Below are 288358 nucleotides of genomic sequence, written 5' to 3' on the forward strand. Positions count from 1 at the left end.
ATATTAGAAATGTGGGGTTCAAAACCCCTTTAACAAAAGACATTTGAAGGAAAGGGTTAACTGTGCCCCTTTTAAACAAAGACATTTGAAAACCTGCAAACACAGTAATGTGGTGAACTATGTTCTCACAAATCTTGTTTTTCCCTCACTGACGCTGATGGCATTGGAGAAGTCTGAGTTTCGGGATCGAAGACATTGTACTGCGGACAGATATCTAGGTTATTAAATAAATAAGCTAGATGAATAATATTGAGCTTAAAGCGTTGTCAGACTTTCCAAAACACAGAGGCTTTTGGAAATATAAGCTTTTCAACACAGCAGGGGATAATGTAAGAAAAGGCAACAAGGGCAGACATCAAAGGCTTCGGATCAGGAAAGCATTGATAGGTGTGAAAAAAGCACGGGCCTCTCATTCCTATCTGATAATCTGTTCAAAGAACTGGAATTTGTAAAGCATCAAATAGTATTGCACCCGGCATATGGTCAAATGGTATAAGGAATGGATTTGAAACCATTGAAGTAATCAAAATTGGAGACATCAGGACCATTAAGAATGTCAGCATAGAATGAAAGGGGCTATCTCTACATGAAAGGCCATAAACAGAGATAGTAAAGGGGCCTTTTACGTTCCATTGTTCGAGCACATGGTCTTTTCGATATCAAAGGGTCTCCAGTCACATGATGAAAGCCTAAATTGTATATCATTGAGCTATTTTAATAGCAACAGGGAGCGACGGGACAAAAAGAATGGCACTCCCCAATCCTATGTCCTATTGGTAAAAACAATATAAAAGGAAGACTTGGAGAGAAGAACAGCTCTTCACTACACGGCAGTCACAAGGAACGTACACTGCAGTCGAACATCATGCAAGAAGAAGAGGTCATCGAGATACAAGAAGCTGGTCACTTCTGAGCTGCCTTGATGAGTAAAATCCTTGGTTAAAGGTTGTATACGTTACATGATTTGCCTGATATGTGTATGAATTGTTAAGTCATTAGATAATAGCGTTGCGAATTCTTAAGTGTATAACAGGATTTTATAGAGGAAAGTCATACGTATGGTTTGATTTTGCTTCATGACTGCTTGTATGAATTATAATATCATTAAATAATTACTTTTAATTAACAAAACCACTGTGAGGGTAACTTTCTTTGCTCGACTATTCGCCCAGTTCCAAGAATCACAGGAAATGTCAGCAATTTCTTTCTTCATAATTTAACCTTTTGGCTTAACAATAATTTTCTTGGCCTCACAAATTGACTCCTCCCAGATGACACTGGCTTTGAGAAGCCTGATGGTATGGGGATAAATTTTCGGCTTTTTTCTTCCAGTGGGAGCCTAACCTGCCAGAAGCGTATATCAAAACTTCAGGCATAAACTGTGTGCAATTTTCCAATAACTAAACGATTAGAGCATCAAACACAGTGCACACCCAAATTTTCATATGTGCTTCTGGCAGGATAGCATGAAGTTGGAAAATTATCCCTTACAGGAGGAACTTCAAGCTTGGAAATGTAGTGAAGGACAAACGAATCACATCTCACATTAGCCAGTTGGAGTACCCATTGGCTCCAGTGAATATGATAATGAAAGGCGTACAGCCTTTATATTTAGTGTTATGCAGAATCATAGAATCATAGAAAGGTTACAGCACAGAAGGAGGCCATTCGGCCCATCGAGTCTGTGCTGGCTCTATGCAAGAGCAATCCAGCTAGTTCCACTCCTCCGCCCTATCCCCATAGCCCTGCAAGTTTTTTCCTTTCAAGTACTTATCCAGATCCCTTTTGACTTTTTTTGTAATTTGGGAAGGGGTTGAGCTGTTAATTATTTTTGTCATGATGGCATCGTCAGGAAGTGAAGGAATGGTGATTTTCAATATGATTTTCAGTATTATTTATGTTCCTGTTCCTTCTAAACAAAATATAAAAGATTTGCTAAACAATCTTCTTATGAAGATGGTGCTGTAAAGCATGCTGTTGGAATGCTTTATGAAATATGGCAACTATAAAAGTCAGACTCACATACTCCACATTTGGCGTCTTCTACTCCCCACCTTCTGATAATAGGGGAGGGTCATATTTTTCTCCAATTATTTATCCATGACTGTATTTGAGATAATATAGCAATAATTTGGCTTTCTTCCATCTTCTGATATATTTAGTTATCAGCAAGATTGAGAGAACACTAGCTGCTTTCAACTGACTGCAGCAAGACTAAAACATGTCTGAATATGCAAGATTATAATTCCCTATCATTGTTCCAGCATAGCCTAGTAAATAGATAACAAAAGGCTGTTTGGTTAATTTTGGAAAATCTGTGTTGTTAATGGTGTGGCTGTTCATTTTCATCACCTACTGAGACAAATAGTGCACTAGTACTTAACTTGGTTTGGAAATAGCAATGGGCAATGAGGTAATTAGAATGCAACTTATAAGATACCTATATGATAGTGTTCCAGCTTAGGTTTCAGAGCAGGCTGTTGCTAAAACTTAGAGGTGCTTTTAACCTTATTTAATTAATAAAAACAAAAGCCGGTGGGACTTGAATCAGGCCCGGGCGTTAAAATCAGCTGGATCTCATTCTTGCATGGGCAGATAGGAAATTAATTCGTCAGCATGGTTTCCCAACCTGCGAGCAATTAAAATCCAGCCCTTAACGTCTGTTTGAAAACTCGCTAATGGTAGCAAAGTTCATTTAAAGAGGACTAAAGACAAAAAGAAAGAACTTGCATTTATATAGGCCCTCTCACGACCTCAGGACACCCAACGCGCTTTACAGCCCATAAGTATTTTTTGAAGTGTAGTCACTGTTGTAATGTAGGAAATGTGGCAGCTAATTTGCGCACAGCAAGATCCCACAAATAGCAATAAGATCATGACCAGATAATCTGTTTTTTAATGATGTCGGTTGAGGGATAAATATTGGCCAGGACACCAGGTAAAACTCTGCTGCTCGTCTTCAAAATATTACCATAGGATCTTTTATGGCTACCTGAGAGGGCAAACCATCTGAAAGACAGCACCTACCCACAGTACAGCTCTCCCTCAGTACTGCACTGAAGTGTCAGTCTAAATTTTGTACTCAAGTCCCTTTGGTGGGACTTAAACCCACAACCTTCTATGACTCATAGGCGAGAGTACTACCACTGAGCTAACAAGGACAGAGTTACAAGTCTATATTTCATTTAGGTTATTACAAGAATCTAATATAGATAGCAGTGCCTGTTTTTCTGACTTTGCCCTGCTAACAGGCTAGAATTGTATATTGGAAATTCAGGAGCGTGTTATGCATGATTTTCTGGCTATTCACAGTAATCATAACTGCAAACTGGGAAATAAGCATGCTGATTTATAGAACTGAGCAAAATAAAAGTGAGACAGGAAAAGGGTTAATCTATTATCTATCTTTTCTCTTTACAAATGCTAGCAGACCTGTTGTGTATTTCCAGCAATTTATGCTCTATTTCAAATTTCCACATTTGTAGTTTCTACTTTTTATCCCCAATAAATTCAATGAATCACGATGCTGGGGACCCAATCTGAACACTTTACCCCTGACATACAAATATGGCTAACTTGGCTATCTCCAATGGGTGAGTTTTACTGATTCTCAGCAAGGTCATCAGAAAGGGTACTGTACACTATCAAGGTACTGTACACTAACAAAGCATGGCAAGAAAGAGGAATAGTTGGAAGGTGGACAGATCTTGTCCAATGCACATCAGTAAATATTTCTAGCTTGAACCAGCCTCAAATTATCTGTAGTAACGGATACATATGGGGCCTAAATTCCTTAGCGCCCCAAACCGGGCATGATTCCAGAGGTGCTCAGCCACAATGTGCTGGAACAGAAAGGCCGAAGGACTGAAGAAAATAAGTCCTCGGGCGTCATCAGAATAAATCAGGCGAGCTGTGAGCGCCAATGTGGTACCTTGACGCAGCTCGCCTGTCAGGGCTGTACAAATTTCAGCCCGTGCCGAAGCTCAGATAAGTCCTTGTGGGGGGGTGGAGGAGGCAATTGGAGAGGGCAAGGATGGGCCGGTAGAACCCCGCAGTTGTTTTGTGGATCCAGGAGAAGCACTCCTGCTCCCTCAAATTCCACAATATACGCAAAATGTTTGGGCCTTTTTTTGAGCAGCCTCCAGCAGTCCTTTTAAGGATAACATTTTGTGTGGGACCTAGCATCAGAGTTCTTGAGTACTATTTGTCAGTACTTGGAAACCCATGCAGCACTTCTTTACAATGACAATAATTTGCATTTATATAGAAACTATATTGGAATGGTATGGAAAGTGCTCTAGGTTAGCAGCATCCTTTCTGTTTAGACCTTGGTGAAAATATGTTGTCTTTGCTAGTATTATATGAAATGAGTGCAAGGCGATTTCTTGTAGGTGTGGGTCTGCAATATAAAACTGCCCAGAATTCAAAGCAACTTGACAACGAAGTACAAGTGGATTCCTCCAGCAAGAGGGAACCAACAGTAACCATCAAAGACTTGCAACCTGGCCTGGGATCAGATTCTACGCTGCTTTTGAGCAGCAGAAAAAGTTTTCACATGTCATCTTAACACCAACACTTCTATTTTCTGCATAGGGGTAAAAATTTCTGACAGTCCAAACGCCTGCCCCAACCAATTACTTTGAAGAATGACATTTTACAAGGTCGGTTCAGATGAAGATTGCTGTTTGATCTCATTGTTCCAGAATACCCATCCCATCACAGTTTTGAATTCTATCTCGAAAGGGGAACAGAACCACTACATCAGAACAGGTCACATTTTTAAAACAAAATGGGTGACTGTCATTCACTTAGAAATAGATAGAAATACACAGAATGTACAGCACAGAAACAGGCCATTCATCACAACAGCAGCAGCCGCCGCCGCCGCCGCCTCCTCCTCCTCCTCCTCCTCCTCCTACCCCTCATCATCTAACCCTATCAGCATAACCTTCCATTCCTTTATAAAGGACATAGTGACAAGGGGGGGGGGGGGGGGATTAGACTGCATCTCTACACGTGACCCACTTGCAGTACGACATTACTAAGTCATCCAGAGTAGGTGGCAGCACTGAGAAACCCCCCCCCCTCCCCTCCCCCGGGCCTAGAAGAAGCTCCATCCCCCTCACAGGGGGTGGGAGAGGCCGATGACGTGGGGTGGTGGGGGGGAGGGGGAAAGACGTCGTCGCCCTTTTTTTTTGTTGTCGTGTGGACACGACGGGCGCTGATTGGTCGTCCGTGTTGAGGTTTTTAAAAACACCTTGGGTGAGGCGGCGTTGCGATTGGTCGGCTCCGCGGCGAAGGTGACGAATGAACAATGCTGTTGCTACCCTCGTGACACGAGGTCGAGGGAGGAAAAACAAACAGAAGCGACTGGAAGGCGTTGAGGCGACAAGAAGGGATTTATAGAGAGAGAGAGGGAGTCGTGTTATCAAATCAAAAGCCTTTACAGCGAGGAACCGGGGCACCGCATCCATTTAATATATATCTATCTACACACACATATATACATAAAAAGAAGGCCGCTGTACTGACACTTTATTCTCTTCTCTCAGAGCTCGGTTTTAAAAGAAACAACGGATTTGTTTTCATTTAAGTTCGAGCCGCCGCTGGTGGTGGTGGTGGGGGAGGGAGGGAGGGAGGGAGAAGGGTAGAGGGGACAGGGAATTATTCAAGAGCAACAAACCCGCCTCAAAGTTTTTTCTTTTTTAAAAAAAAAATCATCCCCCTTCGAATAAGAAAACAGTCCCGTTTCCTTCACAAACATGGCAACAGAAGCAGAGACGAAATTCAACAACTCCCCAGCAGGTACTGTGTGTTGTGTGTGTGAGGGAGAGAGAATCCGGTCATGGGTGTGATTTAATGGTTTGCATGCAGGAATGTTTTTACATATATTTTTTTTAAAATGTGGAATAATGATCAGGACGTGCAGGGCAAACGTTTTTTTTTTCTAATTGCATCTTTCGATATGGCGATTTTTAAAAAAAAAGTGATGCATTAATTATTTAAACGTGTGTATGTGTCGCTGTCTTTCTTCAAAAGTAAATACTTCCAGTGAGGAAGTTCCAAGGGAAGTACTTTGCAGGACCACGTGCTGTGGTGAAGCCATTGGGATTCTTTTGGTTTTCTCCCCCCCCCCCCCCCCCCAAAAAAAAAATGTATATAAGAGCTTGCACATGTTTTGTGGCCGCATTATTTGTTTTCTTTTAGACTTCCTGAGGGTAATCATTGCGTATATTAATCTTTTGGGCTATTGCACGTGCTATAATCCTGTTTTAACTAAACCTTTAATTAATAATTTTAACTTATAACAATATCTTGGTAACTGATATTTCCCCCCCCCCCCCAAGCTGGCTTTCATTTATTTTTTAAAAAGCTTTCTTTTTATTTAAAATGATCTTTACTGCACTACCCAGGTAATCTTGCTGCTTTATATGGAACTTCAGGAAGCTGTATTTATTTGGCATCTGTGGGAGTGAAAACAACCTTGTATTTACATACAATAGCACTTTTTCACATCTCTGCATTGTGAACTTTACACAATTTATTATTTTGAAGTGCAGTGACTGTTATGTTGGTGAATGCAATAACTGATCTACAGATAGCAATGAATGACTTACTGATTTTTCTTGTGGCATTGTTTGAGGGAGGATTGTTCTCCAGAACACTGGTCTCTCTCTCTTCAAATAATGCCATGGGGCCTTTAATGTCCACCTTAATCACTGGAATAGGCAAACTGGGCCACAGTTCATCATCGCAAATGAATCACCTCCAGCAATGCAGCACCACCTCAATATTGTTAACCCATGTCCTGGAGTTGGGCTTGAATCCAGAGCTATCTGAACCAGGCTGCCATTTGCATTAGTGATAACAGTACAATTACAATTCAATTGTAAGTAAAATGTATTTGAAAAAAAATTAAATGCCTGCTGCCATAACATTTGATATGATTTGGATGTAGCAGACCATATCCATGTTATCCACCTGCAGTGCGATCCTTGTTTCCCAGCAAGTGTGTGATAGTGACAACATTGTCATGCCTGTCACTGCTGGACAAACGGTGGGACTAATTGGGTTGAGGGATGGATGTTGTCATTTTTAAAATGTGGGACAGAGCGAATCTTTTAAGGCCAATTTGACTCTTGTGCTATGACACAGGGTGTAACCTCGGTGTCCCTTGAGCTGAGCTTCCAACCCTATATCCTCTCCATCATAAAGATCGCCTACTTCTGCATAACATCGCCCGCTTCAACCAGTCTCCCGCTGAAACCTTCATCCATGTTTTTGGTACCTCCAAACTCAACTATTCCAATACTCTCTTGGCCGGCCTCCCAGCTTCCACCCTCCATAAACTTGAGCTCATCCAAAACTCTGCTGCTCGTATCCCAGTTCACCCCAAGTCTGATTCACCCATCACCCCTGTGCTCGCTGACCCATATTGTTTACCAGTCCTCCAACGTCTCAAGTTTAAAATGTTCATCCCCCTTGTTTAAAATCCCTTTATGATCTTGCTGCTCCCTATCTCTCTAACCTCTTCCAGCCCCACAACCCTCTGAGAACTTGGCATTCCTCCATCTCTGGCTTCTTGTGCATACCCCACTACCTTTGTCCCACCATTGGTGGCTGAGCCTTCAGCTGTCTAGGCCCTAAGCTCTGGAATTCCCATCCTGAACCTTTCCGCCTCTGCACCACCTCTTTTAAGACATTCATTAAAAACCACCTGTTTGACCAAGCTTTTAGTCATCCCTCCTAATATCTCCACCGTTGCTTATGAATGCAAGTTGTCTCATATGAGGGCAGTTTTAAATTTCTCCTCAAGTCTCTGCTGACCATTATCATTTATGTTTTACAAAAGACTTGGTCTCTAACCATGCCGTAAAGGTCGATCCATGGCCGTATTGAAGGGGGCGCTCTTGCCTGATTTTACTTCAGTATGTTGACTGCAAAAATTGCTACCTGAAATGAAATGGAGATTTAGGCACATTACTAGGTTAACGAATATTAAAACTTTGATTAGCTTTCTCACTAACTTCAGCAGCGATGCATTAAGTGCCTGAGATTCTTCAGCTCACCCACATTGTTGGGCTTAGTGACTCTTTCATGCCAGTTGATCCCAATAATACTCATTGTTTAAACCATATTCTTCAAACATCAGCAAAGATCAAAATAAATGTTAGAAATTATTTTATGGGGAGGTAAAGATGACATTCACTTTTCAATGGCTAGTTAGTTGTATTTTCATCTTGAGAAGGGTTTCTAGTCTCCTTGTGAACCCTGAAATCCAACTGAGAGGACATGTGGATTTCTCCAACAATTGTTGAAGATTGTTAAAGTGCAGTCTGTTGTTTCCCACTTGTTTAGAATATAAGGAATAGGAACAGGAGTAGGCCATATGGCCCCTCGAGCCTGCTCCGCCAGTCAGTCAGATCATGGCTGATCTTCGATCTCAACTCCACTTTCCTGCCTGATCCCCATATCCCTTGATTCCCCTAGAGTCCAAAAATCTATCTCAGCCTTGAACATATTTAACGACTCAGCATCCACAGTCCCCTGGGGTAGAGATTTCCAAAGATTCACACCCCTCTGAGTGAAGAAATTCCTCCTTGCCTCAGTCTTAAATGGCTGACCCCTTGTACTGAGACTATACCCCCTAGTTCTAGATTCTCTAGCCAGGGGAAACAAACTCTCTGCATCTACCCTGTCGAGTCCCCTCTGAATCTAGCATGTTTCAATGATATCACCTCACATTCTTCTAAACTCCAGAGAGTATAGGCCCATTCTACTCAATCTCTCCTCATAGGACAACCCTCTCATCCCAGGAATCAATCTAGTGAAACTTCATTGCACAGCCTTTATGACAAGTATATACTTCCTTAGATAAGCAGACCAAAACTGTACACAGTACTCCAGGTGTGATCTCACCAAAGCCTTGTACAATTGTAGTAAGACTTCCTTACTCTTGTACTCCAACTCCCTTACAATAAAGACCAACATCCATTTGCCTTCCTAATTGCTTGCTGTACCTGCATGCTAACTTTTTGTGTTTCTTGTATGAGGACACCCAAATCCCTCTCAACACCAACATTTAATAGTTTATCACGATTTAGAAAATATTCTGTTTTTCTGTACTCCCTACCAAAGTGAATAACCTCACATTTCCCCACATTATACTCCATCTGCCACCTTCTTGTCCACACACTTAACCTGTCTATATCTCTTTGCAGACTCTTTGTGTCCTCCTCACAGCTTACTTTCCCACCTAGCTTTGTATCGTCAGCAAACTTGGATACATTACACTCAGTCCCTTCATCTAAGTCATTAGTATAGATTGTAAGTAGCTGAGGCCCAAGCACCGATCCTTGCGGCACTCCACTAGTTACAGCCTGCCAACCTGAAAATGAAATTTAGTTTCTCTTGCCCCCCTCCCTTCAACTTTCTAACTTCCTGTCAATGAAGCACTTTGTCTTTTCTACCAACCTGCAGCACAGTGCTGATTCACCCCACCTAAATAGTGAGAATTTGTGTTGCAACACTTTGCTAAATTAATACTTTTTAAAAATGAGTACTTTCTTATATTCTTAGCCAGGGAAGATAGCTCCTTTGTCAGCTCTTCAAAGGATTGTTTACTGGACAGGTCTCTAATAACCATAACCCAGAGATTTCACTTAAATTTATAGGCCTGTGAAATGTCTTTAAAGTCATCCATACGCTTGATAAACTATTAATTAACGAAGCAAATTTTTTTAATTAATGGCTGGCATTCCAATTGGAACAACTGTTTTTCCTGTTTCAGACTGATGTTGCAGTAACTGACACGTCTCCTCTCCACTACCACTAGTACGGTTCAGTGAGATCAGCTTCAAAGCTATTCTTATGGTTATAAAAGTTGTGTTGGAAGAATTCCCAAAATGGGGGTGATTTCCTGTCTCTGTTTGGTTTATATTCTTCAATAGCCTTTTATTGACTCATAATTTAGTAGTGGTAATGGTAGTGGTGGTGGTGGTGTAGTGGTGTAGTAGTGTCGTTGTTGTCGACATATTGGTGTTCAGATCAAAATAACGTGCATTTAGCCAATTCTGGTCAGCCAGAGACCACATTTTAATAAATCCTGATTGTCTGTTGCACATGAGCTGTTTTGCATACTTCAAACCACTATTCTGAACTGTCCAAATAAGAACTCTGCTTGACTCTCAATTGGTTAATATTCCCATTCCACCATAAAATTGGTTAAGAAAAGAGCTAATGATTTTATTTTTTTTAATCCTTGGGTTCTAATTAAATGAACTTTTAAAAATAGTTTGAGGAATAGCATTAATGTAGCTAAGAGTTTAAAAATGGGAGTACTTTTTCTGACGTGGGCTTCCATCCACATCCAAACAGCTAAAAAAACAATTTAGATTAAACACTGGGAAGTCTTGACATGTCTCCTTCAGTCTGCTCCAAAATTTTGCTGCTGTTTGTATCTTTTTTTCCCCCATTTTCTGCCGCATTTCTGAAGGTGTTGAGTCTGAGGTACAGTTCCACAAGCGCCATTCTTCACGTGAACCTAGACAGAGAGCATCAACAAACTATTCAACAATGTGGCCATGACAGCCAAGCCTAATCCTCTCCTTGCAAGGACCTTCCAGCAGGTCCCACTGGATAGGGAATAACACAATACTGGCTCTTTTTTTTTCCCTTCACCCCCTCCCTATCCATTGCACAGGGATGCTGAGGCCAATTGTCCCCACCCCCAATTATGAGTGTCATTCTGCACTTGAGCTGCTTGCCTCTTCCTTCTGAAAGCCAAGCTGAGATCATGAGCTCTTTGTGTGGAGATTTGTGGATGTGAATTTGTGTTTGTTGTACAAAACACTTCGACATCCATAAACAAAATGTATTATTCTGGGCTTAACATGGCCTGACCTTCCTGGTCTATATGGCTCATTGAATGCAGTTATCAACTGAGCAATCAAGGGATCTCACTTGTGGCATTTTTCAAATAAAAAGTTGATTGTTGAACCTTTGTTAATGCACCCTGGGGAGCTTTACAATTTTATGGTTCTGTTCCAATGCCTTCATGATTGGCAACACTCCTGATTTTAGGAGCAAGTTCTCCACAAATATGTTTGTGAAAATTCAGGTCTCCAACCAACAGTTTTAATGCATATAAAATGTAAAAAGTGGAGCTATGATGCACTAATATGTGTGCAGGTATCTTCCTTAACAGTAATTCAGTAAAATGCACTTTATACTTTTAAATTAGAAATCGAATTTACTAGAGTGCAGTTATGAATCATTTTCACTTTCAATATGCTATATATGGTGTATCTTGACCGCGTGAACTTTTCTTTAATATGGCACTAGCAATCTTGACATTTTTAAGCTAACTTTCTTGCCCTTATGTATTTTTCCCCTTAATCTTTTCTTGCTCTTCTTTTTCTGCCACCCCCCCCCCCAAACATGCACACCCCCTGCTGTACTCTTCCTCCTGAAAGTCAAGCTGAGACAGACTCAATGTGCGTAGGTGTGAATTTGCAATTTTTGTGGTACAGCACACTTTGAAATTGATAAACAAAATCTCATTATTCTAGTCTAGTATTTTAATTTTTATGATAATTCATTGTTGGGCTGTGGTTCTTTTAATACTGTGTTTTATACTCGTTACGGAAGATCTAACCTCAGTTTGCCAATTTAAACACCTACCAAACAGGAAGCAGAGAGTTGGGATAAATGGTTCATTCTCGGACTGGCAACCAGTAGCCAGTGGTGTTCCGCAGGGGTCGGTGCTGGGTCCCCAATTCTTTACAATCTATATTAACGATTTGGAGGAGGGGACCGAGTGTAACATATCAAAGTTTGCAGATGATACAAAGATGGGAGGGAAAGTAGAGTGAGGAGGACATAAAAAACCTACAAGGGGCTATAGACAGGCTGGGTGAGTGGGTGGAGATTTGGCAGATGCAATACAATATTGGAAAATGTGAGGTTATGCACTTTGGCAGGAAAAATTAGAGAGCAAGTTATTATCTTAATGGCGAGAAACTGGAAAGTACTGCAGTACAAAGGGATCTGGGGGTCCTAGTGCAAGAAAATCAAAAAGTTAGTATGCAGGTGCAGCAGGTGATCAAGAAGGCCAACAGAATGTTGGCTTTTATTGCTAAGGGGATGGAATATAAAAACAGGGAGGTATTGCTGCAGTTATATAAGGTATTGGTGAGACCGCACCTGGAATACTGCGTACAGTTTTGGTCTCCATACTTAAGAAAAGACATACTTGCTCTCGAGGCAGTACAAAGAAGGTTCACTCGGTTAATCCCGGGGATGAGGGGGCGGACATATGAGGAGAGGTTGAGTAGATTGGGACTCTACTCATTGGAGTTCAGAAGAATGAGAGGCGATCTTATTGAAACATATAAGATTGTGAAGGGGCTTGATCGGGTGGATGCGGTCAGGATGTTCCCAAGGATGGGTGAAACTGGAACTAGGGGGCATAATCTTAGAATAAGGGGCTGCTCTTTCAAAACTGAGATGAGGAGAAACTTCTTCACTCAGAGGGTAGTAGGTCTGTGGAATTTGCTGCCCCAGGAAGCTGTGGAAGCTACATCATTAAATAAATTTAAAACAGAAATAGACAGTTTCCTAGAAGTAAAGGGAATTGGGGAGCGGGCAGGAAATTGGACATGAATTTGGATTTGAGCTTGGGATCAGATCAGCCATGATCTTGTTGAGTGATGGAGCAGGCTCGAGGGGCCGATAGGCCTACTCCTGCTCCTATTTCTTATGTTCAAAGTGGCCACAGCTTTACTGTCATAGTTAGAGTGCATTTGGTGTCTGACACATCATCATGGCCAAACATGCAGTATAGTGCTACTGATTTCCTTAATACCAGGGAGACAGCCTGAAAAATGTTAAACTTAGAGAATATGGGGCCATATAATAGCTCTGCCATTGGAAATGTCACCAACAGTTATGGAACAGAGCTTCAGGCATGCTTTGAGTGAATGATGCAAGCAGGTAATAAAAATGAAACACTCTGAATATGTTCATGCTACCTGTTTAATTGATGTATAACTGGAGCAGATAAATCTCTGTATGGGGTAAGTTGTGTGTTGGAACCAGTTTAGAGGTGCTGTAGCTACTTGTCATATTTCCATCCTGCGTTGTCTATTGCGTGTGTGTGTGTGTTTTAAGAAACCAAAGTGACGGACCAAGGCTCATTAGTTTAGAATGTTTGGATTTTAAAGCTTGAAGGTTGTTGAAGGAAAGAGTGACTGAGGTAAGTACGTTTCACTTTTCAGGGTCTTTGGGGGTGGGGGATGAGTGAGTAGAAAATTGTACGATGTGTCTTGATTTCAACACAATGTGACCATGCATGGAGGTGGAATAAGCATGGCCTATTTGAAGCTTAGAAAGAATGAGAGAAAAGCATTGATCATAGTACCATATAATGAAGAAAGATAAGAAGTTCTGATAGAGAGGCTGCAAGTGAGAGAGGGGTTAACCTATCAGATGACAGGCTTTTTTAGTATCTTGTTTGCATGTACAGATTTTTTAAAAATGTGCATATATATGTTCATTGGTTCTTCCTTCAGTATTAAGCTGTCAAATACTAATCATTCTAAGCAGTATACTTTTAGTAGGAAAGGTATGTATCCTAAGTACCACTTACAAGTAACACAAATCTGAAGAGTTTGATATTTCATTTTTAGTAAGAATAATTTGCCCTACTAAACAGTCTATGCACCATCTATTTGATATTTTTCCCTTGTGGGTGCTTTGTGATTTCTCTTTTAGACAAGAGCAGGTGACTGACTAGGTTGTACGCTAGTTTGTATACAGTTTCTGCATGTGATGTATCTCACAGGAGGTGTCTATACTGCAGGCCAGTAGCAGTAGGGTGTATCATTTTTTTTCTAGGCTGAGATTCATTGTTGTCACAGATGTTGCAGGTGAAAGTGTCAACTGCTACTGGTGTTAATTGTTTTTCTGTTGTGCTAGTCTCCACCTTAAAAAGTACACTTTATATTGTACTTTTACTGAATGTTGAACACCATTGTTGACTTAATGGCTCAACTTGCTGTTTCAGAACTTGACAACAGTACTAGTAACATGTTGTCTGGAGATGAAGATCAAACTGAAGCCATTATGCTGCCAAATGAAATCAATGGGAACTGGACATCACGAGAGACGTCCATTCACGAAGCTCGGCTCAAGGCCAAAGCCAAGAGACGTTTGAGGAAGAACTCGTCTCGGGATTCTGGACGAGGAGATTCTCTCAGTGATAATGGGGAGAGTAGTCGGAGTATTATTCCCACTAGCCCGAAGGGGAAAATGTTGGACAGGAAATCACGGATGGGGAAAGGAAGAGGACTGCCCAAGAAAGGCAAGTACTTGAGGTTTTATTTTGGAACTGATTAACATTCAAGGATGTACTTTCTATACAGAACATTTTGAGGAGGAAGATGTGGGCTGAGCACTGAGGTAAAGCCTCGCAACATATTTTCTAAGGACAACAATTTTCAGGAAAAGAACAGGCCATTAAGCTCAATGGCGTCTTTTGATACCGCCATATCTTGCAGCCTGCATTCTCCTTTTGTTATTTGCTTCAATGGCCTTCCTTGGTAACATTTTCCAGAATTCTGTTACCCGAGTTCCGCATGACTTCCCTCTTACACTTTTAACTTGCATCTCTTTGTATTTAAGATCTTCCATCATGGTGAACAATTGCGTGGATCACCTTTTATTGTTTCCTTTCATAATCTTGAAAATTTCATTGTCTTCAGCTTTTCCAAAGAGAACCCCACTTCCTTAACCTTTCCTCATACCTGAAATTACTGATGCTTGGAATCATCTTGATTACTTGTCTTTATTGCATCTTGAGGGCAATAATATCCTTCCTATGATAAATTGCCAGAACTGTGCACATTAGACAGGGTCTGATGCTACACCTTATACATTGACAATGCAAATTCTATAGATTTGTACTTTATCCCTCTGCTATTTACCATTTTACTTTAGCCAAGTAGTGGGATGATAGTTGTGACAAGAAGTGTTTTTCTCTCAGATTTAGTTTCACATTGGCTTCTTTAATTCTGCCGTGGTATATAAGGAGTTAAAATTTAGCTTCATTCACAGAAATTATGCCCCAGCTTAATGGGATACAGTGTTGCAGCGATTTTTGTTTGGCTACTGCACAGTTTGCTTGAAGGAGGAGCCAGATTACTTAATTCAAATAACACTTGTTTCTGGCAATTTTGTTTTGAAGTGAACAGGTAGTTATTTAAATTTTACTTGGTTCTAGTTATTGTTTCAAAGGGTTTTATCAGCATGCCTTGTTTAAAATCTTTGATTCTGTCTGGGGCTTTCAAAGATACTTCAGTTGGCGAGAGTATAAAAAGAACAATGAAAAATGAAAGTGAATAAAAAGTTGGTTTGGTATAGGTTACAGGTTCTTTGTATTGTGAGAAGCTATCCCAGCTTAACCACTACTGCAAATATATTACTACTATTTACTTATTTGTTTACTATTTTAATACATTTGTTTTGAAGTTATGAAATTCTCCTCCATATCATTAATGTATACAGTACATCTCTTATAACCTCTTTTTCAACTGGGAAAGTTCCAATTTATGGCTCCTGTTTTTAAGCCAATTATCCAGTGCACTACTTTAACTCCTATTCCATGGCTTCCTACTTATTATTTGTGGTTGTGGAACTTGTCTACATTGGGAGAGGCGCAGCCATGGAGGGACTTGAAATCGAGGCATTGGGGAATAGGGAGCAAATGAAAGTTGGTGAGAGCAGGGATGATGAGGGAGAGTGGGATAAGATGTGGACAGTGGAGGTAGAACTTGGAAGCCAGGTAAGGAGAGCACTGGAGTAGAATCATAGAAATTTACGGCACAGAGGAGGCCATTCGGCCCAGTTGTAATTGAGTCTGGAAATGACAGTCATGGGTTAAGGACTTCAGCAGTGCAACCTATTAGAGAAAGTTTTTAAAGATGAATTGAGTAACTTATGCCCTTTATTCAGACTATTTTGGATGAACTCCTGGTCATGAATAATCCGGTAATGAATGCGTGCTCTGATGCCAACTACAGAATAGCTGGCTAGAACTGATGTTATTGCTGGGTCTTGGCAGGAATTGTATCTACAGGAAATGGTGACATTTCATGATTCTTTTCAGTAGGCCATTAGGAAGCTGCCATTTGCTTTATAAATGGCTCTGGTCAAAATCATCCCATGCTGTCTTCGTTAATATTTCAGAGTTCAAGTGGAGGTGTTAGTTAAACAATGAATATTTACTTTAAAGGGTTTTAGGGATGACAGGCTCTTCATGCCTGAGGATGGGGCTGTGCACTCAACCTGATAGAGCTTCCATAACCGATTGGAAATTTGGTGATTTACACAGCCCCATTTAGATTGCAGAAACCCATCATATTACATTCGACTGATTCACTCTGTTTATGCTGCAGAGTGGATTTAGCAACACCAGAACAGCGTGTGCAAATGTTCCAAGTTTTCACTTTTACCATTCTGGCTGTAGACCACCTCAGAATTGGAGATATTTTATTGCTGGCTAGTATAGGTAGCCTGAGAATGCGGCCTACCTGTGGCGTACCCAATGTCGAGTGGCACCAGGAAGAGCTTCACTTTCAGAGGTGATGGACATGGTCTTCCCTGCTTCTGAAATCATTCACACCACCGCATTTATATTATAATGCTTCCTGCTGAGGCTGTTGCTTTAATCTAAATGGGCTATTAGCTACACTGTAATTTGATACTCACAGATGTAGTGGGTAAAATGTATAGTATTATGGATAGGTATTTTCAATTTTGGTCACCTATACTAAAAGTATGGTTGGTCTTATGAGATGCCTATTGTCTGCAGTCACCTGCCACTCCAGAAAATATATATCTGGTTGCCAAGATACTCACAAATATTTTCAAACTGAATTTGTAAGTGGGGAGGGGTGTCCATTGCTGGTAATGGAATATTTACACCCAGAATACCCTCTTGCACCCATTATTCACATCAAGTGCAGCATGAGTTAAATGTTGGCTAAAAGCTATTTACTCTGACCGAAGCTTGAACTGGAGTCTTGATTCCAAACTCTGAATGCCATCTGTTGCATCAGTGAGACATTTCTAGTTTCTCCATCAGTCATCCTTGTACATTATATGATTAAGAATTTCTTATGGGCTGATATGTTGTGGACTTTAAACCAATTAGAAACTTTGTTGAGACTGCTTTTGTGTATTTTGCTGAGATGTAGATTAGAATAATCTCACTCTGAGAGTGCAATGAGCACTGGAGATTGTGGGGGTGGGGGGGGGAGGGGGGGAGGGGGAGGGGGAGGGGAAGTATGTGGAGACATTTAAGTTTGTTTGTTTGTTAATGTGATAGGATTTAGATTTGCTTCTGTGATTTCCTACATGGTAAGTTTACAATTGCAGTTAAGGGAGTGAGTGAAAGTCCTAGACTTGAATAAGGGAATTATTGATTGTTCAATTACAAATTCTGGAATATACCAATTTGTGGACCTTGACTTTGATTATTGGGAGCGGCTTCTAGAAACTGTTTGGTTGGGCGGAGAATCGTTGCCCATAAATCACATTTTTGTACGTCCTTGCCTAGTTACTGCAGCTGTCACACTGTCTGAAAAATGCAAGTTTTATGTCCAGTGTAAAAAATACAGCCAAGAAGATGACAAATTTGAAAACAAAATGATTTGTCAAGGCCCTACCAGCCAGTGAGGAGAGATAACACCAATTCTTGTGAAATACTCGGCACCAGGTGGTTACCCACAGATCCTTGTTAGCATTGTTCAATTTTTTATCTGCTGTAAAACAATGTAATGGATTCCTATAATGTCAAAAACATACAGGAATGCATTTATCCATTCAAGGTAGTAATTGTGCGTTTTGCAGTTGCCAGGAGCTGTATTTTTACAGCCTGAGTACTAACCCAGCGCTAGTGTGATAGGAATCAAATAGCTACGATCTCATGGGAAGTGGAGCTCAATGGAAATTCTGTTAATAAATATTTATTTGTTTACAGTTGTACTGCATATTACTTGATATGTAAGACCTTGATGTAGCATGAAAATAAAAAGACAGGGCCTACTTTTTTTTTGGAACAAAATGGTTTATTTTCCAATGAGTACGTCTACAATTATAGGGGGGATTGTACTGAATAAAGTGCAATTGTGTTGGAAGGGAATGATCAGATTGGATGGCAGTTACTCTAATTTGCTTGACGTCAAATGTCACTTCAGTCAGCACTCTATACAACTTGTAAATATGTCACCTTGGATCAGAATTATTTCTAATTAGATTTTCTTTCTTATCATGCCCCAGATTACAGTTTTGAAACCGAAATATGGTATTTGGGCCACATTTTAAAAATGTTGTGTTAGCAGAAGGCTTGTTTAAACTAGTGCTGGGATTTTTTTTTAAGTAGTAGATGTGTATTTGTGTTCTCGTATTTTTAATTATTCAAATTTCAAATTCTATTGGTAGGTGGAGCAGGAGGTAAAGGTGTCTGGGGGACACCTGGTGAGGTGTATGATCTGGAGGAAGTGGATGTCCGAGATCCCAATTATGATGAAGATCAGGTGAGTGAATGTTTCTTAAACCATGCTACCAACTAACAAGGCTTAATCAAATAACCTATTGCTAATTGTATTTGTTCCTACTCTTATTTTTCAAACTTTCATTTCTAATGGTCAACAAAGGCATAGTTTTGTACGATAATAGATTGAAATATTTCATGCAGTTGGTTAGATTGAAACAGATCTTCAGATTCTGTTCAGAAGTACTTCTTCCTTCCTTGCTCTGGGAGAGGATTAACATCAACATTTTTCCCCATAGCAGACGATCTTGTTTAGGCTTTGTTTATGATGGTTGAAGGAGGACCCTCAAAAATCTAGTAGAGTTTAGAACCTACTTGCTCATTTAGCATCCTAAATGCGTTCACTTTGTTTAATCTGTCTTTCAATTCATATATCTCGACACTCCCCAATAACTCAATGGTGGGCTAACACCAATTTGTACAATGTCCTAATCTCTTTAATGAGCCGATCACCACGTCCCTCTTTTGCTGCAGTATGTTTCACAGACTAACAGAAATATTCTGAATTAGGAAACTTGTTTTGGTTTATAATACTATTGTTTTAGTTTTTTTGTAAATCTCAACAGGAGAATTGCGTGTATGAAACAGTGGTTCTACCCTTAGATGAAGGGGTTTTTCAGAAAACTGTGACTCCAATTGTACAAGAATACTTTGAACATGGAGACACTAATGAGGTTCTGGTATGTATTCAAATGCTATTTAATTTAAATATAAAAGTGGGTGGAGGCATTTGGAATTGTGTTAAGATTCTTTACTTTTAAACATTGTAGCATTTTCCTACAAGTTTTTTTTAAAAAGTGGATTCATCTGAATTTAAAGACATTTAATCTTCACAGATAGGAAGTAATGTTAAAAAATTATTGGATGGGAACATGGGGGTTTGGACTTTTTGCTTATTTGGCTTGCTTAGGGTAAAATGCTTTTCATTATATTTGCTCATTTGAATCACTTTATCTCTGCTCATAATTGTCTTCAAACACTGATTAAAAAATGTGATTTTTAAAAAATTTATATTTTGTGATGCTTGTTTATAGTTACTATTCATATCCAACTAGCTTTCTTAACAGGTTATATTAATACATAAGTCACTTGCTGGAAGTGCCCATTTAATTAAATTCTAATTAAATGCTTCATTCATAGATGAGTTTCAAAATTTTACAAATAATCATAGATTCATCACTGACCAACTGGAAGCAATAATTACAGGTGCAAGACATGGGTCTCTCAGATAAGTATAGGATTTAACTCCAAAAAAGGTTTATCAGCCCATGTCAATGGTTGGTTGTTCTGTTGTTTAGTCACTTGTAGCTGGTTTTGCATCTTCTGAATATTTTCTGAACTTAGTTACAAATATACCACTACATTTTTTGTAGGCATGACTGCACAGGTGTATCTTGAACTTCTACTACCAGTATGTCAATTTAGGGTATTTTAATAAACCTTTTTATCTTGCAGCAGTCTCACCATGCTTCCTGTAAGTGAACCTTCTAGAAGATGGTGTTATCAATGTACCACACTCTAGCTTGGCTTAGATTCCAAATTAAATAACAAAATTTATTTATGGAAATTAAACAACTAGAATGCGTACAGAACAACGCAGGTTTAAGTAAAATGATGGCAGTAATGGCCGAAACTCTTCTTTTTGACAGCAATGCGTGTAAAGAGTCTCTTTACTAACAGTCTATAACATGGTCCAGCACTGGCTTTTGGTTCTGTTTTTCTCAGGATCATCCTGGTTCCCACACACTTATGCTTTAGCCACTTGCTTTCTGCCCCTGTTAGGCCAACAGCTTAAATGTTCCATTAGTCTTTGAAATGTCTGGAATGCATTTTAATGGTTGCTCTGAATGTCCCATCTCTAGGTTGAATTATCCACAGATGGTGGTTGCTCACCACATTCAAACAAGATCTTCCTAGCTTATTAGCACATTAATGCTATATGGAAGTTGAAAGCAAATGGCATCTCCTGGAAGCTGAACATAGTGGAGCTGGGTGGCCATCTTAGAACTCACTAATTCTTGGCTTTATATTTGAACAGAACACATTCATTTATATATTGATACCCAAAGTTTGTTTTGCCTCTCGCTATCTTTTTATATAGTAGAATTTGTTGCAGGGTACTTAAGTCCCATATCTATCAGGGTGAAAGTTACACGGCAGTTATTTCCATTCTTAATTGTAAATATTTGGCTTGCAAATTATGGAAATCATTCATGAATAGGAAACCATCAAATACAGTGGCAGCATCATAATTAGCAATAGAATATTGCTGTGTGAAGAGATGTCCTCACTAGTTGCTGTAAAGTGGTTTATTTTTCCGTAAATGAGGCTGTGCCGGTCAGGTGACAATTGAAAAGATTGTGAGAATTAGGGACTCTCACGTGAAAACCTATTTTGTGGCTAGCCATTGATTTATACCTTTCGCCTAATTTTCCTAAAGTCATTACCTTTTCAAGGATTATTACAATCACAGAAGACATAGTATTTGATACTTCTGCTAAATTATGTCCGCTGCTCTTTTCAGAAGTGAGTGGTCATCATTTTGCAAATTTCCTCAGTTTAATTAGTAAAGTCATGGGCTGTCTTGGCTCCTACAAGAACTAATGTGTCCTTTTGAGGGAGTAGAACTAGTAAGAGGTTTGTGACTATTTTAAAAAATAAACTACACTGAATGCTTATCAGCCACTACATGAAATGTTAATAAAAGTTCAATTTAATATAGATGATCAGAAGTACGATTCAACTTCTCATTTTAAATATTTTTTCCACAAATGGGAGTTGGAGGAATTGCATTGACCGTTAAAGAGCCATTATGTGTGGAATTTCCCCATAATAAATATTATGAAGGGGAGATACCTGCTCCTTTACCTAGAATTCAATTGATGTTTTGCAGATATTTCTTGTTGTCCTGTGCTGGCTAGAATTGGTCTGGAGTTAGTAACATATGGCAGGTTTATTGTAGTAAAGAATGAACCTGCACTTACATAGCACTGTTCACATCCTCAGAAAATTCCAAAGCACTTCACAGCCAATGAATTACTTTTGAAATGTTATTTAGGCATACACAACAGCGAATTTGGACACAGCAGTGAGATAAATGACTAATTAATCTGTTTTGGCGTTATTGGTTGAGCAATAAATGTTGGCCAGGACACAGAGCGCTCCCTGCTTTTCTGTGACTTGTGTTGAGTTGTGGAGCAAGCTTTTTGTGCCTGTTTTATTGCTTGCTGTTGAGATAATTTGACCTAATTATAGCTAGCAGGAAGGGCTGAGGTCTATAGCAAATGAGGACCAATAGGAACAAAATTAGGATAGGGATAGGGCCACTTAGGGATGCACAAGATAAACTCACAGGTAATGCCAGCGAAATGGCAGAAATATTTAAGTTATCGTGCCTCAGTATTTACCAGGGAGACTAACCAGGTGGGCATGACATTAGAAGAAGAGATCAAAAAAGATATAAAGACATGTAAAATAGAAAGGGGGGAGAAAGAGGATAAAATCCCTGGTCTGGATGAATTGCATCTGTGCATATTAAAATAAGTTAGGGAAGAGAGAGCAGAGGCACTATTGTAATTAAAAATTCATTAGAAAGGGAATAGTGCCACAGGACTAGCGGACAGCAAATGATCTTCCTATATTTAAAAAGGGAGATAGAATAAGTGCAGGGAACTATAGACCAGTTAGCTTAATGTCGGTGGTAGGAAAGATAATGGAATCTTTACTGAAAGATGTATTAGAAAAACATGTAGAAAACAAAAATATAATAGAGCAGTCACAGATTTCAGAATGGAAAGTCACACTTGACTAATCTTTGAAGAAGTAACAGGAAGAGTAGACAGTGGTAATGCAGTAGATGTGATATATTTGGATTTTCAAAAGGCCTACGATAAGGTACTGCATTGTGGACACATGACAAAGGTCAGAGCATGTGGAATTGGGACAAGTAGCAGAATGGATAACAAGCTGGTTACAAAACTGTAAACAGAGAGTAGGGGTTAAGGGTAACTACTCAGACTAGCAAAAGGTGGGAAGTTCCACAGGGATTGGTGCTGGGACCCCTGTTGTTCATAATTTACATAAACAATTTGGACTTGGAAATTGGAAGTTCAATTTCAAAATTTGTGGACGACACCAAATTGGGGAGTGTAGTTAATACAAAGGAAGAATGCCTCAAAATGCAAGAGAACATTAATATAAACATGCAGAATGAGTATGTAATTGACAAGTGAATTTCAATATAGTAAGTGTGAGGTGGTGCATTTTGGTAGGAAGAATAAGGGGGCCACATACTGCTTGGATAACGGGATAGAGGAGCAAAGGATTCTCGGGGCATAGGTAGACCAATCACTAAAAGTAGCAACGCAGGTTAATAAGGCCATAGAAAAGGCAAATCAAGTACTAGTTTCATTCCTAGAGGGATAGAATTGAAAAACAGAGAAATTATGTTAAACTTGTATAAAACACTTTATAGTTAGACAACACTTGGAGTACTGTGTGCAGTTCTGGTCTCCATATTATAAATAGGATATAGAGGCATTGGAGAAGGTGCAAAAAAGGTTCACAAGGATGATACCAGAACTTGGAGGATATACTTATCAGGAAAGGCTGAACAGGCTGGGACTTTCTCTAGAAAAGAGAAGGCTGAGGGGTGACGTGATAGAGGTCTTTAAGCTAATGAAAGGGTTTGATAGGGTATACGTAGAGAAAATGTTTCCACTTGTGGGGGAGCCAAAACTAGAGGTTATAAATATAAAATAGTCACTAATAAATCCAATAGGGAATTCAGGATAAACTTCTTTACCCAAAGATTGGGTAGAATTCGGAACGCACTACCACAAGGAGTAGGTGAGGCAAATAGCATAGATGCATTTAAAGAGAAGCTAGATAAACACACAAGAGAGAAAGAAATAGCAGGGTATGCTGATCGGGTTAAATAAAGTAGGGAAGGAGGCTTGTGTGGAGCATAAACACTGGCATAGATCGGTTGGGCTGAGCGGCCAGTTTCTGTGCCGTAAACTTAATGTAACTCAGTGATCTCTCAAATGTGGAAATATGTCATACCAATCTTTGGACCACATTCAGTAGAATTTGTAGTGAGACTGCATTATTTGGAACTTGTCATTCAACTGTGTATTTGTTTACATGCGTTCCCTTCCACATATTTTAAATTATGGCATTAATAAAATACTTTTCTTGAAGCAGCAATCAAGTGAGTTTAACCCGATGCAGTGGAAATTCTTTGGCCCCCTTTCCTGATTCTCGGGCAGATTTAATGTGACCAGAGAAAAACACAAAATAAAAAATCGTGACCAAGTTTGGATATAATGCAAGATGGCATTGATTAAAACCAAAACCACATTATTGAGATTCAGCACAGCCATTCCACGTGTTTGTGAAATCATATTTGATTAACTATATTTAGTTAGACCTGTTTCAGCAGGTTCCACTCATCATATAGCTGAGCAATGTAACCTGAACTAAATACTGTAGCCTTGTGCCCAATAACGTTTTGACAAGCTACTTGTCACAAAAGCTATACATTACTATCATTACGAAAGTTACTCTTCCAAAATTGTTAGCAGTAGTAAAAGAGACGGACTCTTTTTCAAACTCCATTCTAGTTTATAGTTTTCTTTTCTCCACCCTTCCCCTACTGTTTCTAAGGCCACTTCTTCCAGGGTCCATCTAGCCTCTGCAGGGAAGGATTAGGAATATAGAATAGCTTATAGCTGTCCAATTGTAGTGCCAATAATAGATCTATAGCCTCATAGCCCCCATTCAGCTGCAGAACTCTTCGGTATTCTGCAAAATGAACTATATAATGCCTTATTCTGTGGGATTTTGTCACCTTTTTATAAGAGGTGTTACCACTATTAGTTAACCCCAGCCCCCCCCCCAACTCAGATTATTTTGTTTCTTTGACTGCTTCTCTCAAGTTTCCCATTTTGCAAAATTTTAACTCTTTTAACAGGCTGTTTTAACAGGCTGTTTCGTTGACATTGTTGTATTCTACGTTAATTGTTTTACAGGAACTGCTGAATAACTTGAATCTTGGAGAAATGAAATGTACTGTGCCAGTGCTGGCAGTATCACTAGCTTTAGAGGGGAAGGCCAGCCACCGTGAGCTCACATCCAGACTTCTGTCTGATCTGTGTGGAAAAGTGCTCACTACAAATGACGTGGAAAAATCCTTTGATATGCTGCTGAAGGACTTGCCAGAACTAGCCTTAGACACTCCTGGAGCACCACAGGTTAGTGGTTGAAAGGCTAAATGAGGCTGTTAGTGTATTTTATTCTTCTGCTTATTTTATTTTTTGCATTCATCAAGGTAAAGAATGTTTGTGCTGGGAAATGGAATGCTTTCTATTCCAGGCACCCCACGTGAGCATCAAACACTCCCAGGTTAGGTATAGCACAGCTGGATGCAGATTAAAGCTCCCTTTACTCTGTTACCACAATGTGCCTCAGCCCCAACCTCGAGAGCATTCCTTACTGCACTAGTATAGCATTTTTTCCATTTCTTGTACCAGTCGTTCTTAGGCCTGTTTGATTGACATTAACAATTAGTGTTGAATTAGGGGCAATTTTGTGTGTTTGCCCGAACCTATCGGGATGTGGGTGGACTGTTCAAACTCTTTCCACATAGAATCTTCGTAGTCGTGGATTTGGATCCAGGTCCTGAAGATGAAAGGCCAGTATCTAATCCTGTAAGCCACTAAGTTCCCTAGGCTGTTTTATTTTTTTAACTTTAAAATTGCATTGATGTATTTTGAATTTTTTTTGTGACTGCAAAATGTTGTTAATTTGAGGAATGTGTTTCAAGTCTTTTCAAACCAAGGGGATCACATCTGTTGAAATCTTTGCCATACACAGTGTAATTATTGTGCTCTATGTAATTTCTGGATTGATGAATCTGGAATATATTTCAGATTGCAGTATTTATATATTGGTCATTTGCTTTCCTCCACACCCATACTCCTTATTTGGGAGCATGACGGCACTACCAGTACAGTTAGTACTACTTAGTTGGCTTGTGTTTTATAGACCACTGGTTATGTTCCTGCAGTTCTAAAGAGTCTGGATGTGGAAAAATTCTACGTGTCTCCCACCCTGGGCCGAGCACTTCCATTTCTGACCTGCTTTTCTTGGACCTTTGCTATTGATACTGAAACCTGGCTACTAGAATATCAGTTTTCTTCTGTTTTTCCCTGTGCATGTGCAACAGTGTAGCTGGGATTAACAACTTGACCAAGTAGAAGAATCGGATCTGGATATCATCTCACTTGTGTGCTCGGACTGGGTAAACCTGGCCTCGGAAGTGTTGGGATATATTGAGTTTGTAATTTATGTTTATTATCTTTGCGTTGAGCCAACAAACTGCTGTCGTAGCTACTGGGACAGTACAGTATCTCAGATCATTCCATTTTCTTCTCTGAAAGTTTTAAATATTAGCCTCTTGCTGCTGCTTGGGCCTTTGCGTTGATCAGTCATTTGCAAGGGGATACCGTGACTTTAAAGCTTCATGCTCTGGGCAGCTATTTTGGTTTTATGACACACAGTTTGGGAAGCACTTTTTATGAATGTAGTTATTGCTGAGTAGGGAAAGGTTTAATAAACTAATTTGATCTGTGATCTGACAAGTTGATTTTTTTGTTTTCTTGCTGCTTTCTCATCGCTGCATTTAGAGGTTATAACAGAAACCATGCTACTATAGAATCATAGAATCATAGAAGTTACAACATGGAAACAGGCCCTTCGGCCCAACATGTCCATGTCGCCCAGTTTATACCACTAAGCTAGTCCCAATTGCCTGCACTTGGCCCATATCCCTCGATACCCATCTTCCCCATGTAATCATAGGTTTGATTAAATGGGACCACTGTTGCTATGTAACTAGTTGTCAGAATGGCTTCTGTCACAGAGCCTTGTTGCATTCAATTCTTCAGAATTCAACAAGGCTTTTTTGGCTCATCCTAAATTGGTGAAGCAATTTCAGCAGCATGGGGCAGGCTTGATGGACCAGCTGGTCTTTTCTTGAACATCAGTTCCATATGTTTGTAGTAGCTCGTGCTGCAGAGAACTGTTGAATCAAGTAGGTCCAGTGCACATCAGAACAAAGTAGATTTAACACCTTGTTTCATCAAGGAGAACTATTAATGTAGATTTCTGCTATAGATGCTTTATGTAGGCTACAATTGATTTGGTTGATCCAAAATCATTTAACATGGTAACAGGAACTGTCCCTCTAGATTGGAAAATTGCACATGTCACTCCGCTTTTTAAGAAAGGAGAGAGGGAAACCAGGGAATTATAGACCAGTTAGCCTAACACCTGTTGTGGGGAAAATGCTGGAGTCTACAATTAAGGATAGGGTGACTGAACACCTCGAGAATTTTCAGTTAATCAGAGAGAGCCAGCATGGATTTGTGAAAGGTAGATCGTGCCTGACAAACCTGATTGAATTTTTTGAAGAGGTGACTAAAGTAGTGGACAGGGGAATGTCAGTGGATGTTATTTATATGGACTTCCAGAAGGCATGTGATAAGGGTCCTAGCTAAGATAGAAGCCCTTGGAATCGAGGGAAAAGTTCGGACTTGGTTTGGAAGTTGGCTGAGCAAAAGGCGACAGAGTAGGGATAATGGGTAGGTACTCACATTGGCCGGATGTGATTAGTGGAGTCCCGCAGGGATCTGTCTTGGGGCTTCAATTATTCACAATATTTATTAACGACTTAGATGAAGGCATAGAAAGTCTCATATCTAAGTTTGCCGATGACACAAAGATTATTGGCATTGTAAGCGGTGTAGATGAAAACACAAAATTACAAAGTGATATTGATAGATTAGGTGAATGGGCAAATCTGTGGCAAATGGAATTCAATGTGGACAAATGTGAGGTCATCCACTTTGCATCAAAAAAGGATAGAACAGTGTACTTTCTAAATGGTAAAAAGTTAAAAACAGTGGATGTCCAAAGGGACTTAGGGGTTCAGGTACATAGATCATTGAAGTGTCATGAACAGGTGCAGAAAATAATCAATAAGGCTAATGGAATGCTGGCCTTTATATCTAGAGGACTAGAGTACAGGGGGCAGAAGTTATGCTGCAGCGATACAAAACCCTGGTTAGACCGCACCTGGAGTACTGTGAGCAGTTCTGGGCACCGCACCTTCGGAAGGACATAATTGGCCTTGGAGGGAGTGCAGCATAGGTTTACTAGAATGATACCCTGACTTCAAGGGTTAAGTTACGAGGAGAGATTACACAAATTGGGGTTGTATTCTCTAGAGTTTTGAAGGTTAAGGGGTGATCTGATCGAAGTTTATAAGATATTAAGGGGAACAGTTGGATGGATAGAGAGAAACTATTTCCGCTGGTTGGGGATTCTAGGAGAGGGGGCAGAGTCTAAAAATTAGAGCCAGACCTTTCAGGAGTGAGATTAGAAAACATTTCTACACACAAAGGGTGGTAGAAGTTTGGAACTCTCTTCCGCAAACGGCAATTGATACTAGCTCAATTGCTAAATTTAAATCCGAGATAGATAGCTTTTTGGCAACCAAAGATATTAAGGGATATGGGCCAAAGGCAGGTATATGGAGTTAGATCACAGATCAGCCATGATCTTATCAAATGGCGGAGCAGGCATGAGGGGCTGAATGGCCTACTTCTGTTCCTATGTTCCTATTTATAATTTTCTATACAAGCTTCCATGTGCATCTTCTCATTTAATGTATTTTTCATATGGGTAGCTGTAGATTAATATACCTGAATCTTCAAAAACTATATTTGAAAAGTATTAAATCATAGAAAGGTTACAGCATTGAAGGAGGCCATTCAGCCCATCGAGTCTGTGCCAGCTGTATGCAAGAGCAATCTGGCTAGTCCCATTCCCCCGCCCTATCTCCGTAGCCCTGCAAATTTTTTACTTTTTAAAGTACTTGTCCAGTTCGCTTTTGAAAGCCATGATTGAATCTGCCTCCACCACCCCCTTGGGCAGTGCATTCCAGATCCTAACCGCTCGCTGTGTATTTTTAAAAAAAAAAGTTTTTCTTCATGTCACCTTTGGTTCTTTCGCCAATCACCTTAAATCTATGCCCTCTGGTTCTTGACCCTTCCGCCAATGGGAGCAGTTTCTCTCTATCTACTCAGTCGAGACCCTTCATGATTTTCCATAACTAGCTGTGCCTCTAACCAAGCTGTTCCAGTACAGCTACAACACTAGCATCTATCCGACAACGTGGAAATTTGCTCAGGTATGTCCTATCCACAAAAAGCAGGACATTCCAATACGGCCAATTACTCTCAATCAGCAAAGTGATGGAAGGTGTCATCGACAGTGCTATCAAGCAGCACTTACTCACCAATAACCTGCTCACCGATGCTCAGTTTGGGTTCTGCCAGGATCACTAGGTTCCAGACCTCAATACGCCTTGGTCCAAACATGGACAAAAGAGCTGAATTCCAGAGGTGAGGTGAGAGTGACTGCCCTTGACATCAAGGCAGCATTTGATCGAGTGTGGCACCAAGGAGCCCTAGTAAAATTGAAGTCAATGGAAATCGGGTAAAACTCTCCAGTGGCTGGAGTCATAACTAACAAAGGAAGATGGTAGTAGTTGTTGGAGGCCAATCATCTCAGCCCCAGTACATTGCTGCAGGAGTTCCTCAAGGCAGTGTCCTAGGCCCAATCATCTTCAGCTGCTTCATCAATGACCTTCCCTCCATCATAAGGTCAGAAATGGGGATGTTTGCTGCTGATTGCACAGTGTTCAGTTCCATTCGCAACCCCTCAGATAATGAAACAGTCCGTGCCTGCATGCAGCAAGACCTGGACAACATCCAGGCTTGGGCTCATAAGTGGCAAGTAACATTCGTGCCAGACGAGTAACATTTGTGTCAGGCAATGACCATCTCCAACAAGTGAGAGTCTAACCACCTCCCCTTGACATTCAACGGCATTACCTTCGCCGAATCCCCCACCATCATCCTGGGGGTCACCGTTGACGAGAAGTTTAACTGGACCAGCCACATAAATACTGTGGCTACAAGAGCAGGTCAAAGGCTGGGTATTCTGCGGTGAGTGACTCACCTCCAGACTCCCCAAAGCTTTTCCACCATCTACAAGGCACAAGTCAGGAGTGTGATGGAATACTCTCCACTTGCCTGGATGAGTGCAGCTCCAACAACACTCAAGAAGCTCGACACCATCCAGGACAAAGCAGCCCGCTTGATTGGCACCCCATCCACCACCCTAAACATTCACTCCCTTCACCAGCGCACCGTGGCTGCAGTGTGTACCATCCACAGGATGTACTGCAGCAACTCGCCACAGCTTCTTCGACAGCACCTCCCAAACCAGTGACCTCTACCACCTAGAAGGACAAGGGCAGCAGGCACATGGGAACAACACCACCTGCACATTCCCTCTAAGTCTCATATCATTCCAGCTTGGAAATATATCACCGTTCCTTCATCGTCGCTGGGTCAAAATCCTGGAACTCCCTACCTAACAGCAGTGTGGGAGAACCTTCATCACACGGACTGCAGTGGTTCAAGAAGGCGGCTCATCACCGCCTTCTCGAGGGCAATTAGGGATGGGCAATAAATGCTTGCCTCGCCAGCGCGCCCACATCCCATGAACGAAAAAAAAAAATACCTCTATCAAATCTCCTGTCAACCATCTTTGTTCCAAGGAGAACAACCCCAACTTTCCAGTCTATCCACGTAACTAAAGTCCCTCATCCCTGGAATCATTCTAGTAAATCTCTTCTGCACCCTCTAAGGCCTTCACATCCTTCCTAAAGTGCGGTGCCCAGAACTGGACACAATACACCAGTTGTGGCCGAACCAGTGTTTTATAAAGGTTCATCATGACTTCCATACTTTTGTACTATATGCCTCTATAGAGCCCAGGATCCCATATGCTTTTTTTAACCGCTTTCTCAACCTGCCCTGCCACCTTCAAATATTTGTGCACATATACCCCCAGATCTCTCTGTTCCTGTACCCCTTTTAGAGTTGTGCCCTCTAGTTTATATTGCCTCTCTTTCTTCCTACCGAAATGTATCACTTCACATTTTTCTGCGTTAAATTTCATCTGCCACGAGTCCACCCATGCCACCAGCCTGTCTGTATCCTCTTGAAGTCTTACTATCCTCCTCACTGTTTTCTACCCTTCCAAGTTTTGTATCATCTGCAGATTTTGCATTTGTGCCCTGTACACCCAAGTCCAAGTCATTAATATATATCAAGAAAAGCAGTGGTCCTAGTACCGACCTCTGGGGAACACCACTGTACACCTCCCTCCAGTCCAAAAAACAACCGTTCACCACTACTCTCTGTTTCCTGTCACTTAACCAATTCTGTATCCATGTTGCTACTGCTCCCTTTATTCCATGGGCAGGAATCTTGATGATAAGCCTACCAAATGGCATTTTATCAAATTCCTTCTGAAAGTCCATATACACCACGTCAACTGCATTGCCCTCATCAGCCCTCTCTGTTACCTCATCAAAAAATTCCTTCAGGTTAGTTAAACACAATTTGCCTTTAACAAATCCGTACTGGCTTTCGCTAATCAATCCTACATAATGAAAAATCTTTTATACGATGTGCTGTACTGGATGGAGATGGTGAGAATTGTTTCTCAAAAAGTAACATGTACTAAGGACTAAGTATGAATATCTGTGGATCAAATCAAGAATTGAAATTCCTCAGGTTCTTCAGAGGTTCACATTGGTAGATTTTGTTCTGCATTTCCTAAACCACTTCTAAAACTGTTCCATTCACTTATCCCATACTTCGGCTCAATTTGTAATTCCTGTCCAACTTTGGACGTTTTGTTTGTTTATATTTCTTTCCAAAGGAGCACACCTGTCCAGTCATTAATTACTTCATCTTGGTAAAATTTTAAAAATCATTATAAATGCATTGTGCTAATTAGTTGGATTTACATGGTTCATATAAAGATGATTTTCCCATATTACTCAACAGGAGGCTTGTTTTCTGCTTAAAACTTAGTTATACTAAAATCTGACTAAAGGTTGAATAATAGATCTATTTTCCATATTGAAGCAACTTGGAGGCTGTAGCTTTGCAAAAAAAAAAATGTTTTGTTCCCTTCTTATGAAAAGAATTATAGCTAATTAATATGTAAATAAAGTTACAAAAGAAACTCAAGTGCCAGTATAGTTTATTTCTATTATTGAAGTGTGAGAAGTGCTATCAAAATCTATACTCGTTTAAATCAGTGATATTCAACTTTCGTGGCTGGCCCTCCCCTGTGGCATTCAGTAGACTTCCTACTCATTGCCTCTTGGTCTCTGTTCAGGTATGTCCTGTCCACAAAAAGCAAGACAAATCCAATTTGGCCAATTATTGCCCCATCAGTCTAATCTCGATCATTAGCAAAGTGATGGAAGGTGTCGTCGACGGTGCTATCAAGCGGCACTTACTCACCAATAACCTGCTCGCCGATGCTCAGTTTGGGTTTCGCCAGGACCACTCGGCTCCAGACCTCATTACAGCCTTTGTCCAAGCATGGAAAAAAGAGCTGAATTCCAGAGGTGAGATGAGAGTGACTGCCCTTGACATCAAGGCAGCATTTGACCGAGTGTGGCGCCAAGGAGCCCGAGTAAAATTGAAGTCAGTGGGAATCGGGGAAAACTCTCCAGTGGCTGGAGTCATACCTAGCACAAAGGAAGATGGTAGTGATTGTTGGAGGCCAATCATCTCAATTCCAGGGCATTGCTGCAGGAGTTCCTCAGGGCAGTGTCCTAGGCCCAACCATCTTCAGCAGCTTCATCAATGACCTTCCTTCCATCATAAGGTCAGAAATGGGGATATTCGCTGATTATTGCACAGTGTTCAGTTCCATTCGCAACCCCTCAAATAATGAAGCAGTCCGAGCCCTCATGCAGCAAGACCTGGACAACATCCAGGCTTGGGCTGATAAGTGGCAAGTGACATTTGTGCCAGGCAATGACCATCTCCAACAAGAGAGAGTCTAACCACCTCCCCTTGACATTCAATGGCATTACATCGCCGAATCCCCCAACATCAACATCCTGGGGGTCACCATTGACCAGAAACTTAACTGGACCAGCCATATAAATACTGTGGCTACAAGAGCAGGTCAGAGGCTGGGTATTCAGCGGCGAGTGACTCACCTCCTGACTCCCCAAAGCCTTTCCACCATCTACAAGGCACAAGTCAGGAGTGTGATGGAATATTCTTCACTTGCCTGGATGAGTGCAGCTCCAACCACACTCGAGAAGCTCGACACCATCCAGGACAAAGCAGCCCGCTTAATTGGCACCCCATCCACCACCCTAAAAAAGCATTCACTCCTTTCACCACCGGCGCACCGTGGCTGCAGTGTGTACCATCCACAGGATGCACTGCAGCAACTCGCCAAGGCTTCTTTGACAGCACCTCCCAAACCCGCGGCTTCTACCATCTCGAAGGACAAGAGCAGCAGGTACATGGGAACAACACCACCTGCACGTTCCCCTCCAAGTCACACACCACCCCGACTTGGAAATATATCTCCATTCCTTCATCGTCGCTGGGTCAAAATCCTGGAACTCCCTTCCTATCAGCACTGTGGGAGAACCTTCACCACACGGACTGCAGCGGTTCAAGAAGACGGCTCACCACTATCTTCTCGAGGGCAATTAGGGATGGGCAATAAATGCCGGCCTCGCCAGCAACGCCCACATCCCATGAACGAATAAAAAAAAACTACCTGGCTGAGAATGTGGACGAATGAATGGGATTCAGTGCTGTTCTTTCCTTACCTTGCTTTCCGGCTAAAAGGAATCATGGGAATCCTATTAGGACGCAGGGCTATCCAGGCTTTCATAAAGCATATTAAAGGGCCCCGTTAAAACAAACCTGAAGCCAGTCTTTTTTTAATTCCTTTTTACTTTCTGCAGCAAAGTGCCTCACCTTAACTTGACAACTGCCTGCTGTGGCTAATTCAAGGCAGAGCTGTATGGGGAACTTGAGGTGTGGATTTGCCTCCAATACTTTATGTAAGGCATTGGTTGGGATTGTAGCCTTTGGGGAGGAGGAGAATAACAGCGCCATAAATGATCCATGATGTTCGCGTCTTTATTGAACCTGCAAACATGAGTACGCCATATTGCCAGTCAGGTTATATGTGCTGTAACCATTTTGCACAGTGACTTTCTTTGAAACTCATGTAACGTGCCTGACTGGCAAAGCATTCCCTGCTGTAACAACTCACTGTAAAATAAATTTTCCCTAACCTCTTCTCATCATTGCCTTCCATCATTGGTTGAGAAGAGGCTCATTTTATAAGTGAGTAACTACATGCTACTGTGGACACTCGGTGTCTGGCAGATTGTGGACTGCAGTCCTGTTCTCACCTATCATCACTTTTCAATGGTAGGAGTCAAACAAATGGAAAACGAACACAAGGATTTTATGGTATGTTGACAGTACTTCCCCTGTAGAACTGTTCTTCCCTTTTAATGGGTCAAATATCAGGCTTGAACAAGGGTCAATTGGTTGACCTCAACAAATTTTCCTTTGTGATGGTTGAAGGATAGTTCTGTGTATTTCAAAAGTGATTTTATGGTCCAATTTTGTCTCAACCATGTCTCAAATTTACTTCAGAAAGGCAGTGCTCATTAGAAAGTTTGTGTTCTCTCCTGGATTTAAACCAAGGTGCACTGCAAGAACTTTGTTACTGCTATTAATTATACACACCATTGTAGTGAGATGCAACAAAGTTGCTACAGTTTTTTAAATTAGGTCATTGCATGCCTTATTGCATTTGAACAAAGTGACTTGAAAGAAAATGCTAAACAAATTTTTTTTTTTGTTTTTCCAGCTTGTAGGTCAGTTCATTGCAAGAGCTGTGGCAGATGAAATCCTGTCAAAAAGTTACATTGAAAGTTATAAAGGGAAGGTGGATTGTGATAATGCCAGGTAAGTGTTTGGGTTTTGCCTAGTATTTTAGGAAACTGCATACAATAGCTCCTTGCTATAATGTGCACTTTGGGGTCAGATTTCCACTATTCTGTGTGTGAAGAAGTGCTTCCAGATATCACCCCTCAACGGTCTAGCTTTAATTTTAAGGTTATGTCCCCTTGTTCTGGACCCCACCCCCCACTAGAGGAAATAGTTTTTCTCTATCCACTCTATCAGATCCTTCAGTCATCTTAAACACATCTTAATCTTCTATACTCGAGAGAATAGAAGCCTAGTCTATGCAACCTGTCTCCATAATTTAACCCTTTTAACCCCGGTAACATTCTGTTGAAGTAGCCTGCAATGTTCAATCAATTGATCGGATGTGGTTGAGGTTAACATTGCTTTCTTTCCCTCTATCCTTTCTATAGAGTTGCTTTGGGTAGAGCAGCCGTGTTGCTCAGTATGAAGAGGGGTGGTCTGCGTTTGGACAATGTATGGGGAACAGGAGGTGGACAAAGGCCCGTTGAACAACTTGTCCAAGAGGTATATCATTTTAATGATTTTTGTAGTGGTGTGTACAATATGTAGCTCAGATGAAAGTGTAAATGTCTTTATCACTTTTCTAAAACTAGGAATGGATTTTGTAGCCTAAAATATTTTGTGGTAAATTCAAATACTAAAAGAAACCCTTATTAAAAGGATGTCTAGTATGGTATTCCCCCTAGTATTACACTCCTGGGAGCTGAGTGAAAATAGTATTGTATGGAGCGAGTATTGTGTGCAGTCTGGGCTGTTGTTTATGTACGTCTCAAAACTAGATGTTTAAAAAGGGTCTACTGTAGATTATATAATACAGGAAATCCTTGGAGAATCTTTCACCAGCATGAAAGATCCATGATTCATGACTGCTGCTGGACAATTTTTTCTGCTGATTTCTGATCAAGTACGGTCATAAGCAGAAATTGCAAGTAAACCTTTCCTCTCCATTTGTCATCTAAATTGTCTAGTAAGTTAATTTCACAAGTGGACATGTTGCAGTGTAAACATATGTACAGGAACCCCATATAAAACCTCAAGGTGTAGCAATCATCTTATTTTTCCAAGATTAGCTAAACTTTTTATAACGGATCCAAATAATTGAGTGCCGAGAATTTTATTGGGTTAACTTCTCAGAGCCTTTAGCCAATTTGACTGAAAATCTGCAGTAAGTAATCTGTGGTAACCAAACAAGCAAATTTTGAGTTGGTTGCACAATAGGAACATAGAAACAGGAGTAGGCCATTCAGCCCCTCGTGCCTGCTCCGCCATTTGATAAGATCATGGCTGATCTGTGATCTAACTCCATCTTTGGTTGCCAAAAAGCTATCTATCTCAGATTTAAATTTAGCAATTGAGCTAGTATCAATTGCCATTTGTGGAAGAGAGTTCCAAACTTCTACCACCCTTTGTGTGTAAAAATGTTTTCTAATCTCACTCCTGAAAGGTCTGGCTCTAATTTTTAGACTCTTCCCCCTACTCCTAGAATCCCCAACCAGCGGAAATAGTTTCTCTCTATCAACCCTATCTGTTCCCCTTAATATCTTATAAACTTCGATCAGATCACCCCTTAACCTTCGAAACTCTAGAGAATACAACCCCAATTTGTGTAATCTCTCCTCATAACTTAACCCTTGAAGTCCGGGTATCATTCTAGTAAACCTACGCTGCACTCCCTCCAAGGCCAATATGTCCTTCTGAAGGTGCGGTGCCCAGAACTGCTCACAGTACTCCAGGTGCGGTCTAACCAGGGTTTTGTATAGCTGCAGCATAACTTCTGCCCCCTTGTACACTAGGCCTCTGGATATAAAGGCCAGCATTCCATTAGCCTTATTGATTATTTTCTGCACCTGTTCATGACACTTCAATGATCTATGTACCTGAACCCCTAAGTCCCTTTGGACATCTGCTGTTTTTAACTTTTTACCATTTAGAAAGTACCCTGTTCTATCCTTTTTTGATCCAAAGTGGATGACTTCACATTTGTCTACATTGAATTCCATTTGCCACAGTTTTGCCCATTCACCTAATCTATCAATATCGCTTTGTAATTTTGTGTTTTTATCTACACTGCTTACAATGGCACCAATCTTTGTGTCATCGGCAAACTTAGATATGAGACTTTCTATGCTTTCATCTAAGTCGTTAATAAATATTGTGAATAATTGAAGCCCCAAGACAGATCCCAGCGGGACTTCACTAGTCACATCCTGCCAACGTGAGTACCTACCCATTATCCCTACTCTTTGTCGCCTTTCGCTCAGCCAACTTCCTAACCAAGTCCGTACTTTTCCCTCGATTCCATGGGCTTCTATCTTAGCTAACAGTCTCTTATGTGGGACCTTATCAAATGCCTTCTGGAAGTCCATATAAATAATATCCATTGACATTCCCCTGTCCACTACTTTAGTCACCTCTTCAAAAAATTCAATCAGGTTTGTCAGGCACGACCTACCTTTCACAAATCCATGCTGGCTCTCTCTGATTAACTGAAAATTCTCGAGGTGTTCTGTCACCCTATCCTTAATTGTAGACTCGAGCATTTTCCCCACAACAGATGTTAGGCTAACTTCCCTGGTTTCCCCCTCTCTCCTTTCTTAAAAAGCGGAGTGACGTGCAATTTTGCAATCTAGAGGGACAGTTCCTGAATCTAGAGAACTTTGAAAGATTATAGTTAGGGCATCTGCAATGTGCTCACCTACTTTCGTTAAAACCCTGGGATGGAAACCATCTGGTCCTGGGGATTTGTCACTCTTTAGTGTTATTATTTTCTTCATTACTGTTGCTTTACTTATGTTGATTTTATCGAGTCCCTGTCCCCGATTCAGTATTAGTTTTCTTCGGATTTCCGGCATGCTATCCTCTTTTTCTACTGTAAATACTGACACAAAGTAATTGTTCAACATGTCCACCATTTCCCCATTGTCAATGACAATATCCCCACTTCCAGTTTTTAAGGGGCCAACACTGCTCCTGACCACCCTCTTTGTTCTAATATAACTCTAAAAGTTCTTCGTATTGGTTTTTGATATCCCTTGCAAGTTTCTTTTCATATTCTCTTTTTGTAGCTCTTACTATCTTTTTTTATTCGTTCATGGGATGTGAGCGTCCCTGGCGAGGCCAGCATTTATTGCCCATTCCCTAATTGTCCTTGAGGGACCCTTTGTTGATCTTTTGTATCTGTGCCATTTTTTGCCTTTTTCTATGCCCTTTCCTTATGTCTTATACTGTTCCTTACCTCTTTAGTTGTCTATGGCTGTTTTTTTGGCAAGTAGAGTTCTTGCCCCTCAGAGGTATAAACCGATTCTGTATCATGTTAAATGTTTCTTTAAACATTTCCCACTGATCATCAGTTGTTTTACCCATTAACAGATTTGCCCAGTTTACCGTGGACAGTCTCTGTCTCATCCCATTGAAGTCGGCCTTACCCAAGTCTAGAATCTTAGCATCTGATTCACTTTTTTCCCTTTGCATCTCCACATCATACATTGAACTTGATCATGTTATGATCGCTATTGGATAGATGTTCACGCACAGTTAAGCTGTTAACTAAATCTGGTTCATTACTAAATCTAGTATGGCTTGCCCCCTTGTTGCCTGTAGGACATACTGCTGTAGAAAACTATCCTGGAATGAGTAGCTAAATGTGTTGCTGCATAGTGTTTGACTGTACCTTTTTTCCCCTCATCATTACCCTTTGACAGATTGACATGTTGCTGAAGGAATACCAAGTGTCTGGAGATGTAGCAGAAGCTGAACGCTGCCTGCGGGAACTCGAAGTGCCACACTTTCATCATGAACTTGTGTATAAGGTAAAAATGAATTAAGTCCTCCAAGTACAGCATTTTTTTAAAACTGTAGAATGCCCTCTTCACATGTCTAAAATTATATTGAGTAACTTGGTGCAAATTAGTTTTTAATTCATGATAATGAAATCAGATTATATTAATTTTCCCCATTACAACGTTGGCCACATGCTTAGCTTTGGCTTGTGGAGGATTGGTTTCTTCTGAGTTGCAAACTTCTTTGGAGGGAGGAGAGGGCATGAGTGAAGGGCTTCTTTGTCATGAATAAGTAAGTTAAGGAGTCAGCAAGTACAGTAAAACCTGTAAATTATGGACACTTTAGGGACTGGCATCAGCTGTCTTTTTGCAGGTATCCTTATTTTCTAATTCTATGTACTGTAAAAATGTTCCCAACAATCTTGAAAAAAACAGCTGAGATTATGATCAGCCCCTAATCAGCTGAAACAATGCTAAGAATCCCCCTCCCACACACCAGCATTCAGCTCTGTTCACTTAAGTTTTGCAGTCTAAATTCCCGTTTCATTTCAAACTGCTCTCATTTGGAGCAAAGTGTAACTTCAATAATGAACTGTTTCTCTGTTCTACTTACCAGCATTAGGGCAATCACAGGACAAAAAAAGGGAGAAACGTGATGACTGGTTGTGCTGGTATATTGAAGCTTCCAAAGGCAACTCTTAGAACTGATTGGGAACATTTGGGAGGGAAAACACAACAGGTCACATTATGTGTAGGAGTGAAACTGCAGTTTTCTGGTTGAGCAATGAGTCTGCAGGAATACTGCCTGAAAGGGTGGTGGAAGCAGATTCAATTGTAGCTTTCAAAAAGGAATTGGATAAATATTTGAATGGAAAAAATTTGCAGGGCTACGGGGAAAGAGCGGGGGATTTGGACTAACTGGATTGCTCTTGCAAAGAGCTGGCACGAGGCTCAATGGGCCAAATGGCCGCCTCCTATGCTGTAACCATTCTACGATAGCTGGGACTCGCAGGCCTGTCCATCACTCTAACAGCAGCAGAGTGACCCGGGACAGTCATCCACCTTTGCTCCTCAAAGAACCAAGTCCATAAGAAGCAGATAGCAATGTCGGGGGAGAGGAGCTGCGAGCAGCCACTGAAAGAGATGGACGCGGTGCTGGGGCAGGAAAGGACGGCCCCTCACTGTTTGCACACGCTTTTCCTTGATTTAGTAGGCTGTTGTGGTCAGTACATGCAGGTCAGCGTGAGGTGGCAACTGGGTTTGTGAAAGAAATGGCTTTTATCGAATGGGGAGTTCCTTACCCAGCATCCATAGCGACAGAGAATCCGCTCTATCCCTGGGATAAAGCCTGAAAGCATTCAATTCCAGAGATAGTGCTTTCTCTGCTGCTATGGATGCTGGGTAAGGAACTCCCCATTTGACAAAAGCTGTTTCTTTGGACAGCACCTCCCAAGCCTGTGACCTCTACCAGAAGGACAAGGGCAGCAGACACATGGGAACAATACCACCTGCACGTTCCCCTCCAAGTCACACACCATCCCGACTTGGAAATATATCGCCGTTCCTTCATCGTCGCTGGGTCAAAATCCTGGAACTCCCTACCTAACAGCACTGTGGGAGAACCTTCACCACACGGACTGCAGAGGTTCAAGAAGGCAGCTCACTACCACCTTCTCAAGCGCAATTCGAGATTGGCAATAAATGCTGGCCTTGCCAGCGACGCCCACATCCCATGAATGAATTTTAAAAAAACAACCCGCTGCTGCCTCGTGCTGACCTGTGTACACTGACATCACAAAAGTGACAGGCCCAAGAGAATTTGGGGGCAGGTTGGAAGCAAGCTGCAAGGGGAAGCGCCAGTAATCCCGACTCAGTGAAAGTTCCAGGTACAGCAGCTTTGCAACAGAACCACGTTTTAAATTGTAAAAGGACTTGGTGCTTTGAAGGCTGTCCATAGTTCATAATTTGCGAGTGTACGTGGTTTCAGAATGCCTGTTGTATATTTTACCATGTAAGTTATTTGGGGGTCTCAATAAGTGTCCGTTTTTTGCAGGTGTGTTTTTTGGGAGTGTCCGTTTATACAGGTTTCACTAGACTTGCTTTGCTACGTAGCTTTGAGCCATTTCAATCAGCATGCTGGTCTGAGACTGAAATTTAATGAAACAAAAAGGGAACTGATTGACATTCTGAGCAATGCGTTGAGAAGAGGGTGTGAAATTTACTGATTTACCCATCAGCACCAAGAACCACTACTCATCTAGTGAACAATAGGGATTCTAACACAGAATTGCTCAGTACAGTTGATGAAAGAAACAGAGTTAATATAAATGATTTTGACAATTTCAATTTGAGTGCTACAACAGTATATTCATACCATCACTATAAGCAGTGATCATTCAAAGCAAATTGCACTCTACCTGGTTCTAGAGATTCTACACATGAACATATCAACTGCAAGCTTCTTTTCTTTCAAGTCCATTGTAATGTTTGGAAGCTCCATTTTCTACATGCTTTTATAAAGCCAATATTTTTTTTAAGAAAGCACACAGGCTTATACTATTGCTACAGCCTACTCTTAATTCAAATTATCTGGTTATTATGTCTTTGACACTAAATTCACACTTTATTATTCATGTTGCTTAATTTAAATTATTGGATAGTGTAAAAAATGACACTGAATTATCAGGAGTGAACTGTATATTGAAAATAGGGTCTTTTTGCTTTACCTGCATGTTTGCAGTTTTATCAGGACGTTTTTGAGTGTTTTTAAAAAGAATCGCAACTGCTTTTTCTAGCATTTTGGGGGAGGGGGGGCCTTTGTGAGCATTGAGCACATTTTAAGTTAGCAATTAACTGCTAAGTAATACATTACAATCTTTTACTACAGTAACTTGGTTTTAGAGCTTGTTTAAAGATTGATCATTGACAGCTGCTGATACAATTTTTTTTAAAGTTAAAATACTGGTATCGGAGATTTTTGATTGTGGTATGCAAAATGTTGATGTTTAGGCAATAGTGATGGTTCTGGAATCGACTGGGGAAACTACCTTCAAAATGATACTGAAGCTGCTTAAATCCTTGTGGGAATCAATCATCACTGTGGACCAAATGAACAGAGTAAGTGTGCCACCTCCTGGGCAACAGTGCAGCATGCATTTGAATGCCTTTAAGTATTTGTGCTGAACGACCACAATTCCAGCTTAAGTGGGGTTGATTATTTGAGCTTCAGAGGACTGACCTAGTTGAGGAAGCCTGAAAAATAGCTTTGCAACCTCTTCTGAATGTTTGATAATATAACGCTTAAACCTTTTGTTTTAGTTTAGCATTAATGCTACCTTATTAGGACACTCTCAAAAAAGGTTCCTTTTTTAAAAAAAAAAATAGGTTAATCAGGACTGTGCATAAAAGTGACCCTGAATTTGTGCACTGACACCCTGTGCTGAAATGTGCCAGGGCTGCAGTTTGTGCTTGACGTTTCCCAATTAGCTGACTTCCAACCTCGGCTGGACTGAGATGCTGTACCCCCTCCACGAAGGGTAGAATTGAATTGTCTTGTTATGCGCGCTCCCTACTATTTCATTGTCATGACACTTTGTTGGCATTGATTAAATATATGGCTTTGTGAGCCTAATGAAGAAGAATATGCTTTGGGCAGTGAGTGAAGAAGGAATGCAGACAAAATGAGGAGAGAAAGAGAAGTGACTGATCACATTACCAGTTATTAGAGTTTATTTGCAGGTGCTTTTTGGATTATCTATTTAAATTGTTTTCTATCAATATATCAAATAACCTGTAGTTTCCATGCTGAGTACTGATATTCAAACCTGTCTGATAAAGCAAAAAAAATTAGCGATTTTTCGTACAAGACCTAGCAAAAAGGATTCTGCTGCTTCAAAAAAGAATTCAAATTTTTATATTGCAGGGTTTTGAGCGAGTATACAAGGAGATTCCAGATATTAACTTAGATGTGCCACAGGCTTACATAGTGATGGAACAGTTTGTGGAACAGTGCCATCAAATGGGGATCATAGTGAAACAGCTGAGGGATCTTTGTCCTTCCAGGTGAGTAACATTGTGGTAAATCACCCAACTGACTGGCTCAGTGTTTAACATCGATCCAAAATTATATTTCATAAATTGACAGTTAAGAGACCGGTACAGTGAGCCGAATGTACTAAGACAATACTGTAGACTCATAAATAACTACATAGGAAATCTTTTGAAAGTGCGGCTCGTTGCAGTTTTTAACTCTGCTATTCCTCACCCTTTTTAAATTTTGACCATCCTTTAAGCCCTTCCTGCAGTCAAACATCCAACCTTTGTGTATTTACAAAGGTTCATTTGTGGGGGAGGGAAGGAAGGTTTCTGCTCTTTTCTATTTATAGTGCAATTGTAAATGTATATAAAGAGTGCGTTTATGTTTTTTGCTATAAATAGTAAACCAGAAATCTTCTCTCTCCTTAAACCCCCCCCCCCATTTTGTAAGGCCGTTCTCACTTCTGATATGTGTCATGTACGTGCATCCAACCTGGCCAATTACCGTCCTATAAGCCTACACTCAATCATTAGCAAAGTACCGTGGCTGTAGTGTGCAGGATGCACTGCAGCAACTTGCCACGGCTTCTTTAGCAGCACCTCCCAAACCTGTGACCTCCACCACTTTGAAAGACAAGGGCAGTAGGTGCATGGAATCACAAGTTCCCATCCCTAGTTGCATATCATCCCAATTTGGACATATATTGCCATTTCTTCTTGTCGCTGGGTCAAAATCCTGGAACTCCCTACCATATCTTTACCCCGTGGACTGCAGTGGTTCAAGAAGACTGCCTGTCACCACCTTCTCGAGGGCAACTAGGGCTGGGCAATAAATGCTGGTCTTGCCAGCGATGCCCATTTCCTGAGAGAATAAAAAAATACATGAGAACTTGGGGTGATAGTCCACATATGGTTATCTGAAGTAATGTACCATATGCTTAAAACTTGTACTTTTTAGGAGCTAGAAGTGTAAAAGTGCAGTTATTTAATTTAACTTCAGATTCCCATACTTGTACGAGTTGAACAAAATGCAGCATTAACCTGATTGAACAAGCCCACATCAAATTTTTTAACAAAACTAGAATTGGTGCCATTATGAGTGCCTCGTACACAATTGCTATTAATTCGTTAATACAGGAACAGATACATTCATAATTGCTAAGACTTTGCAGAGCTAATTTATTTTATATTTAACTGTTTTCAAGGGGACGCAAACGCTTTGTGAGTGAAGGAGACGGTGGTCGCTTCAAATGAGAAAGTTGTCAAAGGTGAATGAGCACAAGTTCCTGCAATTTATTTTATTTTTGTTTTTGTGCAGTCAACTTTTTGATTATAGCTTTTCAGTCCACATAGTTCACATTACATGTGAGCATTGGGGATGGATTAAACCTCATTAAATATTTTCGAGTACATTCACTGCGAAAATAGAACCAAAAAGCACTTAATAAGTGGGGTATAGATTTTCTTTTTCCAGGGGTGGGGGGAATGAAGAATTGACAGCAGTGCCACACAATTGTGGTCAATGAAAGTAAGTTACTTAAGGATATACATAGGTAATCTGATCATTCCATAGTCTTGTACAAACTTCACTGCCAAGCCTTTCTGAATACTATGGTCTTCAAAAGGACTGGTTTAAATACTGAAATCTGTATGAATGGGTTACACATGCTGTGTGTAATGGATCTCTCTTTTTTCTTGGCTGCTAATGCTAAAAATGCAATGCTTCAAGCAGTTTAAAAAAGCTGGACTCTACCTTTTTATTTCTGTACAATTTCCAGCAGAATGTATAAAATGTCCCATTGATTTATGGTACAAATAACTTCTGGCATTAAATGATTTTGAAGATGGAATACGACAGTGGATGTACTTTTCTTCCTTGCAGAATATGAAAATCAAAATAAAGTTGGTTTTTAAAGTGCACAGATTTTTCTTTCTCTGTCTCTCTTTCCCCCCCCCCCCCCCCCCGGACCACTACTATTTTCCAAATTGTTATAGTTAGAAACATAGGAAAGTACAGGACCAGAAAATCCTATGCATTCTATCTGGCTAATCCCAAAAACTAACATCTTAGTCAGCCACTCCCTCAAATATTTATCCACCCACTGGATACCTCCCTTAAGGCATCTGAGCTATGAGGAGAGGTTAAAGAGTCTGGACTTGTTTACTTGGAAGATATGGATCAAGATACTTAATGGAATAGATAAAGTGAATCCTGATATATTTGAGATTGGTGCATACGTAATTTAGATGTAACTGCTTTATGCAGAGGATAGTGAATGTTGTGGAATGGACTGTCCAGGGAGGCAGATACTTTGGGGGGGAGGAGGGGGGGGAATTAAGGGAGAATTGCATATCCTTGCTGTAGGATGGTGACCAGCATTGTACCCAATACTCATTATCACCTGGGATTTGAGCTCTGTCCTATTAAGATCCAGTCAGCTTTCCTTACTGCTGCCACATGCAATTGGTTTCAGTGAGTTACCTACAAATACCTCCAGGTTTCTCTCCTGTATTAGGTTATATTCCCTCTCTTTTTATCTGTTCCATGGTCTCTTACCTTGCATTGGTGTACAATTAAATAACATTTTCCACTCATCAACCCATCCTGATCCTTTACTTAGTTTGCCTCTTCCCAATTATATGAACCACGCACTCTCCCCTATTTGGTGTCATCTGCAAACTTAAGCCTTGTTTCTGATCCTAGCATCAGTTTACAATATATTTTAAGTCAGCATTTACACTTGACCAAATTACTCAGGGCCACTGGAACAGGTCACTGCTTGGGATTGTGGACCACTACTAGTGAGAACCCCTGCCTTTTGGTAAGCATTGCTGTTGTTTTACTAGTTTTAGACCTGGTGAATGACCAGTATATAAAACTACGCTCAATACATTTTTCTTAAATTGTATATGAAAAACTGCAGGAGAAAATTTGTATCTTCTGAATTGCATACTTTTTGATGGACTGAGCAGCACAACTAAGAGCTGAAAACAGGAAATTTTAATATTCTGAAGTCCACCTAGGTAAAACTTTTAATAAACACATTTTTGAAGGTCACTGGGGCATATGGATTCACATGCACAAATGCTTAATTCCTAAACTGGTATAATGCATTAAAAAATGTGATAAGCAGCTTAAAAAGACAGTGGATGTCAAAACTAATTATGACACACAAATGAGTAATGAACTCTGTTAGATCTTTTGATAATATGGAGTTGCAGGTACTACGCGCTGCTCAGTGATGACCTAGAAAGATTTAGTGCCGACTAATGGTAATTAGTACTGCAGTGTTTGAAAACTGACAATTTACTGGGTAACGCTTCTGGCTAGAAGCTTTTGCACATGCAAGGCAGCTTTGTGGCACTACATTAGGTTCACCCTATTTTATTCAGGGTGCAAGTTAAACTATTTTAAGACCCCATGAAGTTTCCCAGAAATTGTTTCAAATTTCATCTTTCTGTAGATTGCCCACGTGCTTTCATTCCTCAGATATCGGAGATTTTACTGTAGTTTCTTTAAAGCTCTGGCTTGTCATACTGACAGGCAAAACAAACTAATTTGTGGAAATGTTTAGTCCTAATAGTTACATTCCTAAAGCATGTAACTATGCTACCTTCAGCTCAAAGAATATAACAACAGGATTTGATCTCTACAATTTCCACTGATACGATGGTCCAAATGGTATAGCTGGTATTGCTTCTCGGTTTTTAGCTGAGTCTGTAGTTTGTGGGTTCAAGCTTCACTTCAGGACTGCAGCACATAATCTAGGCTGAAGGTGCTAAGTATGAATGAAAATGGGAGATGGGGGGATAAGAGATGCAATGTTCAGAGCTAAAACTGACATGACTAATAGTTTTAGTTGATTTTAGAAAAACTAGTGCCATTGAGGGATTTCTTCCCAAGTTTGAAACTAAGATTTTGAAAATTGAAGCCACCTGAGGTTCCCTGTGTGCATGAAAATTCCCTTGATTCTATCTTCAAATGAAACTGAAAAACAAGAACTTGCATCTATAAACAGCTTATCGCATCTCAAATTGCTTTACATTCAACAAGTTACATTGTGGGGTTATTATGCGGGTAAACTGAACAATTTGTGCACAGCAAGATCCCACCAGCATCAATGAGATAAATGACCAGTTGATCTGTTTTGTGGTATTGGTTAGCTCACCAGAGGACTCCCTAATTTTCTTTAACTATGTCCACTTAAACCATCACCACAGGTAGAGGGGGACCTTAGTGTAACAACTCATCCACACAACAGCACCTCTGCTAATGCAGCATTCCCTCAATACTGAATTGAAACTTCCACCTAGATTATGCTTTGCTGTCCTGAAGTGAATCTTGAACCCACAACCTACAGATTAAGCTAAAAACTAAGTAGGATTTTTCTTTAAAATTGGGTGTGAATGACAAAGTAGACAAGTAAGAACTTTCCATTTGAGAAAAATGAAATTGAGCCCAAAACCAAAGTTAAAACCACCATTACAAAACTAATAGTGATTTAAATATAAATGATGGATCATTACAACTTTACTTGGAATGCAATTATGACAGATTTTATGGAAATAATCAATCCAGTGGGATTGGAGAAAATGATCTTATTGCTGTTCTCTTTGTGCCAATTCCTGTTGCCGTATGGTCTCCTGTGCTTCCCTCTGCATTTTCTCCATCTTCTCCAGTGTTACCGATTTAAGTGGCAGCAGCTTTGGTTTGCAGAGCACCATAGTGGGAACATCCTCAAAGGAGAGTTGTCCTGGTGAGAATGAATAAAGGATTAAAATATTTTATTTTCTGCAGTATTACTGCAAAATACTAATTTAATCCACCATGAGATGTGTGCTTCCCCTATGATGAGAACAGTAGAGTTTTCAACAAACAAAACCCAAAAGGATTTAAATTATTAAACAAGAAGCTACATACTACAATAGAAGTCATGATGTGGAGATGCCGGTGATGGACTGGGGTTGACAATTGTAAACAATTTTACAACACCAAGTTATAGTCCAGCAATTTTATTTTAAATTCACAAGCTTTCGGAGGCTACCTCCTTCCTCAGGTTCATCGTTCCATCGATGAACCTGAGGAAGGAGGTAGCCTCCGAAAGCTTGTGAATTTAAAATAAAATTGCTGGACTATAACTTGGTGTTGTAAAATTGTTTACAATACTACAATAGAGTATGATAACTTTGCCCAGGTTAACAAAGTTGATAATGGGCAGAACCATATGTGTGAGAAACATACACTGAATATTACAATGTACAGTACTTTTATTTGTTCACCAAGGCCAGGATAGAACAATTTTGTGTTTGTACTTCCTAAGCCCAGGTCAGGTATAGCATAGTCAAATGCAGAGTAAAGCTCCCTATACTTTGGCCCTCTAATTTCTACCTCAGAACATCCCCTAGTAGTGTAAATTTTTCCACTTCATGCACAATTATTATATCCTCTGACTGACATTGATAAATTAGTGTTGAGTTATGGAGTGTGTACAGCTGCAGTTCTGTGCCGAATAGGAACTGGGTCAACACTGCTGAAACTCGTTTTACACAGGACCTTTGGAGCCAGCAGACAAACAGGAGATTTTTAGACCACCACTGAAAGGACAGTGTTCTCATTCCCTGTGCCACCCTGTACTTCACCTAAATAAATGTCAGTATTTGGAATGGAGTATCATATAATCTAAAAATGTTATAGCAATGCAAATAATATAATCACATGTTAGATGTTTTGCTTTTTTGAATAATGCTTGTTGCTTCTGGACACCATCCAAGAGAGTTTATGAAAATCTGTTGGGGAGCTGCTGTCACACATGCAACGCTTTCAGTAAAGTTAATACAAACTGCCAGAAACTTCATTATTTATGACTCGTGTGCCAGGTCACTACCCAACCCTGGATGAACATGTTTAAGGTTTTCTAGGAGTGGATTTACTATTCATATTCTATGATCCCAAGTCTGACCAGGCAATATTATCAGCCTTGTGTGTCTCAATAAACACTGAACAAATAGCTCATCTGATGCTACAGAAAGGTTTTCTCAAATATAGTTTGTATTAAAATAGAAAATGCTAGAAACACTCACCAGGTCAGGCAGCATCTATGGAGAAAGAAACAGTGTTAATATTTCATCAGAAGATCTTTGACCTGAAACTTAACTCTGTTAACCTGTTGAGAGTTTCCAGCATTTTCTGTTTTTATTTCAGAATTCCAGCATCCGCAGTATTTGGTTTTTGTATTAAAATAGGTTCATAAGAAAAATTTGCCCTGCAGTTCTTGATCTTAGGAGGATAATCGAAGTTGTCAACATTGCAGAATATATTCACATTATAGCAAGTGGCATCAATTCAGAACAGCAGAACACAGTAAATAAGTTAAACAAAGACATACCTTGTTTAGGAAGGACTTCTCGAAACATGGACTTCACTTCTGGCATTTTTAACCAGTTTCAAATTGCATCTACAATATGCTTAATATCCTGAAAATAAAACACATAAATGCCATCATTGTGGACCTGAAATAAACTGTCAACATTTAAGATATGACTTTTTTTTAAATGGAAAAATGAAACATGGCTGCCTTTTTGTCCACATTTAACCTCTGCAGCTTCAGTTGAATTCTGATAAATGCAAAACTAAGTTTATGTTGAACTAATTCCTTATTATGGGGCAATGGAGTAAATGGTGAAGTGCCTTGGAACGATTTATTACGTTAAAGGTGCTATATAAATGCAAGTTGTTAATATGCTCTGCTGTAACTGATTTATTGTGCTTAACCTGCAAAAATAATTATTTTGGTAACATTTAAAATTTCATTACAACAGCAAATTAAAACTGCATTTTAAAATGTAATCAGTGAAATCACTAATATTGCAATGTTACCATTAAAATGCTGAAAGAGGTCAAAGCTGTTACCCAGAAGTGAATGGACAAGAGGTAGAGGAGGTGACCAAAAAGCTTGGTCAAAAAAGTAGGTTTTGAGGACACTTTTAAAAGACATGTAGCAAGGTGGAGAGGTTAGAGGATGCATTTCATGGGGCCAATAGGGGGTGAACTGAGTACTGAGGGGATGCTGCACAGTCGGAGGTACCGTTTTTCGGATGAGACGTTAAACCAAAGCCCCCTCAGCTGGATGTAAAAGACAGGTGCTATTTTGAAGAAGAGCAGGGGAGTGCTCCCTGGTGTTGTGGCCAATATTTATCCCTCAACCAACACCACTAAAACAGATTATTATCACAATGCTGTTTGTGGAACCTTGCAGTGTTCAAATTGGTTGACATGATGTGGAGATGCCGGTGATGGACTGGGGTTGACAATTGTAAACAATTATACAACACCAAGTTATAGTCCAGCAATTTTATTTTAAATTCACAAGCTTTCGGAGGCTTCCTCCTTCCTCAGGTGAATGTTGTGGAAAATCCACAACATTCACCTGAGGAAGGAGGAAGCCTCCGAAAGCTTGTGAATTTAAAATAAAATTGCTGGACTGTAACTTGGTGTTGTAAAATTGTTGACATTTTCTACATTACAACAGTGACTACACTTATATTTTTTAAAAAGTATACCTTTGGCTGTAAAAGCGCTTTGGGACGTTCTGAGGTCGCCAAAGGCGCTATATAAATGTAATGTTTTTCTTTCTTGAAGACTCTGTGACCGAAAGTGCGGAGTTGGGGGGGGATGCAAAGGAGATCAGTCAGAAAGACAGACGGTGCCAGTAGGGCAATTGATATATTCAAGTAAACGTAACTGTTAGTTAATTCTTAGGATGTCTATAAAATGAACATTACAATTTTTTTTTTAGGGGGGGGGGGGGGAAAGCATACAAGCTACTATGAGACCAGTAAAATAAGGTCCATGAAATCCCAATTCCAGCCCCACACCCGACTGTGACCAACTCTCCGCTGCAGAAACGATTTCCATGACAACAGCGCGGCCTGCGGAGCCAATGGCCCGGTTATTCCCCACCCGTGGCTTAACAATAAAACGGCTCGATGAGCTCAACCCGCGTCTATCGCTAGGCCCAGCCCGGATGAGTGCGGGCAGACTTTGCCTGCTTTTGATCCCGTAAAAAGGTCTCGGTCGGTCGGTCGGTCGGTCTCTCTCTCCGCGCACACAAACCTCAAACCGCCATTCCCGTCATCGGCCCGCAGCGTCAGTCCGGGCGGCCGCAGGCGCTCGGCTGCGTCAACCGTGACCTCATCGCGCAGGCATGCAACCCGCCGCCACGTAATCGCGCATGCGCTCCACGCACACACACGCTAACATCTATGTCACCGTTTCTGCACCGACCTCACCGCCGAGCTGTTGCGCAGTCGGAGATTGTATCGCTGCAAAAAAAAAAGTTTCCAGGAACGCACGGTCGGTCGATCAGCAGTTGAAAAGGAAAGGTTATAAAGTGTTACACACTCCGTCTTTCCCTTTCACAGGCTGAGTGACTTTACTCTCATTATTCCAGATCTTTCAGTATTGGTGGTTTATTCCCTTTCACCAATTTTTGCTCTGCTGCAAATCGTATCTGAGGAGCCGCTGCAACCACTTGAGCTCTTATTGAGGTCAAAAATTAGTGTTGCAGTATTTTTAAGAATTCTAATTTCTGTCAATTTTTGTTTTATTTTATTGCAAGTGCAACAGTTCACATTTATATTTCATAACAACTTGCATTTATATACAACTACTTGCATTTATATAAAACAGTTCGCATTTATATACAGCAACTTGCATTTACATACAACAGTTCACATTTATATACAGCAACTTGCATTTACATACAACAGTTCACATTTATATACAGCAACTTGCATTTACATACAACAGTTCACATTTATATACAGCAACTTGCATTTATATTCAACAGTTCGCATTTATATACAACAGTTCGCATTTATATTCAGCAACTTGCATTTATATACAACAACTTGCATTTATATACAACAGTTCGCATTTATATACAGCAACTTGCATTTACATACAACAGTTCGCATTTATATTCAACAGTTCGCATTTATATACAACAGTTCGCATTTATATTCAGCAACTTGCATTTATATACAACAACTTGCATTTATATACAACAGTTCGCATTTATATACAACAACTTGCATTTATATACAACAGTTCGCATTTATACACAACAACTTGCATTTATATAGCGCCTTTATCGTAGTAAAACGTCCCAAGGTGCTTCACAGGAGCATTATCAAACAAAATTTGACACCGAGCCACGTAAGGAGGTATTAGGACAGGTCAAAGAGGTCGGTTTTCAGGAGCAATTTAAAGGAGGAGAGAGAGAGATAGAGAGGCGGAGAGGTTTAGGGAGGGAATTCCAGAGCTTAGTGCCGATGTTGGAACGATTAAAATCAGGGATGCGCAAGAGGCAAGAATTGGAGGAGCGCAGAGATCTCGGAGGGTTGTAGGGCTGTAGAAGGTTACAGAGATAGGGAGGGGCGAGGCCATGGAGGGATTTGAAAACAAGGATGAGAATTTAAAAATGGAGGCGTTCCTGGACCGGGAGCCAATATAGGTCAGTGAGCACTGGGGTGATGGGTGAATGGGATTTGGTGCGAGTTAGGATACGGTCCGCTGTGTTTTGGATGAGCTCAAGTTTATGGAGAGTGGAAGCTGGGAGGCCGGCCAGAAGAGCATTGGAATAGTCTAGTCCAGATCTAACAAGGGCATGGATGAGGGTTTCAGCAGCAGATGAGCTGAGGCAGGGGCGGAGATGGGCGATGTTATGGAGGTGGAAGTAGGCGGTCTTGGTTATGGAGCAGATATGTGGTTGGAAGCTCATCTCAGGGTCAAATAGGACGCCATGGTTGCGATGTACACTATTAATAGGTGCAAATATATTAGAAGAACAAGAAAATACCCTTTAAGTGGAGAAATATCAAAACAGAGTAACTAGCTTGCTCAGTATCACAGGAGCAAGAAATCTAGCTTTGCAATTCTGTATGACTATGTCAATCTGATTAATTTGTTAAAGACTTATAGAAATTGATCTATCTTTGTGCTTTGTGGTGTTTTCTTGATATTTCGAGCCACAGCCACTGGCTACAGTCCATGAATAGAAGGACCTGCTCAGCCACACAGCTTTTCACATTCACTGTTTAATTTTAACAGTCTTGTTGCTAGTTTGTCTGATTATAGGTTCTCTGTTGACAGCAATGTTGTTGCTACTGTATTTGCGTGACATTAGCCCTTTGATTTCTTAACTGAAGAAACAATGGGACCAATGTTCCTCCCACCCCTATTTGACCACAATTTGAAGGGACCTGAACACACCACTATTTAATACCAGAAGTGGAAATGGCCATCAGGTAGTAATCCTTGCTCTCCCTAGGGAAAAATAAATGTACCTGTTTAGAGGCAGCTGCTTCTCAGATCTTCCAATCTGAGGGAGCGGGACAGAAGCTTGAAGGCCCACTTGCAATGGGCAAGCTGGCTTATGGGGTTCCCTCTCTCGCTGAGACCTTTGGTTTCCTATGGTGCTTCAACTAGTGCTGCATATAAATTGGCTACTCCCTGGACTTTGTCATCACATGTTGCATTGCCATCTCCAAGGTCACTGACAAGACCATTTCGACCTCAACTCCACTATCTCGCCTGATTCCCATATCCCTTGATTCCCTTAGAGTTCAAAAATCTATCGATCTCAGTTTTGAATATACTCAACGTCTGAGCTTCCACAGCCCTCCAGTGCAGAGAATTCCAAATATTCATGACCCTCTGAGTGAAGAAATTCCTCCTCATCTCAGTCCTAAATGTCCGACCCCTTATCCTGAGACCATGTCCCCTCGTTCTAGACTCACTAGCCAGGGGAAACATCATCTCAGTGTCTACCCTGTCAAGCCCTCTTAGAATCTTTTATTGTTTTATATGAGACTACCTTGTCTCATTCACTGCTCACATCTCCCTGTCCATCTGGTAACAGAGCTTTCAATCACCTAAGCCCTAATCTCAGTGGTTTCAGGCACCACTTAGGTCTTGAGCACATAATTTTGGCTGACACTTCAGTGCAATATTGAGGGAGTTCTACATTGTCAAAAGTGCGTATGAGACATTAGACCAAGCTCCTGCCTGCCTGCTGAAGTAGACGGGGAAAGGGCGGGGGAGTGGGACTAGCTGGATTGCTCTTGCAGAGAGCCGGGTATGGGCTTGATGGGCCGAATGGCCTCCTTCTGTGCTGTAACCAGTCTATGATTCTATGACTCTATTCTAGACACTACAAAATCCCATGATAATATCCAAATAAGAGCAGGGGAATTTTACTGGTGTCCTGGTCAACATTTATCCCTCAGCCAACAATACCAAAAAAAATGATCTTGTCAGTTATTTCATTGCTGACTGTGGGACCTCGCTGTGTGCAAATTGGCTGCCACATTTGCCTGCGTAACACTTCAAAAGTAATTCATTGGCTGTGAAGCATTTTGGAATGGCCTAAGGACATGTAAGTGCAAGTTCTTACTTGAGACATTTTATTATGTTATAGATGCTATAAACATGCAAGTTGTTAAAAACCTCTCATGAAAATGAGAGAGACTAGTGCTAACTCATGGCTTTTTCAAAAGTTTATCTCATCCTGCAGACTAATTAGCTTACACAGCAGGAGTGAAGATACTCAGTTTTTAAAATAATAGGTTACCAAGTGCTGTTTCTCCATTTGTCAAATTTTTCTCTATGGTGCTTATTTTAAGAATGTTGAGAGAAAATCGTGTTTGCAAATTTTAGGAGAAAAAATGTACATGAATTGAAACTCAATCTTTGCAGTATTGAAACTTTTCCTCTTGTAGCACAATGCTGCAAAGTACCATCGTGAAGCGAGTTATCAATCCTGTAGGGGGAGCTCCTGATCTCTTTTCAGTCCTAAATACTCCCAATAAATGGCTCGCACAAAACTCTCTCTGAGGCCCACACACTGATACTATTTGCTGCAGTAAGGGATTTCTTTCTTTAAAAAAATAAATAGGAATCATAAAAAAACTCACAAGATTAGGTTGCAACACTTGATAATGCCGAGCTTCTCTTGATAGAGCTTCCCTCGTGCCTCTGTTGGCATCCTCCGAAGTGCCCATTGAGGTACTCGCCGCTGCCTCCTTACGAGCAGCAACCTGAACTGCCCCATCCTCCTCTCTCACCGACGTTCCCACCCAGCGCGCCCGCTCGGGGCTAATCTTGCCAATCTCCTTCACGTTCCACTCACTCCTTCCAGCCCTGACCCTGTGGACTCTGCCAGCAGATCAGCTATCACCGCCCCTCTCTGCATCTCCCTCCAGAATGTCTGTTCACTTGTGAACAAGGTTCTTGCCATCCATGAGCTTATTGTGGATGATTGGCCTTTATGGAAACCTGGCTGACGGGTGATGACACCTTCCCCCTTAATGAAGCCTCCCCGCCTGGTTATACCTTCAACCACTTGCCCTGTCCAGACCGCCGTGGTGGCGGTGTGGCCCTTATCACCAAATCACACCTTGGTCTTTCCCCCCACTCCTCTGGCACCTTCTCCTCCTTTGAGCATCTCACCTTGTTCCACCCCCTCACCTCACCTTTAAAATCCTCGTTCTCTACCGCCCACTCTAATACCACACCAAGTTTCTCACTGAGATATCTTCACTGCTTTCCTCCCTCAGCCTCTGCACTGAGCGACATCTCATCCTCAGTGATTTCAACCTCCATCTCAACTCATCATGCTCTCCCTACTCTGAGTTCGCTGCCTTCCTATCCTTCCTTAATATCTCCCCCCCCATATAAACTCTCCTACCCATATTCACCACGACATTTCTGTAGCTACCGATCTGCTCAATCACACCCTCACCTCCATCTTTGATGCCCTTGTCCCCATTAAGACCATTACCCTTTCTCACCCTGGTCGTTCCCCCTGGTATGGCCCTCATCCCTGCTCCCTTAAGTCGAAGGGACATAGACTTGAACGTTTATGGCGGAAAACTGGTTTAGCCATTCGTCGCCAGATCTGGTTAGACCACATAAAGCACTATCGGGTCCTGGCCTCCTCTGCCAAAACTTCCCACTATTCCAGGATCATCCTGGAATGCAAAGATGACCCCAAACTTCTCTTCTCCACTACAAACCGTCTTCTTAAACCCCTCTCCCCTGCCTCCTCCACCCTTCCTTCCAACAATAAGTGCGAGGAGCTCATGGATTACTTTGTCACTAAGATTGAGACCATCCGTTCAGCTGCCTCTGCCACTTCCTTTCCTTCCCCTAGCCCACCAAGGCAAACTTCCCCTAAGGACCCCCCCTGCCCTAGTCATGAACTCACATCTTTCTCTAGTTTCTCTTCTATCTCCCCTCATGCCCTCTTTGAGCTCATCTTGACCATGAAACCCACCTCCTACTCCCTCGACCCTATTCCCACCAAACTGCTCACCACCCAACTTCGCTTCCTGGCCCTCATGCTACTGAGACTGTTAACAGTTCCTTCTCCTCAGGCACTGCCCCCCTCCTCTTCAAATCTGCTGTCATCACCCCCCCCCCCCCCAAAAAAAACCACACTTGACCCCTCTGTCCTTGCAAACTATCGCTCCATCTCCAACATCCCTTTCCTCTCGAAAGTCCTTGAACGTGTTGTCGCCTCCCAAATCCATGCCCATCTTTTCCACAATTCCATGTTTGAATCCCTCCAATCAGGTTTCCGTCCCTGCCACAGCACTGAAACAGCCCTTATCAAAGTCACAAATGGCATCCTATGTGAATATGATTGTGGTAAACCATCCCTCCTCATCCTCTTGACCTATCTGCAGCCTTTGATACGGTTGACCACACCATCCTCCTCCAATGCCTCTCCACTGTCGTCCAGCTGGGTGGGACTACACCAGTTGTAGTCAGAGAATCACCAGCAAAGGCTTCTCTTCCCGCTCCCGCAACGTTACCTCTGGAGTCTCCCAAGGATCTATCCTATTTCTTAACTACATGCTGCCCCTCGGCGGGTAATCCAAAAACACAACGTCACGTTCCAAATGTACGCTGATGACAGCCAGCTCTACCTCACAACCACCTCCGTCGACTCCTCAACTGTCTCTGATTTGTCACTCTGCTTGTCCGACGTCCAGTACTGGATGAGCAAAAATTTCCTCCAACTAAATATTGGGAAGACCGAAGCCATTGTTTTCGGTCCCTGCCACAAATTCCGTTCCCTAGCCACCAACTCCATCCCTCTCCCTGGCCACTGTCTGAGGCTGATCCAGACTGTTCGCAACTTTGCCGTCCTATTTGACCCTGAGATGAGCTACTGACCACATATCTACTCCATCACCAAGACCGCCTACCTCCACCTCTGTAACATCGCCCGTCTCCGTCCCTGCCTCAGCTCATCTGCTGCTGAAACCCTCATCCATGCCTTTGTTACCTCTAGACTGGACTATTCCAATGCTGTCCTGGCCGGCCTCCCATCTTCCACCCTCCATAAACTTGAGCTCATCCAAAACTCTGCTGCCTGTATCCTAACTTGCACCAAGTCCTGTCCTCCCATCACCCATGTGCTCACTGACCTACATTGGCTCCCTGGTCCAGGAATGTCTCGATGTTAAAATTCTCATCCTTGTTATCAAATCCCTCCATGGCCTCGCCCCTCCCTATCTCTCTAACCTCCTCCAGCCCTACAACCCTCTGCGATCTCTGCGTTCCTCCAATTCTTGCCTCTTGCGCATCCCTGATTTTAATTGCTCTATCATTGGCGGCCGTGCCTTCAGCTGCCTAGGCCCTAAGCTCTGGAATTCCCTCCCTAAACCTCTCCATCTCTCTACCTCTCTCTCCTCCTTTAAGGGGCTCCTTAAAACCTACCTCATCTGTCCTAATATCTCCTTATGTGCAAAAATAACACTTTTAGAAATAGACCTGGATTTACAGGTTTCCTGTAATAACTTTTTTCGGGTCTGAAGCTTTGATGTCCATTTTCTACTGAACTGTTGATTAATTTTAGGTCATTTTGTGAAATCAACAGTGAATTAAGTGAAAGAGCACATCAGCTAAAGCCTCATCATGCTTCATAACATCCCCAATTTTTATCGCTCCACCTTTGACAGCCGTGCTTTCAGCTGCCCAGGCCCTGAGCTCTGGAATTCCCTCCCTAGACCTTTCAGCCTGTTTACTTTTCTCTCCTCCTTACAGACACTCCTTAAAAACTACCTCTTTGACCAAGCTGTTGGTCACCTGTCCTAATATCTCCTTATGTGGCTCGGTGTCAAATTTTGTTTGATAACGCTCCTGTGAAGCATCTTGGGACATTTTACTACGTTAAAGACGCTATATAAATGCAAGTTGTTGTTTGTTTGAAGAAGGGAGTTTAAAGGACCCATTAAAGGAGCAGTAATGCTTTTGGCATAATTGGCAGTTGAGCAGTTGAAATTGTGATTTATTACCAGTCAAAAATATTTCATTACATAAGTGTTTATTTTTAAAATATAAATTTCAAGCAGTGGTATCCCAGTCACTGTGCTACTATCAGGGCAGCAATGGTATAGATGGGTGGGTTGTGCTGACTGTAGGCATGCTTTCCTTCCCTCCTGCAACTTAACTTCATTTTGCAGCCTGTCTTGTAGACGGGGACATGCAGAATAGATCGCTGTTAATCTGTCACTCTATATCATCTCAAAGGAGGGACAAGAGTACAGGACACCGTCTATTCAAAATGACAAGATATTAAAAGACATGAAGAAGAATACTTCTTCAAGTTTTTATTTTTGGCACTATTGGCCAAGATGCGGTGGTGGAGGGAGAAATAATTAACAAATAGCGAGATAAAGAGCTGTGGTTCACCAATCAAGAAATGCACACGTTCCAAGCAGGGAGGAGAGTACTTGTTACAAGGATATTGCTTGAGTGTGTTGGAATAGTTGTAAGGAGTCTTACAACACCAGGTTATAGTCCAACAGCTTTATTTGAAATCACAAGCTTTCGGAGGCTTCCTCCTTCGTCAGGTGACGAAGGAGGAAGCCTCCGAAAGCTTGTGATTTCAAATAAAGCTGTTGGACTATAACCTGGTGTTGTAAGACTCCTTACATTTGTCCACCCCAGTCCATCACCGGCATCTCCACATCTTGGAATAGTTGAAATAGTACATTTGTTCTGTGATCACACATGATTGCTTCTAAAAGTAAACAAATTCAGCAAACTTTACTACTGATGAGTAACCAAGAAAAGCGAAAGTAATCAATTCACTGGATGGAATGATGCTAATTTAATTAAAACTGGAATAGTATTAACTTCTTTTTATGTTATGTTGATTTGGGAGCCATTAACTGAGGTCTAGGGCATCCTTTGTACTAATACTTGTCTCGCTCCCTTGATTTTGTTTGCCCCTTCCTTTACAACTCTCTTCTCTCTATGCCTGGAGGCACCAATTGCCACTAGTACAGCAACACTCTGATTCCTTGCCAGCATGACTTTTGTTTATGTGTGAATCTAGACAGTCAAACTAGATTTTCCACTATTGGTGTAGTTTAGATATAAATGGTTAGTGGCGGGCGTTTACCAGACTCAAATGGAAATGTGCTGTTGTTTGCATCTAGTTTCCAAGGTTAGCTCATTTACATCATCTGAGTGCATCTGCCTCTTTGCTGATCTGAACCTTGTGAAGACAGATCCCCACAATCATTGCCAGGTTGATGTGTCAAGAAGTGCAAATATGGCTGGCAGCTTGCAATCCATCAGAATACAATGACTGTTGACCAGCCTGCCATGCCTACTTTCATGCAGTGGCACTGAAAGCATGACATGCTGTGATTGGAGTGCTACCAAGGAAGCATCCAACATTAAAGATAGTCAGGCATTCACAGTGGTGCCAGAGGGTCTGCTATCCTAGCTTCATGTGAGAAGAGGAGATTCCACTTGCACTGATTGTCTGTCGAGAAGAGGTCAGGCAACTCCTGTCTGCAGGTGCAAGTTTGGGAGCCCTAGTGGGTGGGCATAGAGCATCTCCCATGCAGCCTGACCTGCCTGCCATCCCTCCGCAGGTCCCCTTCTTCTTGAAACACCTGAAAAGGGGGATTTCTGCTGGTGCCAGGCATGGTGATGGTGGGAGAGGGGGGTGGGGAGTTTGAACCAATAGCAAAAAGGCCCATGAGAATCTAAGTGCCAGCAGAATAGAAACAAAAAGAAAGTTAACGATAACCGTCAAAAAGTGACTGAAATACTAAGGATTGAAGTTACCTGAACCTTTTAAATCACCTCATGCTGATTCCCTCATAACTCTGGACATTCATTCATTTCGCATGGGTGTCCTTTATACTTGATGTTCTGCATAGCTGATTGTCAGGAAATAGCATGCTGAATGTTCCTGGCCCCAAATGCATATCTTAATGAAGTGCCTACCTGTTTGAGGTGGACACTTCCAACAGCACTATTCACCCCCCCAGAAGCTTCACCACAGCATAAAGCGTGAGGCATTCCAGTGGGACAGAACTTGTACCCATCTTCTGCTGCTGGCCACCTGTTACTGGTCCGTACCCGATGTCCACCAATGTGCTATTTACAGCAGGGGTCACAGCATAAAGGTCAGAATGTCCAATTTATTGTTCCTCCCCAGTCCTGGGTCAATTGTTGAATCTCCACTACCACCGTGGCTGAGATCAGCTAACTTGGCACAGTCCACATACTGTTGGTGTTTTACGCTGACAGATAGTATTTTTGGGGCCATTTGCTAACAAAAGGCTGTGTGGACAACCCCCCATTCCCTCTGAGCCACTCATACTTAAGTGCCAGCATTAACTGAGAGGCAGTAAGGAGGGTAGGTATAAATTGCTACGTGAACAGCAATTACCATCTATAGTATATAGTGACTAAAATCATTTCAATTAGCAGTAGGACTTGGGTATGAGTGGTATGGAAGGAAGAATGTGGCAGAAAAATGCATGGTAATGGGGTGGAATGGATGACATTAAAGCAAGGAAATAGAAGAGATGGGAGAAATGAAAAAGAGATGGCAATGAAGGTGAGATGGAAGGGAAGAATGAAGGGGACAGGGCAGGGTATGAATAGTGCTTTGAAGAGGAGAGAAGCTGGGAACGGTGCTTTGGGTCAGGGAAAAGGAGAGTGCCAGCATTAACTAAGGGTGTAAGAAGGTAGAATGCTGGCATTGACTGGGGGAGGGCGGAGGGGTGGAGTGCCATCTGTATCGGGGGTATGCAGTGGGAAGGGTACCAGCTTGAACTGGGGGAAGAAGAGTGCCAGCTTAAAGGGACATTAAGGTGGTAGAAGAAAAGCACAAGGTTGAATTAAGTGGGGGGGGGGGGAGTGGAAGGAGAAGAGTGTCAGCCTGAATGGGGTGGAAGAAGAGTAGTAGGTTGAATTGAGGGGTAGAGGGAGAAACATGTCAGTATGAAATGGGAGGATTGGGAGAGGATATTGTGTCTCTGTGAAAGGGTGGGGAGTTAGATGCGGTACCATAACTCTGGGGTGGTGGGATTGGATGAGAGAGTTACTGTTGAGGCACTTTGGAGAAATGATGGTCTGGTTGGTCTGTTGAAAATCCGAATGTCACTTTGTTTCTTTTTAAGATTAAAAATCAATCAGTGTGAAGTATAAAAATGCTTAAAGTAAGCTAGAATACATAATTTTTAACATTAAAAAATCAACATTTTTGGGGAAGAATGTCCCCAGATTCCACGAGAAATACACCACCAGTTTTGTGCCTTCAAAATTTGCATTTCCTCCTTCAGGCTTTAGTGTACTTATGTTGTTTTTCTCAAGTAGAAGTGCAGGAATGTTCTACCTACAGCTTAAGTTACAGAGCCCGAGTAACTGCTTGTTTTCACATGTCATAGGTTTACAATCAGGGTTGTTCTTGAGTTGTCAGTTTTCCTGGAGTGCTGCCAGCTTTTTTTTTGAAGCTGTCGATCACCTTTTGCTAGTTTTGTAGGTTGGCATGTATGAGCCCAAGGTAACTGTGTGGTCTGTGTGGTTCAGTACTAATGCATACAATGCATTTTCCCATTGACCCATTGTAAGAGCTTGGCTTCAGAACTGATAATGGAAACATAAGTGTTCAAAATTACTTGCTGAAATGCATGCATTCTCCTAATAAATGTTCAATATTCTATTTTTTATACAGACTTTTCACTTTTAATGTGGAGCATTTATGAACTGCCATCCCCAGATTTCTTTTATACTCCCTACAACAGATGTCTCTTAGCACTTAGCAGTAAATATGCCTGCCTTCAATTTACTTACAGATCACTGTGTGCCTGGGCAAGTCAATCTCACAGGATCTTGCCAAGCATAAGAAAAGCAAAAAGTCTGGCCAAGTAGCTTAGCCCAAGGATTGTGAAAGAATCCAAGAATTTCACCCGTCTTCAGTTATCTTGTAGAAAACATCGGAGTGGGGTACTTTTGTCCAGCAACAATTGCAGGATTGTAAGTCATTAATGTTTCTCTTATCTCTATGCTGTGTTTGACATTTAATTCACTAGGGCATTGTTTTACTGATGACATATTTACTCATGCTAGCAGATAAGACTGGTCAGAATAGCTTGCAGAACTGGTCTAAATAAACTGCACTCACTGTTCTTTCCTTATTTCTGTGCAACCCTGATTTCACATTAGTACAACATTTTGTACATAATATGTATGCGGACTAAGAAAATTGAAAAAAAAATAATTTGGGCAAAAGTTTAAAATATCTATTACTAGAGGAGTGTGCAATTACAACAAATAACTGCACTTTCTGTATTTGACCAGTTATTGCCATTCAGCTGATTAGCCACCTCTTCCACTCTATAAAATAAAAACAAATTATCGCTTGTACAAATAGAGTGCACACTGAGGTAAAACAATTCAAAAAACCACCAGTGAATCTCAACATGCAAACAATGAGTGATGAAGTTGCAAACTGGTCTTACTGGTAAGGCCTAAAAGAGGTGTAAAATGCTTTTTCCATCATCAATTCTGTTCGTATATCACTGTTGAAAACAATTACTTAATCTTGCATCTGTGTGCACTTCCTGTCAACTTTTTCCATTATATATTCCTATGTCCACATTTATAACCGGAACTGCCTTGTTCTCTTCATCTGCAGACATGGGGCCAGCTTCCACATACACACTGATGACACCCACCTCTACTTCCCCAGCCTCTCTCTCCCTCGACCCCTCCACTGGTTCTATGTTGTCAGACTTCTTGTCAGATATCCAGTTGTGGATGAGGCACTCTTTCCTCCAGTTAATCAGTTGGGAAGACTAAAGTCATCATCTCGGGCCTCACCGCAAACTCCATACTTTCACCACTGATTGCAACCCCAACCGCGGCCATCGTCTCAGGCTGAACCAGACTGTTTGCTGTCATGGTGTCTTATTCAACCCCGAGCTGAGCTTTTGACCCCATATACTCTCCATCACAAAGACTGCCTACTTTTACCTCTGTAACATCGTTCGCCTCTGCCCCTGCCTCCGTCTATCCATGCCATTGTCATCTCCAGACTCAACTATTCTAAAGCTTTCCTGGCCAGCCTCTCATTTTCCACTATAAACTAGAGCTCATCCAAAACTCTGCTGCCCATATCCTATCCTGCATCAAATCCTGCTTACCAATAATCACGCTCCTCACTGATCTACATTGGTTCCCATTCCCCCATTGCAACAAATTTAAAATTTTCATCCTCCTGTTTAAACTCTTCCATGGTCTCGCCCCTCCCTATCTCCATAACCTCCTTGAGTCCTACAACTCTCCTTCTGAACTGTCTGTTCCTTCAACTTTGGCTTCTTGTCTGTACCCCCTCCATTTGCCCAACATTGGGCCCCATGCTTTGGAATCCCTTCCCTAAACTGCTCCACCCCCCCACCTCCCTCTTCTCCTTTAAGACCCTCCTTAAAATCTAATTCTGTGGCCAAACTATTGGTCACCTCTCCTAATGTATCATGCTTTGTCTTGGCATTCATTTTTTTCTGACTGTGCTTCTGTGAAGCAACTCGGAACGTTTTTCAAAATTAAAGACACTATATAAATGCAAGTTGTCGTTCTTGATCCATTTAAAATAAAAGGGTTAATAAAACAGACAGAGAAATATCATATGACTACTTTTAAGTGTTCACCAGGAAAAACTTTTTTACACAGTGAGTGGTTAGGATCTGGAATGCACTGCCCGAGGGGGTGGTGGAGGTAGATTCAATCATGGCCTTCAAAAGGGAACTGGATAAGTACTTGAAAGGAAAAATTTGCAGGGCTGCGGGAATAGGGCAGGGGAGTGGGACTAGCTAGATTGCTCTTGCATAGAGCTGGCGCGGACTCGATGGGCCGAATGGCCCCCTTCCGTGCTGTAACCTTTCTATGATTCTATCTGCTGATATTACCAATAGTCGTTTCAAGGCTAATATTTTGCCACTCTAGTTTGGGATAATATATCTATTTGTTTTGCTTTAAGAGGTGAAATATGTGACTGACTTGTATTGGTACAACTTTAAAGGTCATGGTGAATGTTCTACTATCACTCTGGAAACCAGAAATATGGTATCACTGAATACACCTGCTGGAGAGAGAACAAGAGAGAAAGCAAACTCGAAGCATCCTCCTCTTTCTGACTTCAGAAAACATTCTGAGTGTGCAGAATAAAGTCTACAGTGTACACCCTCATACAGTGTACGTTTCCATGGTAACTGTCATTAGGATTACAGTGCTCAAGAAAATTTCCATTTTTAAGAGAAAAATTTGCTTTGGTGCATAAGTCTTCCTGTGGTGCAGTATATCAAATAATGGTAAGCAGGCTTTTTTTTTGCAATTAGAAAATATCTATTATGGTAAAAGTTTTGAGAACGTCAAAATTATTACAAAAACACAGAAAGGGGGAGAGACTTTTCACAATTACAGGTTATTTGCTATCAGTGAGATAAGTTTGCAGAAGGAAATTTATAAGCACCTGACAATCTGCAAACTTCACTCACCAACAGCAATTAAACTCTGCCTGCAAAACTTGCACTCATTTACAATAATCAAAAGTTGTGACCTTATAGGGATAGAGCAGGTAATACAGCAGCATAGCAGCATTATTATCTGGCCTATCCCCATAAGGTCACATTACATGGTGTAATGTTGTTTTCATTAAAAAAAACAGTATAACAGTGTATTCTCTTACTGTGAGAATAGTATTCACTAGTCTACATAGTTTTGCACTTATCACACATCTATGTCTGTCACGCTTGTCAAACGTGCAAATTTCTGTGTCACACATAAATCTGATTGGCTCAAATTTCATATTCATAAACCAGAAACAAATAACTGAATAGAGTAAGGAACATACCAATCAAAAATGGAAGGAGCCGGAATAAAATCTACTAATCAAGAACTACTAAGAACATATGAAAACTATCAATAAACAATCAGCAGCAAGTAAACAACTAGCAATAAAATATCCAACAAAGAAGAGAATTGGGACATATGAAAGTGCTCAAAATATATTTTGAAAATCTTTTTGGTTGCCGTCTTGTTTTAAGGTTTCCAACATAGTAGCCCTTACAAAATTACATAATTCACACTAAAATCATCATCACACAAGTGCTTTTTCTGTGTTTGAAATCTCTCTCAGGTGTTTGGGTGTTGAGGTTCATGGGACTCCCTACAGCTTTCATTTTGTCTTTTGAATGAAGAGGCTCACCCAGGTAGCAGACCACAACTCCCCAAATGCATCAGCATCAGTTTTTGCACATACTCTATGGACAAAGCTCGCAGAATGTTTTCTTTCTTTAGAATGCAGCTTAAGGCCATCTCCCTTCTGAGTCTAAAAAGCAACACCACACTTTGGGGCTGGAAGAGATTTAACAAATATTTTCTTAAACATTGACAGCAATACTGGTTATTTACAGAAGTTGTGCCAGAAGTTGCTGTTTCTCCCCTACACTTGGTCAAGCAATGTAAAAGGCCTGAGGAATGATAGTACTAAAAGCAGGAAGCTAGGATGGGCGAATAATTTGAAGGTAAGTGTGTAAGTTTGACAAGAAAGATGATGTAACCAACTGTATACAAAAAATAGTTTATTTATGCAACTATAGCATGTTACTGTCCACTGTGATAGGAGTCAGCTGTGGCTCAGTGGTAGCACTCTTGCCTCTGAGTCAGAAGGCTGTGGGTTCACGTCCCACTCCAGAGACTAAACATATAATATAGGATGGCATTTTGGTGTAGTACTGAGGGAGTGCTGCGCTGTCAGAGATGCTGTCTTTTGGATGAGACATTAAACCGAGACCCTGTCTGCCCTCTCTGGTGGATGTAAAAGATCCAATGGCACTATTCAAAGAAGAGCAGGGCAGGGCTCCCTGGTGTCCTGGCCAATATTTATCCCTCAACCAACATCACTAAAACAGATTATCTGGTCATTATCACATTACATAGAATTACAAAGAATCTACAGCACAGAAACAGGCCATTCGGCCCAACTGGTCCATGCCGGTGTTTATGCTCCACACGGGCCTCCTCCCTCCCTACTTCATCTAACCCTATCAGTATATCCTTCTATTATCCAACCCTATCAGCATATCCTTCTATCATCTAACTCTATCAGCATATCCTTCTATTATCTAACCCTAACAGCATATCCTTCCATTATCCAACCCTAACAGCATATCCTTCTATTATCTAACTCTATCAGCATATCCTTGTATTATCTAACCCTATCAGCAAATCCTTCTATTATCTAACCCTATCGGCATATCCTTGTATTATCTAACTCTATCAGCATGTCCTTCTATTATCTAACCCTATCAGCATATCCTTCTATTATCTAACTCTAACAGCATATCCTTCTATTGCTGTTTGTGCAAGCTTTCTGTGTGCAAATTGGCTGCTGCATTTCCTACATGACAGCAATGACTACACTTCAAAAGTATTTCATTGGCTGTAAAGTGCTTTGGGATGTTCTGAGGTGACAAAAATAATTTTTATTATAATAATCATACCTCTGAGAAAGAAGCAGGAGTGTCCATTAAAGAATCTAGTTTCCATTTGAAAGGAAGTGAAGCACATGTCTGAGCAACAGCCTAAGGAAGTTTTGCTCATTCAGTTTAAATGTTTATCTTCCATTTCACAGTGGTGAGGGAGAACTCCGTGACAATAAACATTTTCCATATAATAATCATCAAAAGATTCAGTTAAAGTAATTGGAAAATGACTCCAAGAATTGGAACAATTAATTATTATGTTTTGGGGAACACTTTGTAAAGTATTGTTGTTGTTGAGTATTGTATCTCTTTATCTGCTGGTTTATTTTGTTTCTGTATAAATGTATTTATTTTAATGAATCTGATTTGTGGTTTCAGACTGAACCATAAGATCTGCCACGTGATGTTTTTCCACCAATTGAAGAGATCAGGAATGTGCAGAGACATCCATGTGACTTCCATGCATAACACAGCAGACACGGCATATTGTTAACCTTCAGGCACACTATGTCTGTTCATTGCATCCTTTAAATTAGAAACTGTAATCTATCGTGAATAAAGAGTTTTGGACATGGCCTCAGCTATAACATTAATATACTTTAAATGATAGAACATAAGAAATAGGAGCAGGAGTAGGCCATACGGCCCCTCGAGCCTGTTCCACCATTCAATAAGATCATGGCTGATCTTCGACCTCAACTCTACTTTCCTGCCCGATCCCCATTTCGATCTATGTTTTACATTTTGCTAATTTGTTGTGAAACTCATTCATTTTTTGTTTAAAAATGTGACCAACTTTGATTTATCTTACTTTGAAAGGGAGACTCATGGATGAGATTTTCCATCCATTGATTATGAATGAGCAGAAATTTAGCACAAAATATTTTTAAATGGATTTGCAATCTATCTCACTTTTTCTGGTTTTAGCTTTCACTCTTAATATTTCTTCCTACGTTGATATCTCTGTACTAAACCTCCACCTAATCTATTTTGTTATGGGCCTGTAACAGAAACATGTATAATTTTCAATTGATTATTCATCATTTTTCTGGTGGCTCAGTGGATTAATAAATTGATGGCTTAGTACTAAGCCTTATAGACCAGCAAGGCATCAGGTTTGATCTCCATTCTGTGCTGTGTTTTAGAATTTCAGTCAGGGCAGAGGTAGAGGTGCTACCTTTGGCTTTAATGGACCTTGGCTAGGGACGGGGAAAAAAATGAGCTAGGGTCATTATTCCTAATCACTATCCCGCTGGAAAATACATGAGTGGTTGATAGTTGAGGACAGAATCGGGCTTGACTGAGGTACCCCCCCGTGGCAAATAGTCTGCTGCCACTTATTATCTATACTCAAACATGGAGACTAGCCACTTGCATAAGGTACTGGAGGGCTGCTGGTGCCCATATTACCTTATTCCAGGATGAGTCAGCAGTTCAGAAGAGGAAGGGAGAAAATGGGGCAAAATGTTATTACAGCAAAGCTGTCATAAATTGGAAACTCTCAGCAGTAATTTAAAAAAAGTGGCTCATCACAAAGTCATTTAATCATAATGTCCAACCTTTTTCTCTTTTTTTTCATTCATTCATGGGATGTGGGTGTCGCTGGCAAGGCCAGCATTTATTGCCTATCCCTAATTGCCCTTGAGAAGGTGGTGATGAGCTGCCTTCTTGAACCGCTGCAGTCCGTGTGGTGAAGGTTCACCCACAGTACTGTTAGGAAGGGAGTTCCAGGATTTTGACCAGCGATGATGAAGGAACGGTGATATATTTCCAAGTCGGGATGGTGTATGACTTGGAGGGGAATGTGCAGATGGTGGTGTTCCCATGTGCCTGCTGCTCTTGTCCTTCTAGGTGGTAGAGGTCGCGGGTTTGGGAGGTGCTGTCGAAGAAGCCTTGGCGAGTTGCTGCAGTGCATCCTGTGGATGGTACACACTGCAGCCACTGTGTGTCGGTGGTGAAGGGAGTGAATGTTTAGGGTGGTGGATGGGGTGCCAGTCAAGCGGGCTGCTTTGTCCTGGATGGTGTCAAGCTTCTTGAGTGTTGTTGGAGCTGCACTCATCCAGGCAAGTGGAGATTATTCCATCACACTCCTGACTTGTGCCTTGTAGATGGTGGAAAGGCTTTGGGGAGTCAGGAGGTGAGTCACTCGCCGCAGAATACCCAACCTCTGACCTGCTGGGGCCATTTGGTTACATACCATGAAGCCCCACAGGCCACATGTGAACAATTAATAGGAAACACTGAATCCAAAGAATAATTTATTGATGACAACACTACTTTTGCCATTTTTAATCTTGCTCTCCCCAATTCTGACTGGTTGCTCCTTCTCTCCTTGGCTGGCGAGCTGCTCTTATTCTTCACGAATATGTCTTTCATCATGAAGGCCCAATTTCAATGTGTGTTCACACTTCTTGTGACTCTGTTTTGCATGCAAATATTTCTTACGTTACTGGATTAGCCTATTTCAATTTTGCACATCTGATGGCTTGTTCTCTGAGTTGAGTCATAAATCCACGAATAAGGGAACAGCCCCATTTACCACTGGGGAATCGCACTTGTAGACTTCTGAAATTCTACAGGCTAATCCAGTCGTGCAAGAAACATAGGCGTGCAAAAATGAGTCAAAGGGAATATAAGCACGTGGATAGAAGTGGAACTTGTGGGGTTTTGTGAACCAGATTGCTGGGGCTTGTGAATCATATATGGCTTGTGGGCTGCAGTTGAGATACCCCTGGGTCTCAACTCGTGTTACATTTTCTGGTAGGTTAATTTTTATAAACCAAAATGAATGAACCCTACTCCAAATGAACGAGATTTGACAATTAAAATAACATTCAAACATATATCTGGAATGCACTGCATGAAAGGGTGGTGGAAGCAAATGCAATAGTAACTTTCAAAAGGGAATTGGATATCATAGTAGCTCTTTCAAAGAGCTTTCACGTGCACAATGGACCAAATGGCCTCCTTCTGTACTGTATGATTCTATGATGTGGAGCTACTATGATATCCAATTCCCTTTTGAAAGTTACTATTGCATTTGCTTCCACCACCCTTTCATGCAGTGCATTCCAGATATATGTTTGAATGTTATTTTAATTGATTCTATGTACTACACTTCGAAAGTACTTAATTGGCTGTAAAGAGCTTTGGGGCATCCTAAAGTTGTGAAAGGCGCTATAGAAATGCAAAGTTCTTCCGACATCAATTGCCCCCTGCACTAATGTTATTCCTGTTGTGTCTCCCTAAACACAGCATCCCCACCCTCCCCCTTTCACAAGCAGAGAGATACAGCAAACCCTTCCTACGCTGTTAGGCTGCTCCTTGCTCCAAAACCGCGTCCCCGCTGGGCGCGCTCCCGTGGGGAGCGAACGCGCGCACGTTACGCGATGACTTAATGGCTGGTCGTTGCGGCTATGACGTAAGCACGTTAGCGACGGGTTGGTGCTCGGGAGGCCCAGCGTCTGTGTGGGGATTGTTCGGAGCGTCGTCCTGTGCTCGGCTTGTGTGTGTGTGATTGAGAGCGAACTACGGGGCCGGGGAGGCGGCGGTAGCGGCAGCGGCAGCGGCAGCAACATCACCCCCCCCCCTCACCCCGAGAGGCCTTAACACCCGTATTAAAAATAAAACAATATCCGCCCGCGTTCGCTGTGTAACCGGCCGCTGAACAGCAGCCCCGAACCCTGAGGCTTTCGGCGGCGGCGGCGGCGGGGCCGGAGTAGACCGGGCAACGGCAACGCCAGCGCTAGGAGGGGAGGAGGAGAGGAGGAGGAGGAGGAGGGGGGTTGGGAGGTGATTGGGCCGGTGCTGCCGTATTTGTGACGGGCTGTCAGCGGGGCTGGGCCTCGAAAGAGAGAAGAGAACAGATTGAGCGACCGAGTGCGGAGAGAGAAAGGGAGGAAAAGCCGCGGCTCCGGGCACCAGTCCAGCGAGCGAGCGAGCGAGCGGCGGCCGTTGCCAAGAGGAAACTCGGCCACTCGCACAGCACAGGTAAAAGCAACAAATATATATATATATATATATACACTGCGGCTGGGTGGGTGGGTGGGTGGGTGGATGGATGGGCGTTGTTTGATGTGAGGGTGAGTTTCTGTTGTGGGAACCAATAAAAGCGGAAATGCATATCGCTGTAATACAAATTTATTTTTAAAATGTAGTAGATTTTCTTTTTGTGCAAAAATGTGCAAACTCGGCGCAGCTTCTGCCTGCTCTGAGCTGGCACATTTTGGCAGGGCTTTTTTTTTTGTTTGTTCAGCAAGAAAAGGAGGGGGGGTGGTGGTGGAGAGAAAGACTCCCACCCAGCACTTGACGACGAAAGAAGTGAGAAGAGAAGACACTTTAATTTTTTGAAGACTTATTTTTTTTTAATGTTTTTGGGAAGAATGAGAGTTTTTGTATTAATGTGCAAACATCGTTCGTTAAGGGTGGCGTGTATGAGCTGCATTCTGACGGGGTGGGGGGAATGGGATTTTAAGAATCCGGAAAGTGGACAATTTTTTTCCCTTTTGGAAATCCTATTTTTTTAAAAAGAAAAACGAGAACTAAAAAACTTGATTCACTATGTTGACAAAGCCTGAACGTACCGACGGCATTGCAACGCGTGTTACAATTCACACACACCTAGACTATTTAAAAATGTGACTAATGTCTGTAGTACAGCTGCAGATTTGGACGGGAAGCAGTGTTAAATAGTTCACATTATATATCACCCTGCAGCAAAATAATAGAGACCGTGTGTGAAAGGAAAATACCATATTAGTTTATATACCAATGTAAAGTTTTCACGGGTATGTGGAATTCCATTAAAACATTTGAAGAGAATAGCACCAAAGCTGTAAATAAACGTTACATGAATTAATAGGGGAGTTTAAGAAAAGGTGAAATACTGTCAGCAGTTTTGTAACGCATGGGGATTCCCCCCTCCCCGCGTTGTATATGGGCAGTTTCGAGCACCGTTGTGATACTGAGCTGTTAATCTGTGCTGCCCCTTTAAGGCGACTGCTCAAGTACTAGTGGGAATTCAGGCAATTGTAACTTTGTCAGATCATAGTGAATTAGAGGTCAGTAAATTGCTTGTAAGTTTCAGGCTCCAGGTCGGAACAAGTTTTTCACCTGTACCAAATTGTCGTGTCTGGTGTGTGACGTGTGTGTGCCAGAAGTAGTTTTATTTGTTAAAAATTGCAGTGTTCTCTTTATAAATCCTTAGTAAAATTCAGAAAAGCTTGAAATCCTGTCATAATTTATTTTTGTTATGACAGTAGATAGTTGGAACATGATTATAAAACAGTACGCTTATCAAAAGGGTTAATTTGACATTGTAAACCAAAAGAGCAAAGTTCCATTTGGTTTATATTAATCATTTGAGTCTCAAGAGTATTGCCTTGAAATTGTGTGTGCTATTTTTTGTAATGTACATACCGTTATGGGGTTGTTTTAGTTTCGGTCTGCTTTTTGTGCTGTGTGGCTGGCCATTGTGGACTCTGCCATCAGAAAGCTTCCCATCATTTGTTGAAAATTTCAGTCACTCAGGAAATTCTGGGGGCCAATCTCTCCAACTTCCTTCCTATCCCACTCAACCCTTCCTATCCCACTCAACTGATCCACCACTGTCCCATTGGACTCTGCCAGCAGATCGACAATGGCCACTACTCATCACATTTCCCTCCAGAATGCCTTTTCACTTGCAAACAATGCCCTTGCCGTCCATGACCTTATTTTGGATGATTGCATTGACATCACAGCTTTGACTAAAACTTGGCTCACAGGTGGTGACACCTTGCTCCTTACTAAAGCCACCCAAACCACCGTGGTGGCTGTGTGGCCCTTATCACCAAATCACACCGTTGGACTTTTTCCCCCCCCAACTCCTCTAGCATTTACTGCTCTGGCACCACCTTCTTTGAGCAACTCATCTTGATCCACCCCTCTTGCTTGTCTTTTAAAATCCTTCTCCTCTACTGTCCCATCCCAAGCTATTTCCTGAGAGGTCCTCCCTACTTTTCTCACTCAGCCTATGTGCTGAGCATTCTTCATCCATAGAGATTTCGATCTCCATCTCAATTCACCTTTCCCTCCTGTCCTCCTTAAACCTCTCCCTTCATATAAACTCATCTACCGATATTCACAGCCTATTGACTTTACCATCTTGCATGCCTTTCTGTTCCCATGGTCGTCTTCACCCACTTTCTTGTATCCATCACCACTCACGCCACCCCACCCCCACAAACCACTTCTTTCTGTGTCCTGTCTTGGGAAAATAAAACTCCCTGAAGTCACTTACGATTGCACTTTAAAGTTGCCAACTGCCTAGCCGTTATTCCACATGATAGTTCTGCAGCCATTGGATTTCCTCAACCATTCCCTCACCTTTGATGCCCTTGTCCCCAGTAAAACCTTTGCTCTTCCATCCTGGTCATGTCCCCGGCATTCTCCTGATCTTCGCTCCTTCAAGTCAAAGGCATTACGGACTTGAGCATATCTTGTGCACAACTGGTTTAACCACCCGTCACCAGATCTGGCTGGACCACTTCAAACTTTATCAGGCCACATTCTCCTGCCAAAACTGTCCACAATTTCAGGATCATCCCGGAGAGCAAAAATACTCCGCTATGAACCATTTCCTTAAACCCATCTCCACTGTTCCCTCGACCCTCATCTCCAACAAATGCGAGGACTTCTTTGTCACTAAGATTGAAAGCACCCTTTCAGCTGCCTCTGCTGCTCCCCCCCCCCCCCCCCCCCCCACTTTCCTCTTGGCCACCAAGCCAAACCTACCCTCTGCCCCAATCCTGAGCCTGAATCTTTAGTTTCTTCCATATCTCCCCTCATACCTTCTGAGTTCATCTTGTCCAGGAGAGCCACCTCCAGCACCAATCCCACTAAACTGCTGACCACCAACTTCACTTACTGGCCCCCATGCTAGATAACGTTGTAAATGGTTCCCTATCCTTGGGTACTTTTTTCCCACCCTCCCTTTCAAAACTGCTGACATCACCCCTCCCCAGAAACCACTGCCAACCCCTTTGTCCTCCTTTTCTTCTCTAAAGTCCTTGTACATGTTCTTGCCTGCCAAATCCAAGCATATTTTTCCTGCATCTGCATGTTTGAATTTCTCCAATCAGGTTTTTGTGCCTGCGACTGAACTGAAATGGCCCTAACCAAAGTCATAAACAACATCCTCTATAACTGATCATAATATGTTATCCCTCCTTATCCTCCTCGACCACTTTGTAGGCTTTATCAAGGTTGGCCCTTGGAATCCTCCAAAGAACTATCCTTGCCCCCTCCTTTTCCTCATCTACATACTGCCCCTTGACGATATCATCCGCAGACATGGGGTCGGCTACCACATGTACGCTGATGGTTCCCAACTCTGCTTTTCTGTCCCTTCTGTCTCTATTCCTTCACTGGTTCTGTGTTGTCAGACTGCTTGTCCGATATCCAGTCATGGATGAGCCGCAGTTTCCTTCAGTTAAACATTGGGGAGACTGAAATCATCACCTTTGGCCCTGCCACAAACTCCGTCCCCCTGCCACCGATTGCATCCCCCTACCTGGCCGTTTTCTCAGACTGAACCAGACTGTTAACAGCCATGGTGTCCTGTACGACCCCGAGCTGAGCTTCCGACCCCATCTACTCTATTACAAAAATCGTCTACTTCACATATCAGTGCCCAGCTGAGCCCATCTGCTGCTGAAACTGTGATCTATGCCTTTGCCGCCTTCAGATCTGACTATTGCCATATTCTCCTGACTGGCATCCCATGCTACATGGTTTGTAAACCTCAGCTCATCCAAAACTCTGCTTGCTGTTATCCGATCCCACACCAACTCCCGCTCACCCATCACATCTGTCCTTGCTGACCTACATTGGCAGCCGGTCTCTCAACTTCTCCAATTTAAAAGCCTCATCCTCATGTTTAAATCGCTTTGTAGTCTTGCCCCTTCCTATCTCAGTAAGCTCCTCCAGCCGTACAGCCCCCTCAGAACTCTGTCCTTTTGTGTATCCTCACTTCCTCCTTTTGCACCCCCCCCCCCCCCCCCCCATCCAACCAATTGACGGCCATGCCGTCAGCCATCCAAGCATCACTCTCTGAAATTCCCTCCCTAAACTCTTGCGCCTCTCCACCTTCCTCCTCTTTTAAGATCTTACTTAAAATCCAGCTCTTTGATCAAGCTTTTGGTCACTCCTATTATATCCTTCTTTGGCTCGGTGTCTATTTTTGTCTGATTATGCCTCTGTGAAACATCTTGGGATGTTTGTCTATGTTAAAGGTGCTATATGAATGCAAGTTGTTTATGTGAAGTCGATCTATAACTTCGTTATATTGGAGGCTTTTCTGCCACGTGGATGATGCTCGAAAGCTCAGTATCTCTTCTGATAGCCTGAATAATATGGTTGGACATCAAACACCTTTGCAGGATGTCACCACTACTATATGAACTTAACAGTCAATTGGGAATCTCGTCGCTGATTCCCCTATGTGCTTGCATATAGAGAGATAACTGGGTGGCTAATTTTGTGACATTGGAGAAGAAATACTGCGTGTTTACGCTAGTACATGAAGTAGTTTAGTCTGATCCCAGTATGTGTACTCACTGACTCTTTTTATTGGCAAGTCAGACGTTGAGGACTAATTGGGAGTAAATCTAATGCTTTATATTAATTAGTGATCTTCGTGTTACTTTGTAGGCAAGTAGAAGAATTAGGAAGTAGAGAGCAAAACTTCCAAAAATAAAATAGGTGATTATATGCTGTAAACTTATTGCAGCCTTTTTGAGTCGAAGCATGCCCACAGCCAATAAGGTTCCATTATCCTACCTTTTACCATGCCTTTGGTCCCCTCCCCAACTCTTGCATAGTTATTATTTAGTATCAAGTTTCACCTTTGGGAAATGCTTTGAGCCATTTTATAAGTGCAACTTGTATGAACAGAATAATCTGAGACTTGTAATTGTTTCAAATAGGACAACATCAGGCGAGATCTATGTGCATGCCTCTGGGGTTAGCTAGTATTTTAGAACTTTGCCATATTATTTTAAGAAACTTGGAGTCAGTAAAGAATACGTGCAGTCTACTCAGTTGCTCAATTCAGATGATCATTCAAATTTTTAACATCAAATTCCCATTTTCTTGTGTTAATTCAAATTGTTGCATAGTTCAGTGCTTTAGTGCAAAAAAATGACTACTCATGTGTTCTAGAATTTCAACATAAGCACTCTTATCTTGGTTGTCAACCGAATTATGGATCTGTTTTTTTTCAATAAAAGTAATTGTCAGCTATGTGCACAGCTTGAAAATTCTTACTCTTCTGATCCTGCTTTTGTGTTTGCTTATTAAAAAAAAAGGAATGGGTATATAGCACATATAATATAAGGTTTGCTGTTGTATGCTGGTGCCTTTTATTTATTGCATGAATTACCAGTATTACTTCAGTGGATAATGAATTGTTTGCTACCATAGAGGTAGAAAAGCAGTTGATTGCAAATAGATCAGGACCTGCAGTATTATCCCTCCAATATATTACAGCTCCCTCGGGTGAACTTGTGTCCAGTTCTGGGCACCGCACTTTAGGAAAGATGCGAAGGCCTTAGAGAGGGTGCAAAAGAGATTTACTAGAATGATTCCAGGGGTGAGGGACTTCAGTTACATATAGACTGGAGAAGCTGGGGTTGTTCTCCTTGGAACAGAGACGGTTGCGAGGAGATTTGATAGAGGTATTCGAAATCATGAAGGGTCTAGACGGAATAGACAGAAACTGTTCCCATTGGCGGAAGGGTCAAGACCAGAGGACATAGATTTAAGGTGATTGTTTCTTTTGCCAAAGGTGACATGAGGAAAAACTTTGTTATACAGCGAGTGGTTTAGGATCTGGAATGCACTGCCGGGGGTGGGGGGGGTGGAGGTGGATTCAGTCATGGCCTTCAAAAGGGAACTGGATAAGTACTTGAAAGGGAAAAACTTTGCAGGGCTACGGGGATAGGGCGGGGGAGTGGGACTAGCTGGATTGCTTTTGCATAGAGCCGGCGCGGACTCTGAGCTGTAACCTTTCTATGATAAATTGTAAAGTGTGCATTCATTCCTGCTCCCAATCTACTACTGTCCTTCTAGGTGTGGCACTTCTAAGAAGAATTGTTTTGTTGTGTAACTATCATTAAAAACAAATCGGGTAAATTTTGTCTCATCAAGGGATATCAGTCTTAGGGAGTGGAGCACTTTTTGCACTTAGTGCCAGCAATCAATCACTCCCACATTGGGTTCAACACAACTAGTTTCAGAGCAAAGTCCCCTTTTTGCTGACTTAACGTGCATTCATGCCAACCTCAGAAGATTATTGCTTGAATACACCAGTGTGAATTTTTCTGCTCCTTACAGCAGCCATTTGTACTAAATTAGATGTTTTTTGTTGTGATCTCACGTTGTCCAAGAACTGAGTTGGAACTATCTCAATTCTTTTTGATTAGAAGCCTAACAGTCATCCGATCAATCTGAACTGTTTTTGAAACTTTGGATTTGAGGTGAAAGGTCAGTGTGCGAACCCATTATTTTGCATGCAATTATTTGAGGGTGAGAATTCACTTTCTGCTTTAACTCCAGTCTGGTTTGCTGGTGCATGTGCTAGATGGTACAGTACTATGCTTTGGGAGATGAGGGTTTAAAATAATGGAGTTTGAAGGTAAAATACTGTTAAATATCTGATTGTGGCTAGATGGAACATGTGCTTTGCTGCAGTTATAATGATTTGACTTTAAAATTCTCAACTTTAAGCAGCAACTTGCAGTTCAAAAGCTTTATGTATCTCCTAAATTTAGTTTTCACTAATGCTTTAAACATCTAAAACATATAATTGCAGGATGAAAGTGCTTTCCCATGTTGTCATTAGGATTTCAGTGAACTGTAATGGTGGGCGTGTGAAATGTTTATACTATGTCCACTTGAAATGTGAAAACCACCCAGCAGTACAATTATATATCTTGTTCTTCCCGTTTTGGATTATGTCTGGAGAGCTATAGCATGTCGAGTTATATAACATGCATTGAGATGAAATACTGGCAGTTGCAGGTCTGTTGCTTGTGGTAGGTGAAGAATATTACACAAGAAATGTATTGGCACAACACTAACATGTATTGGTTTATATGCTATTTTTTTAAAGCATATTGGTAGCATTATGCAAATAGGTCTTCAATACTTTCATGTATAAAATTCTATAAGGACGAATCCTATTCAGAGGATTAATATGTAACAATTTTAATCATGTTCTTGTTCACGCACTGTTCTTTGATTTAACTGATAGATAAACGTTTGCCTTGGTTCAGTGATACACTCTTGCCTCCGAGAGTGGGCTCAAGCCCCACTCCAGCACATAATCTGGACTCTCACCAGTGCAGTACTCAGAGTGCTGCACTGTTGAAGGTGCCATCGTTAGAATGAGATGTTAAACTCGGGTGGATGTAAAAGATCACATAGCATTATTTGAAGAAGAGCAGGGAGTTCTCCTGGTGTCCTGGCCAACATTTATCCCTCAACCAACATCAGATTTAACTTGCTGTTAATGAGATCTCGCTGTGTGCAAATTTCAGCTTTAGTTTGCATCAGTCTACCAGAGAATCAGTATACTTGAACTGTCGTAGAAATCTACACACCGTAGTTAGAATATTGGTATGAGGAAAATTACACATTATATTTGGAGATGGCTGTTTGTGCCTTTCATAACCTCCTGAGGTCATGAAAGGCACTGTATAAATGCAAGTTAATTTTTCTTTTCTAACAAAATTAGACATAATGCAGTATTTTTCTTGCTGAATTAAAGATAAATGAAAAATGTATAATGCTAGTTTTCCTGATTACTTAATTGTGATTTTGAATCCTGGTTCAATGCCTGGTCTGTGTGCATTAGCTGTTTTCAGCCAAGGTACTGACATTTGCCGCATGTCCCTGGTTTAGATGGGGGAAAATCAGTTGGGTTTCCTGTTCCTGATCTCTGTGCAGTGACTCTTGTTGGAAAGTGTATGGGTGTTTACTGGGTGAGGCTAGGATAAAGCTTAGTTAAATAGCCTGCAGACACTCATCTAGATTCACTTGAGCAAGGTATGAGAGGACAGTTGACTCTTATAGAACCATATCCTATGAAATTGGAGGGGAACAAAAAGTACCCAACTTGATGAGTTGATTTTAAGACCAGATGAAAAACTATTTAAAATATTGACTTTGTGAATAATCATTTTTGTAATCTTGTAAAAATGTCTGCCTACAAAACTGAGGAAGTAAGAGCTGGAAAGAAAGGTAATTGTGGTAGTAACACAAAATCTGCAGCCTATTTGGTGTGTGTGTGTGGTGGTGGTGTCTTCATGAAATGCTTATAAACTAATTGTAACTATTCATTTTCAATGTATCAGTTTGATGGTTTTCTAAATACAGTAACGATCCGACATTGGGTACAAGTGAAATAAGACCCTTGCGGGTCATGTCTAAACCTAATTTCTCGGGGGGAAAAGTACTGTAAAGTAATTATGCAGTTCAGGTAAGTGGCACATACCATAGAGGAACATGATTCCCACATTACAATTAAGTGAGCCATTTATATAACTAGATGTTGGAAATTGTAATATCTGATCCAAACTGTACATGCTAATTTACATGTTTAAAACTAATAAGTGCTTACAATATCATCCTTTTGCTTTTGTAATCTAGGCTTGGGGCTTAAGTTTAATGCTAGATGTCTTGCAAAATGCTATTGAACTTTCTTCGATTGATTTTTCATTTTCAACTGGTGCTCAGCCTAGTGTCTCAGTATCTTACTATTTAGCCTTTGGATTGTGCCAAATGACTTTTGTGTTTGGCACCAAGAATGCTTTGAAGAGGGAGGGCAAAAATCATTCTTTCAATATTATATCAGGAACTCGCCAGAAATGTTAATTTTCAGCTTTCGTTTGCATCAGTCTACCAGAGAATCAGAATACTTTGACTGTCGTAGAAATCTACACACCGTAGTTAGAACATTGGTATGAGGGAAATTGCACATTATATTTGGAGACGGCTCTTTGTGCCTTGGCCTCAGTCATGCTCTGACTTTGGATTTTTCTTAACCCCCTGCCAATATTCTATCCCTTCCCTCTGGAAGATGTTGACTTCTTGCTGGGGTGCAGTTGCATAGGTGCCATTTGTGAAAAGAAAGAATGAACTTTGCCTTTATATAGCGCCTCTCACGACCTCAAGACTTCCCAAGCTTCTTTACAGCCAATGAAGTACTTTTGAAGTGCAGTCACTGTTGTAGTGCAGGAGCCGCAGCAGCCAATTTGTGCACAGCAAGGCCCCTCAAACAGTAATGAAACAAATGACTGGATCATCTGTTCTTAGGTGTTGGTTGAGGGATAAATGTTGGAGAACTCCCATGTTTTTCTTCGAATAGTGTGTGGGATCTTTTACATGAGTGGGCAGGTGGAGCCTCGGTTTAACATCTCACCTGAAAGACTGCACCTCTGACAGTGCAGCACCCCCTCGGAAGTGTGATTCCTAAATTATATACTTAACTCTCTGGGATGAGAATTGAACCCACAACCTTCTGACTCGGGGGTGAGTACTACCATTGAGCCAAGGCTAACACTAGATGTGCGAGAGAGTGTTGGCAGGCTGTTTTTGGCATTTGTGATGGGCTAGGGGCTCGGAGAAATCGCAGCTGAGCCCATTTCTCCCCTCATGCAAACCAACAAGAGGTCACTGGATAGAGATTGGAAGCTGGAACGCTGGCTTTTATTTCTCCATGGCACGCACTGAAGTGTCCCACGAGGACTCAGCTTGGACATTCTTGATTTAAGTGTTAGGAAGCCATGACTGTTCACCTTTGCTCATCTGTATTGGAAGTCACAGCTGTAACTTGGCTATCAGGCTATCTCTGTATTGCTTTAAGACTTCTAGTGCTTTCAGGTCAAAAGGGATGCCAGGTAATCTGCTCTTAGACTTCTATCAAATTTGATCTGTAACCAACTACTAAAGTTGTTTATTTTTCTTTTCCCTGCATTAACGTGGTATGTATCCATCTGACATCTCTCTGGCAACTTGTTTGGGATCTAGCTATAAACCTGGGCCACCACCTTAATTTTTTAAAACATTTTTGTGTGGGATGTGCACAAATCAGACTTTTTGGAAAAGTTACTTCCAGTGCATGAGGCCACGGACTAGTAGGTTGTGATCTGGGGGTAGAGTTTCCGCTTTGGACACAATCAGGAAATTATGGCCAAAATGCGCTTGAAATTGCACTGGTTAGGTTACAGTTCAAGTTTCTGCTGAAATTCATTTGCATTATCACAAACGTAAAATCTTCCATGAACCAGCGCAATCGGGCAGCGTAATAGAACATAACCGTTTTTCTTTTCATTATAAAGTATTCCTTAATGTATTTGAATGGTAACCTGGTGCAATTTTATTAAAGCAGCTGAAAATGGGTATATCACCAAAAATCAACATTTTTAATGTGTCCAATTCTCCACCTTTAAGTAACTTGACTGAAAATGACTTTTAAAAACTATACTGAATCATTTAATAGTTTGTGGTGTACACTAGCCAGTTTCTTAGTAAATTAAATATTTTTTGATAGGAGTACGTTTTAAAAGTTTTTCATAAGAAAATGAGCGCAATTTGAAGAGCCTTCCCGAACCAGCGCAATTAGCAGAATCTCGCAATGTGGACCTGGGGGCGGGGCCAGTTTTGTGGCCGGGATCTGATATGGCGAATTGAATCTTAAATCAGCGTAAAAGATCGTGGAAAACATGAGTGTAAGTGGTTTTGGGCTTAACTCACTTAATTTTAAAGTTCCCCAACTTAGCGCTGATATTACTAGCAGAAACTCTAACCCCAGATGTCTGTATTTTTTAAAACTTATTTTTGTGGTATACTAATGAGAGAACTGTTTTTCTTTGCTGTGTTTTGAAAGCAGGTCGGTTTCCCCAGGAGTGGTAATATTTTTGTAGAGCTCCTTCACACATGAATCTAAAAACCACTGCCCTTGCATGTAGTTTTAATAATTAACTATTAGTACTAGTGTTAATATAGAGCACGATAGTGCACTTAAGCTTACTGTTTATATAGGAATGACAGTGCCTTTAAAATTCACTCAGGTTTTAGATCTCAAATGTTACCCAGTCCATTCCACTTACCCACTAATAGATTTATATTGGAGTTTATAGCATGACATGGGCTCATAATATTTTGTCTTGGTTTATTTTCTGTATTTCACATCCAAGTTGCTTGGATCTACTGTACATTCCTTTATGGGGTATATTTTTATTGTCATTAAAGCAGATAATACAACATAGCCTTGAACTCGTTTAGATTGAATACCTTTACTGGGATAGGCCCAGGATGGCAATTTGTGTATTTAAATTAAATGTGGAGGAAGATGATATTTTAGACATTAATGGTTATTGGTTTTACAAGGATGCTGCAGAAAGTTGCATTTAAAAATATAATTGTATTCTAACCATGTTTACTTACAGATGTCTCCATTAATTTAAAAAAAAGTAAATAAACAATTTGATTTCTAACATTTACAACACCATATATGTAATCGTTCCTTAAAATGGAAAGTAACTCCACAGGTAAACAGTTGGCTTTGAGAGTGCTTGCCTGCAGAGTGGCTGTGATCTTGACTTACTAAAGTGCTATATTATGAATTTATTGCCTGGATAATGTATAGTCTACTTTCTTAGTTTTTCAGTGTCTCTCTAGCTCTTTGTTTACATTTACAGACTATTCACTCTGGATTCCAGAGTGTTTCATAAATACCTGATTGTATCTCCCACTGCTGAAAGCCGTGCAAGTTTGTCAAAGTTGTTCAGAGACTTCAGTTCAAATTTTAAGTTTCTCTACTTGTTTGGCCATTGGATGTGCATGGTTGAAAGTTTTTTAGAATCTAGATTGAGCAGTACTATAGAATAAATTACAGATGAACAATTTTCAATTTATGTATGTGCAAAATGGTATTTGTGTGTGTGCAAAAGTATGTAAGCAATATTAGGATTTTGTTGCTGTTTCTGTCTTCAGCTGCTGGAAATCCATTTCCCTATAATTCACCTATCTTTGTCACCTGACAGTATAATTTGGTTAGAGGCAAAGCTGTCAACATTGCTAACTGTGGGCCTCTGTTGTTTTTACATGAAACGCTGCCCAGTTTCTCATCCTAATGGCTGCTTGTTATGAATCTCTACTTGAGAATTTCTGTGGCTCACTTTGGGGTAAAATCACCAGGTTTTACACAACAGATCCTGACATTGTGCTACACAGGTGCTCCTAGTGGATGACCATGTGCTAACACCAAGTTACTCTGCACTGGTGACCTAAATTTCTAATCTTGTACATCAGCATACAGAGCTAAGTCGATACGTAATTTAATTTACTTAGGCCTAGAACAAAGACGTGTCTAAAATGTATGTCCAAGTATGTTAGTGCTCTAGTTTCCCTGGCAACAGCAGATGTTTACCTAGGAAAGTCTTGTTTTAAAAATAGATTTTTCTTTTTCATTGGTATAAGTAGAGTTGATCCGCATTTATGTAAATTCAGATTTTGTTATGTACATGGTAAATTCCTGGCATGTCCTAATTTGTTCCGGACTTACTTGAAATGTGGCCATTACAGCTATGGCTTTAAACAGCCTTTTTGGTGTTGGTCCTGACCCTTTTTTGTGTTTGAACAGTATTGAACTCTTGATCAATACCTTTTAGAGACCAGTGTCATTCCATTCGTGACTCTGCAATACTGATTTTAAAATCACAGACTTTTCACAAGAATACTTGACATGATCATAGAAAGTAACCAAATTTGATTTTGCATGAGAGGGTGACTTTATCTAATGAACACGTTTTGCACCATAGTATCTGAGAGATTTTATTTAGCTTAATTTGTAAGTAATTCAGTTTTTATAAAGCCAGTAGCAATTTAGTTGCTTGTATAATTTTGAAACTGTTAAGTCCTACAAACTGAAGGGTTGTATTTTTATAGTGAATTGCTGGGATTTTGCCATGTTTAATATTAAATTGTATATAGGCTTAAATAGTTGAAATATTGCCAATAATTTGTTGGCTTCACTGGCAAGTTGATATTGCTATACCAAATAAGTGCAAACCCTCTTGTTCAGAACGGAAATGGGAGCAGTGTAGTTAGGGTTCAAAAATATTTGAAATCCCTGATCTGCTTCATAGGTGTTCTTGGCATCATGATGGTAAACAATTGACTTTGCGAGTGTGTTTATTCCTTACATTTGTTTTAAATAACTTGCTGCTTTTGGAGACCTAAGGCAAATAGATCTTGAATTTTACTTTTGCCCATTTATACAGCTATGGACATTTTATCACAACTTCGCCTTGTAACAACGTGCAAGATGCTTGGCTTCTGAAGACTTATATTTGGTGCACGAAGCAGCAGGCAGAGTGTCTATATCATGAATGTTATTTTTGTTTGTAATGAATGAAGCCCCTTTCCCTATGCACTAATTGCTAATATAACTTTCTGAATAATTTATTTCTATGGTTGCATTGAGACTGCTGGCATCGGAGTTGGGGGAGGATAGGGGTCGGGTCATGTAGCTCAGTTGGTGACCTTTTGACATGCAGAGTATGCTAGCCTGTTTGTGGCACCTTGAGCTCTGTTATTTGGCATCTATGTATAACCCCCATGAGAACGAATTGTAGTATGTTTATAGCTTAACACCATTTTTAGGTTTGATGTATTTTCGTTAATTGTTTTGTGAACCTAAATATAATTTTTGTATGGAATAAATCGCATTGTACAAAAAAGCATAACCTAAAATCTGAAAGTGAATGCAATGATGTAATCAGTAGGATGCAAGTCTTGTGTAAAGAACTGAGTGATGCAATCCAAGGAGATTGCAAATAATGCCTTGACCAGTTTATTTTTCAGGTTTATTTTCACCTCATAATTTTTCTTAATTAGTTGGTACATTGATTTCTACTGTATCTTTCCCCCGATCCTCCCACACACCCAATTTAATTCTTTTGCCAACTTTCCTGTAGCTTTTCTGTGGCAGTGATGTTGCAAATCAGTCTGCATGCTCCTGCAGTCTGAATTATTTCACACTGTTTTTCAACAATAGTCAGCTGGATTACTACCATATGGTATTCTAGCAAGTGAACATATGAACGCACCTAGCCTGCACAAGTTGGTAGTAACATTTTTGAAACTGCACTGGTAGCCCAGGAGCTGTCCCAGAAGGTAAAGATTTAGGCTTTGAGTACACAACTTGTCTAGAACTTGATACGAAATTGACTTGGAGACCACAAGAGTTCCTAATGTGGGAAATGGGAAACTTTACACCAGTGCACTTGGGGATCCTTTTCAAAATGGAGTTAAGGCATATTAAGATACCAAAGTACATTATCTGGGAAATGCAGTAATTAATATATCCAGTATCAATCTTTCCTTAAATCACCCCTCTCCAATTTTACTGGAAGCAAGGAAGTTTCAAATGCTGGCTATATTACTTTGACAGTCTTGAGTGCCTTGCTCTCCCTCCTTTCCTATCCCCTCCTGTTTTCTGTGTTCAAAAAGAAAACACAATTTTTTTTTCAAATATTAGCCTTATTCTGAACCAGAGCAATTTGTGCCTCAGAGAAGGAATGTAGTGCTTCTAATGTTTGGATTTTTCACCAAAAATTGACAGTTATCATGTGATCAAACTGTGGATTCCTTTTGAAAATAGCTGACCATGTCTGTAAATACCTGTATTAGAACGGTAACTTCACCAAGTTCTTTAGGATCTTGCTCATCTTTAGTGACAGCAAAGTCCCAATTCAGGACAAGCTTGTGGTGTATACATCATGTCCAAATAGATCTTTGTGGTGCAGAACTCCTAGGTATTCAACAGGAAGGCCTCTTTGGTTTTTGTACAACACCTAGGATCAAGCTATGAGGGAATCTGTAGTAAAATGGGGAGGGTTGTGGCCTACACTATTCAGTTGCTCAGCACCCAAGAGGAGGAATTACTGTTGTCAGTGCTTCCTTGGCAAAGCCCTTTACAGCAGACTTGGATTAAGCAGTTTGTGGCAAGTAACTCTGGTACATGGCATTGGTCTAGAACACCAAGATGGCTGGTACATCGCTCAGAGTCTTACATAGGTCTTTCCACCAAGCTGAAGACTTGGTGCATATTATAGCTGATGAGGCATTGGTCAACGCCTTCTGCAAGATGCTACCTAGTGCTTGTATATCCAAAGTTTGCAGTGGTGGAGTGGGAAAAGTGAATGATCTATCTTTGGGGTCAATTGACTGCAAAATAGCATGCTTGAAGATGGAAGGGAATCATGGGGAATTTTGTCTGCCTAATATGCTCATCTCCCAGTGATGTATAGTCATGCATGTAGCCCAGTCTTGGATTGTTTTTCCCCACAACCCCCCACCGTAAGTAGTTTCTGGCAGATTTCCATGTTACACATATGTATTTAAAGCATTTTGTAGATTTTAAAGTTTATGGTTGTTTTTGTATGGTCTAATGACCTTGGTTCTTTGCCATGTTGAGAAATACGTTCCTCGACTACATAAAAAGTAGGAGCAGGAGTAGGCCATTTGGCCCTTTGAGCCTGCTCAGCCATTCAATGTGATCATGGCTGATCCTCTATCTCAATACCATATTCCTGCTCTCTCTCCATACCCCTTGGTGCCTTCTGTGTCTAGAAATCTATCTAGCTCCTTCTTAAATATATTCAGTGACTTGGCCTCTAGTGCCTTCTGTGGTAGAGAATTCCACACGTTCACCACCCTCTGAGTAAAGAAATTTCTCCTCATCTCAGTCCTAAATGTCCAACCCCGTATCCTGAGACTGTGACCCTTTGTTCTGGACTCCCCAGCCAGGGGAAACATCCTCCCTGCATTCAGTCTGTCCAGCCCTGTCAGAATTTTAGGTGCTTCAATGAGATCCCTTCTCATTCTTCTAAACTTGAGTGAATACAGGCCTAGTCGACCCAATCTCTCCTCATACGACAGTCCTGCCATCCCAGGAATCAGTCTGGTGAACCTTCGCTGCACTCCCTCTATGGCAAGTATATCCTTTCTTGGGTAAGGAGACCAAAACTGCACACAATACTCCAGATCTGGTCTCACCAAGGCCCTGTATAACTGCAGTAAGACATCCCTGCTCCTGTACTAAAATGCTCTTGCAATGAAGGCCAATGTATAATTTGCCGCCTGAACTGCTTGCTGCACCTGCATGTTTGCTTTCAGTGACTGGTGTACAGGGCACCCAGGTCCCTTTGTACAACAGCATTTCCCAATCTATCACCATTTAAATAATACTCTGCCTTCCGAAGTGGATAACTTCACATTTATCCACGTTATACTGCATCTGCCATGTATTTGCCTACTCACTCAACTTGTCTAAATCGCCTTGAAGGCTGTTTTCATCCTCCTCACAATTCACAATCCCACCTAGTTTTGTGTCATTAGCAAACTTGGAAATATTACATTTGGTTCCCTCATCCAAATCATTGATATATATTGTGAATAGCTGGGGCCCAAGCACTGATCCCTGCGGTACCCTACTAGTCACCGGTTGCCACTCGGAAAAAGACCCATTTGTTCTTGCTCTCTGTTTCCTGTCTGTTAATCAATTTTCAATCCATGCTAGTATATTACCCCCAATCCCATGTGCTTTAATTTTGCACACTAACCTCTTATGTGGGACTTTATCAAAGGCCTTCTCAAAATCCAAATACACCACATCCACTGGTTCTCCTTTATCTATTCTACCAGTTACATCCTCAAAAAAAACTCCAGTAGGTTTGTCAACATGATTTCCCTTTCATAAATCCATGTTGACTTTGTCTAATCCTGTTGATATTTTCTAAGTGTCCTGTTATCACATCCTTTTATAATAGACTCTAGCATTTTCCCTACTACTGATGCAAGGTAACCGATCTGTAGTGCCCCATTTTCTGTTTTTCTGCTTCTTTAAATAGTGGGGATACATTTGCCACCCTCCAATCTGCAGGAACTGTTCCATAATCTAGAGAATTTTGGAAGATGACAACCAATGCATCCATTATTTCCATGGGTATCTCTTTTAGTACTCTGGGATGCAGTTTATCGGGCCCTGGGGATTTATCGTCTTTCAATCCCATTAATTTCTCCGGCACCTTTTTTTAAAAACTAATACTAATTTCCTTTAATTCTTTCTTCTCACTAGACCCTTGGTTCCCTAGCATTTCTGGGAAGTTATTTGTGTCCTCTTCTGTGAAGACAGAACCAAAGAATTTGTTTAATTGCTTTGTCATTTCTTTGTTCCCCATTATAAATTCTCCCATTTCTGACTGTAAGGGACCTACATTTGTCTTTACTAATCTTTTTCTTTTTACATACTTGTAGAAACTTTTACAGTCTGCTTTTATGTTCCTTGCAAGTTTACTCTCGTACTCTTATTTTTCTCCTCTTTATCAATCTCTTGGTCCTTTTTTGCTGAATTCTAAACTGCTCCCAATCCTCAGGCTTGCTACTTTTTCTGGCAACTTTATATGACTCCTCTTTGGATCTAATACTATCCTTAATTTCTTTTGTTAGCCATGGTTGGGCCATTTTTCCTTTTGTTTTTTGTGCCAGAAAGGAATGTATAACTGTTGCAATTCATGCATTCGTTCCTTAAATGTTAGCCATTGCCTATCCACCGTCATTCCTTTTGATGAAGCTCCCCAATCCCCAATCTATCATAGCCAACTCACTCCTCATACCTTCGTAGTTTCCTTTGTTTAGATTTAGGACCCTAGTTTTGGATTGGACTACTTCACTTTCCATCTTAATGAAGAATTCTGTCATGTTATGGTCACCCTTCTCATTGCACAATACCCAATCTCGGATAGCCTGTTCCCTAGTTGGTGCCTCAACATACTGGTCTAAAAAACCATCTCGTACACACTCCAGGAATTCATCCTCCACAGTATTACTGCTAATTTGGTTTGTCCAGTCAATATATAGATTAAAGTCACCCATGATTATTATAGTACCCTGGTTACATGCATCTCTGATTTCCTGTTTGATGCCATCTCCTACATTATAGGCCTCCAAACAGTAGTAGTAGACAACTCCCACCAGTGTTTTCTGCCCCTTGGTGCTCCTTAACTCCACCCAGACTGATTCTACATCTTGATTTTCTGAGCCAATATCCTTTCTCACTATTGCTCTGATTTTATCTTTTACTAACAACGCCACCCCACCTTCTTTTCCTTTTTGCCTGTCCTTCCTAAATATCGAATACCCTTGGATATTCAATTCCCAGCCTTGGTTACCCTGCAGCCATGTCTCCGTAATTGCAATTATATTGTATCTGTTTATATTTATTTGCGCTATTAATTCGTCTACCTTATTACAAATGCTTTGTGCATTCAGATACAGTGCCTTTAGATTTGTCTTTTTAAGATTTTTAGACATCATAACATTTTTTTGTACTATGGCCCTATTTGTCTTATTACCATTTTTTCTGACCCGGACTCTCTTTGTTAGTGCGCTCTTTTGTTTGTATGCTCTGTCCCTTCCAGACACAATCTGATTATCCTTACCCCAGTCACTTTCCTGCATTGCTTCCTTGTCGTTTCTCTTTAGCATTGTAGATTTCTCTTCACTGGGACCGTCCCCTCCCCCCATTTAGTTTAAAGCCCTATCTACCTCCCTAGTTATTCAATTTGTTAGAACTCTGGTCCCAGCATGGTTCAGGTGTAGTCTGTCCCAATGGAACAGCTCTCTTTCCCCAGTACTGGTACCAGCGGCCCACAAATCAAAACCCACTTCTCCCACACCAGTCTTTGAGCCACGCATTCATCTCCCTGATCCTATTGACCCTATGCCAATTTGCTCATTGCTCAAGTAATAATCCAGAGATTATTACCTTTGTGGTTCTGCTTTTTAATTTAGTCCCTACCTGCTCAAACTCTCTCAGCAGAACCTTTTTTCTTAGTCCTACCTATGTCATTGGTACCAACATGGACCGTGACAACTGGATCCTCCCCCTCCCACTCCAAGTTCTTCTCCAGCCCTGAGGAGATGTCCTTAACCCTGGCACCAGGTAGGCAACACAGCCATTGGGACTCATGCTTCTAGCTACAGAGAATAGTTTCTATCTGCCAGCTGTGTTATATTTTACTGATACACTGAGCCTCTTTTAGGTGGCTTGCTGTCTATCTGTAACGTAACTAATCTGTTCGACCCAATCACTAGATAACAACAACAACTACTTGCATTTATATGGCTCCTTTAACGTAAAAAGTCCCAAGGCACTTCACAGGAGTATTATCAAACAGCATTTGACACCGAGCCACATAAGGAGATATTAGGACAGGTGGCCAAAAGGTTGGTCAATGAGGTAGGTTTTAAGGAGTGTCTTAAAGGATGAGCGAGAGGTAGAGAGGCGGAGAGGTTTAGGGAGGGATTTCCAGAGCTTAGGGCCTAGGCAGCTGAAAGCCCGACTGCCAATGATAGAGCGATTTTTGCTCACCCAGTACTGGATGTCGGACAAGCAATGTGACATGAGGGACAGTGGAGGTGTCGAGGGAGGTGGTTGTGAGGTAGAGCTGGTTGTTGTCAGCGTACATGTGGAATCTGACGTGTTTTTGGATGACGTCGCCGAGGGGCAGCATGTAGATGAGAAATAGGAGTAAAAAAGTAACCGAAATTACATAGTCCCAAAGGGTTTTAAACTATGCTTGGTCTTCTCTGGTCCATTCCTGTGGCTGGACATGGTAATGCCCTCTGGTGTCTTATAACTTGCTATGACTTCAAACTTTCAACTAAGTTGATACATTCCTTCTTGGGCCAAGAAACTAAGTGGAAAAATACTCTTGTTCCCATAATGCCTGATGCTCAAAACAACACTATATGGGATTTTTATAATGCCTTTAACATAGAAAAATGTCCCAAGTTGCTTCACAGAGGTATAAGGAAAGGATCTTACAACTTGTAAGTCATAGTGTTAATTGGCTTACACATTTACTTCAATTGTATTCTCTTATTTTGAACAATATAGCTGTAGAGTTTTATTGTCTATTGAACATAGTGCTGCTTTGGTGCGAGCAGGCGTGAACTTTTTAGAGTTGTCTCACTTCAGTGCAGTACTGAGGAAGTGTGGCACTGTCGTTAGTGCTGTCCTTTGGATGAGACGTTAAACTGAGGCCTTGTGGGCCCTTTCAGGTGGATATAAAAGATCCCATGGCAATATTCCAAGAACAGTAAGGGAGTTCTTCCCGGTGCCCTGACAAATATTTATCCCTTGAACAACATCACTAAAACAGATAATCCGGTCATTTTCTCAATGCAGTTTGTGGGACCTTGCTGTGCACAAATTGACTGCTGTGTTTCCTGCATTACAACAGCGACTACACTTTAAAAGTAATTCATTGGTTGTAAAGTGCTTTGGGACATCCTGAGGTCATGGAAGGTGCTCTATAAATGCATGTTCATTCATCCAAAAATGTTGCCTGCATCCAAGCTGTTAACAGTCTACAACTGGGCACTTGTCAACCATTGTAGAATTTTCACGTGGGTCATGTTTAGCCCCATTAGAAAGGTTAACAGCAGATCAAGTGAAAGATGACAGTGACAGAATTCTTTTTGTTTATCAGCATCAAGTTTTCCCAGGTCAGGTGATAGCCATAGTCAGCTAATCTTCCTTTACTCTCCCTAACAATTCCAGAAGAGGAGTTTGTACCACATCAACATAACAGTTCAATTTCCCTGACTAGTCATCGTTATGGTCTCTATCAATGAGTGTGCCAGTTTTTGTGCTGTGTACCCATGCTCATTATGAACTGATATAGACCACCCAAACTCATTCCAAATAGGACCATTGCACACTCACACCTGTGAGAGAGAGAGAGAGAGAGATGTCTTTCATCCCATTGAAAATGTTGTCAGAGTTGAGCCGAACATCAGTGGCGCAACAAAGCCCATGCTACAACCAAATTTCTTATTGGAAATTACATAGAATGAACAGCACAGAAACAGGCCATTTCATAGAATCATAGAATCATTGGCCCAACTGGTCCATGATGGTGTTTATGCTCCACGTGAGCCTCCTCTCACCCCTCTTCATCTAACTCTATCAACATATCCTTCTGTTCCTTTCTCCCTCGTGCTTATCTAGATTCCCCTTAAGGGCAAAAGAACCAAGGGTGACATGAGGAAAAACTTTTTTACACAGCGAGTGGTTGTGATCTGGAATGCACTGCTGTGATTGGGGGGGGGGGGGCGAGGGGAAGCGGGTGGTGGTGGAGGCAGACTCGATTGTGGCTTTCGAAAGGGAATTGGGTAAGTATTTGAAGAGGAAAAAAATTGCAGGGCTATGGGGAAAGGGGAGTGGGACTAGATGAATCGCTCTTGCAGAGAGCCAACACAGGCTTGATGGGCCGAATGGCCGCCTACTGTGCAGCAACCATTCTATTCTATTTTATAGTGGTGAACAGGTTGGTGGTAGTTTGGGGAATTAAATTGGATGGGGGGGGGTAGGGAAATATGTTCAATCAGGTGCCGTTTTAAATTCTTCACAGCTCATTTTGAACAAAGCTTATTGTGGGTAAACTTTGCATCAGATTGTGGTGATCAGAAATTTGTGGGTAATTTCAAAGTCGGTAGCTATAATTTTGACTTTGCTAGCAGTCAAGGCACCAATGTGAAGGTAGGCACTTTGCCGTAGAGATGAGTAGGAAGATCCACTGGTGAGCTACCATGGGCTCTTGTGTACCTTGTAGCCACTAGCATCTGAGGCCTGCGATCAGATCTGTTCAACAAACCTGATCACCCTCAAATTTTTATTGGCTCTTACAGCTTAATACCAGGAATGTTTGATGTGAAGAGTATTTGTCCATACCATATTGCGTTGATTAGTTGTGACTTTGGGAGCGTGTGGTATCTTGTTTTGGGATATAAATCTAAATGTTAATTTTTTTGGGGGGTTGGGGGGGTGGGTTCTGCGCCTCCTCTTTGCACATTCTCCTTCTCTGCATGCAGTAAATTTGTTGAAAATCAAAATGTGCAGGGGGAAAATACAGATAGTTAATTTGCTTTTTGGTGCATAGTACTGCTTTGAAACAATTTCTTGCATAATTTGTGACAACTGGATTTTGCAGCTGATTTAATAGTGGTGTCTGTCTTGAAACTAGTGTGCAGAAAGAACAATAAGATAGGAGTTTAGACATTGTCTGGTGCTCTCAATTTTCCCCATTTATGTTGCGGGATGTAATTTAGGTCACCAGTGGCAACGCAAACAGCTGCAAATGCAAAGTGGCTCAGAGGTCTCGGTTGAGACCTTTGTTTCTGGTTGGGGTACATCCCCAAAATCTGGCAACATGCTGTGCTTTAAAAGTTTCCGCTGAACAAAATGATCTAGAAATTATTATTTTCCTCTTTATATCACATCCATTGCTGATCCCACTCTGTCATGCATGGGTTAAAATGTCGTAGTACTTCTTCATTGTCTGCCTACTGCACTGATACGATATTTACATTTCCTGAGCAAATTGGTAAATAAAATCCTAATGGCTCTGCAGTAAAATAGAATTATCATTGTTAAATTTCAGTTCTAGTTTCACACTAGGGACTCCCATGATTGAGAGTATCCAGACAAATGCTTCTGGATTTGCATCTGAGTTCACTCCAGACTGGGATCATGTAGTCTAATGGTATCTTAAGCTATGTTACTGTGAGTGCATGTTTTTAAAACATCAATTCAAAAGCTTTTGATCCCCCAGTGTAATGCTTTTTTCACCCACATTGTTTAGGAGCTATTTACTGCTTTTTTTTACTGTTTTGATTTATGACTCTGGTTGTATGAATATTTTATTAAGTAAAAGAGAATTATTGATTGCTGAACATTGACAAATAGCAGAGAAATCCCCAAAATGGACCTAGGCTTAGATAGAAAGGTAGCCTTTAAAGGTTGCTACATCAAAGGTAATTTTCTTCTGATCTTTCAAAGCACTTAAAGTTCTTAAGTATGTCGCATTACGTTGGAAGAGCTCTTTTTTGTGAAGAATATAAGATTTTAAGCAGGCAGTGCATTTTGGAGAAACTTAAAAACACAACGTGATTGAAAATCTGCACTTCAATTTGAAACTGAAAATAATAAAAGAAACTGTTTGCTGTGATTGTGGATTGTGGTTTGTGCCCCCTGCTTAGCTGGTGCAGTCTGGATGCCTGTGGGCGGTCTAAGCTTTGAAGAACGCTGGGAAAGTTTAAGCTCTGTGGTAATGACCTTTAGCTGTTTTAATGTGGTGCCAAGCATATTCTTTTCCAACAACATTGAATACGTAAAAGCCTAGTGGTTGCTTTATAAACAGCTGAAATGCCCGTGCAAAGCGTAGAAAGTACAGTGTGATGTTTTTGAACTTCAGTATGTGATGTATTTTTTTAGTATTGGTGATTTTTCCTTCGTAATAATCAGAAAATGGTTATGTTTAAAGTTGTAGTATCTCCTTAAGGCCTATCAGATTACTTTTGAAAATGCATTATTTACCACTTCAAATATTTATAACTATCGTTAATTATATTTGAATCAATCCTCTTGTTACGGTTGTATTGTAGCTAAGACATTTAATGTTGATACTATTTTAAAACCTGTTTCAAATCTGTCATTAGTACAGATTCCTTTGTATTTATAAAAATGATCTTTGAAGACTGATTTTCAAATGACATTGAGCAGTCCAGTGATTTCAGGAGAGATTGCTTTTCATTTGTCAAACTGGCCTACATTTTGAATTAGAAAGGAGACACCAGCTTTTAAAAGGAGGTTGTGAAATACTGAAAGTGTTTGGACCACAAACTCTCTTGAATATTTGTTTTTGGTATTTTTGTGCTGTTTGGGAATAGGACAGTTTTCTCTTAATTTAGGAATGCTTACATTGAATGTGGATGCTCAGATAAGTGCGTATAGCATGGGATATAGAGTAAAGTTTGCTCTGACTTAACAAGTGTGTAAGGCTGGCTCAGCTGGTAGCTCAGTCAAAAGGTTATGTCAGAATTTGAGCCCATAATCTAGGTCGACACTCTAGTGCGGTAGTGGATGAGTGCTGCATTCTTGGAGGTGCCATCCTTCTGAAGAGGAGTTGAATTGAGTTCCATCTATCTGTTCTGGTAGTTCAAAAGGATATTAACGATCCCAAGATCCCACGGCACTTAAACACATGGAGTTCACTTAGTGTCTTCCCACAACCAATATCATGCAAAGGAGAGATTAACTGGTTATTCATTTACGTAACTTCAAAAACAATTCATTCCGTGAAGTGCTTTTGAGAAGTTTTGAAGTGTTCTATAAATGCAATTATTGTTATAACCCACAACCTCAAGCTCCCCCTGCTGGGCTAGTGTGCCTTGTACCATTTTCCACACCAGACTTCCTTTTGGCAAAATGAGACTGAATTGGTCCATTAGAAGCTAGATTGAGATTGAACAAAACTCATTTGGCAAAAGTACAATATGCTAATCCAGTGCACAGTCCAATCACCAACTAAGTATTGTAACTATAACTAACTTGAAATTGGGCATTTACACAAGTGTTAAAACAAATGTAATTCTGTAATTGAAGTGCATCGCTTCATAAACTTAAAGCTTATTACAAAAGTAATAACATTTAGTGCAATGATTGTAAAAACTTGTTTCCTTTTTTTTCATCTGAACCAAACCTTTCAGTCAATTTTAAACTTTATAGTGATAATGTTGATTTATATCTTTGTGGCTGCACCAGTTGCACTTGAACTATTGCTTGCAAAACTTAATCCATCCAAACCTTTGCAGTCCTATCAGATTAGTATGAGATCAGTCAAGATTGCTCGTCTCGATTTTTCTTTCTTGCAGTTTTGGGTTTAACTATGAAAGCAATGTCCAAGTTTTTTTTTTGAACTGACATTTAAGCTAATAAGCTTTTAGCCTTGCGCAACATGCTTGTATGACACTCTTAATTCATTGTCTCATATTGCTCCCATTAATACCATTTACTTTATTCTTGTGTTATACAGCTCTAAATGCTCTCCAGGCACAACCTAAGTTTGGAAGAAAAGAATGTATAACTTATTGCTGGCTATTTTTCTATAGTTCAAGCGGACATTCTCATTAATATGCTTTACTGAAATCCTAGTGATGGCACTAATTATTAAAGGGGAAAAAAAGAACCTGCATTAATATTGTGCCTGTCCCAAAGTGCTTCGTGACTAATAAAATACTTATGAAGTGTAATCTCTGTTGAAGTGTGTAGACATCTGTAAGCTACATTGTACTTAAATAATCTTGTTCTCCATCTTTCTCCCTTTCTAAATGAGTTTATTTTGTTGGTTTTGAGTTGTTTATATGTAGTTAGCTGCCTTCTTGAAAATCTCCCATTACGGCGCAAGTTAGAAATTGTATTTAACTAAAGTGCCCTAAACCGTAGATTTAACTAAATTACAATGATTCTGGCTTGTGATTCATTAACACTAACAGGCAGTACTTGAAATGAGTTATATTTGTTTTCCATATATTACAACAACGACTGCCCTTCTAAAAAAAAACTTAATTGGCTGTGCAGACATTAAAGACACTATATAAAAGCAACGAGCCTCCACCCTCATCCTTATTTCATCTAACTCTATCAGGATTCCCTTCTATTCCTTTATCCCTTAAAAACTGATGTGAAGTAATGTATTCCGACCCTATGTAGTTTTAGGGAAGGATTTGCTGGGGCCGTGTTTTTTTTCAAAAGTATGGAAGTGGCTGTGGAGTTTTATGAAGAGACATTACAGGATAATTTGTATTGGGCAAATTTTATATTGGTGTGTGCCATTAAGTACTCTTAATCCCTCTGCCTTACGTGAAAGGGAAGGCAGGCTAACAGCTGGGCTTTGCTGCCACTGACTTTTCACTCTCCAGGGAACTAAGCAACAAATAGATTTTGCTTAGGTCTAGATGTGTGGAATTGTCATGCATTTGGTTCGACTCCAGCGGTCTATTGGGTCGATATATAATGTTGAACTGCGTGTCTAGGGTGGGCATAGTGAAGCAGATAAAATTTAGAGGACATCAACAACTGAATCATCTCACTGATCGTTGAGTAATCAGATGGTAAAGCTACACTCTCCTTGCCTTTTATAAAGAGAGCATCCTGTGTAGGATATTAAGACTCTGTAACACTACTTTTCTCATTACTACACAGTTGGAGAATGGCTTAATTCTGATTTGTGCCTTAATGGAGATGAGAGGCCAGGGAAATCCACAGGATGTGGATTTTCTGTAGAATTCATTGATCCCCCTGGGTTTTCATTACTTCCATGACAAGTCTCTTGTGTCCAGTTGCAGATTTTTTTCAAGATTGGATTTAATTGTTCCAAAACTAGGTTGAATAACTTGAATCTTTTGAACTGATTTTTAACTTTAAAGAAAAATGCATTGACCTCCCAAAATAACTACCTCTGTTCACAGCAAGTAGGATTGCAAAAGAACATATTGCTCCTTCTATGAAGCTAAATGTGATCCGTAAAAAGAAAATCAAAATTGTGCATTTTTACAATTTGTGATAGTTGCAGGTCAGGCAAGCATATTCATGCTAGTGTGAATATAGTAAAAGTGAGCAGTAGGATTTGTACCTCAAGTTAAAAACAAAGTGTCTTTTAAAAAGACATAATCAGTGCTGCATGTGGCCTCCGTGTCTCCACTAGGAAAGGAAAAAAAATACTCATATCAAACTACACAATCTATTAACCTAGTGGGCTTTTCTGAAGTGCATTTATTTCTGGGATGGTTACAAGTAGCAGCATCTAAGTTTGCAGTACCGTGCTGTCGTTTTATATCGTACCAGGAATACGGCAAGCTGTGCTCTTGGGTTTCTTACTGGAGTCCAAATGGTAAGAGATTGATTATGCAACAGGGTGTATACATGCACCCTAGATTGTGACCAAAATAAAGCTTTTAAATGTAAAACAGGGCAAGCTATGTTACATGCCAATTTATTATACCATTTTCCAAAAATAGGTATCAGCCTTTGAATGCATCATCGCATCACATCGAAACTACAGTGCAGAAACAGGCCATTCGGCCCAACTGGTCTATGCCGACGCTTATGCTCCAAACGAGCCTCCGCCCTCATCCTTCATCTAACTATCAGGGTACCCTTCTATTCCTTTATCCCTCATAGGCTTATCCAGCTTCCCCTTAAATGCATCTATGCTATTCGCCTCAATGACTCCTTCTGGTAGCAGGTTCCACATTCTTACCATTCTTTGGGTAAAGAAGTTTCTCCTGCATTCCCTGTTGGATTTATTAGTGACTATTTTATATTTATGACCTCCTAGTTTTGGACTCCCCACAAGTGGAAACACTTTGTCTCCAGCATCTCATCTTGCTTGGGATCAGAATAAAATCCTACAAAGAAAATCGTTGTCTCTAATTCTGCCTACAGATCAACATTACTTTTCTTGCAAATATTGTGAAAGATTGTTGGTAAAATGAGTGTCCATAATTTTGAGCTGTAAAAGGGATTTGACTCCAGTGCAATTCAATAATTTAAACAAATGGCTGTACTGATTGGAAAATAAACTGTATAGCAACAGCTACAGTCCCTCTTGCATGAAAAGTATTCAACCAAAAAAGCCCAGACATTTTTGCCCAGATATCAGTTTTCAGCATTGGCTATCCTAGTAAAAAAATTTAGTCTCATTGTGAGCTGATGCTTGTTCTTAAAAGCTACTGAAGCTTTGTTTTATTCAGCTGCTCAGTATGGTTCTGGCATATGCTGGTTGAGATCAGGAGACCGTTTGGGTCCCCAGAACATGTTTTGGGTCCAAATTTCTATTGCTTCTTTAACTTGATGATTTTTCTTTACTTTGGCATTTTATTTGTCCCCTTCATGACCAGTGCTGTATATGAACGTCTGATAAAAGCATTCTGATTTGTATAAAGTTCTAACAACACTTTTTTTAAGAAAGTAGAGTCCTAGTCTTGCACTGGAAAAATTCAAGTGTAGGTTTTCTTTGGGTTTATTGTGACAAAGATCTTGGATTATTTGTAGTCTTTTTATTGCAGAAACTATTTTAATAGAATCATAGAAGTTTACAACATGGAAACAGGCCCTTCGGCCCAACATGTCCATGTCGCCCAGTTTATACCACTAAGCTAGTCCCAATTGCCTGCACTTGGCCCATATCCCTCTATACCCATCTTGCCCATGTAACTGTCCAAATGCTTTTTAAAAGACAAAATTGTACCCGCCTCTACTACTGCCTCTGGCAGCTCGTTCCGGACATTCAACACCCTTTGAGTGAAAAAATTGCCCCTCTGGACCCTTTTGTATCTCTCCCCTCTCACCTTAAATCTATATCCCCTCATTATAGACTCCCCTACCTTTGGGAAAAGATTTTGACTATCTACCTTATCTATGCCCCTCATTATTTTATAGACTTCTATAAGATCACCCCTAAACCTCCTACTCTCCAGGGAAAAAAGTCTCAGTCTATCCAACCTCTCCCTATAAGTCAAACCATCAAGTCCCGGTAGCATCCTAGTAAATCTTTTCTGCACTCTTTCTAGTTTAATAATATCCTTTCTATAATAGGGTGACCAGAACTGTACACAGTATTCCAAGTGTGGCCTTACTAATGTCTTGTACAACTTCAACAAGACATCCCAACTCCTGTATTCATTGTTCTGACCAATGAAACCAAGCATGCTGAATGCCTTCTTCACCACCCTATCCACCTGTGACTCCACTTTCAAGGAGCTATGAACCTGTACTCCTAGATCTCTTTGTTCTATAACTCTCCCCAACGCCCTACCATTAACGGAGTAGGTCCTGGCCCGATTCGATCTACCAAAATGCATCACCTCACATTTATCTAAATTAAACTCCATCTGCCATTCATCGGCCCACTGGCCCAATTTATCAAGATCCCGTTGCAATCCTAGATAACCTTCTTCACTGTCCACAATGCCACCAATCTTGGTGTCATCTGCAAACTTACTAACCATGCCTCCTAAATTCTCATCCAAATCATTAATATAAATAACAAATAACAGCGGACCCAGCACCGATCCCTGAGGCACACCGCTGGTCACAGGCCTCCAGTTTGAAAAACAACCCTCTACAACCACCCTCTGTCTTCTGTCGTCAATCCAATTTTGTATCCAATTGGCTACCTCACCTTGGATCCCGTGAGATTTAACCTTATGTAACAACTTACCATGCGGTACCTTGTCAAAGGCTTTGCTAAAGTCCATGTAGACCACGTCTACTGCACAGCCCTCATCTATCTATCTTGATTACCCCTTCAAAAAACTCAATCAAATTCGTGAGACATGATTTTCCTCTCACAAAACCATGCTGACTGTTCCTAATCAGTCCCTGCCTCTCCAAATGCCTGTAGATCCTGTCTCTCGGAATACCCTCTAACAACTTACCCACTACAGATGTCAGGCTCACCGGTCTGTAGTTCCCAGGCTTTTCCCTGCCGCCCTTCTTAAACAAAGGCACAACATTTGCTACCCTCCAATCTTCAGGCACCTCACCTGTAGCTGTTGATGATTCAAATATCTCTGCTAGGGGACCCGCAATTTCCTCCCTAACCTCCCATAACGTCCTGGGATACATTTCATCAGGTCCCGGAGATTTATCTACCTTGATGCGCGTTAAGACTTCCAGCACCTCCCTCTGTAGTATGTACACTCCTCAAGACATCACTTTTTTTTATTCGTTCACGGGATGTGGGCGTCGCTGGCAAGGCCGGCATTTATTGCCCATCCCTAATTGCCCTCGAGAAGGTGGTGGTGAGCCGCCTTTTTGAACTGCTGCAGTCCAAGTTCCCTAACATCTATGCCTTTCTCAACCGTAAATACCGATGTGAAATATTCATTTAGGATCTCACCCATCTCTGGTGGTTCCGCACATAGATGACCTTGTTGATCCTTAAGAGACCCTACTCTCTCCCTAGTTACTCTTTTGCCCCTTATGTATTTGTAGAAGCTCTTTGGATTCTCCTTTGCCTTATCTGCCAAAGCAATCTCATGTCCCCTTTTTGCCCTCCTGATTTCTCTCTCAACTCTACTCCAGCAATCTCTATACTCCAAGGGATCCACTTGATCCCAGCTGCCTATGCATGTCATATGCCCCCTTCTTCTTTTTGACTAGGGCCACAATCTCCCGAGTCATCCAAGGTTCCCTACTTCTACCAGCCTTGCCCTTCACTTTATAAGGAATGTGCTTACCCTGAACCCTGGTTAACACACTTTTGAAAGCCTCCCACTTACCAGACTAGAATATTAAGATAGTATTAAGTTCAACTTTAAGTAATTAACCCATCATGTTTTTTGCTCATCAACTACAATTAAGTAACATCTGTTGAGTAAGCTCTTAACCCAAGATCTAGTTTTGTAGCTAGTTTTGTGTAAGGATGTGGTGGGGAGGGGGGAGGAGGAAATGGAACTGCAGCTACCTCAAAAAAAAAAGTTTCACTACGAGCCATTTTTTGGATTGTATGAAAAAAGAGCTGTATATTCCAATATGCCTACAACTGTTACAGACCAACTTGTTAACAAATGTGACCCAGAAAAAAGCATTAAGAAATGTGCATCTGGGGCATTGATTAAGGATGCAGTGCTAAAATTCAGCATTTTAACTAACCTGTGTCTCCTTAGAAGAAACAGCAACATGATCAAGTCCTATTTCTCAGCCCCAGGACATTGCTGCAGGAGTTCAAGGCAGTGTCCTCGGCCCAACCATCTTCAGCTGCTTCATCAATGACTTTCCCTCCATCATAAGGTCAGAAATGGGGATGTTCGCTGATGATTGCACAGTGTTCAGTTCCATTCGCAACCCCTCAAATAATGAAGCAGTCTGAGCCCGCATGCAGCAAGACCTGGACAACATCCAGGCTTGGCCTCATAAGTGGCAAGTCACATTCGTGCCAGATAAGTGCCAGGCAATGACCATCTCCAACAAGAGAGTGTCTAACCACCTCCCCTTGACATTCAACGGCATTACCATCGCCAAATCCCCCACCATCAACATCCTGGGGGTCACCATTGACCAGAAACTTAACTGGACCAGACATATAAATACTGTGGCTACAAGAGCAGGTCAGAGGCTGGGTATTCTGCGGCGAGTGACTCACCTCCTGACTCCCCAAAGCCTTTCCACCATCTACAAGGCACAAGTCAGGAGTGTGATGGAATACTCTCCACTTGCTTGGATGAGTGCAGCTCCAACAACACTCAAGAAGCTCGACACCATCCAAGATAAAGTAGCCCGCTTGATTGGCACCCCATCCACCACCCTAAACATTCACTCCCTTCACCACCGGCGCACTGTGGCTGAAGTGTGTACCATCCACAGGATGCATTGCAGTAACTCGCCAAGGCTTCTTCGACAGCACCTCCCAAACCCACGACCTCTACCACCTAGAAGGACAAGAGCAGCAGGCACATGGAAACAACACCACCTGCACGTTCCCCTCCAAGTCACACACCATCCCGACTTGGAAATATATCGCCGTTCCTTCATCGTCGCTGGGTCAAAATCCTGGAACTCCCTTCCTAACTGCACTGTGGGTGAACCTTCACCACACGGACTGCAGCGGTTCAAGAAAGCGGCTCACCACCACCTTCTCAAAGGCAATTAGGGATGGGCAATAAATGCCGGCCTCGCCAGCGATGCCCACATCCCATGAACGAATAAAATAAAAAAATTTAGTTGAAGCTGTATTAATTAGCATATTTAGTTATTTCACCGTTTCCTATAGTCCACCATGTACTCACTGAAGAGGCGTAACTTCAAAGCTACACTACTTTGCCAGTTTTCTCCTTCGTTCATGTCTGGAAAGCATTGAACCCTTGTTTGGGGTACTGTCCCTTGGATAGTTTGTGTAAGGAAATTTCCTTCCCGTTAACCTAGACAGTTAGTGTCTGCAGGCTCTGACAGTGTGGAACATCACAACTGAGCCTAATTTTTTTCTTACCTAATATCCATAGGTGCATTGTTCCAGTGTGTGTTCCTGGATAACGATTAGGTGCACTTTCTAGCAGCTGTGATTGGGTAGCTGATAGGAGCCCCAGCTGATTTATTTTTTTGCCCTGCCCCCCGCCTCTTCAACCCAGGGAAATGGACCCTTTGTCATACCCCTGTAGCAGGCCCAGCTGAGATCAGCTGACTTAGCGTAGTGTCGTAATCAAACTTTCTGGTCTGTATATGACTCAGCTAATCACTGCCTTATCCAGCTGAACCATTAAAGGAGCCTTCCCTGCACTGTTAAACTGATGGCTAAGACGTCTCTGTGGATAACATTTTTGATGTGCTTGTGGTTCTAACATTACTGTGGGAGCTCAGAAATGACCACGTGGCAAATTGTTTATACAAACCCGCATGCTGGTATTCTGTCGTAAGCCATTGTTGCAACACTAGGCTCTCCAATATTGAAATATAAAACTTTACAAAGGATTGGCTATGGATTTCTGGCTCTCACTGGCCATTTAATTCTCACTGTTTACCTGTAAAAACTGGAATTTCTTGTCCAGTTGATATCAAAATGATTTCCATATACTGGCCAGAAAGTTCAATCACCAGTCTATGTGTAATGTTTTGATGAACTTTATTTCATCTATCTGTACAGGAAGTACAAAAATAAATCTATTGGAAAGAATATGCATTTAAAACCACTTATGCAATAAGCTGTATTCTATCCAGTTTAGCATTTTGACAATGTAGTATTTGTGCCTTTAGTGTTCCCACCTTCAATTGGTTTTGCTGGTGGAAAAGTAAATTTGAAAAGTTTGGAAAATGTAATATTTATTGAGGTCATAACATAGCTCATGGAATAAACATCTGTTGAAAGTTAAACTTTTCTATCATTTTGTACTATTTAATCAGTGTACAAGTTTTGTGTCTACCATGTCCATTTATAAAAATGTTGACAGCAATTAGGACATGAAATTGCAGAGCTGGTAACCTTATGTTACAGATACACAGTAAGAATCAGCTGGCTAGTGATGGAGCCACAGACCCCTAGTGGGTCTTTTTATGGTTTTGAATGCCTGTCAGCAGAAAGCAGTTCATGATGGAGCATATCAGCATCTGCGGACAAGTAGTCAAAATAATATTTGTTTTCTAGTGGTCAGTTTGTCTTATTTAATTATGTTTATGTAAGACCAATTTTTACTCGGTGCATTTTTATGACCTAAATGGCAGCAGCCAGATATGTTGGTGTCAGTGGTAAATACTGGGTCAACTTCACATTGTTCCGGAGGCCTCGGTCTGTGTTCAGCCCACAAGTCAAAGTTGTAAAGTTTTAAAAAGCAGGCCACTTTATCGAACAGAGAAACTTTTTTTTTCCACTGAAGTTAATTTTCGCCAGATTTTTTTTACTAAACTGTGACTCTTGCTTTTTTATTTCTATGATGAGGGAAGTGAGGTTTAAGTTATGAGGAGAGACTGGACAAATTGGGGCTGCTGTCTTCATTAGAACAGAGAAAGCTAAGAGGAGATCTGATGGAGGTGTTCAAAGTTTAAGAGGCTTTGATCAGGTAAATAAAATCTATTTCTACCGTTCAGTTAATCCGTAACCAGAGAGCATACATTTAAGGTCACCAAACTAACGAAGGAAGAGGTTGGGAGAAATTATTGTACGCAGAGGGCCGTTGGGCTGTGGAGTGGCCTACCAGAAATTTATCAGTGTTGGAAGTAGAATCTATGATATAGTTCTTAAAAAGGAAGTGGATAAATATTTGAACAAGAAAATTTTGAAGGTTTGTGAAAAGGGACAGTTTGGATAACTCTTTTAGTGCCAGTGTAAAGAGCTGAATGGTACCCTCCTGTGCTGTAAAATTCTATACCTGCTAGCTTTTAAATGTTCTTTTCATTCACTCTGACCAGTTTTGTGAAATAAATGAACTGTTTGTCTAAAAGTATGGTACAAAACCATTAATGTGGTTCTACCATGACACTATTATGATTCATTGCAAAGAAGAAAAGGGGGATGAGAAATGTTATGACCATATCAGTTACTTTGTTCAGCATTATTATCTCTGTTTCAGTCTAACTGATTTAAGATTTTTTTTTAAAAGGCAATGGCACAGAGCTTTATAACAAACATATCAGCAGTCGCTGTTAGCCGTGACTATGTAGGGACATAGTGTCTTTGGAAAGAGAATTTACTGCACAAGTGCCCTTCAAGCAAATAGGTGAAATCTTTTCGCTGTGAAAGAAGAGAGGATCTGATTTCAGTATTGTAAAGCTGCATACGTGACTTTTTAAGATGTATAAACGCTGCAAAAGATAGCTGCACAAACTAGTGCAGATCTACCCTGGGATTTCTTATTATATTTATTATAATTGAGAAATGGACGGTGAAGAGCCAAGACCTTTGGTGCAGGACATCACCAATTTTGGAAAGTATAAAAGAGACTAGGTAAATCGGGAAGTTGTGAGTACATGATGCCAAGTTTGTTTTTTAAGAACGTGACAATTGTAGGAGAAAGGAAACTGTATGCTGTAATGTTTCTATTCACAGCAGGCTTAGTAAGTTCTTCATTGCTTGATGTTTTCATGTTTTACATAAAACTTCTAAAAAGCACAGCCTGAATGCTGACTGTAGAATTGGTTCAAATCAGTTACTTATTCAAGTAAAACATGTAGATTATTTTAGCACTATTTGGACCATAGTGATTGCAGAATACAATGATTTCTATTCGGCGCATCATATAATTACAAACATATTGTTACAGGAGGTAGTTCCACAGTTTGGAGATTCTGGAAAATGAATGAGTTAGGGTAGGGAAGATAAGTCTTTATTTCAATAGTGAGGTACAGGGAGGGGAAAGAACATGCAGGATGATATATTTGGAGTTTAGAAGGAATGTGGGTGAAATTCAAAAGAACATAGATAATTTGTACTTGATTTTCTATAGAAATAGAACACTGAAAATGTGTGCTTGTAATGGGCTTTGCAATCCTGAATGCCTATTAACTCTGGATTCAGTCTTGCAAGTCCAAGGATCCTAGGTAGGCATCAGGATTGCTAGTTACCATTCAATTATTATATTTGGATTTTTGCCTCCATCTTTTCATATAAGCTCCTTATTTCAGAACCAGACAAGTGCCACAGCTCCGTACAATATTGAACCAGTGTAATCTATCAAGTATTTAAACCAGTTGCTTCAAAAATATTTTGCTTCTAAAGCCTGTATAGTTGTGCTCTGGCTCCTGCTCACACCAGTGGGTATTAGGCCTCCAGCTGTTCCTATCTCCTCTCTCTCTCTCTCCCTGTTTATTTTTGTAAGGACACCTTTATGCTGTCCCCGATCACAATCTCACCTGTGCCTTTCTTCACACTGCAATATCTCTATCTCGGCTCCTTTCCTTCTCTCTCGTCCTAATTTTTTTTCTTTCTCACCATCTGTTCTCTTTGGTTGTGGCTCCTTTTCTTTCTATCTGGCTCGTCTTCATCCAACCATTAGGAACAGTGCAGGTATTTACTTCAGTACTAAAACCTCAGGGTTTTTAGGTGGTGAACTGAGATTTTGGGGTCCCAAGATTTCAAACCTTAGTTTGTAAATATTTGAATTTGGAAAGTTCTCATTCTATTTTCATGTTATGTATTCCTAGTTGGAGAAATAATTTTTGTTGATGAAATTGCTTGATTATGTAGTTGCTTTGCTGGCACCTACTTTAATCATATTTTATCTTTTTTTATTGCAGGGATACTTTTGCTGATGCAGATGACACTGGAAACTTGGGATGTTCAACACGTGGACAGCAGCTCCTTTCCAGATTAGAACTGGAGACTATGTCCATTAATGACAAATGTGCAGTTTGGTACCATATCAGACTTCTTGCTCCATTTTACTTGGTTTCCTGGAACATTTTAAATACGAACCTTTTAACCTTTGAAGATAAGAATTTGCCCCATTGTGTTTTTTTTTAAAAACGTTAACGAGTTAGCTACTTATTTTGCAGCCACTATGAGTAGTACTTTAGGAAAAGAAAAAGACTGCAAAGAAAAGGACCCTAAAGTTTCATTGGGAAAGGACAGGGAAAAGGATACAAAGGCTTCTGGTGGCTTTGGGAAAGATGGTAAAGAGAAAGAAACCAAGACCAAAGGGAAAGATGCCAAAGAAGGAAAGAAAGAATCTAGTGGGGTACAACCAGGCGTGCAATTCCAAGTGGACAATACAATAAAACGGCCAAATCCAGCACCAGGACGTAAAAAATCGAGTAATGCTGAAGTGGTTAAAGAGTTAAACAAGTGTCGTGAGGAGAATGCAATGCGTTTGGACTTGGCCAAGAGATCTATTCACATGCTTCCAACGTCAATCAAGGAATTGACCCAATTAACTGAGCTTTATTTGTATAGTAACAAGTTGCAGTGTTTGCCAGTAGAACTGGGATGCCTTGTGAACTTGGTCACCCTGGCGCTGAGTGAAAATTCACTTACGAGTTTGCCTGACTCTCTCGATAACTTGAAGAAACTGCGAATGCTTGATCTACGGCATAACAAACTTCGAGAAATCCCTACAGTAGTATACAAGCTGATTTCCCTCACCACTCTCTATCTGCGGTTCAACCGTATAACTACTGTGGAGAAGGACATCAAAAATCTATCCAAACTTACAATGCTGAGTATCCGAGAGAACAAAATTAAACATCTCCCTGCTGAAATAGGTAGGTGTGTTCAGTGGTTCTCTGCATTTCCAGTACAATTTTGTCCCCTTTTCCTGATAGGTTTATTGAAAATGTTATTGTGGCATAACTGGTTGTAGTGTTATGTTTTGTGGTTTCATTCTTTCTTGAACTATATTTGTTTTATGTGTATTGATTGTACACAGTGTGGCCATACAAATTGGAGTAATAACTCCAATACTAAATATATGCTCAATTATTTTTGTTTAATTGGCATTGCGTCCAGAGTTGATATGGAACCAGACTGGGCATAATGTTCATATAAGTGCTTAAAAAAACTTGATTATGGACTAAGTATTTCACTTCCCTACCCACCATAAACATTTTTGTCATATATACCAGGTTCTCTCTCTTGCCCCCCTTTTTGAGAAAAATGCATTGGTGTGAAGGGAAGAGCACACTAGTAATCTGATGTTACAGGTGCAACATCAAATGGACATCTAATGTTAGAAGTGCAAAATTGTACAAAGATGTACACGTTCTGATAAAATGCTTTGACTGCACAATGCTGGAAGGCTGGCTGTCGATCACAAGGCAGTAATTCAGTCAGAGGGTTCAAATGACACCCCGAACTTCAAGAATGAAGCCTGAGTTCCTCACCTGGGCCCCGAGAATGGATTACATTGGAACAGGAGTAGGCCATTCAGCCCCTCGTGCCTGCTCCGCCATTTGATAAGATCATGGCTGATCTGTGATCTAGCTCCATATACCTGCCTTTGGCCCATATCCCTTAATACCTTTGGTTGCCAAAAAGCTATCTATCTCAGATTTAAATTTAGCAATTGAGCTAGTATCAATTGCCTTTTGCGGAAGAGAGTTCGATACTTCTACCACCTTTTGTGTGTAGAAATGTTTTCTAATCTCACTCCTGAAAGGTCTGGCTCTAATTTTTAGACTGTGCCCCCTACTCCTAAAATCCCCAACCAGCAGAAATAGATTCTCTCTATCCATCCTATCTGTTCCCCTTAATATCATAAACTTCGATCAGATCACCCCTTAACCTTCGAAACTCCAGAGAATACAACCCCAATTTGTGTAATCTCTCATAACAACCCTTGAAGTCCGGGTATCATTCTAATAAACCTACGCTGCACTCCCTCCAAGGCCAATATGTCCTTCCGAAGGTGCGGTGCCCAGAACTGCTCACAGTACTCCAGGTGCGGTCTAACCAGGGTTTTGTATAGCTGCAGCATAACTTCTGCCCCCTTGTACTCTAGCCCTCTAGATATGAAGGCCAGCATTCCATTAGCCTTATTGATTATTTTCTGCACCTGTTCATGACACTTCAATGATCTATGTACCTGAACCCCTAAGTCCCCTTGGACATCCACTGTTTTTAACTTATTACTTTTTAAAGAAACTCGTGCTTTTGATATCTCAAGATAGTTCTGTGATGTGTATCTTTGCAGGATACTGAGGTTATTTTGTAAAAATCTTTTAATCCTTTATCCCTTTCATTCATAATGGCGCAGATGTCTTTGTCTCCAATATTATTGAGAAAAGGGATCGCATTTCAGATTACTTTTTATCACAAGCAAGATTCTTCAATTATGCCCTTTACAGTGAAAATATGCTGAGAGAATTATAGAAACTATAGCTTTAAATTTATTTTAGTGAATGGGAACAAGGGATTACTAATACAGTTAATCTTCACTTTAATGCTGCAGTGCCCTTTTTCTAGTGATCTGCCAGTTTCATTTGGCATTAACCAGGTTGGGATATTTCTTTCTTGAGCCTATGCAGTGGGATTCTCAATAAATCACTGCAATGCAAGTTAAGATAATTACTCCCAAGAGATATTAGAATTGAGGGTAAAATGCCATTTATAGAGGATATAAAGTCTAGATTCCTGTCAACATCATGGAAATACTTCCAATATTTAAGTGATATATATCTTAATTTCTTTGAAGGATACTTTATATTTTTTTAACATTGTTATTGGATCAAAAGTCTTGCCACCCTTTATCAATTTGTAGTGAATTGTTATATATTACAGTGGGCTTGTAGTAATACACTGAACTACAAATGAACAGATATGGATAAAGCTTCATATGAGTGGGAAAACATGCCTACATTTAAAATGGCAATTCTATGCATAACTTCTTGTAAAACATTTGTGATATCCATGGCATTGCATTATTAGTAACTCTACTGCCATGCCACTAGCTAAAACATAGTGCCTCTTATCAGTAAATAGTATTTCCAACATGGCTTTCACTAATAAGTTGCTTAAGTATGAACTTCCTAAGAAGGAGTAGTTGCTATAATGAGGGCTATGTAACTGTATTCTCAATATTCTATTGAAGCATCAATTCAGTTTAACAAAAAACATAAAATGATGCAGCTTACATCTTTAGTAATTTGAAGATTTGAATCATTGCTGCAGCCACACAGTTGCTAGTTTTGGCTTTAAAGTAGTTATTCATAAAAGTATTCACATTTACTGCATTGGTTAGAGCTGAGACGGTTGAGGGGATATTTGATAAATCGGGAAGGGTTTAGATAAAATAAATAGAGAAACTGTTCCCATTGGCGGGAAGGGTCGAGAACCAGAGGACTCAGATTAAAGGTGACTGGCAAAAGAACCAAAGGCGACATGAGGAAAACCTTTTTTACGCAGCGAGTAGTTATGATCTGGAATGCGCTGCCTGAAAGGGTGGTGGAAACAGATTCAATTGTGGCTTTCAAAAAGGAATTGGATAAATACTTGAAGGGAGAACATTTTCAGGACTGTGGGAGAATGGGACTAACTGGATTGCTCTTGCAAAGAGCCAGCACAGGCTTGATGGGCCAAATGGCCTCCTTCTGTGCTGTAATCATCCTATGGTTGGTTAGGGATTGGGAGTAATATAGCCTTGGAGATGACCTTTTAATTGGTTATCCGCCACCTGTGAACTGTATTTGATATGAGCATCTGTGCTTCATCCTTAGTTTCAAGTTTGAACGTAAACTTGATTCCACTCCTGTTCCTATAAGTGGTTGTGCACTGCACCCCCTCCATGACCAATATAACTTTCCTGAGGTTCGGTGCCCTACACTGAACGCAGATTTGATCTCCTGGTGCGGTCTGACCAAGGCTCTGTACAACTGAAGCATAACTTCCTCACTTTTGTATTGCAACCCCTTGAGATAAAGACTAACATTCCATTAGCTTTTTTAATTACTTTTTGTACCTATGCAAAAGCTTTGTGATTTGTGTATATAGAAACATAGAAAATAGGAGCAGGCGTAGGCCATTCAGCCCTTCGAGCCTGCTCTGTCATTCAGTATGATCATGGCTGATCCTCTATCTCAATACCATATTCCCGCTCTCTCCCCATACCCTTTGATGCCTTTTGTGTCTAGCAATCTATCTAGCTCCTACTTAAATATATTTAGTGACTTAGCCTCCACAGCCTTCTGTGGTAGAGAATTCCACAGGTTCACCACCCCCTGAGTGAAGAAATTTCTCCTCATCTTAGTCCTAAATGTCCTACCCTGTATCCTGAGACTGTGACCCCTCATTCTGGACCCCCCCAGCCAGGGGAAACATCCTCCCTACATCCAGTCTGTCTAGCCCTGTCAGAATTTTATTTGTTTCAATGATATGGACACCTAAATCCCTTTACTCCTCCACAACTCCTGGGCTCACCATTAAGAAAATATTTTGATTTGCCTTTCTGTGATCCAAAGTGGATGACCTCACATCAGTATGATATTTGGACTTATAAGGTTAAATTTTGAGGACAGGTTGCACAAACATGGTCTATATTGCCTTGAGTTTCAAAGGTTAAGAGTGATCTAATCATGTTCAAAATGATAAGATTTAATAGAGTAGACCGAGAAACTCTTTCCTCTGGTGGGGGAAATCCAAAACAGGGGGACATAGAATTATAGAATGATACAGCACAGAGAAAGATAGCATTCGGCCTATCATGCCTGTTCCAGCTCTTTTGAAAGAGCTATCCATTTTGTCCCACTCCCCTGCTCTTTCCCCATAGCCCTGAAAATTTTTCCACTTCAAGTACTTATCCAGTTCCCTTTTGAAAGTTATTAATGAATCTGCTTGCACCGCCCTTTCAGGCAGTGCATTCCAGATCATCGTAACTTGCTGCATACATTTTTTTCCCCCCTTATGTCGCCTCTGGTTCTTTTGCCAATTACCTTAAATCTGTGTCCTCTGGCTACTGACCCTTCTGCCATTGGAAACAGTTTCTCTATTTACTCTATCAAACCCTTCATGATTTTGAACACTATCAAATCTCCCCTTAACCTTCTTTGCTGTAAGGAGAACAATCCCAGTTTCTCTAGTCTCTCCATGTAACTGAAGTCTTTCATCCCTGGTACCATTCTAGTAAACCTACTCTGCACCCTTTCCAAGGCCTTGACATATTTTCTAAAGTGTGGTGCCCAGAATTGGCCGCAATTCTCTAGCTGGGGCCTAACTGGTGTTTCATAAAGGTTCAGCATAGCTTCATTGCTTTAGTACTCTATGCCTCTATTTATAAAGTCAAGGATCCCTTATGCCTTTTTAACAGCTTACTCAACTTGTCCTGCACCCCGTTTAATATTGTACCATTTAGTTTATATTGCTTCTCCTCATTCTTCCGACCAAAATGTATCACTTCACGCTTCTCTGCGTTAAATTTCATCTGCCATGTGTCTGCCCATTTCACCAGCCTGTCGATGTCCTCCTGAAGTCTGTTACTACCTTCTTCACTGTTTATTACATTTCCGAGTTTTGTGTCATCTGCAAACTTTGAAATTCTGCCCTGTATACCCAAGTCCAGGTCACTAATATATATCAAAAAGCGTAGTGGTCCCAATACTGACCCTTGGGGAACACCACTGTGTACTTCTCTCCAGTCTGAAAAACAACAGTTCACCACTGCTCTCTGCATTCTGTCCCTTAGCCAATTTCGTATCCACGCAGCCACTGCCCTTTTAATCTCGTGGGCTTCAATTTTGCTAACGACTATTATGTGATACTTTGTCAAATGCCTTTTGAAAGTGCACATACACATCAACCCTCTCCGTTACTTCATCGAAGAACGCAATCAAGTTAGTCAAACACGATTTGCCTTTAACAAATCCATGCTGGCTTTCATTTATTAACTCATATTTTTCCAAGTGCCAATTAATTTTTTTCCAGATTAATGTCTCTAAAAGTTTCCCCACCATTGACGTTAGACTGGCCTGTAATTGCTGGGTTTATCCCCCTCCCCTTTTTTGAACAGGGGTATAACATTTGCAATCCTCCGGTCCTCTGGCACCACTCCCCTATCTAAGGAGGATTGGAAGATTGTGGCCAGAGCCTCTGCAATTTCCACCCGGAGGATGCATCCCATCCGGACCGGGTGACCTAATAAAATTATTGCTAGGCCATTTAGGAGTGAAATCGGGATGCACTTTTCACAAAAGGGTAGTGGAAATGTGGAACTCTTTTCCTTCCCTCTCTTTCCCCCCCCCCCCCCCCCCATCCCAAAAGGCTGTGGTTGCTAGGTCAGTTGACGTTTTTAAAACTGAGATCGATATATTTTTGTTCGGTAAGGATATCAAGGGATATGGAGCAAAGTCGGGTAAATGGAGTTGAGATACAAATCAGCCATGATTTTATAGAATGGCTAAACAGGCGTGACGAGCTGAATGGCGTACTCCTGTTCCTATATTCATTGTATCAGTCAGTAAAATGCATCTCAATCTCTCTAGGAGCCTAATCATGCAACATGCAAGCAGGAGTTACCTATTTTTTTAAAAAAGGAAGAGTAAACCAATATGATATGTTTAATGTATAAAAGAATGACCATTTTGGGTTAGTCACATTTTGCAGTTAAGGATAATAGATTTGCTCGTCAATTTTTTTGGTGTTGCCACTTCATAAAAGTTGTATCCCATGTGTACACAGACTTGTAATGTTATAAAACTTAGCTCAAAAATGCAGAAGTCAAGAGGAAACTCAATTTAGTACCAAGTAATTGACCTGAAAATAGCAACAACAAAAAAATATATATATACACACGGCTTACCCCTGGCCACAAGAGTACAGTAGTTTCAGGATAAATGTTAAAGCATAGTTCTTAACAAAGTATGGAAGTTGTAGTATACCATTGCCATTTAATCCTGTTATATAAGTTTTGATTGGAACTTTTTAATTTATTGGTAGATTAGTTTTTTTGTTTGGGGGGTGGTCGTTCAGGGCCAGTATCTTTATTAATGAATAGCTTTATTCTTTGACCCACAGAAATAGGACCAAGACAAATGGATAATTGATGCCAGTAGAGTGGACATTGAACCTAATTTAATATCTCCCCACATCCAAGGCTTTCACTACTTGGATATGTTTACCATTGCTGTGGCTATGTAGGAAATTAGATGTGGAGCATAGAAAACTGAGCCTATACGAAGACTAAGCTTGCATCCAATACTTCACTCCTTTTCCACTGCGACTTTGGTGAAACTTAGTATTGCACCACATTTGTGGTCTGGGGGAAAGGGAGGGTATTGTGCATGTGTGTTTTTTTGTTATCTTAAGATCAATCACTTTACAGGAATATTTGTGTTAATGGAGTTTCTTCTGAACTTGTGCACTTTTGAATGGAGTTTGTGTTAATTGCATGGCCGAATGGAATGTCTAGTACATCTCGCATTTTCCTCAATTGGGTAAATGTGGATTGTTCGTTTGTACGTTGCTGCTTTTGGAGTATTGTATTGCTATTAGAGTTAGAGGAAGCGCAGCTACGCATAGGTGTTAGCAATTTAATGCTTTTAGCTGCCCACTATAAATGAAACAGGCAGTTAGCTGACACCACCCAGTAAGAGGAACTGCCTTGTCAGACAAACTGGTTAACTGTTTGAGGACTGCAGTAGTAGTTTAAGCTAAGCCTTCTGAGTGTGCTAACATAGAAAAAAAGGTTTGCATTGATTTTTAACGAGCAAAAGGTTCAGTTTCAAATGGCCAGGGGCAGGCTATTGCATTTGGAGCTTAAATGTAGAATTTAATAACAATCTCTGTACAACTGCTAGCATTTAATATGATAGAATTTCACATTGAGTTTGAAATAACGTACTTAAGTTAGAAATTAGAGTCTTAAATTTAAATAAAGCCAATTACATAGGTATGAGGGGAGAGTTGTCAAAGGTAGATTGGGAAATTAAATTAAAGGGTTTGACAGTTGATAAGCAATGGCAAACATTTAAAGAAATATTTCAATATTCTCAACAAATATACATTCCGTTGAGAAATAAAAACTCCACGGGAAAAGTGATCCATCCGTGGCTAACTAAAGAAGTTAAGGAGAGTATTAGATTGAAAGAAGAGGCTTATAATGTTGCCAAGAAGAGTAGTAAGCCTGGGGATTGGAAGAGTTTTAGAAACCAACAAAGGACGACCAAAAAATTGATAAAGGGAGAAAATAGAATATGACAGTAAACTAGCAAGAAATATAAAAACGGATTGTAAGAGTTTCTACAAGTATATAAAAAGGAAGAGAGTAGCAAAAGTAAACGTTGGTCCCTTAGAGGCTGAGACAGGAGAAATTATAATGGGGAATCAGGAAATGGCAGATGCATTAAACAAATACTTTGTATCTGTCTTTACAGTAGAAGACACAAAAAGCATACCAAAAATAGTAGGGAGCCAAGGGGTAAGTGAGAGTGAGGAACTTAAAACAATTAATATCACTAGAGAAAAAGTACTGGACAAACTAATGGGACTAAAAGTCGACAAATCCCCAGGACCTGATGGCCTACATCCTAGGCTTCTAAAAAAGATGGCTGCAGAGATAGTGAGTGCATTGGTTATGATCGTTCCAAAATTCCCTAGAGACTGGAAGGAAGCAAATGTTACCCCTCTATTCAAGAAGGGAGAGAGAAAACAGGGAACTACAAGCCAGTTAGCCTGACATCCGTCATCAGGAAAATGCTGGAATCCGTTATTGAGGAAGTGGTAACGGGGCACTTAGAAAATCATGGTATGATTAGGCAGAGTCAACATGGTTTTATGAAAGGGAAATAGTGTTTGACAAATTTATTAGAGTTTTTTGAGGATATAACCAGCAGGCTAGATAAAGGGGAACCAGTGGATGTAGTATATTGATTTTCAAAAGGCACTGGATAAGGTGCTGCATAAAAGGTTGTTAAACGAGGAAAGGGCTCATGGGGTTGGGGGTAATATATTAGCATGGATAGAGGATTGGCTAAAGGACAGAAAACAGAGTAGGGATAAACTGGTCATTATCAGGTTGGCAGTCTATAACAAGTGGGGTACCACAAGGATCGGTGCTTGTGCCTCAGTTGTTTACAATCTATATTAATGACTTAGATGAAGGGACCAAGTATAATATATCCAAGTTTGCTGAGGATACAAAGCTAAGTGGCAAAGCAAGCTGTGAGGAGGACACAGTCTGCAGAGGGATATAGACAGATTAAGTGAGTGGGCAAGAAGGTGGCAGATGGATTATAATGTGGAGAAATGTGAAGTTATTCACTTTGGTAGGAAGAATAGAAAAACAGAATATTGTTTAAATGGTGAGAAACTATTAAGTGTTGGTTTTCAGAGAGACTTGGGTGTCCTCATACAAGAAGCACAAAAAGTTAGTATGCAGGTACAGCAGGCAATTAGGAAAGCAAATGGCATGTTGATCTTTATTGCAAGGGGGTTGGAGTACAAGAGTAAGGAAGTCTTACTACAGTTGTACAGGACTTTAGTGAGACCTCACCTGGAATACTGCCTACAGTTTTGGTCTCCTTATCTAAGGAAGGATATACTTGCCTTAGAGGTGGTGCAACGAAGGTTCACTAGATTAATTCCTGGGAGGGTTGCCCTGTGAAGAGAAGTTGAATAGAATGGGCCTATACTCTGGAGTTTAGAAGAATGAGAGGTGATCTCATTAAAACATATAAGATTATGAGGGGGCTTGACAGGGTAGATACTGAGATTGTTTCCCCTGGCTAGAGAGTCTGGAACTAGGGGGCACAGTTGCAGGATAAGGGGTCAGCCATTCAAGACTGAGATGAGAAATTTCTTCCCGCAGAGGATTGTGAATCTTTGGAATTCTCTACCCCAGCGGACTCTGAATGCTGAGTCATTGAATATATTCAAGGCTGAGACAGATAGATTTTTAGACTCTAGGGGAATCAAGGGATACGGGGATCGGATGGGCAAGTGGAATTGAGGCTTGAAGATCAGCCATGCTCTGATTGAATGGAGGAGTAGGCTCGAGGGCTGTATCGCCTACTCCTCCTATTTCTTATGTAGTGTAGCACCTGCTTAATGAAGGAGAGAAAATTGACACCAAACATTAATAGTAAGAAGAGTTGGAGGAGGTGACCGAAGGCATGGTTGAAGAGAGTTGTTTTTGGGAGGCTTTTGAAAATAAGGCAAAAGGTTTAGGAAGAGAGTGTTGTACAATATAGGGCCACGTTGGGTGAAGGTTCTGCCATTGAAGGTGAAGCAGAGGGAATGGCATGTACATACAGCAGGCCAGAGTTGTAAGAACAGAAAGTAGTTGCACTGTCATGTAGGACTGGAGGGGATGGTGAAGGTAGGGGAAGGGCAAGTTGGTGGAAGGATTGTGAAAGAGGATTTTGAATTCATTGTGTTAGGGGATGGGAACTGGTGGATGGTGGTAAGGATGGATGATGTGCTTAGATAAGGTATAGGATGTGGTGATGGAGATTTGGATGAGTTGGAGTTTACCTAGGCTCAGGAGAGTGTTGAGAGGTATAGTGTCGATGACATGTTCAGTTGGAATGAATTCTTCAGCAATTTGCCTCTCCCACTAATATATACATTAAAAAAGTGCTTTTCTGCCAGCATATAAATTCTTATCCCTTTCTACATTTGTGTTTAATTGGGTTGCAGAAATTGGAAGATGTGTTGATATTAGAAATATTGAAATAGCAAATGTAATTTTAAATGAAGTCAACTTTAATGACAGACTCTAAACAACTGGCATGACAGTTTGTGCTATATACTGAAACAGCTGGGATACTTAATGGTCTTATTGCATGAAATAAACTAAATCCCACCTAACGCTCACGTCTAGGACTAATACATCCCCATTGACTGACCGGTTTAGTGCATTAATCAATTAACTGAAAACACTGATTATGAATATGCACTTTCATATTTTTATGTCCTCCTCCTACGGGAAGGAAATATTTAACATGGAATATTTTTAGATAATCAGGTTCTGAACATAATTACTCATGTTAAAATCTTAATTATGTTCTGGAATAGTAGTCTGATTGATATTCTACCTGAAAATATACAGCATCACGATGTATCTTTTGGAATATTTTTAATATTTTATGGAGCAGGATTAGAGGTTAGTATGTCAGTTGCTTCATCTACTGCTGCAGATGGTACGATCTAGGTTAATGTTGTCAGGATCAGAAATTTCCTTGATAGGAAGGGGAGGAAAGAGCACATTGGCCAAGGCACCTTGTACCACATGCTTACATTTCACAGCTGGTTAAGTGGCATTGGCAGCAGGAATGATGTGTAGGAGGAGGGGAGGATGACCTTAGAGAGTGTGGAAAAATATTAAACTTTCAAATTCAGACATTGACAAAATTCTGACAAGACCTGATGATTCCAACAATAAAGAAAACTATTTCAAACAAAAATTTAGGTTTTTTGAGTGAGAAGATGCCTTGAACAATACTTGAATATTCCTGTTGCTGGTACTGTTATTTAATGACCGATGACCTTCGATCAGTATCCAGGAGCAAGAAGAATGCCAATTTCTGTTGATTTAGTGAAGACGTCACTGAATTGGAGGCATTTGAACGCTGTGATGACCTGAACTGAATATATGTGCGCCTCCGCCTAATCTAAAATGATAGTAATCACAAGAGCACGAATGACCCTAGGACAGAAAATCTTCAACATTTATATTTTTCATTAAATGTATTGCCAAAATGTAAAATGCAGAAGTTATTTGCATTTAAAGTACTTCTTCCTTTCCTTTTTTTCACCAAATTAAAGACAGATCAACTGTGGACATTTTATTCCCTTCCTCCTCCTCCCCCACCAATCCCCCAACCAAAGCAAAAACACCAAATTTGGGCTGATTGAGTCCAAACACAAGTGTAAACAACTGACCGAGCTTTTCAGTTTTTTTTGAGCTAGCTTTTACTGGAGAGCTGTGCACTTCTATGTTTTAAAAAAATTTAAGGATCACTCTGCTGAGCCCCAGGACTGTTAAATCATTTATGTAGTGGCTAGCATTTATCTCAATGATGGCTGAGCCACTGCCTGCGTTTTAGAAATACCATAAATTGTTTTTTCCCTTGTAATTTTAAGCGATGTGCTGAGGATTAATACTTCCACTTTTTACATCCAATGTCTTATCAAACCTGAATTGATTATAGTATCTGTTAGATTCAGAACAGAGCTCTTCCTTCTACATGTTCATTTCCAACCATAAAGATTTAGAAAGATGTGCAAACATTGGAGTGCAGTGACTTGGGGAAGTGTGGCAGCCAATATGTGTATATCGAGATTGCATAAAAGAATTTGGCATAGACACTGGGAGAAAGACACAGCCAGTCTGTGTTGATGATTATCCTCCATGCTACCAGTAGTTCTAATCTCATGTGGCTACAATGTTCTCATATAGGGACATAGGACATAGGAATGGGAGTAGCCCCTCGAGCCTGATCCACCATTCAATGAGATCATGGCTGATCTATGACCTAACTCCATATACCCGCTGTAGCCCCATATTCCTTAATACCTTTGGTTAACAAAAATCTATCGCTCAGATTTAAAATTAACAGTTGAGCTAGCATCAACAGCTGTTTGCGGAAGAGTGTTCCAAACTTCTACCACCCTTTTCGTGTTTCCTAACTTCATTCCTGAAAGACCTGGCTCTAATTTTTAGGCTATGTCTCCTAGTCCTAGACTTTCCAACCAGTGGAAATAGGGTGGATAGAGAGAAACTATCAATTCTCCTTAATAGCTAAAACTTTGATCAAATCATCCCTTAGTCATTTAAATTCCAGGGACTACAACCCTAGTTTGTGTAAAGATCCCCTTGTAATTTAACCCTTGGAGTCCAGGTATCATTCTAGTAAATCTGGGCTGCACTCCCTTCAGGGCCAATATATCCTTCCTAAGGTGCAGTGCCCAGAACTGAACACAGTACTCCAGGTGTGGTCTAACCAGGGCTTTGTATACCTGTAGCATAATTTCTGCCCCCTTGTACTCTAGTCCTCTTAAAATATCCCTGTATTCTGCCTCCCTTCAACCTATCTAACATATTCTTAAATGATGATGTGGCTTCTGCTTCAGCTACTAACTCTGGTAGTGCATTACGCAGCCTTGCAACCCTCTGAAGAATTTCTCCTGCTTTCTGTCCTAAATCTCTCATTTAATGTTTCTATCTCCCCTTGTTCTGGTGCCCTAAAATCACTGGAAACAGTCTGCTTCAATCCACTCTATCCCATCTCTTCATAACTTTAAGTGATGATTAACTAGAGATGTTTAAACTCCTCTGTTCTAATGTAAATATTTTGAAGTCTTTCTTTGTATTTGTATTTCCTTATTCTGGGGAATCTGTGCTGTACTCTATTATGGCTAGTTTGAACTAGAAATCCCAAGGTGGAATTATTTTTCCTCTATTGCCTCAACATCATTCCTATAGTGGTGAGCCCAAAGCTGCACACAGTACTCCAACTGTAGTATTACTAAAGTTTTATATAGATTCTTCATTACATTTCAATTTGATGTTCCAACACGGACAGTAATACAACTGGCATAAGTTAAAGAAATGAGCTCAAAATGATCATACGTATGTTTTTGGAGAACAAGGCTAAGGTACCACACTAACATTTATGGATCAACAAAAAGGTATGATCTTCTATGCTCCTTTTCACAAATCTTAACACAGAGGTGCTCTTCTATGGATGTTTCCTCTACAAGAGGATGAAATACTGCACAGTTGTTAAATGAACTCTGTGCATGCCTACTTGGAAAACTAGCAAAGGCTAACCTATAGTTTCAAAGAAGGTGACAACTTCAAAAATAGCCTCAAATATGGACCGATGACATGTGTGTTTATAATAAATTAAGCTGCAACTAAACCCAGCATCCAATCACTTGTATAGGGGAAGATACAATAAAATTTGTGTGACTGGGTCTTTGAGTAATGTCTGTTAAAACCAAAATATTCCAGTTTAAATGTTTTTTTCCCTTAATGCATCTACATTTAAATGTAATCTTCCTGAAATGACTGACAAATAATAGCTGTCCTTTTTTCTGTCACTAAAATGACAATAAGTGGGAGAGGGTATCTTTGGTGTACACTGAGATTTATTAGAGTTTTTTTACTTTTTGCCTTCAAGGAATATGGACAATGTGGGCAACAAATTTTCAAGACTTTGGCTCAGCTAATTTAGGAGAAGTGAAGTTTTTGAACCAGGGACTTGGATGAGAGGTGCTGGATCAGGGCTAGGGAATTGGAAGTGGGTTGTGATGAGGCTTGGATTTTTCTAGATTTAGCTTTTAAAAAAATGATGAATTTTAGTTGTGATGCGTGTGCGATAGTGGATTAATTTCCTTGTCTTGTAAATGAGGTCCTACATTCTGGGTCTCTCCCTCAACCTATTTACCTTGCCATTCCCCATCACTTTTAAAATGTACCTCTTCAACCATGCCTTTGGTCACCTCCCCTAAATTTTTTTTTACTGCTCGGCATCTGTTTCTGTCTCTGAAGTACATTGGGGTGTTTATTATGTTGAAGACCTTATACAAGTACAAGTAATTGTTGAGGAATTGTACACCTATCTTTTGGGGTAGTGTGGAGAGGCTCGACATACCCTTGGTTTTGTTTTGTGAATCTGTTTCAAAGAAGACAAACTACTATCAAGAATTATTAAAGCAAAATATTTTAACATCTAAATTTCTAATAATTTTTTGACAGGTGAACTCTGTAACCTCATAACACTGGATGTAGCTCACAATCAGCTTGAGCACCTCCCGAAAGAGATTGGCAATTGCACACAAATCACAAACCTTGACCTTCAACACAATGAGCTTCTTGATCTGCCTGAAACCATAGGTAAGGGATCAGTTATCCTTATTTGCTGCTGATGTTACATACAGTTTTTATTTTCTCCAGATTGAAATAGTTTAACTTGTACAAAATTGTTACACTTTATCTATTTTTATGCTTACCATGTGTGGCTCTCAGTTAATGCTATAGGTTAATAGTCTGAAATATCTGGGCTTCATTTCTGCAAGTTCTCCTTGAGGTTCTATAATCTTTATTAAAACAAAATAGCTTTTGTTAGCTTACAACAATTTATTGAATTCATCACATCCAAGGTTACTGATTTTACAGTTTCCATGGGAAAAATGGACTAAATTGCAGAGTTCGATCCTCATAACCCTGGTAAAAATCCTAGAAATCCATGTAATAAAAATGGAATTTGACTGTAAACCAATGGCTCTAATTGTAAATGGATGGAATCACAGAATGCAATTCCAAAGCACTACCGTATGTATAGTAACTGCCTTATTCAGCCTGAAAGAAAATCTTTGTAGTTTTTGTACCAATACAAATTGAGTAACAGCCGTTTGCTTTTTTAAAAAAATGCACGAAGATGATCCACTAGTGGATATGTAAATATTTGAAAATGCTAATTATGGATCCATTATTAGAAACTTTCATATAAATAATAACTGTAGGCTGAGTTGCAAGATTGCACTTTAGATGCTGGATTCTGATGGCCAAAACTAGGACTCCGAGCCCTCAAATTAAATTATAACCATAAACTCAGGCAGCTGTATCTACATGATTTTTAGTAATTTATGCAGCAACTTAACATTTAAGCTTTAAAAAAAATCTGACAGCCTTCTCTAACAAGTGGGCAGTATAAGTTGGCTACCTACTGGCACTGTTAAGATACTCAGTGCAGGATAAGAAAGTCTTGCTCTGAGATGTATACATCTGATGGAGATTTCTCTTCTGAAGCCTGCACTGGATAGCTGACTTAAATTCACAACAGCTTTTAATATAAAGATAGTAAAATTATTTTTGGGTTTAATTTTACAGCTTACCATGCCTCTGTTTCTGTGTTCAGTGCTGTTTTAGGGTGGTTTTGTGATGTTAGTTTTAGACATATTAAAGTTGGACACTTTGGGCAAAATATCGACACACTGATAAAATATTCACAATGGATGGAACTAATTGTTTTAAAGGGAGTAAGCCTCTCAGAAAATGCTGCTCTGCTTGTGCAGAGACACTTGATGCTCTTCTCTACATTCCTGCAATAGTTTTTTCTATGTGTGCCAATCTCAGATATGGTACTGTATTAAGTGAGACCACTTGGCAGGGGCCGTGAACCGAGAAACCTTATGGAAGGCTTCTTGGAAGTGCAGCAGACGCTGAGTTGCCTCGATTACATGTTGCACATCTTTTGGAAAGCGTTCTGCAAAATTAATCAGAAAAACACACATTGAGCTAAATGTGTTTTGATGAACTGAAGCTTTATGTAGCTAGTGCTGCAGAATTTAAAACAAAGTATAGAATGCAGTGAATATAGTCTGGCTTTAAATCTGCTTTAACTGTACCATAGAACATAGAAAAACACTTTTTTTCTCCAGTTGTACAGCACTTGATGTGTGCAACAGAAGGTAAAATGGATGCAGTTAACATCAACAAAAATATTTTTTTGGATCAGGCTTTGGCACTAAGGAGTATGGAAAATTACCACCATAAGTTTGGCCTGTGCACAACAATGTTAAACTTTAGATTGTGGGGCTAATTTTTTAATAAATTCTTCGATGCCAAATACTGATCACAATTACTACAGCTAAAGAAAAATGTTGAGCTTCAGGTTTTCCCATATTCCACTGTAAAGTAGGACATTGTTTGAAGCTAGTCTACATTCATTATATTCTATACTTTGTTTTAAATCCTGCTGCATTTTATTACAAAAATTCCAGTAACAATACCCACTTCGTTCAGTGTATGGTTATTTTGAGGAGTGCTTTCTAAAACCTCTAACATTTAAATAGAATTTTAAATAATCTGCAAGGTATTAAATTAATTTGCATAAATTTGACTAGAGCATGGGACTACATGATCAAGCATAATTTCAGATTGATGTTAATTTGCTTTCTGTCAAACTCTCATAAATCTCAGTGCAATATGTGGATAAAACTGATATGATTGGCTTTAATTTGGTTTCATTGTATCTAACAGCCTTATCTTTTGTACCAGGGTTTTCTAAGATATGAAACATTAGAATACTAGCTAGTGAAGTTAAAGGACTAAATGTATAATGTTTTTGTCTCCTACTTTTCCTGTATGGTGCATTTTACATTGCGTTTTTGCACTTGAGATTTATAAAGAGGAAAAACATATGCCTCTGCAAGGATTATTAGTATGTCACTTTGTAACCTGAGGACTTGATAACTCTGAGCAGCATTTTATGTTCCAATTTTGGATTTACTGCATTTGCAGCTTGCCTTTTGTCCATCTCCATTTTATTACCTTTTCGTTTGTGAGGACCTTTCGTCTTTTCACCCGCTTAACTATTTTCACATTCTGTTCTTTTTATATGTCTTCATCACTGCACTAATCATTTATATCATCTAAAAGCTTTCTGTTAAGCATTTTGGAGGTCATTCAACCCATGAACTCCCTCTCTGTGATTGGTATATCTGTTGATCCTTTCTTCCCCCCCGCCCTTTCCAAACTTGTTATAATTCCCGATTATCTTCAGTCTTCAATTCTGATGAAGGTACACACCCAAACCGTCATTTGTCCTTTCTCTTTACAGATGCAGAGTGACTTGCTATGTATTTCCAACATTTTCTGTTTTATTCCAGATTTGCAGTTTTATATATTTATTAACTTGTAGCAAGTCCTGGGTCATGACTATGGAAAGCCAACCCTTTTTCTGCAGCTTGTGTTTTTTTTCTCTGCTTGTGTTCTTACTCAGCAGATGTTGCTCTAGTATTAGAGTAGAACACTTACCTTTTCACCTCTGGGACTTATGTTCAAATCCAACACTGACAGATGGGATGAAAGCCTGTAATCTGTATTGTGATGACTAACTCTTAAAGGGAAACTAGTAATTTAATCAACTTTTTGTCTGATTACCCTCCGCTAACCAATGTTACACTTACCACTGCAAAGGTCCTGAAGTAAAAATGGGAAAAATAAACTATAAGGATGGACATTATTTTTAACATCTGAGCGTGCTAAGCTTGATCAGTTGTATTTTCAGTACGTATGGGGCAGAAGGGATACCAAGTAGTTTTGTGAAACAACATTGTGCGGGAGGAGGTAGGCACACTGAGACTCCTGATTTTTAAAAAAATCAACAAGGTATGGAATGTTAGTGCTGGGGAGTAGAAGCGGCCTAGGTTTCTACTTTTTGGCACACAGCATCAGGATTAGGTATAGCACAGACTGAAAGTCAGTTAATTCTCCTGTATTTTCTCATAGCTATATTGATAGCTTTAACCTCAGTGGAATATCAATTGCTGCGCCGATATGAATGTTTCCATTTCCATAAGCCAGCTGACATTGTGATTTCTGAGACAGCCAAATTACATAGAACTTACAGCACAGAAACAGGCCATTCGGCCCAACTGGTCCATGCCGGTGTTTATCCTCCACACGAGTCTCTTTCCACATTACTTCATCTCGCCATATCGACATATCCTTCTATTCCTTTCTCCCTCATGTACTTATCACATGGAGCAGATGAAGCTAGATAGCAAGTTCCACATTCTAAGCACAAATAGCAGTGAATTATGGGTAGTTTTGTGTTAGACCTACACCGATGGAAAAACTCGGTTGAGATTATCCAAGCTCATTTTGTCTAAAAACACCATAGCCAGCAGCAAGAAATCTTTCATCCCAGTACTCTGAGCTAGATTTGAATGAGCCCTGTTTCAGAGCTGAATGGATGATGTGCTAAACCACTTTGAACATAAATTTGAGCTTGAGACGCATGTTGCACCTATGGTGCTCTTAGTTTTCAGAAACACTCATTATGCAAGTTCCGCACAACACAGTTTCCCACTGTCATGCCATGCTAAATAGACTGCAAGGACTTGAAACTACATTGTTATTTGTTTCCAAGCCAACTACACTTCAGTGCCGAACTCCAGTTCAAGCAAACTCCCAGACTCTGCTGATTTCTTGATATACTGGCCTTTCGTTACTTGATTGCCTTTCGTTTATGCAATCTATTTAAATCCTTTCAAAACACGTTATACAACATGTACATACTTACCTGCTTGGTCTTGCAGATTCTATCTCACTCTGTCCTGTTGTTGAACTCCTGTTCAGACCAAATACGTTCCCCTACCTTCTCTGAGTAAAGCACTGACAGTTTTTGCTCAGTCATTCTCGGACAAACAAATAAACTTGAATTTATATAGTGACTTTTAGAAACTCCAGACATCCCAAAAGAAATGTAGTTCAATGCAAAGTGTGTGTATTTTAATTGCACTGAAAAATAGATAGTGTATGTATTTATAAATATAAAGTATATGATGTGAGGCTCGACATAACACACAAATGCCACAAGTAATAATCCTTTAGGACAAATAGAAATTGGAAAATTAAAATGGGTGAGTGTGTCTTAGACATAGCTAATCATTTACGTAAGAATATATCTTGAGTGCCTAAAAGAAGCAACAATGTATGGTGAATTTTTGGACATTTCAGATGTCAATTGCATTTGCCTACATTGTCTTGCATTTCTAAACCTGCAGCTTTGCAACATAATGTCAGGCAGATCTGGTAGGGAGGAGGGGCTTTGTAAAAGACTTTCAAGAATGTCCTTAAGTGAGACTGAGTGGGGGCAGGCTGTATGTTTTCACGCGACAATCCAAACTTATGTAAGGATTCTCTCTGCATTACTAACATTCTTATCATTTTGCATCACAATATGATTGGATTTGCTTGCCATTGTTAGAGTGCCTTCATTATTTTGTGGCTTTTCTCATCTGCAATAATGTGTAGGAAGATAACTTGGACTATACTGCAGTCCATTGTCTAATTATTGGCATTGAAATTGATAAAGCATTTTATTGTCTGCTCTGTGTTATTGCAGAAGCTCTAAGATACTGAATGCTTTCTATATAAAGCTTCATTCACTAATCACTTGATCTAATATTAAAATTTCCAGTTGCTATCTTTATCCACAGATTGTATTAGTTACTATTTTAAGTGAAGCATATTTTACCCATTAGTGTATTGTGGGCAGATTTGAACAAAAAACAACAGCTATTTGGATTTCTGTATCTTACTAGAATTCTGCACTATGGTATTAAATATTTCAAACTTCTAAATTATTCTTTTTACATTGATTTTGAAACCTTTTCTATACTCAGATTTAAAACACTTACTTTGTCTGATAGTTTATTTTTATGCTGAGATGAATAGGTTGTTGAAGTGAAAGCCATACAACTTTCAAAAGAGGATTAATATTAGTTTATAGTCTTACGCCTTGGTTTCATTTAACAGGACTTGAATGTCACTGTCTTTAGTCAGTGTTTTTGAGTATAACTGGTTGCTGTTAATGAGAACCCACGTGTGGAAGTGTACATGTTTCTTCCCCCTACAGATTGTGTTGCAGAAAACCAGGGTGCTGAGTCAAGTGTGTTTGTGCTGGATCTTGCAATTCCTCCATTTAAAACACAAACTATTTATATAGTTAGGGTTAATTGAAGTAATTTAAAATTGGTGTAGTTGAGATCTGAGAATGGCATTGTATATGTGTAAAATTTTTATTTCTGAAAGGGAAATGTTTGTTTGGAAATCTTTTTTTGTTTCATAGCTTACCAGTTAGTCAGAATAGCCTAAAATGATACCTGATCATACACAGGAGAACAAATCTAAAAAGGGTATTGAATAACTGAGTTAGCACACTGCATTTCACCTTCAGAACCTCTGCTTGAATGCAGGTCAGTTTGATGGAATACTTTCTTATTTTCTTCAGCTCCAAGGGCTCAACATGAAGATGAAATGTGATTTACTCATCTCCTAGTGGGTATGAGGGCCACGGCACAAAGCTGCTCCTAATTTGGTATTAAATTGGCGGTTTCAGAGGCTGCATTGGCTGATAATTGAAATGTCACATGTATGCGATCAGGGATAGTCTGAGATTGGCAGAATGGAGGTCACTTTACTCTGTGGTTGTCTATACTATATGCCTGACCTTGGAGTCCTTCAAATTGATGCTGACTGCCTGAAACAGGGAAATGCCCTAGTTCCTTGTATCATTCCTGAACTTGATGAATACGAACATTTGGGGAAGAAAAATAAAAAGAAAGGCATCTAAATCTAAGGGAAGGACATGAATTTTTCCTCTGTATGTAACTAAGGCATATTGGATATCACCCTCCTTGGCTTCCCATCAGAGGAGTTGGGAGCTCTTATGACTGAAATACCCTGGAAACGTCACTGCTGAGAATTTGCATTTTTTTTTGTCTTTTTGAAATAAACCAGCCATCTGTGCTGTTTGCAGGACTAGAACTGACAACCTTTGCAGCAGCTTTGTCCAAACTGCAGCCAGTGGCTTTACAGACTTCTTCCCTCAAGAATTTTTTGCACAACTCCAAAGCTGCAGTTTCAGGAAGCTTATGCCACCGATTTTAGACTCCAAGCCAGATGTAGGTGCTAACATGCATATGTAAGATATTAAAACACAGGAAGATGAACTATCCTTCAATGACCACTTGCTCTACAGAAGTTCAATATCCTGGAAAAATAAAAGCAGCTTGCCAACTAACTATTCTGGAGCTTTCCCCAGATCTTCAATGTAGAGACTGTGCCACAATCCTGTGTAAAAGCCCAATTCAAATTTTGTGCCCGTAAGGGCCACTGGAACATACTTCAAGCACCATTTACACCAATGTTGCCCATCAATGTTTCTGTCACTATTAGTCCTTTAGGAACATAGGAACAGGAGTAGGTCACCTTGAGCCTGTTCCACCATTCAGTTAGATCGTGGCTGATCTTTATATTAACTCCGTTTACCCGCCTTGGTTCTGTAGTCCTTAAGTTCTTGTTGGGCAAGAGTATTATCAATCTCAGTTTTGAAATTTTCAGTTGACCTAGCCTCAACAGCTTTTTGGGGGAAGAGTTCCAGATTTCCATTACCCATCGACACCATTCCTTGCCGGTATGCAGCTTGCAGTACTGACGGAGAAGGTGTTTGATGTATTTTGCAGGACATTGAGTAAAGATCAACAATGACTGGGTATTAGAAGTAGCAAAATGACTGAATGTAGTCAGAATTCACGGGCATTGTCTTTTTGGTTGCTTAACGGGGCCTTTGCAAACAACTTATTAAATAAATTAGATGCTTTGTGTTGTCTGCTATCCAGCTAATGTGCGAGTCAGAAAGCAAGAAATTTCAACTTGGTATGTTATGGTGTACAAGATATCAGGCTTGAAAAAATTATTTTGCACCTATGGTAGTAAAAGCAATCCATGCTGTCTAGGCTACTAAAGCTCCTGGGCCAAATGAATGTGTTCCTCAGTTTGAGTTTTCCTGCATTTTTAAAGATGTTGCCTGAATAAGAACTTCTATGCAATATCTTAAGAGGATACTTATGGTATGTGAAAGAACATGCAATTTGAAGAATCAAACATGATATTTATTTCCAACAGTCTACCATTTATCCTCTTGATACATTGGCTTTTGTGATTTGAATGACTATAAGTAACTTGAATTTGTTTAAAATCTTTTATCTGAATTGCGCTGTCCAGCCTGGTGAATTACTTTCTTCCTCCCTGCACCCAATTGCGGTATGGGCTTTCTCCGAACACTTAACAGGATCGCAGCAAGATGGTATTATTTGCAGACCAGTTTTGTCTGACCTGAATCCTGCACCATCGTGCCTGCAGTGTCTCAGATAGCATGCCATTTACCATTTTTGTCGTGATACAGGCTGCTGGTGATCACGTGATTGCCCAAAGGGTTCTCACTTTCTCGCTGATCAGGCAGCACTTGCCATACCATCGGACCAATGAATATAGGCAAAATCTAAATATTTATTTACATGCACAAAAGGAGTAAGGCGTACTTTTGGTTTCTTGTATAATAACTCTGATCACTGACCTTCAATGACGCGATACTCAATGTAAGTGATGCAATTCCTATGTTGACCTATGGAGTCCAAAGGTTGATTCAAAACTGTTACTGAAAAAGTCTCCAGTATGTATTTCAGACCAAAGGCTCCCTGACACAGCTGTAGAACCAAAAAAAAAGGACGCAATAGAGCATACCATCGCGCAGAATGGTTGATGAGCAGATGTCTTTTTATCCGGGAAGGATTGATGCCTCAACCAAGTACAACTTGGTCAGTGCCTAAGACAAAACCTCTTGTTCCTGACTAATTTACAAATGAGACAACTGGGCTCCGGTCTCCATTTTCAAATTTAGTCAAGAAAACCAGCTTCCATTTTAACTCTGGGGTACCTTCTATCTATAGTTTTATTTTTATTTTTAAAAATCAAGTTTTTTAATTTAACAAGTGTACCTGGGAAATCTGAAAATGCTCGTGATTAGTTTGATAGACTTCATTTTGAATGCTACCTTTATATGTAATCATATCCACCAATTAGAACCTTTCCTTCTAGAAAGGTTAACTTTAATATTTAGCATTTCAAGTATCGTTATTGTTTGGTTTCCAGAAGACGATTGCTTGGTATTATCCAGTTTTTGTTGGACTAGCTAAAATAAATTCCTCCCCCACACAAGAACACCAAAAGGAGAAGAGACAGGAAAGAAAGACTGCATTTAAATAGCACCTTTTATGACCTCAGGATGTCCCAAAGCACTTTACAGCGAATTAAGTACTTTTTGAAGTGTGGTCATTTGTAATGTAGGAAACGCGGCAGCCAATTTGCGCACAGCAAGGTCCCACAAACAGCAATGTATCTGTTTTAATGGTGTTGGTTGAGGGATAAATGTTGGGCAGGACACCAGGGAGGACTTCCCTGCTCTTTGAAATAGTGCCGTGGGATTTTTTACATCCACCTGAGGTGTCAGATGGGACCTCGGTTTAACGTCTCATCCGAAAGACAACACCTCCGACATTGCAGTGCTGCACTGGAGTGTCAGTCTAGATTTTGTCCTCAAGTCTGGAATGGTGCTTGAACCCACAACCTTCTGACTCCGAGGCGAGAGTGCTACCAACTGAGGTACAACTTAAGCTAGCTTATAGATGATCGTTTTATCTTTACAAAATATTTTGTGTTAAAACTTCTACAGTGTTCCCCGTTTTCCACGAAGCTTTATCCCTTTAGACCGTCTCGTCTGTTGACATTCTAACTGTGATGTGGAGATGCCGGTGATGGACTGGGGTTGACAATTGTAAACAATTTTACAACACCAAGTTATAGTCCAACAAATTTATTTTTAATTCCACAAGCTTTCGGAGGCTTCCTCCTTCGTCAGGTGAACGGTATGTTCACCTGACGAAGGAGGAAGCCTCCGAAAGCTTGTGGAATTAAAAATAAATTTGTTGGACTATAACTTGGTGTTGTAAAATTGTTTACAATCGACATTCTAACTAGTTTGGAAGTTGGCCTTGCATTCAAGGCACTTCACTGTTTGAAAAAGATTTCTTTAAACCACTTTAAACATCACGTAAACAGGAAATGGTCAAGTGTACTCTTCGACCGATATCTAAAATCAATTTTTGGTCGATGTTAAATCCACAGACAAAGCATTTCCTGTGTGACTGTGCTCTTGGCTGCATGATACTAATACATTTTTTTTCCCAAAGTCTTGTAGAAATCTAGAAATTACATTATAACTGCCTTAAATGATTAGCATTCTTTCAATTCGTATAGCTGCAGTAAATGGTTTAAAGAAAGCTCAATATATTCTGTTTTGAAAGCCACTTAAAATCTCTGGAAAGGAGAAATAAAAACTTCTTAAAGCTATATACTACTCTACTTTTGTCTTGGTAAAATCACTATTAATTATTACCAGGAAGGTCCAAGGCTCAATCTCTGGTCTGTGCACAAGATTTCAATTGGCAGTGATCATAGTGGCTGACACTAGAATTAACCTAGTCATTAGTTAGGGACAATCTTCTGGTCCTGGTCATTATCTGGTAATCCCTGCTGGAAAATTTGTGTGCGGAACTTGAATGAGGAAGGAAGAAATTTGAAAGAGAATTTAACGCACACTTGTCAAATTTAAAAAAAAATCATTTTCAGTACTTTTCTCCTTTCTCCTAAGAGAAGTTTCATTTATTCTTATCACGAGTAGTATATTGATTATGACCCAAACTCGCTATATTGAATATATGTATTTGGTACTGACTAGACTGAGCAGTAGACAATTAAAAAGTAATTCTGATTCAGCTTAATTTCATTTAATCATATTAAGCTGGGATGCCCTAATGTGTGAGAGTTATATATTTTGTGTTCTGTTGGTCTGAGCCATTATTGAAGAGGAACATAGGTTTAAGTAGGAATCAAATTTTGCTATAATTGTTGCAAAATCCCTGTTCATATAGTATGCAGTATTTAACATGAATATTAGCAAAGCAATTGTTAACTTGTGCTAAAGTTAATTTGCAATTTGGCTGTGGTTATCGAAATGCTACTTTTTTTATGTTGGTTAGTTTTAATCTTGTAGAATCTTAACATTTTCACATTGCACAAGTTATTTCTCTATGTTGCAAGCTCTTTAGGTTGATCATAGATGGGTTTCAGCGGTTTAAAAACGTTGCATTTATGGAAATAGAATCATGTGGGGTGGTCCAGTGCACGACTACACAAGGTGGGATTTCAGTTGCCCACGTTTTGTCTCTTGATTTTGGATGTGCTGTCATAGGGAGTGGAGGCCAGTTTCAACAGGGTGGGGGAGATATTGAAGGGTGGGCAGTAGGGGCCTTTACACAGAGCATTTACCTAATCTTTCGGTCAGAAAATAATTTGGGTTGTTGAAGAAAAGGGGCACAAAATACATTGGATGGAAAATTGCAGCTCTATATAGATGAAAAATAATAGCTTGTTTCATACAGTAGCTGGTGAATATGGTTTACATTTGCTTGTTTTTGGATGAACTTATGGAGCCAAGTATCCCTTGAGTCAATCATGAAAAATAGTTGCTCATTACACACAATAGATCAATAGGATTGAAGGATTAGTCTTTAAAGCCAGAATGTTTTTAAATTAAAGGACATGGTCTTTTGGATGAATACTTGAGCCTGTTGTAAGGGGTTATCTTGAGTGTTACTTTCAAGTGCAAAACAAATGTTGTGTTGTGATCTATATTTGGTGTATTTTAAAGTTGTAAATAAGTTATAACCAGTTCTAGTGGTGGACACTTTTGAACCGACGTGATTACACAGCAAAATTCAGTAAGTTGGTATTGTGGCACAGTGTAATTTGAACTCCGTACGTAAACCAACTTTTAAAAAAAATTAAAAGGCCATATATTACTTGGTGGAAGATATGCTGCTTGCCATCTATACGTTTGTGCACAAAAATTGTAATATCATTAGCAATATGACCTATGAACATTCTTCTTGCAGGTAATCTGTCCAGTCTGAGTCGCTTGGGGCTGAGGTACAACAGACTGTCAGCTGTACCCAAATCATTGGCAAAGTGCAGTGAGTTGGATGAGCTTAACCTAGAGAACAATAATATCTCGACATTACCCGAGGTAAGAAAAATATAAAATGGTTGTAAAATTTCTGCAAAAACCTTCTGAAAATCAACAGCAATTTTTTTTTAGGTTATTCAAAAATGTGCTGCATTTCTTTATTGGAGTTACTTGACTGTCTTTCCACCACATCTTGATACCATGAAAGAATTGGGAGCATTCTTGCTCCTCTTTAGTAAAATCTCAGTTTTAAGAATATTTGAATGTTAAACTTGGGGATAGATTTTCCAGCTAACGCTTCATGTAAAAGGACTGAAAAGAACGATAGCCCACAATCAGAAAGCAGAAACCTTGCTGGATCGATAATTGTTTGATTTCCCCCCCACCTTAAGTAAACACTAGTGGAGGTGAAAGCTGGAGGTGTGGAAATATACTAGATTTCAGTACTTTATTGCTGATGCAGTGCTTTCTTTTGGCCTGAGCTTGTTGCAATATGAAATAACAAAGAACTAGAAATACAAGCCAGGTCTATCAACATCTGTACAGAGAAGACAAAGTTAACATTTTGGGTGTATACCCTTCCAGAAAACTAAAAGATTTTTAATAAATTAGTACAGTTGAAGAAAATTGGAAGGGAGTAGAAACAACAAAATACTCACGAAAAATACTGTGTGCAGCAGAGAATGTTCTTGGGTTATTTAAATTAGGTAGTGAAATGGCATGCCTCCATGCTGCCAGCCTCATGGGACTTTAAAAATAGAACAAAAATGGTGGCTCTGGTGAGATCAGTTGTGATTGAGCAAATTTTTGAGTCTCAATTTTAAAAAAATGTATTTAGAAAAAAATGCAGAGATAATTATACAAGAAATTAGACTTTTGCAGTAGTAAACCACTGGCTAAAACAAAATCAATCCTTTTTTGCAATTAGTAGCAGATTTCCTGTGGCATTGCAGTGAATCAGAGGATGTGCTGTTTTATAACAATGCCATGTATTCTCAAGGCCACTGATTTACACTGACTTAGTAAGTCAAATCAATGCAGTGTGACAGTATTTTGTGTTATGATTTAATCCTTCAAACGTTTTTAAACTAACGATAAGGATATTTTGCTAATGTATTGGGAGTGACTAGAATGGAAATGTAGAGTCTTGCAGTGTAACTCTTCAGCTGGTTACCTTGTCTAAACTGACATTACCCATTAAGTTGCTTTTTTTAAACTCCATTGTTTCTTGAGCCCTGCAACTTAATGAACACAATCACTGCTTTAAAAAAAAATGTTAGTAATAAGTAAATAGGCTCTTTGCTTTAATTAAGCAACTACTCAGTGGTTGTTCCTGTTTGAAACTGCATTAAATTTGAGTTTGTGGCTGAATGTTTCACTGTCTATATTGCCAGGATACAACAGCCCTCTGTCTAAACCTAAAAGCACAAAGTTAAAACAAACTGTCTTCTGTCTTTAATTAGCCACTTGCTTCAGTCCCAGTTGTCACTGCTAAATAAAGGTTTCACTGTATTTTGTGTAAAATTAAGTGCAGTTGGCTGGTAAAGCTGAGTATGAGCTTTTGACTTAAATCATACACTGTAGAAAAACTAAAGGATCCATTTACATTAGTGATTTTTTTTTTTTGCTGGGAGCTGGCTTTGCAGATGGTTACTGTAACCTGAGGTCTGTGATACTTTTACAGTAAAACAAACCAAGTTCTGATTTTGTAAATTTCATAAATATTGCACAATATTTGCCAAGCAATACTTCAGGGAAGGAACAATAGTTTTGCCACCCTATTTGGACATACATCTGTGTCTAAGTTTTCATAAAATAATGGAAAACGTTTGTAACTTTACCTCACAGTGGCTGTTCTCTTGTGCTAGTTAGTTGATTAGTGTCAATTCAGGAAACTTGAAAGAAATCTCCTATTTCAGTCCCTTAGCCTTAAATAATGTGAAGATAGTGGCTAGGTTAAAAGGCCTGCCATTGCAAGGAGTTTTTGAAAAGGTTTGATTCATTTTTTTTCTAGTGGATATGGGATGGTGAATTTTTCCCATAAATACTCGCTATGGCTATTATGTATTCCTTTTTTTAAAAAATGCATATTTTCCAAAAAGAAAAAAAATGGACTTGTCAGTATTAATTTTTCTCTTCTCCCCTCCCCTCTTTCCCTTCCCTCCCCACCACCACCCCCCCCCCCCACTTTACAGGGTCTTCTTTCAAGTCTGGCAAACTTGACCAGTTTAACATTAGCGAGGAATTGCTTCCAGTCATATCCAGTTGGTGGACCCTCACAGTTTTCAACTATCTACTCTCTCAACATGGAACATAACCGCATCAATAAAATACCTTTTGGAATCTTCTCCAGAGCTAAAGTGTTGAGTAAGCTGAACATGAAGGTAGGTAGTGAAGTTTACAGGCTACAAGGAGGGGCTCAATCTGATTCTAATGCCTGATTCTGACAGCAAAAAAAAAGTTCAGAACATTTATTACTACAATTAACTAAGACTTAAACTGGATGAGAAAAGTTATTTTCTGAAATATTGCCAAGTTTTTGATTCAGGCAATCTAGTCTCAGTAGCAGTCATAAGCTTATGTTGCTGTCGAGATGGCCCTTTGTGCAATATTGTTGCTGTTCTCAACTGATCCTGTATTTTAAAGTTTCAAGTTCATGGAAATAGTTTATTATTTATTACCAATAGAGTTTTAAAATTTACTGTTCAGTTTAACCTTTTTCAGATTTCAGAAACCAACTGGAGGTGTACATCGTATTGCATGCTTATTGCCAATTGGCTGACGCCCAGCCCTGTTCCAATTCTTTGCTTGACCATTTATAGTTCTGCATTGCATTGTTATAGGACTTGATTTTCCCTTGTGGTGCTTCTGTGCATTTTGTGCTCTGGCTCGGTTTGCATTTCTCTGTAACTAGTTTCTAAGACTCCACTTTTCCCATTGTTTTATCACTTTTACTTGTCAGTCTCATACACTAAATTTGACAATTGTACTATGCGTTATATACAAATTTAAATATGTAATTTATCAAAGATTTGACATTGTTAAAGTAGTTTCTGCTGCTAGTTGCTGCTCACAGAATTAATATTCAAACTGTATATTGATCAAGCATTGTCATTTAGGCAGGAGTGAAGTGATTTTTCTTCAATGTAAATTGTGCAATGATCTACTTTAGGTGGTAAAACAGGTTGGTTTGCTCTTCCATTGTTGCATTTATGCATTTCACAATTGTTCTATCTTCCATTTCCCATTAAAGTAATTGACAGATGGCTTGTTTTTTTTCAGTGCTACAAATCGTCACATCAGGAATTGAGTTACTCAAGTGTAGCAGTTTTTGCACTTTAGAATTTGTAGAAATCCTTCTACCCCTAAGTTTTAAATTGTCTGAAACACCATCATATTTTATGGGCCAGAAGGGACAACACAATGGCATTTATTAAAAATCTCAGAAATCGTCTTTCCACTGAAAGTTTGCCTTTTAGTAATTGTAACGACCTAAAAGAGAATTTAAGCATCAAAGTAAACTTAGTTTATGAAAAAGTGCTACGTTTTTAACAAATATAATTTCTGAAAAAGTTTGAAGGCTTTCAGATTTCTTTCACGTTAAAGATAGACTTGATCAAAAAACAGTTATACCAATAATAATTTACTTAAGAACACAGCCACTTTTTCTTTCTCGTTAAATGACCCAAACCTGTTTTCTGGTCTCCGCAGGACAATCAGCTAACTTCACTTCCGTTGGACTTTGGAACCTGGACAAGCATGGTAGAACTGAACCTTGCTACCAACCAACTCACAAAGATACCAGAGGATGTGTCTGGACTGGTTTCCCTGGAGGTGAGAAAGCTGACCACAATATCCTGCGATTTGCTCAAAGGTTTCACTTGCAAAAGTGAACAAGTCAATAGGTTTCTACTGCACATCCACAGAATCTTAGAATGGTTACAGCACAGAAGGAGTCCATTCGGCCCATCGAGCCTGTGCCAGCCCTTTGTAAGAGCAATCTAGTTAGTCCCATTCCCCCGCTCTTTTCCCTGTTGCCCTGCACATTTTTTCCCTTCAAGTATTTATACAATTCCTTTTGAAAGCCACAATTGAATCTGCTTCCACCACCCTTTCAGGCAGCACATTCCAGATCATAACTACTCGCTGCGTAAAAATGTTTTTCCTCACGTCGCCTTTAGTTTTTTGCCAGTCACCTTAAATCTGTGTCCTCTGGTTCTCGACCTTTCCGCCAATGGGAGCAGAAGCAGTAGAAATTAGTTTTTTAGGGCACATTGCAGGAAAACCTCGGGTATTAGCATTTTAACTGCTCAAGATTAATGCTTTCAGACTGTAGGATTTCTTTTGAGTCATGGAATGCAAAAGTAAAACTGCCATAACTTGTCCTTCAAATGCCATGGAATAAGATTGGGACCCTATGTCTTATAAAGGAATAGTCATCCTGCATTCTCCATCTGTCCCCTTCCATTGTTTTATTGTCTGTCGGTCTTGTCATTATCATGTTTGTGCTATTCATGTGTTTTCGGAGTGGAGAGGGAGAAACCATATTTAGTCCATTTTCAACCTGTGAGGTTGAATTATTTCCAGGAGCCACAATTACTGGCTGATTTCAGAGCAGCATGGGATCAATTCATCTACCTCTCAGCAAGGACTAACGTATGACTTGGGGAGATTCAGGGAATACCTTGGGGAGCGGGCAGGAAAAGTCTATTCTTCGATCAGGCGTTAAAGTACTCCAGACAGTGGTGAGAAACCTGAACAGATTGAGCATCTAAGTCAAATATATAGAGCTTACCAGAAACATCTTTGACCAGGTTGATGCTTACCAACCATAAACACTGTTTGCAAGATAATCTTGACTGCTTAACCCATTAAACCAAAAGGCTCTCCTAGTGACCAGAAAAAGTATTTGTTGTAATACTCCAGCTCTCAAACCAGCCTTGGGGCTGATACAGTTGGAAGCTCTGAAAACTCCTTATAGTCAAGTCTTATTAGTTAATGGATATGTATGGTTTTTATGTAAGGAGGGCCAACACAAAAACTATCCATATACTTAAGAGCATAGTTGTGTATTGAGAGATTGCTTTTTTAAAAGTCTGAAATAATCATATTGTCATCATGGGGCCACTTGCCTGCCCAGACTATTCCAGGTATAAAAGAACACAAAGTCCTTAACGGGGGGGAGCCATTAACACATCTAAACATGCCATTTATTGAACTAAGCAAAGATGATTCCACCTTTTTTTTAAATAAAAAAAGATTAAAACACAGGGTTCACTTTAATTTTCTGTATCTTACCCATCCCCTTGCTGTTTTGGAGTTTTAAAAGAGCCATCTCTGCTATTCTCAAGATAAAAAGGGACCATATTAGCAAATAGGTCTGGGGTGAGAAATTGACCCATACTGTAGCAATCTGTGAGTTGTGACATTTCACAAACGGCCCATCTGGTTTCAGTACACATCTGAAAAATGTGCTTCCCTCTTTACAAACTTGTGTGAATTCAGTGTTCAACCCTTCAATATAACTCAATCCCCAAATCCTTTGTGAAGGAAAAAATCAAAAATCCCGAAATGTGACACTGACCGTAGAAGGTGCCTATGCTTAGTGCCAACATGCAGGGGCTTTTATATCTGTTGATGTTTTTGATTGTGTTTCTTTCTGCAACAGCACTGAATAAAACGGAACATTAAAGCTAAACATAAATTTATTCAGAAGCGTCAACTGTTACATTCCTGTTCCATCATAAGTCAGTCCTGCTCCCTTGCCAAAACTGTATTGAAACTTCTATGAACCTTTCTTTCCCACCTCTGTTCGATCCTGATGGTTCAATTGGTAGTTCTCCTGAAGATAGTTATTCTTTCTGACTCTAAATGGTTCTTAATCTTGCCAATGAATCTCTTTCCCTTTCTACCACTGTCGGCTCCGCCACTGCTTGGATTCCAATATGGCTTCTGCTCCTAATGGTATCTCTTCATTGTCCTCGAGATGAACTTTACCCTGTCCTATTCAGTCTCTCCTTTTCCCTAGAAATTTTATCTAGTGTGCTGATGTGAATCTGGCAAACTTCGTATTTATCATTAGATCTGTAGTTTTCACTATAATGTACCTGAGTGCTCTTTTAATAAACAAGTGGGATAGCCGTAAAATATGAATTTACAACTCTTATGATGGTTCATGTCTAGGTTCTTATCTTATCAAATAACCTTCTTCGGAAATTGCCACATGGCATTGGGCACCTAAGAAAACTGCGAGAGTTGGACTTGGAAGAAAATAAGCTTGAATCTCTTCCAAATGAAATCGCTTACCTTAAGGATCTGCAGGTAAGTGCTTCAAATTGGACCTCTAAGTCCAAGTAAACTAGCCTACCTTCATTAATGTTTTTGTCCAGTTTGTACTCTACCCTATTATTATGTAATGTAAACTAGATCTTCAATGTTTGCTTCATGCCTATAGTTCTTGAGCAGTCACAGAAATTGGAGCTTTTTAAAAAAAATAACTACATAACTGCCTAATTGGAACAGCGAACTATTGGAATGGTTTACTTTCCCCTGGATTTTCCATTGCGGCTTTTGCTACAGTTGATAGATTTTGAGGTCTTTGGAACTGCCTATGCCCATTTCCCCCAACCCATTTGGAGTTCACAGTATCGGCGTTTCCACTCGAGTTGCTTGTTACAATTCAGTAAGGTACACACTCACATGTTAATTTGCTGTAAGATAAATCAAGAGCACATTTGGTTAACCCAAATTATAAGGATATTAAACCTCACTGTAAATTTAAAAATAAAAGTAGAATGTGACCTCTAAATCAGTCAGACATTGTTATTATGCCACAGTGCATTTGTATTTATAGCATTTGTCCTTGATTTTTTTACTTGTCAAGTTTTGTATTAAGAGTATCTTATCAGGGATAAACTATATACATATATAAATGAATGACTTGCTTAAACAAGAGAGGGAAATGGGCACAAATATTAAGGCTGTTGTGCACATTAAAAATTTGGGATTACTGTTGCTAATTTACATTTTCCCTTGAATTTTGTAAAACTGAAGTCTACACTAGAATTTTTTTAGCATGTAATGAGGGAAAAACTATCCATTGGTAAAATGCCAAGTAACAGCTGTATGACTTACTAGGTGTAATAAACACTGTTCAATAAATGTCAAATTGCCATCTCTCTTTTAATAAAACACAAAGTATCTACGGTAAAACATAATAGTTATATTCAATTGTGGTAGGTCGTGTATTCCCTTTATCTGATAGTCAGGATGCGTCCAGTCAGTAGGACAACAGATCATAAGTTTAGATTAATAAAAACAGGTTTTAAATTTTAAAATTCTTTACTCAAAGGATATGAAATGTTTGCAATCACCTATGTGTCAAGATCGGGAATTCAATATGCAGTTAGATGCTAGGCTGGGCAAGTTGGAGTACTAGAGGGACAAACTCGTGAGGCTGAATGATTTTTGTTTTTATTTAAACAAATGCTGCAAGAAATATAGGGAATTCTTCCTTGAGCAAATGCGTAGAAACCTTGAATTAAAAAATCTTGTTTATACTCACGCAGTGATTTCAATGAAAGTTCACAAAGTTTATATGGAAGCTTCACCTTGTCTTATAACGACACTGATATCTTGGCCATTGTTTGAAAGTAGTAGTACAATTGGGCATTCCTATTAACAGGATGGTCATTAAAGGACATGCACTGTCTAGCTTATAACCATGTGGTTATAGGGTGTGGGTTGGACAATTGTCATTTGGGCTTTCAGCATTTTAAACTTATGTTTACCGTATAAAGGTTATTTCCATAAGCGGTCTCGCATCTCTTATGAACTGAAACTTGCACTATTATGCATGAAATGAATGGAATAATGTGCCACTGGGCTAATGATCCTTTTACCACAGTATTGTGTACTGGAGACTAAATGCACTGCCCACCATGTTCTGCAGTCCATGCCAAAAGGTGGTGAATATTACATTGTCAGACCACTGCCTCAGGCTAAAACTAAAAGTTACATTTATTTACAAGCAAGGTAATTATGCAGAAGCAGTAGATGCATAGCAAGTAACTAGCACAATACTTATACTGTTCCAAGAGGAGTCCAAAATCTGTGGAGATCTTTCCAGAATTGTTTAACTGAGTTTCTGGTGAAACATTGTAAGTGAGCCCCTCTTTGCCATCTCGTGAAGAGAGGACTAAAGTGCTCGAGAAAACCCTCAGCTTGTATACAACATTTCTGGGACTTCAAAGGACAGGTTTCCTCTGAAATTCTTCATGACTGGCAAATATTTTATCACTCAAATAGATAAGGTGTGAATGGCAGTCTCTTGGTTGTTTGTTGACTTATTTGTTCTTGATACCTAACCTTCAGGAAAATAGTTCTATGTCTCTGATATGAGTTTGCATGTAGTAATGTTTCAAAGACACGTGGCAATTTCTGATGCGATTAACTTATGAATACTGCAAATGATATCTCTAAACATCAGTGATTAGGATTATAGGCTATATGGAGTGATCATGTTTGTAGGTGAAATTAAAATAGGCATATCAAATTATTCTGAAGACCAAAGGAAACTGCAAGAAGATATTGATCAGATGTTGAAATGAGCATAAAAGTGGTAGATGGAATTCAGTGTCAGTAAATGTCAGATGGTACATTTTGGTTTAAAAAAATATAAAAGGAATAATATAGCTAGGTGATGCAGAAGTACAGAGGGATTTGAGAGTTTAGGTTCAGAAGACATTAAAAGCAGCATCTCAAGTGGGTAAGACAATTAAAAAAGCTAATGGCCTTCTGGGTTTTATGGCAGGAGATATAGAACAGAAAAGTTGAGATGTAATGGTTATAATTAAAAAAAAAACACTTGTCAGACCACAGTTGGCGCACTGTGTGCAGTTATGGGCTCCACGCTATAGGAAGGATGTTGAGGCAATAGTGTGTGTATAGCACAGATGCATTAGCATGCCGCCTGGTATGAGGAAATACAACACGGGGAAAGACTCGAAAAACTGGTGCTGTTTTTGTTAGAAAAAGGAGATTGAGGTGATTTGATAGTGTTTAAAATTATGAAAAAATGGGAGAGTCGATAGAGCCAGACTCTGTCCAGGTCTTGAATGAGGGAACATAAATATAAAAGAAACAAAGAACTTAGAATTATATAGCGCTTTTCATGACCACCGCACATTGCAAAGCGCTTCACAACTAATGAAGTATTTTGTAGTGTAGTCACTGTTGTAACGCAGGCAAATGTAGCAGCCAATTTGTGAACAGCAAGGTCCCACAAACAGCAATGGCATGAATAAAACTGATAATCTATTTTAGTGGTGTTGATTGAGAGAGAAATGTAGACAAGGACACCAGGAGAACTCCTCCGTTCCTCTTCGAATAGACCCATGGGATATTTTACATCCACCTCAGAGGGCAGAAAGGCCTCAGTTTAACAATGCATCCAAAAGGCAGCGTCTGACAGTTCGGCACCCCCTCAGTACTGCACTGAAGTATCAGTCTAGATTATGTGCTCAAGTCTTTGGACTGGGACTAGAACCGAAGGCGAGAATGCTACCACTGAGCCATTAAATTAAATGTAACGGATTGAAGACAGAGAGCAGGAGAATTTTTTTTTTTTAAGAGTTGAGAGGCTGTGGAGTGCACTACCTGAGTTAGTGATTGAAGCAGAGACCGTGTCTACATTTAAGAATAGGTTAGATAGGTGGTTGAAGAAAAAGGGAATGAAGGGATATAGAAACATGGTGACCACATGGGATTAGATTGCTGCTTATGTGAAGGTTAACACCAACACGGACTGGTTGGTTCGAACAGCCTGTTTCCGTGTTGTAATTTCTGTGTAATTGTTTGGAAATCAGCTAGGATGATGGCTTCCTCATGACGGTTTTTTGTATTTTTATTCGTAGCACCAAGACAATAGCACATTCTCTCGGCCACTGCTCTCTGAAGTCTATCTAAAATCATATTAAATTAAAAAAAAATATATATGATGCATTTTCCTGTTTGAAACATAATGGAGCTCTGCTTCTGTCACCAAAAATTCTGCACAGAATCTGAAGGTTTTGTGTTCCTTGCAGTGCCCTAGTTTCTGACCTCAAACCTAACCCTGCACTATTGTGCAACTAATATCTTATCAAATATTTTTTCAAAACCTATTGCACACCATTTGGGTTTGAGAGATATTTCTCATTAGAATTGTGTCAAAGTGCACCATGGTTAAACTTAAAATCTTACAGAAATACAGCAGTGTAGTTATACCTATGCAGTCTGAAAAACTGACTTTATCAGGAGATGGTGACGATGGCAAATATAATTTCAGATAAAATTTCAGGTATACCCGAGCATGTCTTCCAATTATAATGTATTTAGAGTTCTATGTCTTCAGTAGGATTTTCAATCCTTGTTGCTGAGAGGTTTGTAATTGAATATTTTAACATTTTTGGCAGTGGGACAAAAAGATGTTCTGTGGCACTAAGTGTGTATTCTACAATGATTTGTTTTTCCTTTGTGCAAAGTGAATTATGATCGATTTTGGGAAAAACTGTTCCGATTTGATTAATGCTGTGGTTAGTTACTTTTGAGTGACGCTTGCATTTATTTGTAGTTTTGAATTCGTACTGAAATGGGACATTCAGTTTGGAGCCCTTCATTAATATTCAAATCTCTCTAGCCTTATGTCATAATTTTAGTCTCCACTGTAACATATGTTTAATGTTTCTCTGGTGTTACAGTACATCTCCCAGCTAATCACGGAAACCTGTAAGATATTTCATGGTTTCTTACATAGTCCCAACCTGCTTAATGCTGCATTTTGTGTAATGGATTGATGTCTCCCAAGTTTGAATGTCATTTAAAATCTTTTGGTGGCGTGATTCAGCACAAGTTTAGCTTACTTTAAATATGTTCTTTTCAATTCATAATTGCATCCCAAGTAAATACAAATTAATAATCTAGAAAGGGATAGCAGTATTGGCGAGAGCTGGAATACCCATTTGTTTTGGTGGAGGTTGCTTCAATCGGTAATTGCTTATCCCGAAACAACTCCTAGACAATTATTTTTCTGTTTTGTGCTTAAAACTATAAATATTTCTCCAACAGAAACTGGTCTTGACCAACAATCAGCTGACCACGCTTCCTAGAGGAATTGGTCACCTAATCAGTCTGACTCACCTTGGCCTGGGAGAGAACTTACTTACTCACTTACCTGAAGAGATTGGTAAGTCTACGACCTATAGTGCACATCCCCAGGATATTGCATTCTGAATTGGCATGTGCGAAAATTCCATTCATAGTGCCTTTTTAAAAAATTTATTTAAAATTTTGTGCCCATTTAAGGCGAGAAATGTTAACGCTGGAGAATGGAACATTTCCCATTTCAGGACATCCCAGTCAGCATCAAGCACTCCTAGGTTATATGCAGCATAAAATATCCTCCATCTGCCCCAGCAGCTTGTCCTCAAATGAGCACCTCCTGCTGCCCTAATGTAAAAATTTTTCATTTCCTGTAAAACCAACCCTGTATGGCAGCCGAGTGAGATTGGCAGATACTGCTAAGTTAGGATCAACTTTGTGTTGACCTGTACCATCTAAGAACTAGATTGAAGCTGCCCAAACTCCTTTCACATAGATGCACATTTTTTCAGATTTTAGTGATGCCCCAATTTTCTTGCATATCATTTTGTCTCCATCTATTTATTGATCTTTTTCTCTCACTCGTGCATGTGCGCTTGCTGTCTGGCTCGCTCCCCTCCCTCCCCTCCCCTCCCCTCCCCTCCCACCCCCCACCATCTCTCTCTCTTCCCCACTCTCCACCATCCCCCTAATCTCCTGATCTAATGTTAATTCGTCACACCTAGGATGTCGCACCTTATGTCACATGCAAAGACTTGTTCCTGATTGCATTAAAGATTAATTGTAGAACAACAGCAAATTGAACCCGAATAGGTCGAGAATTGGCCACCAGCAAACGATTACCAATAAAACTAGCAAGAATAAGAAGGGAACAAATTAAATTGCTCAGTATTTTTTGAAAATGTTTTCAACCTCCATCTTGTAAAGCATTAAAATTAAGTGACTTTGGAAAAGATAACTATTACAGAACTTGCATTTATAGAGCCCTTTATCACATTCTCAGGGCATTCCTAAGCACTTTACAACCAAAGAATTACTTTTGACTTGTAGTCACCTCTATGTATGCAAGCGGGGCAACCAATTGGCACACAGCAAGATACCACAAACAGCAAATGAATGAATGCCGAGATAATGAGGGAGGCCATAGGATCAATTATATACACCTGGCAGGCAGGCAGAGCCTCAGTTTAATGCCTTATCTGAAAAATCGCAGCTCCAATGATGCAACACTCAGCACGGTGCTGAAGTGTCAGCCCAGATCATGTGCTTGTTACTAATTTGAGTCTGCACAAGATAGTCTTTCTGGTTCAGCATCACTGGTGTCACCTCTAAGTGGATCTTGTGTCCCTTACATTTAGGAGTTTATCTTTACTGCCCAATATCTATCATACAATACTATGACCTGGCATGGCAATGAAGCCCCTTGTTATATGTGTACAATTTTACAACACCAAGTTATAGTCCAGCAATTTTATTTTAAATTCACAAGCTTTCGGAGGCTTCCTCCTTCCTCAGGTAAATGTTCAGGAGCTCCTCGAAGCCTACGCTTCGAGGAGCTCCTGAACATTTACCTGAGGAAGGAGGAAGCCTCCGAAAGCTTGTGAATTTAAAATAAAATTGCTGGACTATAACTTGGTGTTGTAAAATTGTTTACAATTGTCAACCCCAGTCCATCACCGGCATCTCCACACCTTGTTATATGAACTAGATACAATAACCTCACTTACTGCCATGTGCACTTCATCATCCAAAAGGCAGACTGATTGATGTTTAATGAGATGAAGCCAAATGTAAATCAACAAGCTGGTTTATTTCATAGTCCGTATGGGAGCGAGCAGAATAATAATTATAGTAAATCTCACCTTAAATTTAATTCATTAACGCTTCCTGCAGCATAGAAAAATAACACTTTTTAAAAAAATGTATTTATTAAAATTAGGATCTGTTTTTCTGGAATATTTTAATAAGTTACACTGTGCCTGTTAGCAGTCTAAAATATAATTCTGAATTCTGACTTGTGCAGCTGAAATTATGCAATAAATGTTTAGAAACCAAACAAACATTTTTTAAGCTGCTGCTGAAATATGCTAAGTGAAGCCATGGGGTTAATTTCGTTGGGTTTGCAAAGAATGTGTTTACTTTATATTCTGTGGGTGCAAGCATTTGCATTAGTGATTGTCATGTATATTGCAATGAAAACCACCCTTTCAGCATAACTATAGCTGTCACGGGTTGAATTGTTTATATAGTAATGCGGAAGGTTATCAGAGACTTTGGAGGTGAAGTTGCCTGTTTTGTGCAATTGGCATTAGTCAATTTCACCCACTATATTTCCTCGTAGACTTCAAAAGAAAAGTTAACTGTTGGGTGTCCTACCAATGGCTTGCTTTCTTCCCCCCCCCGACCCAGATTGCTTAACTCAGTCATGATAAATCACTGAAAATTGGGCAGTTGTTGAGGTGAAATTTAAAATGGCTCTGGAACATCAAGCTTGATTTTAGGTGTGATTTCAGCTTTTCTTCCAACTGGCAATAATAACCCTTTCAAGGGATGGAACCTAGGGCAGTGGTTTCAAATTTTTGTGTTTGGAGGACCCACTGCAGGTGTTCACACATTCCTGGCAACCTTTAATTATTGACACATTCCCAGGGATTCTGTCTTAAATTCCAAACAAAGAACAGTGATGCTTATCCAAAAGAAAGCCATGCTGCCATTGCAGAAAACATTGTTATGTACAGAAATTGAAATGTCTTAGGAAGCCAACAAATATAGAAAGATAGATACCTGACTTTGCAGATCTCTTATAGACCTGCTTAGGGTATGGTTTGAAAACCTCTGTGGTTGAATAGATAAAAGTGCATAGAATAATTGAGCACAAAAGGAGTTGCTGTAAATACTGATTTTTGTAGAATTTCAGAAACCCGGATTTTTTTTTAAAATTGTGAAGCCGTTTTACATTAAATTTACTAATGCCCCCCAGTGGTCAAAACAAGGTGCCCTTAGAATATCTAAAAAGTTTGAGAATAAACGCCTTCAAAAAGGGTATGCATTTTAAATTCATTTGAATTGATTCGTTCACGTTTGTATTATGGCAATCTACTTCCTGACTGAACTTGTTGAAACATAACCTAACTTTTAGTCTTTGCCACTAACCCCATCATCCATAGAGTGAAAATGCAGTTAGTTTACTTAAGTTTGCTAGTAAAGTAATTGTTGTACCTCTGAAACAAACAGTGATCCACTGAGATCTTTGTTTAACTATCTTTCTCCATGGAAGTTGAGAATGGCTCTAGAGCAGATGATGGTACTCATTTCTAAGCCTGTGTAATCTAATCTTTATTAAAATTGCATATCCGAAACAAGAGATTGATTCCATTAATGAAACGCTTGGATATTTTGCAGGTACACTGGAAAATCTGGAGGAGTTGTATTTAAATGATAATCCAAACCTGCACAGCCTTCCCTTTGAGCTGGCACTCTGCAGCAAGTTGTCCATCATGAGCATTGAGAACTGCCCACTCAGCCACCTCCCACCACAGATTGTAGCTGGTGGTCCGTCCTTCATCATCCAGTTCCTGAAGATGCAGGGGCCTTATCGTGCCATGGTCTGACTGAATTGAAAATGTTGCATACACTGTACAAACAATAAATTGCATTATTGTCATTATATATAAAAGCAATTTTACTAAGACTGCAGTATGTGTTTCTGGTAATAGAGGAATCGTAGCCATTTAGAATTTTTAAAAAACCTGTAAGGAATTACAGTGCTGGATCGAGGTTTCCTCACAGAATTAAATGGATGTATGTTAATGTGAGCAGTACGGTTTTTTTGTGGGGGGGGGGTGAATCCTGTAAAATCATAAGCATGATTTTTTTTAAATAGTGTGCATTTAAGATACTATTCTGTGTATTTAATACACAGTGTAATATTTTCCTTACAAATAACTTTTTTGTGCTTAAAATGGCAGACTTTGGACCTGGGGAATCCCTATCTGAAGAAGTAGGTGCCAATTGCAGACTTGGTCTTTCCTGCCAGTTATCTTCTACCTTTTGTTTTTTTCTGCCATTGGATTCTAAATCAGTCATCATTGAAAAAGGCTGTAAATGCTCCAGGTCTGCCATTTTCCTTCATGTCCCAGTCTAATTCAGTGATTGAGGAAAGTCTGGTTGTAAAGTCTAAAGATGGAAGGGAGGATGTGGGTGGGGGGGGGGGGGGGGGAGAAAAGGCTGATAAAGAATGGGAAGAAAAACTCAAGGAAACCAAGGCCATAAAAGATTTGAGAACACACACAAAACTTAAAAACACATGAAAGCAAAGGATGGAAAGAAAAATAAAACCAAAGAAAGAAATACAAAAAAAAGCAAAGGATAGAAAGATTAAAAGGTCTTCTCCCTACATAAGTGTTTGTATGTTTGGAAAAGACTACTTAAATGGATTTCTGGGAGTAAAATGTTTTCCTTAAATATTTTTGCTCTATTCTTGAGATCATGTCCATAATTTTCATAGTCACCAAGATTTGCCACTTGATTTGAACAATGTTGTGATGCTGACAGGGCAGTATGTGTATAATATGGATATACTGGTCATACAGTACATTGCTTCATAGTTTATCTGTATTATGACCTCTTGTATACACAGCAATATGGCTTTTAAAGTTTGTTGTCCATTATTTTATCATTTTCTCCCATCGAGGGTAGAAATAGGAGCTTAAGAGCAAAGCAAACGGATGGTCCCAGACTCAGCTAATGTTTTCCTAAATGATTCAAGGGGAGGGTGGAGGGAAGGGTTCACATTTAATATACATGTAATACTTTTCCCATGTAAAGTCTGAGCATTTTGGATGAATACAGATGTATTCTCACTCCCCCAAGTCCTGTGACAAAACCACCTTTTACTCGATACTTTTACAGCTTGCAAGCACGTATGGTGATGTGTCAAATCTATTCAAGTAATCCAAGGTTTAGTATTTTTACCTGTCCTTCATGTTGCATCTGCGCATGAAGCTATGTACGGAGGGCTAATTTTCCTCATACTGTACATTTTTTGCTGCTGCATGTATTTTTCCAAATACTTGTATGTGTGGGCTAATCAAGTGTGAACAGTTTCCTTTTAGTCTGTTAATGTGAATACTAGTGCAGTAGAACCATGAAAAATTTCATGACATTTTTAGGAACAAATCTATAAATAATGAGATGCACATAGTATTGATATAAGCCAGTCTTTCTGTCCAGTATTCACTTGAGGAATGTTCCCCAGTTGGAAATGGTTGATTCATTCTCTGTACAGGCTATTACCAGTTGCCTTTTATAAGTTAGTGTAGGTGCATATCACTGCATGTAGTCAGCATCTTTTTGGGTACAGGAAGGCTTTTATATCATCTGATTTGTACTCCTCTACCAAAAATATTGCTGCATTTTTTGGGCTTAAATTTCACTGGTTAACTGAAAAAATTGCAATTTAATTTTTTTTTCACTTCCCTTTCAAACAGTTGGCAAAAACTCCGAAGTTGCACTGAAATGAAACCACTTCTGTGTCTCCTGCAGGAGTACAGTGATGCTCATTAATGAGCAAGTTGTAATTTGTCTACAATTTGCTGTTGCTCTTGACTAATTCAGATCTGTTAGTGGATGTCCACTTCAAGCCTTGCATGAAGCCATTGTAAACTTATTGTCCAGGTCAATGTACTTTGTATTGTCTTATCCCTTTCTAAGGGACTGTACTGGCTTGCAAAATTTACAAGGCAGAAATTGATCTCCGTAAATTGAGGGCTATTTTACGGGTATCCAATATGGTAGCAGCCATGGAATGAATTGTAATGCTTAATTGCAATCAAGTTCACAACTTGGAAAACTGTCAAAAGAGCTAATTTGTTGGAAAAAGAGTCCTTAGCAGTTGTATACTCTAGAAAATCTGTGCATCAATTCATGAAATATGTACATCCCCTTTTAGTTTTGCACTAGAGACCTAACCCCAGTGGTGACAAATCTTAAGTTAGAGGCCACAAATAAAGTTGCAAAAAATTATATTGGACTAGTATTCTTTAGATTGAATGCGTACTATGCTGCCACGAGGCTTTGTTGACCAGTTGTCCTACATAAACTTTTTCTCCCCAACCTGTATTGAGTAAACTGCATTGTGCAATCGTAAAGAAGTTTACATTGCAAAACCGCCACTGATTTGTACTTTTGAATGTGAGCATAATTAAGCACGACTGCTGTGCTTGGTAGTTCCAAGTTTTGCCTTTGGCCTCAAGTATTCTACAGATCAGAAATTTTGGCATGCAGGAAGAATGAAAATGTAAAGTTTCTGTAGTTAAAATATGTCAAGCAAACAAAAAAAAACCCAGAGCATTGACTCTACACAGTAAAATATTTTTAACTGCAGAGTACAGTATAAACTTAAATTCAGTGTAATTGTGGTTATTCCAGTGTATGAACTGTAGGTTGCTAATTGTATTGTTTTATGGCACATCAAACACTAGGCGATCGAGTGCTACATGTCGGTTATTTTTGTTATCTAAAGTCTATAAGAAGATACTGTATGTATTAATGTCTCTGGTTTTGATTTTTTTTCCCAATGCTGTCTTGTCTATTTTTGCCTTGCTATAGAGCATGATCTGCTTTTACACATCAGTTAGCAGGTATGAAAAAATGCTTAGCACCTAACAAGTCTTACTTCTGATCCATGGTGAAGCCTAACAAAAACTTTGTGCTTCTGGTTTTTTTAAAAAAGCAAAATGGCCCAAGTTTTTCAGCCATACAGTGAAGTTTTAAAATTGCAGTATTCACTTTATTGTTGTGTTCACTGGTACTTTAAAGTAAGAATAGATAGTACTCCCTTTTAACTTACTTTTTGGCCACAGTTCAACTTTTTATAAATGTATTTTTGGGATTCCAATGAGGAAGTTGGTTGATAAACTGTGTAATCATTAATCTCGGTGTCATTTCTGACCTATTGACTGCGTGAAGGCTAAGGTTAAGGGATGTTGTATAGTTTTTCGTGCTTTGCGCTATTATCTGAAAAAATGGGGAAGAAAGAAAATAATTTTTGGAATGTTAGTAAAATATGGTGCAAAAATTTTCATGCATTCACACAACTGCTTTATCAGATTAGTTGCAAAATTCATGATTTCTCCCAGATTTAGGGTGTGACTGGTGAAAAATGTTCAGTTTAAGGTGGTGTCATAGTGACTTGTATCCAACAAATCGAAAAGGGTTAGATCTTGCAATTTTAACTATTGCTAATTGCTTTGATGGCTGCTGCCTTTGAGGTTGCTGCTGTCTACTACAGTTTTACTACTTTGGCTCCTACATAAAGCTGCATTAGTATTATCTAGAGTACAGCATTTGAAAATAGTGTTGAGAAGGGAAAGCAGCTTAAAGTCAAAGATTAGTAGGTCACACAGAATACAAGACACATCTTGAATTTAAGTGCAATTTAAATAAAGGATTTTATACAAGCAAATCCCTAAAGGCAGCAAGTAACTTATTTTCAATTATTCTGCACCAGCCCTTGTAAATTTTGGAGAAGCTAATTTGGCTAACTCAAAGCAGTATGTCTATAAATAATGGTTAGGTTACTTTGTTGCCTACCTTTTTTTGGCAGGCTTTTTACCAGATAGCACAAAATATTTTTGTTTGGTAGTGTAATCAGACCATTAGATCCACACACCAAAATAATGAATGTACAAACCGGTTAACAGAAATATTTTTAAACCAATTGTCAATTATGTTATGTCTATATAAAAATTGCCTTTTTTGTTTTTATAAAGTTCATTCAATGTATCAGTGCATTCATTATAAATAGTAAATTTGTAAATGAGCTGTCGTTGAGTCTTTTGCAACTGTTGCATGATTTTTTTAAAAGGCTTAACAGTGTACAATTGACTTTGATCCTTGGTTGTGGGGAAGGGGGTGATTTTTGGCTGCTGTTTTGGAAGGAACATTCACTTCCGCTATAACGTTTAAAGTAAGACCATTAATATTTCTGTTCAGGTAAGAATATTCAGACAAATATCACAGGTGATAATTGTATATCTGATTTGCTATTTCATTTTGCACACGAGCAATTGACATTTAAATGTGTTGCCAATGTTTCTGGTGTAAACAATATTAAACTATTTACTGAAACTTCAATTATTCTATAATGTGTTAAATGTTGTTCCAAGAAATGGAAAGAACCTGCTGAATAATGTTTTTAACACTGGACATCCTTGTATAATTTTATAAATTCCTATACACAACTAAGATACAAAAGAATGGAAAAGGTGAATACAGAATATGTAGGTACAATAGTATATTTTTAAAGGCACTATCTTTTTCATAGGGGAGTACTGAGTTCTTTTTCAAACCCAATTTTTTAAAAAAAAAGATGTATCAAAAACAAAAATTACCTTTTTAAGACATTGTGTGTTTCAAAGTAATAGCCTTTAGATAAGTATCATTAAGGTCAGTTTTTATTGTCATATTAAAAACCCACAATCTTCCAGTTTTATTTTTAGTTAAAAAAACATACATTAGGAGAAAATCAATAAAAAGATGTTTGGTTTGAACATTGTTAAAACTCAAGAAAACAAGTAAAGAACTTAAAGAAGGTACAGTCAAGCTAAATGACAACCTGTAGCTATTTGCACAGATCACGGACACCACTTTTATAGGGCTTACGATCAGATCTAGGTTTAACGCCTAGATTTTTTAATCAAACCTGTGTTTATTGTGGCTCCAGCCACTTACCTGCCTCTAATGATGGTGGGATAATAAAAATTGATGGAATTTATGCACAGGGAAACAGTTGTGTTCTTGCTTTTAGCAACCATTGCCTTGTGTGACTGGTGTCTGCCTTTGATCAGTGACCTCAGTCTTCAGGGGTCTATCAGTGTGCTAAATGTATCAGTACATTGCTGTCTTTGCTCCATATTTAACTAAGAATGAAAGACTGACATTTGCTGCAGTGCAAAAAGATAGTTGTCACAGCATTACCTAAAGATAATCCAGAAACGAAGTGTATTGTATCTGTGATGTTGGCATAGCATGCAAAGTGTGCAATGATGTCACATCTTTAGGCCTGATTTGTGGCAAGAAAACCATGACAAAGTTCATGTTTTTTTTCCCTCAAATCCAGGAGAGATTTATTTTGGTGCAACAATAAAAAAAATCCCATGAATTTATCAGTTGACATTGGTAAAAGCTGTTTTTAATCTTTTAATCTCTACCTATAGAAGCAGCTTTCAAATTGTTTAGTAATGTATCCTATTAAAGAAACTTATAGATTATTTTCTTTTCTCTTCCCCCTCCAAAAGAAAATCAGTCACTGTGATCTGCCAGCAGCTTTTACGAAATAGTAATGATTTTGCCAGTTTGCTTCATTCCTCCCCCACTGCAATCTAGCAGCCTGTTTAGCTATGTTTAGTCGCCTGGCTACTTGGACAGATCCCAGTCCCTGGTTTGGGACATTATTTTTGTATCGGGCAACCTTCATTTGAACTTTAAAAATCTATTGTTTGAGAACTGCATTTAAGTGTAAACAAATGCTGATGGGTGAGATAACAAAAATAGACACATTGCTAAAACTGTTATGCATCAAAACCATTTAATGTACCCAAAACTAGTCTTTTTTCACAGTATGCAATATGACCTTAGTTTTTTTTTTGAGAAAACTTTGGAACATTCCACTAACTATTGGAACATAATCAACAATTACCTAATCCTCAAAATATGTTTTGTTCCAGCATGCATCATGTGAGCTAATATTGGAGAAAGGCTGTATCACTTGTGATTTAACTTGACCCTTTCCCACCTATTAAGTTCCAAATATTTCCTGATTCTTATCATTGTAAATTGTTCTTAGCACTGAGGGCAAGTCACAATGCTGGGTAAATATTTTATGCATGTAGTTCAGCAATAAGCAGGCAATGACTTGCATGCTGGAATTCAAAAATGTTTTTTTTGAGGTGGAATGGAGGAGTGATACCGTTTTGGTTCAAGATCCAGCATCATCTGTTTGTCTGACTCGGGTTATAGTTCAAAATCATCAAAAACCAAACATACACAATAAAATGCTGCCTTGCAGTTGTCAACTTAGTTGCTTGTAATTCCGTTTTAAAAAGTATATGCAACTGCTAATTATTGTGTTTAGATAGTCTATAATGGATACAGTTATGAAGTGATTGCAATATTTTGATAACATCCACTCATCAGTTTCTAGGTCTCCAAATATGTTTTCAAGGAATACATGAGACTTGTAATTTGAAGAAATTCTGATTCATGTTTAAGCAAAACTGAAATGGGTCCATTGGGTTTAAAATACATTTTTTTAACTTTAATCTGAGCTTCCGTAAAAACAGATGGGATAAAAGTCTCCTTCCTGGTTGTGTTAATTATATGTTTTTTTAAAAAGTTGTGTTAAGCTGGTTCCCAGTGGATACGAATTGCAAAACTGACTCAGATTTGGCACAATTGCTTGTTCAGCAACTTCATTTAAGACCATAAGGAGAGGCATTTTGGTAGATGGAAGTGAGAAATCCTTTAGCGAGGTGGTCTTAAGCACATCGTCATGGTAATGTGAAAAACACATTTCATCTGACCCAGGAAGTGTTTAAAGCTGCCTTTACAGTTGGTGCTTACTTAGTTTGGATCACAAAAGAGCACCTCCCCATGGAACAAATGCCATGCATTTACATTACTAAAATTGGTGTCCTTATTTCTGGTGGAAGAATCGTAAACCCACATTTTTGTGACTAAAATTACGCCATCAGGTTAAAGAAGCTAGTTTTAGCATTGTAAATGTGGGAGGCGAGTACCTGGACGTTGCTCTCCCGCAATCCGAACTATACAAATGCCAAATGTAAAAGCAATTTCATCTATGCTTGGTATAAAGTGAAAATGGATCATATGTTCCATCCCCCAACACCTTTAATCTGACCTTGATCTTGTATATTTTTATGTAGCTGAGTGTGCAAAAGGATCATAAATATATAAGATAAATAACTAGAAGCTGTATTCACAAGAAATTAGTGATTCAGGCCTAATTATTCTAGGGTTTTTAAAATTTGAAAATGTAGAATATGTATGAATGTAAAAACTGGAAAATGTTACTACAATATAAGGTAAGTATAAATACCTGCTACGTAGAAAAAATCCTGGCCAATTGTCCTAAATGCAAGCATGAATTTATAAAACAGGCTGCACTCTGAATCAGCCTGAGAAGTCAAGCAGTGATACCCTATGACAGGTTTCTCAATTTTACAAAATTTTAATGCTAACTGGATGCCACTCTTAACTCACTGCAGTATCTCAATTGATTACAATAGTATTCTGAAAATAGCCAGAACAAGGGTTTTTGGAAAACTTGAATGGACTCCCTATTTCCCATTGGAGTTGGTTGCAGGCGAGTTCTGAAAGAAATCAATTACTTCCTTTGATTATAGCCTAATGCACCGAACGAACATAGTAACTTTTATTTAAGGTCTTTTCAAATAGAGCCTCTATCTAGATGTCTGCATGTATAAGAATTTTATTGTAATACATACATACAAAATTGACAGGCAGGGAAAGACTAGCTGGTCCATCAAGCCTGCCCTTCACTGATACAGCTGGAGCATCGTGACTGGACACTTCCCACCCAAAACAGCCATGTAATCAGTCTCCTTGGAGAGGCAAAATACCCAGAAAAACCCAAGGCCAATAAGGGGAAAAAATACTCTGAAAAATTCCTCTCCGACCCCCTCAGGCAATCAAAACCAGTCCAGGAGATCACATTGACCGTGCGTATGTTAATTGTTAATCCACTTACTGTCCATTTGCTGTGATCTCTGCCCCAGTCAAGAACCGGTCCAGCTCCCTCTTGAAGGCACACACAGTCAGCTCCCATCATACTAGCCGCAATGCATTCCAGAGGCTCACCGCTCTGGGATAAGAACAACTGCTTAACACCCAGTCTATTCCTATATTAATGTAGTTTAAACTCATGTTCCCTGGTCCTCTCCATTCTGTTAAACTGGAATAATCTATCAATAGGAACGCTATCCAGCCCTTTCATTATTTTATAGATCTTTATCGGGTCACCTCTATGTCTACGCTGCTCTAAAGTAAAAAACAAAGAAAGAAAGACTTGCATTTATACAGCACCTTTCACGACCTCCGGACATTCCAAAGAGCTTTACAGCCAGTGAGGTAGTTTTGAAGTGGAGTCACTGTTTAATGTAGGAAATGTAAGATAGAGAGTAAGATGAAGCAGAAAAGGGGTGTGTGTGACAGATGTCAGGTTGATAATACAAGTGAGAACCAGGCTGAATATAGAAAGTAAAGAAGAGAAATGAAAAAGAAAATAAGAGGGGCAAAGCGAGAATATAAGAATAGACTGCTGGCTAACATAAAAGGGAATCCAAAAGTCTTCTATAGGCATATAAATAGTAAACTGGCAGTAAGAGGAGGGGTGGGGCTGATTAGGGACCAAAAGGAAGATCTATGCATGGAGGTAGGGGGCATAGCTGAGGTACTAAATGAATACTTTGCATCGGTCTTTACCAAGGAAGAAGATGCTGCCAAAGTCACAGGTAGTTGAGACACTGGATGGGTTAAAAATTGATGGAGGAGGTACTAGAAAGGCTAGCTGTACTTAAAATAGCTAAGTCACCCAGTCCAGATGGGATGCATCCTGGGATGCTGAGGGAAGTACAGGTGGAAATTGCAGAAGTGCTGGCCATAATCTTCCAATCTTCCTTAGATATGGGGGTGGTGCCAGAGTACTGGAGAATTGCAAAGATTCCACCCTTGTTCAAAAAAGGGTGTAAGGATAAACCCGACAATTACAGGCCAGTCAGTTTAACCTTGGCGGTGGGGAAGCTTTTAGAAATGATAATCCGGAACAAAATTAAGTCATTTGGACAAGTGTGGATTAATAAAGGAAAGCCAGCACGGATTTGTTAAAGGCAAATCGTGTTTAACTTACTTGATTGAGTTTGTTGATGAGGGCAATGCGGTTGATGTGTATATGGACTTTCAAGAGGCGTTTGATTATGTGCCACGTAATAGGCTTGTCAGCAAAATTGAAGCCCATGGAATAAAAGGGGCAGTGGCAGCATTGATACAAAAGTGGTTAAGTGACAGGAAACAGAGAGTAGCAGTGAACGGTTGTTCTTCGGACGGGAGGAAGATATACAGCAGGGGTCGGTACTAGAACCACTGCTTTTTTTGATATATATTAATGACTTGGTCTTGGGTGTACAGGGCACAATTTCAAAATTTGCAGATGACACAAAACTTGGAAGTGTAGTAAACCCTGCGGAGGATAGTGATAGACTTCAAGAGTACATAGACAGATTGATGGAATGGGCAGACACATGGCAAATGAAATTTAATGCAGAGAAGTGGGAAGTGATACATTTTGGCAGGAAGAATGAGGAGAGGCAATATAAACTAAATGGTACAATTCTAAAGGGGGTGCAGGAACAGAGAGACCTGGGGGTATATGTGCACAAATCTTTGAAGGTGGCAGGACAGGTTGAGAGAGCAGTTTAAAAAGCATACTGTATCCTGGGCTTTATAAATAGAGGCATAGAGTACAAAAGCAAGGCAGTTATGTTGAACCTTTATAAAGGTTGGGCCACAACTAGAGTATTGTGTCCAATTCTGGGCACTGCACTTTAGGAAGGATGTGAACGCTTTAGAGAGGGTGTAGAAAAGATTTACTGGAATGGTTCTAGGGATGAGGGACTTCAGTTATGTACAGAGACTGGAGAAGCTGGGGTTGTTCTCCTTAGAGCAGAGGAGTTAAGAGGAGATTTGATAAAAACGTTCAAAATAATGAAGGATTTAGATAAAGTAAATAAAGAGAAACTGTTCCCATTGGCTGAAGGGTCGAGAACCAGAGGACACAGATTTAAAGTGATTTAAAAGAACCAAAGGTAACATGAGGAAAAACTTTTTTACACAGCGAGTAGTTATGATCTGGAATGCACTGCCTGAAAGGGTGGTGGAAGCAGATTCAATTGTGGCTTTCAAAAAGGAATTCGATAAATGCTTGAGGGGAAAACATTTGCAGGGCTACGGGGAAAGAGCGGGGGAATGGGATTAACTGGATTACTCTTACAAAGAGCCGGCATGGGGTCGAATGGCTGCCTCCTGAGCTATAACCATTCTGTGATTCTATGTGGAAGTCAATTTGCGCATAGCAGGATCCCACAAACAGCAATGACCAGATAATCTGTTTGTGATGTTGGTTGAATCCTAAGGACAGTCAAAAATGGTGTAAAGAAGTTAAGTAGAATTAAAAAATAAAGTGCCACCTGGAGATGTAATAGTAAAAGTGATGAAACTAATGAGCCATTTGAATGTGAAACTCTTAAAGGAACTTTATGGAATTATTCAACAATGGTTTATGACAAGAGAATTCTAAATTATTTTTTGTGATAAATTTGTGCCTTCTGTCTTACTAACCCATGGAAAAAATCTATCATGATTATCGCTATTTAATCTATCATGAGCTTTTTATAATTTCTTTAGCTTCCGTGTTTATGCCCATTATATGCAGCTCTACGTACCCAACAACCCCTCAATTCCTCCACTGTGACTTCTTGTCTGATATCCATTCATGGATGAGTTGTAACTTCTTCCAGTTGAATATTGGGAAGACTAAGTGGATAATAAATGGATTCAAAGAATATGGAAAATCAAATAACTGAAACCAACTACTCTTCAGTACTGAATTCCAGTTCAGGACAAACGGCCTGGACTCGCTCAGGTCCTTCGTGCTCACTGATCATTATTGCTAGCTCTATTCCAGGTATGGAGGATTATTAATTTTAACTGCATCCACATGTGTTATTTGGCATAGATAGGGCAGTCCCCGTGCCCCACTCATCTGAATTTTGAACCAAAAAGATTTGATTTTTTTTTTATTCATTCATGGGATGCGGGCATCACCGGCAAGGCCAACATTTATTGCTTATCCCTAATTGCCCTTGAGAAGATGGTGGTGAGCCGCCGCCTTGAACCGCTACAGTCCATGTGGTGACTGTTCTCCCACAGTGCTGTTAGGTAGGGAGTTCCAGGATTTTGACCCAGTGACGATGAAGGAACGGTGATATATTTCCAAATCAGGATGGTATGTGACTTGCAGGTGGTGGTGTTCCCATGTGCCTGCTGCCCTTGTCCTTCTAGATGGTAGAGGTCGCGGGTTTGGGAGGTGCTGTCAAAGAAGCCTTGGCGAGATGTTGTAGTGCATCTTGTTGGTACACACTGCAACTACAGTGCGCTGGTGGTGAAGGGAGTGAATGTTTATGGTGGTGGATGGGGTACCAATCAAGCGGGCTGCTTTGTCCTGCATGGTGTTGCACTCCTTGAGTGTTGGAGCTGCACTCGTCCAGGCACACAATTTATCACCAAAGTTAGCACGTTTGAAGAAAGGTCACTTGGGCAAGATGCTGAAGTTCTGCTGGTGAGTCATGAATGAGTAGGCTCAAGAGAGGAGGGAATACAAACAAGGCCTTGATAGATTTTTGTCAATCATTCTCTACACATAGAAACTTAATGCATATTAACTCAATGATTCTTCATTTCAGTGGAAAAGTATGGTGGCAAATGAAACGCTGTAGTTTTGAGACAATTGGTTTTCATCGAATCATAGGATTCAATCTCCAAACATTGCTGGAGTCCCATATTATAGAATCATAGAAAATTTATGGACAGAAGGAGGTCATTCAGCCCATCGTGTCTGCGCCAGCTGAAAATGAGCCACGAAGCCTAATCCCACTTTCCGGCACTTGGTCCATAGCCATGTAGGTTACTGCACTTCACGTACACATCCAGGTACTTTTTAAATGAGTTGAGGGTTTCTGCCTCTACCACCTTTTCAGGCAGAGAGTTCCAGACATCCACCACCCTCTGGGTGAAATTTTTTTTCCTCAGCTTCCCTCTAATCCTTCTACCAATCACTTTAAATCTATGCCCCTGGTTATTGACCTCTCTGCTAAGGGAAATAGGTCCTTCCTATCCACTCTACCAAGGCCCTTCATAATTTTGTACACCTCAATTAAATCACCCCTCAGCCTCCTCTGTTCCAAGGAAAACAACCCCAGCCTATTCCAATCTTTCCTCATAGCTAAAATTCTCCAGTCCTGGCGATGTCCTCGTAAATCTCCTCTGGATCATCTTTAGTGTAATCGCATCTTCCCTGTAATGTGACCAGAAATGTACGCAGTACTCAAGCTGTGGCCTAACTAGTGTTTTATACAGTTCCAGCATAACCTCCCTGCTCTTATATTCTGTGCCTCGACTAATAAAGGAAAGTATTCCATATGCCTTCTTACCCACCCTATCGACCTGTCCTGCTACTTTCAAGGATCTGTGGACGTGCACTCCAAGGTCCCTCACTTCCTCTACACCTCTCAGTATCCTCCCATTTATTGTGTATTCCCTTGCCTTGTTGCATTACCTAACATTTCTCTGGATTGAATTCCATTTGCCACTTTTCTGCTCACCTGACCAGTATAAAAACTGATTTCTGACTTCTTCAATCACGAAAAACCAGAGGCTCTAACCATGGGGAACTTCACTGTGTTGAAGCTAGAGTGGAGATAATCAGGACAAGCTAAAGGCAAAAGTGAAAGCACAATCTGTTTCATAGCAGTAATTACAGACTGCGTCTTAACAAGTGAAGTAGGGTATTATGTTAGATGCTGTAATAGATTTTTAAAATCACTTTAAAGAATGTAGAAAGGAAGAATGAGAAAAACAGCAGGAATAAGATCACAGTGGCTGGATAAGGAGGTCAAAAACAAAGGCTTAGTATAATCTTTTAAAAGATGCAAGAAATCAAAGTAGCAAGCATTTGGACTTATGCCCAAGTCTGTCGAGAGTAACTAAAAAGGAATATTCCAAGAACAAAAGGGTGCAGTATAGATGGCAACAGGATCTAAGGAATTTTTTTTATGTAAGCATCAGTGTGTCAAAGCCAATCTGTGCATTTTTAAGCAATATATTAAATTTTGGAGGATCAGAATATGTTAAATTAATTGTTTACATTAGTGTTCACTGATGCCGATTATGAATAAGTCCCGGATCCATCCATAATTATTTCGGTTCACAAATTTATAACGTGTTGAGAAAGAAGGAAAGAACTTGCATTTATATAGCGCCTTTCACAGCCTCAGGACGTCCCAAGGAACTTTACAGCCAATGAAGTACCTTTTTGAAGAGTAGTCACTGTTGTAATGTAGGGAAACGTGGCACCCAATTTGTGCACCGCAAGGTCCCACAAACACTAAGATAATGCCCAGATAACCTGTTTTAGTGATGTTGGTTGAGGGATAAATATTGGCCAGGACACCAGGGCGAATTCCCCTGCTCTTCTTGAAATAATGCCGTGGGATATTGTGCCCACCTGAGAGGGCAGACGTCTCATCCGCAAGATGGCACCTCTGACTGTGCTGCACTACCTCAGTGCTACGCTGAAGTGGCAGCCTGGATTAGGAGCGTGAGTCCCTGGAGTGGGACTTGAACTCTCAGCCTCATGACTCAGGTGGTAGTGTTACCACTGAGCCAAGGCTTGTGTTAGTAAGATATGTATTGTGAAAAAGGCAAAGAATTAAATGTCTGCAAGCTTAGCTCTCCCAACAGCCCAGTCGTTGAATGCACCACTAGGTATGGTACTGAGTCCCGCAGGTCAGGGAGGGCACCAGGTTTTATCCCTGATCTGTACTGACAGCTATCTCAGCCGGCACAATAATCGGAATGGGTGGTACGAATGGTTACAGCACACCTAGATTGGAGAGGCAGTGAAATAAGTTGATATTTCCACTCTCAATCACTATCCACTACTCCCTGGTGGAATGTGAGAGTGTGTGTGTGTGTGTGGACATTAGCTGATCCCAGTGTTGGGAATAGCTATGAAGCTCCTCTCTTTCCCTCTTTCTCTTTCTCCCCCCCCCCCCCCCCCCCCAAATTATGTCATAATCTGATAACATTGTCTTGGCTCACATTAAGAATGGATGGCTTGCATCACTATGCAACCATACCCCAGCAAAGTCAAGAGTAAGAGATGAGGGGAGCAAATTTGAGAGAGGGTTAGTAGAGTGATGGATAGAGTCAGAATGACAGTACTGCACCTTGGAATCATGAGTCCTGTTTGAGGTGAGTCTCTGGTTAATATATATTTTTAGGAGCTCCTTAAATACATAGGTTGCATGGGGGGCAGAATAATGGCTACTTCCCAATATTCAAAAAAAAATCCAGGAATTACAGACGACTTAGTTTAGTGGGAAAAATGGCTGAGCATATTAATGAATATCAATATTCCAAATAATTCAGCCAAGAGTGCTGTTCTTGTAATTTTGTCTATAGTTTGAGCATTCTGCCAAGAATACATTTAACAGGAGGCAGGAGATTCCAGCTCATGCTGCTGTTGCTCAGGGCTGGCTGTGACTCTGATCCTCTTCTCCATCTGTGCTGCAAACGTGTAAGGACCCATTCTGAGTCCTTGCTGCACGGCCAGAGCCTGCTTTATTAAGGGGAATGTCTTTTCCAAGTAAGGGAGGTCACCTGTCTCTATTGATTATGGACTCGAGTACTTTGCAGTCACACTCTGAAGGGATTGTTGCCTGGTTTGCCGGTTTTGGGCTCCATTAACAAAACATTGTTGGTTTCATGAAAGTGAAGACAGCTTACCCACCCTCAGTCTGACCCCTGTAGGGTTTATTGTGGTATGTTTTGGTAGTTTCAATGTTTATTTGGATTTAAGTATGTGTACTGCTAGAAGCAGACCGATTTCCTTTCTGTTCTTTTCATTATTTGTCGTGCCACAGTCTTCAGTATTTATTCTTCACCAAATGAAGAGTCAAGTTGGCAGCGGCTTTGGATTTTGTTAAAGATTTTGCATCAGATTCGGCAGTATGTACAAGATCATGCCAGAACCATGTCAATGACATGGACAATAAGACGGAAGGATTTTCACTGCTCAGGTATAGGTGTTTTATTGAGTGGGGCGGGGGGGGGGGGAGAATGGGGGAACACTTAGGCTCAATACTGGTAGACAGCAAAAGTTCAGGAGGAAGTGCACAATTCTGGCAATTGTAGTAAAGGCAAATACGGTATGAGTAGTAGTAAGGCTGCTACTGAACCAGTAATTGGTCTATGGGGAAGATTTTTGGCTTTTGAATAGAAATGAGGTAGTTACATGAATTCGTTTGTTCCCAGCAAAGCTTTTTTTGTGGAAGCTTGTTGAATCTCTTGACTGCAGCATTTTTGACTTCACCAAAAGATCCTTCCAGATTATTCTTTTGTGTTTGATATTAGTTCCGTACTTGCCTTTTAACAGTTTATTCCTGTGTCTCCTTATCCTGCAGATGTGGTTTAACTTCAAATAGTGCTTAGGATTAACCTTCACAATTCTACTCGATATTTAATATCTCTCAAATTCTTCCTTATTTGCCTCATTTCAAAGCTGAGAAGTCCAATTTTTTCCAACTTTTCTTCATAATTCATTACTCTGACACTAGGGATCAGCTTTATTGCCCTTCTCCACACTGCATCTATGGATTGGATGTAAGTTACTTGGGCTTGTTTAGTCACCTTGTAAGAGTTACAAAGTTGACTTGTTTCCCATCCAAAGGATCTCCCTTGTATTCATGGACTCCCTAATTGACAATATTTTGTTGATTTTGTTCCTAGTCTCAATTAGCACACTCAGCTACATAGCATTGACCCTTGGGACGTTATTGGTTTTGAGTCCTTTGATTCTGTCTAGGACATTTTTTTTATTCATTCATGGGATGTGGGCGTCGCTGGCAAGGCCAGCATTTTTATTGCCCTTGAGAAGGTGGTGGTGATCTGCCGCCTTGAACCGCTGCAGTCCGTGTGGTGAAGGTTCTCCCACAGTGCTGTTAGGAAGGGAGTTCCAGGATTTTGACCCAGTGACGATGAAGGAACGGAGATATATTTCCAAGTCGGGATGGTGTGTGACTTGGAGGGGAACGTGCAGGTGGTGGTGTTCCCACATGCCTGCTGTCCTTGTTCTTCTAGGTGGTAGAGGTCGTGGGTTTGGGAGGTGCTGTCAAAGAAGCCTTGGCGAGTTGCTACAATGCATCCTGTGGATGGTAAACACTGCAGCCACAGTGCGCCGGTGGTGGGGGGAGTGAATGTTTATGGTGGTGGATGGGGTACCAATCAAGCAGGCTGCTTTGTCCTGGATGGTGTCAAGCTTCTTGAATGTTGTTGGAGCTGCACTCATCCAGGCAAGTGGAGAGTATTTCATCACACTCCTGACTTGTGCCTTGTAGATGGTGGAAAGGCTTTGGGGAGTCAGGATACCCAGCCTCTGACCTGCTCTTGTAGCCACAGTATTTATGTGGCTGGTCCAGTTAAGTTTCTGGTCAATGGTGACCCCCAGGATGTTGATTGTGGGGGATTTGGTGATGGTAATGCCATTGAATGTCAAGTGGAGGTGGTTAGACTCTCTTTTCAACCATGTAAGTATGTTGAAGTCTTAAGTGTAGATGTAAAACCTCCTATGGTGACTGGCTTAATGTTTTGATAATGAAACCCCATTAAGTATTGCACGTGTACTGCAGAAGCTGGTATGTAGGTGGGGGCCATTCCTTCCATATTAATATTTTGATCAGTATAGGGTTGCTTACAATAAGAAACTGAAACATTGTCACATTCCAGGATTTTTGACTTTTTTCCAGAGGATTTTGAAAAAGTTACTTTTAATTTTTTAGAATTAAAGCCTATTCAGACAAATTTTAAAAAGGCTGGGATGCTAATGAGTTAGCATTGACATGTCTCTATCGATTGTAAATAATCAATTTGTTATGCTATGCTGTCTCAGCAACACCGTACACCCAATGTATTGGAAAGTCCGAGCCCTTTTTGGCTGTGAACAAGGGAGTGATAATACAGCGATAGTAACACTGGCTGGTAGGAGGTTTTTTAAAACAGGAAGGTAGTCAGATTTACTAAAAATAAAGCTGAGGGCTTTCTTGGAGGTGAAGTTAGAATTGCTGGAAGATAGATAGAAGCTATCTTGTTTATGTCAAGTAAGATGACTCTCTGTTGTGGGGTAGCATGACATGTTCTTTGTTTTGTATTAAGGTAAGTGGTACAGATTGAAAATTAAGTGTGTTTGATCATAACTACTGCTCTGTATATTCATACTGTGAAATAAAGTAGCTTATGGATTTGTATCAAGCCTCGTCTCACCAAGTGTTCACTCAGTCCACCTTAGGAAAGATTGAGAAGTACACATGCAAAAGACATGAGCACCTGGTTCAGATTGCAAGGGGGTACCATTCTTACACCCCGGGGATATGCAAGTTGATAAAGGGCAGTGTGAGTCATCGTCCATAAAAATGTAAGACACTAGGACCACTTATGGGAGTGACTGATGTCACTGAACCGAAGAAGATATCTACAGATATGAATTTGAAAAAATCTTAAATAATATTCATTCTTGGATTTTGCAGCACATATGAAACATCGATCATTATAAGCTCAAAGAAATTAGTGATCTAAAGTGAAGAGATATTTTGCAAGCCGTCAATGCAATTTAGGATTGCCTAGGGTTAATTCTCATTAGTTTTGGTGAGAGTAGGAAATTGACTCAAGTTGATAAATGAAAACCCATTGACATGAAGCCTCATTAATATGAAAATCACACCATAGAAGGGAATTGGAGGAATAGGGTGGGTGCTGCAAAACTCTCCTTTTATCTTGGGGAGCTGGTTTCAATAGAGTCCAGTCCTCAACAGCTGTTAAATGTTCCAAGTGAAATGAATATGATTGCTTTCAATTTCCCAGTACATGTCAATTCACAGCTCACTAATGCCTTCTAATTTAGCTTTAATTGGCAATAATATATCAATCTTGGTTGTAAGAGACTATTAAAGTAGAACATGTGGCAAATGAAATATCATTTTGGTGCAGTTTGTGTTCTCTTCACTGAGGTTGAGATTTAATGTGTGTTACGGGTTCATTGTGATTGACCTGTGCTGAATCTATTGTCTGAGAGTATTTGATACTATCACTAAGTCTAAAGAAGAAACTGTTTCATTGTCACTCTGATGTCTTCACTTGTCTTGCTGATGGCGCATGCACACAGAACAAACATTTTAAATCCTGTAAAATCATTCTTTAGGTAATAAAAACAGTGCAAACTCGTCTGTGGGCTGAGGCAGGCTTTCTATACTTTGTTCAACATGATTAGCAATGTGTGATCGTTTATAGACTAGCATAAACAATTACTAACGAATAGTTGCAAAATGTGTAGATTTCTGGTATGAGAAATATAGGTGCCACACACATTCAATGCTTGAGAATTCAGAGTAGAGCTATTAAACTGATTAATATTAATTACCATTTACAAACTCCACTTAATTAGTAATTGCCTTCACAGTTAATCATTGCTATTTACATGAAATTGAAGGAGTAGGCTCATTTCATTTGAATGCTAATGTTATGGGACGACATCAGTCTTCGTTCATGTTCAAGCTGACTCCACTAATTATGACTTTCGTCTGTCCTCATCAAAATTTAAAACAGCACAAAATTAGAATGCTAATCATTGTAGTACACTTTTTGCTGACTTTGAGGCTAATAGCTTTTCTATCCAAATATAAGTTACTACAAAATTTGCAAACTGGACCCTTTTTTTAAAAAAAAAGTGCCGTTTGTGAGGGGCAAAAGTAATTCAACTGTTTAGATAACGGTCAAAGTTTTATATTGGTTAATCATGTGAAAGACAACAAAGTCTCCAACATGTGACTTTAATGTGAATAATATCTTTCTGTCTGAACATTTACTGTTGAACCCTATCAAAAGGCTTTAGGAGTTTTAAATGGAGGATTTTTAAAAAATAAGTGCATGGTATAGTACTTTAGGGATTCATGACTGTGATTAGAGGAGTTCCCCTTTCAAAATTTCTTTGTGGCTTGCTTTACTGGTTGTATAAAATTATTCATAATTTACAATTGAGAATTATTTTAAATAAAATATTAACATTTTGATATTTATTTACCTCTTAATTAGCAGTGGGGTAACTATTGCTATCCAGTTATTAATGTGTTTTCCTGCCTGGTTACTTTCTGATGTACATCCAAACAACAACTAAGAACATGAGACAGAATGAGAAAAGACCATTCAACACATCCAGCTTCCCTCACTCTTTAAATTTATAGGTGAACAGACAATTTTTATCGCCCTTCTGCCTCTGTGCCAAGCCTATGCCACTCTACTCCATAGATCCACAAATACCAGTGCACATTTAGTGAATTGAAATGTAAAACAACACTATTAAAATGCTAATTATCGAAGCACGTTGGTGCATGATTTGTGTTGCATGAAATGATATGCTGTATATTCAGCATGTCATTGAGTAATGAGTCAGCATCTATCAAAGGTCCTTGCCATATTCTCCTGTTATGTTTTTCTTCTCTGAGCAAAGGTTAAAGATAGATTCATATACTAGGCCTTTCATAACTTGGACAAACACACTACTTTGTTCAACAAAGGCAACTGCTTTCCATATCACTTTGTACTTCAATTTTTAATCGTTTAGAAATCCTATTGTAGCCTTGAAGTCCACATCACAGCTGTTATTTCGCAAAAGGCACATGAGCTAGAATTATTTCCTGTAGCAATACTGAAGCGCTCGCATTTTGCTTCCACTGTTGCAATGCATTCTGGTGATGACCATGCTGGATGCTCTTGGGCATTGTCCTGGGAATCCTGGAACTTGTTAATTGCAGTTCCTGATTATTTTCCTCTGTGCATTAGTTGTAAGGAATCCATTAATAAGTTGTTTACAAACATGCTGAAGAATTTGTTGAAACACAGTAGGAAATATTGGGGACTGTGTTCGCCCATAGTTTAAAGCATTGCAAAACCACTCCTATGCCACGCATTTGCAACACAATCGTGCATCAGTGAATGAGATTATAGAAACAGCAACTAGTGTGACGTGTTCAGTGTTGCACTTGAGACATGCAGTCCCAAAGAAGAGGGTAGGAATGCAATAGCTTTGCAATAATAGGTTCAAACAGCTTTTGCCCCAACAGATTAGCAAAATCGGTTATGAACAGGAATATGGTTGTCACAGTCTTGCGATCATTTTGAATGGGGGAGAGAGGAACTGAACTCCTGCCAGAAAAATTCAGCATAATCTATCCCCTGAGTTGTGGATACACCTGTGCAAAGGGCCAACAAACTCACAGTAGTTACAAGTTGGTAACCCATAATTTTAAGTGGTTGAGTGTTTGACTACCAAAGTCATGAGTTTAAAGCTACCTTCAGTAGATAAACTAGCTTACTTTATTTGGTTTTATTCACACTTTTCCCACCTAGGCTACATGATGGAGCCTAAAGCAGTAGTAAGAAATTCCACATCCTACTGGCATTGTTGCATGTTCACAAACTGTCTCATATCAGCTGAAGGGAGACGCAGAATGAATGGCATCCAGAGCACAAAGTAGGTGGAAAATGTGAATTAATAAAAAGGATGAGTTGATATTTTTACCATAATGCTTCTATTGGTAATTTCACAGTGTAGCTTCAGTAGCCAAATTTAAATAGTTGTAATATTCAATTCAATTATGAAGAATGGTAATAATTTTAATATATAATTATAAGCAAACTCTCAAAAACACCAATGAGCCGAGCCAAGCAATCTAAATTCTAAATGTTCACGGGGATTATTTGAGAGACAGAGTTCTTGGAAACTGCAGCCGAATAATCCCGATTTTAAATATTCCTTTCGTGAAACTAAAAATGAAATAATTAAAAAAAAAATTCCCCCCCCACAAGAGAACTAAAACGCAGATTGTCTTAATATTTTAAGGGAGAACTATGCTACGTTTTCTAGATAAGTTCTGATATTTTGTACTTGTTGTTTATTTTTGTTTATGGTCAGCTGAGTGAGTGGAATGCTTATCATCTACCTAGGATGTTGACTGTTGTGGTGACTCTGTGTTGTGCCTTCCTTCTGCAGAAGTGATGCGGTTCCTAATACCCAAAAGAATCCACACAGGATCAATGCTTATTTTCCCTACAGATTCTACAAGGGAAGTTCCTGTGGTGATAAACTCACTGTCAGAAACTATGCTTGTACAGCACGTGGAAGTCATTAGCGCAGACAGGATGTGTTCAAAATGACCTCAACCGCTACTTCTGTTAATACAGTTGTACTGTACTTGATGTTATTGTAATATAGATGTGATGTGTAACCCTATTTAATTTTAATGATTTTTTAATCAAAATTTGTGCTGCAAAAGCTGATGGCTATATGAAATGCTATTAAAATGTGACATGCATGTTGCATGGAAAAAAGATTGAATCCAAAATATCAAAGTGCAGTAAAAAAAATTACAAGCTGAGCAATATTCTACAGCAATCATTAAGTAGAACTTGAGGTTGTTTTGACATACCAATTATTTCGAGGTTGTCATTCTCCAACCATGTTGCTGGATCTACTTGCCTCTATTGAACAGTTCTTACATTGGAAATAGTTAAATTAGGAGGAGGGACTTTATGGAAAAATTTGGTGCCGCCCACTCCTGGAGCAACTGGTATGGGTGCATCTATCTAATGATTCACCTGCGATTGATAATAGTTCACCTGAGCATCTAATTCTTACTGTTGATGCTTAAAATATCCAACCAATACAAAACAGCAATTAATAAAGCCAATAACATATTGAACTGTATAACCAAAACAGTAGAATACAAGTCAGAGAAAGTCACCATCAAACTTAGTGCTTTGGTTAAATTACACCTTGTGTACTGTGTCCACTTCCAGTTACCAAGACACAAGAAAGACATTCAAGCCCTGGTGGTGATACAAGGAAGGAGCCCCAAGAATGATCTTTTAGTCTTAGTGGTCTCAGTTTTGAGGAAAGACTGGAAAAACTTGAACTCTTCAGTTTTGAAAGGAAACATCCGAGAGGTGATCTTTTAGAGGTGTAAATAGTATAAAAAAGGTAAATCTGGAAAATGACTTTAAATTAAAGTGTGCGAGTAGAACAAGGGGTCAAAGGTTTAAACTAATAAAAGGCAAATTTATGACTGACATCAGAAAATTCTTCCTCACATAAAAAGTGATCAATACATAGAATGGACTCCCAGATAGAGTAGTGGAGCCATAAACCCTGAAATCATTTAAGAATAAATTGACTGCTACTTAGGGAGGACCTTTGGAGGCATTCTGGATGGATGAGCAATGATTTGCTGAATGGCTGCCTACAACCATAATTATCTTGTACTTGCACTAAGCTTGGTTGGAACGGTTTTGGAGGCTATAACAGAGGCCAGAGTAGGAACGGTGAGTGGAGAGAGTTGATGTGGTATATTGCTGGACAATAATTTTCAAATATGCTTATTTTTATCTGTTGTATCTCAGAGCAATAAAAATGCTGTTACAAATCTGAGTGTACACAATCAAGTGCATGCAAGACCCTCCTCGGGTGGCTCTGTGTAGAGACACTTTAACCTGCTGTAAATCAAATTACTTAGATTTACATAGAAATTACAACATGGAAACAGGTCGTTTGGCCCGACCAGTTCATGTTGGTGTTTATCCTCCACCTGACCATTAATCTAATCCCATGTGCCCACCCTGTTACCATATCTCATTATCCCCCTTTCCTTCAGCCACCTATCTAACCTATTCTTAAATGTTGACGTGGTCTCTGCTTCAATCAATCACTAACTCCAGTAGTGGATTCCACAACCTCACAACCCTCTGTGTAAAAGGTTTCTCCTGCTCTCTGTCTTAAATCTCTTTCATTTCATCTTGTATCTATGTCGCCTCATTCTAGACCCCTCGGCTACTGGGGGAAAGAATCTGTTTCTCCTGACTCTCTCCCATCCTTTCAGAATTTTATTTAGAATTCAGTGAGTGGAGTTTCATTAGGGGCCTTGACATGAGTCAATAGATCCTTGGTAACAATTAGGGTGATTTGTCATCCCTCAGATCTATTCAGAAATTAACATTTTCACTGGCTTTGGAGCTTTTTGTGCAAAGTTGTGGGATTTGGGCAGCAAACCTCCCTGCACACGAGAAGTTTAAAAATCTGCTGGATGTTGTATAAATTATTGGCCTGAGTGATAATTGATTATCTGTTCATTGCTACTAATAGATCAGATTTCACCAGTATTCAATCAGTTATCCTATTAATTTTCAGAAAGTGACAACCTGAAAACACTACCCCTTAATCTCGTCCCTTATCTATTGATTGCTTGATATCAGCCAGATTCCATTATAATTGACCCTTTTGAATTCTTATGGTTTCATAGATCATAAGAGTTTTGGGATTTATTTAATGTATCTAAAGGAGACAGAGGGCAAATAAATGGCTTGCCTCTACCACTTGTATCGATTATTCCTGTCAGCAGTTGGCAATTTGACTGACCGTTCCAGTATCTCCAAATGGCATTAAGTGCTTCGGAAGACTGATAGGGTTAAGGGTATCATGTTGGTGGCACTGGGTATGGTAATAGGGACAGCAGGTAGTGTGTCTTTGCACCTTTACATAACGGTGAGGGACATCCACACTGTACCTGCAGTTTTACATAGCAATATGTGTCATCCGCACTGTAGCTACATTTAGACAGGGATGTACATCATTTATACAATTCCTGGACTTCTAGTCTAAGACTGATATATTCAGTCCGTCTGTCAATTTTATTGCAAAATTGTCAAGTGCTAAATTGCATGATGGCATGGGTGCTTTTAATGCAACACAGATATAGAAATATTGCACTTCTATCATAAGCACACGCTTCCGATCTACAAAACTTTATATCCTGTTATCAAAATTTTGTCACCTTATTCCTATTATAAATCCCTATGTCCACATTTATAATAGAAACTGTGGGGTCAATTTTAACTTGCCATAAACGACGTTAATGGGATAGTAATGGCCTCAAAATGGGGTTGGTAGACTTGCCCCCAAAGACTGTAATGAACGAGCAAAGTGTTAACCTGCCTGGGTTATTGGTAAACACATCAAACCCAGCTCAAAAAAGAGATATAAAGATGTTTAAGCTAGAAAGGAGGAGATAGTTGATAAACTAATCAAATTTGACATAAAACCCCTGATCTGAATGGATTGCATCCGTGCATATTAAAAGAAGTTAGGGATGAGAGAGCAGACACATTAATACATATATATAAAAATTCAATAATAAACTGAATAGTGCCAGAGGACTGGTGGACGGCTAATGTAATTCTTATATTTAAAAAGGGAGATAGAACCAGTCCAGGGAACTGTAGACCAATTAGCTTAACGTCAGTGGTAGGAAAGATAATGGAATCCATACTCAAAGATCTAATAAAAAAAAATCTAGAAACCAAAAATAAAGAATAGTCACCATGGATTTCAAAAGGGAAGGTCATGCTTGAGCAATCTTATTGAATTCTTTGAAGAAGTAACAGAAAGGGTAGATATGGGTAATGTAGTTGATGCAACATATTTGGATTTTCAAAAGGCCTTCGCTAAGATACGGCATAGTAGACTCATGACTAAGGTCAGAGCATGTGGAGTCAGGGGACAAGTAGCAGAATGGATAGCAAGCTGGCTACAAAGCAGAAAACAGAGAGTAGTGGTTAAAGGTAGCTACTCAGACTGGCAAAAGGTGGGAAATGGTGTTCCACAGGGATCGGTGCTGGGCCCACTGGTGCTCGCCATTTACATAAATGAATTGGACTCGGGAATCGGAAGTACAATTTCAAAATTTGCGTACAACACCAAATTGGGGGATATTGTTAATACCGAGGAGGACTGCTATAAAATACAAAAGACATTAATAAACTTGCAGGATAGGCGTGTCATTGGCAAATGAATTTTAATATAAATGTGAGGTATTACATTTTAGTTGGAAGAATAAGGGGGCCACATACTGTTTGGATAATAAGAGTCTAAAAGGGTTAGAGGAGCAGAGGGATCTGGGAGTACAGATACACAAATCATTAAAAGTAGCAACACATGTTAATAAGGCCATAAAAAAAGCAAAGCAAACCAAGCACTCGGGTTCATTTCTAGAGGGATAGAATTGAAAAGCAGGGAAGTTATGTTAAACTCGTATAGAACCTTGGTTAGCCCACACTTGGAGTACTGTGCATAGTTCTGGTCTGCATATTATAAAAAGGATATAGGGGCACTGGAGAAGGTGCAAAAAAGATTTACCAGGATGATACCAGAACTGAGAGGTTATACCCATCAGGAAAGATTGAGCTGGCTGGGGCTCTTATCTCTGGAAAAGAGAAGACTGAGAGGTCTTTAAGGCTATGAAAGGGTTTGATAGGGTAGATGTAGAGAAGATGTTTCCACTTGTGGGGAAGACTAGAACTAGGGGCCATAAATCTAAAATAGTCACTAATAAATCCAATAGGGAACTCAGGAGAAACTTCTTTATCCAGAGAGTGGTTAGAACATGGAACTTGCTACCACAAGGAGTAGTTGAGGCGAATAGCATAGATGCCTTTAAGGGAAAGCTAGATAAACATGAGGGAGAAAGGAATAGAAGGATATGCTGATAGGGTTAGATGAAGTAGGGAGGGAGGAGGCTCGTGCGGAGCATAAACACCGGCATGGACCTGTTGGGCCAGATGGCCTGTTTCTGTGCTGTACATTCTATAGAATTTTGTTGGGAAGTCACTGATCCCAGCTGCGTGTCAGGAGTTGTCTGGCAGACTTTTCCTTCTAGCTGTGAACACACGGAGATAAAAATAGAGACAGAAACATTCATTCACAGGATTTTAAATAGAAAATTGAGGGCAAACTTTCATCAGGCTCAGAAGGAGAATGCAGGAGCATAGTTAGAAGTTATTTTGTTTAAGTCATGCAACATAATGCACTGATGTGCAGAAGTGTAGTGTGTTCATTGTTTTGTATTATTACATAAAGACAAGGGCGTAGAGTTCCAGTTAGATTACACTGGTTTTATTGGGGCAATCCAGCTGAATCAGTGCAAAAGATCGAGGAATTTCAATGTACGCTGGCCGTAAATTACGTCCAGCGTATTTCTAGTTTCCGCGATCTTTTGCGCTGGGTCAAAAATCATTGTGCTGAAGCTGGCCCCACCCCCCCCCAAATGAAATAATGAGGATTGCGAGTTTCCGCCAATTGCGGCCGTTCGAGGAGAGTCTTCAAATTAAGCTTGTTTTCTTAGGCACACAAGCACTTTCTTGGAACGTTTTAAACATCTTTACATATTAAAAAATATTTAATTTACAAAAAACTGACTAGTGTACACCAAGGAAAATAGTAAATGATTCAGTACAGTTTTTAAAGTCAATTTCAGTGATTTTAAAATCAGGTTACTCACAGGTGGAGGAATGGACACTTAATAAAAATGCTTATTTTTTTGTGATAAACCCATTTTCAGCTGTATTAATAAAACCACCAGGTTATCACTCTTAAGTACATCAATGAATTATTTTTATTGCAAAAAAAAAACCCCAATTACGCTCTTAAGCTGCCTGGTTGCACTGATGTGGAGATGCCGGTGATGGACTGGGGTGGACAAATGTAAGGAATCTTACAACACCAGGTTATAGTCCAACAAATTTATTTTAAAATCACAAGCTTTCGGAGATTATCTCCTTCGTCAGATGAATGAATGAAAAGGTTCTCAAATCGCATATCTTATACTATGTTGGGACAGCATCACACCAATCAAAAGGTGTCGTCGTTATTCAAACAGGCCAGTCACGGAGAACAGCACGTCCCAGTACACTAGATATACATTGTGTCTATTACACAGGCAGGCAGAAAGAAACTCAAAATGGCAGAGAGAGAGAGAGAGAATTTTAAAAAACATATAATTTTTTCCCCCTTTTTGCTGGTGGGGTTACGTGTAGCGTGACATGAGCCCAAGATCCCGGTTGAGGCCGTCCTCATGGGTGCGGAACTTGGCTATCAACTTCTGCTCGACGATTTTGCATTGTCGTGTGTCTCGAAGGCCGCCTTGGAGAACGCTTACCCGAAGATCGGTGGCTGAATGTCCTTGACTGCTAAAGTGTTCCCCGACTGGTTGCACTGATTCATGGAAGAGTTTACGTTTGTGATTATGTTAATGCATTTTAGTGGAAACTCAAACAATAACCCAGCTGGTGCAATTTTTGGGTGCAATAAATTGCTGATTTTGCTTCAAGCGAAAACTCTACCTCTAGTTCTACTGATTAAATTAAGTAAATCTGTTCATAACTGCTGCTCTGCACATTCACTTGCTGTGAAATAAAGCAGCTTAATGATTCATATCTGTCCTTATCTTACCAGGTGTTTTCTCAATCCACCCTCAAAGATTGGAGAGGTCCTTGGGGTGAGGGTGGAGGAGGATGGGACATATGCAAAAGACATGATAATCCAGTTCAGATCACACGGAGATACCGTTGTTACACCCCTGGGTTACATTATTGTATACATAGATATTGAGCAGTGTGAGTTTACTTCAGCACATAAGAGGTATGGGATCCACTTACAGGGGTGATTAACACCACTGAACCCAAGAAGGTACCTACAGTACACATCAAACTACTAACACTCTTCTTTTTAAATAGAGTGATCAAAAATAGAATGGACTTCTGAACAGAGCAGTGAAGATGACAGCCCTGGAATCATTTAAGAAACTTCAATGAGGGACTTTATGGTCATTCTGGATGGATGAAGTAAGTTGGGCTGGATAGTCCACCTCATCTGTAATTACCTTGTGATGATGTAAAGAAGCAGAAGGGAGGAGTTGAGATCAATTAAAAATAGATGGGATCAAAAGGCAAAATGGCCTTTTCCTGTTAGTAACAGCTCTTATTTCTATTCTAATATTCAGAGTCCCTCTGCTGCAGTGCTGTAAGGCACAATTAAACCAGGCTTGAATATCACATGCAGACATAATCCAATTCTGTTTATAATTTTCTTTAAATAGAAGACAGGATTTCCATTATAGAATGAGAGTTTAAATCTCATTGATGTATTATGATGAATCATGATTACACACCTGACTGCTTGTTCCCTATCTTCATTCTCACTTGGACTATTATCACCATTTTCTCTCACTCTCTGCTCGAGTTTATTCTCCCTCTCAAAACCCACAATATTAAGCCTGGCCGACAAATAATAAACTGCTATTAACTAGGTCTTCATGAAGAAAAATATATCCCCCCAATTGCCCTGCTGAATTTTCATTCTTTTATTTCTTCATTCTGTTCATAATTGTGCAAAACTACTTCTTACAGTTTGGCTGATTTAAACAAAAATTGACCTTATTTTTCAAAGTAACAGTGAAGAAAACTGTTTGTTGTTTGTGATTTTAAAAACTAAACATTTTTATCAACTTGCAACATTTTATGTGATTGTTCAACCAAATAGTTTCTTTTATCACTTCTATGCCCAGTGCCTATTTTGTCTCCTCAATGCTAGTTATCCATTTTCACTTCATATGCACATTAAGACCCTGGAGCATATTACCTGTTCACCCTCCTTGTTGCAACTCTTCAGTTTCTCAAATGTTCTATCACATGATACACCTTGATTATCTGAGTACTTTCTTTAATATATTTACGTGGAAAGTATCCTTGGTTTTGTGTGTTGAAATATATAATTTATTTTCTCCACAAAAATATGTTACTAATGCTATTTTAAGTGTCCCTTCAGAACATTGTTTTGATATATAATGTAAAAAGATTGGTTGCATATGTTGGGCTGAGTAACAGTGTTGGAAAAATCATTAGTATTAGGTGTGTAACCAAGAAATCGAAAGAAGAGGCCTGCAAAGTTGAGTTTTCTGGGTCTTTTCCAATCTTTTGCGAAGTAGAGAGCTCTATGGTGGAATTATAGCTCCCTATAGTTTAAATATAACCTCTTCCACTTCATGGATATTGAGATTGTCCCACATCTAAATAGTCAGGGAGATTTAGTGCTCCCCACATATTGGGAAATTGCGTTCCCCCAACCCACATTTCCATTCAATAGACTGAAATCATGCAGGGAGATGTGCAATTTCGTGACTTACACCCTCTGTGTGCACTCGGAGCACCAGAGTGGAAAATCGCCCCTAGTATACCTCAGAAGAAGACGGAGTCCCACCTCTGGTAACATTTCCCTTGGAGTCCCGCAGACTTATGAAGCAACGGCTGTGTCAAGGGCTGCAGATAAAGGGGAGGTGGGCCACAACCGGCTTCTGTGGTGTTGGGAATCATTACTACTAGGACTTGGTTGACTTTTTAAAAAAACACAGATTGCCTGGGTCTTTGGGCAGCCCATTGTTATAGGCAATATTGTAATTCATAATTAACTCAATGCCGATGGGCCGAATCGTCTCCTTCAGAGCTGTACGTTTTTATGATTCATGTAAGGGAAGTTAGATAAGTACATGAGGGAGAAAGGAATAATTGATAGGATGAGGTGAATTAGAGTGGGAGGAAGCTCATGTGGAGCATAGACCTGTTGGGCCGAATGGCCTGTTACTGTGCTGTAAATTCTATATAATTCTATGTAACTTCATCTTGTTCCTAACTTGTCCTTATTTGCCATTTTCCACACAATTGACCCTGCGATGTGTCCAGGTTATTCCCATAAACGAAGGGACTCGTTTCTAATTGATAGAGCAGTAAATCTGAACAGTTGCAAATAACATCCAGTTGAGTGGGTAAACATACTGATAGCAATAAATTAAGCAACGCCTGATCAGATTATTGGGGGATAGTGGGGTTGGGGTTAAGTGTATGGAGCTATTGTTGCAGAACTAAGGATGCATTTATACTGAGACTTTAGCAACCCTGCGAAGCAGCTTCCACTCTGTATGTAATGCTAACGTCTATAAATCTGAGTCTAGAGACATGCAATGTGAGACCGCTTGGAGAATATAACCTCAAATCAGTTGGGTCTGACGCCTGGTGGAGTGTAATTCCACCGGGCGTCAAACCAGATCTAATCTCAGCTCCAGGTAACCTCGAGACTGCAGACGCTGCTGCCCGGGTTCTGTAAACAACGCAATTGTAATTATGGGGAGAGGAGAGTAACATTGAGCAAAGCTCTTTCCCGTGGGCAGGGTAAGAGTCCCAGCCAAGCGGTGTAAACGGGGCACTGCAGCTTACCGGTCTCTGTTAAAATGCAGAATACAGTGCTGAATGTGCGCCCAACATTTGCACTTCTTTACTCTGCGATGCATGGACACCTGTATTTAATCTGGGACACAGAGTCGGTAAATATTCCCTGCACTCCCTCCAATCTTCTGCCCCCTCTTCACCACTCACAGTTTGCTGCTCCCAGTCCTGGCATTGACTGCACTCTGATTTCCATAAACACTCGGGTCTATGTTTGCCACTCTAACTGGGACAGGCTTATTCAGTTGACTTAGAATCATGGAATGATACAGCACAGGAGGCCATTCGGCCCATTGTGCCTCTGCCGGCTCTTTGAAAGAGCTATCCAATTAGACTTGTATCAGCAGACGAATGTTTTGGTTCAGTTCACTGCAGCAGTGCTGAGGATACCGCATCGCCCCGGGGCTGCTGCTGTTGTTTTTTTTTGTTGAAAAAGTGATTTAAATGAACTTGATGTCAGGAGACAGCAAGTCTCTTAATTGAAACAAACGAATTTTGCTCAGCCCGGCGCTACTTCATAATTTGTCTCGTTGAATTAAGACTGTTTTCTAGGAAGTCAAACATTTTAAACGCCGCAGTGACAGAATGTCCCCGAAAATAAAAACATCCACTTCTTAACCTGAAATCTCGTTTCCCGCAACTGTGTGAAATTAACCCATCCTATTAACTTTATAGAATTAAACACGTTTTATTTTCTTTTAATTCGCAGGATGAACATAATCTGCCACGTTTTATTATTTGAGTTGTGCTCGAAGCCTGACTGCGTATTTTCGATTTCAAAGCTTCTCGGTGTACTTTCTGTTTCAAAATAAAGGAAACGAAATGCAGATTGCAGAGTTTATCCTCAGTAACTGGTCTTATTGATACAGTGGAGAAGGGGGGGGGGGGAGTTGTTTAGCACTGCGGCCGGTAGATGGCGCTCCCCCTCCCCCTTGGTTCGCTTGTAGTTCTGCTGTTTGTCGATAGGTGGCAGCAACCCCTCGCTCTGTCCGCGGTGCTGAAAAGCCCTGATGTGGAGATGCCGGTGATGGACTGGGGTTGACAATTGTAAACAATTTTACAACACCAAGTTATAGTCCAGCAATTTTATTTTAAATTCACAAGCTTTCGGAGGCTTCCTCCTTCCTCAGGTAAATGTTCAGGAGCTCCTCGAAGCCTACGCATTTATACATATAGAACAATACATGGTGTTTACAGAATGCCCCTGCAACTGCCCGTTGCCAAGGCAATCACCGTGTTCAGACAGAGAGGTGTCACCTGCAGAACCCCCGAATATACATTCAACAAAAAAACAAACAGGAAAAAAAAACAGAGAGAGGCAGAAACATCCGGAAGGCAGAGAAAGCCAGCAAATGACCCATTATATTAAAAAATATAATATAATGTATTTTTAATATAATGGGTCATTTGCTGGCTTTCTCTGCCTTCCGGATGTTTCTGCCTCTCTCTGTTTTTTTTTCCTGTTTGTTTTTTTTGTTGAATGTATATTCGGGGGTTCTGCAGGTGACACCTCTCTGTCTGAACACGGTGATTGCCTTGGCAACGGGCAGTTGCAGGGGCATTCTGTAAACACCATGTATTGTTTTATATGTATAAATGCGTAGGCTTCGAGGAGCTCCTGAACATTTACCTGAGGAAGGAGGAAGCCTCCGAAAGCTTGTGAATTTAAAATAAAATTGCTGGACTATAACTTGGTGTTGTAAAATTGTTTACAACTGAAAAGCCCGGGCATTGGAGTTTGAAAGAAACCATCCAGAAACAATTAATGCAAAAAACTATTACATTCCTTAAATGCAATGCTTAGAACAACGGGTTCGAATAATCTCTTCGCTCGTTACTGGCACCAGCTTAAGTAATCAAGGATGACCCCCCCCCCCCACCCACCAACCCAAAAAAAAAAGGTGGGGGGGGAGGGCTCTCAGCCCCTTGCGAGCTCCTCCACTGAGCCGAGTGCCGAAGCTGCGAACCTGATACAAATAAACTTGATTAAAGAGAGGTCACCGTGCAGGGAACTGGTAAACGGCCCGCGGATCAACGTGATCAACCACTGGGGGTCGGAGATGGTGGCTCCGGCTGCCAGTCCTTCAGTTTGGGGGGTGGTGGTGGCTACACCTTTCGGGGGTGGGTGCTGGTTCCTTCCCTTTTAGGGCGGTGGTCCTTCTGAATGGGGAGTGGGGACTCCTTGTGTTTGGAGGTCGGGACGCCTTCTCGTTGGGAGTGGGGTCTCCTTGTGTTTGGGGGGTGGGGTCTCCTTGTGTTTTGGGGGGTGGGGGTTTGGGGACTCCTTGTGTTTGGAGGTCGGGACGCCTTCTCGTTGGGAGTGGGGTCTCCTTGTGTTTGGGGGGTGGGGTCTCCTTGTGTTTTGGGGGGTGGGGGTTTGGGGACTCCTTGTGTTTGGAGGTCGGGACGCCTTCTCGTTGGGAGTGGGGGTCTCCTTGTGTTTGGGGGGTGGGGGTCTCCTTGTGTTTGGGGGGTGGGGGTCTCCTTGTGTTTGGGGGGTGGGGGTCTCCTTCTGGCTGGGGTTGTCTCGGTGTTCAGAGCACCGGACCGTCTCGTGTTTTATGAATCATTTACAGATTATTGTCAAAACATGAAACGGAACAGTGTGATCATTCCATCCGACGCGGTATCTGAATCCCACCCCCAAAGAATCTGAGATTTACAATCACCATTCGGCCTCCCACCACTTGAATCGGTCCAATCCCGAAGTCCTGCTAAAAGTTTTGTTACGTTTGTTTGCTCAGATCAAAAGCTTTTCAAACTCTTCAGTTCACGTTTTACCAGCCTGCACCATGTGTCCAAAACTAACATCACAAAGGGTGAAACTAGCTAATACAACAGGCAATGGTTCTGACCCCATAATCCAATGGTAGCTCCGACCTGGTTAGGGCTGGAACTAGTGTCTGAGGTTAGTGTCTGGAGTTAACATTTGGGGTTAGTGTCTGGAGTTAGTGTTTGGGGTTCGTGTCCGGAGGTGTTGGGGGGGTCAGCCTCTGATATTATTGTCCAGGGTTAGTGGCTGGGGTTATCTTCTGGTTTGGATTGTGACTACAGTGACTGCTTCAAATGATAAAATCCATCGCGAGAATGGTAATGCAGAAAGTAAAACTATGTGTTATCTGTAACTATTTATCGTATAAACATATCATAGTAGGATACAGCACAGAAGGAGGCCATTCGGCCCATTGTGCCTGTGCCAGCTCTTTGGTAGAACTATCCAATTAGTCCCATTCCCCTGCTCTTTCCCCATAGCCTTGTAAATTTTTTCTCCAAGTATTTATCAAATTCCCGTTTGAAAGTTATTATTGAATCTGCTTCCATCATCCTTTCAGGCAGCGCATTCCAGATCATAACAACTCACTGTGTTAAAAAAAAGCTTCCTCATGTCGCCTCTGATTCTTTTGCCGATTACCTTAAATCTGTGTCCTCTAGTTACCGACCCTTCTGCCACTGGAAACAGTTTCTCCTTATTTACTCCATTTAAACTATTAATGATTTTGAACACCTCCATCAAATTTCCTCTTAACCTTCTTTGCTCTATGGAGAACAATCCCAGCTTCTCCAGTCTCTCCACATAACTGAAGTCCCTCATCCCTGGCACCATTCTAGTAAATCTCTTCTGCACCCTCTCTCAGGCCTTGCCATCCTTCTGTGATGCCCAGAATTGAACACAATACTCCAGCTGAGGCCAAAACTGTGTTTTATAAAGGTTTAGCAAAACTTCCCTGCTTCTGTACTCTATGCCTCTATTAATAAAGTCCAGGATCCCATAATGGTTTTTTAACAACCTTCTCAACTTGTCCTGCCACCTTCAAAGATTTGTGTACATACACCCCCAGGTCTCTATTCCTGCACCCCCTTTAAAAAAGTACCATTTAGTTTATATTGCCTCTCATTCTTCCTGACAAAATGTATCACTTCACACTTCTCAATATTAAATTTAATCTGCCATGTGTCTGCCCATTTCACCATTCTATGTCTTCTTGAAGTCTGTTACTATCCTCCATATTGTTTGCCACATTTCCAAGTTTCGTGTCATCTGCTAACTTTGAAATTATACCCTCTATACCCAAGTCTAGATCATCAATATATATCAAAAAGAGCAGTGGTCCTAATACCGACCCCTGGGGAATAACACTGTATACTTCCCTCCAGTCTGAAAAACTACTGTTCACCACTACTTTCTGCTTTCTGTCCCATAGCCAATTTTGTATCCATGCTACCACTGCTCCTTTAGTCCCATGGGCTTTAATTTTGCAAACAAGTCTGTTATGTGGTACTTTATCAAATACCTTTTGAAAGTCCATGTACCCAACATCAACCGTACTACCCTCATCAACCGTCTCCGTTACTTCATCAAAGAACTCAATCAAGTTAGTCAAACACAATTTTCCTGGAACAAATCCGTGCTGTCTTTCATTTATTAGCACATACTTTTCCAAGTGCCAATTAATTTTGTCCCGAATTTTTGTCTCAAAGTTTTCCCACTACCAGCGTTCAGCTGACTGCCCTTTATTGCCAGGTTTATCCCTCTCCCCTTTTTTGAATAGGGGTGTAATATTTGCAGTCCTCTGGTACCACCCCCATATCTAAGGAGGATTGCAAGCATATAACTGTTAGTTTTATATTTTCATATTAGCTGTGTTACCAATATTGACATGAATTTGCAAGGACCATCCACCCCTGACAAATCCACAGCTTCTAAACTGTTTTCACAATGTCCTGGAGTGTGTTTAATTACCGTCATTATTGTTTTAATACAGGGTTTATATTCCATCTTCCAGTCTACACATTATATAGCTAGTACACAGATTCACTGCACAGACTCACTGTATTATAACAACATTCACCAAATGGATACCCTATACTCGAGCCTGCACATTTACTACAATCACTAAGTGTGGTGTACTTATAGATGCATTATACTGCTCTTATAAACTCACTATGTAGACTGACTGGACTGTTATAGATTCACTATATATAATTAACTATAGATTTTGAATTGTCCTAATTAACTCACTTTGTAGACTGTAGCAGATTCACTTCAGATTTACTAATCTGTTACACATTATACATGTTATATATACACTTTATATATATATATATATGCAGACTCACTATATAGGTTCTTTGGACTATTATTGTAGATTCAGTATGGTGCATTTTCTATAGTGTTCTTATAGGCCCACTAGTGTTCTTATAGTTTAACTATACTCACTAGACTGTTGTTACAGATTCATTAATACTCATTTTTATAGAAGCTGCCCATGGAAACTTATCATGCTACAATTACACTGCCTCACCAGTGGAGGCACTGCAGCACCACCACAGGTGGGAGGGTACAATTACAGTGTGACGAGTTTACATGGAGAGTTTCCAATATAAATGTGAACGTAAGAATTTCTAATGAAAATATAAAATAAGGACAGAATGTATGACTTTAGAATGGGGGCTGAACCACCTACACATGCCCTAATCCAATTATTCCCTACCCTCTAACCCTGTTCCACTTGAAGACTGCATTTGGTCATGAATTCCAGAAGTAACGCCGGGGGAGATTAGTCATTTCCTGATGGCGTTTCTCAACTTAGTAACCTGGCTTCTTGCTAATGGCGGGACAGAGATATGTATCTAGCAATTTACATAAACTTCCCTCAACGATTAGCTCTGAATTGATCTCGATGTGTGCCTTTTTGGACATTTTTTTTCCAGAGGGAGAGCCCAATCAGTGAGCTTAAAAGGACAGTCTAGGTTAAACATAGCTCCATATTAGCACTGTATATCACAACTGCATTATAAATCCCAGTCTACCTGTGAGCAAAGCTCTAGGAAGTTAACTATACTATTTTTGAAGACTCATTCTGGTGTCGCTATGGACACACTATAGTATTGATATAGACTCACTATATGGTTACCTTGCCCTGTTATAGAATCATTATGCATACTATTATGCTGTGATGTTCTTATAGACAATACGTGGACATGCTGTATAGCCGCCTTATAAATTCACGATTCACACTCACTAGACTTGTCAGTCATGTATTATAGCAATGTGACAGACTCACTGTATAAGCTGTCTGTACTGTGAACTAAATACACACACTCACTGAAGCGTTCTTATTGTCTCAGTGTAGTATTGCTTTAGATTGATTGTGTTATAGACTCAATTTGAATCTCTGCAGTGTTTTAATCTCCCCATCGCTAATATTGTTCTAGACTCACTACAATTTTTACAGCGTTGTCTTAGACTTACTACAGAAAATCTGCGGTGTTTTATAGTCACCGAATCTCTTCTGTTCTGTTATCCACTCGCTGTGTAGATTCTCTTAACACGATTGTGTTATTGTAGCTTCACAGTACATGTTCTCCACACCGTTTCAATACAATCACGCTATGAATACACCATAAAGTTACAGACCCATTAACCTCGGCAAATCGCACTCTGCATCTACTGGCTGCACATATTATCGATCTTTGGCAAAACCTTTTTTTTTTCTGTTCTGCTTGAATTAACACGATTGAAACGCTACTCTGGCTGTTTGAGACGAACACGGTGGCTGTGGTTCACCAAGCGAGCCATTCATTTGAAAATCCATGCAAGAGGTAACAGCTTGTTCAAGGTGTAGGAATGGTTGGCACTCTTTCACTGAGTGTGCTGCCAGATCCCAGGTAGCAGCGTAACATTTACCACCTCCTCCGCCCGACTTTGCTCCTTTTGAAGCCAGGAAGGAGCCCACGTGGTTCCCTGACGATCGCTGCCCGGCACCACATCACTTGATCCTGGGGCTATAAAAGGGGGAGCCGGACGCGAGCAGGAGCGAAGGGCTGAGTTTGGTCTGCATCTCCGCTCCACTCACAAAGCGCCCGGCTGACTTGGCTCTCGACTCCGCCCATCACAAGCGGCTCTGCCCCTTGGCTTTAACACCATCCCCGGAGTTTCCCAGAGAAAACAGGACTTTTGACTCTCTCCTTTCACAAAAGACGAGGCAGCGCCCTGCCAGTTGTCTCAAGACTTGCGGCCAGCTGAGCTTCCCTCGTTCCCCAACCCACCCACCCCCCCAAGGTAAGCTGCACGGATCTCCAGTGATGAACGCTGTAGACTTTTCTGTTAGATTTAAGATGCTGCTTGCCGCTGCTGTGTGATTCATGTTTAACTTCCTGGAGACTGATGGATTAGAGAGTGGATCCATGGCGGAGCTGGGACCCAGCCCCTGTAACTGGAGCTGTAACGGCTCCGACCCCAAGGATGCCCGTCCTTACTCTCTCCAGGCGGCCGTGACTCTGACCTCGGTGGTGGGTCTCATCATTCTGGTCACCATCTTCGGAAACGTCCTGGTCGTCATCGCCGTGTTCACCAGCAGATGTCTGAGGGCCCCCCAGAACCTCTTCCTCGTCTCCTTGGCCTCCGCGGACATCTTGGTGGCCACCTCGGTCATGCCCTTCTCTCTGGCCAACGAACTCATGGGCTACTGGTACTTTGGCAAAGTTTGGTGCGAGATCTACCTGGCCTTGGACGTTTTATTTTGCACTTCTTCCATTGTCCACCTTTGCGCCATCAGCCTGGACAGGTACTGGTCCATCACCCAGGCCATTGAATATAACTTGAAGAGAACTCCCAAAAGGATCAAATGCATCATAGTTACAGTGTGGGTGATCGCCGCCGTGATTTCATTCCCTCCCCTCATCTCCATTGGAAAAGAGACCGGTTTGCAAGAGAACCCACAGTGCAAAATCAACGACGAGGAATGGTACATCATCTCGTCCTGCATAGGCTCCTTCTTCGCCCCTTGTATTATAATGATCCTGGTTTATGTGAGGATTTACCAGGTCGCCAAATTAAGAACAAGGCACCCCCCAGGCAAGAAAAGCAACGGGGAGCTGGAGAACAAGCAGAACGGCTTGCGCCAGAAGGAATCGCCAAAGGCCATGAACGGGGACCAGAACGGCACCAAGGAGAGCCAGGCCAAGGCGGCAGAGGCCAACGGCTTCGACCTGGAGGTGTCCTCGTCCTCGGATCACCAGGAGAATCACTGCACGATGAAGAAAAAGAAACGCCACCAGCCAAAGGCCACTGGGAAGGTCAAGTCGGTCCAGGGAAAGGCGGTGAGCAGCCTGGAGAGGGCTGAGAACGGAGGCAGCTCCAAGGGAGGTCGCTGGAAGGGTCGCCAGAACCGGGAGAAACGGTTCACCTTCGTGCTGTCGGTGGTGATCGGGGTCTTCGTGGTCTGCTGGTTCCCTTTCTTCTTCACCTACTCCCTCACCGCCATCTGCGCCGAGCTCTGCGCCGTCCCGGAGACCCTCTTCAAATTCTTCTTCTGGTTCGGTTACTGCAACAGTTCCCTGAACCCGGTCATCTACACCATCTTCAACCACGACTTCAGGAAGGCTTTCAAAAAGATCCTCTGCAGAGGCAACAGGAGGCAAAGGGTCTAAAGACAAACTAGAATCCTCAGTAGGGTGTCTGTACAGGGATTATGTGGGTTATTCCTGTTCTCCGCCGGTCTTTGTATATTTATGAATGTGAGTTTGATTTCAGAATAAAAGGGAATGTTGTGTTTTTGCATTAAAGTCTCTCTATCATTGTCATATAGGTAGATTTCACACCGAGACTCACCTGTACACGGTGTAGACACGGACATAGGCTCCTAGTGCAGTGTTATGTGTCCACTTTAAACCAATAGTCTCACGTTCGCCACACTGTTAACTGTAAATTCATGTCGAATTATCATTGCCCCCCCCACCGCTCACATTACTCTCTTCAGCTCAAGTAACGTGCAGTCTGGTCCTGTTTCACAACCTGGACAGTGATGAGGGAAATGCAGTAACAGAGTCTATAACGGGAAGACCGTTCACTTCCCCCATAAGAGGCTGTTCACACAGCAGGTTATTTTTGATTTCCCTTTTTGCTCTGTCCGTTCACAGAGGCGCGAATTTACAGCCCTGGAGATGGGAATTGTACCTTTTTAAGATCAGTCGCCCTCAGTCTGACCCAGTGTAGGTCTGCAGCTAGTGAATTTCTCATCATCTACCTGGTGAATAAAGGACAAGGGAAAACATCTACCAGTCAGGCTTACAGCACCTAACACAAGCTAAGGATTGATAAAATATCTCACCGTTTTCAAAAAAAATACACGTTTAAAAATTTGTATTAGCTGATTCACAAACTTTCCCGACTTAGTGGTTTTCTGACAAACTCAGTTTAAAATCTGAGCAATGATTTGCCCCTTCCAAGGGTCACCTCTGGGGCTGACCTCCAGGTGGTCTCTGTGAAGGGGGTGTGTGCTTTGCTTGCATTAACTGCATGTTATTTTGAACGCCCACAAGACGAACAACTATTTAAAAATCCTTTATTGTTAAAAATAATGCTTTATCATTGTATGATTTAGTGTACTGGAACCACAGAGTCAATATATAATACCAGTTAAAATAATTTGACCTGAATGTTGACACTGAGGTCAATCATGATCTTTTGGGCTTTGAATACAGTAGTTTTTGGCCATTTACTTTAAGTTGCTCTAAAAATTTGCTTGTTAACCACTTTTTTTGCTGCGTTTTGTTTTAATTGTCAACAGTGGTATCAATTGAATCTGGACACTTATAAGCTTTTGGTGGGCATTGTGGCAGATTTAATTAATAGAATCATAGAAAGTTATGACACAGAAGGAGGCCATTCAGCTCATCATGTCCGTGCCGCCCGAAAAAGAGCTATCCAGCTTAATCCCACTTTCCAGCACTTGGTCCGTAGCCCTGTAGGATACAGCACTTCAAGTGTACATCCAAGTACTTTTTAAATGAGTTGAGGGTTTCTGCCTTTCAGGCAGTGAGTACCAAACCCCCACCGCCCTCTGGATGAAAAAATTTCTCCTCAGCACCCCTCTAACCCTTCTACCAATTACTTTAAATCTATGCCCCCTGTTCACTGACCCCTCTGCTAAGGGAAATAAGTCCTTCCCATCCACTCTATCTAGTCCTGTCATAATTTTATATACCTCAATTACATCGTCCCTCAGCCTCTTTTGTTCCAAAGAAAACAACCCCAGCCTATCCAATCTTCTCTCACAGCTAAAATTCTCCAGCCCTGGCAACATCCTCGTAAATCTCCTCTGTACCCTCTCTAGTGCAATCACATCTTTCCTGTAATGTGGTGACCAGAACTGTACACAGTGTGTTAGCTGTGGCCTAACCAATGTTTTATACAGTTCTAGCATAACCTCCCTGCTCTTATATTCAATGCCTTGGCTAATAAAGGAAAGTATTCTATATGCCTTTTTAACCAGCTCATCCACCTGTCCTACTACCTTCAGGGATATGTGGACATGCACTCCAAGGTCCCTTTGTTCCTCTGCACCTCTCAGTATCCTCCCATTTATTGTGTACTCCCCTTGCCTTGTTTGCCCTCTCCAAATGCATTACTTCACACTTCGCTGGATTGAAATCCATTTGCCACTTTTCTGCCCATCTGACCAGTCCATTGATATCTTCCTGCAGTCTACAGCTTTCCTCCTCACTATCAACCACACGGCCAATTTTTGTATCATCTGCAAACTCCTTGATCAAGCCCCTCACATTCAAGTCCAAATCATTAATATATGCCACTAAAAGCAACGGACCCAGTACTGAGCCTTGCGGAACCCCACTGGAAACAGCCTTCCAGTCGCAAAAACACCAGTCGACCATGACCCTTTTCTTCCTGCCACTGAGCCTACTTTGGATTCAACTAGCCACTTTCCTTTGAATCCCATGGGCTTTTACTTTTTTGACCAGTCTGCCACGTGGGACCTTGTCAAAAGCCTTGCTAAAATCCATGTAGACTACATTAAACACACTACCCTCATTGACCCTCCTTATTACCTCCTCAAAAAATTCAATCAAGTTAGTTAGACATGACCTTCCCTTAACAAATCCATGCTGACTGCCCTTGTTTAATCTGTGCCTTTCTAAATGACGATTTATCCTGTCCCTCAGAATCGATTCCAATAATTTGCCCACCACCGAGGTTCGACTGACTGGCCTGTAATTACTTGGTCTATCTTTTCCTTCCTTTTTAAACAATCCTCCCTGGTTATAGGCGTGGTGCCGGAGGATTGGAAACTAGTGGTCAGAGCCTCTGTTATTTCCTCCCTTGCTTCTCTTAACAGCCTGGGATACATTTCATCCGGGCCAGGCGATTTATCTACTTTCAAAGATGCTCAACCCTTTAATACTTCCTCTGTCACTGTTTATCCCATCCAATATTTCTCCTCCTCCTCCTTAACTATAATCTCTGCATCGTCCCTCTTTTTGTGAAGACAGACGCAAAGTATTCATTAAGAATCATACCCAAATCTTCCACCTCCACACACAGGTTACCTTTTTGGTCTCTAATAGGCCCTACTCTTTCCTTAGTTATCCTCTTGCTCTTTATGTATTTATAAAACATTTTTGGGTTTTCCTTAATTTTACTCGCCAGAATTTTTTCATGCCCTCTCTTTGCTTTCCTAATTTCCTTTTTTAATTTTACCCCTGCACTTTCTAAACTCCTCTAGGTTTTCTGCCGTATTGAGCTCTCGGTGTCTGACATAAGCTCCCTTTTTTTGCCTTATCTTACTCTATATGCTCCTTGCCTTCCAGGGGGCTCTAGATTTATATTCCAATCATTTAATTATTTTCCCTCCTTTCCAATCTAGAATTAGATTGTAAAATAGAATGAAATTCAACCCTGTGTTTCATTTGAAATTCACAAACAACTTACATTTCTCTAGTTGTTCTCACATACAGAGAGATATGTCCGAACACTTAAAGGCCAGTTGATACAGTGAACAACAAGCAGAGAAGTTGGGGCATAAGTACAGTTGAAGAGAAGGGAGGTTTTTCAGGGCAGAGAGGTAGATGACAAAGGAGATGCTGAGGATTAGAGTTCCAGAGGGAACGGAGTTAGTGACTGAAGGGGCTGCCAACAGTGAAGTAGGAAAGAATGGGGTATAAAGACTAAGCTGGTACTAGTGGAGAATAGGGTGCCTTCAGGGACATATGACTGGAAGAGATCATTGGGGTAAGGTGAGGAAAGTCCATGGAGGGATTTGAAGGTGAGAATGAGGATCTTAAAATCAAATTGCTATAGGACAGTTTCTTGTTTTACTCATTGAGTGCGAGCACAGACTTTTCATTTCTGAATTGACAGATCAATGTGACATGCCAAGTAGCACAGTGTAGGACACCATTAAAACTGAAAAGAGTAAAGGAGGTGAAAATTATGAAATATTGATTAGGTGAGACCAAACTTGGGTTTTAAAAAAATGTGAGAATTAAAATAAGAAGGAGTTTCTTAGTTTTTAGGTCTTGATTTTGACACAGTGGGGTGTAGGATCGTGTATGTGGATCTTAGAATGAACATGCGAGGGGAGTTCAGAAAAATGCTGACCATTGACCTCTATTTATATAGCACCTTATCATGTTTCTCAGATACATATCAAAGCACTTCACATGCAATTAATTATACTGTAGACAAACACAGCAGTCATTTTGTGCACAGCAAGATCCCACAATCTACAGTGAAATGAATGACTATTTTATTGATTTTGGGTGCTGTCGAGTGAAAGAGGACATGAGAATTTCTTGCTGTTCCTCAAATAGTGCCACTGGTACTTTAATGTCCATCTCAACAGGCAAGTGCTACCCTAGGTTTAGCATCTTATCTGAAGGATATCACCTTGAATGCAGCAGTCCTTCAGTAGTGCACTGGAATGTCAGCCTGGATTATATGCTGAAGTCCTGGAGCTGGTCTTAAACCCATAATCCTTTGAAGTAGGGGAGTGCTATCAACTCAGCCAAGCTGGCACACATAAGACCACAATAATATCACTTCAAATAGAGAAAGAAATGTTGCAGCAGAAGGAGAGAGAGGTTGGAAGCTAGAGGTGAGAAAGAGGTCACCTATCAAGATAATTTGTTTCTTGCATCCTGTATAGGACTGTAAGAGAAGTGAGAAGAGCCTTCGTGAATGTCGAAGCCATGTTCGGTGTGAGAATTATTCCGAGGAAACAAAGTGGTTTGGCAGGAAAGAGGAAATCAAGCTTCTTGGAGGCAACTTTAACAATAGAGGAGATGTAAAAGTTCTGCTTAAGGTCCGAGGAGCTAGTGAGACCAAAAATGTTTACAGACAAAGAATTCTAATCATGCCCTTATTTGAAGATATGCATTCAGTGTATCCCAGCACATCCCAAGCCTCATTCCTAAAGGTATTCTTGCCGACCTTTTATATACGGATGACAATAACATGGACTTAGCATTGTTTTGTAATAATATAGAGGGAATTGGTCCAGCTAACAGATATACATACAAATAACATCACCACCACTATCATCTTCTGCAACATATATAATAGAAATTGTGCTTCTGGCAAATTCACCTCTGCCCATTCTATTCCATCTATATAAATAATTTCTTCCCTTCTCATCGTATTATCTTTTTCTCTAGCTAAATGTGCGGGATTTGGTGCAAAAGCTGTTGAATTATTTAATAGACTTTTTGTTGTTGTTTCAATTGTTAATGGAATTAGTAAGCAAAAATGAAAGAAATGTATGATCTATTCTGCAGGAGCTACATTCCCCACAGAGCTCACTGCTCGATATTGTAACTGTGTACTGGGATTGGGATGTTATGAATTGAAGAGAAGAAACAAAAGTTAGAAGCCTCGTAGCAACAGTAAAAGCAGAAACTGCTGATGAGGAACACATTGTGAAATCAATGCCCCTGAGTAATGATTATCAAAAGGAATTAGTGTAATTGATCAAGGAAATAATTGTCAGCCCCAATAGTTCACAGCATTCATTTGGGGAAAAATTCTTCCAATAGTGTTTTTGTTATCCAGAATGCCATGTTTTGGAGTGTTGCAATTGTTAATTCAGAACAGAGGGAAAACAGTGTGTTGTGATATTTAAGGCTGCAGTAATTGAAACGTATAAAATTCTGACAGGGCTAGACAGACTGGATGCAGGGAGGATGTTTCCCCTGGCTGGGGGGGGGTCCAGAACGAGGGGTCACAGTCTCAGGATACGGGGTTGGACATTTAGGACTGAGATGAGGAGAAATTTCTTCACTCAGAGGGTGGTGAACCTGTGGAATTCTCTACCACAGAAGGCTGTGGAGGCCAAGTCACTGAATATATTTAAGAAGGAGCGAGATAGATTTCTAGACACAAAAGGCATTAAGGGGTATAGGGAGAGAACGGGAATATGGTATTGAGATAAAGGATCAGCCATGATCATACTGAATGGCAGAGCAGGCTCGAAGGGCTGAATGGCCTACACCTGCCTCTATTTCCTATGTTCCTATGTAATGCTGCAGCTGTTAAACTGAGACCGGTACTCATCCTGTGATACATATAGGCAGACCTGTGGTATACTGTTGGCTGACCGAAGGCTGACTGGAGTCAAGGTGCAGTGACAATGTAGCTTTGTGTACGCATGGTTTGACGGGTACACATGGCTCTGTTGCTCCGGCCGCTGTTAATGTTATGAGAGAGTTAGTGGGAATGTCCTAAACAAAGAGAAATTTTAAAAGCTCCCAAGCAATCCAAAGACTCACCCAGGCACTTTGAAAATCTGGCCAGAGGGACCTTGCAGCAGCGTCAGATAGCCTTTTGGAAAGAGTTTTGCACACCGCTTGATTTTAGCCCTTCAGTGTCAGGTGATCTGACACGTGAGATATGCTGCTACTTTTTATGCATGCATGCCACAGACTGCTTTCCAATGACACAAAAGCGGCAGCATAACCGCATCCTAATGTAACAGCATCCTAATAAAGCAGCATGACATCTGGTTTAGGCAAGTTTTTGGGTCTGCGATGGTGAGTTAATCACTATTAAGTTTCCATCACAGTGGATATTAAATTCATGTAGCTGTCCATATGGTTGGAAATGCAATGAAGTCAACAAAAAAGGGTCTAATTTGGACAACTAAACGTTACTGTGTAATTTAATTAGAGACACTCTAAGGATTTGAGGTGCTCATGCTGACTGTTTTCGTGAATTATATTAATTAGTTGAGCTTCTAAGGTGTTGCCAAAAACAATACAAATGATGTTTCTCTATCCTGTAACAGTTTCGCTGCTTTTTTTTGTACTCTAATTCTTGAAGTATCCCCCTCTCTGATTTCCTATCTGTTTTTCGCTCTTTCTCTCTCCATTTCTCTCTGGTTGCCACACCCGCTATCTCTCTCTCTCTCTCTCACTGACATCTGTAATACTTTTTAATCTTCAGTTACTTTGGGAGTCAAAACAGCATAGATTTGTGTTCTAAATCTTCAGCCTGTCACTGTTACTTTTCTGTTTCACTTTTTGGCTAATGTTATGGAATTCTAATATGTGAGTTGGAATTTGCCAAATTATTATTTTCCTTCTGGAATGACTCTGGCATATTAAACTTAGTATATTTTCTGTCAGCCATTTTCTTGGCCAACATTCAAGGTTAGAAATTATTTGAAGCCCTCTGTTGCCATTTGAGCCTTTGTAATTATGTTATGCTAATCAAACAATCTTTCAGTGGCAGATTTTACAGTTACTAAAAAATGTGCTAAGAATTAATGTTACTCTTTGAGAGTCACTGCACTACTTATTGAAGTTCTTTAACACTGCAGAACCAAGCAGTGTATGGGGCTGAGCGAGTCTGAGTCTTGGGGTTTGGGTGGGGTGGGGGAGGGGGGGAGAACTCTGAGGTACAGAGGGATCTGGGTGTCCTAGTACATGAATCACAAAAAGTTAGTATGCAGGTACAGCAAGTGATTAGGAAGGCAAATGGAATGTTGTCATTTATTGCAAGGGGAATGGAATATAAAAGTAGAGATGTTTTGCTACAGTTGTACAGGGCATTGGTGAGACCACATCTAGAATACTGTGTGCAGTTTTGGTCTCCTTATTTAAGAAAGGACAGAATTGCTTTGGAGGCGGTTCAGAGAAGGTTCACTCGACTGATTCCTGGGATGAGGGATTATCTTATAAGGAAAGGTTGGACAAGTTGGGCCTGTATACATTGGAGTTTAGGAGAATGAGAGGTGATCTTATTGAAACATATAAGATCCTGAGGCGACTAGAAGGGGTAGATGCTGAGAGGATATTTCCCCTTGTGGGAGAGACTAGAACGAGGGGCCACCGTTTAAAAATAAGGGGTGTCCCATTTAAGATGGAGACAAAGAGAAATTTTTTCTCTGAGGGTCATGAGTCTGTGGAACTCCCTTCCCCAGAGAGCAGTGGAGGCAGGATCATTGAATATTTTTAAGGCTGAATTAGATAGATTCCTGATTAACAAGGGAGTCAAAGGTTATAGTAGGTAGACAGGAAAGTAGGGTTGAGGTCACAATCAGATCAGCCATGATCTTATCAAATGGCAGAGCAGGCTCGAGGGGCCGAATGGCCTACTCCTGCTCTTAATTCATATGTTCGTAAGGGGATCTGTCCAGCTGAGGTGGAGACATGAGCTAGGAACCACTGGGAAAATGCAAACAAACATTGGGCTTGACTGCGGCTTTGGGAATGGGGCTGGAGCAGTGTTAGGAGTGCGAGGCAGAGGATTTGGAGTGGCCAGTTGCCTTCTGTCTGTTATTCACAAGCTTGCAGTCTTCATATCAGGGCTTAGGCCACTGGTCCTGAGGTGGGCTGGTTACCGAAGTACAGAGGTGTGGGTACTGTCGGATTATGAGGGAGGGTGCTCCTAGTTTAAGGCTTTAGCATGGCACTTAATATCTGAGTGATTGGAAAATGTGATGGGACAGTTTATGGGTATATATGTGATTTTTAATTTGATTTTATTTGTTTATTCTGTTCCATTGAAGGGACAGTAGTTTGTGGAATCTGGTTGAAATTCTGGAATGCGATTGGTTGATCTTTGGTTCTGTTGTGTAATTATTTGAAGGGATTCTATTGCACTACTGACACTACTGCAATTACTTCCACACAGAAACAACATTTTTACTATTATAGACGTGTGGTACAAGAGCACATCTAATTGAAACAAGCCCTGTATTTATATACAAGGTATATCGCCAAGCTGAAGCGTTCCAGTTTCTGAATTTATTCCTGTTTTTATTTCATATCTTCAAGTCAGAGTCCACTAGTGATTGCAAATCTTTGGCTGAGGTTAAATAGAAAAAGTGAACTTTATCTCCCATTCAGTTATTTCCATAGTTCAAACCCTATTCATAGAAAACACCAAGACTCATAGATTTCATGGCATATCACTTAGCCAGCCTGTTAAAGACTTCCTTAAATTGCAGTATAAAAGAAACCTATTTGTATCCTATTTCAATATTTGTAATTGCTTCATCACGCTCATTTCCTTTCAATGGTGGATTAAATTGAATTACAATAAGACCATGAAGGTCCAAGGTCCAATCCCTGATTTGCATTGAGTTACTGGATCTCCGCTGGGGTACTGGTGGTGCTACAAATGGCTTCAGTGACCCTGGGTCGAGGGTATGGGGCAATCACCTGATTGCTATCCAGCAATGCCTGCTGGAAGTGGGCATGTGCGAACATCAGGTCAGAATAGGACTGGTCTTAGTTGTGATGTCTGCCGTGGTTGAATAATCTGGTGACACACAATGTGGGTTTTTTTATTCACCACATGAATAATGGCCATCTGTGAGGTGCCAGAATATGCCCAGTGCCTTTGGGACTGTACCCCAGCAAGGACTTAAAGCCTTCAGGAGTGGAGGAGTGAAGAGAAAAGTGATGGAGAAAAATTGGCAAGGGAAAAAAATGAGTTGCAGGAATTTGTTTTCTGACACCCAACCTCTAAACTGCTCTGAGGACATGCAGATCACTTTGTCAGATGTTCCTATGTTCCTAAATGTCCAACCCTGATGAGAAGCTGTCAGGCAGATCAATACATTTTATTTAGCATTTGTAATACTAACAAAAAGAGATTATATAGGCTAGCTCCTAATTACAATAATGTACTGTATGGAAGATCTACACATTGCTCGTTTCTCAGGACACAACTTTTTAATTACTATTTTTAAAAAATAGTAATTATTAACAAAAATATTTGTTCCCGGATGTGGGACACATTGTCATGGTTACATTTATTGTCCATGTCTAGCTGTCTTGAGGAGGTGGTGATGAGCCGCCTTCTTGAACCACTGCAGTCCTTATGCCGATGGTGTTCCCACAAAGATGTTAGGTGGGGCATTCAAGGATTTTGATGCAGCAACAATAAAGGAATGTTGATGTATGTTTGAGTCAGGCTGATGTGCAACTTGGAAGTGATGGTGTTCTCATGACATTGCTGCTCTTGTCCTTCTCAGTGCAGAGTCTCAGGGCTGGGAGCTGCTATTGAAATAAGCTTAGTATGTTGCTGCAGTGAATCCTGTAGATAGCACATACTGCAATTGCATGACAGTGTGTCAGTGGTGGAGGGGTTGAATAGTGAGGCCAGTGGTGGTGCGAGCTGATCAAGTGGACTACTGTGTCCTTGGTGGTGCTGACATTCTTGAGTGGTGTTGTGGCTGCACTCATCCAGGCTTGTGCCTTGTAGATGGCGGAGAGGCATTGAGGGGCCAGGAGGCGAGCAATTTGCCGCATAGTACCTTGCCTCTGCCCTGCTCTTGTAGCCACGTTGTTAATATGGCTGGTCCAATTAAGCATCAGGTCATTGCTGACCCACAAGATGTTGATGATGAGGGACTTGGTGACGGTGGTGCTGTTGAAAGTCAGGGCCACTTGGTTGGCGATATCTTGTTGGAGATGGTCATTGAATGTGGCACAAATGTTATCTGTCACTCATCACCCCAAGCTTGAATGTTGTCCAGATCCTGCTATAGGCTGGAATGGGCTGGTTCATTATTGGAAGAGTTGTGAATTATGTGATGAAGGTGGGGAGGTAAGGGAAAATCTGATGGAGTTCAAAGTTCATCTGGTTTAACAGTAGTCCCCCAAGTCACATGGCATTTTCTTGACTAGGTAGGGCATGGTAAGATTAATACCATTACAGTGGGATACAGTTGGATTGATGCTAGCACAGTTGGACAAGGCAGGATTGACATTGGTACAGCAGGCACAGTTAAGATAATCTAGGAGGGTAACTTTTATTTGAGTAAAATAATCATTTATTTATTGCAATACAAATTGTCACAGTTAAAAGTAATTGCATGAAATTTGGTGAAACTCCAGTATAGATAAATTGGGCCCAACTGTAGAATAAAATTCCTTCGTCTCTGTTCCAACAATGTGTCTTAGCTCTAACCTCAGATAAACAGCCCCTGCTTCAGCATGAACTTTCCATTTACCACAGCACTCTTGTAGCTGTTCTGAGCAAGATTGCCAAATTGTGAGCAAATTTGCTGCATTTCCCAATGGGAACTAGAAATTTTCAATGAAGGAAGAGGACATGCTGCTTCCTGCGGAACTGGTAATACTGTATTGTGTAGACCCTGCACCTGCTTATCCTGATGGGGGAAAACCAATGATTCTGATTCAAAGGGGGGAATTTTAACTCTTGCTGTTGGGGTAAAATGGGCAATATTGGATCGACTGCCCATCATACATTCTGTCCGATTTTCCGTTCCATTGACTTCAGCAAAATCTCCCCATAATGACTACTTTCATCAATACAGTCTCCTAATATTGACTCCAACCTTCAGACTCAATTGGTATTTGCTTCCCAGCCAGTGATGCTTAAAGGTTTTATTGGCATTTTGTAATCATTTCTTTTAACTTCCCAAATCCAAAACATTTTTACAAGAAAATATTAATTTTGATTCTCCCACTGTCCTTCATTATCAATGATTAGATCTAACTGCAGAAGAAACTTGTGTCTGGAGTATAAAATTACAGGGTAATATTGCTAAGACAGTTTTTGTTTATACTTTTGAATTTTTTCAAAAACTAGTTATTTTCCAGATTTAAGAGGTTTGCAGAAACCATCACTAACAGTGGTCTGGGGTCAATGAGGTTATATCATGGTTTTGTTGGCTTGTCATACTCTCCCAGTGGATGAGATACAACATTTAAATAACAGCTTTGATTTAGGGTTTGTTGCATTGCACAATGGGTTGGTAAAACATAGTTCTCTCCTGTGATCTCTTCATCTCATTGTGTGGGGTTTTGTTTTGCACAAAATGGCATTTTCATTTCAAAGTAACTCATTGTATGCAAAATGCTGTGACATATTTCTGAGAGACATGATAAGGTGCATTAGGGTTAGGGTAATGCAACACTGTCTTTCCAATCTTTTCATGCAGTGAGCCTCTAACAGTGGAGTGGAGTGTGAGCACCAAACAGCGGTAATGCCACTCCTGGGGTTTGCTCACGCAGCCCTCGTATACTGTGCAGCAACTGGCAGGAGCCTGATATCACATCAGCTGCCTAGTTTTCTAGGTCAGGAAATGGTGTGCAGTGAAAGGGAAACATCCTGAATGGTGCGGTATAAAAACAAATAAGAGAAAAAGGAAAGGAAGAAGAAAAGTTATTGGACAAAAGCCGGGGCCAAAATCATTGCATTTGTCTATAATTACAATAGGACTATTATCTGGTTAATTGCATTCACAGTCTTATTTGAAAAGTTGCAGTTTACATTAGAAGCAGTTGGAGAAAAGATTGTGCAAAGATTTTAAACTTTAAAAATATTCAACATCATGGAACCGAAGTAAAGAACAGCCTTATCATCAGTTTTGCCTTTCATTTGAATTAGGAACATAGGAACAGAAGTCGGCCATTCAGCCCCTCGAGCCTGTTCCTCCATTCGGTTAGATCATGGCTGATCTGCATCTTAACTGCATTTACCCACCTTGGTTCCATATCTCTTAACACCCATATATCTATCAATCTTAATTTGGAAATTTTCAATTGACCCGGCGTCAGCAACTTTATGGGAGAGAGAGTTCCAGATTTTCACTACCCTTTGTGTGAAGAAATGTTTCCTGACATCACCCTTGAACGGCCAAGCTCTAATTTTAATGTTACGCTCCCTTGTTCTGGACTCCCCCACCAGAGGAAATAGTTTCTTTCTATCAAATCCTTTAATCATCTTAAACACCTCAATTAGATCACCTCTTAATCTTCTATACTTGAGGGACTACAAGCCTAGTCTATTTCTGTGGATAACTTGTTAAAAAATGTGATGCCTGAACAAACCTCCGCACAAAAATTGTCCTGACTTCTTATCTCTTGGAAATTGTGTTTTTTTTGAGGCAGTACATACTCAACTCAAAACCCTAAACAGAGGTTCAAACTCGAAATCATTCCAAATTGTAGCTATCCAAACATAATGTGATGATAATACAGTTCTGAAAGTAATAGGGTGGTACAATGAATCTCTTTGGAATCTGAACAGTGTTGGGCTGATTTTTCTATTTTCAAGCCATACTTATGAAATGTTTTATTTATCATTTGTAAGTAGCTGGTATGTGACAATCTGCTTTTAGTAAGTATCCATATAATAAAAAGTAATTTTTTAAGAAGTGCTGTTTAATTTGTTTTAAACCTGTGGTATAAATAGCATAGACAGAAGACCTACTTACTTGATAACTAATGTGCTGTTATACTTTTGGTTTTCAACTAGATTAAATCTGGTCAATAAATATGATAAATCAATGTTACCAAAAACCTGTTTAATGAGCTAGTTCTACTGTTGGTTCATTCAATGTGGTTTTCACCTGCAGTAACCTGGAATCTATGCACACTGTGATCACTTTTAGTTACTGAGACATAAGAAAGTTAGTCAAAAACCCTGGAGTTGATGCAGAGAAAAGCTAAAGGCTGATTCTTAGCACCAGAAGACTGAAAAGTGAGGAGAGACTGGAGAAACTTGGCTTAGGCAACTTTGATGACGAGGGTACGTAAAATAATAAACAGGATGGAAAATGTTAATCCAGAACACTCCTTCAGGCTAAACTATAATAGTATGGACAGTGGAACATGGGAAAAATAAAGAAATATGTTCACCAAGAAATTCTCCCTCAGTCTGATTTAAAAATTGAAAACTAGCTCCCATCTGCACTAGGAGATCAAGAGGTCCCTTTTCATATTAAGCCAGCTTTCCTCTTCCCAGTTAATTGTGTGCCCACTGCTTTTATGACTGAAACTTTTAAACTTTATTTTTAAATGAAAAAATAAAAGCTTGGTGAAACCAAATAATTGCTTAAATAAAACCCCATAGAATAATAGAAGACCCAATTCTAATTTATCCAGTTAGCAGTTTTATTCACCACCTTTAGCTGACTGAGCGCTCACCACTGACTGATGATTTCTTTTTATTTCGGCCAGTTTTGTACAGTCAGGATCGTCTGCCCAATTGCTATAGCAACTGCCACCCCGTCCGACACCACCAGTTAAAATGCTGTCTCTTTAATGCTTCATTCAGAATTTTCTATAAGATATTGTGGTTTGATGTGAAGCTTCAGTTCTTTGCATTTAAGTCTGATATCCTGTTTTTGGATAAATTGTGTGACCAATCTCTTTGGTTGAAACATATTACTTTGGAGACTTGGTGGAAGTAGAAGCTAACTCCTTAATTAACTGGAAGAGTGGCTGTACCCCGAGTTTATCTGGGTTGGAAGCTCTACCCTTAATAACTCTGAAGATCCGTGGACCGTAATCCTGGCAGTTATGACAGGATTGCACCTGCTGGTGCCCTCCAACATTGGTCTAATCACAGTGGGCAGGGTCCATATGTGGGCACCTTGTTTCCAGGGGGCCGTAAAGCACACGTGTTACTAGGGGGCACGTCTCTGGTGCCTGCCTGTCCCGTGCAGCTGGAAAATCCCAGTGCCCACCTGCCATTGGAAGGAGATGCCCAGGCCACCCCCGAACCCCAGCAATCTCCCCTTCAGCCCCCTTTCACAGCGGGCCGATCCAAAAATGATTAAAAATGGAACTCCCTTGTCTTCAGGGATCCAGACCTGCTCCCCTCACCATATCCCCGCCTGGAGAAGCTCATCTGAAAATTCAGCTCACTCGGTGTGCCGACCTCCATTCCTATGCCGGGACCTGATGGCGCCAGTGGGAATTCCTGGTGTAGCTAGTTCCTGGCCCTGAGGCTACTGCCTGATGTCATTGACCTTGTAAGAGTTGTGCAGTGGTTCCAGCCTTTACAAGGCAGACTAGAAAATTCAGGCATTCTCATGGACTCGGCGCAACCGGGTCATAGCTGTTTTCCAGTCGGAAGACTGGATTTGAGAGTTACGGTGGGAGTCTGACTGAATCCCGAGGAATTTTGGGGCCATGAAGTTTATTGGGATCATCACGATGAGCCTTCAGTGTTCTGCTACAAAATCCACAGGTAGTAAGGTCAGAAAACTCTAATGAGTAGTGTCTATATATATATATATATATATATATATGTCATGTTAGAAACAGAAGTGGCCTTTAGTTGCCAATCTTTTCCATTATGTTTAATTCAATTGATGTTCAACCTCATTTGCTGTGTGTTTAATTTCTTAAATTGCAGCTTGTTTCCACATAACAGCAATGTTAGAACTCGAAGCCGTATATCAGGCAGTAAATAAATGAGATGGCATGAGCTTATTCTACATTTCATCACAGCAGGCTCCATTTTATGAGCAGGTGAAGCTCAGTTCTGAAATCGACAGCCTGCTGTGCTGAAATTTAGATAAATGTTTGACAGAGTTTGTTATTTCTGCCTATGCAAATTCATTATCTTTATTACAGTCTATTAATTTTTTTCTCTTGCCCTTCTGATCCTGTTGAATTCGCATCAGCAGCTGTGATTGGAAAATGAAAAGCTTTTGAGATTGAGTGAAAATCGTGATTTTAGGACAGATCCAAGCCAATAAGAATGCCCCCGTTTAGGGCATTGCTTATTCCAAAATAAGACTTCACGAATAGGTATTCAAACAATATTTCAATTCCTGTCCTCATTTCTTTTTAACCGTTGATGATCAAGAAAGACTGTGGACTAGAGTCAAGGTGGAGGTATGATATAGCGTTGCTGTGACTGAATGTGTTCAATGTACGGTTATCAACTCTGGTTGGACGTATTCCTGGAGGTTTCATCACATGACCTCCCACCTCCAACTGCCCCACCCAGTCAGCCGACCTTTTATCCCATCGTCAATATTGTGGAACTAATAAACAAAAGTGTTCAAAGAAAATGAGAAAAAAAGACAATTTTTTTTAAAGCCCCCCTGATCTTTCTCCTGGGTTACTCACAGAGTGTCCAAGAGATCCATCATTAATCCAGGGAGACTCCAGGACAATTCTGGACGGTTGCCAACCCTAGTTCAATGGGACTTGAGGTACTTTATTAGTCAGAATGCAGTACCTGGTAGCAGTGTTTGAGGACTGGTTTGGTCATTGTAATAACACCTGTTTGTCCCAACTGCTTTTTTAAAATACCCTTGCTTCAGATGAGATTATTTAGTATTCAGGCAGTGACTACGGTCTCCTGGTTGCTCTTTATCACGAGTGGAAGAATAAGTGGGACGAATGCCTCTGGCAAACTGTGAAAAAATATTACAGTCATGGTGCAGGGAAAGTATTGGACTTGTTTTTAATTCTTATGAGCAACTCAAGACTCTCACTGGAATGGAAGCCATGTCAAACATTGCAATGGCGGTGGGGTGGGGGTGGGGGTGGGGAGGGGGGGAGGGGAAGGCACTGTTCTTCTCTCACTGACCGATAGGATTTACTGTGTGAATGAACTCCTTAAATTATGGTAATCAATGACCATAACCAAGCTACTCTCCATGGAAGTTAATGCTGCATTTTTGACTAATACCAGAAGGGAAATGCTACAGAGAATAAAAGCTGGTGGCCTAATTTTGCCGAAATAGAGCGATTTTTGTATTTTTTGTTGTATAATATTAGATAGGATTAATCGATGAAGAAAAATGGCATCAGCCAACTATATCTCTAAGGCATTCATATTATTCTTGTGGCATTATTGGCCAATACATGTAGCTGTCCAGACCTAACAGTGTATTCAATGAAGGATGTGATCCTGGATGAGTTCTCTGTGTTTATGCCAATGCCTTTGATTAGAAATTAATTAAGCGAAAAGAAAAGTTTAGGTGCTAGAGCAACTTTAGTGAAATCGTAAAGTATGTGGTTTGATAGACTATGGATTAAAGAAATTCAATTTCTCTGCTGAGCTATTAGAAGGAGATGCTTGGAGTGAAAGTGGTAATACCTGGACACGGAGTGAGAACTGAATGAAAGGGCTGACCATAACATGAAGATATTCCCTTTACATAAATCACCTTGCAGATTATTCATGTCCTTGGTTCTGACTGCAGATATGAATTTCCCAGGCTCAATTTTCCCAGGAAATTGCAGGTGTGTTGGGGGCGGGAGGGCTCTGAAAATCGGGGAAATCCCGTTCGGGATCAGAGCCCGGCTCCGACTTCTGGGTTCCCCATTGACTCGTCTGAGTGCGAATGTCCCACCGGCAATTAAAGTTGGTGGGAAAATACTTTACACAGTTGTTGAGATAGTTTAAGTAGTTGAACTACTTAATTTTCTCCACATTTTGGCAGGGATGTGATTTTGAAGTGTCCTCAGCATGTTTTCCGTGCTGTGGGAAACACTTTATGTTGCAACAGATGTTTCAGCCGGCAGCCAGTGAGACATTCAAATGCTTATTTGACAGTTGGGGAGAAAAGGTCGCTTATTGCAGCAGGGCACTCTGTTCTTTTAGACAAAGTTTTGGCTGCAAGATTTTTGTGTTTTCACTGAAAACTCTTATTTCCACTCAAAATTCTGCTGTTCAAATTTAGCTACTTTGCGGAGCCCCTCAAACTCACACTGTCAGGTGCCATGGCTGCATTCACCGCTACATCCGAGGACGAGCAACATCACCAGCCTCGCCAGGCACGGCGTCCACCTCCGCCACGTGGAGCTCCACAACACAGAGCTGCACCACAGGCACCTGCACAAGAGCACAGAGGGCAACAACAGAGAGCGCGACGTCACAGGAGGCACTACCCTCGCCACAGGGTCTAAAGACCTAGGCTCAGCTTCCTGAACCTCTCTGAAGACCAGTGCCACGGAGGCCCAGAGTCGGTCACCAGGCAGTCGCAGACATCTGCAGCCTCCTTCATGCCGAGCTACTCCCGGCTGGGCCGAGCAGCATCTCCTTACCTGTCACTGTCAAAGTCACCACTGCCCTCAACTTCTTCACCTCCGGATCACTCCAGGGTGCCACCGGGGACATCGCTGGGGTGTCTCAGTCGTGGGCACACAAGTACATAAGGCAGGTCACCGACGGCTTGTTTCGCAGGGCCTCACACTATATCAACTTCCCCAGGATGACCTCAGCCAGACGGAGAGGGCAGTGGGATTCCACGTAGTGGCTGGCTTCCCATGGGTGCAGGGTGTAATCGATTGCACCCATATAGCAATACAAACACCTCCACACGAGCCAGGACTGTTCATCAACAGGAAGGGGTATCACTCCATCAACACTCAGCTCATTTATGACTACCGCAAAAGATTCCTTCACGTGTGCGCCAGATTCCCTGGCAGCTGTCACAATTCCTTCATCCTCCGGGAATCCAACATCCCGCCCCTCTTCCATGCCCCAGATACCCTTAAGGGCTGGCTCCTCGGGGACCAGGGATACCCCCCTGCACACGTGGCTCATGACACCTCTGAGGAACCCCATCACCGACCAACGGCGTCGATATAATGACAGCCAAATCGCCACCAGGTCTACAATTGAGCATGCTATAGGGCTGCTCAAGATGTGATTTAAGTGCCCTGATCATTCTGGGGGAGCGCTTTAATATGCACCAGAGAGAGTGGGATGCATTATAGTAGTGTGTTGTGCTCTGCATAACATGGCACAGCGGAGGGCGGTGCTGCTTGAGGAGGCCCCATGCACATCTGCCACTCACATTGAGAAGGAGGAGCAGGAGGAGGAGGAGCAATACATGGGCAGAGCAGCTGCTCACCTGGCTGCTGGTGAGGCCAGGGAGTCACTGATGTGTGAACGGTTCTCCTAACATCAGAAAATGTGAAGAGTCCAGTCCTCACAACACCTGGATAGAGCAGAGCCCACACCAGCAACCCCCCAACCCCTCCATGCACAAAACAGTCCTGCAACTACACATACAACCACTGTAAAGTGACCCAATGGGTGGGGTCAAGTGTCACCGTTGATGGTGAACCTCATGAAAGGGCCCTATTGGAAAGGCCAGTCAAGAATGGCCAAGGCGTGGCAGTAGTAATGACAATAATAATATTTAATGTGAGTTTAACAGAAAGCTAATATAAATAAAAAGCACGACCAACCGTCAAACACCCTCTTGCAAACCCTTTGAGCTTACAAAACCTTCGCCTTTCTCTTCCGACTACTTCTACGTGGTACATCCCCTTTGGCTGCAGCAGAGATAATGGCAGGTTGCTCTTGTTCGTGCCCTGACCGATTAGATGCTTTGGGCCTACGCCGTCTGTGTTTTGGTGCCCTTGAGGGCCCTTCCAAAGACTGCTCCACCAGCACCTGTGCAGGGGCAGACTTGGCCACCTGGAGAGGAGGCAGCATTGCGGGTACTGGTTGAGAGGGGGGCAACGGGTGAAATGTGGGAGTCTTTGAGTGACGTCCCCACTTCCATGTCCCCTTTTGCCATCATCCCTCCCCTGGGCCAGGCCCACATCACTCCTACCACTCTGCTGGACAACGATTTGGAGGACATGTGTGAAGCCTTGTAAGGCCAGTGTTAGTGTATCTGCCTGCCTGTTTAAGGCAGCAGAATGTTGTTCACTGAGAGTCCGAACGACCATTATCAGGGCCTGAATGGACTCATTTGTGAGCTGTGCTTGAAGCTCCATGGAGGCTAGCCTTCCCTGCATCGCAGACATTCCCGCATTTACCCGTGACAGTATCTCAGAGAGTTGCTCACGTCCCTGTGACAGTATCTCAGAGATTCCCTCCCGTACCTGTGCCACCATTCCACTCATGCAGGAGTTGGACTCCTCCATCCTCTGCGCTATTGTGGAGACTGCGCGTGGCACCTATTCCAGCACCTCGCAAATGTGCTGCTGTCCCTCGATCATTCTCCTTTTAAAGGATGGCCCCCAGGGTTCAGCATTTGTGTCCAGCTGAGCAGAGCACTGGAGAGGAGTGCTCCCACCAACGTGGACTCTCCGCAGCTGCCCCTGCCACCAGCGTCTGCTTGTGCTCGTGTGTGTGGTAACTCACCAGGTGCCAACCCAACTAACTGAGGACTAGGACCCACCGAGGTGTGTGTATCTGCGCTGGTGGATGGCTCGCTAAGATGTGATGGTGCACCCTTAGAGGTCGGCAGGCCCTCTGAGGAATCGCCCTCTGCCGTCACAGCGGTCACTGAAGGCCCTGTTAGAGAACAGAAGGCAATGTTAAACATCATCACAGATGTGTCATGTTGCGATGAACATACTGAGTTGCTGAAGATGGCGGGGCATGTTAACATCAATTCATATTGTGTGTGCTGAATGTTAAAGTTATGTCACCAGACGTTTGTCGGGTACCAGTCTCGACTTTCCCGACGGACAGGCACTCGAGGGTTCAGCTGAGCTCCAGCACCTCCTGCTCCGCGTCTGTGAGGATGACTATTTGTTGCAGGCCCCCTCCGGTCCTCGCCATCTCCCGTGCATTCTGAGCTCTCTTCTCCTATAAGGGGAGAAAGAACAGATGTGTGAGTGAGTGATGGTGATGTGGCCAATCGATGATTGCATTGGTTTGGGTGTGGCTGATCGTGAAAGAGATGCATCAGAGGGTGAGTATGAGACAGAGCCATGACATTGTATGAGGATAGGGTTGAATGGTAGTGGTGGGGTGAGTAATGGGGAGGTGAGGAAGCGCTGAGGAGATGCAGATAAGTTGAGGATGAGCCTTAAGTGGGTGTGGGGAGTGATGTGATAGAGTAGTGTTGGCATTTCAGACTGAGTTGCGGGGTGGGAGCGGTGATGTGGAAGATGGAATGTAGGAGAATCAGTAAGTGTACTCACTTTGGCTGACCTAATTAGGTCATTGAAGTACTTCCTGCACTGGATCCAGGTGTGGGATATGTCGCTGCTGCTGGTGACCTCCTCTGCTACCTCGAGCCAAGCCTTCTTGGTGGCAGAGGCAGGCCACTTCCTCCCGTCTGCCTGGTAAAACACATCCCTCCTCCTCCTCACCCCATCCTGTAGCACCTGGAGTGAGGCATCGTTGAATCTTGGAGCAGCCTTGCCCCTGTGCTGCTCCATTGTGGTGTGTGGGTGTTCGCTTCAGGAGCAGCCATTGAAGGACTGCCCCTTTAAATAGAGCTCCTCCAGCTGACAGCCTGTGATGCGGGTGCGCAGCTTTCAGACAGCAAACCCGGAAGCCACGTTAAGAGGCTCCAATTGACTCACGATCGCGTGCGAAAGAGACAATTTTTATTGGGTGGGTTACCCACACACCCAATCGTTCTGCCCCCCCCCCCAGCCATCCCGCCTCCACTCTAATATCGGGGTCTCTGGGTCAATTGCATCTCCCACCTAAAACATTGCACCATGAAGATCTACTAAAGACTGTCCCAAATATTCTGTCAATTATCAAGAAATAAATACATTCTAAAAAGGGCAATTTAACACCTTATGGACTATATTAAACTAATCTGATCTGTCTCTTTAAGGCCACTGCTCAAGTACTTCCTGTGGGAAAATGGTTGAAACAGGCAAATTCAGGTAATTGTAGCGTAGAAATTCCTGCAGTCAGTTATAGGTTAATTGTGCCTGGTTGTAAATTCTTGGCTCCAGGTAAGAAGAACACAGCAATAAATAAAAAAAACAATCTGCTTTTGTTCTCTTTTTCACATTGTTTCACATCTGTAACAAAAGTGTGACACTTCAAAGAGTATCATCAGGAGTGAGATACCTGGAGTGTGATGTACATGCAGTGGATGTAAGGCCCTGACGTTCCATAGGGTTTCCACTGGTCTCTTATTGTAACTCCAGTGAGAGACCAGTGGAACCCCAGGAAAATAGTTACACCTTGTACCCCATGTTTCTGGGTGTTTCCATAATGTCTTGTAAGGGGTGGAACTTCTGTCTATCCGTTAAAAGGCAAAAGACGGGCATTAAGAAAATCCAGGGATGGGGACGACTTAAGCTGTGAGTTCCCGCTCCTGAGACTCACTGGCATTCTGACCTTCACATGGATATATGTGGACCTCACCAGTGGGGTCCAGGCCAGGCAAGCAGCCTGGAGCCTTGAAGACTATGTGTTTTCATTTTTATTGGTCCCCTTACTTAGGGGACTGCTAGGAATATTGACAGGATTGGGGGGAGGGGTCAGTCCTTGGTAATCCCTTTCCCTAAGGGTAGAACAAGGCTGGAGTTTCCGACAGCGTGGGATGGGCGGACGTTAGAGAGGTGTCCGAAGTGGTTTGTGCCCGCCTGCCCCGTACAAATGAGGTGACCTCCCATCGAGCCATCAGACTCGAGGCAAAGTCTAGTAATTTTATCAAAATGCCTTATCTGAATATCACTCACTTTACCAGAATAAATATATGGAGTGTGTTATCTGCCGCTCCTGTACAAATGCTTCATGTGCCCCGACAAAATCCCTCCATGCGCTTTTTTTAAAGCGGGCTTTTCCTCATTTATTTTAAACAACGTGGGGGGAGAATTTTCACGGGGGAATCTCCTGATCTCCCCGACGTAACTTCAGGCGAAGATCGGGAGAAATGGCTGATTTTAAACCGTTTACGCGCTTTCCCCAAAGGTTCCGCCGAAGTTACCCTGAAGTTGCGGCGGGCGATCGGGAGTATTCCCACGGAAATTCCAGGCGAGTGGAAACTGGGCTGATTCCAGAACACTGCGAGCTCCAACGTCTTACAGATTCACTTGATTTCCACTTGAAGGTGTTCTGTAATGTAAAAGGGGCACTAAACAGTTGAAGAGCCAAATAACTTTATAAAAAAACCCCCAGCTTATCTTAGTAAATCAGATTTACCTCGAAGTAAGCTGCACTTAATTAAAATCAAATTTACTTCATGCTGATGTTTCTCAAGAATGTAAGCTCATTATTCTTGATTTGCCAATGTAGTGTATCAAATTCTACTAATGAAGAGTCTGATCTTGCCCTGGATTGTGCTGCATCGAAAATTCTGTTAAATAGCAGCCCCTGCATTAACCATTCACAACAATAGCAATGAAAAGTTATGCCCATGTAATAAAATAAACTTTGATAAATTTCACATCACAATTGCAATTCTTGGTTGAAGATCACAGGCAATTGAAGTGAGAAATTGCTGAGTTAGATGCGCCCATGGACGGCCAATTTTTAATTAATTTAAGTCATTTTTGAAGATGTGAAACACATCACTTCACTTTGGTATGATTGTACTTGATGCCTATGCTTGTGGGCAAAAAAAAATTGAATTTCTTTTTAAAATTAAAAACAGTGGCGGGAGGGTCGGTAACCAGAGGGCACAGATTTAAGGTAATTGGCAAAATAACCAGAGGGGAGACGAGGAGAAATTTTTTATGCAGCGAATTGTTATGATCTGGAATGCACTGCCTGAAAGGGTGGTGTAAGCAGATTCAATAGTAACTTTCAAAGGGGAATTAGCTATATAGTTGAAAAGGAAAAATTTGCAGGGCTATGGGGAACGGGCAATGGGGTGGGACTAATGGGATAGTAGTTCTTTCAAAGAGCAGGCACAGGCAAGATGGGCCAAATGGCCTCCTTCGGTGCTGTAAGATTCTATAATTCAATGGCAATAATATGCAAACCTACATCCAGATACTTCTAATTAGATTTTTGTTCTCTGCCATGTAGTTTATGTAGCCACCTGAGTTTGGAATTTGAAGTTCTTGCTTGTTTTGCAGGAGAATATTCTCATCCTTTTGGTGGGGGTAAAGGGATTTGGTGGGTGAATTTCCTTGCGGCTTCTCCCGCTTCACCGTTGTAACTTCAGTGGAAACCTCGTTTACGTGTGTAGATGGGGTTGCCACCAAACGTTTGCCAAAATTAAGGCGGCGGAACAGGTGAAGCCCAAGGAAATTCACCCCTTTGGTTTTGAACCAACTGCCTTTAAAATATTTTCCCCTTCCTTTCCCGAAGGTGCTTCTAAGGTCTGTTCCCAGGGGCATCAGCTGCTTGCTGGTACTTTACCCGAGTGGCCATTCTTTCTGAATGTGCCCAGATAGTGAGAGTTGGCAGACTATTCAACCATGGAAGACATCACGAGCATGTTCCTGTCCTCCACTGACATCCACACATGCATGAGCGGGGTCATTAAACAGTGACAGCTGAGCAATAATGTGGTCAGTTGCAGTTTATTTACATTTTTAATGGTGTGTAGTATTAGGATAGACGGCTTTAAAATGCTCATTGAACTGTCCGTTACTTGTTGAAAAGCAGCTTAGTTGTGAGTGGAGTTATAAATGAGGGAAAAATGCAATCCCCAAAATACTACATTTTAATTAGTTTTCATGGAGCCATATACATTATCAATGCAGTGGCGAATTTACATGTTTTAACATATCCAAAGGTAAATTTTTCAAGTCCTCACACATGGCAAGGTACCTTGCATTCTGTGAACACCCATCGCAATACTATGGGTTCACTGTCCGCAATGTTCCAATGCAAGATTCCAGCATGCAAAAACTACCCAAGATATTCCACTGCATGCCCATGGCCTGTGAAGGTTCAGTAAACCCACCCTCTGGTGTAGATATAAACAGCCCGGGATGAAGATGAATCATATCGTGGACCTGATTTCTGTTTCAGTTTACCTTCAATTATGAAGAGTACACATTACTATCACATTTGGAAGCGATGTTACGTTATTGTCTTTTTTTAATAACCTCCCCCAGGATCCTAGTGTCTCTGATGCCATTCTGAACACATTGGAGGGCTTTCAGATGAAGCTGCTTCCAAGAGCTGACATAAATGCTTAACCTTTCCCTCACTGCAACAAAAGACTTAAATGTCATGCAGAGATATGTGCACAGCATTTTATAAATTAAAGAATCATCTGCAGCATACAGTTATTGTGTGCACAAGAAACATAGGGACTCCAGCGTTTGTATTTGGGACACTATTCAATCTGCAAACAGTTTGGTGACCTGAAAGCTTCCTCTCTCTGGCTCATTTTTGGGTCATGACTTGTGGGTTGAGAAAAATGTGGATAACGTAAATTACTTAGCAGGTTATTTAACTTAGTCTGTGGAAGGAAACAAGTGAAAAATTAATAAATCTCAAGTGAGACTGGAGACTTGAAGATACCTTTTCCCAATGTAGTGTGAAACAGTCTCCATACAGAAGCAGCTAATGTTATGTGAGGTGATATGTCTGAAAAAAAACAGCTACATTAATATCAGTTTAAGGATTGAGATTGAAGGTGATAAGAACCAAAATGGAGAAATTTTAGAAATGTATAGCAGGTCAGTCAGCAACTCATCTCTATCTCTGTAACCTCCTCCAGCCCCACAACCCTCTGCGAGATCTGCACTCCTCCAATTCTTGCCTCTTGCGCATCCCCGACTTTTATCGCTCCACCATTGGAGGCCGTGCTTTCAGCTGCCTAGGCCCTAATCTCTGGAATTCCCTCCCTAAATCTCTCTGCCTCTCTACCACTCTCTCCTCCTTTAAGACCCGCCTTAAAACCTACCTCTTTGATCAAGCTTTTGGTCACCTGTCCTAATATCTCCTTATGTGGCTTGGTGTCAAATTTTGTTTGATAACGCTTCTGTGAAGCGTCTCTACAGCTGTTGTAGTAGAGAGAAGTTAACATTTCAGTTCTGGCCTGTAATGGTTTGTAGCCACTTTAACAACACTGATCTAGTGACTCTAGCTTTATGCAAAATACTAGCTTCCTTCTCAGAGTACTTGGGGGCTTGATTTTCATGCAGATCGTATACTGGGCTGGTAGTGGGTGGGGTGTCCATTCTGCCTGCCTGTTGAGATCGGCGGGAGGCCCGATCAATTTTTGTCGGCGGGCTTCATTTGAAAGCAAGTGGCGAGCTGCCAGCGCATTCCTTATAGGCAGCTTGTGGATTGGGAGGGTGGGAATCGGGTGGGGTGACTGTTACTTCAAGGCAGCCTCCAGCCCCTTAAAGTGGAGAGCAAGTTATTGATGCAGTAGGTAGCATGAGGTGGTTCAGGGCTCCCCCAATTTATGATGCAGCCATGGAGGTGTTTGTAGAGCAAGTGAGGAATGGGAAGGAGGTTCTCTTCCTCTCTGATGGACAACAGGTGCCCCCTCAAATAACTCTCTGCACGGCTCTTTGGACCAACCAGTCTGTGTTGGCGTTTCCTCACCACATGAACAAAACATCCTAATCACACTTACCCACCCTGTTCCCATATCCCTTATCCCACTTTTTTTCATCCATCAATCCAATCTAATCTTGAATGTTGACATAGTTTCTGCCTCAAACACTAGAAGTGAATTCCACAGCCTCACAACTCTTTGTGTAAAGAAATTTCTCTTGCGCTCTGTTCTAAGTCATTTGTATTTATTCATGTGTCTGTGAGCCCTTAGTCTAGACCTCTCAACTACTGGAAACAGTCTACCTCTATCTACCCTATCCCATCTTTTCATAATTCTAAACATTTCTATCATGTCACCTCGTAATCTGCTTTGCTGTAATGAAAAAATACTTTTTGTGCACCAGCAATTGCTCAGTGCATTGAACTGTCTGCCATAGAGCTTCAACAACATGACAGAGTGTGTGGAGGAGTCCACCACCAACTTGTATGGGGTTCTGGTGTATGTTGTCAGCCGTGGCTCAGCGGTAGCTCTCTTGTCTCTGAGTCAGAAGATCGTGGCTTCAACTCCCACTCCAGGTCTTGAGCATATAATCTAGGCTGACACTCCAGTGCAGTACTGAGGGAGTGCTGCACTGTCGGACATGCCGTCTTTCAGATGAGATGTTAAACCGAAGCCCCGTCTGTCCTCTCAGGTGGATGTAAAAGATCCCACAGCACTATTCGAAGAATAGCAGGGGAGTTCTCCCCCGGTGTCCTGGCCAATGTTTGTCCCTCTATCAACGTCACTAAAACAGATTATCTGGTCATTATATCATTGCTGTTTGTGTGACCTAGCTGTGCGCAAATTAGCTGCTGCATTTCTTACAACAGTGACTACACTTCAAAAAGTATTTCATTGGCTGTGAAGCCCTTTGGGATGTCCTGAGGTCGTGAAAGGCACAATATAAATACAAGTCTTTCTTTCTTTCTATGGCACTGACATTCTGCAGTTAACCATGGAGTGTGTGGTCCCCTCAATAGATGCTGCAGCTGGGCCCTCCTTGCAGAAGTCTGTTGCACTGGTAGTAACACCTCTCTGGGATACTCATACTACGGCCATGCAGGCTCTGGGCTCCACCATCTCCACCTTGGACAGGCTGGGAGACCAAATGGATGGGGGCTTCAGTCGTATCACATATGTCCCACAGTCTGCTGTCCTGCAGATTGGTGGGAATGCTGAGCTGCAGTCCGACAACTGGGACCGTCGTGCAATGCGAATGGAACATATTGCTCTCTTTCTCAGGGTGATAGCTCGTCTGCACCCTCATTATCCCCTGAACCAATCCCCTGTCCTGGTGCCAGAAAATAAGCAGGGCCGGACTGACCCCAGCAGCTGCTGAGTTGCTGCCATGTGCAACAAAACCCTTTTGGGCCAAGCTCCCGGAGACCTCTTGGACGATGCTCCCGGAGACCTCTTGGACGACGCTCCCGGAGACCTCTTGGACGAGGCTCTTGGAAATTGGCGACCACAAGCATCTCATGAGCTCTTCTCTGAGCCCAAGCAGTGTTCTGCCTCTCACGCTGAAGTTACTGAGGGAGCACCTTGTAAGAGAACTAGAATAGATAATTGTAAACAATTTTACAACACCAAGTTATAGTCCAGCAATTTTATTTTAAATTCACAAGCTTTCGGAGATTTTCTCCTTCCTCAGGCAAACATTTGCCTGAGGAAGGAGAAAATCTCCGAAAGCTTGTGAATTTAAAATAAAATTGCTGGACTATAACTTGGTGTTGTAAAATTGTTTACAATTGTCAACCCCAGTCCATCACCGGCATCTCCACATCATGACTAGAATAGATAATAGAGCGCCTAAGACGGGCAGTAGGGGCTCTCTTTCACATGCTGTCTGACTAGCAGTGCATTTGCAGCATTTTCTATTTGATTTCAGCACTCAAAGTTTTTCTTTTAATCTTTGAAGATTATAAGGAAATTAGAGATCTAAATGATCAAAGAAATTAATGAATGCAATTGTCACTGTGATGCTGCAGACACAGAAATGCCACCTGTAGAATAATGAAGTGGATCACGGTTGAATAATGCAGTTAATCATGTTAGCCTGATATCCTGGAGTTTTGATCAATGCCTGGAGATGAGGGAGAAATTCTACAGAGTTTACCTGTAGTTTATATTTCCCTCAGGAGATTAAGTAAGCCTGTGACAGTACAAATTATAAATGATCTGTTAAAGGACCTTCTCTTATTTTACGCTGCCTTGCAGTCTTCATTTGTAAAGGCATGTCGGAAAGCTCCACTAAAATTGTCTTCCCTTTCCCTCTCCTATCCTGGCTGTTGCTGGGATTTGGGTCTGTGGGCTCCAACTGCCCTCTGCTACCTCACTGTAAAGACCACTGTTTATGTGTGAGCCTGATCAGTGAGTGTCAGTAGGCTGTTTGACAGAGGGGACCATTTCACAGCCACAGAGCTGAGCTCAGCTCTACCTTGACCTACCATTCACACACAAATACTTCCAGCAGTGGGGTAAGGAGAGCAAACGCTGAGTATTTTTTTTTTGCTCTGTAGCTCAAAGGCATTGAGATTAATTGCAGTGTCACTGCCACAACTGGGTAATTTAACACACAGCAGGGAGTGAATCTGGCATCTTTTGGGCATCTTCTGAAACTGGCTGCGTATCACATTGCAATGATACACTTGCCCACTGAATCGTCAGGGGAGCTGATTCTAATGATGGCACTGGGCCAGACACATGAAACAGACATTGTGCGTGCGGAGAAACATAATTATAACCAGAGGAAAGTTTCCAGTTATTATTTAGAAATATTTCCATATATTACATTATAAAACATGATGGTCTCCAAAATCCGCAGATGGTTCATTCCGGGGTAAGTGCCCAGGACCTCTGTCACTGATCCCGACCAAGTTCTTGTGGTCCACTGATTAACGTGGCAAAGCGGGCGCCTGCACAACTATGGGCACATCTAGGGCACCTCCCACATTACAGAGGCTGGAAAGTCTGGCCCAAGTAGATGGATCTGGGTGGGGTGATTGCTGGTTCCAACCCCAGAATGCCCCCTCCCCACCATGGAGCCCTTTGTAAAGAGGCCTCATTTACATTGGAAAAGAAATACTTACCTTTAGGTTCCTCTTTGGCATTCCAGGCGGGGCCCACTTAGGCCACTTTGCAGCCTGGTACACCTGGTACCATCACCTGGGTGTATCGGCTGCTAGCTCTGCCCCCGCCAACCGAGAGGCCGCAGGCGTGGGACGTCTGATGTTTCGCCATTCCCTCTTACACTACAGGCCTTGCAATAGATGGGAGGAGCCTCTGCTCCTTACAAGGCCTACTGTGGATTGTCACGCAGGGCCGGTGCCTGGTGTATCCCGGTCCCGGCTCCAATTCCAGCCCTTTTGGTTCACTCTGCTGAAGTTACAGCAACAAGACACCGTATTGGATCACACAGACATATCAGAAACTATTCCAATTGCACAAAGGCATCTGATGTGGAATTAATAGACAGTGATTAATGTGTATACAGGGATATCTATTTAGTTTCACAAGCTACAGACCGTGAGTGAGCACTATTTCCAAGGCATATTTACTTAACAGATAAAAATGCAAAAACTTACATACCACTTTCAAATTTGGCACAAAGTTAACTTTAAAGGAGAGAGATGGGATAGAGAGAAATCCCTGCAGCATAAAGTACTTTCCACGCTAATTTAATCTTTTTTTAAAAAAAGGTGTAAAGAACATCTCTAGCGTGCTAGCAGATAGACTTCATCTTAGTGTCATTTTCCAGCCCATGGAAATCTGCCAATCCACCAAATTGCAAAACGGAGTGTCACAGGTGTCCAGTGTTGTCAAAATCAAGGACAAAGCAGGCTATTTCCAAGGGATGTTTTTGTAGTGTTTTTACGTTGTTTTGGCTGCAGTGTTCCTGTCAGCTGATGACTCCATACTATTTTCTTGCCCCATAATACGTTAGGTAAATTTCAATACAATTGCCACGACCAAAATCAAATAAGGATGTCCTGCTTAGTCCTTCTTGTATGCATATTACCTGCTTGTCGATTTCACTTATCCATGAAATCTTTGTTCTATCTCTCCCTTGATCTAATTTCACTCTGGTCCTATTGGTAACAGATTCCTATAATCAGCAAGCACACACAGAGGGGAGGGGGGGTGGGGTTGAAGTTTATTCTTAAAATGTTAGTGATGACATCTGCTACAAAAGCAGCAATCAACAAAAGAATTGACTAGACCCGTGTGAGAGTGCCTGAGTGTACGGGCAGTAAACGCGCATGCAAAGAGCTCCATTGTGACCCCTTATATCAGTACAGTTGTCCAGTATAATTAGCTTGACTCAGAAAGATCTGCTCGCATGGAATCAGAACCCGGGCTGGTATAGGACTGTCATTCTAAGAATAATGGAGGTAGAAAAGGCAGTACTGTACAGTGCTATATATAGTACAGTGCCGGATACTGATGTACTGTAACTAAATTTAACAAAATGGCAGCAATTCTTTATACAGTATTTACTGTGATGAGACTATGTTGTATTAATATAACCTCTTCTGTCATATCCCAGCCTCTGTCGCACTGCCCTGCAGACTGTGGCTAATGGTGTTCCAGAGCAAATTTGTTAAAGAATCACTAGTTTGATATGCTTTATTTTTCAAAGTCATTCACTTTTGTTCTGGAAAAAGTACATAATAGGGACAAGTTGGGGGACTGCCTTCAACGATTTTAGAATTTCCTTGATGCTGTGCACTGGGTGACAAGCAACAGTTTTTTTGAAGTCTTAAGGAAATGTTGGCTTTGCCCTCTTCTCTGATTACTTATTTAAGTTAGGAAAGCAGCATTACCTTAACAAAAGCCAAACGATATCTTGGCTGGCCAAATAGCTGGAAACCTTGCTAATCATCTGTAGTTAATTCACCGTATCCGGGCTGAGCAGTTATAAAGGAGCAGTGCCTGTATGAGCTCAGATTTGTTTCTTGAATGGAGAAGCTAGAGAGAGGTCCAACAAGAGAGGGATTCACCTAAGAAACTGGTTGGACAAAACATAAGAAAAACATCTTATAATGTTTTCAATTCCATGGCTAATTCAGAACATGCAACATTCAGCGGTAAGGAGAATAAAATGTTGTTATTTCTTCTTCAACTTATAGTAATTAATTTGTTGGGCACTGGAAACAGAAATTAAAGCATATACCACTCTGAAGGATGCATGTACTATTGTGCAAGTTGTTTGAATGCTCTTTTAATATTGGTGTACTGTCTGCTGAATATAATGTAATTGTTTTTAATCAGTGAAACTGATGGTTAATTGTGGCCATTGTGCTCTAATTATGGGCCTCAATGTGCATTGTCCATTAGTACTTTGTCACTACAAACACCTGAATTAATTTAATTCCTGTTGCATTTCACTGTGGAAGCAAAAGAGTATTTACTAAAATGACACATGTCTTACCCATATCCAAAAATATAGTTCACTTTAAATGACAATCTGATGGTTAAAATAAAAGCGTAGAGTAGGGATGAACGATAAACCGGAATTCCCAACCCAAAGTTGGTGTTGAATTAACTTGCTGAGTACCTGGATTTGGATCTGTTTGTCACTTGGTGTTGGCTGGCCCTTTGAAAACAATGGGCCGATAGGAGAAAGCAGAATGACTGCTTTGCTAATGTCTGCCACCATTTTGCATATCTAGTGATCATGGTGGGTTCTGGGGAAGCAGCTGCCATCTGTGTCTAGCTCAAGAGGTCTGAAGGTCTCCGCCCCCTCCTCCCCAGACGTGGCAATTCTAAACACTGAAAGAGTGGGCTGTTATTCTCTCTCCATGCTTCCTTGTGTTTTAACTGACTGCCAATTGTTTTAGTTGATCTTTTACATTTTCTGTAGACTTTTTGATACTTGTTTTCAGCCTTATTACTTGCTGACATTCAAATCAGTGAGGTGTCACTCTGGCTCCAGGCAGCATCTCAACACTGCTGCCAGGGTAAGTGGAAATGGACAGACTAATTGAATCACACAATGCTCAGTTAATTCCAAAGTGCTAAAATCAATGAAGTCAATAGCACACTCACACACCATTGAGAGGAAAATGGAATGAAAGCAGCATAAAGGATATAGTGCATGCTAGGGCCCGTCCCGTTCCAATTTGTAAAAACAGCGTTGCACCCGTTGTATGGGTGGAAGCCTGGTGGAAAGGGATCTGGTCCAATTTGCAGGCCTCGCAAAGTGAAACACCATTCCAACACCAATGATATGCTGGAAATGGTAAGTGAATTTGGGACTCTGGTCTCAGCAGTAGGACGGGTACAATTGAGATTAGCATCCCTGGGCTGTGGAGAGGAAAAAACATGCCTGCTTTCCTATTCCTGTTTGCTATCCAATGACCCCCTGCTGGAAAAGTGAAGATCAGGTTCCACTTTGATGTCCTTGAGGTTTGAATAACCTGCCAACACTCACTAGGGTATATCCATCCAAACTTGACCCCAAGCGGAAAATTACTCCTCAAGGGAGTGTGGGGCTGAGAATTGATGTTGCAGCATTAAAGCTTGTCTCTGACCCGCATGTCATTGAGCGTGGCTCCCTGCTTGGGAGCATGAGATTGGTGAACTTACCTTACTGTTTCAAGCTCACTCATGAATGGAACCACATCCTAACGTGAGTCAGCACCTCTGAACAGGACAGAAGAAAATTGGAAGTGAGGGGGTAGTAGATATGAACATACGAAAAATGACGGACAGGTAAAGACCTAATGGTCCATCCAGCCTGTCCCACACAGTTGTGATGCTTTGTGTATCACGGTACCTATACTCTCCACTCCACCCGGAAGCCATATAACAACAAAAGTTGACTGAACTTTTACACATCTTAAAGTCTTGTTACAGGGCTTCTTTCAAACTGCACTCTGTGCTAACTAGGATAAAGCAGAGAAAATAATCCTTTAAATGAGGCAAAGACTGAATTACAAAATTATACTGGAGTGTTCATAAATCAATCGTTAACAACATCAGGCATGAAAGTGAATGATTAAAGAAAAGTGAGAGATATAGTTGTAAGTACATCAGAATCAGTAAACTTCACCTTTTATGGAAGAATAGTGAAATGTTTGAAGCAGATGGTGGTTGAGAGGCCTCCCGGCTGCAGTTAACAGTTTTGAAAGTGTGCAGTGTGAAGAGTTGATGATGCTGTATTGTTTATTTTGCAGGCTGCATAAATCCTTGTGACAGCTAAAAAACAGTCTGCCATGTTAAGTGAATTTGTGCTGCAGCAGATGCTTTACATGCGTGCCAACTATCCTGGCACCAACCACCTCTGTTTGCCAATTTGTAGGTCAGTGAGGCAGTGGAATTAGAGATGGAGAATTGACTAGTTGATTGCTGCTAGATGAGACAGCAAGGTGTGGATCTCAGCATTTGTGTTGTCTATATTATATGCTATTCTCTGCCAGATGACCAAGGTTATGTTCTGAAGTTATGGCCTAGGACTCCATTGCACAATCTCTCAAACTATATACTTTCTTTGGTTCAGGATCCATTTTCCAATGCCTCTTTGAAGCACTTTGGGACCTATTCTGTGTTAAAGGCGCTATATAAATGCAAGTTTCTGTTGTATATTTCCTTTTATCTGCACCTTATAGCGATAGTTTGTTGTATTATGCATGTGTCAGATGACAACAATTTCAGGTGAATTGTGGCAGTCTTTGCCCAAAGGAATGTGCAGGAACATGATCATGTATCTGCTAGTGATATTTGTAATGCTCTCATCCTCAGTGACTTTATATAACTATCAATGGACATTACTGTCACATTGAGGTGTACTGTAATAAATAAGGGGCATCGGTGCATGTGTGCACACTGTCATTTTTCTGTATTACTTGAGGCAAATACAAGCTATGAGGTTATGTTAGCTTGAAGTGTTGAGAGAGGCTGGAACAAAGGCTGGGAAGGGACCAATGTTGATATTTAAGAAACCTATTACAAAGAATGCTTACTGTGAGAAGAATGAGATGATGGGGAACAATTATATTGAATTCAATTTCAAAAATTATTTCACACCAAAAAAAAATCCTGCTTTGCTTCTAATTTTAATTATTCAGAAGATTAAATAAATATTTATGGTCAAAGTTTACATGACAAATATTCCCACATTAATTGAAGCTCCATCTTTTTTCTCAAGTTATCTATCAACCTCAGTGCAACAAACATGGTGAATTTCATTGCATAATGTTGAGGACATTTCAAGGACAAAAGAATGAAAGATGTTGAGCTCATTAATGCATGGCCACATGACTTAGATATTGTCCTGAAAGCAACTGGCAGCATAGCTTCATCAGCAGCAGTTTGCACAACAGCCAGATGGTCAAACTATGTACTTCAGTTCAAACAGAGAATAATGAATAGCAAACAGCCACTGAGTGAGGTTTAATTCTGACAAGTTCTGAGAAGACACTCGGGCAAGAAATAAAGAAGTGATGAATAAAATATTGTATTTCAGACTTAATTAAAAATGTGAACAGATTGCGGGGAAGAGTTTTAAGAGTTAATATGCAGGCATGTTTGATAGCATCAATTCTACATTTCTTTCCATTTGGCTACAACACAAAGAACCCTTTCTATAACACTGTCTTTGGAAGGGATAAGTGAAAAGGGGATTATTGCAAGACGTGTTTTGCATTAATGATTTTTTTCTACCTGGTTTTGCAGCTGGTGAGGGAGCTCCAAAGATATGTCTGAATTTTCTGCTCTAAGTTGGTGCTGTCTCTGGCCAAATAAATCCATTGGGGTAGAAATCTGCCTGGAGTGGTGGTGCAAAATGAGTAAGAGCAGATTGGCAGCTTGTTTTAAACTCTGACTGATTTTCTTTTCCATTGAGGCCAAAGTAAGATGAATCAAAAAATAATGGTTAGATGATTCCGAGCTTGGATTTTAAAATCCTTTAGCTTGTACGATGAAGAGCACGCTAAAGGAGTTAATGAGTTCCACAGTTTTGAGATTGTGCAAAGGATGAGTTAGAGTAGGAGACAGCATTGATGGATCTTGGTTTCAACACACTGAAGGAAGAAGAGTACATGGACAATGGACAGAATTTTCTAAGACTGCCTGCCACCAGTGGGACTAAACACACAGTCGGCAGTTTATTAAATTGTGGGTACATCACCTGTAACTTTCCGATAAGCAAAGTTTTGCTAGTGGCATGGGGGTCTCTCAGACTTTCACCTAATGTATTTGGAGCTGAGGAGGAAAAAGAAGCATTTAGCATAGTCATATCAATGAAATACAGAAAGACAAAATAAAAAGAGGCAATAGGCTATTGGTGATAGACCTATGACACAAGTCAAGCCTTTTGGTATATTCTGCCCAGCAGTACAAGGAGATGCTAATGGACCACCAATAACAGGTAAGCAGTATTCAAATCTGGACAGATTTGGGATATATAGGGGTTTAAAACTTGTTGGGGGGAAAAGAATGATTTAAAACCAAAATATGTTTTACACACTCAGAAAATGGTGACATTCTGGTGCAAATGTTTGGCCATATCAGAAAAGGAAAATTTGGTCCCTTTTCATACGTTCTTCCTATTTTTTCCCCTTAAAGGAAATATAAGGTCAATTTTCTGAATGGGCACTACTGTGAGCTGCTCATGATTTCTCAATATGTGGACTGGCGGGTGAAGCTTTTACCAGTAATTGTGCTTTCAGAAATTTGTGTGTTGTATGTCTGTGGATTGGAATTGGTGCAAAATTAATTCTTTGTAAGTGAATCTGAAATGGCCCAATGAAGGGCTTGATGGCCGGCGCGGACACGATGGGCCGAAGGGCCTCTATCCGTGCCGTATAACTCTATGACTCTAATTTGAGTTCATTTCAGGTTACATGTCTGATTGCCACAAGTAACTGTATTGTTTATTCATGGCTCAGAAAACTCCATGGTACATCTCACTTTGAAGGAGATCAAGGTCTATCTGGTTTGATGCCTTAACTTAACATAAAATGTTTTTGGGTGAACATCAAAGATTTGAAATGATTCAAAATGATCTTTACAACAGCAATCACCACAGACTTGTACTTCTTTAACAACTTTGGTGATGTTGTTATGCTTATAGTTTAACCTTTGCACAGATTCACCATCCTCTCTGCGGGATGATATAATATCCCTTATGTTATCCCCACAAATGGCAATACACACTTAAAGAAACAATGAACAAGAATCAGCATACATTGTTAGACATCGACACAAGTGTCGGTATGATTGAGGATTCAATATTTTGATATTATCTGTCTTTTTTTTCCTTTGTCCGTGTGTTGAAGCGGTAAATGTGGCCTCTTTTCAGGATTCTCCACAATTGAGGACTGGAAAGCAGCCAACAGATTTCACGAAGGCGCCGGGGAAGACAAGTGCACGGAATAATTTCCTGCAGATGTTGAAAAGCCCAACACAGCATCACCTTTAGGTCAGACAACGACATGGAGCCCAAACTGCTAATGCTTTTCTGAGCAATATATCAAATTATCAAAGAGGTGCATTGAAGTAATGTCAAAGTATTTGTAAGTTATTGATCTGCTCATTGAGGATTTAGAAACAAAGGCAGATAATGACCTAATTCACTGAAGGGCACTGATGTCAGATAGGTCGATACCCTGCAGCACCACGAATAGCATTATAAAAGCATAATCACCAACATCACTAAAAATCAGATTATCTGGTCATTATCAGATTGCTGTTTGTGGGATCTTGCTGTGTGCAAATTGGCTGCCGCTTTTCCTAGTGCTTTGGGACATTGTGAGGTCGTGAAAGGAGCTACGTAAATGCATGTTTTTCTTTCTGATGTGTAGGGAAAAGAAGACATAATTTTCTTGTCCAGTCAGGGGTTTACAGGTCAGACCTTTATGGTTCAGTAGATGGAAGCTTAGCCAGAACATAACCTATTTTAAGCAGAGTAGCCCTAATAGGTATTAAGATAGCCACTGCGATCACAAGGTGTTAACTGGGGCTTTAACTATGGTTGCATTTCAATTGCTAGTTTTATTTCTGAGATTCAACATTTTAGACTGATTTTGTGAATGGAGATGGAACTACCCTTGAAACACAGCAATCTTGCTTCAGGTACACATTTTAATAAAGGCTTCAATGAGCTATATCCCAATTAATGAAGGCAGTAGTTGGGGTATTACAATTGGCCTCAGCACCCCTATCTAGTGATCCTTGTGGGAAAGTGCACGTGTGTCTGGACATTGGGTAAGGAAAGGATCAGGCTGTAATGGCCTCCACAGTTGAATAGCCTGATGACATCGACTAAATAAGGGCAAGCATAAAAAATGCCCATTTGTATGAAATATTGGAGCTTGCTTGGCACCTATCAAACTATATCTCACGCAGCAACCGCAGAGGAGGAAATGAGGAAATTGGGGGAAAGAAATACCCTTACTAAAAAACACCGATTTGCTGCTGTATTATTTATAATTGTAAACAATTTTACAACACCAAGTTATAGTCCAACAAATTTATTTTAAATTCCACAAGCTTTCGGAGGCTTCCTCCTTCCTCAGGTGAACGGTGTGGAAATGAAATTTTCGAATCCTTCGCATTTGAAAATCACAGAACAATGCCTGGTGATTACTGCCCGTTGCCAAGGCAATCACAGTGAGCAGACAGAAAGGTGTCACCTAAAAGGCCACCGAATATACAAACCCCCCAAAAAAAAAGAGAGGGAGAGAGAGAAGGAAGACAGTCAATGACCCGTTATATTAAAAACAGATAACATTTGTTCGCTGGTGGGGTTATGTGTAGTGTGACATGAACCCAAGATCCCGGTTGAGGCCGTCTTCATGGGTGCGGAACTTGGCTATCAATTTCTGCTCGACGAGCAGAAATTGATTATTATTTATAGCCACAGGGAATTAGCGATTTTCATTCCCTAACTGTTTTCAAAGAGTTAACTCAATTGTTGAATTCAATTCGCTCTGCAGTGATTATTTGGATGTCCAATGATTAGTATTTTCCTCCTTCCTCTTACCTTAGAGTATGATAAAATAGCCTTTCAATGCAGTTGCATTTGGATGGAGATGAATTCTACATGGGTTTACTGTCTGTCAGAGGCTGTTATACCTGATGCTTTTCTACTAGTCCCATGTTAGGTACTGTAATCAGAGATTTAACTTACCGATAAATCACTTTAAATGGAAGAATTTCTTTCCTTCTTTTGAGCAAACTGTGAAGTCTGTATGGTCGGGACCAGGCTGTTTGCACAGCTGTATTAAGCTGCAAGATAGTCCGGCTACTTTGCCTTAGCCCGGGGGCTACCTTAAAAGCCTTGCTCCTAGTACCATTTTGATGTAAGCAGCTGCTATTTTATTAAAAGGTTTACGTCTGTGGCCATGAGGGCCAACATTTGATAGAATGTCAGAAAAAATAAACGTCAAGCAACAAATTAAAGGAACAGCAATTACATTTCGGGAAGAAAAGGGAGACATAAATTACAATCTAGGACCTGTAATACGTATGACTTGTCTGGTGCTGGTACATTAGACAGGTCGTCTATTTTTGTCTAAATAGCTAGTTTGTTGTATCGAGGAAAGTGACAAGCTGTCTGCTGCCTCAAACATGCCTCTGGCCATAGCGGGCCATTGATAGGAATGTCTTTATTCTGCACCATTTGTTCTAAAGAACTCTTCTAAGGATAGAATTGCCTTGCTTTGTACTTGTTGCTTGTTGCGCAGTGAAACTCTTGGAAATTCTACACGAGCATAAAAGGGAGAAAAAAAATATTGCAACTTGTCGCCAGGCAGACGTATCAGAGTCTGCACATTAGAAACTTGGAATGAAAAAAGACCATTCAGCTCATCAAGTCCACGCCTCCCACAGTCCATGTAGGACTGCCTCTATCATGGGCACCTTACCCAAGATCTACAAATTCTCTCTTAACCCCCATGTGAATCAATCAGAGCCATTAATATTTCTATAACCTCAATCCTCTGTCTTGATAGTAATGTAAGGAATCTTACAACACCAGGTTATAGTCCAACAATTTTATTTTAAAATCACAAGCTTTCGGAGATTACCTCCTTCGTCAGGTGAGTAGTGAACTCACCTGACGAAGGAGATAATCTCCGAAAGCTTGTGATTTTAAAATAAAACTGTTGGACTATAACCTGGTGTTGTAAGATTCCTTACATTTGTCCACCCCAGTCCATCACCGGCATCTCCACGTCATTGATAGTAATGATCTAGTTGCTTTTTAAAAGGTGTCAATTGATCTGCTATTTTACCTTTTTTGATAGTCTATTCTACAAATCCACTATCCCTTAGGGAAAAAAATACAATGTCTGACCTTGCTCGAATCTTGTGAGTTTTGTACTCATGTCCTGGACACCCCTGCTTGCTGTCCAAGCTCTGACAGTGTCTGAAGTTGGAAGCAAGGGGTGATACATTTCTTCAAAAGCAAAATACTGTGGATGCTGGAAATCTGAAATAAAAACAGAAAATGCTGGAGAAGCTCAGCAAGTCAGGCAGCAAACAGAGTTAACGTTTCAGGTCGGAGACCTTTCATCAGAACTGGAAGATGTTAAAAGTGTTAAAGTTTTTGAGCAAGTACAGAGCCAGGGAGAGGAGGGGTTGGGGAGGGAGGGGAGGGGAGAGGAGAGGAGAGGAGAGGAGGAAAGAACAAAAGGGAAGGTCTGTGATAGGGTGGAGGGCACGAGTGATTAAATGACGAAAGGGATGATGGTGCAAGGCAAAGAAGGTGGTAATGGGACAGGTTAAGAAACAAAAGATTGATCAGGAGTAGCTGTAAATGGCAGCAGCAGAACCATTACCAGCACTAGCTGATCGATAACATGGGAGCAGTGGTTATGATCTGAAGTTATTGAAATCAGTGTTGAGTCCGAAAGGTTGTAAAGTGCCTAATCGAAAGATTGAGGTGCTGTTCCTTGAGCTTCCGTTGAGCTTCATTGGAACAGTGTAAGAGGCTGAGGACAGAAAGGTCAGAGTAGGAGTGGGAAAGGGAATTAAAATGGGAAGCGACCGGCAGGTCAGGGTCACACTTGCAGACAGAGCGGAGGTGTTCAGCAAAGCGATCACCCAGCCTGCGTTTGGTCTCCCCAATGTAAAGGAGACCGCATTGTTTGCAACGAATACAGTACACTAAATTGAAAGAAGTACAAGTAAATCACTGTTTCACCTGGAAGGAGTGTTTGGGCCTCCGAACGGTGGAAAGGGAGGAAGTGAAAGGGCAGGTGTTGCATCTCCTGTGCTCGCACGGGAAGGTGCCGTGGGGAGGAGAACGGGTGTTGGGGGTGATGAAAGAGTGGACCAGGGTGTCGCGGAGGGAGCGGTCCCTTTGGAATGCTGAAAGGGGAGGGGCGGGTAAGATGTGTTTGGTGGTGGGATCGCGCTGGAGGTGGCAGAAATGGCGGAGGATGATACGTTGAATGTGGAGGCTGGTGGGGTCCCTATCATGGTTCTGGGATCGATAGTAGCCATGATGTGGAGATGCCGGTGATGGACTGGGGTGGACAAATGTAAGGAATCTTACAACAGCAGGTTATAGTCCAACAAATTTGTTTTAAAATCACAAGCCTTCGGAGATTATCCCCTTCGTCAGGTGAAGGGGATAATCGCCGAAAGCTTGTGATTTTAAAATAAATTTGTTGGACTATAACCTGGTGTTGTAAGATTCCTTACAATGGTTCTGGGAGGCAAAGGAAGGGGTGAGGGTGGAAATGGGATGGACATGGTCGAGGGCCCTGTCAACTACAGTGGAGGGGAATTCTCGGTTGAGGAAAAAGGAAGGTATAGCGGAGCATTGGTGTGGAAGGTAAGATCGTCAGAACTGATGCGAAGGAGAAGGAGAAACTGGGAGAAGGGAATAGAGTCCTTACAAGAAGCGGGGTGGGAGGGAGTGTAATCAAGGTAGCTATGGGAGTCGGTGGGCCTGTAATAGATATTGGTTGAGAGCCTATCCCCAGAAACGGAGAAAGAGAAGTCGAGGGAGGGAAGGGAAGATTCGGAGATGGACCATGTGAAGGCGAGGGAAGGGCGGAAATTGGAAGCAAAGCTGATGAAATTTTCCAGTTCGGGGCGAGAGCAGGAAACGGCACCGATACAGTCATCAATGTACCGGAAAAAGAGGTGTAGGAGGGGACCTGAGTAGGATTGGAACAAGGAATATTCCATGTATCCCACAAAAAGGCAGGCATAGCTGGGACCCATACGGGTTCCCATAGCAACGCTATTATTTGGAAGAAGTGAGTGGAGTCAAAGGAGAAGTTGTTCAACGTAAGAACAAGTTCAGCCAGGCGGAGGAGGGTGGGGACTGGTTGGGCCTCCGTTCAAGGAAGAAGTGGAGGGCCCGCAGGCTGTCATGGTGGGGGACAGAGGTGTAGAGGGACTGGACGTCCATTGTGAAAAGGAGACGGTTAGGGCCGGGGAACTGGAAACTGTTTAAGTGGTGATACGTTTCTTAAAGGGCTCGGCATGCTGGGATAGGGACAGCCTAACCAAGGATTCTGCAGGTGTCACATATCAAGAATTATTGCCTGTATTTTTAAAACACACTAATTAAGAAAATCAGTTTTTTTTGGAGCAGGCACGAAACCTGGCTCAAACCCGCTGAAGAACGCGCCCGACCCAGTGTCATCTGGGTGCGCGCGCCGTTCCTGAACCCGGAAGTCCCGCTGGCAATTAAAGCCAGCGGGACGATATTTAAACAAGGAACTCAAGTACTTAAAAGTACTTGAAATGTGCACAAATTCAATTAGCAATGAAGGCAATCGATTTTAACACTGCCTCGATGTGTTTCCCGTGCTGTGTGAAACACGGCTTTGGAAAGTAGTCCGGTTTCAGCCGGCAGCCATTTGGACATTTAAATCCCTGTTTGACAGTTGGGGATAAAAGGTGAGTTATTGCAGCAGGGCACTCAGTTCTCTCAGACAAACTTTTGTCTGGAGATCTTTGTGTTTAGACTGAAAATTCTTGGTTTCCACTCAGAATTGTTCCATTTACACATATTTACCAACTTTTCAGACCCCCTCAAACTGACACCATCAAATTGGCGGGCGTGATGGCTGCATTCACCAGTACATCTGAGGAGGAGGAACATCACCATCCTCGCCAGGCACGGCGTGCACTTCCACCACGTGGAGCTCCACAACACAGTGCTGTGCCACAGGCACCCGCACAAGAGCACATCGGGAAACAACAGAGGGACCGACGGCGGAGGAGGCACTACCCTAGTCAGAGGGTCCACAGACCGAGGCTCAGCTTCCTGGACCTCTCTGAGGCTGAGAGGGAGTTGCCAGGTGGGCGCACACATCTGCAGCCTCCTTCATGCCGAGCTGCTCCTGGCTGGGCCTGGTGGCACCTCATTACCTGTCGTTGTTAAAGTGACCACTGCCCTCAACTTCTTCGCCCCCAGATCATTCCAGGGTGCCACCGGTGACATCGTCAGGGTCTCTCAGTTCTCTGCCCACAATTGCATAAGGCGGGTCACAGACGGCTTGTTTCACAGGGCGTCGCAATACGTCAACTTCCCCAAGGACGACCTCAACCAGACAGAGGGCAGTGGGATTCCACTCTGTGGCTGGCTTCCCAAGTGTACAGGGTGCAATCAATTACACGCATATAGAAATCCAAGCACCTCCACACGAGCCAGGACTGTTCATCAACAGAGAGGGTTATCAATCCATCAACACTCGGCTCGTTTGTGACCACCACAAAAGATTTTTTCACGCGTGTGCCAGATTCCCTGGCAGCTGCCACGATTCGTTCATTCTGAGGGAATCCAACATCCTGGACCTCTGCCACGCACCGAACAGCTAAAGGGCTGACTCCTCGGGGACAAGGGATACCCCCTGCACGCATAGCCGATGACACCTCTGAGGAACCCCATCAGCGAGCAACAGCGTCAATACAATGACAGCCACATCGCCACCAAGTCTGTAATTGAACATATGATAGGGCTGCTGAAGATGTGATTTCAGAATCTCGATTGTTCTGGGGAAGCTCTTCCATACGCACCAGCAAGAGTGGGTTGCATTATAGTAGTGTGTTGTGTCCTGCACAACATGGCGCAACAGAGAGGGGCACCATGCCCTCATCCAGCATCCACATCTGCAATGAACATTGAGGAGGAGGAGGAGGAGGAGGACAACGAACCCATGGGCAGAGCAGCGGCTCACCTGGCTGCTCGTGAGGAGAGGGAGTCTCTCATATGTGAACGGTTCTCATGAGATCACAAAGTGAGAATAGTCCAGTCCTCAGACCACCTGGAAAGAGCAGCGCCAACACCAGCCCCCACCCACCCTGCACAAAACAGTCCTGCAACTACACATACACTCACTGTTAAGTGACCCACTGGGTGGCATCAAGTTTCGATGTTCATGATGAATCACATGAAAGGGCGCTATCACAAAAGGTGGTCAAGAATGGGCAAGACGTGGCAGTAGTGGTGAGAATGATAACATTTAATGTGACTTTAACAAAAACCAAATATAAATGAAAAACAGGTCAGACACCTGTGTGCATTCCCTTCGTGATACAAAACCTTAGCCTGTCTTTTCCTATTACTTCTATGTGGTGCATCCCCTGAGGCTGCAGCAGAGGTAGTGGCAGGTTGCTCATGTCCATGCCTGGACTGCTTAGTTGCTTTGGGCTGACGCCCTCTGGGTTTTGGAGCCCGTGAGGGCCCCATCAAAGACTGCTCCATCTGTACCTGTGCAGAGGCTGATTCGACCACCTGAAGAGGAGGCAGCATTGCGGGTACTGGTTGAGGGGGGGCAACGGGTGAGAAATGGGAGTGCTTTGAGTCGCGTTCCCACTTCCATGTCCCCTTTCGCCATCATCCCTCTCCTGGTCCGGCTCACATCACTCCTACCACCCTACTGGAGAACAGTTTGGAGGACGTGTATGATGCCTTGGAAGCCCAGTTGTAAAGTTTCTGTTTGACTGTTTAAGGCGGCAGAATGTTGTTCACTGTGAGTCCAAATGGCCGTTGTCACAGCCTGAATGGATTCATTTGTGAGTCGTGCTTGAAGCTCAATGGAGGCTAGCCTTCCCTGCATCGCAGACATTCCTGCACTTACCTGTGACACTATCTCAGACATTTCAGCAGTTACGTGCGACACTATCTCAGACAGTTCCTCAAGTCCCTGTTACACTATCTCAGAGATTCCCTCTCGTACCTCTGCCACCGTTCCACTAACGCAGGAGTTGGACTTCTCCATCCTCTGTGCTATTATGGAGAGTGTTCCAGTACTTTGCAAATGTGCTGCTGTCCCTCGATCATTCTCCTTCTAAAGGATGGCCCCCAGGATTCAGCATCTGCGACCAACTGAGCAGAGCCTGGAGAGGAGTGCTCCCACTGACGCGGGCTCTCCACAGCTGCCCCTGCCACCGGTGTCTGCTCGTGCTCACTTGTGTGTGGTCACTCACCCGGTGCCAACCCAACCATCTGACTACTAGGACCCACACTGTGGTGCGAGTATCTGCACTGGTGGATGGTTCACTAAGATGTGACGGTGCGCCCTCAGAGGCCGGGAGCTCCTCTTCTCCCATCACTGCGGTCGTTGAAGGGCCTGTAAGAGAACAGAAGGCAATATTAAGCATCAGCACAGATGTGTCATGTTGCGATGAGCATACTGAGGTGTTCAACATGCCAATCATTATTAACATCAATTCATGTTGTGTGTGATGAATGTTAAAGTTGTGTCACCAGACGTTTGTGGGGTGCGAGTCTTGGTGACCCCGACTGACAGGCACTTGAGGGTGCGGCTGATCTCCAGGGCCGCCTCCTCCGTGGCTGTGAGGACCACTATTTGTGGAGGCCCCCCCCTCCAGTCCTCGCCCTCTCGCGTGCATTTTGCGCTCTCTTCTAGAAGGGGAGAAAGTACAGTCGTGTGAGTGAGTGATGGTGAAGTGGTCAGCCAATGAATGCGATGCTTTGGGTGAGGCTGACCGTGAAAGAGGTGCATCAGAGGGTGAGTATCAGACAGAGACATCACATTGGATCAGGATTGGGGTGAGTGGTAGTGGTGGGGTCACAAATGGGGAGGTGAGGAAGTGCTCAGGAAGTGAAGGTAAGTTGAGGATGAGCCTTAAGTGGGTGTGAGGAGTGATGTGATAGAGTAATCTTGGCAGTGCAGAATGAGCTGGGGGGCGCGGGTGGCAGAGGAGGTGACCTCCTCTGCCACCTAGAGCCAGGCCTTCCTGGTGGCAGAGGCAGGGCGCTTCCTTCTGTCGGCTGGATAAAATAGCTCCCTCCGCCTCTTCACCCCGGCCAGCAGCACCTCAAGTGAGGCATCGCTGAATCTTGGAGCTGCCTAGCCCCTGTGCTGTTCCATTGTGTCGTCTTGCTTCTTGATCCAGCAAAATCCAATGGAGCAATGGCCCTTCAAATCTCGACGCTGCAGCTGACAGCCTGTCATGCGGCTGCTCAGTCCGTCTGCTGTGCAGCTTTTGGATGGCAAACGCAGAAACAACGTTAAGGTGCACCAATTAAGTCACGATCGCGTGGGGAATGTTTAGTTTTTATTATTCGTGTTTGCCCATTGACGTCCCCGCCGCCATCACGCCACCTTATTAAAATCGTGCCTTCTATGTCTGTCAGTCAGTGAGATTATGGTGGGGCTATGGTACATATTTGGGAATATGGCAAACATAACTCCTGGCTTCTTTCCTCCACTACTGTCAAGACGCCTATCCTATGTCCCCCTCCACCCTCACCTCAAACAGCAAGTGCGAGGAGCTTATGGAATTCTTTGGTACTACGATTGAGACCATCTTTTCAGTTGCCTCGGCTGCTTCCCTCTCCCTCTTGCCCACCAAGCCAAACCTTCCCTGGTGAATTTACAACGACGGAGCGCGAGCATCGTGGGAGCCCGCGATCGTTGTGGGGGAGGTAATCGGGGGGTCCGCGATCGTTGTGGGTGGGATCGGAGATCGTGGGGTGGGGGGTGCGATCGTTGGAGGGTCGCTGCAGGTAGGCTTGTTGGGCGTGGGGGATGCACTCCTGCTCCTCTGGGCCCACACGTGCTAGAAAGGCACCTACCTGCAGTTTCGGGCCTTTTCGCCCCCTTTCGCATGGCGTGAAGGAGAAGGCCCGGGAATCCGGCCCCCAGGGGTTGAAATCGAAAAACATTTGAAAATGGAGACCGACAGTCTCCTTGAAAGGTTTTAGTGACCAACCCACCTCCTGGGAGCAGGTTGGTTGCTCGTCCCTTATCCCCGCCCCAGTGAAAACCAGAAATGGGTGGGTTGGAGGCGGGTCTGAAATTGATGTGATTTTTAATGCCCCCCCCCCCTGCCCCCAACCCACTCGTTTTCCAAAGCTAATATTCTGCCCTAGTTCTTTGTTGGCTAGACAGTGAGCAGCACTGGAAATATGATGTGAGAACCAGAGGTTGGCAGAAGGAGAAGGCCGAAAAAAGATATAAATAAGCGCTGAAGGAATTTAACATGGCACAGCTGATGTTAGAAACAACCGCAAGACAATAAAGCTTAAAAAAAGCACACTATAAAATCAAAATGGCAAGCTGGCTTCAGGCTGACGATAATACTATTACTGAGACTCTGCAGCTAGATTTTTACTTCAAGCTTTACTGAACAGTTTTTTCTAAATAGATAGACTATCAATTCAGTATATTATCACAACAAAAAGAATCCGATTCATTCACCCTTCAAGTGAAACATACTCCCTAACAAATGTCACAACCAAAACTAGTTACCTCCTGAAAAATATGTACAATGCACAGAAATGTAGCTGAAAAAGACTGTTTTGTCTGGGCTAATGGGAGGAGAGGACAGGTGTGACAAAATATTCCGAGTCAGCATTACACGTATGTTCCCCAACGTTTGGAGGAAGGCGACTTTGATTTATTTGCCGAGAGCTTTGGTGAACCACTTGGAGCCTTGCTGTTACGCAGACCTCCCAAGCCTCCTTTATTTCCAATGACATCCTGCTTTCCAAAAAGATGTAACCTCTTTCTGTGTGCCGAGCCGTAAATCGAATCCCAGCATTTTCTATTTCAATCCGTTCGCAATCCCTGTCTCTATTTTCTCCAACAAATAAACTCAGGGGTAGATTTTGGCCTTCACCGCCTGGCTGTTAAGCATTGCCTGGGGCGAGGGCAGAACGGAAAATCTGGCCGGGGAGGTTCCCTCACTCCTCACAGGACCCTCCTGACTTTCCTTCCAAAGAAAACCTGGGCCTGTTCTGTTACTGTCGTGTGAACACCCCACCCCCCAACCAACCCGGTCGAATTTCCTTTCTGTGCTCCGCCCAGGCAAAGCTTATCCCCCCAGTGGTAAACAACAATATCTTACATTTATATTGCACCTTTAACATAGTAAAACGCCCCATGGCGTTGACAAAATTTGACACTGAGCCACATTAGGAGGAAAGGATGCCCCGGAGCATGGTACATTGGCGAGACCATACGGACACCGCGCAACAATCGCCAGACAGGAGGGTTCCCTCCCAGTCGGGGAACACTTCAGCAGTCAAGGACATTCAGCCACCGATCTTCGGGTAAGCGTTCTCCAAGGCGGCCTTCGAGACACACGACAACGCAAAATCGTCGAGCAGAAATTGATAGCCAAGTTCCGCACCCATGAGGACGGCCTCAACCGGGATCTTGGGTTCATGTCACACTACATGTAACCCCACCAGCGAAAAAAAGTTATCTGTTTTTAATACAATGGGTCATTCTCTGTCTTTCTCTTCCTTTCGGATGTTTCCCTCTCTCTCTGTCTTTTGTTCTGGCCGTTTGTATATTCGGTGGTCCTGTATGTAACACCTCTCTGTCTGAATACTTTGGCTGCCTTGACAACGGGCAGTTGGAAAGATTATCTGTAATCACCAGGCATTGTTCTCTGACTATAAATGCGGTAACATTCAAGGAATCCCACACGTCACCTGACGAAGGAGAAAGCCTCCGAAAGCTAGTGATTTTCAAATAAAACTGTTGGACTATAACCTGGTGTTGTAAGATTCCTTACACATTAGGAGACATCAGGATGGGTGACCAAAAGCTTGGTCAAAGAGTTAGGTTTTAAGGATGAGATAGAGGTAGAGAGACAGAGAGGTTTAGGGAGGGAATTCCAAAGCTTAATGCCGAAGACAAAAAAAAATCTATTCCTCAATTTCCAGTTGTCTGATCATGGCAATACTGTGCCCGGTACTGCAGTGTCAGATCTGCTGCAGGAGCTTGGCCAGTTGACAGGGCTGACTGTGGGTGAGGGGAATGCATTTGATCGCCTAGGCTTATTACACATGATGTGCTTTGAGTTTGGCGTGAACTCAAAGTGACGCTACGCACGCTCAGCCATTTGGGCCTGGGTGTGAACAGAAGCATTCCAAGTTATACTTGAAAGTAGATCGCTCAATGTGTGTGTGGCAGTACACGCTAGGGTGGAAGGGGGTCAAAGGCCAATCTGGCTCCACTAAATGAGCTTGCCCAGACTTTCTTCTTGTTGAGTTTGTCCCACACTTGTTATTACTGGTAATGGACACGACAGAAAGCCCCCTCACACCTTCATTTTTGAAGGCTCTGACAGAAAGTGAAACATAGGCATTGATTCCTAAAGAATCACCACAACCGACTGCTACAGTACCAAACCAGTGTTGGTTTTACACCAAACCCGCAGGAGTTTGATACCAACAACAGGAATAAAATACAATGAAACAGTGAGAAGATTTCTCAGGCATGGTCTACACTTTCAATTTAATGTTTCTCTAATAGCCTTAGAATACCAGATCCTTTTAGTGCTGATCCAGGACTGCTACAACACAAAGTGAAGCCTTTGCAACAAATCACAGAGCAACACTGACAAAGTCTTTGTTGCATGGGATGAATCTAAGGCAAAAACAATTCATGCGATCCCTGAAATTAAAAAGTAATAAATCAGATCACAGCATGTAGGAGTTTTAGGATCTGATAGATGGTTCATAATTTAAGGCCAATATAAATAGCAAGATTGAATATCTTGTATGTTTTGGAGTTGTTGAAAATATTTCAAATAGTATGGGTATTTATGGTTATGGTTTTATAAATCCGCAGAGATGGACCCAACGGCTTAATAAGAAACACGTTTAAAATGATTCAAGCTGCGAGGATCTTTACCAACCTAGAATTTTCTGCCACTCTAATTTTGTTTTGATTCTTGTTTCTTATCTCTCCTCCTGAGTCTTGCTGGGGTACGGTTCGACAGGCCCTGGTAGCCCCTCTCAGTACCTCACCAAAGTGGCCATTCTTTATCTGCGAGCCTCGACACTGGGGGTGATTTTGACTTTGTGCGATAGTGTAAAACAGGTGATAGCGAATCGTCAGCCCGTTTTACATCTCTCCCGATTTTTATTTCCATTGAGTGTTGGCGAATTGTTTGACTGTGGGGGCAACACAGCCAAATCCAATCCTGCTCTCAGCTGGTGTCTGCACACGTTCACTTTCCTACATAGATTGTTGGATGGTGATCAAGAGTGGGTACCTGGGCTGTCTCCCTCCATCACTCCCCCCCCTCCCCCACACCTAGTTGTTCAAGGTAAGAACGAGTCTAGCCAGGTGGAGGACGATTGTGGAGGATGGGGGTTGCTTGGGCTGCTGTTCAAGGCAAAAGCGAAGTTCCCGGAAACCATCCTGGTGAGTTATCCATTTAGTCCCATTCCCTTGCCCTTTCCCCATGCCCTCTAATATGTTTATTTTTATATATTTATTCACTTCCCTTTTAAAAGCTAGGACGTACTCTGCTTCCACTACTGTTTCTGATGGGGCAATCCAAGTCCCAACAATCCTCTGAATATAAATGATGATCGTAAATGTGTGCCCTGGAAACAATTTTTCCTCACTTACATAATCAAAAACCCTTCATAATTTTGAACACCTCTATCAGAAGCGTCTCCCTTCCACAGCCCTGACTTCTCCAGTCTCTCCTCACAATAAGGAGTCGCTCACCCCTGGTATCATCTTAGTAAATCTCTCCTGTACTCTCTCCCTGGCCTTGAAATTCTCCTTAAAGTAAAGTGCTCAAAATTACCCAAGAGTCTAACTGTGGCTTAGCCAATACGTTTAGCATTACCTCTTTGCTTTTGCACTCTATGCTCCTATTTATAAAAGTTAGAATCCCCTAGTGTATGGTTCCACAGCGGGCAACTGTGCACCAGTGCCACACTCAAGCAGCCTTTCTTCGAGTGTGACCCTCTGCGGAGACTTCTGGCAAGCTATTTGACTGCGGGGAATAATCACAGCTGAGCACACCTTGTTCTCACTGCATGGCCACATGCCTACTTTCACGCAGGAGTCAATGGGTGGTGTTCGGGAGCAAGAAACTGGAATGGTTTTCCCCCTCCCTAGTCCAGCAATACTGAGCTACATCCTCCGCTGCCACTCTGGTTGAATTCAGTTACCTCAGCACAGCTCAGGGTTGCATAGCTTTCTTTGTACCTGCCTTTCTTCCTATTCAAATAAGCAATGGTGGGCATGATATGAATTATATGATCAGTTATACAGTGATGCTGGCACATCAGTAAAATTATAAACCGCGCTGAAAGCAAATACATCCTAGCAGATTACGATCTGGTTAACAAGTTCAGTTTATTGAGGTCTCCTTTACTGGGTTTGGTTTATTGAGGCCTCCTTTACTGAGATTGGTTTATTGAGATCTCCTTTGCTGATAAGAAACGAGTTTCTTTGACGTCAGAGAAAACAACCAACTATGAAAAGGCTTTATGCTAGGAATTGGTAATAATGAGGTTCCACTATACTTTGGAACCCACAAAGGTAAAAAACAGTTCTTTTCAAATTAGCTGGGGTAAACTTTATGACCAAGCTGCTCCTGGTTTTAGCAGTGTTGCTAGTAATAATGCTCTACCCCAAACTCCAGTTATTGTTCTGTTTGCCCACCACAGATTAAAAACCCTCTTGCCTGCACTCTTTATTGTCATCTTGTGCATACAGTGACTATGGCAACTTGACATAATGTTTGGCTTGAACTATTGTTTTTCTTCAATACCTTACCAGAATGGGGAAACAATCTTCTGCAAGCTTTTAATGGACTTTCACCTGGTTCATCAACAACGGGTCGGACAGATGTGAAGTGCTGTTGAATGTGCAGGATGGCAAACCTAAATACTGTAACGATCCTGTCAGCATTGTGTTCTAACATTAGGAGCTTCTCACCTTACGATACATGTTCTTGCATTACAGCGGAGTCCATTAAACTGCTGAAGTGGCAAAGCTCAACGTTGTTCCAATTATTTGGTGGTAGGATATGGGTTCTGATTCCTATATGGTGAGTTCCTGATTTTGGCTATGCCACTGGGAAATTCAGAAAGAAAGGCAGACGCATCCCTACAGGAGAAAATGAAAATCAGAAGAGACCCTGGGATATTTTTGCATGCCTTCTAGCAACTGATTACAAAGCAGGGTGGGTACGGTAACATAGTGGTTATGTTACTGGACTAGTAATCCAGAGGCCTGGACTAAAAAATCCAGAGTCATGAGTTCAAATCCTGCCACGGCAGCTGGGGATTTTAAATTCAATTAATTAATTAAATAAAAATCTGGAATTAAAATACTAGTATCAGTAATGGTAACCATGAAACTACCGGATTGTCATAAAAACCCATCTGGTTCACTAATGTCCTTTAGGGAAGGAAACCTGCTGTCCTTACCTGGTCTGGCCTAAATGTGACTCCAGATCCACAGCAGTGTGGTTGATTCTTAATTGCCCTCTGAAATGGCCTAGCAAGCCACTCAGTTGTAAAATCTCGCTACGAAAAGTCACCACACGGACTGCAGCGGTTCAAGAAGGTGGCTCACCACCACCTTCTCAAGGGCAATCAGGGATGGGCAATAAATACCGGCCTCGCCAGCGACGCCCACATCCCATGAACGAATAATAAAAAAAAGGATTGACGGGTCACATCAGGTGCATCATCAGAGTGACTAAAATAGTATAGTGGCTATAGTACTGGCCTAGCAACCAAGAGGTTGGGAATTCTGAATCAACGGCAAGTTATGAATCTGAATTCAATAAATGTTGTAATTTGCGGGCTAGCATAGTGGGGAAAATAGTAACCATGAAAGCTGCTGGATTGTCATGTTCTCCAGGGAAGAGAACCTACTGCCCCCTACCCACTCTGGCCTACACATTGCTCTCGTTCCCACACTATGTGATGGGCACTTTACGCCCTCTGAAATGGCCAACCGACAACTACAGTGGGCATAAATGTGGTGTCACCCACATCCTGAGAACAAATAAAAGAAAGCATCAGGCAAAGGACATCCAAGATTTCATATGTAATTGGTCATACTCACATAATAAGGTCAAATGGCAATTAATTTATTTTTTCAAAAAAAGTTACAATTTTGTGTTAATGATGCAATGCATTTTTTCTAAAAATATACTTGTCTAAATTTAATGACTTGCCCATTAACATATATACACACTTCTGCTTCAGATATTATTTATTTAAATTCATTTCCCCCTCCCTTTCTTTCAGTACTATGATGGGACTTATATTCCTCTGGCCTTCACCCTCCTGGTTCTTAGTTTCTCAGTCTCGATTCTTCCATTTCCTTTGATCTATGCTTTCCCAATTTTTCCAGTTTCTGGTGGCTATTGACTACACAAGTAGTTCACTGTAACCCTCTCCCATGCAATAGATCTAAGACTCCATCCAGGCAATCTAGCTCGATTACTGCAAATTTCTAGCTCTAGTATTTTCCTTCCCAAGCTCTATTTATCTGGAATTCTGGAATTCCCTCCCTAAATCTCTCAGCCTCTCTGCCCCTTGCTCCTCCTTTAAGACCTAACTCTTTGACTAAGCTTTTAGTCACCTGTCCTAATATCCCCTTATGTGGCTCGGTGTCAATTTTGTTTGATGATCGCTCCTGCAAAGCGCCTTGGGACATTTTACTACGTTAAAGGCGCTATATAAATGCAAGTTGCTGTTGTTACTGAATCAATTCACAGCACAAATTTGTACATGTTGAGCTACTTTCTTGTAATGCCATAGTGATATACTTTAAATCTTTAAACAGTGCTCTCTATTTCAACTATTAGCAGATATCCCATGGCATTGCTCGCAGTGAGTCAGAGAATATGCTGACATGTAACAGCTAAAGTGTGACAGGAAGTGAGTGCGATACTTACAGGAAGTGCGCACTATTTGCAAAATTTTTAATGTATTATAGTTGATGTCTGGTGGTGTTGCACAAGACGCGTCAAGACCAAATACAATCTTCAGGTAAAGCAGGGTTAGATGACGGGGGGGGGCGTAATTGGACCAGGGCTCAAAGACACAATGTGGTTCCCAATTTAGAGTCATAGGGGTAGATTTTAACTTAGGACGGACTTCAGACGGGCAGCGGGTGGAGCCCTTGTGGAGAGGCCCAAGCCATTTTGAGGGTCAGGCGAGGTGTGAGTTCTGTTTGGACACTCACAGACAGCTCACCAGTTGGGAGGGGCCGATGGTTCCAGTGACTCCACTGCTGACAGCTGAATATTTCCTCCTTGGGGAAGAGGTGGAGGAAATCGCTGGGTGGGGGAGGGGGGGGGACGCAGGCAGGGCAGAAGATTTTTGTGGCCCCACAAATACCTGTCAAGAAAACAGAAACTGACCTGCTTTCGAGTGGCCTGGGGGAGGTCTCTTTAAGGATCACTGGTTAGGTCACTCAGCACCTGGTACGAATGAGCGTAAGGTGCCTCAAAAATTACACTGGGGTCCCACAATTGACACAGGACCCTGATTTTCAAATTGAAAGTAGGTTCCCACCTGAAACAGGCAGGCACCAGGGCCACCTTGTTAAAGGCCCTGAAAAAAATGGTAGTAGCCATAATGGGAGCGGGATCACGGGCAGTAAGTGGTGTACCGCCATTTTTGACCTGCTACCGCACCAATCCGTCCTTATTTTTACATTGCCATTGTAAATGCCTAAGTCTATACTTGTGGTCGAAACTGTCCATGTAAAGTTGTCACCCTCCCGCCTATAGCACCACCACTGGCAGGAGAGAAGAAAGCAATGGAAATGAACAGATGGCATTTGGGGCAAAAGGATACAGGTAATAAAAGAGTAGGATCTACCTACTGGGACAGGGCTAGTCCCAATAGTGAGTATAGTTAGTTCTGCTGAATTGTATTGTTGTGCAGTAGCAACAGATTAAAAGAAAGAAGGGCAAGTGAGCTGACAAAAGGGCTAAGGATTTAACTGTTAGTGGCACTGTGTATGAGGACAGAAAATCTGAGGATCTAAAGAGGCAATATAAGAATAACTTTAAAGTGAAAGGTACATTGGTGGTGGTGTTATCTGAGTTGTTTTCAGTGCTACATCAATACATGGATAGAGTTCAGGTCAGCCATGATCTAACCGAATGGTGGAACAGGCTCGAGGGGCTGAATGGCCTACTCCTTGTGTTCCTATGAGTAATTGATTTCAGTTAGTTATTAAAGCGGTGTCTAAAGTATAGGCTTGACTTTATCGTTAACTCAGGATTGGTCTCAGGTAGGAGGCTCTTGAAGGATTGGCTGCAATTAATCAGCTGGGAAAATTGTTAATGAAAAGCATGAAAGCAATGATTGGGATTTATTTAAAGCATTGATTTGGAATGAGATGGGCTAATGCTTTGATAAACGCAGATGAGTTAACAGTTATTACTGATCGAGAGGCAAGATGACATAATGTTATCCATGGTAAACAAAGGAGTACCATGATAAAAAACTGAAAATGCTGGAGGAGCTCAGCAAGGCAGGCAGCATCTGGAGAAAGAAACAGAGTTAATGTTTCAGGTCAGAGACCTTTCATCAGAACTGAAAGATGTTAAAAGAGTTAGTTTTTGAGCAAGTACAGAGCCAGCGAAAGGGGTGGGGGGAGGAACAAAACAAAAGGGAAGATCTGTGATAGGGTGGAGGGCACGAGCGATTAAATGACAAAAGAGATGATGGTGTAAGGCAAGGAAGGTGGTAATTGGACAGGTTAAGAAAGTAAAGATTGATCAGGAGTAGCTGTAAATGGCAGCAGCAGAACAATTACCAGCACTAGCTGATCGATAAAACGGGAACAATGGTTATGATCTGAAGTTATTGAAATCAGTGTTGAGTCCAGAAGTTGTAAAGTGCCTAAACGAAAGATGAGGTGCTGTTCCTCGAGCTTACGTTGAGCTTCATTGGAACAGTGTAAGAGGCCGCGGACAGAGAGGTCAGAGTAGGAGTGGGAAGGGGAATTAAAATGGCAAGTAGGTCAGGGTCACACTTGCGGACAGAGCGGAGGTGTTCAGCAAAGTGATCACCCAGTCTGCGTTTGGTCTCCCCAATGTAAAGGAGACCGCATTGTTTGCAACGGATACAGTATACTAAATTGAAAGAAGTACAAGTAAACCGCTGTTTCACCTGAAAGGAGTGTTTCGGGCCCTGGATGATGGGAAGGGCAGAGGTGAAGGGGCAGGTGTTGCATCTCCTGCGCTTGCACGGGAAGGTGATGTGGGGAGGAGAACGGGTGTTGGGGGTGATGGAAGAGTGGACCAGGGTGTCGCGGAGGGAGCGGTCCCTTCGGAATGCTGAAAAGGGAGAGGCGGGGAAGATGTGTTTGGTGGTGGGATCGCGCTGGAGGTGGCGGAAATGGCAGAGGATTATATGTTGAATGAGGAGGCTGGTGAAGTGGAAGGTGAGGACAAGGGGGCCCCTATTATGGTTCCGGGAGGGATGGGAAGGGGTGAGAGTGGAAGTGCGGGAAATAGGACAGACACGGTCAAGGGCCCTTTCAAATACAGTGGAGGGGAATCCTCGGTTGAGGAAAAAGGAAGACATTTCTGAAGCACTGGTGTGGAAGGTGGTATTGTCAGAACAGATGAGATGGAGAAACTGGGAGAAGGGAATAGAGTCCTTACAGGAAGCGGGGTGGGAGGAAGTGTAATCAAGGTAGCTGTGAGAGACGGTAGGCTAATAATAGATATTGGTCAACAGCCTATCTCCAGAAATGGAGATAGAGAAGTCGAGGAAGGGAAGGGAAGAGTCGGAAATGGACCATGTGAAGGCGAGAGAAGAGCAGAAATTGGAAGCAAAGTTGATGAAATTTTCCAGTTTAGGGCGAGAGCAGGAAACGGCACCGATACAGTCATCAATGTACCGGAAAAAGAGATGAGGGAGGGGACCTGAGTAGGACTGGAACAAGGAATGTTCCAAGCATCCCACAAAAAGACAGGCATAGCTGGGACCCATATGGGTTCCCATAACAACACCTTTTATTTGGAGGAAGTGAGTGGAGTCAAAGGAGAAGTTGTTCAACGTAAGAACAAGTTCAGCCAGGCGGAGGAGGGTGGTGGTGGATGGTGCCTCCATTCAAGGAAGAAGCGGAGGGCCCGTAGACCATCCTGGTGGGGGATAGAGGTGTAGTGGGACTGGACGTCCATGGTGAAAAGGAGACGGTTAGGTCCGGGGAACTGGAAACTGTTAAAGTGGCGGAGGGCGTCAGAAGAGTCACGGATGTAGATTAGAAGACACTGGACAAAGGGAGAAAAATTAGAGTCAAGATAGGAGGAAATAAGTTCTGTGGGGCAAGAACAGGCTGAAACAATGGGTCTCCCAGGGCAGTCCTGTTTGTGGATCTTGGGAAGGAGTTTAAAAGCGGGCTGTGCGGGGTTGGTGAACTATTAGGTTGGAGGATGTGGAGGGAAGATCTCCAGAGGAGATGAGGTCAGTGACGGTCTGGGAAACTATGGCTTGATGTTCGGTGTTGGGGGTCATGGTCCAGGGGGAGGTAGGAGGAGGTGTCGGAGTGTTGGCGTTCAGCCTTCGCAAGGTAGAGGGCTGTTCGCCACATAACAACAGCATCGTCCTTGTCCCCCTTTCCCTGGCTCTGTATTTGCTCAAAAACTTTAACTCTCTTAACATCTTCCAGTTCTGACGCAAGGTCTTCGACCTGAAATGTTCCACAAGCTTCAACAAGTCTTAGATACCAACACCCCTCTTGATCCTTCTTCCCCTTCGCTTTCCTCTGACCCTATCCCTCCCTCTAATCTCACCCTTTGTCTTGTTTTCACTATCCCCTCTGACCTTCCCCCTTTGACCCTGAACGATCAGCCCTCAGCAAAGGCCCCCATCCCAATGAATTTTGAGCTCGACACGATGCTGGACTCTTCTTCCGTGCCCACTTCTTTGGCCAGGAGTCTTCTCCCCCGCCCCCCCACACACAGCGGACCCTTTCTCCCGTCTTCAGAATTCTAGTTCCACCTGGACCCCTCCCTCTGGCCTCTTACCCTCTCTTGACCTTTTCATTGCGAACTGCTGTCGGGACATTGGCCGTCTCAATTTCTCTACTCCCCTCACTCACTCTAACCTACCTCCCTCTGAACTCGCAGCACTCTGTTCTCTCAGGTCCAACCCTGACGTTGTCATTAAACCTGTTGAAGAGGGCAGCACTATTGTTGTGTGGCAAGTTCAAGCTGAATGAGTAATGAAATCTGTCACAATGAAAATACAGTTCACTTCAGCCCTTGCCAGATCAGTTCACTACTCTGAGTCGGAAGGTTGTGGGTTCAAGCCCCACTCCAGAGACTTGAGAACAAAATCTAGACTGACACTCCAGTGCAGTACTGAGGGAGTGCTGTACTGTCAGAGGTGCCGTCTTTCAGATGAGACAGTAAACCGATGTATGCCCCCTCGGGTGGACGTTAAAGATCCCGCTGCACTCTTTTGAAGAAAAGGATGGGAATTCTCCCCGGTGTCCTGGCCAATATTTATCCCTCAACCATCATCACTAAAACAGATTATCTGGTCATTATCTCATTGCTGTTTATGGGAGCTTGCTGTGTGAAAATTGCCTGCTGTGTTTCCCTGCACTACAACAGTGGCTACACTTCAAAAGTTCATCATTGCTGTAATGAGCTTTGGGGCATCCTGAGGTCGTGAAAGGCGTTATAAATATGCAAGATCTTTCTTTGTATATTTATTGTACTGATTAAGCAGCCTTATGTCATGGAAGAGAAAGTAATAAAGCCGTGTAGGGACACTGTTGTAAGTATTACTGCAGGTTGTTAAAACTCATTGCTCTGACTTCTATTAAAAATATTAAAAATACGTGACGTCTCACCATGTTATAGGATAAATCACCCAAAAAACCAAGGCAATTTGAGGAGTTAAGATAAAAGAAAAATGTACTCTCCCACCTAAAATAAATATCTGCACTAGAATCTTGTAAATACCTGAGAGCTGCTTTTTTGCTTGCACCCATATATTTTTCAAACAACGGGGAAAGGATTGGGGAGTGGGACTAGCTGGATTGCTGTTGCATAGAGCTGGCGCAGACTTGATGGGCTGAATGGCCTCCTTCTGTGCTGAAACCTTTCTGACTCTGAGTGTGTATGTGATGTTTTTCTAGATCAATACGTTGAGGAACCTAGACTGGGTATTGTGCAATGAGAAAGGAATAATTAACAATCTTGTTGTGCGGGGTCCCTTAGGGAAGAGCGACCATAACATGATAGAATTCCTCATTAAGATGGAGTGTGAAGTAGTTGAATTTGAAACTAGGGTCCTGAATCTAAATAAAGGAAATTATGACAGTATGAGGTGCAAGTTGGCTATGATAGATTGGGGAACTTTACTAAAAGGGATGACAGTGCAAGGCAATGGCTAATATTTAAAGAACGTGTGCAGGAATTACAACAATTATTCATTCCTGTCTGGTGCAAAAATAAAACAGGAAAGGTGGCTCAACTGTGGCTTACAAAAGAAATTACAGATAATATTAGATCCAAAGAGGAGACATATAAAATTGCCAGAAAAAGCAGCAAGCCTGAGGATTGGGAGCAGTTCAAAATTCAGCAAAGGATGACAAAGAGATTGATTAAGAGGGGAAAAATAGAGTATGAGAGTAAACTAGCAGGGAACATAAAAACTGACTGTAAAAGCTTCTATAAATATGTCAAGAGAAAAAGATTAGTGAAGACAAATGTAGGTCCCTTACAGTCAGAAATGGGAGAAATTATAATGGGGAACAAAGAAATGGCAGAACAATTAAACACATACTTTGGTTCTGTCTTCACAAAGGAGGACACAAATAACCTGCCAGAAATGTTAGGGAACCAAGGGTCTAGTGAGAGGGAGGAACTGAAGGAAACCAGCATTAGTAAAAAAAAATAGTGCTAGGGAAATTAATGGGGCTAAAGGCTGACAAATCCCCAGGGCCTGATAATCTACATCCCAGAGTACTAAAGGAAGTGGCCCTGGAAATAGTGATGCATTGATGATCATCTTCCAAAATTCTATAGACTCTGGAACAGTTCATAAAAATTGGAGGGTGGCAAATGTAACCCCACTATTTAAAAAAGGGAGAGAAAAAAACAGGGAATTATAGACCAGTTCGCCTAACATCAGAAGTGGGGAAAATGCTAGAGCCTATTATAAAAGATGTGATAACAGAACACTTGGAGGGCATTAACGGGATTGGATAAAGTCAGTATGGGTTTATGAAAGGGAAATCATGCTTAACAAATCTACTGGAGTTTTTTGAGGATGTAACTAGTAGAATAGATAGGGGAGAACCAGTGGATGTGGTGTATTTGGATTTTCAGAAGGCTTTTGATAAGGTCCCATACAAGAGGTTAGTGTACAAAATTAAAGCACATGGGATTGGGGGGAATATACTGGCATGGATTGAGAATTGGTTGACAGACAGGAAACAGACAGTAGGAATAAACAGGTTTTTTTCCGGGTGGCAGGCAGTGACTAGTGGGGTACCGCAGGGATCAGTGCTTGGGCCCCAGTTATTCACAATATATATCAATGATTTGGATGAGGGAACTAAATGTAACATTTCCAAGTTTGCAGATGACACAAAGCTGGGGTAGAATGGGAGCTGTGAGGAAGATGCAGAGGCTCCAATATGATTTAGACAAGTTGGGTGAGTGGGCAAGAACATAGCAGATGCAGTATAACGTGGATAAATGTGAGGTTATCCACTTTGGCTGTAAAAACAGAAAGGCAGATTATTATCGGAATGGTGATAGATTGGGAAAGGGGAGGTGCAACGAGACCTGGGTGTCCTTGTACACCATAGAATCATAGAAGTTACAACATGGAAACAGGCCCTTCGGCCCAACATGTCCATGTCGCCCAGTTTATACCACTAAGCTAGTCCCAATTGCCTGCACTTGGCCCATATCCCTCGATACCCATCTTCCCCATGTAACTGTCCAAATGCTTTTTAATAGAATAAAACTGCCGAAACTCGTCGTTGAAAGCGAGCATTCAGGTGCAGCAAGCAATTAGGAAGGCGAATGTTGGCCTTCATTGCAAGAGGATTTGAGTACAGGAGCAGGGATGCCTTGCTGCAATTATACAGGGCCTTAGTGAGACCACATCAGGAGTATTATGTGCAGTTTTGGTCTCCTTATCTGAGGAAGGATGTCCTTGCCATGGAGGGAGTGCAACAAAGGTTTACCAGACTGATTTCTGGGATGGCAGGACTGACGTATGAGGAAAGATTGGGTCGACTAGGCCTATATTCACTCGAGTTTAGAAGAATGAGAGGTGATCTCATCGAAACATATAAAATTCTAACAGGACTAGACAGACTAGATGCAGGGAGGATGTTCCCGATGGCTGGGGAGTCCAGAACCAGGGGTCACAGTCTCAGGATACGGGGTATGCCATTTAGAACTGAGATGAGGAGAAATTTCTTCACTCAGAGGGTGGTGAACCTGTGGAATTCTCTACCACAGAAGGCAGTGGAGGCCAAGTCATTAGATGTATTCAAGAAGGAGATAGATATATTTCTTAATGCTAAAGGGATCAAGGGATATGGGGAAAAAGCGGGAACAGGATAATGAGTTAGACGATCAGCCATAATCATTTTGAATGGCAGAGCAGGCCCAAAGGGCCTAATGGCCTACTCTTGCTCCTATTTTCTATGTTTCTATGATTCTATGAAAACAAACAGACTATAATACCCATGACATTGATTGGCTTCTAACAAATAGGTTTACAGCAGCCACTCATTTTCTTGTCACTAGTTAGAAGCTTCAGTTGGTGCCTGTTACACCAGGTGAAAGATGTTCTTCAATGATCGTGAAATACTAACAGTCCAGTAGTTTCTTTCATTGCCTAATTTCACACAATCATTTACCAAACCAGTGCAGATCAGCCATGATCTAATTGAAAGGTGGAGCAGGCCCGAGGGGCTGAATGGCCTACTCCTGTTTCATATATTCCTATGTTCCTAAGTCTTTCTTTTTCAATCCAGTTGCAAGTTAACACTGTTTTTAAAATGAGTAAAAAAACTATGTAAGCAAGACCTAAAAAAAAAGGGGCCAGGATTGTTCTGTGCACTTCCTTTAGCACTTTAAATGGATTTACTACTATTGTGTAAAATATCAATGAAGCCCTTTAGTAATGAATGAGACTGGCTAAAATAAGCCAAGCTGTTAATTTTATTTGTGAAAAATATGTGGACTTCAGTTAGATTTGAAATAGGCTTCTGATGTTTCCTATGAAAAAGAAAGAACTTGCATTTATATAGCGCCTTTCACGACCACAGGATGTCCCAAAGCGCTTTATAGCCAACAAAGTACTTTTGAAGTGTAGTCACTGTTGTAATGTAGGAAATGTGACAACCAATTTGTGCACAGCAAGTTCTCACAAACAGCAATGTGATAATGACCAGATAATCTGTTTTTTTAGTGGTATTGGTTGAGGAATAAATATTGGCCAGGACATCGGGGAGAACTCCCCTGCTCTTCTTCGAAATAGTGCCATGGGATCTTTTACGTCCACCTGAGAGGGCAGATGGGACCTTGGTTTAACGTCCCCTCCGACAATGCAACACTCCCTCGAACTGCACTAAAGTTTTTTTACTAATACTTTTTGCAATTAGTTGGTCATAAATCTCCTGCTAATTATGAATTTCTCTGAGTTATGTAAGTATAGAGCCATTAAACAATTGCTGTAATGTAATCTCAAAGCCCTGAAAATACATCACGGGACATTAGTATATGAAGAATTAATGCATTCGTCTGAAATTCCTCTGTCTGCTATTTAAGGACCGAACTTAATCCCTTTCAAAAAGGAAGGGTAAGAATAGAGGGCCAGAATTTGCTGTCAAATTAACGGTGAGGCTAATGGTGCTCGCTGTTATTTATGCGTAAATGGTACAGCAAGTTCAGGTGAGGGGCAGATGTGCGGTTAAATGCGAATATCCAAACGTTGCCATCCGAGATGCGCCGTTCCGCCATTAGTTTTGCGAAAGCAGCATTTCGCTGTCTGCCTCACCATTGTAAACAATTTTACAACACCAAGTTATAGTCCAACGATTTTATTTGAAATTTACAAGCTTTCGGAGGCTTCTTCCTTCCTCAGGTAAATGTCAGGCTGACATTTACCTGAGGATGGAGGAAGCCTCCGAAAGCTTGTAAATTTCAAATAAAATCGTTGGACTATAACTCGGTGTTGTAAAATTGTTTACAATTGTCAACCCCAGTCCATCATCTCCACATCATGCCTCACCATTGACATGCAACGAACGTCATGAAATTGCTGTATTTACACGGTAGATATGAACTAAACTCGCCGCAGATATTTAGGGCTAGTAATTAGTAGCGTAAGTACCCTTTTAATGATGTGATAATTGTTAATTACTGCCAATCAACCTCCCTGGCACTGGAAATTAATTATTACAAGTGTGAAGTCTCATTTAAGGTTTTGAATTTTTGGGGGAGATTTAAAAAATGCTAAATTTTAAATTTTTTTTCCTTACTTTTCCTTTCTGTCTTTTTTTTATCTCTCTCTTATTCCAATCTTTTTTTCCCTTTCTGTATTTGATTTGACATTGAATTCGCCCTCTTTAATTCACCCTCCTTCTCAGTCTGTCCGCCGTTTATTTCTCAATCCTTAAATCTTATTATTTAAGGAGATGCACAGTTGGTTGCCCTGTTCACTCAAGTCTCAGATATCCCATTTTCCTCACTGTGCCATTATCAGCTTGCACTTCCAGCAACTTTGGGTAAAAATGTTTTGAGTTGGGGGCTGCAGGGGCAAGTCTAACTAACAACAGGCGCCATTAGATGTCCTGTTTCAGCAAAATCAGGCCCATCATAGGATGCCTTTGCTAAAATAGCAGAGAGAGGAATTTCGCACGATTGCATTAGGTGTTTGAATGCTGGTATCCCATGACGAACTATTAGTCTACTCTGGTAATTTGAAGTTGTTTTTTGGGCTAAGAAAAGTCGATTTATCCAATGATTTGAATTGAGCAACTGGAATAAAACAGCAATTCAGGATTTTTTCTTGTGCAATTTTAATTCAAGTTATCCACTAACTCAAATGAAATTACTTCAAATTATTACGAATGGGCTGTATTTTCAGGGCCAAAGATTTATAAGCAAAGATGATTTTTCTAAATAATCCGTAAGAATTAGAGCTGATTTCAAAGGACATCAGTGGAAATTTTCACTCTAAACAACTTTTCTCTGAATTACTTGGCAAAATAAACAAGTTTTTATATGAGTGTACCAATGTGCCAGAACACTTGGTATACTGAAACTGCAGGATACAAGGTCACCAAGCAGCACTCGCTTATCTGTATTTTAAAGTAAACTTTGAAGTAGTAACTGGCTTTCTGACATCAGAGAAAGGATGGAGACCGAAGGGGGCCTTCAACAGTTGTCACTGGGGACAGAATGGAATGAGAGGAGGCTGCTACAGGACTCTCGCTCCATGGGGGCCGTTACTGCAGGGGCCTGGGGGATGGAAATCCCAGTCAGGGCGGTGAGGCAGCAGTAGGCCTTACCTATTCCACCTCCTGCTTGGGACAATATTACTGCCCTCTCACCAGCTCCCTGGAGGGCAGACTGCACAAGTAACAACAACAACATGCATTTATATAGCGCCTTTATGTAGTAAAATGCCCCAAGGCGCTTCACAGGAGCGTCATCAAACAAAATTTGACACCAAGCCACATATGGAGATATTAGGACAGGTGGCCAAAAGCTTGGTCAAAGAGATAGGTTTCAAGGAGCGACTTAAAGGAGGAGAGAGATGTTGAGAGGTGGAGAGGTTTAGGAAGGGAATTCCAGAGCTTAGGGCCTAGGTAGCTGAAGGCACAGCTGCCAATGGTGGAGCACCTGGACTCCTGCTTCGGGCACTGCAGCACAAACCCATTCACAGGAGATGGCATCGTTAAATTAACATGAAGACCACCAGTGTTCAAACCATAACTTCTAGCAGGCCTAAATAGAATTAAAAACTTACCATGAGTCTCCAGAGGCTGTCCATGGGAAAATCCTGCTCCCACTATCTGAACAATTTTAACTCCTTAAGCCTCTCTCATGGGGCTTCCACATGACCTGCCCCTTTAAGCTTGCTGCTGCCTTTAAAGCATAGGGAGGACCTGGACTTCCTCTTCAGTACTCTGACAGAATGTTGATGGAAAGCAGTTTTTGGATGATTTTACTCGTCCTAATCCGCAAGTGCTGAGGCCAATTACGCTGTGCAGCCGAGTTCAGCTAAGCAGAGACTGAGGATCAAACCTATAATCAGTCTGGCTCAGCTACTCACAGAGGTAGACTCTTCAGGAGTGATTGAAGGAGACAACATGCTTTATTAAGGAGATCGTAATAGATGATACCTTAAGATCGCTTTAGAAGTAAACCATTAAAAATTGAAAGGCTTGCATTTATTTGGCTCCTCAACATGTCTCTCAGAAATGTCTCAAAGCAATTCACGTGCAATGAATTACTTTGCGTTGCAGTGACTGTTGTTATTTGGGAAGGCACAGCAAGCATAGTGGGACTACCAGCAGCATTGACTTTAGACATGCACGGATAACGTGCATACTAACATACTAGTAGAAGTATATTTTATCTGCCTAATTAAAGCCTCGGCCTGGCCCTTGTGGCCTGGATTGGCAGAATCAAATGCAATGCCTCGTAGGATTCTTTTTAACCGAGTTTATTTGACAAGTCTCCAGCAGTAGTGGTAATTAAAAACAAGAACCTGCTAGGAAACCATCGTGCTAGTTTAAATCAAAGTAACAAGCATAATATGCAGATGAGCAGAATATAACTCATCTTCAAACATTTCATTCTCTCCAGTCAACTGGAGGATTAGATCGTTGCCTTGTTTCAGGTACCTTCCTTCCAAAACTGGTGAAGTCTTTAACGATTAGACTGCGGACGGGTCGAGGAAGGTTCCAGTTTCCCTGGTTTGACTGGTTTTGTTTGTTTTCATCTTGTGCAATTTGATGCTGAAATAAACATTAAAATTACAGCAATAAAGCTATTCCAATATCATGGGCAGCTTTATGACTGTAATATTAAACCCATTGAACTAAGATATATGCATAAAGCAATTAAACACTTCAGTCTCCCCGTTGTGCTTATGTTCTCTCCCTTTCTTTATCTGTTCTATCATACTCCTTTTTTTTTCTATTTTTCTATCTTATTTAACCCATCGTACCTTCTTAACCTTTTTGTCTCTGAAAAATTACATTTATTTGCTTAGTTTCTTCCCGCTTTTGCCTCCTGCTGTCCATTTCAGAGGCGGGAGCAAGTTTTTCAAAACTTCAATTAGTTTTCCAAAACTAATTTAGCAGCCAATGGAAAAGTGAGATTTGGAAGTTTGATAGGGCTGCACTGTAGGATATCACATTGCTGATATGTTTTGGAAATCAACCAGAAAGAGGGATGTTAAATAAATATACCATCAGAGTCTGACAGCACCCTAGCAAAACGAGAAGAGATACACCCAATAGTCAGAACTGTCTACTGATCCATCACTGTACTGTAACCAGTTCTGTACGGACTCTGTAGTACAGATTGGGCCTTTCTGCTATACAGTGGGAACAGTAAGATCAAAGACGATGATTATCTCTTCAAGTGAGATAAACTCATTACCTCTGGCCACCAGAGTCCAGTCACCAGACTCTCTGTACACTTTGCTATGTCTTCCTGTCTTTTGATTTTCTAATTTCCAATGTATGAAAAGGGCAGGTCTTGAAAGTTAGACAATTACAGCCCTCTGTAGTTTTTCTGTTTTTAAAAAGACAGCTGAAGGTATGGCTGCCTATGGTGAGGCAAAGGGAGGGGACAAACTACAGGAGAAGCAGAGTTGGAGGAATGGAGAGTTCTGGAGGGAGTTGTAGGGCTGAAGGAGGTTACAGAGATAGAGAGGGTTGAGGCCTTTCTTTCTCTCTTTCTTTCTTTACTTGTACATATGGTGGAGTCAGCTTGGAGCATTGCCTCACCAATGTCCAGGTCTGGAGACAGTTGTGCAGAGGGAGTGAATCCAAGAGCTGCTCAAGGGGTGGAGTATCAGTGGGCCCACTGTTAGAGCTTGTCCAGTGGAAACGCAGGGCTGCGGAGGAGTGGAGAGTCGACCGTGAGCCAGCAGAGGTTGATCCAGTGGAAGTGTGTAGTGGCCTCAAGTGTTAGCAATTCGCACCAGTGGACGCAATTTAGCAGCAGAGAAGCGAGAAGCAGTGGGAGTGAAACCCAAGGACCAAGAACAGTGAAGTCTAGGGAGCCTGGTGTAGGTGAAAGGTAAATATATGGGATCAGTGCAGATGAGCGAGCTGGTCAGAGGAACAGCTATAGGGCGGTGAGGAGCACCCAAGATCAGAAGCAGGAGCTTGAGGGACTGGTCCAACCCAATCCAGCGAAGGGTGATGGAGGAGTTCTGAATGAAGAGTGGAGTCAGCCGTCGTGGAAAGCAGTAAAAGCAGAGATCATTCAGCGGCAGGGGAGTAGAATCCAGAGCAAGATGGGAACCAGCAGGAACAGGTCAGAGCTAGCCCAGCGTAGGGTGAAAAATTCTTAGTGGGGAAGCAGACCAAGCACTGGAATAGAGTCAGTCCAGCAGTGAATACAATCTCCATAGAGAACGTCAGCAAAAACGGAGGTCACTCTAAAGTCCAGAAGCCAGTGGAGAAGTAGTCTTTAACCCATGAGAAAGCAGATTTCCGGCCATCATCCAACAGTAAAGATGTGAAGCCAACAGCGAACTCCTCAGGAGATGAAAATACCTTTGTGGGGACATAACGAACATTGCTGAGCAACCTTAATTCTGCTCAATACAAACTCTCCTCCACTGAGGTGAGACTTAGGGGTTGAATTCGTGCTACATCGAGTTACATCAAAACTACAGTACTCAACAGGCCATTTGATCCAACTGGTCTATGCCGGCGTTTAGGCTCCACACGAGCCTCCTCCCTCCTACTTCATCTAAGCCTATCAGCATACCCTCCTATTCCTTTCTCCCTCATGTGGTTATCTAGCTTCCCCTTAAATGTATCTGTGCTATTTGCCTCAACTACTCCTTGTGGTAGCGAGTTCCACATTCTTACCACACTTTGGGTAAAGAAGTTTCTCCTGAATTCCCTATTGGATTTATTAACGACTATTTTATATTTATGACCTCTAGTTTTGGACTCCCCCACAAGTGGAAACATTTTATCTATATCTACCCCATCAAACCCTTTCATTATCATAAAGACCTCTACCAGGTCACCCCTCAGCCTTCTCTTTTCTAGAGAAAAGAGTCCCAGCCTGTTCAGCCTTTCCTGATAAGTATAATCCTCTCAGTTCTGGTATCATCCACGTGAATCTTTTTTGCACCTTCTCAAATGCCTCAATATCCTTTTTATAATATGGAGACCAGAACTGTGCACAATACTCTAAGTGTGGTCTAACCAAGGTTCTAGACAAGTTTAATATAACTTCTCTGCTTTTCATTCTAGAAATGAGTTCCAGTGCTTGGTTTGCTTTTTTTATGGCCTTATTAACCTGCGTCGCTACTTTTAGTGATTTGTGTATCTGTACCCCTAGATCCTTTTGCTCCTCTATCCCATCCACACTCTTATTATCCAAGCAGTACGTGGCCCCCTTATTCTTCCTACCAAAATGGACCACCTCACACTTATCAATATTGAAATTCATTTGCCAATTGCATGCCCATTCTGCTGTGTGGTACTAATAACGAATGCTAAAATAAATTTGTTAAAAGCATGGACAAAGGAGCTTCATGCAGTTGTGTTCATGCAGCATGTTAGTAACCTCGCACAGCACAATTGTAATCCTTTATGCCATGGGGAGGATAGGGCCAAACATTCTTTGTCATGATATGTGACAGAGAAATCCTCTTTGCTTATTTGCGAATAGCACTCAGGAGGAATTTGAGCAGAATTGGTTTTTCACAGACACTTCGTATCAGTGGCAGGAGCGTGGGTTTGTGCTAACTTGAAAACATGCCAGTGTGAATTGTTAAGGCCAAAATGAAGCTTTCATTAGAAACTCTTGGTTTGGGCTCAGATTTATTTTCCTATAAAATGGTATAAATGTTGTGGTTCCCACAGAAGAAAAAAGTGATATCTGCCAAAATAAGTGGGCTGGGTGCATATTGTAGCACAGGGGGTCAAGAGGAGACATGTACAGTCAATGTGCTGTGACTGTTTGGCCATTTTTGCTGGAAAATCATGTACTTTGCAAAGAATTTTTGACATTTTGCTGCCAGTTAAGATGCTCGCCAATCTTGTGCAGGCTTATTTTTGCATTTTTTTTCTCAGCCGTGGGGACTCTGGTCGCACTCTCACCTCTGAATCAGAAGGTAGTGGGTTCAAGTTCTCCTCCAGAGACTTGAGCACAAAATCTAGGCTGACACTCCAGTGCTGCACTGAGGGAGCGCTGCACTGTCGGAGGTGCCGTCTTTCAGGCGAGGCGTTAAACCGAGGCCCTGTCTGCCCTCTCGGGTGGACGTAAATGATCCCATGACCGATGAAGAGCAGGGGAGTTCTCCCCGGTGTCCTGGCCAATATTTATCCCTCAACCAATATCACAAAAAAACCCAGATTATCTGGTCATTATCACATTGGTGTCTGTGGGACCTTGTTATGTGCAAATTGGCTGCCACATTTCCTACATTACAACAGTGATTATACTTCAAAAGTACTTAATTGGCTGTAAAGCACTTTAGGACATCCTGAGGTCGTGAAAGGCGCTATATAAATGCATCTTTCTTCTAGCTTTCAAAGCTGGATACAGCTGCTAGCCATCTAGCCACTTATCTCTGTCAGCCTTTGACCGTTAGTGCACTCTAAGGTTTTTCTCTCAGACTAAAATCTAATACTGTGAGCTCTTTTATCTGTCTTCCTGTGAGGAAACTATGAAGCGTTTTGATTTTTATCTTGCTCGTCTCTAAAAATCAGCTGATGTTATTTTGTCCTTCAAGTTGGGGTGAGGCGGGGTGGGGGGTGGAGATTTCCTCTGGTCGCTTTGTGTTGGTGACATTGCAAACATTGTGGGAAGATTTGATCTGATTACTAGCAAGGCTATAAAATTTTTTTTAAAGAGAATAGCAATCAGAGGAAATTTCCCAGCTATAATAGAAGGCAGAGAAAAGCTTTGTCACTATATTTTGATGGGTGAGTTTCTGAATGGAACAGAATTTATGGCCCACGAGGCCGATTTTCCTCTTTGTTGTTGCTACTTTGGCGAGGTGGGGTTTAGGTCCGTCCCCATGCCTGCAACTGTGACCCCCCTCTACCCAAGGATTTTGCAGGGTGAAGACATTTGAATACCTTAGGCAGGTTCCCCCCCTGCCATGGGAGCCAACAGCATGGTAGCGTAGCTGGCAGTTTCTAAGCCAGATGAGGAATGAAAAAAAATGGAATAAAAAAGGGCAGAGGGAGTGTAATCAGTCATTCTGTGATCCATGACACTTCTTTGTGGCCTTTAATGTTTAAATCCCCCAACTTCCCACACTATGGCAAAAATATGCATCAGGAATACACGGCATTCCTAGTGCCCAACAACAACTACTTGCATTTATATAGCGCCTTTTAATGTAGTAAAATGTCCCAAGGCACTTCCCTGCAGCGTTATCAGACAAAAATTGCCACCGAGCCAAAGGAGGAGACATTAGGACAGGTGACCAAAAGCTTGGTAAAAGAGAGAGGTTTTAAGGAGCGTCTTAAAGGAGGAGAGTTTGAGAAATGGAGAGGTTTAGGGAGGGAATTCCAAAGCTTAGGGCCTGGACAGCTGAATGCACGGTTGCCAATGGTGGGGCGAAGGAAATCAGGGATGTGCAAGAGGCCAGAGTTGGAGGAACATAGAGTTCTCAGAGGGTTGTAGGGCTGGAGGAGGTTACAGAGATAGCGAGGGATTTGAACATGAGGATGAGAATTTTAAATTCAGAGGCATTGGTGGACCGGGAGCCAGTGTAGGTCAGCAAGCACAGGGGTGATGGGTAGTGTTGCTATGGCACAAATGTAGCAAACGAAACCATATGATGTATTCCCATCATTTGCACCTGATTATAGTAAACCCACCCATATTTGTGCAAACATATTAAATACCAGCCGCCTCTTCTGTTGAGAAATCCTGTGTCACTAGGTTGGCAGGAAGCAGGCAGAACAGCTCCCCAACCGAGTTTCTTCGCCTAGCTGCTAGAGGCTGGCATACTTCCAGAGGAACATCTGTCCCCATGTGCCGTCACATAACTGTGTGACAACAGGAGCTTGCACTTATATAGAGCCTATAACATAAAAAATGTCTCACAAATGGAAAGGGGTACAGTAATAGATGCTGATCCATGGATGGAGAGATTAGGATGGGTGACTAAAGGCTTGGTTGAAAAAGTTAAGTTTTATGGAGGTTTTTAAAGGAGAAGAGAAAGGTGGAGAGATGCAAAAGTTTAGGGAGGGAGTTCAAGAGAGAAAGGCTGAGGTGACTGAAGGCTCTGCCACTAATGGTGGGTTGAAGAAAGAGGGAGATACACAGTAGGCTAGATGAAGAACACTGCAGAGTGCAGAAGGGGATAGGGCAGGTATTTGAGGACGAGGATTTTAAGTCGAATTTGTTGGGAGACAGGTAGCCACTGTAGGTCAGCAATGATGATAGCGTGACGGGCAAGCAGGACAAACAGGAGCTGTGATTTGGACAAACTGGAGTTTTTGGATGGTGGGGGCCGGGAGGCCAACAAAGAGGACATTGGAGAATTGATAAGGACTTCAGTGACAGAGAGGCTGAAGTAGTCACAAAGGCGGGCAGTGTTGTGGAGGTGGACACAAGTAGTCGGTGTGATAGATAGGATGTGGGGTTTGAAGCTCAATTCTGGCTCAAAGAGGACATCAATGTTTTTCACAGTTTGGTTCAGCCTGGGCGAATGGCTGGGGATAGAGCAGGAGTCAGTGGTAAGGGAGCGGATTGATGGCAGGAGCCAAAAACGATGACTTTGGTCTTCCTGACATTCAGTCGGGAAAAGTTGTGACTCATCCTCCCACTTCCTTCTGTGTCCGCCCCTGGAAAAAGTTCTTCCCCCAAGTCACTTACAATGGCACTTTCAAATTCCCAACTGTCCAGCCTTTGGCCCTCCATTCACCACAACATTCCTGCAACTACCGATCTGCTCAATCACACCCTCACCTCTACCTTTGATGTTCTTGTCCCCATTAAAACCATTACTCTCTCTCACCTTCGTCGTTTCCCCGGTACGGTCCTCATCTCCACTCCCTTAAGTCCTAGGGACGCAGACTTGAACGTTTATAACTTTATAACTTAAGTCGTGTAGATGGTGGAGAGGCATTGACGGATCAGGAGGTGAGCCACCCATCACAGAATACCCAGCCTCTGTCTTGCTCTCCTAGCCACATTATTGATATGGCTGATTCATTTAAGCTTATGGTCAATGGTGACCCCCATGATACTGAGGGTGGTGAACTCGGTGATGGTGATGCAGTTGAAGATCAGGGGAAGGTGATTGGGCCTCTCCTAGTTGGAGATGGTCATTGTCTGCCACGTATGTGCTCCGAATGTTACCTGCTATTTGTTAACCCAAGCCTTGATGTTGTCCATGTTGTACCGTAGGCTGGCATAGTCTGCTTCATTATCACAGGAATTTTGAATGGTGCTGAACACTATAGAATCACCAATGAAAGCCCCACTCCTGACCATAAGATGGAGGGAAGGTCATTGACAAAGCAGCTAAAGATGGTTGGACTGAGGATGCTGCCCTAAGAAACTCCTGTAGTGATGTCCTGAGGCTGCGAGCATTGGCCTCGAGTAACCATGACAATCTACCTTTCTGTCAGTTTTGACTCCAGCCACTGGAGGGTTTTCCCCTTGAACCGTAGTCGCCTCAGTTTTGCTAGGGCTCCTTGGTGCCATAGTTGGTCAAATGATGTGGTGATATTAAGCGCAGTTACTCTCGCCTCTTCCCTGGCATTCAGTTCTGGTGTCCATGCCTGGATTGAGGCTATGATGAGGTCTGGAGCCAAGTAATTCAGGCAGAACCTGAGCAGGATATTGGTGAGTTGGTGTCACATGAAGGCATTGTTGATGACTCCTTCCATCACTCTGCTGATGATTGGGAGAAGGTCCATAGGGCAGTAATTGGTTATTAATGTGTCCTGCTTTTGTGCACAGGAGATACCTGGGCAATTCTAAACATTGCTGGGTAGATGTCCTGGCTACACTGGAATAGTTCAAGTATTAGAACCTGCAACCTTCTGTCTCAGAGGTGAGAGTGCTACCAACTTAACTTAGATCTGGATCCACATATCAGCAGTTTGAACTCGGGCCAGAAAACTGTTGTATCACAGTATTTTTCACTTCTCTCAGTCTCAACTAATACAAAAGATTAGTCTTTGGGATCTCATCTGAGGCTGAGTTCATCTGATGAGCAATAGCAGGCACCCTGTGGGGTCTTGAATGGGTCAGATGAGATCTTGGTCCATGCACTGGCTGAGTTACTAGATTGCTGGAGTTATTCTGACAAGGCCAACAAAAATAGGGGTGAATTTCTGCGAGGATTCTCCCACTTGCCCATCTTAATTTTGACGGAAAACAGAGTTTATGTCATTTTTCCGTGGTTATGCCGAAGGTATGGTGGAGAAGTTGGAGAACCCCCACTGAAATTCATCCCAGAGGTCAAATAGGGGGTGATGATGAAACAATACAGACCGGCTGGTGTCATACTCTCTACTGTCTCTTAAAGAGTTTGACCTTCTTCAAAATCCCAATGTATTCTCAGATTTAACTTCTCATTAATAAGTAACCTAGAATCAAAATAATGAAAATATCATCCGTAAGTTCGTAAACTCTCCTAAGTCACCTTACTGTAAATATCAACCAGTGCTGTTCCTGCTGACGGGCAGGAAAAGACCAGCTGGTCCATCAAGCCTGCCCCACATTCATGGTGAGACTAGACACTTCCTACCCCCCAGCAGCCATGTGATCTCCTGGGAGAGGCAAAAAAAAGGGGGGAGAAAAGGGCCATAAAGGGAAAACAAAATCTGGAAAATTCCTTTTCGACCCTCTCAGGCGATTGACCACCTTGACCATGCTTATTTTAATTGCTAAATTGCTTTCCTTTTATCTAAAGAAATGATTTTCATACTACACCAGGCTTCCTATTTACTCATTTTAAGCATAAACCTCAGACAAGTATATGAAATCAGCTATCCACTTAGCAGGAGTGCAGGATGCAACAATGTAACGTGAAGGCTAGGACCGTTCCTCATTATACTAACGGATTGACCTGTTCTAATTATTTTAAGGATCTCTGATAGATTCTGACAAGTTAGTCAGATATTCAATCAGTAATCAGTCCAACCTTCAATGGTTCTCAGTTCCTTCTGCACAGATTTGAATGTTATTATTACACTTTCCTACTTGGATATAATTACACTAGCATACTCTATATATCTGGTGCAGGCTTAATTCTCTCCTCGCTAGCCTGTGTTTTTCATGTGGTAATTGTTTCCTTACTTCCTCCTTCATAGCACTCGCTAAATTGGTTTACATGCACTTTCAACCACCAGCAAATGATGGCTTGAAGCTTCAGCTGCTGCCTTGTGAGATTATTAAATATAATGCTACTTTGCTTCATGGAATGAATGCAATCAGAAAGATATATATACAAATTAAAAAATAAATGGAAACTTTATGGGCTAGCTACATGGTATAATATGGCCAAGCAAGCTTGTGTCTGAACAGGTGAACATTAAAATAATGTGGTGAGTTGAGTTCAGTGCTTCCGTACATGGACCCAAGTGGATGTATGGGATTATGGGATTATGGTGCAGGTTACAGTAGGGTCCAAAGTGGCCTATAACAGGGCTGGGGAATTGGAACTCAGCCCAAGATCCGAGAGACACCAACATGATTGAGTGGTGCGAGAGGTGGGTGAGACAACTAAGCAGGGACTTGCCTTGACTTTAGTACCAAACCTTAAAGGGCCCAAAGAGAGAGAGAGAGAGGGGCCTGACTCAAGGAACACGGAAAAAAAGTGTTGGTAGAAATTGAAAGGCTCAAAGCAGAGCCAGAGAATCGACAGAATAGTGAATTAAAATTGAGGAGAAGTTAAAGACCAGCAAGAAAAGTGTAAGCCTGAATCCAGAAACCACATCAATGATTTAGGAATGCAGCATGCATGAAATTAGCATTGTTAGAAATACAAGGGTAAAGCAGAGGGATGAAGTTCGGATTTGGTTCGGTAATCCAATCGTGGGTGTCCGATGTGCTGAAGCCTGTTCCCCATATTATTGCTCACAGAGGCCTGAGGCACCCCCTGAACCCCAGTACGGGCCGACAGTTCAAAGGAGGCTGGGGACCTGCGCACATGCTGTGCACAAGGCTCATTTAGAGGAGGGTGAAAGAAAAGAAAGAAAGACTTGCATATATATAGAGCCTTTCACGACCTCAGGGCGTCCCAAGGCTTTACATCCAATGAAGTGTAGTCACTGTTGTAATGTAGGGAACACGGTAGCTAATTTGTGCACAGCAAGGTCTCACAAACAGCAATGTGATAATGACCAGATAATCTGTTTTAGTGAAGTTGGTTGAGGGATCATTATTGGCCAGGACGCCAGGGAAAACTTCCCTACTCTTCTTTGAAATAGTGCCATGGGATCTTTTATCTCCACCTGAGAGGGCAGATGGGGCCTTGGTTTAACGTCTCATCCGAAAGACGTCCTCTCCAACAGTGCAGCCCTCCCTCAGTACTGCTCTAAATTGGAGGGGGGCAATGGAGGAGCAGGATCCTGCTAGTAGCAGTCCAGCTTGCTTTTTCTCCTGAACTGAAGAACCCAAGCATTTGGGACCTGAAGAGGCCTGCTTACAAAGGGAGATTGCTGCTTGGCCGCAATCATCTACACTAGTCACTTGAATTTCTCCAAAATAGCCTGCAAGGTCTGGCTAGGAGCCACATTGTAATGCTGGATTGAAGATTGGCATCAAAGTTTCATCTTGGAAATGTACTGTTCTGCAAAAAGGACTGTGGCAGTGAGCTAATTGCAGTAAGAGAAGCTTCAGCAGAAATAATTAGGGTGTGTTTTAAGATAAGTGTTACACTGCATCTTATTCACTTGTTTTTTTTAAAAAGGTACAAAATCGGTAATTGTCAAGAAAAAGATAAACTCGGCAAAAGTCCCGTGCGGAGGATTAACAGGCTGTTTTTACTGAAAGCTGGTGGAAAGAGGCATAAAAGAATCAAAACTAGGGACAACATTGAAATCAAATCATAGAATATAAAAAAGGAAAGACTGAGGAAGGCAGAGTGAAGTTTCTTGATCGACTAAACATTCAAACAGATGAAATAAGAAGATAATGTAAATCAAGGTTGAAATGGAAAAAAAAGAGATTTGGTAAAACACAATTTAACTATGTGGAAGGTACCAGAACAGAGGGAGTACCTGCCTCAGAGCGATGTTAATTGAATAAACCACAGAACCTACAGAAAAGAACAGGAGTTGGAAAGTTTCAGAGGGCAAAGAGCAAAACAATGTTTTTTTTAAAACGAGAAAGAGACTGACAGTAATTAAAAGGGAAAAATAAAATATGAGAACTGAATTGTACAAAGGCAGTGAAGAGTTTAAGAGACGAGAATAGCTTAAAAAGGCTGTAAAGTAACAATCCTGCTGGGAAGAGAGAAAGTAAATAGAATTGAATGACAGACGTGACTGGTTATGTGCAGCATCTTTGAAGTATAAGCCAGCTTTAACATTTAAGGGAGAATTATTGAGAGAAGTTATGAAGGTTATTGAAGCAAAGTGAGGCTTTAGATGCTGACGGTTATTTCAACAGAATGTCCAGACATTACCTTCATATCAATGAGTCACAGTGAACTGGGCTATGACTGGATGAGGAAGATTTAAACCAAGGTTGTATGTGAAGTAGAAAAAGCAACAATCACTATACATGCGGACTGATTTAAAATCCTACTTACTGTTCTATTTTTATTTGATGCAGTCAACCATAACAAAACAATTAACTGTTGAGCAAAATCTCCATTGTTTTGTTTTTACCTTAATCCAAAATCTCTCTCCTGTATTACCAAGGCTGAAAAGTGTTTCTTTTCAATATATTGTGAGTTGTGCCCTTGTATCTGGAATATTTTTAGCTTGATTACCTGTCTTTCTAGATCAGTGTTGTGTTGTTTACAGTGTCCTGTCTCTGTAACCTCCTCCAGCCCTACAACCCTCCAAGATCATTGCACTCCTCCAATTCTTGCCTCTTGTGCATCCCGATTTTAATCGCTCCACCATGCCTTCAGCTGCCTCAGCCCTAACCTCTGGAATTCCCTCCCTGAACCTCTTCGCCTCTCTACCTCTCTCCTCCTTTAAGACGCTCGTCAAAACCTACCTCTTTGACCAAGCTTCTGGTCACCTGTCTTAATATCTCCTTATGTGGCTCGGTATCAAATTTTGTCTGATAATGCTCCTGTGAAGCGCCTTGGGATGTTTTACTACGTTAAAGGCGCTATATAAATGCCCGTTGTTGTAAAGGCGCTACATAAATCCCCTTGTTGTAAAGGCGCTATATAAATGCAGGCTGTTGTTGCTGTTGTTATTCTGGGATTCATGATGTCAATAGACATAAAATTGCCATTCAAGCTTCATTGCTTAACACTTCCGTGTCAAGATCATGAAGCTGATTTGAACAGCCAAAAACAGAAACTTTCCATGAGGGGAATTTACAAACACAAGTGTGTATCATGGTACAATGTTAACATGGTCGTCCTGATAGTTTCATCTTTGAAATGTACTCTACCTGAACAGAAAAGTCTTGTGTCAAGCACACGTCTGCCACACTTCAGGTGACACACTCCAAAGTGTCAAAAGTATTTGTAAAAAGAGAAAGAGTCAGTGATTTCCTGCTGATTTTTTTGAGCTTGATAACCTGACCTCTCTCCAAAGGCAGGAGGCAGCATTTACTGGCAGCATCCAATGTACAGAAAACGCCTCAACAGCCCCTCGAGCCTGTTCCGCCATTCAGTTAGATCATGGCTGATCTGTGCCTCAACTCCATTTACCTGGCTTTGTTCCATATCTCTTGATCCCCTTACCTAACAAAAATCTATCGATCTCAGTTTTGAAAGCTCCAATTGAACCAGCATCCACTGCCCTTTGGGGAGAGAGTTCCAGAATTCCGCTACCCTTTCTGTGAAAAAGTGCTTCCTGATTTCACTCCTGAATGGCCTAGCACAAGTTTTAAGATCATGCCCCCTTGTTCTGGATTATCTAGTGGATTCTCCCAGCAGAGAAATAGTTTCTCTGTAACTATCCTATCGAATCCCTTTAATTCAAGGGAATACAGCTAAGCTTATGCAACCTGTCCTCACAGGTGTCCGCCTTGGCTCAGTGGTAGCGCTCTTGTCTCTGAGTTAGAAAGTTGTGGGTTCAAGTCCCATTCCAGGGACTGGAGTGCATAATCTAGGCTGACACTCCAGTGCAGTACTGAAGGAGTATTCAAAGAAGAATAGTGTTATGGGCCTGTAGGGAAATTTGGGTCTTCCCAGAGATTTGTGGATCTGGACAATAGTTCAGACAAAGAAAGACACCCTTACGAGGTAGTTTCATTAATCAAAGTGGTTATTTAATGATTTAAAAAGGAGAACATAAGCATGAAGCAACCCAATCAATAAGTGGATTACTCTACCCAGTTCCTAAAAACAGGCAAAAGCAAGTAGCACATACAACCTCTATAAAACATCAAGGTAGCTGTCTAGAAGTAGGGTGTCGATCGTGGCAGTAACAGGTGCGTCGTTGTGTGATGTGTCGAGGTTCTTTGTCTTCTCATCAAGGTTTGTCTTTTTGTCGAAGTTCAGAAGCAAAGTATCGGAGTGTTCATTGTTGGAGGAGCTCATACCGCAATAATTGTTCAGCTGTTGTTCCTGCAACTGTTGACTGTTGAAGCTTTTACAATGTGCTATCCTTTATATGGTTTTTAGCTGACAGGGTGTGCTCCAAGTTACGAGAAGGCCCAGTTTGGCCACTCACCCATCGTTGCATTAATGATGGATGGTTGGTTGGACCACTCAAGAATCATGTGAATCCACTGTATCTTCTTCTCCGTGTGAGACCAGGTGCATTTATGAGCTCCTTTGTCTTGAGAACCAGGTTGTTGTTGAGCATCAAAGATGTCCTGCGTACCGACATCGTTAGAACCTTCTCGTAGCTTCTCTACTGCTGTCGTCGTATCAGTTGTTTATCCTTTGTATTTACGGTGAGAACCGGACACCGGTTCAAACACTCTAGGAGCTTCCGGAAGGCGACAAACGTTTCCGACTTTTGTGCTTATCAGTTGTTATTGAATACCGCAGCTTTTTGATGTTTTTGTACTTTGCGGCTTTTGTAGTTTTAAACTGATGTCCGAATGTCCAGTTTAAACTGACTGTACTTTGCTGTCATTGCAGTTGTGAATTGTCCAAATATCCAAAGGTAATGTCAAGGGGCGAATCAATCCTTGCTTTCAAACGTACTATCCTCAAAGGGATTAGTTAACCTTTTACTTTAAGTCATCCAGTAGATCTTCCGTGTACATCATTGTCTAAATGTAATGTCGAGGGATGAGTTAACCCTTGCTTTCAAATGTACTGTAAATGTACTGTCCGAGTGAATGTCCTAATCCTTAAAGGGACTAGTTAACCCTTTGTGTTCAGTCGTCCAGCAGTTCAAAAGAGTAAAATGCGGTCTGACCCAAGGTCCAAAATCCTTATAGGCTCTTGCTAAGAAGAGCAGGCAGTGGTTTGCAAGGACAGAGGGGTCAGGGGTGAGTTTTTTGAGAAGGGGGGGATGATGACAACTGATTTGAAAGGGAGGGGGACAAACAATGTAAGTAAAAGTTTTACAGTGATTTTTTTGTAGGTGTGAGAAGGTAGGAAATATGTCAGGTTGTATTAAGTCGTCAAAAAGTAAAAAATATACGAAAAACAGGACAGACAAAATTAGAAAGAAAGGCAAACAGAAGAGAAAATAAAGAGAATACAGGGAGAACAAAATTAAAGCTATTCTTTGTTTTAGTTCTATAATGTTAATATTACAGTAATGAAGCTATTCCTGATATCAGAATTGCTTTTACTGTGTTATAGTGTTATTTACAGTGTTTATTTTAGCATCACAATGTGTGAACTGGAAACAAACACAATAATTCAGTTCATGAGAGAGGAATTTCCCTGGGCCTGCTGGCAGATGGACAGTTAAAAAACAAAGACGGAGGGGTAGAAATTCACCGTGGGTGCTGGTGCATCGGCCCCCGCTTGATATTCAGATTCATACCGGCCCTTTTATGCTGCCACTCAAGTGCGAATTTCTACCCCTGAGAGTTAGAGGTACTAACTGAACAAATACAGCTACCATTTCTATGCTGCTTCTGAGCCCATTTGAACAAACTCAGACTGGAGATCTCAAAGTAATCATTTAAAAATTCTGGAAAATAATATAATTGAATTACTGGAATGAACTTGCAATTATCAAGCACATTATAGAAGTTTACAACATGGAAACAGGCCCTTCGGCCCAACATGTCCATGTCGCCCAGTTTATACCACTAAGCTAGTCCCAATTGCCTGCACTTGGCCCATATCCCTCTATACCCATCTTACCCATGTAACTGTCCAAATGCTTTTTAAAAGACAAAATTGTACCCACCTCTACTACTGCCTCTGGCAGCTCGTTCCGGACACTCAACACCCTTTGAGTGAAAAAAATTGCCCCTCTGGACTCTTTTGTATCTCTCCCCTCTCACCTTAAATCTATGCCCCCTCGTTATAGACTCCCCTACCCTTTGGGAAAAGATTTTGACTATCTACCTTATCTATGCCCCTCATTATTTTATAGACTTCTATAAGATCACCCCTAAACCTCCTACTCTCCAGGGAAAAAAGTCTCAGTCTATCCAACCTCTCCCTATATGTCAAACCATCAAGTCCCGGTAGCATCCTAGTAAATCTTTTCTGCACTCTTTCTAGTTTAATAATATCCTTTCTATAATAGGGTGACCAGAACTGTACACAGTATTCCAAGTGTGGCCTTACTAATGTCTTGTACAACTTCAACAAGACATCCCAACTCCTGTATTCAATGTTCTGACCAATGAAACCAAGCATGCTGAATGCCTTCTTCACCACCCTATCCACCTGTGCCTCCACTTTCAAGGAGCTATGAACCTGTACTCCTAGATCTTTTTGTTCTATAACTCTCCCCAACGCCCTACCATTAACGGAGTAGGTCCTGGCCCGATTCGATCTACCAAAATGCATCACCTCACATTTATCTAAATTAAACTCCATCTGCCATTCATCGGCCCACTGGCCCAATTTATCAAGATCCCGTTGCAATCCTAGATAACCTTCTTCACTGTCCACAAAGCCACCAATCTTGGTGTCATCTGCAAACTTACTAACCATGCCTCCTAAATTCTCATCCAAATCATTAATATAAATAACAAATAACAGCGGTCCCAGCACCGATCCCTGAGGCACACCGCTGGTCACAGGCCTCCAGTTTGAAAAACAACCCTCTACAACCACCCTCTGTCTTCTGTCGTCAATCCAATTTTGTATCCAATTGGCTACCTCACCTTGGATCCCGTGAGATTTAACCTTATGTAACAACCTACCATGCGGTACCTTGTCAAAGGCTTTGCTAAAGTCCATGTAGACCACGTCTACTGCACAGCCCTCATCTATCTTCTTGGTTACCCCTTCAAAAAACTCAATCAAATTCGTGAGACATGATTTTCCACTCACAAAACCATGCTGACTGTTCCTAATCAGTCCCTGCCTCTCCAAATGCCTGTAGATCCTGTCTCTCAGAATACCCTCTAACATCTTACCCACTACAGATGTCAGGCTCACCGGTCTGTAGTTCCCAGGCTTTTCCCTGCCGCCCTTCTTAAACAAAGGCACAACATTTGCTACCCTCCAATCTTCAGGCACCTCACCTGTAGCTGTCGATGATTCAAATATCTCTGCTAGGGGACCTGCAATTTCCTCCCTAACCTCCCATAACGTCCTGGGATACATTTCATCAGGTCCCGGAGATTTATCTACCTTGATGCGCATTAAGACTTCCAGCACCTCCCTCTCTGTAATATGTACACTCCTCAAGACATCACTATTTATTTCCCCAAGTTCCCTAACATCCATGCCTTTCTCAACCGTAAATACTGATGTGAAATATTCATTTAGGATCTCACCCATCTCTTGTGGTTCCACACATAGATGACCTTGTTGATCCTTAAGAGGCCCTACTCTCTCCCTAGTTACCCTTTTGCCCTTTATGTATTTGTAGAAGCTCTTTGGATTCTCCTTTGCCTTATCTGACAAAGCAATCTCATGTCCCCTTTTTGCCCTCCTGATTTCTCTCTTAACTCTACTCCGGCAATCTCTATACTCTTCAAGGGATCCACTTGATCCCAGCTGCCTATGCATGTCATATGCCTCCTTCTTCTTTTTGACTAGGGCCACAATCTCCCGAGTCATCCAAGGTTCCCTATTTCTACCAGCCTTGCCCTTCACTTTATAAGGAATGTGCTTACCCTGAACCCTGGTTAACACACTTTTGAAAGCCTCCCACTTACCAGACATCCCTTTGCCTGCCAACAGACTCTCCCAATCAACTTCTGAAAGTTGTCACTGAGGGCAGCAGTCTCATCCTTTAAATCAAGAAATTTGTCTTCAATTATAACCCACTGTAACCCAGTATAAATCTAATACATTGTTGCTTAATTAACAGTGGTATCGACATTCAGGCCATTATTGCAGTAAAGTAGAACAGTGAAAGAGGAAGCCAATGTGGTATAATTAGCTTAACAGGGATGGGCCGATGACAATATCATTGTATGATATCATACTGTGAATAATGCATTTTGTGATATCTTTATGTTATCTATTGTACAGCCTCATTATAAGCTGATACTGGGCCAGCTAAGACCCTGTGACGTAGGTTCTACAGCAGTACTCTGCTATTACATTTACATGTTTAAAGAAATGGATCTACTCTGACTCATCGGCCCCAATAATAACAGGGAGGGGAGGGGGCGGGGGAATTTAACGGCAAGACTTGTTTTAAATTTTTCAAATCGGTTTCCCGCCCGTTCATTACAGCCTTGGTCCAAACATGGACAAAAGAGCTGAATTCCAGAGGCGGGTGAGAGTGACTGCCCTTGATATCAAGGCTGCTTTTGACCAAGTGTGGCACCAAGGAGCCCGAGTAAAATTGAAGTCAATGGGAATCAGGGGGAAAAGTCTCCAGTGGCTGGAGTCATACCTAGCACAAAGGAAGATGGTAGTGGTTGTTGGAGGCCAATCATCTCAGCCCCAGGACATTGCTGCAGGAGTTCCTCAGGGCAGTCTCCTAGGCCCAAGCATCTTCAGCTGCTTCATCAATGAGCTTTCCTCCATCATAAGGTCAGAAATGGGGATGTTCGCTGATGATTGCACAGTGTTCAGTTCCATTCGCAACCCCTCAAATAATGAAGCAGTCCGTGCCCGCATGCAGCAAGACCTGGACAACATCCAGGCTTAGGCTGATAAGTGGCAAGTAACATTTGTGCTAGACAAGTGCCAGGCAATGACCATCTCCAACAAGAGAGAATCCAACCACCTCCCCTTGACATTCAATGCCATTACCATCGCCGAATCCCCCATCATCAACATCCTGGGGGTCACCATTGACCAGAAACTTAACTGGACCAGCCACATAAATACTGTGCTACGAGAGCAGGTCAGAGGCTGGGTATTCTGCGGTGAGTGACTCACTTCCTAACTCCCCAAAGCCTTTCCACCATCTACAAGGCACAAGTCAGGAGTGTGATGGAATACTCTCCACTTGCCTGGATAAGTGCAGCTCCAACAACACTCAAGAAGCTCGACGCCATCCAGGACAAAGCGGCCCGCTTGATTGGCACCCCATCCACCACCCTAAACATGCATTCCCTTCACCACCAGTGCACCGTGGCTGCAGTGTGTACCATCCATAGGATGCACTGCAGCAACTCGCCAAGGCTTCTTCGACAGCACCTCCCAAATCCGCGACCTCTACCACCTAGAAGAACAAGAGCAGCAGGCACATGGGAACAACACCACCTGCACGTTCCCCTCCAAGTCACACACCATCCCGATTCGGAAATATATCGCCGTTCCTTCATTGTCTCTGGGTCAAAATCCTGGAACTCCCTACCTTACAGCACTGTGGGAGAACCTTCACCACACTAACTGCAGCAGTTCAAGAAGGCGGCTCACCACCACCTTCTCAAGGGCAATTAGGGATGGGCAATAAAAGCTGGCCTTGCCAGTGACGCCCACATCCCATGAACGAATAAAAAAAAACTGGAAGTGGTTTGGGGTCGGGTTGCCCATTTAAAAATTTTAACCCCCACCCATCCTGGGGGGCTAAAATTATCCCCATCCTTTCCCAGGGCCTTAAAACCATGGGATTTCTTACTTCAGGCCGTTTGCAAACTTGGCATCCTATTTGACCCTGAGACAAGCTTCCGATCACATATCCTCTCCATCACCAAGACCACCTACTTTCACCTCTGTAATATCACCCGTCTCTGCCCCTGCCTCTGCCCATCTGCTGCTGAAACCCTTATCTATGCTTTTGTTACCTCTAGACTTGACTATTCCAATGCTCTCCTGGCTGGTTTTGCCTTCTTCCACCCTCCATAAACTTGAGCTCATCCAAAACTCTGCTGTCCGTATCCCAACTAGCACCAAGTCCCATTCACCCATCGCCCCTCTGCTTGTTGACCTACATTGGCTTCCGGGACACCAGCACCTTGATTTTAAAATTCTCCTTATCATGTTCAAATCCCTCCATGGCCTCGCCCCTCCCTATCTCTGCAACCTCCTTCAGCTCTACAACCCTCCAAGAACTCTGCGTTCCTCCAACCATGGTCCCTTATGCATTCCTCACTTCCTTTGCTCCACCATAGGCGGCCGTGCCTTCAGCTGTCTAGGCCCTAAACTCTGGAATGTTCTCCCTAAACCTCTTTGAATCTCTGCCTCTCTCTCCTCCTTTCAGATCCTCCTTAAAACCTACCTCTTTAACCAAGCTTTTAGTCACCCATCCTAATATCTCTTTCTTTGGCTCAGTGTAAATGTTTGTTTTATTACGCTCCTATGAAGCGCTTGGAACGTTTTCCTACGTTAAAGGCCCTATATAAATGCAAGTTGTTGTTTCTTTCTGCGAAGTGTATGCTGGGGTTAAGTTTTTTTTAATGGATTTTCATTGACTGTTCTCCAGTCCATCAGTCAGTCACTGGTCAGTTCTCCTGGTGTCCTGGTCAATATTTATCTCCCAATCAACATCACTAAAAAATGGATTATCTGATCATGTATCTCATTGCTGTTTGTGAGACGTTGCTAAATGCAAATTGGATGCCACTTTTCCCTACATTACAACAGTGGCCATACTTCATAAGTACTTAATTGCCTGTTAAGCACATTGGGACATCCTAAGGTTGTGAAAGGCACTGTATAAAAGTAAGTTCTTTTCTTTATTCTATATTCTAGGCTGATGCTTCAGTGCAGTACTGAGGGAGTGCTGTGTTGTCAGAGATCCCATTTTTTTTAGATGAGATGTTATTGAAATCAATGCACAGAAAATCACAGGAGAGTGCACCTGCAATTTTCCGACCTACACTCACATTCACAACAGGCCTGGTACCGCTGTGTCAGTACTTGGAAAATCTACCCAATTATACCTGAGCACCACTTTCTAATGTGGGGAATAAAATCTGTTATTAAAAATGAAAAGGCGGGAAATATTGTTATGATTCAATTGCTTAAATGCATGAATCTCACAACAGAGACCGTGATTTAGCCCAAATGGTCAGAATAAGCGACTGATCATTATAGCCAATTTCATGTTTGCACTGCTGTAGTGGCATTTTAAATAGGCTGTTTAATCAGATGTTCAACCTCAACTCTCAGCCTTTCCCTTTACGATCAGTGATTTCAAGATCTGTTTTGTTTTTAGTCCCAAGTGAACACTCTGAGTAGATTGCTACTCAGCTGTTTAAAGTTCTGCTGTGCGGCATTATTGAAGAGCTGAGTTGTGTTGACCAGCAGTTTAAAGGGGTGATCAGTAAGGTGTAAAACTGTCAACTGGAGAATAGAGAAGGTATTGTTAAATCGGGAATGATACAGTTTTAGATGAGACCACTCAGCTGTTTAAATTTATGTGCTGCCTTCTGCTGCAGATAGAATAGGGACATACGTTGGAATAAGGAATGTAAGAGATGTGTATCAATAAAGGTCCTGATCAGCAGTTAACTTTTGTGAGTTTTTGGACATACAGCGTGCAGTATTGTGTTGGCAGGCTGTTTGGTGTTTGTTGCTTGCTACACTACACAGCCCACAGAGCAAACACTGCCCAGAATTTGCTGGAGAGGGCCATCTCACGGTGAGCACCGTGAGTTGGATTTTCTTCCTCACCCTTCAGCTCCAATTAATTTTGTGCCGCAAATTGCTGGAAGCGCGAGTTGCCAGCAGCATGGCGGAGTCATCTGGAACCTTGGTGAATAACGGGACCAACAGTCTATCTCCTTAACCAATGAAATTTAAGGATAGAGAACAAACCAGAGCAAACGACAGAGAAGGGAATAGGGTGAATTAGAGTCAAGTTAGAATAAGAAAGAGAAATAAAGAGAGGGAAAGAAAGAGTGGATTAAAAGAGAGAGGAAAAAAAAGAATCAGAAAGGAAAAGTAAGAAAAAATAAATAAATTTTAAATTTTAAAAACTTCTAGGAACATTTTACTGCCTGCAGGATTGAGACTGCACAGCTTCAGTTGTTCCCATCCTGGGCCGGAGAGTTTAAGTGGCATCGCAGGAACATAAATCTTGTCATTAACAGGGAACTTACGTCATGAAATATCAGCATTAACTTTCTGCGGCGAGTTTAATTTGCATTTACGGCACAAATCCAGCAATTTCTTGAAATTCATGGGGAGGTTGAGGGCGAGCTCCCGTTTATTGCAGAGCTAATAGTGGAACGGTACAAATCGGCCAGCAATTTGTGACGATTCGCAACTCACGGTGTGTCTCTTCCTCGCCACAAGTTGCAGGATTTTTTACAGACCAATAATGGCGTGCGCCTTTAACTCGCCATTATTTTGCCAGCAAATTCTGGCCCGTGTGATGACAGCAATATAGTGTGCTGGTGAAACTTGGGCATGTCTATCCATTTGGAAAGTAGGTGAACAATTGCCTGAGTTCTCTCCCTCTATGATGCTGCACCATGCCAACAGTGGAAGTGCTATTAAGATGCCTTGTAAGACGACATCGATAAATTATGCAAGATGTGAACACACTTACCTTGGTAACTTTTGTTCCCAAGCAATGTTCTTCTTCAAGCTCCACCCAGGCTGCTATGGCACTACTCTTGACAGGAGGGTGCCCTTCCACTGCAAAAAAGCTTCACCACTCTCTGTAGCACATTCAAAGCAGCGTCATGTAATGCTGCTGTTTAGTCTCTGAGCCTAGCTTCTACTGTTTAAAAAGATTTGCAGCCTTTTAGGCACAGCTGGTGCTGAATACTCTACTTCCTGAATTATTTGCGCTCCTAGCAGTTCATGTGCCATGTGTTAGGAATGACAAAAATGTATCCAACTGAGCTGATCTCGCATTATAGTGCACGGCCAGCTCAGAGCGCTGCAGCTGTGTGAAATGCTCAAGGAGCAGCAGCCCCAGTGGCTCTATCCAAAGGTGCTGGTTCCTGGGTATGGTTCCTCAGAGACTGCCAGAGGAAGTAGCCATTTCAGACAACCTAGAAAAGGAAGCTGTTTGATGGGGCATAGTAGCCCCGAAATTGTGAGACTGTGCTTGTGGCATTCCGCATATTCCAGGAATTAAAATCAACGACTGGAAAATTGGGCATTCTAATCTCCGATTTGTATTCCCATCATCTGAGACTCCACACTGAACGTGAAGTTTTGGGATTTCAGGGCTCATTTCCAATATTGTCTTTAGCTGGCACACTTTCCAACGAGAGTCAAGAGCAAGAAAGCTAGTTCTTCCCCTTCCCAGTCCTGAAGCACAGAGGATGGTAAGTGCCTTTGTCACCACTGTGACTAAGATCAATGAATCTAACTCTGGCCAGGGATAGATACAACCTGAGACCTTCTTGGTCTGCATAGCTCAGTTCCACATTTGACAGAGCAATTAGCAACTGAATTATCAGGGGACCCTTCCCGGACACTCTTCAATGTATGTTTTAAAGCAAATATAGTCTTTCACTTTTTGCTCAAATTGGTTAAAGGGTCGGCAGATGAGCGGTGATACAAAGGGTGAGGGAACGACCTCACCAACAAACATCACTATATGAAGCATTGTAGCTTCCTACAGGACATGGCACTACAATGTAGCTGCAAGGCTGGGACCAAAGATTCTCAGATACTATTAGAGTCATTTTATTGTTATGAAGAAAGAGGAAATAATAAAAGTTCACTTTAATATCTGATGGCAGATGAGCTATTTTTTGAGCTCCTATCTCCTTCTGTGGCATTATTACTGAGCATGTAAACTGTGTAAATCCATATTATAAATTTTTTATAATAGCTCTTGGGGATCATTGTCTAGAAGACAATAATTCTAAGAGCAAAGTTATATTAAAACACCTGGAGGTTCAGCATAGTGCATAAAATATCGTATCTGAATAATTAAACAAAAAAGGAGTTAATTCTACATTTATGCATTTCCTGGTAAAGAGGTATTAAAAAAAATGTCACTTAATGATTCATTTTACAATAGATGGTTTAATTTCTTCCAAGTGCTACTTTAGCGCACTAGTTAATGCGTGTGTGTTAAATCCCTGTCTGTGCTATTTTAATGCAATTGTTAACCCATTTAAAAACTTTTTATTCATTTTTAACGCAAGCTTATAAAAATCTACTCCCAGGATTTATTTGACAGAGTTTGGTATTTTCATATCACTGATACACCATAAAATTATCTACCAAATTGTTTGCAAGTATACTAATTATTTTACAGTAACTATGCTTAATTTTAAAAAACAATGTCCTCCATTTTTCTCTTAATCTGTCCTAAAGATGCTGACTCGTATTGTTGTTTGCGTGTCAGTCACTTTGCCAGCATCTGGCACCTAGAAAGTGGGATAGGTTTCCCATTCATCCGTGCCACATTGATTGGCATGAATTGAATGCAATGGACTGGAAATAGGGGCGAAGATCGCTTATCCCAAACTCTGCCCAAAATATGTGTCACGTGCATTTTCAGTCGGGTGGGACTTGAGCACCAGAAACTCTCATTGAAAACTGGTGGAAGGTTCATTGTAATATTACAGCAGGCTGGAAGTATGTCATTATGTCCATGTCATTTCCTAATTTGGACATCAGAATGCACTCAGTGTTAATGTCGTCCATTAAAAAATGGGTGTCTTCTCCTTCTCTTTTAGTTTACTATTGGCCTCAGTTTGTAGCACTCTCACCTTTGAGTCAAGAGGTTGTGGGTTTGAGTCCCACTCCAGAGATTTGAGCACTAAATTTAGGCTGACACTCCAGTGCAGTACTGAGGGAGTGCTGCACTGTCGGAGGTGACGTCTTTCAGATGAGAAGATAAACCGAGGCCCCGTCTGCCTTCTCAGGTGGATGTAAAAGATCCCATGGTACTTATTTCGAAGAAGAGCAGGGAAGTTCTCCCCGGTGTCCTGGTCAATATTTACCCCTCACTAAAACAGATTATCTGGTTATTATCACATTGCTGTTTGAGGGACCTTGCTGTACGCAAATAGACTGCCACGTTTCCTATATTACAACGGTGATTACACTTCAAAGGTGCTTCATTGGCTGTAAAGCGCTTTGGGATGTCCTGAGGTTGTGAAAGGCGCTATATGAATGCAAGTCTTTATTTTTTTCTTTTCTTTTCTAATCACTCTCATAACTCATGGTTGTGTCACTCCAGAAGTACCCTATTACCTTTCAGGAGTATAACCTTATTTTGTAATCCACTAATTGCTTTCTTCAATAGATTCCACTGTTGATCCATAAATTTACCAACTAATAATTTTTCCCACTCTATTCCAGTCAATTCCTTCCTCGTCACTTCAAAGATAACCTTGTTTAAATCCAAAACCTCGGTTTGTGACTTGCTTTTCAAGGCTGAATTTAATCGTATTATGTTCCCAATATGCTCCCTTCATACAGATTGCTGTTTCTGGTTCATTAGTCATAACTAAATCGAGTATTGGTTCCTCCTTTGTTGGTTTGCAGACCTGCTGCTGTTGCAAACTTGAATGCATTCAATAAATCGATTTTCTTTCCTATTTGTGCTGCTATTTCTCTCCCAATCTTTATGGAGGTTTAAATCTCCCATTATTACCAAACTAAAAGGGGTGGAATCTGAAGAAGTAACTCAGAAATTACAGAATGAATTGGACAAAATATGTAAATGGTTGGAACAATGGGAGATTAAATTTAACACAGACGCATGTAAAGTGCTACACATAGGAAAGAAAAATAGACAACATGTATTCTCCATGAGTGATGTTGAAATATCCAAGGATGAAGCTGAAAGATTCTTAGTAGACCAAACACTAAACATGTCCAACCAATGCAGAGAACAAATCAACAAAGCTAATCAGATGTTGAACTACATGGTCCAAGCAATAGATTATAAGTGAGGGGAGGTAATGAAAACTGTACTGTGCTCTGTTCCATCCTTCAGATAGACATAAGGAATGTTCTTGACATCAAGAACAACGATGATGTTCATGCTACAGGAGAAAGTAACAACAGACTTTAATTTTACTGCCACTGGGTCTTTCCAGGGATCTACTGGTGACTTCTGCTAAGTAAGTCAATTTGAAGGGCATGAATGAGGTAGGTTACAAATGCCTTGTGTTCCAGGGCACCTCAGTTCATATCTTTTGACACTAATGCCAGGCAGATAAATGAGAGGGCCATACATGCTAAAGGGATCAAGGGATATGGGTATAAAGCAGGAACAGGGTACTGAGTTAGACGATCAGCCATGATCATTTTGAATGGCGGAGCAGGCCCGAAGGGCCGAATGGCCTACTCTTGGTCCTATTTTCTATGTTTCTATAGAATTGCTGATTTCCCCAGAGTTGTTGGTGCAATTGATTGCACACATGTGGCCATATGTACTCCCAGTGTCAACCCTCATCATTTCATCAGTCATGACTAGGGTTACCCAATACTCTCCAATGCTGAGGCTCCAGGTAGCTGTACTTCTGGGCCTTCTTGCACTGCTTGATCATGTGTTCTGCTGGACAGATAAAAAGAATCACATTAAAGCTATTGCCTCCATTCCCCAACAACACTCCTTCTGAGGTTTACAAACACTTATGAAATGAATTCCTAGAAGTCCAACTAGTGTGTGACTGCAGGCAGAGCTTTCTTCACATTAAGTTTGCAGAGAGTTGCCATGACACTTTTATCCTGAGGCAGTCTCATGTCCTGCTTTCTTTCAGGATTAAGGGCAAGGTCACGTATGGCTGCTTGGTGACTAGGGTTACCCAATACTCTCCAATGCTGAGGCTCCAGGTAGCTGTACTTCTGAGCCTTCTTGCACTGCTTGATCTTGTGTTGCTGCTGGACAGATAAAAAGAATCACATTAAAGCTATTGCCTCCATTCCCCAACAACACTCCTTCTGAGGTTTTCAAACACTGAAAGCATATGATAAAAAAAATGATATGTACAAAATTGCTTTTAGCGCAACACATGTTGTGCTAAACAACATGCAACTGCAGGCACTCCAACTTCACCTTCCCCCAATTTCAGAGGTTAATTGGTACCCAGCATCTCCATAACCTCTTTGTTATGGTGTGTTGGCACAAAGATGTCCGCTGGTTCTTATTTTACAGGCACTTTGGACAATCTTCTTCTGCACGAGGATGGTACAGTTTTTGTGCTGTGATGCACTCTCCTAGCCTTCCTTTACCATTTATGTAATCTTTCTCTTTTTGAAGTGAAAGAATGACATGTGTAGGAGAAAAAGGCACACAGTTTGCAGGCTTTTCCCTTTTAATTGCAAAAAGTACATCGCTCCTCGGCCTTCTCTCACTTAAGAGACACTCCAACTCACAGTCTGTAAAATTAGTTGTTCTTATCTTCCTCTCACTTGATTCTGCCATCTCCAGTTCAAGAATGAGAACAGTCACCTTAAGTGCAGACTGCCTTTAAAATATGTAACACTCCGTCTTCCTCCATTTCCCCTCCCCAAGTTTTTTGGGCCGCCATAGCCAATTCTCACCTCTTGCCAGTAGGACTCTGGCCATGTCCCGCTTGGCAATATTCAAATTAGTTGACTCTGGTGGTGGATCGCAGGGCTCAGAACTTTGGGGCCTGGCCTTTGTGTTTAAGATCGCTCCTGAAGGCAGATTTTCCAAGTTTGCACTATTGGCAAGGAGCCTCACCCAGTTGGCTGCACAGTACTGGGAAACCATCGGTGTGCTGGCAGTGATTTCCAGCCATTAACTACATGCAAGTTTGTTCAGTGCGTGGTAGACGTACTTTGGAATTTGAAGTCGCATTGAGAGTTGTCTTACACTCAATGCTATATTGTCCTACATTGCGCTGGCATAATATTCTTAGCCTATTTGTTGACATCCCCCCTCCTCCCCATCAGAAGAATCAGTTAAAGTGAGATAAATGTACTCAATAGTGTTAGCGTAAAATTTGGGCTGTTGGGTTAAAGGCAACGATGAAGTGACTATTGGGTACATGGCGGTGGTCTTTACCCTAAAACCACACTGGAATGCGCTTTGTGTAGATTAGACTAACCCTAATTAAAGCTTAAACATAACACTTGACTATTAACAAAATGGACACTACTAAACAAAATGGATTCTGTGACTGTGGGAAAGACAGTTAAAAGTGTTGAGTTTGTACATTCCAGTGTGGTTTTAGGGTAAAGACCACCGCCATGTACCCAATAGTCACTTCATCGTTGCCTTTAACCCAACAGCCCAAATTTTACGCTAACAATAGCAATGTACTGTTAAACATCATCTCCGCTCCAATGCACCGGCTCTATTATATCAAACGTGACAGAACAGTGTGCCTGCTACATTCCTGGGGAAGGGGATGAAACTGCTTTAGCATCTTAAAAAGATTATTCATCTACCAGTGACAGTCGGTGCATACTGGCACATGGTGCCAACTTGCAAAGATGCTTTTGCATGAATATCTCTGTAAATAAGAAGCCTTGCTAATTTATTCCTTTCTTTTGATTTTTGATCTTCCTCACGACGACTCATGTTTTTTTTTGGTCATTTGTTTTAAAGGAAACATATATCTGTTCAATCATCCTGCTGTACTGCTGGAGTCAACCAATTAATCATGTAGTCCTCTGAAGTTTAAAAAAAAGGATTCAAATGATTGCTTGATTTGCAGCCTTTTTATCTCTTTGAATTATGAGAACGTAAAAGAATTTCTGGACTTTCCCGAAGATTAGGCAAAAATAATGTACCAGTGCACAAGTGAGGTTGTCACAATAATCAGTATGATTGAATTGTTCATCTGCAATAATGATTTAACAGTTATCGCACGGTGTGGGATTTATGACAAATATCGACTGTTTACAAAAAAAAAAGTGCAAGTGAGGTCTTCGGCTAAAGTTATAAATGTTGGGTTAGTGTGATAGTTTGTTTAAAACCTATTGCATGAAAGGAGTGTGCTCTATCATCATTTTTTAGAAATGATTGGTTTAAACCATTTAGAGTGCTCCACACTGCATTTCTGTGGTATTCACGTCAAAGAATAATCTACTGAAAGAATCGGTCAGTTTGAGGATCCGTTGAGTGCTGCTGAGCTCCCTAATGTTTTCAACAGGTCTCGATTCAAAGATGCCTAATTGGAAAGAGTATTCCAACACTTCAATATATTAAAACAAGATTATGTTGCTTCTGAATAGTTCTGTAAATCTCGTGTGTTACGAATTATTCAATGGTTCTGTGCGAGTGTCTAATTTATCATTCATCATCCACTCAATAAAAATATTATCAGGCCTCAGCTTAGAGAGTATTTTGCAGATTGAATACGGTACACAGATTTTGCAAAGATAACAAGCGTTTTTTGGGCACTGTTTTGCGACTGTTTAATCCTTAAATAATGCACTTTTTTTGCTTTAATCGTGTTGTAATATTACATATTCTGCATGACTTTTTAAAATGCATCAAATTCAAGTAATTTCACTGCAGAAATCACTTGAGAAAGCTCAGTGCTCATCAGTGTCACAGATAAGCATAGGATAATATTTGAAAATTATTAAGAATGCAATGTCAAAAAAAAAAGAGTTTCGACTTCCCTGAACAGATTGCCCAATGAGTCTAATTGCCTAATTAGCAAACGAAGAGGAAAAAGGAGGCAAGGCTATGGGGCCAGGAGCACACGATAGGGACAGCCAACAATCTTTGTTTTTGTTGGCACTAGGCTGGTTTGCTCTATTGCTTCTTGGAACAAAACCTGCTTCTCCATTTCCATTGCAATGGGTATGTCATTTGAGATGAGTTGCCTGGAAAAAGCTTGATTGCCAATTGGATAGAGAAGTGGTAGAATGCTTCTTGATTGTATCTAACTCTCCATGAATTCCATCTGAACTTATTAACAAAAATAATAATTTTATTAGAGGTGTTCAAAACCATGAGGGGTTTTGATAGAGCAGATAGGAAGGTCCACTGGCAGGAGGGTCGGTTACCACAGGACAACAGATTTAAGATAATTGGCAAACGAACCAGGGGGGAGATGAGGAGAATGTTTTTCTATGCAGCAAGTTATGATGATCTGGAGTGCACTGCCTGAAAGGGTGGTGAAAGCAGATCCAGTAGTAACTTTCAAAAGGGAATTGGATATGTACTTGGAAAAGAAAGATTTGCAGGGTTATGGGGAAAGGGCAGGGGGAATGGGACAAATTGGATAGCTCTTTCAAACAACAGCACAGGCAGAGTGCTGGCTGAATGGCCTCCTTCTGTGCTGTAAGATTCTATGATTCTATGAAAAAGTGGAAAGAGCCCTGCTGATCTAGAGAGGTTGTGGATCAAGGAGGACACTTTCTGTTATATTGGGACTTGGCCATCTTTGCCCAATAGTCTCACTGAAATTAATTTGCAGTTTGATAATTCTAGGTATGTATGCAGATTGGTTTTAAGATATTGAGCTTTCTGAGACCCAACTAATTTGATAATTACATTATATTTTAATCAGGTGCCTTAGACCTTCTCATTTGTGTCATTGCTAAGTTAGCAAATCTCTGATCTTGTTTTTAAGAGACTTTAAAAATGAATTAGCAGAAACTTTCAACTTAAACAGCTAGTTAAACCTATAAGTGTGCTGACCTCCATCCTTAAAAGATTTCTTCGAGCAGTGCTGAGAAGAATTTGGCCCTCATGCATTCTTGGTTGAATATGGGACAATACTGGGGAGTCTATTATTTGATCATTTATTACTTTCCTTTTCTAATTTGGCTAAATAAACAAAAAATAAAAATACATCTGTACCTACAGATAGAGTTCACTCCATATAAAGAAAGATTTCTTCTTGTGTTGTCAAGGAAAACACTTGGGAACAATACTCAGTATGAGATAAATTTGCCTTTCTTTGATAATAGGCCAGATTTTGCTGTCAAAGTAACGATAAGGTTAATGGCGCTCGTTATTTATATGCAAATGGTACAGCAACTTCAGGCGAGGGGCAGATGCGCGGTTAAACGTGAATATCCAAAAGTTGCTGTCTGACGCTCTGCTGTTTGCTTTCCAAAAACGGCATCTTGCTGTCTGCCTCACCATCGAAATGCATTGAATGGCGTGGATTTCCTGTATTTATACGGTAGATATGAACTAAACTCGCCACAGAAAGTTAAGTCTTGTCATTTCAGTCTAAATACCCTTTAAATGATGTGATAAGTATTAATTACTGCCAATCAACCACTCTGGCACTGAAAATTAACTATTACAAATGTGGTGTCTCATTCCTTCAGGTATTAATTGATGATGGAGATTTTAAAAATGTCAAATTTAAAATTTAAATTTAAAAAAATGTTTTCCTTTCTGCCTCTTTTTATTCTCTCTATTTCTCTTTCTGTACCTGATTTGATATTGAATTCACCCATTCTACACTTCCTTCTCAGTCCTTGTTAATTTCTCAATCCTTCAATCTGATTAGTTAAGGAGATACCCTGTTGCTTGCCCTGTTCACTCACTGCGACATTACCAGCTCGCACTTTCAGCAACTTGCCACGCGAAAAATTTTAAAACCGAAATTTGCAAGGGCAAGTCTAACTAACGGCAGATGCCCTTAGATGCCCCGTCACAGCAAAATCTGGGCCATTATAGTTGAAAAAGAATTAAATCTTGCCTGCCAAATGTAACTGTAATCCTGTTTGGAGAGGGACAGTTCTTGAGGAAGGATTTCTTTTGTTCTTTTCGCTCTACAGTTTTCCTTCTCTCCTTAACTGAAGATGGCGACTCCTTGTTTGTCTGTGGTTCCATGGTGTGGTTTTTGTCCTTCACCCAAGTGGCTTTTCTTCATTGTGAGTCTTGACGGTAAATGTCAACTATGTAAGTTATTTTACTTCTGAGGGCATGACAGCCAAGCTTGATGCTATTCCCATCCAATATTCACACGCGCATACATTCAACGATTACTAAATAACAAACAGGAACGCTCATCGCTCCTCCATCCCTTAAAAAAAGTAGATGTGCAGAGGTGTTCAAGGGATGCTCAGAATTGTTACTTTCTTAATGCCCTTCTCTTTCCAAATCATTTTTGATAAATAACCAAGAACCACAGTGTAGGATGAAAGAGCGCCAGTTCAATTATGAGTGCTGGGTAGAGACGCAACCGCAAACCTGTGAGGCAAGTCAACTAGTGCATCTAATATTAAGTCCGGCAGAATGGCTGCAAACTCAGCTGCAACCCTGAAACGCCAGCTCCGAGCCTTCAATTGGAGGTTCTTTGATGGGGCAGTGTCTCCAACTGCTCTTATATAGCCATTGACACCAGGGGGACAGGAGTCTGAAAGGCTGTTGTTCCTTGCGGCCAGGCCCTCAGTCGTGACTCAGTGTAGTGGGTTGGCGTGGGCGGATCAGGATACATTTTTGTTTCTGGTGGGGTGCAGCTCCCCCAACCCTGGCCAACCACTTATGCCTTTGTGTGCGATTTACTCTGATCTGGAGGCACCTCAAATGAGCTGCTACCCCCACCTTCTCCAGGCACCAAAGCCCACGTCTCCTGGCACCAGCTGTTGACCATGCAAACTTTGGCAGTGTCAGTGGCGACTGCGAGGGGTACGTGCCAGGAAGCAGCCTTCCCGCTGAATTACAGGGCTCATTTCCTGCAACAGTGGTTTGAAGGCACGACCGATAAAACAATGCAATTTAATTTGTTTTTGAGTAATTTTAGATATTATGACACTTCCAGCACCACTAACCTCCTGTATAACTGATTAAAATTTATTCAGGCACAAACTCTGCATAGCCCTAATGTTGCTAAGCAGAAATTGAAATAATCGACAGATTTTGAGAGCAGGCTGTGACCTCTAAGTTGGAAGAGCAGTAAGTGAGTTGGAATAGAAATGTGTCTTTTTTCATGTTTATATTGGTTGGCATAACAACATGCTGCAACTCTAATAAGTGTCGACATCTAGCAGTTGCTGTGAGTACGTAAAAGCTAGTAGTTGTACTTGGAATGTCAAGGAATTAGTTGCAGATTTCCACACATTATCCCATGTTGCAATTAGCCTGCTTCGGATGAAGTGATGGCTGTTTCTGTATGGTTTGTAGAAGGTAGCCTGTGCTTTGGAATAGGTCATCAAATCAAGGCCACTTTTCTCTGCATGTCTTTGGATTGCACTGAGCCATGGAGCAAGAGATGAGTTTTCCTTACAACTTACAAAGCAGAGTCCTAAGATTGACTCAAGATAGCCTTTGTATGATACTGAAGATGCCAAGCCAATTGTGACAAATAGTGTTGGGTTCAGATTGTCAGTGTGTTTGTGTGTGTTACTTTGATGCCCAAAAGGCATGATTTTTAATTTGATTTTTTTTAGCATTTGAAATGACGAGCTGCTAGTTGAATTGAGTCTGTTGCTGAAAACTGCTGACACAGTCAGCATTCCTGCCTTTCTTTGGGAATGATAGCATCCGCTGATCACTGAATCTACCCGGAGGCAAAAGCTCCTTTCTTCTTATATATGGTCATTGAGATTTATAACACATAGATTTGTCTTAAACACACTTTAACCGTATCTTGTCCAAAGTTCCTTTGAGTGTTCCCCACATTTTTTTCCTACAACCTTTTAAAAAAAAATGTTCCCTAAGCTTGCATATAAAGTAATTTCTCTGAGTCATAGAATCATAGAATGATACAGCACAAAAGGAGGCCATTCGGCCCATCGTGCCTGTGCCGGCTCTTTGAAAGAGCTATCCAATTAGTCCCACTCCTCTGCCCTGTCCCCATAGCCCTGCAAATTTTTCCCCTTCAAGTATTCATCCAGTTTCCTTTTGAAAGTTTATTATTGAATCTGCTTCCACTGCCCTTTCAGGCAGGAGCCTTGTTAAATACTACCAGCATTTGCAATATCCTGACATATATCATATGCTGCTGCTTTTTAAAATTTGCCTTCATCTGCCAAAGCCCTCGCTGCTGAGGTATATAAATTTGCTGATAGTTGAGTGAATGTGAAGATGAGATCTCAGATTGTTATAGTCTTCTATACCTCCACTTGGGCTGATTTTCCATTGTTTATTTGATTAGCGCTGTTGGTTTTTACCAAAATATAGCCATCAATGAGATAGCTAGAGCTAATGTCTTTGAATTTGTTGTGCATGAACAGAAGCTAATAATGCACATCAATATTATACCTCGCTCAAACTGACAGGAACCATTACTGGGGAGGAAGCTAATGGGGTTAGATGGTTTTTCGGATAAATTAATAAAACACGATTTGAACTCTTAAAAAGTTGGGTTTGGGAGCCAAAGTGATTATCTGTTTCACTGAGAGGGGAAGGGAATGCTTCCTGGGAAGACCATCACTGAAACAATACATATGCGAGTAGATAGAAAGAGCTAGAAACCTCTTTTATCATAGGGAAACATAGGTGAAGGGCCAAGGACTCCATTCAGTGTATCATCTCTGAGCAACGCACAAGGCACCACCAAACGTTAAGAAGAGCAGGTAAGGAAAATGAGATCAATCAATAATTTGTGCTTAAGTGATGTCAAGGTATGGGTTTTAGAAAGCCTGTAGACCGTAAAAGGAAAAGAAGACTTTGGAAAGAAAGGAGGACCACAGTTTTGAGGTTATTGGGAAGAATGAGTTGGAGTAGAAAGTGGTGTGATAAATTTTGATTTCAGAACAGTGGGAAAATAAGAGGGAGGAAGAGTGCATAAGACATACTTGCAGCTTGGAAGGTACAAGAGATGGGCAATGACCACAGTGTTACCGATAGAACGGGGAAAGGTTGCAATCGAGAGACGGGGTTTGAGGCTAAAGGTGAGAGAAAGATCACCTATCAGAGGACAGCTTTTTCTTGTATCCGGTCCAGGAGTGCCTCCCCAGATACAGATGCAGAAAAGAAGTTGGGCTGGGGATTTTGTAGCTTCCACTTATTTTTGTAATCAAATATTGAGAACTGGGTCCTTTTTAAAACTGTGGAAATTTACAATGTGGAAGGAGATCATTCAGCTCATCGTATGTCTGCCAGATCTTTGTAACTGACATTTTATGGCTTTATTTACCTGCACTGACATTTTCAGGGAATTATACATTTTAAGATAATTTTATTTCTGTTTTTTTATATAATGTGCTGAATTTTAAGCTGAAATAAAATTAGTTTCTTTTATCTTCAGCAAACATTTATGTGAAAAATTGTGACAACCTCAAGTTTCAAGTACTCCTTATTATGGTGAGCAGAATTTCCATTGTGTTCATGGGGAAAGTACAAAAATTAGGCTGGATCCAGGCTAGAACTTTGTTCCTGCTCCTCCTTTTGTAGAACGGTTACCACCCAGCTAATGCCTTAGGACTTATGAGCCTTGGGTAGGCTGGCAAGAATCAAGGTACCGGAGGTGCTGTGGGACACTTGGGCAGTTTCATTTTTCCTTTGCTAGTCACTGCAAGACAGATCTTGTTTTTTTTTATTTGTTCTTGGGATGTGGGCAATATTGGCAAGGCAACATTTATTGTCCATCCCTGGTAGTCCCGAGGGCATTAAGTTAGGGTATGGTAGAATAGTGGTTATATTACTGGACTAGTAATCCAGAGTCATGAGTTCAAATTCCGCTATGGCAGCTGGGGAATTTAAATTCAATTAATTAAATAAAATCTGGAATAAAAAGCTAGTATCAGTAATGGTGACCATGAAACTACCGGTTTGTCATAAAATCCCATCTAGTTCACGAATGTCATTTAGGGAAGGAAACCTGCCGTCCTTACCTGGTCTGGTCTATATTGACTCCAGACCCACAGCAATGTGGTTGATTCTTAACTGCCCCCTGAAATGGCCTAGCAAGCCACACAGTTGTACAATCCTGCTACAAAAAGTCATAATAAGAATAAAACCGGATGGACCACCCGCCATCGGACCACTAGGCACCGGACACGGCAAAGGCAAACCAAGCCCAGTTGATCCTGCAAAGTCCTCCTCACTAACATCTGGAGACTTGTGCCAAAATTGGGAGAGCTGTCCCACAGACTAGTCAAGCAACATTCTCACAGAATCATACCTTTCAGCCAACGTCCCAGACTCTTCCATCACCATCCCTGGGTATGTCCTTCCCACCGGCAGGACAGACCCACCAGAGGTGGTGGTACAGTGATATACAGTCAGGAGGGAATGGGGCTGGGAGTCGTCAACATTGACTCCAGACCCCATGAAATCTCATGGCATCAGGTCAAATATGGGCAAGGAAACCTCCTGCTGATTACCACCTACCGCCCTCCCTCAGCTGATGAATCAGTCCTCCTCCATGTTGAGCACTGGGGGTAGCAAGGGCACAGAATGTACTCTGGGTGGGGGACTTCAATGTCCATCACCAAGAGTAGCTTGGTAGCACCACTACTGACTGAGCTGGCCGAGTCCTGAAGGACATAGCTGCCAGACTGGGCCTGCGGCAGGTGGTGAGAGAACCAAGACGAGGGAAAAACCTACTTGACCTCGTCCTCACCAATCCACTTGTCGCAGATGCATCTGTCCATGACAGTATTGGTAGGATTGACCACCGCACAGTCTTTGTGGAGACGAAGTCCCATCTTCACACTGAGGACTATCACCATGTTAATTGGGATAGATTCAAATAGATCTAGTAGCTCAAAACTGGGCATCCATGAGGCGCTGTGGGCCACCAGCAGCAGCAGAATTGTATTCCAGCACAATCTGTAACCTCATGGCCCGGCATATTCCTCACTCCACCATTACTAACAAGCCAGGGGGTCAACCTTGGTTCAATGAGGAGTGTAGAAGAGCATGCCAGGAGCAGCACCAGGCGTACCTAGAAATGAGGTGCCAATCTGGTGAAGCGACAACACAGGACTACATGCATGCTAAACAGCGGAAGCAGCATGCTATAGACAGAGCTAAGCGATTCCACAACCAACGGATCAGATCCAAAGCTCTGCAGTCCTGCCACATCCAGTCATGAATGGTGGTGGACAATTAAACAACTAAGGGGAGGAGGAGACGCCATGAACATCCCCATCCTCAATGATGGCAGAGCCCAGTACTTGAGTGCAAAAGAAAGGCTGAAGTGTTCGCAACTATCTTCAGCCAGAAGTGCCGAGTAGATGATCCATCTCGGCCTCCTCCTGATATCCCCACCATCACAAAAGCCAGTCTTCAGCCAATTCGATTCACTCCATGTGATATCAGAAAATGGCTGAGTGCACTGGATACAGCAAAGGCTATGGGCTCCGACAACATCCCGGCTGTAGTGCTGAAGACATGTGCTCTAGAACTAGCCGTGCCTCTAGCCAAGCTGTTCCAGTACAGCTACATCACTGGCATCTACCTGACAAAGTAGAAAATTGGCCAGGTATGTCCTATCCACAAAAAGCAGGACAAATCCAATCCGGCCAATTACCGCCCCATCAGTCTACTCTCAATCATCAGCAAAGTGATGGAAGGTGTCGTCGACAGTGCTATCATAGGACATAGGAACATAGGAACATGAGTAGGCCATTCAGCCCCTCGTGCCTGCTCCGCTATTTGATAAGATCATGGCTGATCTGTGATCTAACTCCATCGGAGCGCCTGAGGTAAGGAGCGGACTTGTTCGGAGTCGGGGGCAGTGTGTCGGAGTCGGGGGCAGTGTGTCGGAGTGCCTGAGGTAAGGAGCGGACTTGTTCAGAGTCGGAGTCGGGGGCAGTGAGTCGGAGTCGGGGGCAGTGTGTCGGAGTCGGGGGCAGTGAGTCGGAGTCGGGGGCGGTGAGTCGGAGTCGGGGGCGGTGAGTCGGAGTCGGGGGCAGTGAGTCGGAGTCGGGGGCGGTGAGTCGGAGTCGGGGGCAGTGAGTCGGAGTCGGGGGCGGTGAGTCGGAGTCGGGGGCGGTGAGTCGGAGTCGGGGGCGGTGTGTCGGAGTCGGGGGCGGTGTGTCGGAGTCGGGGGCGGTGAGTCGGAGTCGGGGGCGGTGTGTCGGAGTCGGGGGCGGTGAGTCGGAGTCGGGGGCAGTGTGTCGGGGGCGGTGAGTCGGAGTCGGGGGCGGTGAGTCGGAGTCGGGGGCAGTGTGTCGGAGTCGGGGGCAGTGAGTCGGAGTCGGGGGCAGTGAGTCGGAGTCGGGGGCAGTGTGTCGGAGTCGGGGGCAGTGAGTCGGAGTCGGGGGCAGTGTGTCGGAGTCGGGGGCAGTGAGTCGGAGTCGGGGGCAGTGAGTCGGAGTCGGGGGCGGTGAGTCGGAGTCGGGGGCAGTGTGTCGGAGTCGGGGGCAGTGAGTCGGAGTCGGGGGCAGTGTGTCGGAGTCGGGGGCAGTGTGTCGGAGTCGGGGGCAGTGAGTCGGAGTCGGGGGCGGTGTGTCGGAGTCGGGGGCGGTGAGTCGGAGTCGGGGGCGTGTGTGTCGGAGTCGGGGGCAGTGTGTCGGAGTCGGGGGCAGTGAGTCGGAGTCGGGGGCGGTGTGTCGGAGTCGGGGGCGGTGAGTCGGAGTCGGGGGCGGTGTGTCGGAGTCGGGGGCGGTGTGTCGGAGTCGGGGGTGGTGTGTCGGAGTCGGGGGCGGTGAG

General features: G+C 41.5%; 4 protein-coding genes and 1 long non-coding RNA gene across 7 annotated transcripts; 4 read left to right on the plus strand and 1 right to left on the minus strand.

The window, feature by feature from the left end:
- The first annotated feature begins 5335 nt into the window (after positions 1–5335).
- On the plus strand, positions 5336–44325 carry pdcd4b (programmed cell death 4b). Its single transcript, XM_068002113.1, has 11 exons — positions 5336–5805; positions 14066–14362; positions 18502–18596; positions 19180–19293; positions 24646–24867; positions 34472–34569; positions 34983–35097; positions 38295–38402; positions 41382–41489; positions 42295–42434; positions 43613–44325. Exons 1-11 carry the CDS (start codon positions 5763–5765, stop codon positions 43659–43661), a joined length of 1389 nt encoding a protein of 462 aa, XP_067858214.1. The 5' UTR covers positions 5336–5762; the 3' UTR covers positions 43662–44325.
- On the minus strand, positions 43677–50604 carry bbip1 (BBSome interacting protein 1). Of its 2 annotated transcripts, none has more exons than XM_068002114.1 (3): positions 50521–50604; positions 48794–48881; positions 43677–47161 (listed from the first exon to the last, which is right to left on the minus strand). In XM_068002114.1, exons 2-3 carry the CDS (start codon positions 48837–48839, stop codon positions 47007–47009), a joined length of 201 nt encoding a protein of 66 aa, XP_067858215.1. In that variant the 5' UTR covers positions 48840–48881; positions 50521–50604; the 3' UTR covers positions 43677–47006. The 2 variants fall into 2 exon arrangements, with proteins under 2 accessions (XP_067858215.1, XP_067858217.1); XM_068002116.1 differs by lacking the exon at positions 50521–50604 and adding an exon at positions 49968–50053.
- Positions 50605–50673: 69 nt separating this feature from the next.
- On the plus strand, positions 50674–67266 carry LOC137340284 (uncharacterized). Of its 2 annotated transcripts, none has more exons than XR_010966751.1 (5): positions 50674–50789; positions 61584–61764; positions 63809–64097; positions 65202–65312; positions 66651–67266. It is a non-coding gene; the product is annotated as an uncharacterized lncRNA (long non-coding RNA). The 2 variants fall into 2 exon arrangements; XR_010966752.1 differs by having other exon boundaries at positions 63809–63981.
- Positions 67267–69723: 2457 nt separating this feature from the next.
- On the plus strand, positions 69724–151797 carry shoc2 (SHOC2 leucine rich repeat scaffold protein). Its single transcript, XM_068002117.1, has 9 exons — positions 69724–70262; positions 105955–106917; positions 120843–120980; positions 132452–132582; positions 134718–134906; positions 136234–136356; positions 138706–138843; positions 143629–143746; positions 147064–151797. Exons 2-9 carry the CDS (start codon positions 106218–106220, stop codon positions 147270–147272), a joined length of 1746 nt encoding a protein of 581 aa, XP_067858218.1. The 5' UTR covers positions 69724–70262; positions 105955–106217; the 3' UTR covers positions 147273–151797.
- Positions 151798–184556: 32759 nt separating this feature from the next.
- adra2a (adrenoceptor alpha 2A) lies at positions 184557–186315 on the plus strand. Its single transcript, XM_068002703.1, has one exon. The coding sequence runs from the start codon at positions 184894–184896 to the stop codon at positions 186178–186180; it is 1287 nt and encodes a 428-aa protein (XP_067858804.1). The 5' UTR covers positions 184557–184893; the 3' UTR covers positions 186181–186315.
- Positions 186316–288358: the final 102043 nt, after the last annotated feature.

This window comes from Heptranchias perlo, chromosome 21, assembly GCF_035084215.1.
Source record: "Heptranchias perlo isolate sHepPer1 chromosome 21, sHepPer1.hap1, whole genome shotgun sequence".
NCBI lineage: Eukaryota > Metazoa > Chordata > Chondrichthyes > Hexanchiformes > Hexanchidae > Heptranchias > Heptranchias perlo.

What these genes read in the sequence shown, in the direction of transcription:
- shoc2 (XM_068002117.1), top strand. Translation starts at nt 106,218, where the DNA reads ATGAGTAGTACTTTAGGAAAAGAAAAAGACTGCAAAGAAAAGGACCCT. An exon ending in ACATCTCCCTGCTGAAATAG is followed by an intron (nt 106,918 to 120,842) that starts GTAGGTGTGTTC and finishes ATTTTTTGACAG; the next exon opens with GTGAACTCTGTAACCTCATA. An exon ending in CTGGACTGGTTTCCCTGGAG is followed by an intron (nt 136,357 to 138,705) that starts GTGAGAAAGCTG and finishes GTTCATGTCTAG; the next exon opens with GTTCTTATCTTATCAAATAA.
- bbip1 (XM_068002114.1), bottom strand. Translation starts at nt 48,839, where the DNA reads ATGCCAGAAGTGAAGTCCATGTTTCGAGAAGTCCTTCCTAAACAAG. An exon ending in AGAAGTCCTTCCTAAACAAG is followed by an intron (nt 47,162 to 48,793) that starts GTATGTCTTTGT and finishes CATTCTCACCAG; the next exon opens with GACAACTCTCCTTTGAGGAT.
- pdcd4b (XM_068002113.1), top strand. Translation starts at nt 5,763, where the DNA reads ATGGCAACAGAAGCAGAGACGAAATTCAACAACTCCCCAGCAG. An exon ending in CTGTGGACCAAATGAACAGA is followed by an intron (nt 41,490 to 42,294) that starts GTAAGTGTGCCA and finishes TTTATATTGCAG; the next exon opens with GGTTTTGAGCGAGTATACAA. An exon ending in AGGGATCTTTGTCCTTCCAG is followed by an intron (nt 42,435 to 43,612) that starts GTGAGTAACATT and finishes ACTGTTTTCAAG; the next exon opens with GGGACGCAAACGCTTTGTGA.
- adra2a (XM_068002703.1), top strand. Translation starts at nt 184,894, where the DNA reads ATGTTTAACTTCCTGGAGACTGATGGATTAGAGAGTGGATCCATGGCG.